Raw genomic sequence first — 243,793 nt, 5'->3', positions numbered from 1 at the left:
CCTGCTGCAGACGCCCAAGAGAACTCAGCTGCTCCTAAGAGCCACCCCAGCTGAGATGCCACACGGACGAGTGAAGGCCTTTGGGCAACCCCAGCTCCTGTGACACCGCAGCCCCCAGCTGTGTCTCCCCAGACGACGGATAGGGCTTGGGGTGGTGCGGGTTCAAAGGGGCAGCGCCAAACCCTAGGAAGGGCCCTTATGCTTTCAGCCAGCAGGTCCTCCACTGAACCCCTCGGAGCTTTGCCCAGGGCCCCGGAGCCCCTTCAGCTCGGCCCTGTCCTCTCTGACTTGTCGTCTCGGTCCCCCACGGCCCTTCCCTCTGCCCCCGCCCCCGGGCACCTCACTCTCCTGAGCAGGCCGGGCCGAGCAGGGGCGCGCCTTCACCTCCTTCAGGCCTTCACTCCAAGGAGACCTTCCTCCTTCCCTACGGGTCTGTGTAAGACCACCAGTTCTCACTCTGTCCCTGTCCCCCTTCTAGCTTTCTCTTTGTCATTTAGCAGGGCCTAACCCTAGTGCCCAACTCTAACCACGAATACTGATAGTCGGTACTGAATCTTACTAACTGATGTCACTTACTTTCTGTCTCTCCTGCCAGCTCGGAAGGCGCATGAGGTCTCTTCGTGTGTCCTGTTTATCCGTCGTATCTCCGCTGCCCAGAACACACCCTGGCCCATCACGGGCACTGACCTGAATTCTCTGTACGGAGAAAGGATGCAACGTTCTCCGTTAAATAGAAATCTCCTATTTCCCGTCCGCTGCCTTACCGTTCTTCATGCATCTGTTCACCGTCTCTGTCCCCACTAGAATACAGCCGGGCAGTAAATATTTGCCGCGTGAATTAACTTGTTGAAGGACTGACAGCATGACCTAGCGTCACTTCCGTCCGCAGGTTAAGCGGCGGGCGCGCACCCCCCGGGGACCGGGCTGCTGCAGAGCCGCTTTAAACCAGCCGCCAGAGCTCCGGCCAGGTCTTGCATAGCCGCTTTAACCCGAGCATCTCCCCGCCCCGCAACTTCCGGGGCGGTGTCGTTGCCCATTTAAGAGCGGCGTTCCCCGCCCCCGGGGCGGAGCTTAGGGGCTTTAAGGGGCGGGCTGGCGGCCGGGGTCCGCGGGGATTAGTGTGGTGGGCGCGCCTCTGGCCGCCATTTCTCGGCGTCTCCCCTGAGCCGCCCCCTGGCGCCTCGCGTGGGTCTCTCCCCTCTCGTGGCCGCGGGTGGTCGCCGCCAGGTAAGCGCGCCGCCCGCCCGGCTCCTCACGCCCTCCTCGCCGGCGCCGGGGCTGCGGCCTCGCCCGGGACCCTCGGGCCGCCCGGCGCGAGGGGTGGGCGGGCGGCGGCCGAGGGGCCGGGCGCGGACGGAGGGAGGCCGGGCCGGGCCGGGCCGGGCCGGGTGTCCACCTGCGGGCGGACGTGGCCGCTCGGGGACGCACCGCGGGCCGGTCGCGAGCGCGCTGGGCTGAGGCGCTCCGGGGGCGGACCGGCAGGTGTCCCGGGGTGGGGGTGGGGAAGGGGGGCTCCGGGGACCCCCCCCCCCACACCGCGGCCGGGCCGGACGCCGGGCTCCGGGGGGGTCGGCTTCGGTGGTACCTGCCCTTACGGTTCTGCCGTCAGAGCAACCACACCCGAGTCTTTTAGACCGTTTGGCAGCGTTTTAAGTGGATATTACGTGTTTTTTCCAGAATTGGGGGAAGGCTTCCCGTCGCTCCGTTGCTGTCCTACTGACACAGTGGATGGTTTCACAGGCGCTGGTTCGCAGGGTTTTCTCCTCGTTCTTTAGAAAACGACCTGTTTGCCCCGTCTGCTAAAGGCCTCCCTTGCAGACGCTCTCCGTGCTGGGATCACTGGGCGGGAGGGTGTCAGTCCCCTGGTGGTGGTGAGTAAGCCTGACCCTGGTCGACTGGGGTTTGTGCTGAGCCGGAAAGCCGTGCGGGAGCCGGCGCGTAGGGAGGCGTCCCGGGAGCGCTCCTCGCCGGCTGCCAGCGGGCGGTCTTTCCTTGGGGGGTGCGGTTGCCTACGGAGGACTGTGGCCACCGCTCACGTAGCAGAGTGTGCACGAATCACGGCAGACTTGAGATTTAGGTGTGTATTTAAAAAAACCAAAACTTCAGTGAACTTAGGTGGTAAAAGGACGACTTGAGTTTGCATGTTTCCGGTTGTAGGGGAAGCCCGCCTTAGTTCACAGCTGAGAAGTTAGACGTGGTAGATTCAAAACTCCTGTGTAAGAAATAGGCAAAACCCTACCACCCCGAACTCCCGTTGTATTCTTTCGGACAAGCTGTTCACGCAGCGCCTGATGCGCGTACTGCCGTGCTGGCTGGGCCGCCGTGGGGAGCGAGTCGGACTGGGTCCCTGTCCTTGTGTGTGGCTTAGTGGGGGAAACACCCAGTAAAATGGACAGACGGCGTGGCATTTAATTGCAGTCCCTCGAGTGTTACAAAGAGCGGTCTAGGGCTGCTGCAAGGAGACCCAACTCAGGCGGCACGGGATGCTTTTCTGAGGAAGAGGCGTTTCCAAGCAGCCGTCTGAAGGTGGCCGTGCGAAGTAGGAGAGGGTCGGGGAGCTGGCGTGGAGAGGGCACCCAGAAAGCCGGCACAGCTGGCGGAAAGGCGGCACCGCGGGCTCTCGGGCTGAGTGGAAGCCTGACCCGAGCGGGGCGAGCGCGGGGGTGGGCGCCCGAGGGTCCCGGCGGCGGGGAGCGAGGCCGGTAACGCTGGGTCCTTCACAGGGGTCGGCGGGGTGGCCGCTCAGAATCCGCTGCCGCGGCTCGAAGGAGGGGGCTGGGGAGGGTGGACGTGGGAGAACGGGTCGGCAGTACATTTATTAAACTTCGGACGTGTTCGTATGTTGGTATTAGGCAAGAACTGAGAACCTCCACAGGACCCTCTGCAGAGATAACCTTGCTTAAGTGTGCATGTCCTTCTCGTGCTTTTGTGTGTGTACAAGGTGTAAGAATATGTATATGGGTGCGCCCCACCCCAGTGTGGAGTGAACTATGCTCCTTTTTCTGATTTCATTTTTCACTTGTAGATTTTGTCAGTGTCTCTGTCAACTGTACTTTAAAAACAACTGTGTCGTGTGCCATTGTATGAACCATCATTTAACTACTTGCATGTTGATAGAGGTATTTAAAACTGTCTTAATCATGCCCTGAAAATTCTTGTTTCCGTAACTTGGAGCACATACGGGACATTTCTTTAGGCTGTCCTACTAGACGTAGGACTGCTGGGTGAAAGGGTGTGCACATTAACATTTCTCATAGTGTGCTGACTTCTTCCTGCAGGGGAACATGGTGTGAGAGTGATTGTTTTTCACATACCCTTTTCAGCACTGGGTATCTAGGGTCATTTAAATGACAGACAGTATCTTATTTTTTTAATTTGGATTTGCTTGGTTACTGGTGAGGTTGAACATCTTTGTAATGAATATTTTTATTGCATGTCAACTTTGAGACCTTGTTTCTTCATATCTTGTCTGTTCTTTCTCTTCTGGGTTGTTTATCTTAACAATTTGTGATAGTTCTTTATTAAACTGCCTATTAATCCTTCAAGAAATTTTTTGTGGAATTTCACCCTAATATATTATTTGTTTTTTTCTAGTACTCATTTCTTTTACTTCTTTAGTCCATCTGAAATTTGTTTTCATGTAAGTGCTTTCATATTCTTTTATAAAAGAACCTGTTGGGCTTCCCTGGTGGCACAGTGGTTAAGTATCCGCCTGCCAATGCAAAGGACACGGGTTCGAGCCCTGGCCTGGGAAGATCCCACATGCCGCGGAGCAATTAGGCCCGTGAGCCACAACTACTGAGCCTGCGCGTCTGGAGCCTGTGCTCCGCAACGGGAGAGGCCGCGACAGTGAGAGGCCCACGCACCGCAATGAAGAGTGGCCCCCGCTTGCCGCAACTAGAGAAAGCCCTCGCACAGAAACGAAGACCCAACACAGCCATAAATAAATAAATAAATAGCGTTCCCTTTAAAAAAATAAAATAAAATAAAAGAACCTGTTATTTGTGGCATGGAGTTTCATAGTTCAAAGTACATAGTTATTTAAATTATAAATAAGAAAGAAGTTGTGTTTTTCCTTAGCAGGTTAACTCTGCTTGTATGGTGAGTCTATTTTTTTTAAATTAATTAATTAATTTTTGGCTGCATTGGGTTTTTGTTGCTGCGCGCGGGCTTTCTCTAGTTGTGGCGAGCGGGGCTACTCCTTGCGGTGCGCGGGTTTCTCATTGCGGTGGCTTCTCTTGTTGCGGAGCACGGGCTCTAGGCTCACGGGCTTCAGTAGTTGTGGCTTGTGGGCTCTAGAGCGCAGGCTCAATAGTTGTGGCGCACGGGCTTAGTTGCTCTGCGGCATGTGGGATCTTTCTGAACCAGGGCTCGAACCCGTGTCCCTTGCGTTGACAGGCGGATTCTTAATCACTGCGCCACCAGGGAAGTCCACTGAGTCTGTTTTTAAGGTGTAGGGTGAGGTGAAAGAAAACTTGTTTTATAATTCATGTACTTCCTAGGAACCATAAAGTTGTATTTCACTTTGAACTTTTTTTCCCTTAGAAAAAACTTTTTTATTATGGAAAAATTCAACGTATACAGAAGTAGTCAGAATATAATTAGCCTCCATGCACCCGTCAGCCTCAACAGTTGTTGGCCAGTTATCTGGCCAATTTGTGTCCTCTCTCTTCCCGCTTAACTGCCTTCCTGGTATTATTTTGAGGCGAATACTAGACATCACATCATTCTTCTATAAATTTTTCAGTATGTACTTTTAAAAGATAAAGACTTTCTTTTTAAAACGTATCTTTAAAACCACTGTTTTATCCAAAAGAAAGTTGGCAGTACTTCCTTGATTATCATAAACAATCCACTTAGTGTTCAGATGTTTGTGTGTATAGTTGTGTCCTTAGGAAGTTCCAGTGACAGCTGTCATGGTTTTGCCAGTTTATCTGATTACATAGGAGTATGCGTACTTGTAAAATGAGGCTGTAATTCTCAATTGATAGCTACTGAATTTTTAAAAAATATGTCATTTATTTTAACACTTCAGCTTTTATTTTTATCATGTTTATAAATGCATCTATCTAGTTTACAGCATCAGCTGGTTATGCTAGACTTCTTATAAATTACATGTATAATAACAAATGCGTGACTTGAGAAAATATTTTAGTTTGAAATAATTTTAGACTTATGCTGAAGTTACAGTAGTACAGAGTTCCCATATACTTTTCACCTAGCTTCCCTCAATGATAACATCTGACAACCTAAAAGAATTTTTAGTTGAATTAGGATCTAAAAGTAGGCCCACACATGGTGATTTTTTGATATGTGTTTTAAGTCTCTTTGAATCTGCAATTTCCTTTGCAACTTTTTTTTTTTACCCCTTTGCAATTTATTTCTTGAATATGCTGAATTAAGTTTTAAGAAACAGATTCATCGTGTGTGTTTTATGTTTGTATCTTCATTCAGCATCTTTTTAGCTGTGGTCTTTGATAATTTCTTATCTGTATAATGTGAGTTTTGCATGAATAGTCCTATGATGTAGTAGAAAGACCAAGGTTTAGAGTCAGAAAATCAGAGTTTGAGCCCCTGTCTTCAGTATTTACTAAATAATGGACTTGGTCAGTGGTTTAATTTCTGTGACCCTTAGTTTGCTTATCAAAATAAGACAATATTATTTGGGGAGTTTTTCTGAGTACTCAGTAAGATTATTTACTGAACGTTTGTTGTACCTGATGATGAAATGTGCTGGGTGGCTACCTGTTCAAAGTAGGAATTGTGTCCTCAAGGAGCTTACAGTAGGGACCTCCCTGGTGGTCCGGTGGATAAGGCTCCACGCTCCCAACGCAGTGGGCTTGGGTCTGATCCCTGGTGGGGGAACTGGATCCCCGCGTGCATGCTGCAACTAAGACCCGGCACAGCTAAGTAAATAAATAAATAATAAAAATAAATAAATGAATAAGTAAGTAAATTTTTAAAAAGTTTTCAAAAAGGAGCTTACAATAAAGGAGATGGACATGTAAATGAATAATTAAAATCTGATTAGTGAGGCAGAAAAACATTTTCAAGGTTCAGTGAAAGTGTGATGATGGGAGTGACTGACTCTTTAGATGTCAGAATTTCCTCAGGGGAGGGTTAGGGGGAGTTAAGTTAACAGGGGTTAGGAGGGGTTCTCTGACATAGGGCGTTAGAAGTCTGCGGTGACAAGTGCGACCTTTGACAGGCCGCTGAAATGAGACTGGCCAGCAAGGTGCAAAGGGAGCAATGCCCGAAAAGAACCCTGGGGAGAAGGAGACTGGGGCCACACGTTACATATGAGGGTTTGTAATCTGAAAAGCTATCTGAAATTTCATAGTAATTTATAAATTACTATTAAATTCATAGAAATTTCATAGTAAAAATACAAAAATAATCATCTATTTCAAATGTAATTCAAATATAAGTTTTTATCAAATATTCTATTACAGATTTTAAATTGCTACTTAATAGTAGCTAATCTGGCCAGAGAAGAAATGGAACTTCTTAGGATGGTTGTTATTATCAAGGGGCACCTTAGTGTATGGCATCGTCTCCTAATGTTTGTAGGGGTATTTGGCTGTTGTACATATAAATTACTGGCCCAAAAGACCTGTTGAACTTCATAAATGTTTGCCCTTCTCTTACCAGATAGCTCCTTACAAAAAAGTCCAGAAAGTTTAGAAGTGCTGTGAGCTGTAGCCATATTTTAGGTTAAGGTCTTTAAAAACTCAACTGAAGTAGCCAGTATTCATAATACTTTTTTCAAATTTACTTGGCCAGATGCTCTTTTAATAACGTATCTCCTAGTGCCCACAGAACTTTACTAAATTACACCATTTGTCTGACAGCCAATTGCGGGAGACCTCTGACAGCTTTTCCTGTCTTTCGCAGTGACAAAATGCTGAGCTTCTTCCGCAGAACGCTCGGCCGCCGGTCGATGCGCAGACAGGCCGAGAGGGACCGGCTCCGCGAGGCCCAGCGTGCAGCCACGCACATCCCTGCGGCCGGGGACGCGAGGGCCGTCATCACCTGCCGAGTGTCCCTCCTGGACGGGACCGATGTCAGCGTGGACTTGCCGGTACGGTTTGCTGACTTGCACGTTCGTGCTGAGGTCACGTGCTTCTCTGGAGCTGCGGGGAGGGGCGGAGGATCAGGTCACGTGGCAGGCGGGACCCGCGCCCGCCGCACGGGTGCGTGGATCAGGTGGCCTTCGATAGCGGGAGCGCTGGGACTTCTCTGGAGTTAGTGGCACTTCACTGGAACTTTCGGATGTTAGGGCGGTTTGCTGGTGTGAGTCTTCTGCGTGCGTGTTTGTGTGTTCTCCACGGTGGCAGCACGCCCTGTGCTTCCCGGGCCTTCCTCCCAGTCCTTGTTGCGCAGTTATTAAAGCGGTGAGAATCTCTGGGGACGATGACGACACTTACATGGATACCGTAAGACGTTTAATTCTCTGTATTTTTTGTAGTTTTCAAAACACTCCTCACTTTCCTCAAAACAAATACTTCCTGCCCACTTCGGTGTGCTTGTAGACGTTTTAATGGAACGAAGTGAGGAAAAGGACTTCGTTCATACCCCTCAGCTGTGGCTGCCCATCTCTTTGTTCCCAAAGTAGTTTGCAGGGTAGGTTTTCCATACACTGTGATCTTTATTTCAAGGTTGGATGTTGTAATTATATTCACATTTTGGGGAGATTTCTTTTGCAGTTATGAATAATCATAACTCACAGTGTGAAACAATCCAGTATATCTGAAAGGAGTTAACTTATTCCTTGCAGGTCTCTTTTTTTGAGGGGAGGGGAGGTAGCTCTGTGGGGGGTGTGGAGCTTCTTTCTGAGCTGTTTGCTAATACCAAATCTCTTTCTCATGTCTTTGCCCTGTATTAAAAGGTTTACGTGACTAAGCTGTAAAATGTGCAATTTGAGGTGTCACTGAATGTTCCACAGTGTCTTCCCGCCCTACAGACTCCTTTAGTGCACATTCATTCACGCAAAATGCAATTAAAGAACACTTAGTGCGAAGCGGTAGCCTGGGTGCTGCAGTGGTGCTTGGTCGGACGAGCCGTGGACGGCCTTAGACTCACAGAGTGAGAGATGAAGGGACTGGGTAGTTTGTTTAAACGAATATTCTGATTAACTGAGTAATTTAGAATGTACTACTAGGTATGTACATTTTACGTTTTCAAAATAATGGAATATGATAAAATTAAGACAGGATATCTTGAAGTGTTTTGAACTCATGTTTTTGAGTATTTATTATATTTGTACATTAGACTGGGCATTTTAAGGGTTTTTGATTCTGAAAGACTTTAATGCATTTAAATTTTCTTCCTGTAAGGGCTTCTTGAGGGTTTGTCTGATGTTCCAACATGTGCTCCTTTGTGAGGGTAGTTTTCATATTTATTTGATAAGTATCTCAAGAGTTCTGTGTACTAGTCCACTGAAATATGCTTAGGTATGTGGTGAAAATGTTGAGATTGCTGTGTAGGAGAGTGAAAGGAAGTTTCTCATTACCTAATGTTGGAAGTATGAAGTCTCGAGGGTGTTGATGGAGAAGCTGACACCAGGAAGGTAGAATAAATGGCTAGTGACTAGTTTAGAATGCTTTCCCTTGCTTGGTGCGCTCAGTGAGGGCGTGTGTGATACTCCATCAGGCCAGAAATGTTAGCCCGCCTTGCGCGCACACAGCTGCAGCGAAAAAGCCAGGAGTTTTACGTTTGTCTCTCTGCAGCCAGAGCGGTCGCCTTTTCAGCTCTGCAGGGGAAATCCTCGCGTTAATAAGCTAACTCTGGATGCTTACGTGGATATAAAATGGGCATTGCCCTCCCAGCTAAACTGCCTTACTAAAGAAAATGGCCAGAAGAATAGTAATTTCTGGGAAGAAAAGGTTTTCTCTCTTTCTTTAATTTTTTAATACAAACTTATTTATTTATTTTTGGCTGCGTTGGGTCTTTGTTGCTGCACATGGGCTTTCTCTAGTTGCAGCAAGCGAGGGCTACTCTTTGTTGCGGTGCACGGGCTTCTCATTGTGGTGGCTTCTCTTGTTGCGGAGCACAGGCTCTAGGCACATGGTCTCAGTAGTTGTGGCACACGGGCTCTAGAGCACAGGCTCAGTAGTTGTGGCGCACGGCCTTAGTTGCTCCGGGGCATGTGGGATCTTCCCGGACCAGGGCTCGAACCCGTGTCCCCTGCATTGGCAGGCAGATTCTTAACCACTGCGCCACCAGGGATGTCCAGGTTTTCCCTTTTTTTGATTTAGCTTCTCAGCCAGTCTAGTATGACTCTGAAAGAAGATTTAGAGTTGACCTTAGAAATTGAATGAAGCACATACTTATTTCCCATTGGGTTTCGCGTCAGTATTGATCATAGCAAGCAGCATGGAACTCAGATGATTGTCCAGGCAATATGCAAGGGATTATCTGCAGAGAAATCTAGATCTATATACTTCAAATTAATGTATACTTAGTAGTAATAGTCATGTTCTTTCTTCGGTTCTCCTTTCCTCTCAAGATTGGGGGAGGAATTTAAATACCTTCTACTTCCTTTTTTTTAAGGAATTAACGTAGTGAGAGTGCCTTTCAGTAAATGATAAAGGCAAGGCATCAGATAGAAATTTCTGATTATCTGGTTTTTAAACTTTCTCTTTGGGAATGCCATAGTAACTCCTTTGATTTATGAGCTTAGTATTGTTTAGTAAATAGCCTGTCTTGTAAAACTCTGCGTCTCCTAAGTTTTCAATTAATGGGAAATATTTGATTAACCATTAGATAATAATTTTTATATATCCTCTTTGCTGATACAGATGCTGAAATCTTTAAATTATATAGACCATTGTATCTTAAAATAACTGAAAAAACATCCTGTGTTCACGAATTGTAAGACTTAACATTGTTGAGATGGCAATATACCCAAAACTGATTTACAGATTCAGCATAATCCCCACCAGAATATCAGCTGATTTATTTGTGGAAATTGACAAGCTGATTTTCAAATTCATATGGAATTTGAAGGACCCAGAAATAGCAAAGGACCCAGAATAGCCAAAACAATATTTGAAAAAGAACAAAGTCGTAGGACTCACATTTCCCAGTTTTAAGACTTAACTGTAAAGCAATAGTAATCTAGATGGTGTGCTTTGCTGGCGCAAGGACCAATGGAACAGAATAGAGAACCCAGAAATAAACCCACACATCTATGGTCAGTTGATTTTTGACAGGGTGCCAGAGCCATTCGATGAGGGAAAGAATGGTCTTTTCAACAAGTGGTGCTAGAACTGAGTAGCCACATGCAAAAGAATGAAGTTGGACCCTTAACTCCTACATACACAAAAATTAACTCAAAATGGATCAAAGTCCTGAACATAAGACTATAATACTCTTAGAAGAAAATTCAGGGATATATCTTCATGACCTTGGATTTGATACCAGTTTCTTGGATATGACACCAAAAACATGAACAACAAAAGAATAAATAAATTGAACTTAATCAAAATTATAACCTTTGTGCCTCAGAGGACACCATCAAGAGAGTGAAAAGACTCTCACAGAATGAGAGGAAGTATTTGAAAATTATATATCTGATAAGTAACTAGAACATGTGAAAAATTGTTAGAACCCAATAGTAAAAAGACAAATAACCCAATTTAAAAATGGGCAAAGGATCTGAATAGACATTCCTCCAAATAGGATATGCAAATGACCAACAAGCACATGAAATGCTTGACATCATTAGTTGTCAGAGAAATGCAAATAAAAAACATGAGATACTACTTCACACCAACTAGGAAGGCTAAAAAAAAATGCCAGGTAATATCAAGAGTTGGTGAGGATGTGGAGAAATCTGAACCCTCTTACATGTTTTAGCAGGAATGTTAAGGTGGTCCAGCTGCTGCTCTGGAAAACAGTCTGGCAGTTCCTCAAATGATTAAACATAGTTACCATGTCATCTGGCAGTTCCACTTCTAGGTATATGCCCAGGAGAATTGGAAACACGCTTACACAAAAGCTTGTACACAGGTTTCCATAGCAGCATCACTCTGAATAGCCAGAAGGTGGGAGCAGCCCAGACAGGCAAGTGTCAGCCGATGAACAGATAAATAAAATGTGTTATATCTGTATAATGGGGTACTGTCAGTACTTGACCGTAAAGGAAATGGTACTGATACATGCTACATGGATGAACTTTGAAAACGTTATACTAGGTGAAAGAAACCAGTCACAAAAGACCATGTATTATGTGATTCCGTTCGCATGAAAGTCCAGAATAGAGAAATCCAAAGGGGAAAAAAAAAGCACATTAGAGGTTGCTTAGGACAGATGGGTGGGGACAGAGAGGATGGTGTGAAGGGTGGTTGGGGCCAGTAGCTAAAGGATATGAGGTTTCTTTTTGAGGCGATGAAGATTTTCAAAAAGTAGTTGTGGGGATGGTTGTATATATCTGTGAATATACCTTTGAATTATATACTTTTAATGGGTGAGTGGTGTGTGGTGTGTGATTTATATCTCAGAGCTGTTTAAGAATGCATGGATTTTTGTATACTTGTGTTTTATTCCACTTAAAGTTTTTTTAGTCGCTAAGAAACATGATAAAAGTGACATACAGCTTTGATTTAAAGGTGATATGCTTGATTCATTACAGGGAAAAAAAGTAAGAGACTACAGTAATAAAGGCACAAGATGATGGGGCTGCAGAATAACTGTGGCTGTAAGTTTGCAGTGGAAGAAATGCTTTGTACATGGATATGGAGGTGGAGAATGTAGATTAGAAATGAGTAAAATATAATTCTCACTCTGGTGTAGAGGGTAATGTTGATTGTGTGGAAGATCAGGAGAGGGTAGTCGGCTGTCATGCAGAGAAGGGGTAAAGGGATGAAGTGGGAAAAAGAGCTTCAGTGGGATGTGTTTGGAAGCCATATTTCAGAAGGTTTAAAGGAATTATTAGGGACAATCATATATTTTTGGGGTCTCTTATAGTCCCTTGTACCCAGTGGGTGCTTAATAAATATTGTTTAGTTGTCTGAGGGAGTGCATGAAGGGAAAACGGGGGATTGACACACGAGAATTGGCAAGGAAGAAAGAAAATAGCACAGCAGCTAGAGCATGGCTGGATAGGGGAGATCTGAGTTTGTCGAAATGGTTTTACATACACAGGTAGAAATGATAGGAACGTTCTAGGAGGAATACCATCTTATGCTGAGAAAGATAGAAGACTGATGGGAAGATGCTCTCTTGATGGTCTTAATCTTCCACAAAAGAGGTTATGAAGTGAGGACTGTGTCTGAATGAGGTGGTGACCTAGAGGAATTTGTTAGGAAAGAAAAGAATATAAATAGCAAGCACTAGTCTAGATTTAACTGAAACAAGAAACTGTAGTTTGCCAGAGCTGTGTGGATCTTTGTTTCACTTCTTGTTTTCTGCTTGGTTCGTATTCAGTAGCTGCAAGATGAGAGGGTGTATGAAAATGAGTAGGAGGTCGACCCTGGGATCAGGGATTTCACATCCCTATTCTACACACTGTGGCCACACTGGACCATCTTACTCTTTGCCCAGACATGGTAGACTATTTTACAACTCTGTGCCTTTGCATAGGGTTTATACTCACTGGAATTATAGGTACAGAGTAGCACAGGAAGGAGGGTTCAGGGTCTGGCTTTTTTGGAAGGTAACATAGATGTACTCATTCTTGAAGTCAGAGTTCATTGGAGACCTAAAGGACGTTCTGAGCAGAAAGAACTGCATTTTGCTAAGGCTCAGAGGTATGACTTACTAGGGAAATTGTAAGCAGGTGAAAATGCTGGAGTGACAGGAGATGAGGCTGTAAGAGTGAGCAAGGAACAGTAGGAGAGACTGTTCATGCCCTGGAATTCGCACTTTAATCTGTAGAGGAAGAGGAATAATTTTTTAAGGATGAGAGTGACATTCTGTTTTGCAGTTTTAGGAAGAATCACATTGGCAGCTTCTGCCACTTTGTCTTCTAACTCTTGCCTGCCTCGAGTCTGTCTCTGTCCTCAACCCCACCATAGACTGTCAAGACTTCATATCTTCCTTCATTTTGTTTTTACCTAAAGTGGCAGAGTTGTATCAACCCTTCCAGGCCCAATTTCAGATATAAATTCCTCTGAAGGCTTTACTAGTTTTAAGCAGACTTAACTCACCCTCATTTCCTTAGCATTTTGTCGATACTGCAAGGATAACACTCATATTGATTGTGTTTAAACTAGTTGTGTATGATTTTATTCTTAGTAAGGACCTTGTGATTGCTTGAGGACAAGAAGTAAACACATATTCATCTATATACCTCTAGCAGCTAATGCATAATAGGTGTCATCCAGTAATTGTTGAATAGAATTGAATGATACATTATGTCAAAAATGTTATTTCCTGTGAATTTTTAAGTGCGTAATGAAATGAAAAACCCTTAAGAGAGTATGGAATGGGAAAGAAACAAAAACACTAATTCAAAAAGACACGTGCACCCCAGTGTTCATAGCAGCACAATTTACAATAGCCAAGACATGGAAGCAACCCAAGTGTCCATCAACAGATGAATAGGTAAAGAAGATGTGGTACATATATACAGTGGAATACCACTCAGCCCTAAAGAGGATGAAATTTTGCCTTTTGCAACAACACAGATGGACTTGAAGGGTGTTATGCTAAGTGAAATAAGTCAGAGACAGACAAATACTGTATGATAATCACTTATATGTGGAATCTAAAAAATAAAACGAACTACTGAATACAACAAAAAAGAAGCAGACTCACAGATATAAAGAACAAACTAGTGGTTACCAGTGGGGAGAGGGAAAAAGAGAGGGGCAAGTTAGGGGGAGGGGATTAAGAGGTACAAGTGACTGTATAAAATGAATAAGCTACAAGGATATATTGTACAGCACAGGGAATACAGCCAATATTTTATAGTAAGTGTAGAGTATAACCTTTAAAAATTGTGAATCACTATATTGTACACCTGTAATATATAATGTACATCAACTATACTTCAATAAAAAAATTTTTTAGAGACAATTTTTTTAAATTTATTTATTTTTGGCTGCATTGGGTCTTCGTTGCTGCGTGCAGGCTTCTCATTGCAGTGGCTTCTCTTGTAGTGGAGCACGGGTTCTAGGCACGCGGGCTTCAGTAGTTGTGGCGTGTGGGCTCAGTAGTTGTGGCTCACAGGCTCTAGAGTGCAGGCTCAGTAGTTGTGGCGCACGGGCTTAGTTGCTCCACGGCATGTGGGATCTTCCGGGATCAGGGCTTGAACCCGTGTCCCCTGCATTGGCAGGCGGATTCTTTTTTTTTTTTTATTTTTTATTTTTTATTTTTTTTATTTTTATTTTTTTTTCCACTGTGCAACCCGCTTCAGTGCCTGCAGCCTACGGGCAGAGGCCAGGCAATGGTTCAGGGCCAGTTTGCTCTGGCATGGGACACTGGCAGGCGGATTCTTAACCACTGCACCACCAGGGATGTCCATAGAGACAATATTAAAAACAACAAAAAAGTATTTACTTATTGTCTGAGACTTATTTTCATGAAAACAGTATAGTTCTTTTTCATGCTGACTGGACTCCAGATGAAAGTTTTTAAAATATTCATGCTATCCCTGAATTTCAAATTAAGATGTTTTGGGAGATTCTCATTTTGAGATGTCAGATTTCTGTTAGTTTGAGCATTATTAACATCAGGAACCTGCAAATACCTTGTGTTCACTATTGGTTGGCCTATAATTAGTCTCTATTAAGGAGTCAATACATACCCTTGAAAAGATTTTTATTCTGAGGAGGCAGCTACCCAGCTGGCAGAAGCCCATTCTCTCTTTTCTCAAAACACAACTCCCATGTTTCAAGAAGCTGGCAGATGATGCTTTGGCAGAATAAAGATGAGGATGAGAGCCGAATAAGGGAGCCAGGCTTCCCTTTGGTCTTTGAAGCAAATACAGAATGTTGATGGAATCTGAAATTGGTTCTAGAAATGCACCTTAGAATGAAGGTAATGGAAGCATGTAACTTTAGTACCAGATAAGTAAATATTTCTGTGACTTCCTGCTATAACTTAGAAATATTTTGTGTTCCTTTTAGGATCATTGCCATTTGCAAATTTTTTGCGTAATTGCTATTTTCTATTTAAGTTTGTTAGCACTGCTCTGGGGCTTAGTTATTGTAAGTATGATTTAAAATTAAAAGCTTTCTTTGTCATTTCCAGTAACAACTGTCTCTTCCCTTCCTTTGTCCATATTTCTCTTTTCCATCATGTTAGTGGAAAAAATATGTTCAAATGTTTGAATTCAGGTCTTAATCTTTACCTCCATTGTTGTCTTGATATTTGGTATCTGCCCCCTGACTGTGTCCTCAAGAATAAATCATGACAGCACTCTCCAAAGTTCTCTACCTCTAGAAATCCTCACTCCTAACATTTCTTTTTTTAATTTTATTTTTTTATTTTTGGCTGCATTGGGTCTTCGTTTCTGTGCACGGGCTTTTCTTTGGTTGCGGTGAGCGGGGGCTACTCTTCGTTGCGATGCACAGGCTTCTCATCGCGGTGGCTTCTCTTGTTGTGGAGCACGGGCTCTAGGCGCGTGGGCTTCAGTAGTTGTGGCATGCGGGCTCAGTAGTTGTGGCTCATGGGCTCTAGAGCGCAGGCTCAGTAGTTGTGGCACACGGGCTTAGTTGCTCCTCAGCCAGGGATCAAACCCATGTCCCCTGCATTGGTGGGCAGATTCTCAACCACTGCACCACCAGGGAAGCGCTTTTTTTTTGATGTGAACCTTTTTTTTTTTTTAAGTCTTTATTGAATTTATTACAATATTGCTTCTGTTTTATGTTTTGGTTTTTCGGCCCTGAGGCATGTAGGATCTTAGCTCCCTGACCAGGGATCAAACTCGCACCCGCTGCATTGGAAGGCAAAGTCTTATCCACTGGAACGCCAGGGAAGTCCCTTAAAATTTCTTTACCTGAATTCCCTACCCCTCTTCCATCAAACTTTCACGGAGTGATACATTATAATGAAAGGAATGTATCTAGTGTTCCTTTCCCCTTCCCTTTGGAATGGGAGTGAATCACAGACCTGAAAAGTTGTTTGTTGAATGGGAAGTGATTGACTATGGTTTTCTGATTCTTGGGCCTCTCCTCTAGGACTCACCTGCACCCCCACTAATTTCTCAGAGCTAAATGGAGCTGATACAGACTAGGGTTGAGCTCTTTCTGTTGTTACACATAATCCAGAGAAGCGTATTCATCCTAATGAATATAGCAAAATAAGGAGACAAATTTAAAATAAAGGACAAATTAGTGAGTGGGAAGATCATAGTTAGGAACTCTTCTCATAGGAGGAAAGAAATTACAAAATAGGAAGCATAAGAGAAAAGTTAAGAAATGGAAGATAAGTCTCTATTCCCCTAAGATTAGGAACAAGACAAGGATGCCTGCTTTCAGCACTATTATTCAACATAGTATTGGAAGTTCTAGCCAGAGCAGTTAGGCAGAAAAAAGAAATGATAGGCATCCAAATTCTAAGGGAAAAAGTAAAATTATTTCTGTTCAAGATGACTTGATCTTATAAGTAGGAAACCCTAAAGATTCCACAGTAAAACTATTAGAGCTAATAAAAGAATTCAGAAACGTTGCAGGATACAAGATCAGCCAACAAGAATCAAGTGCACGTCTATACACTAGTAGTGAGCAATCCAAAAATGAAATTAAGACAATAATTCCTTTACTATAGCATCAAGGAGAATAAAATACTTAGGAATAAGTTTAACCAAGGAGGCAAAAAACGGGTACACTGAAAACTACAAAACGTTACTGAAATGAAAGAATATCTAAAGAAAAGATAACCCATGTTCATGGATTGAAAGATTAATATTGTTAAGAGGACAGTACTACCCAAAGTGATCTGTAGATTCAGTGCACTCCATATCAAAATTCTAAGAACATTTTTTGCACACATAGGAGAGACCATCCTAAAATTCATATGGAATCTCATGGGACTCCAAATAGCCAGAACAGTCTTGAAAAAGAAGGAAAAGGTTGAGCTTGCATGTCCTGATTTGAAAACTTATTACCAAGCTATAGTAATGAAAACAGTGTGGTTCTAGCATACAGACAGACATGCAGACCAATGGAACAGAATGGCGAGTCTAGAAATAAACCTTCGAATACATGGTCAAATGATCTTCTGCAGAGGTGCTAACGCCATTCAATGAGGGAAGAGTCTTTTCAGCAATTGGTGCTGGGAAAATTGAATATCCACATGCAAAAGAATGAAGTTGGATTGTTATGTTACACCATATACAAACATTAACTCAAAATGGATCAAAGACGACTGTGGTATTGTGATTTATAATAAATATATATTTGATCCTTGTCGTGTTTCTGGCACAGAGCTCCAAAAGCCCTTGGAATTTCCTAAGTCAGGAGAGCCCTGAAAGTGTTTTTGTTATGTTAACAAAGCCCCTAGGTAGCCCACTGATAGGGACTGGTTGACTGGGGGACTCACCATGTGATTAGGAGGTTGGAAGCTGGTACCCCTGCCCCCACCCCAGCTGGGAGGGAGGAGGGGCCAGAGATTGAGTTCAGTCCCCAGTGGCCAGTGATTTAATCGGTCATGCCTATTTAATGAGACTTCCATAAAGACCCTGAAGGACAGGTTTGGAGAGCTTCTGGGTTGGTGAACCAGAACGCTTCCACGTGCTGGGTCCCAAAGTCCACTGGGACAGAAGCTCTTGTGTTTGGGACCTCGCCCTGTGTATCTCCTCATCTGGCTGTTAATTTGTATCTGCTGATATCCTTTGTAATAAACTGTTAATCTAGTGAGTAAACTGATTTCCTGAGTTCTGTGAACTGTTGTAGCAAGTTCATTGAAGCCAAGGAGGGGGTCATGAGAAGCCGTTTAATAGCCAGTTGGTCAGACACACCCATAGCAACCTGGACCTGCGATTGGCATCGGAAGTGGGAGCAGTCTTGTGGGACTGAGCTCGTAACCGGTGGAGTCTGATGCTCTCTCCAGGGAGACAGGGTGAGAATTGAGTTTGTCTGACACGCAGTCAGTCTCCTTGGAGAACTGAGTTAATTGCTTGGTTGTGAGGAAGACACGGACACATCCGAGTGGGTGTAGAATCAGAATGACAAAATTTTAAGTGTGAGAGCTAAAACTATGAAACTTGTAGAAGAAAACATAGGGGAAAATCTTCATGACATTAGATCTGGCAGTGTTTTTTTGGATATGACAATAAAATGTAGGCAGCACAAGAAAAAATAAATAAGTTGGACTTCATCAAAATTAAAAACTTTCGTGCATTAAAGGATACTCACTATCAAGAGAGTAAAAAGACAACCCACAGAATGGGAGAAAATATTTGCAAATTGTGTATCTGATAATGGATTAATATAGAGAATATATAAAGAACTCCTACAACTCAACAACAAAAAAGCAAGTCAAATCAAAAATAGGAAAAGGACTTGAATAAATATTTCTCCAAAGAAGATATGCAAATGGCCAGTAAGTACATGAAAGTATGCTTAACATCACTAGGCATTAGGGAAATGCAAATCAAAACCACATGAGATACCCTTTTACACCCATTAGGTTGGCTGTTACCAACACAAAAAAAGAAAATCCAGAAAATAACAAGTGTTGGTGAGGATGTGGAAAAAGTGGAACCCTGTGCATTGCGGGTAGGAATGTAAAATGGTGCAGGTACTACGGAAAACTGTTCGGCGGTTTCTCAAAAAGTTAAACATGGAATTACAGTATTCTGCACCTAAGTATGTACCCAAAAGAATGGAGAGCAGGGACTCAGTTACTTGTATACCACTGTTCACAGCAGTGTTATTCACAGTAGCCAGAAGGTGGAAACAACCCAGTGCTCATCCACAGATGAGTCAGTAAACAAAATGGCCTGCAGTCATCCCTCGGTGTCTGTGGGGGATTGGTTCCAGGACCTGCTGCAGATACCAGAATCCAAGGATACGGAACCTGCCGTACGGAGGGCCGACTGTATACATACCGTGGAATATTATTCAGCTTTAAAAAGGAATGAGGGACTTCCCTGGAGGTCCAGTGGTTGAGACTCTGAGCTTCCACTGCAGGGGGCACAGGTTTGATCCCTAAGATCTCACACATGCTGCACAGTGTGGCAAAAAAAAGAAGAAGCTGAAATTGACATTACACTTTTCAGTGGCAACATAGACTGTAGGAAGACGATAGAGTAATATATTTTGAGTGATAGAGTAATGTATTTTGAGTAATAGAGTATTGACAGAAAGTAACTTTGAACCTTGAATTTTATATCCAGCCAACTGTCATTCAAGTATAAGAGCATGATTAAAATATTCTCAAACATAGAAGATTACATATAAAGTCCCACACGGGAAACATTTCTTGAGGAAAAACTCAAATGAGTAGAGAAATCTCGCAGATGCTGCTAGGTATGTGTAATGCACACGTGTAAGACATGTAAAGAATGATTGAATACCAAAGTAAAGTTGTTGTCTTAAAAAAGATTAACCATGACCAAAGAAAAGAAAAGAAAGAGGAAGAATATCCATAAAACCTGATGAGGATTGGGTGGAGGGGTGATTGGGGGCATGAGGCCCTGGTAAAGTTCTGTCTTGATAAAAGGATGACAGTTTATCAAATAGAAAGGATGTAGAAAGTGCAGAAAAAGCAGTGGACAAGTTGAAATAATCAAGTTTTCAGTTAAAAGGCAGAAATTGATGATTCAATGAAAAAATCTACATTTTTTTTTAATGGGAAATATTCTAAATAATTTAAAACTAGGGGGAGGGGCATGGATACAACATATATGAAAATTGAGGACCTCAACAGTGCTTTTACTTAAAAGGTTGTATTTATGGATGGTTACCATATTAGAAATTAAAACAGAAAAATTAGGGACTTCCCTGGTGGTCCAGTGGTTAAGACTTCGCGCTTCCATTGCAGGGGGCGCAGGTTTGATCCCTGGTCAGGGAACTAAGATCCCACATGCCACGTGGTATGCCCCCCCCAAAAAAAAAAAAAAACTGAAAAATTAAAGAAAAACTTTACTGGTTAATTTAAAAATAGCAATAATATACCCCTTATAGGTTAACAAAAGTAACATTTTTATGAAAAATAACTATCTTACTAAACAACAAAAGAATTTAGTGAGAAGAGTAGCATTATTTCATGCACTTTTACCAGTCTCTTTAATGCTTGATTTAACAGACCAGTATTTAGATTCTCTTATCTCCTGTATTCACTCTGTTGCGGTATGTTGTTTTGATTGAGGGCACATGGGGAGAATCCTGGGGCCATGTGGATCTTTCTTCTTGGGATCCCTCAGGGGTCCTGAGAGCACACTCTGCCACCTGCTTTTTCTGCGCAAGCTTCTTTGTTACCGCCCTGACTCCCTCCAGTTTGGTGTCTTCTGAGTTTATCAGTAGTTTTCTCGCTGTCCATTTTCCCTCCCACCTTCCATTTCTGCTTTTGCTATTTCCTACCCTACATTCTTTCCAGTTTAAGACCGATCTTCAAGTCTTCACTGATGATTCTAGTCTCAGTGACTCTCTCTTCTCTTCTCTGGCAAATATAGTTGGTTCCACATGGTTTGTGCTTAAGTGTTCTAAGATTTCGTGTTTTCTCTTTCCAGTTATTATAAAGCTCCTTTAAAGTAGGGACCCTAAAAATTGACAAGACAAGAGTTTCTTCTTACACGTAGTGTTAGGTACACGGTAATATTTGTTGGTTGATAGGAAGTAACACTATCCAGGAAAGCACATAATAGATCACAAATTCTCTTTTGGCCTTAAATGGTTTATTGGAAAACCATGGTATCTTCCCCATTACCAGCTACATGGTAATACTTGGTGTTGCAACTATTTTTTTTTTTAAGAGATCTTGTGTAATTAAAACCATCTTCAGTTCAGACTTGTTGATCTTATAAGTCACTTACTGATTTATTTTCTTGCCATTTCAGAAAAAAGCCAAAGGACAAGAGCTGTTTGATCAGATTATGTACCACTTGGACCTTATTGAAAGCGACTATTTTGGACTGAGATTTATGGATTCGGCACAAGTAGCAGTGAGTATCTGTTTTTTGGAGGCTCTAAAATGGGGACAGAAATGAAAATTGTCAGATGATGTGCTAAGTGCTACAAGGCTATACATATACTCAATGTCTTCTTTTTTCCTGTGCTTTTCTTATTATGGTCTGAAGCTTTGACACCTTGCTTAAGAATAACCTGAAGTGCCTGTTTAAAAAAAAAAAGAGTTCTGGCCCTAAGCCAAATTGCTAGAGCATGATCTTTGCAGATGAGACTTGGAAATCTCAACCGGTGGATTGGTCTCGGGCATACTAGAGTTACCACTGTGTCTTGAGGATGCTGGGATGGGAGGTTTCTGGGCTCTTGGGTAAATGAGTGACAGAAGTTCCTAGTTTGCAAATTAAGGTGAGAGGACTAGGATATCCCTAAGATCCCTTCCAGATCTGTGATTATCTGTAAATAGATGTTCTTTGACGTGTGCATTTCAGATGAGAGAACGGCATATGTAATAGGGTAGGAAGTTGGAGGCTTTTCAGAGAATTGAGTACTTTAGTAGGATTTGACTGGAGGGTATTTGCAAGAGAGTTGTAGTTAAGATTGGAAGGTGGATTAGTGGCCAAACTGAATAACAAAAGTGTTAATAATAAATTGGCACTATTCTCTAATAATTGGGATTAGGAATTTTTCAGGCAGGGAGGTTACATTTTTCTTTAGGAAGTTTTATATAGGAATATTGTGTAGGATTGTTTGGAGTGGGCAGAGAACGAAGTCAGAGAGTCAGTGCAAACACTTCGGGGATAAAAGTAATATTAGGGCCTAGAGTAGGGCATTCACAGTAGCCGGGAGAGTGAGGGAGCAGGGAGAAGGATATCAAGACCTTAAGGCTTGTTTTCTGGAAGTTTGTGATGGGTGTGTGTGTGTGTGTGTGTGTGTGTGTGTGTGTGTGTGTGTGTGTGTGTGTGTGTAGTGACAGTAATTGCAGTGTTTAGGACCCGACCCATAGGGACAAACATATTACGTAATAAGAATTCTCAAGTTCCTTTTGGAGTGGGTTTTTTTTTGGGGGGGGGGCGTTTGGTGTGATTGATAAATTAACTGGAATACCTCTGTAAGATACTTTATAAACCCACATGTCTTGGAGATGAACTCCTAGGATGGTTTTATAGAGCATCTTAGCTAAATGTACAGCTGTTAATAATGTTAGCTGCAGCTGTTTTCTTGATTTCCCCTGATCCCTAATTTAAAAAAATAAGTGTGAGCATTTAGCTGCAGGGTATTGGTGAGGTAAATTTTGATACATCCTTACAGTGGAATACCTGCAGCCCATTAAAAACGGTGATTTTTAAGTATACTAATTGACACGAATGATGTAAAAATAAAAAGGGTTACAAAACAGTGTAATTGAATTCTTCTGTTTTTAAAAAATCTGGATATGTGTGCACACATAAACATGAAAAAATTTGAAAAGCTGTTTTCCATAGTTTCAGAGTTCTGATCGCTGGATAGATTTAGTCTAGGAGGCATTTCTTTCATTCTTCTTTTGAACCTTATTTCTTTTCTATTAGAGGAAACCCCCTAAGGGCAGGGAGTGAGTCTTAGTTACCTCTGTTACCCAGCATGTGGTAACAGCCCACAAGACCACTTACTGAATTGAATTCTCTGCTACTTAGTTTGATAAAGGCTTGGTTAACTGGTGAGTTGAATATCATTAAACTCTCATCTCTAGAATAATGGAGTTAAAGTCTTACAACCAGATGAAAAGAATAAATGATTTTGGGGGAAATCACACAGGCTCCTGTTTTTTTGAGGGGTTGTGAGGGAAAAGAGGTAGAAGTGTGCCAATGTTATGTTTCAGGTACTTTCTTTCCATTTCTTAAAGTATTTAAGTAATTGTGGAAAGAAACAGACATGCAGCCGTTCCTAAGTTGCATTATTTATTCTTTGCTAATATCAGCAATTACTGAATTACTAGATCCCATATTTTTTCCTCTCATTTGATACACGTATAGTGCTCTTCTTCTGGTCATAACAAGTGTCTGGTAAAGCCAGCATTAGAATTTGTGATCCCTACTTTTTTTAGTTTTAGTTTCTCTCTCTCAATGCTCAGAAATCTAGGCAGTAAGATTAAATTTATATAGTCTTAAGTTTTTTTCAGTTTCTACTTGTGCTGTCACTAAAATACTCTTTGTGAATTGAGCTGGAAGAACAATAATTGGTGGATGAAAGCTATGGAAGATGAACTCTAGATAGCACTTTAGGTATTCTTAAAGTGCTGACTCACTTGCTTCCGTAACAGTCTTGTGATAAGTGAACATAGAGATGAGTGTCAGTTGTTCAGAGCATGGCCAGATTTAACCCCAGAATTAAACAAAATTGATGCTTTACGACAGTTCAGTTTGTTGGTGAAGATAATGAACGTGATAGATCATGTGGATTTTTGGCCAGGATCATCTGTGTAAACTAAGTTAACCCAGTGGTTTCCATAGCTCTTTTTCTGGAACCATTTGAGATACAGTTGCAGGTAGGCTGTCCCATTACCCCTGAATTTCCTACAAACAAGCGTGTTCTCCTGCATAACTCAATACAGGCATCAGAACCAGGAAGTTATCATTGTGACATTGCCACCATCTAATCCTCAGACCCCACTCAAGTTGTGCCACTTGTCCCCAGAGTGTCATTTGTAGCCAGAGGCTCCCTATTTACCAGTCACTCCCCATTCCTCCTCCCCACAGCCCCTGGCAAAGGCTAATCTTTTGTTTGTATGGATTTGCCTGTTTTGAGAATTTCATACAAATGGAGTCATGTAATATGTGGCCTTTGAGTCTGGAAATGCACTTGGCATAATGTTTTCAAGGTTCTTCCATGTTGTAGTACGTGTCAGTGCTTGATCCTTATAGGTGAGTAATATTCCGCGGTAGGGATATACCACATTTTTATTCATTCACTGATAGACATTTAGGTTTATTCATTTTTGGCTATTATGAATAATGCTGCTGTGAACATTTGTGTACAAGTTTTTGCATTGAACATAATTCTTCCAGGTATGTATCTAGGAGTGGAATTACTGGGTCATAGGGTAACTTTCTTGTATAACTTTTTGAGGAACTGCCAAACTGTTTTCCATAGTGACTGCACCATTCCGCATTCCTATCTGCAGTGTGTAAGGGTTCCAATTTCTGCATATCCTCACTAACACAACATTTCCCCTTCTTTTTGATTCTAACTAGTTGGTATGAAGTGGTCTCATTGTGGTATTGATTTGCACTTCCCTAATGGAAAAGATGTGAACATCTTTTCATGTGTATATTGACCATTTGTATATCTTCTTTGGAGAAATGTATTCAGATTCTTTACCCACTTTAAAATTGGGTTATTTCCTTTTTATTGTTGAGTTGTAAGAGTTAAATTATTGCCTATTCCATAGTCACAAAGATTTAGGTATGTTTTCTTCTTTATCTGTTTGGAGTTAATTTTGGTATATGCTGTAAGGTAGGGGTCAAACTTCATTCTTTTACATGTGGATATCCAGTGGTCCTAGCAGCACCACTTGTTGAAAAGATTATTCTTTCCCCATTGAATGGTCTTGGCACACTTACTGTAAGTCAGTTGAGCGTAGATACATGGGTTTACTTCTGGGTTCTTTGTTCTTTTCCATTCATCTATATGTTGGTCCTTATGCCAGCACCACATAGTCTCGATTACTGTAACTTTGTAGTAAGTTTGAAATTGGAAAGTGTGAATCCTTCAATTGCATTCTTCTGTTTTAAGATTGTTTTGGCTGTTCTGAGTCACTCATATTTCCATATACATTTTAGGATCAGCTTGCCTGTTTCTGCAAAGAAGGCAATTTGAGTTGTTTGTTTGTTTGTTTATACAGCAGGTTCTTATTAGTCATCAATTTTATATACATCACTGTATATGTGTCAATCCCAATCTCCCAATTCATCACACCCCACCCCCACCCCCTGCTGCTTTCCCACTTGGTGTCCATACGTTTATTCTCTACATCTGTGTCTCAATTTCTGCCCTGCAAACCTGTTCATCTGTACCATTTTTCTAGGTTCCACATATATGCATTAATATATGATGTTTGTTTTTCTCTTTCTGACTTACTTCACTCTGTATGACAGTCTCTAGATGCATCCACGTCTCTACAAATGACCCAATTTCGTTCCTTTTTATGGCTGAGTAATATTCCATCATATATATGTACCACATCTTCTTCATTCATCTGTCGATGGGCATTTAGGTTGCTTCCATGACCTGGCTATTGTAAATAGTGCTGCAATGAACATTGGGGTGCACGTCTCTTTTTGAATTATAGTTTTCTCTGGGTACATGCCCAGTAGTGGGATTGCTGGACCATATGGTAATTCTATTTTTAGTTTTTTAAGGAACCTCCATACTGTTCTCCATAGTGGCTGTATCAATTTACATTCCCACCAACAGTGCAAGAGGGTTCCCTTTTCTCCACACCCTCTCCAGCATTTGTTGTTTGTAGATTTTCTGATGATGCCCATTCTAACTGGTGTGAGGTGATACCTCATTGTAGTTTTGTTTTGCATTTCTCTAATAATTAGTGATATTGAGCAGCTTTTCATGTGCCTCTTGGCCATCTGTATGTCTTCTTTGGAGAAATGTCTATTTAGGTCTTCTGCCCATTTTTTGATTGGGTTATTTGCTTTTCTAATATTGAGCTGCATGAGCTGTTTATATATTTTGGAGATTAATCCTTTGTCCGTTGATTCATTTGCAAATATTTTATCCCATTCTGAGGGTTGTCTTTTCGTCTTGTTTATGGTTTCCTTTGCTGTGCAAAAGCTTTGAAGTTTCATTAGGTCCCATTTGTTTATTTTTGTTTTTATTTCCATTACTCTAGGAGGTGGATCAAAAAAGATCTTGCTGTGATTTATGTCAAAGAGTGTTCTTCCTATGTTTTCCTCTAAGAGTTTTATAGTGTCCGGTCTTACATTTAGGTCTCTAATACATTTTGAGATTATTTTTGTGTATGGTGTTAGCGAGTGTTCTAATTTCATTCTTTTACATGTAGCTGTCCAGTTTTCCCAGCACCGCTTACTGAAGAGACTGTCTTTTCTCCATTGTATATCCTTGCCTCCTTTGTCATAGATTAGTTGACCATAGGTGCGTGGGTTTATCTCTGGGCTTTCTATCTTGTTCCATTGATCTATATTTCTGTTTTTGTGCCAGTACCATACTGTCTTGATTACTGTAGCTTTGTAATATAGTCTGAAGTCAGGGAGTCTGATTCCTCCAGCTCCACTTTTTTCCCTCAAGACTGCTTTGGCTATTCAGGGTCTTTTGTGTCTCCACACAAATTTTAAGATTTTTTTTGTTCTAGTTCTGTAAAAAGTGCCATTGGTAATTTGATAGGGATTGCATTGAATCTGTAGATTGCTTTGGGTAGTATACTCATTTTCACAATGTTGATTCTTCCAATCCAAGAACATGGTATATCTCTCCATCTGTTGGTATCATCTTTAATTTCTTTCAGCAGTGTCTTATAGTTTTCTGCATACAGGTCTTTTGTCTCCCTAGGTAGGTTTATTCCTAGGTATTTTATTCTTTTTGTTGCAGTGGTAAATGGGAGTGTTTCCTTAATTTCTCTTTCAGATTTTTCATCATTAGTGTATACAAGAGATTTCTGTGCGTTAATTTTGTATCCTGCAACTTTACCAAATTCATTGATTAGCTCTAGTAGTTTTCTGCTGGCATCTTTAGGATTCTCTATGTATAGTATCATGTCATCTGCGAACACTGACAGTTTTACTTCTTCTTTTCCAATTTGTATTCCTTTTATTTCTTTTTCTTCTCTGATTGCTGTGGCTAGGACTTCCAAAACTGTGTTGAATAATAGTGGTGAGAGTGGACATCCTTGGCTTGTTCCTGATCTTAGAAGAAATGCTTTCAGTTTTTCACCATTGAGAATGATGTTTGCTGTGGGTTTGTCGTATATGGCCTTTATTATGTTGATGTAGGTTCCCTCTATGCCCACTTTCTGGAGAGTTTTTATCATATATTGGTGTTGAATTTTGTCAGAAGCTTTTTCTGCATCTATTGAGATGATCATGTGGTTTTTTTCTTCAGTTTGTTAATATGGTGTATCCCATTGATTGATTTGTGTATACTGAAGAATCCTTGCATCCCTGGGATAAATCCCACTTAATCATGGTGTATGACCCTTTTAACGTGTTGTTGGATTCTGTTTGCTAGTACTTTGTTGAGGACTTCTGCATCTATATTCATCAGTGATATTGGTCTATAATTTTCTTTTTTTGTAGTATCTTTGTCTGGTTTTGGTATCAGGGTGATGGTGGCCTCATAGAATGAGTTTGGGAGTGTTCCTTCCTCTGCAGTTTTTTTGGAAGAGTTTGAGAAGGATGGGTGTTAGCTCTTCTCTAAATGTTTGATAGAATTCACCTGTGAAGAAGCCATCTGGTCCTGGACTTTTGTTTGTTGGAAGATTTTTAATCACAGTTTCAATTTCATTACTTGTGATTGGTCTGTTCATATTTTCTATTTCTTCCTGGTTCAGTCTCGGAAAGTTATACCTTTCTAAGAATTTGTCCATTTCTTCCAGGTTGTCCATTATTTTGGCCTAGAGTTGCTTGTAGTAGTCTCTTAGGATGCTTTGTATTTCTGCTGTGTCTGTTGTAACTTCTCCTTTTTCATTTCTAATTTTATTGATTTGAGTCCTCTCTTTTTCTTGATGAGTCTGGCTAATGGTTTATCAATTTTGTTTATCTTCTCAAAGAACCAGCTTTTAGTTTTATTGATCTTTGCTATTGTTTTCTTTGTTTCTATTTCATTTATTTCTGCTCTGATCTTTATGATTTCTTTCCTTCTGCTAACTTTGGGTTTTGTTTGTTCTTCTTTCTCTAGTTCCTTTAGGTGTAAGGTTAGATTGTTTATTTGAGATTTTTCTCGTTTCTTGAGGTAGGCTTGTAATAGCTATAAACTCCCTCTTAGAACTGCTTTTGCTGCATCCCATAGGTTTTGGATCATCGTGTTTTCATTGTCATTTGTTTCTAGGTATTTTTTGATTTCTTCAGTGATCTCTTGATTATTTAGTAACGTATTGTATAGCCTCCATGTATTTGTGTTTTTTACTTTTTTTCCCTGTAATTGATTTCTAATCTCATAGCGTTGTGGTCAGAAAAGATGCTTGATATGATTTCAGTTTTCTTAAATTTACTGAGGCTTGATTTGTGACCCAAGATGTGATCTATCCTGGAGAATGTTCCGTGCGCACTTGAGAAGAAAGTATAATCTGCTGTTTTTGGATGGAATGTCCTATAAATATCAATTAAATCTATCTGGTCTGTTGTGTCATTTATAGCTTGTGGTTCCTTATTAATTTTCTGTTTGGATGATCTGTCCATTGGTGTAAGTGAGATATTAAAGTCCCCCACTATTATTGTGTTACTGTCGATTTCCTTTTTTATAGCTGTTAGCAGTTGCCTTATGTATTGAGGTGCTCCTCTGTTGGGTGCATATATATTTATAATTGTTATATCTTCTTTTTGGATTGATCCCTTGATCATTATGTAGTGTCCTTCCTTGTCTCTTGTAACATTCTTTATTTTAAAGTCTATTTTATCTGATATGAGTATTGCTACTCCAGCTTTCTTTTGATTTCCATTTGCATGGAATATCTTTTTCCATCCCCTCACTTTCAGTCTGTATGTGTCCCTAGGTCTGAAGTGGGTCTCTTGTAGGCAGCATTTATATGGGTCTTGTTTTTGTATCCATTCAGCAAGCCTGTGTCTTTTGGTTGGAGCATTTAGTCCATTCACGTTTAAGGTAATTATCGATATGTATGTTCCTATGACCATTTTCTTAATTGTTTTGGGTTTGTTTTTGTAGGTCCTTTTCTTCTCTTGTGTTTCCCACTTAGAGAAGTTCCTTTAGCATTTGTTGTAGAGCTGGTTTGGTGGTGCTGAATTCTCTTAGCTTTTGCTTATCTGTAAAGCTTTTGATTTCTCCATCGAATCTGAATGAGATCCTTGCTGGGTAGAGTAATCTTGGTTGTAGGTTCTTCCCTTTCATCACTTTTAAGTGTATCATGCCACTCCCTTCTGGCTTGTAGCGTTTCTGCTGAGAAATCAGCTGTTAACCTGATGGGAGTTCCCTTGTATGTTATTTGTTGTTTTTCCTTTGCTGCTTTCAGTAATTTTTCTTTGTCTTTAATTTTTGCCAATTTGATTACTATGTGTCTCGGTGTGTTTCTCCTTGGGTTTATCCCATATGGGACTCTCTGTGCTTCCTGGACTTGGGTGGCTGTTTCCTTTCCCATGTTAGGGAAGTTTTTGACTATAATCTCTTCACATATTTTCTCGAGTCCTTTCTCTCTCTCTTCCCCTTCTGGGACCCCTATAATGCGAATGTTGTTGCATTTAATGTTGTCCCAGAGGTCTCTGAGGCTGTCTTCATTTCTTTTCATTCTTTATTCTTTATTCTGTTCCACAGCAGTGAATTCCACCATTCTGTCTTCCAGGTCACTTATCCATTCTTTTGCCTCAGTTATTCTGGTATTGATTCCTACTAGTGTATTTTTCTTTTCAGTTAGTGTATTGTTCATCTCTGTTTGTTTGTTCCTTAATTCTTCTAGATCTTTGTTAAATATTTCTTGCATTTTCTTCATCTTTGCCTCCATTCTTTTTCCGAGGTCCTGGATCATCTTCACTAGCATTATTCTGAATTCTTTTTCTGGAAGGTTGCCTATCTCCACTTCATTTAGTTGTTTTTCTTGGGTTTTATCTTTTCCTTCATCTGGTACATAGCCCTCTGCCTTTTCTTCTTGTCTATCTTTCTGTGAATCAGGCAATTGGAGTTTTGACCAGAATTGCATTGAATCTGTATATCTATTTGGGAAGCGTCGTCATCTTAACAATGTTAAGTATTATACGTGATCACGGAATGTCTTTCCATGTATTAGGTCTTTATATTTCTTAAAACAATGTTTTATAGTTTCAATTTACATGTCTTTTACCTTCTTGGTTAAACTTATTCTTAGCATTTTATTCCTTTGATGCTATTGTAATATGTGATTTTCTTGTTATCATTTTTGGATTTTATTTGGATTGTAGTGTATAGAATTCATTTTCACATATGTATCTTGTATCTTGCAACCTTGCTGAACTTATTTATTAGTTTTTAATGTGTTTTATGTATAAGATCGTGTAATCAGCAAAAAGAGATAGTTTTACTTCTTCCTTTTGAATCTGAATGCCTTTTATTTCATCTCTTTTTCTTGCCTAAGTGCCCTGTCTAGAACCTTTAGCAAAATGTTGAATAGAAGTGGTAAGGGTGGACATTCTTGTCTTATTCTTGATCTTAGGGGAAAAGCGTTAAGTCTTTCACCATCAAGTATGATGTTACCTGTGGGATTTTTATAGGTGCCCTTTATCATTTTGAAGAAGGTCTCTTCTATTCCTTTTTTTTTTTTTTTTTTTTTTAATTTATTTATTTTATTTTATTTTTGGCTGGGTTGGGTCTTTGTTGCTGCGCGCAGGCTTTCTTTAGTTGTGGAGAGCAGGGGCTACTCTTCGTTGCGGTGCGCAGGCTTCTCATTGCTGTGACTTCTCTTGTTGCGGAGCACAGGCCCTAGGCACACAGGCTTCAGTAGTTGCAGCACGCGGGCTCAGTAGTTGTGGCTCGTGGGCTCTAGAGTGCAGGCTCAGTAGTTGTGGCACACGGGCTTAGTTGCTCCGCGGCACGTGGGGTCTTCCCGCACCAGGGCTCGAACCCGGGTGCCCTGCATTGGCAGGCAGATTCTTAACCACTGTGCCAGCAGGGAAGCCCTCTTCTATTCCTATTTTATTGCACGTTTTTTATCAAGAAAGGGTGTTGGGTTTTGTTAAATGCTTTTTCTGCATCTGTTGAGAAGATCATATGGTATATTTCCTGTATTCTATTAATATGTATTACATTGACATTTTTGTTCGTGTATTGAACCTTCCTTGCATTTCTGGGATAAATTTCACTTGGTCATGGCGTATAATCCTTTATATATGTTCCTTGATTTGATTTTGTTGAAGATTTTGATGTCCATATTCATAAGGAATATTGGTCTATAGTTTTTTGTGTTTTTTCCCCCTTGTGATATCTTTGTCTGGTTTCAGTAAGAGCAGTACTGGCCTCAGAATGAATTGGAAAGTCTTCTCTCTTCTATTTTTTGGAAGCTCTCACGAAGGATTGGTGTTAATTCTTATTTCAACACTTGGTAGAATTCACCAGTGAAGCCATCTGGGGCCTGGGCTTTTCTGGGAAGTTTTTTGATTAGTGACTTAATCTCTTTACTTGTTATAGTTATATTCAGATTTTCTGTTTGTTTCTTCACTTTTTAAACCAGGCCACTGTAGAGTGCCTTACTGGATGGAGGGGTTGGGATAGTAGGCCTAAACCAGGATTATTCTGGCATACTAGGATATATGGTTACCCTTGTTTTAGTTGACTGCACAACACTGCCCCATTTCTATTTTCAAATCTAAACTTAATTTAGTATCATTTTATATAGTCCAGTGATGATCTTAAACCTTGAGTTACGATGACAAAATCTGTGGATGCTTTCCCTAGAAAAAGGCACATACATATAACATTCTTTGCACATATACAGGTAATTCAAGTATTCCAGAAGCCCACCTATGGACTCTTATTTAGTAATAACTCTTCTTTAGCAAATAAACAACCTGTAGCTTAAGGAAAAACAGATGATGGTATTCATTTGCATGCTTTTTCTTCAAGTCTTTATGATAATACTGTTTTTGAAAATTTATTATCTTTTATACTGTTGGTGAAACCTTGTTATTAAATCTCATTGTATGACTGCAAAAAACTTTATGGTAATTTAATGAATCCTTCCTTCTTGATGAAGGATTTTTGGGAAACTCTCTGTCATAAAAGTAACAGGATGTGTAAAGAGTTGCCTTATGGCAGCAGAACTGTATACATCAATGGTTTTTAAAAAAAGGATGATTTGGGGTAATTTTCTTGTACAATAGAACTTTCCAGCGTGGAAGTAATATATCTTAAGCCAGGCAAGAAGGAATTCTTCTTTTGATACTGTGTGGTTTTAGGTTAGTACAATAAGAATTTACAAAATTGTTAATTGGAATTAACTATAACGATTTGTTAGAGAACATGTATGATTTCTTTTGAAGGAATAATATTCAGTCTTAAAATCAAAAATCTACAGGAATCAGACAGGAGAACAAAAGGGAAGCGAGATGGCAGGCATATTAAAGACATGGGAGTGTTATTTATTTCCAAGAAGTATGGTTTTTCTCTTTTTTTGAATCATACTACATGCTTGATATGTTTTCTTTTCTCATTTTTGATAGATACAGAGACAGAAAAAGACAGCACCGTGATAAATTGTAGCTGACATGTTGATTGGTAGAGGAATTGTGGTGAAGTAGGGAGCATATCACTTTTCCCCACAAAAAGGAGGCAGAGGGGCAGGTACCACCTAGCTCTAGCCATTTGTTGCCAGATAGCATTGCTGGCTCTTCAGGTATTTCAAGAGAAGCTGGAAATCCAGATCTTTAGAATAAATCTTTCATTTTTTAAAAACAGCGGTTAAATTTTTAAAAATAGTGTGGCTGATGGAAGAAATCAAAAAAGAGCTAAATAAATGGAGAGACATGCTGTGTGCATGGATTAGAAGACTCAGCAAAGTAATCTGTTCTTCCCTAATTAATATGCAAGTTTAATGCAGTTCGTATCACAATTCCAGAAAATCCTTTGTAGATATAGACAAAATTATTTTAAAACTTAATATGGAAAGGCAGAGGATCTAGAAGAGCTAAAAAACAATTTCGAAAAAGAAAAATAGTGAGAGTACTTGCTCTGCTCAACTTGAAGACTTACAACTGCCATGAACAGGACCGTGTGGTGTTGGCAGAACCTCAGACACGCAGATCAGTGGCACAAAATGGGGAGCTCAGAAGAAGCTGTGCATGGCTATGGCCAGCTGATTTTTGACAAAGATGCCAGAGAAGTTCAGTGAAAGAAGGGTAGTGTTAATAATGGTGCTGGATCAATTGGATGTCAGGTGAAAAAATGAACCCTGACCTAGACCTTATACCTATACAAAAATTAACTCAAAAGTAGGTAGTGTATGTAAACATAAGATGTAAAACTATAAACTTAGAAATACATAGCGGAAAATCTTTGAGACCTAGGATTGGAGAAGATTTATGCGACGTGACACCAAAAACATGATCCATTTTTTAAAAACCGATAAAATGAATTTTATAAAAATTACAACGTTTTGCTCTGGGAAAGGCCCTCTTAAAAGGATGAAAAGCCAAGCTATAGACTGGGAGAAAATATTCGCAAACCACATGTCTGGCAAAGAACTCATATCTAGTGTAATAAAGAACTCCTAAACTCAACATTTAGAAAACAAATAATCCAGTTAGAAAAGTGAACCAAAGACCTGAAGAGACATTTCACCAAAGAGGATATACAGATGGCAAGTAAACACACACAAAAAAGTTCAACATCACTAGACATCAGCGAAATGAAAAATAAGACCTTGGTGAGCTGTCATCACTATACACCTGTGAGAAGAGCTAAAATAAAAAATCGTGACAACTCCAAATGCTGATGAGGATGTGGGGAAACTGGATCTCTCGTACACTGGTTTTGGGAGTGTAAAAACGGTACAGCCGCTATGGAAAATAGTCTGGCAGCTTCTTAAAAAAACTAAACTTACATTTACATGTGACTCAGCAATTGTATGTATGGTCGTTTATCCTAGAGAAATGAAGACTTATGTCTTCACAAAAACCTGTGCGTGATTGTTAGTGACAACTTTATTAGTAATAGCAAAAAACTTGAAAAAAAACCAGTGTCCTACAGTAGGTTAATGATTAAACAAACTGTGACACATTCATACCTTGGAATACTACTCAGAAATAGAAAACAAAAATCTGTTGACACACACAACTTGGATGGATTTCAAGGGCATTATGTTGAATAAAAACAGCTGATCTCAAAAGGTCATATACTGTATACGTCCATTTATGTAACACTCTCGACAAAATTAGAGAGAGAGAGATCAAACTAACGGTTGCTGAGGTTTAGGGATGTTGAAGGTGGGAGAGGTGTGCCTATAGAGGAGTATTACCGGAGAGCGTTTGGTGCTAGTGGAATGTTTCTTTATCTTGGTTGTGGCATCAGTTCAGGACTGTAGCTGTGTGATAATGTGACATAGAACTGTGTATGCACATTGTACCAATGTGAGTCTCCTGATTTTAAGATTGTACTGTAATTATGTAAGAGGTAAGCACTGGGGGACAAAGGGGGAAGATAGGACCTCTTGCAGCTTCCTGTGAACATTTCATAATAAAAAATTTTTTAAAGAATATGAAAAATATAGTATGGACCAAACAAAACATGTTTCGGCCAAGATTTAATCCTCTGATCTATCTATACGTTTGTGACCTCTGGTTGATGAAGTTTCTCAAACTTCGTATTTAGAGCTTAGAATTTTAACTGGCCCAATCAAGTTTTTAAAAAAGAATGAGTCACCTAGATTGTAGACACTTATGTTCAGAAAAGGGAAACATAGGTAGCATTTCTCCTAATACTCGGAAAAGAAGGAAAAAGAACACAATAGTAATTATTTTTTGCCTTTTTCTTAAATCAATTTGATAGCTTGTATTGGTTCGTTATATATGTACATATATATGTATGTATATATTGATATATTAAACTTCCCTTGTTCTTTATATAAAAAATCCTAAATAAAATATCAGCACGCTATGTTCAGCAGCCTATTAAAAGTACAAATAATACATATGATCAGGTGGAGTTTATTCTCAGAAATGCATGGATGATTCAATATCACTCATTATAATTCATCAGATGTTGTACTGTATATCATAGGATTGTTTCCTGCCTTTTTTTTTTTTTTTTTTTTTTAATTTATTTTTGGCTGTGTTGGGTCTTCGTTTCTGTGCGAGGACTTTCTCTAATTGTGGCAAGCGGGGGCCACTCTTCATCGCGGTGCGCGGGCCTCTCACTATCGCGGCCTCTCTTGTTGCGGAGCACAGGCTCCAGACACGCAGGCTCAGCAATCGTGGCCCACGGGCCCAGTTGCTCCGCGGCATGTGGGATCTTCCCAGACCAGGGCTCGAACCCGTGTCCCCTGCATTGGCAGGCAGACTCTCAACCACTGCGCCACCAGGGAAGCCCCTGTTTCCTGCCTTTGATATAAGAGGATGATACTTTCTTGCTCAGTTGGTGCTAGGTTTTGACCATGTGACTTGCTCTTGGCAGTAGAATATGAGTCTGTGTGATGTGTGCCACTTCTGAGCAAGCTACCTAACCCTTCATTTATGCTGTTAACTGCTTCATCATACACGTAAGTGAAACTACATTCAGAAAAGACTGACACTCAAATCTCTACCACAGAAGAAAGTAAGTGAAGTAACTTGATTAGTTGAAGTTTATGGCATTTAGTTCAGACAACACTGAGTGCAGATGGAGATGGAGATGTTGAATCCAAAGCTGAGAGGTGGACAACATGTTAGTCGTCTGGTGGAACACTGGGGAAATACTATGCAAGTGCACAGCTGGAGACGACAACAGTGGCCCCTCCGTGGCGGGTCCTAGATCCCTGAGCCAGGGGAAAGGGCAGGTCTTGTTCCTGGCACTGCAGGCGTGATGTGGTGAGCTGTGTTTGCCTCCTCTGAGGTCAGGCAGGTAATACTTCGCTCTCGACTTCCTTTCGTGTGGGTTCGGTGACCTTTGGAGCCCCTTCTTCCTGGCCCCAGAACCCCTTGAATAAACCTCACGGACTTTGGCCTGTACGGAATTGACCTCCCTTCTCCCTGTGTAGATCTAGCCTAGTTTTGGAAGCTGTGCCCGTCTCCAGGGTGATGGTAGGTGTTCGGCAGACAGGTGGCCCAGCAGGCGGCCCCTGTGAGAACAGACCTGGTAGTTGCTCAAGGGCTTTGCTCTCCTTCTGTACAGATTTTTGATGATTAAAGTACAACAAACAACTTTACATTAATAGAGAAACAAACAAACAGAAGCATTCCTACTAAAGACAGGCAGGAGACAGAGATGCCCCTTATTACCACTGCTATTAAATTTCATAACAGAAATAACAACAAATGCAGTTATAGGAGTTATAAACGTTGGAAAGGAGGAGGTGAAATGATCACTATTGGCAGCTGATTTGGATAGGATTGTTACTGAGAACTTAACACAAACAATAGGATCGATAAAGTAGTGGGGAGTGAAAAATATATAGAAATAACCTATATGTTAAATATACATATGTATGTATTCTATATTGTGACAAACACACAGGCCCATATATTTGCACATATATTTTTTTTTCAAAAAAGTGTATTTCCGAAATAGATTATGTGCTGTATTTCCAGAGAGTGAATGTATAACCTACCTAACTCATCTACATTTCCATTATAAATTTGACTTTTAAGAGTCCTAAGAAGGCATACTAATAATACACAGAAAGATACAGTGGAAAATATGTTTTAATGGCTCATCTAAGGCTTCATTTGGAATGCCTTATAACACAGACTTTTAATGCCAAAAAAGTAATCACCCAAATAGAATTTATAATGGAATCCAGAGTAAATTGAAGTGTTTTCAGTTAGATTGATCTTCTGTTTTCATGGCATTCATTGATTTTTAACATTTGTTAATTGTTTAAAGTGTTAAAATTTGCTTTAAAATAATCCCTTAATGCAGAGCATGAGCCTCTACTACTCACAGGAGAAATATTTTTTGCAGAGGCAGTTGTTTGGAAAGATGGTTAACGTTTGTGTGCCGTAAGCTCTTTGCTCCTTGAGCAGAAGCAGTGGAGTCATGTGGGCGTTAGAAGTCAGGAATCATTCATTTGAAGAGCTGTTTGCAGACTGGCTATCGGGCCTGGGTAAGGGTGTGGATTTATTCGTGTTCTGGAAGCTCCCTGGGTGATTCTTTGTTTGGTTTAGTAATGCCTGTTGTTATGTTTGTGATTATTATGTATATTTTAAGACACACGAGTAAGTGTTCTTTCATGCCTAGCTCAATAGGATGGAAAGAAATGTAGCTTCCCATATCCTTTGAATTCTAAGTTTATCAACCAAACTTTAGGAAATTAGAAGGGAGTTTGTTTCCTTTTTAATGTCCATGAGGAAAGAGAGCCATATTAGTTCCACACTGTGCATCCAGGAGTCTATGTCTGCATGCTCTCACTTTTATCTTCTGCTGTAATTTAAACTCAACTCCTAAAGATTCAAGGAAAATACTATCAGTGCCTGTCTCTGAGCTGTGAATTTTCCAGTCCCTGGGCTTGGAATGTGGAGGAGATGAAAGAAAACAGACTAGAGGATATGCAAACATGAACTCAGACCTTTCCCAGAACGTCACCAGGAATTCCCCCAGCTCCTAAATTTTACTTTAAAATGTGTTTGATGCTTTATCCGAGTTTTGGGTTGTCTTAAGGGAGTGCAGAGTGTAGAAGCTATTACATGCAGGTAGAAAAGAGACTAAAATGCCTACTTGGAAGAAAACTCTGATCCTTTGTCTCACCAGGATGATGGTATGTTTAATGTGCTTCTTAGAATATTAGGGCACAAATTAGAGATTAAAGGTCCATTTATGAGACTGGCCCTAAATGTTCTTAAACTGGAAGAAATTTGTTACAACTGTCTAAGAAAGACTGAGTTGTTCTTGAAATAGTATTGGTCTATCTTATATTAATGTTTCCGTCTCAATATCCCTTAAATTTATTCTGTCAAAGTTTATATTTAGCCTGTTGATTTTCAGCCCATTGTTAATTTCTTTACTCTTTACCAACACACACAATTTTTTTTTTTTTCTTTTTTCTGTGTTTGAAGAAACTCTGGAAGGAATCAGAAACCAGTAAATATCTTGGTGGGTGGGGAGTGGTGCATATGATGATAGAAGTTGGTATTGCAGGGGTTGGAGGGACTGTTGACCATATACCTTTTAATATTACCAAAAAATTAAGCCACATGAATATATTACTCATATGAAATATTAAAATAAGGGGGTCCATGATTATTGTTTTAAGTAAGAGTGTGCTTGTTGTAGACTAAGTTGAAAATATAGGAAAACACAAAGAAAAATGATCACCATCAGTCTCAGCCACCTAGCTGTACCATCTCTTACTGCTTTGTTATAGATTGCCTCAGTCCGAAAGAAAAGGCATTTTTAAAAATTAATTAATTAATTAATTTTTGGCTGTGTTGGGTCTTCATTGCTGTGCTTTCTCTAGTTGCGGCGAGAGGGGGCTACTCTTTGGTGCGGTGCGCAGGCTTCTCATTGTGATGGCTTCTCTTGTTATGGAGCACGGGCTCTAGGCGCCTGGGCTCAGTAGTTGTAGCACGCGGGCTCAGTAGTTATGGCGCACCGGCTTAGTTGCTCCGTGGCATGTGGGATCTTCCCGGGCCAGGGCTCGAACCCGTGTTCCCTGCATTGGCAGGCAGATTCTTAACCACTGCGCCACCAGGGAAGCCCAAAAGGCATGTTTATATATACAGTGGACCCATGACCAGTGTGGGGTTAGGGGTGCAGTTGAAAATCAGCGTGTAACTTCTATAGTTGGCCTTCTATATCCGAGGTTCTGCATCTGTGAATTCAACTAACTGAGGATTGTGTGGTGCTGTAGTGCATGTTTTAGTGAAAAAAATCCACATATCGGGGCTTCCCTGGTGGCGCAGTGGTTGAGGGTCTGCCTGCCAGTGCAGAGGACACGGGTTCGAGCCCTGGTCTGGGAGGATCCCACGTGCCGCGGAGCAACTAGGCCCGTGAGCCACAATTACTGAGCCTGCGCGTCTGGAGCCTGTGCTCCGCAACAAGAGAGGCCGCGATAGTGAGAGGCCCGTGCACCGCAATGAAGAGTGGCCCCCGCTCGCCGCAACTAGAGACAGCCCTCGCACAGAAACGAAGACCCAGCACAGCCATAAATAATAAAATAAATAAATAAATTTAAAAAAAAATCCACATATCAGTGGACCTGCAAAGTTCAGCCCCTTGTTCAAGGATCAAAATGTACAAATTTGTACATTTTGACAAAACAATTTACAGTATGTTGTAATTTGCCTTTAACAATTTTAATGGGACTTCCCTGGTGGCGCAGTGGTTAAGAGTCCGCCTGCCAGTGAAGGGGACACAGTTTCGAGCCCTGGCCTGGGAAGATCCCACATGCCGTGGAGCAACTAAGCCGACGAGCCACAACTACTGAAGCCTGTGCACCTAGAGCCCGTGCTCCACCACAAGAGAAGCCACTGCAATGAGAAGCCCACGCACCACAATGAAGAGGAGCCTCCGCTCGCCGCAACTAGAGAAAGACTGTGCGCAGCAACAAAGACCCAATGCAGCCAAAAAATTTTAAAAATAAGAAAGAAAAACCCCAAAAAACAAAAATCAATTTTAACAGTATACTATAAATAATTTTCCAGATTCTTAACTACTTTTGCTTTCATTCTTTTTCATCGTTGCACAGTTCTATAATGTTGAAATACTTTAACCAGTTCACTATTGCTGGATATACAGATTTCTTTCTTTTCTCTGATATAATTCCTTGTGGGTTAAATCATCCATAATGGTTTCTAGATGCAGAACTGCTGAGTCAAAGGCACATAGTTATTTTGAAGGCATAGTCAGATTGCCTCTCAGAAGGTGTGTGCTCCTTTGTGTTCATTATGGTGAATGAGAGTCTCCCTAACTGTGGCTGCATGAGATGCCTGGGTGACCAGCATTCTCTTCCGAATTCACTGCAGTGTAATAGATGAAGCCTGAACATAGGGCAACTCCCAGATCCATGGTTGTGGGGAGAAAACAATCTAGGGCATATAAGCAAAATTTATCTCATACCTGGTGTGTGATTGGCATTAGGCTGTAGTAGGTATTCTGCACAACTAAGTCTGGGGTTTTTGTATAGTAGATTCCTGGGCTTGGCCATGATGGGTGAACTTTTCACTGTCCTAGTCGAACTCTTTTCAGCTGATAGATTGAATTATGTTCTGCCTAGTGGCTGACCAAGCATTGTATTAATGGAAAGATGTGTAAAACTGAACAGTTGCCAGATTAAAATATGCTTAAAAGTGGATGTCCGACTGCATTTATTGAAAGATGAGAGATGGCTGACTAAGTAGCCTGCACACTTGGAATCCAGAGGAGATACTGCACTGTATTTAATTGCCTTTGGAAATGTTTACTGACCATCTTGTGTCGACATGCAGAGGTACTTTGCTGGCACACTGGTAGTTCTGTGAATTTCGCTTTTGGATCTTGGCAGAGAGTGGAGAGAAGAGGCTAGGCAAATAACTGGCAAGAAAAGCAAATGGTTACAAGTCTGTTAACAATGCAGCCTTGTTTACCCACACTTTGCCTGTCTGGGTTTCTGAGACTGGATTCCTTAGCTCTGTGAGCTGTAGCACAAGAGCCCTCCTTTGGCTTAGGGTGCTTGGAATTGTAAGCATGCTGGAGAGAACACAGTCATGTGTATCTTAGTGGGATGAGTGCATCCTGTCCCTGTTAGGACTTGGTGTAAAGGATTAATAGTGAGGAGTGAGCTGGGAGTGGTTTATCCGTGCGGGTCTCTGGAATCGGTTCTTAGGTCTGTTTGTGTTTTGGGCATTTCAGAGTGAAGAGGTTACAGAAGTCAGAAAAGGCTGTTACTGTTGAAACCAGAAGTCTGCTAATCACAGTGTTACCTTTTTTTATTTGTAAAGCAAAGGAGCAAGGAGCAAGGACTGCTTATTTAATAGATAAGGCCTTAGTTATGAGAAAGATCTAATTTTATTGTGTAAGCTCTTTCAGAGACTACTACTCTGAGTAGTACCTATTTTGTAAAACATAAGTGACATTGTTATTTCACCTAATTTGTGGTTATGATCTGTTAATAAATCTCACATTTTTATTACAAGAATGAACCAAGTACTAGAATATGAGGATACTTTTCTTCTAATTTTATCAGTTTTGAAAGAGTCATCTTTTGGGGGACAGTGAGAAAAACTGAGGGCAAAATTTAGAATATCATCCTTGTTACTAAGAGAGCAGAGGAAATGGTTTAAGAAGTCATATATCTGGTTTTAGGGTTTTTTGTTGTTGTTGTTCATATGTGTCATAAGCTTGCTGTGGATTCTGGCTAGATTAACACTCCCCTGCTCTCCAATTTTCAGGCTCACATTTCTTTTTCTCTTGTGAAATATTTCCGTATCGTTAATCAGCAAAAGCATGATGAAAATTAACTTTTCGTAATTAAAATGTTAAGTTCTCTCATCCGCTTAAGAGCTAACTTTTTGTTTTTGTTTTCAGCATTGGTTGGATGGTACAAAAAGCATCAAAAAGCAAGTAAAAAGTAAGTGTTGAAAAAATTGTGAAAAAAATTGGAAATCGAATTATATATAATTGTATATTAGAAACTGATTTCTCATAGTAGGGGGCATAAGAAATCATGTTTCCGATGAGTTTCTTAGGATCTCCACTTTCTAAAAATAATTTCAATCCGATATACTGACCCACCCTGTAAATTATATAGGGTTGATGGTAATCTAGATTCAAGTGCCTTACAGCTTGTTTCCAGGAGAAAGGCTTGCAGTTTGGAAATGAGATGTGAGTTCCCATGAGATGCCTAACTTTTCTTTAGTAATTACTTACATTGGCATTTTTCTGTTTGGTGTCTGCCCTGCTCTAGAAAATATTTTGAGAATTTAAGGCTGTAACTTTTTTTTTTTTTAATTAAGAATAATGAAAATAAGTCATTCACATAGAATGTTAGTATTGTTCCTAGCGATAGTCAGGGGAAAATACCAGTGTCCGATCCATAATCCATCATGTTTTCTGTAGTAACAGAGATTTTTAGGGCACCTCAACTCTTTTTACAGAGTAATGGGACTTCTGAGAATGTAGAGGTTGGTGAAGTGGATTGGAAAGGATGTGGGCTGATTTGCCACGTGCAGTTAATAACGGGCGTCCCTCCTTGCTCTCGAGAAACAGAGCTCGGCAGGTTTTTAGGGCTGTCATAGTGCATAGTCAAGACTTTTTCATTCAGCGTATTTGGCCCTGAACTATTAAACTTAATCTGGAGCTGTCTGTTCCTGGGAGGCCAGATATGATGTGACGCTGCTATATGATGGTTGGTACATTTACAACGTCTGTTGATTGTGTTAGGCTTCATCGAGCCCACAGTGGAACCTGAATTATTGCCACAATAATCTGTTACCTTCTGTCCACTTCAGTAGATTTTTGACAAATTTACTGACTGAAAATTCTTACTTATTTATAGAGCTATATTGAAAAAGTTACCCTCCGTTTTTTTTCTTTTAATGGCAGTTGGTTCACCCTATTGTCTGCATCTTCGAGTTAAGTTTTATTCCTCAGAACCAAATAATCTTCGTGAAGAACGAACCCGGTAAGCCCAATGTGTGGAGCTGTGTGCAAGCATAAAGTTTTGGTCAGGCTGGCTAAAGATGTGGGGAGGTTGCCTTTACAGTTCCTTACAGTGTACAGACAGCTAGTGAAATGGATACTTTACCCCTGGTAACAAGATACCAGACAAGATAATTTCATTTTGGAGCAGTAATTTTTTAAGTGTAGAATGTTTTCCTTTATTTACCAGTTTTCAAAACAGTTGGTTCTCTAGCATCGTGCAAAGGTAACCAGTGAGTTCTGTTTTTAAGTATTGTTATCAACTCATGAATTTTAAATAGGACTGATGTGCTTCAATACATTATCATATTGTGTCTATTGATGTTCAAAATGATCTATTTTCGGCCACTGAGAGTTGTTTCAAGTTGGCTCCTGACTTTCTTTATTGAAATGCCATTGATTAATGAAAAATGTTGAATCCTGATGTTGCTTGAATAGTTTTCAGTAACTTTAAGTAAGTTACAAACATTTATTTTTATTTTGTCTTGCCTCAGTATTTATTCATGGACTCTATATTGCATATCTATGACTCATGCACACATACTATTTTTATTAAGTAAAAAATTGAATTGCTGAGTCCCTTTAGAAGGGATTCCTCTTGAACACTCTGCTAGTGGATAAGATTAGAGCTGTTACCCATGCGTACATTGCCATATTGCTTTACGTATGAGGTGGCTGTGTCGTCACAGTGAAGGTGAAGCAGACCACAGAGCTCATTCCCAGTAATTTGCTTTAAACCTTTTCTTTTGAGGGGCTACCCTGTACTCTGGCCCATCCTCCTGACACTGAGTGCCCCTTGTTTCATGTTCTTTTTTCCTTTACAGACTTTATTGTGGGTAAAGTTTTGTAATTAAGAATGTTTCTTCTCAGATTAGAAGGGCAGGATTATTTTTCATGGTAGATTGTTCTGTTTAGTTAAATTTGTGCCTTTTATTTTTCTTAGGTACTTATTTGTTCTTCAGTTAAAACAAGATATTCTCAGTGGAAAGTGAGTATTAGTTTAAGGTAAACCACATTTTCTTGAGTAGTAGAAAAATAAGTTCTTAGTTAATTATGAAAAAGAAATGGTCAAAGTATGTCTCATTTCCATTTATCCTAAAACGAAGGTTGTGACATTGGCGTGTTTAACACATTTGTGTTCTGCTCTCAGATTGGAGTGTCCCTTTGATACAGCGGTTCAGTTGGCAGCTTATAACTTGCAGGGTAAGCAGTTTTTTATGTTGGCTGTTAAGAGTGAAGCATAATTCTTCTTTGTGTGCATTTGAGGAATTTCAAAAGATTCAAAGTGATGTGTGAGAAAAGAACCCACCGCGGTTTGTGTAAACATGTATCAGGACCCAGCTCTGCCTTTCCCTCCTTTTAGAATATTGCCTTCTTTTTCTTCCCTTTGTCTTTACTTGCTCCCTTTCCATCTAATAGTGTTTTCAAACAGAAATTGCAGTCTACTTGATAATTCAATAACTGTTTTAGTTGGATCCTCAGCTAATTTTTTTCCTTTAAAAAGAATGCAGGGATATATGAGCAAATTGTTGCTGTACCACCTGGTTTGCTTTCTTTAGTCTTATTCTTAAAAATAAATCCATGAAAGAAATACTTAGCATGTATTTAAAAGTTCCTGATGGTTATTTGAAGAATTTTTTAAAAAGTGTTTTCCAGTCAGTGAGATTAATGAAAAACTTACCCTTTTGTACCTTGTTACACTGATCAAATATTTGTTGAACTTGTATTCTCTTCTGAAAAATTGACGTTTTGGGAAAATAATAATCTTCAGTCCTTGTTCAGAAAATGGAAAGAAATATTCTGACTGGAGTATCCGTATTTATTAGAATAAAAGCAATATTTAATGATTATTAAGACATTAATAATTTTATACTTTTTTTGGGTGATTCCATATTATCCCCAATCTCTCTAAGATCAGCAGTATTTATTTTCCATTGTGTGGATAATAATGAGACTAAATTTTCATGTTTTATGGTAAACCTGTTATTTTGCTTATTTTGTGCTTCTCCTATTTTAGAAAGAATATTTTTCTGTCGATAGAGGGATTGGTGACTGAAGGAAATTTCTGTACCTCAAAAATTTGCCGATAGTGTAAATTGTAGTCTGTCTACAAACTAAAACTTGTTTTCTCATCTGCTAGAAAGTCAAATAGATACTAGTTTGGAAGTGCTGTGCCTCTAGCACTGTAATGATCACGCTGTATAATTGCATGCATCTTTTCTTGAAAGCACATTTTTTGTTTTATTAATTGCTGTGTGAGGTTGTTAATTCTGAAACTCTCAGATCTACAGAAAAGCTGTCATTTTCAGCATCTGTGTTCCACCACTTACTGCTTCTTATACTCTGTGTCTCGTTTTGTAAGTTTCGTTGACTGCCAAAGTATATACACTTCTTGAAAATATGATTTTTATACATTTTTGTGTATTTAACAAAACACTCATTCAAAGTAATGCTCACTAAATACTCATTGTCTGATTCATGCATGTGGCAGTGTAATATTATCTCTTAACCCTACCTATCATATTTTTTCCCTGAATAAAATCTTTCCTACTTTTCTCTTGCATCCATGGCACCTTTTTTTGTTTGACAAGAAAGTAGGATGTATTGGTGGGCACACGTAAGGAAGGACGGCGCCAAGGCTGTCACGAGTGCAGGGCCCGCTGCGTGTCCAGGGGCCATGGTTAGGGGTGTACTTGACCCCACAGCCATCCGGTGTGAGCTGCGTCTCTGCCACTGTGCTTTCAAATTCATCCGCGTTAAACTTCGTCAGTCCCCACTTCTTGGAGATGAGGATCTTCTGGCGGCCAGGGAACTTGAACTTGGCCCTGCGGAGGGCCTCGATCACATGCTGCTTGTTCTGCAGCTTGGTGCGGATGACATTGTGACTTGGCCAGTGTGGACCCTGGCCACTGTGCCCTGGGCTTTCCAGAGGCCCCTTGCATACCTGTCTGGAGCCCATCAGCTCCAGCACAGGACAGCATCTTGTTGGTGCGGATGACGTGGGAAGGGTGGGGCTGCGCTCAGATGTGAACAGCATCTTTGCCCCGGCTTTTCATCTTGTCCTCGTTGGCACAAACATGGGCAGCCTCCAGGGCTTCAGAGCAGAGCTGCTCATACCCATCTGACACCATGTGGCCACAGAGTGGGTGTGGCACCGTTATTTTTATGATTCCTCCAAACTTCAGACTATGTCTTATGCATCTCATTGTCCCGTGTCGAATAGTTTACCAAGTCCTACTAATTGTTTAGGTCCTTGAGAGTAACTCAGCTGAGTGTTCCTCCCATCTTCATAAAGTGAGCTCCTCGCTTCTCATTTATGATTTTCTATTTTATCAGAATAATCTTTATCACTTTTCTCACACTCTCAAGTTCAGTTTTTCTTTACCATTTTAGTATATATCCTGAACAACATTATGTAGCAGATTTGGTTTGGGGCTTCTTAAAGAACTTGTGATCCAGACAGAAGAGCATTTTCTTCAGCAATGAAGTAGGAGTGAGAATATTTTCCAAGGTTGTGAAGTTAAATGACAGTACATCTGTAATATGTCTAGTGTGTAAATTAGATGCTCAGTGAACAACAAGTTATTACCATTTTTATGATCAAAGTAGTTCTCATGTACTTTTTCTTTCCACGGCCAAATTTTTTATCAAAATGGAAATATTTTAATTTGAGTAAAATATTTTTTTAAAGGAAATATTTCTAAAGAATAGAATATTCGAATCATTGTTTCCCCTCCTTCCCCAAACCCAGTTCAGAGATAACCACAGATGGGTACATAAATGTCTGTTCATTGTCCAGTTCTTTTCCTACTGCCTTCACAAAATATTTTTTAGTAACTTTTTTTTGTTATTTCTTTGGGATTAATAATTTAAAGTTCCAGGAAGGATAGTGATTATTTCTTACAGTGATATTTGATGCACATGTTCTGTGCATATTAGCTTCTTAACAGATGCCAGCTAATTGTCTTTTAAGGATTGCTAATAAATATTTTTGTTTATTCAATATACGATCAAAAGATATTTCTCTATGGAAGTCTAAAAGAGGTTTTCAAAAGCTAAGCATTATAACATATGAATAAATTAAGAGAAAGACATTTAATTGAAAATACACTACCAACCACAAATGCTTGATTTGTGCGTACAGACAGGTAAGTCTTAAGTCAAAGCTAGATTTATTTTTGGGAATGGTCTGGGTGTTATGAATGCCTTGTAGTTTAAGAAAGAATCTAATCTTCTTAGCAGTTTTTATTAATAAAATGGGTCTTGAAGAAGGATTCAGCAGGAAGTAAACTTATTAACAAAACATAACTGTGAAACTTACGTTTGTAGCTGAACTTGGTGACTATGACCTTGCCGAGCACAGTCCTGATGTTGTGTCTGAGTTCAGGTTTGTGCCCGTTCAGACGGAAGAGATGGAGCTGGCTGTTTTTGAGAAATGGAAGGAATACAGGTACTGTCACATCACCACAACAGCAACTTCGTATTTGTTTTCTTCTGTTTCTCTATTTGGTATAGAATTCATTGTGTATTTGTAATCATCTTAAAATTTTTTGTTTTTTAAATTTCAGAGGTCAGACACCAGCACAAGCTGAAACCAATTATCTGAATAAAGCCAAGTGGCTAGAAATGTATGGCGTTGATATGCATGTGGTCAAGGTAAGCACTGTGTTGTGATACTTTTTAAAAGCGTTATTCCTTCAAGACTCAAGGTGATTATGGACTCTTTCAGTGTGAGGGGGATGTGGAGTTTGCAGGGGCTAACACCGGGTGCTTTGGATGAGTGGTTATGAAGATTGAGGGTAAATACTGAATGATGGGAGTCTCACACAGAAATTCCTTATAAGAGAGAGGAGAAACAGCCAAAATCTCCAAAAAGGTACGTCTGTGGTTTTAAGCTGTTGCTGTTGGGTTTTTGTGGTTTTTTTAAAGTTTTTAACCCACTTTTTATTCTTTCACTTCATATTCATATCATCTTTTATCATGTAAGCTGAGTAGGCTCTGTAAAAATGAAAATAATTTAAGAAGTAAAGTTAAAAATTTGTAGCTTGAGAGGACTTTGATAAGCTGTAGTCTAGTACAGCTTATGTAGTGATTTGTTATTTTTAGTTTAAGAAGCTAAATTTTCCCAGAAAGGCAGTCTTTTTCAAAATCTGTGATTTAAATAGTGACTAGAATTTGGGAAGACCCTGGAAAGCTTTCTTTGTCGTGGCAGTTGTCACTACGTATTTCCAATGAAGACATACCTTAAAACTATAGTGTCTATTAATATGCATGAAGTTCCCTGAGAATGTGATTTTGGGTGCTTTAATTGTTGAAAACACCTTTCGTATTAATATTAGTCTGTATGTAATTAATATAATTCCATATGAAAAGAAAATTAAACAGTTGTGTGAAAATGTGAAACGTGTTTTATTCAGATAAAGCTAACACGTGTTGCTCCCCTAAAATTAGGCCAGAGACGGGAATGACTACAGTTTGGGACTGACCCCAACAGGAGTCCTTGTTTTTGAAGGAGAGACCAAAATTGGCTTATTTTTTTGGTAAGCAGAGTTAATGTCGAAGATAATTATTGTTGTTTCATTTTTTTAATGACTAGAAACACTTACATGAAGTTAGTGCAGAAAGCAGAACTTGGAAGTAGTTCTGGCAAAGCTTGGGCGTGAACTGCAGCTGTCTCCTGTCACCCTCCTGTTCGTCTGTAGTCTTGCTTCCCCGAGGCAATTTGTAAAAGTCTTCTAGTTGCGTTTTCCGTTAGTTTCAAGGTATGTCAAAATACATGCCTTAACATAAAGAGCATCTAGTTCTGTGTATTAAGTGTTCACATGGCCACTCCCTCCATCCTGCAGTTATGTTGCTGTTTGGAGTGTGCTTTGTTTCACGGTCTTTTACTCCCCCCCACCCCCGCCTTTTGTGTGAAAGAGATAGTAATACTTTTACCCTCCTGGGTCCCAGCTTCTGTCATCCATACTTCTAACTTATATTTCATGTTACTTTTACATCAAGGGTAGATATTACTTGGATTTCATAACCATAATTAAGTTCTTCAGGTTTTGTCTGGCTGTGTCTAAAAGCTGAAAATCAGGAAATAGTGTTTATATTATTATGTGTTTGTCAGAACCGGGGTGGAGCTAAGTAGTACCCTGGGTTATATACATGGGCTGAAGTTGGCTCTTGGATACCAGTTGTTTACTTCTTCGTAGCCCGCCAGGACCCTTAGCTCAAAGCCCGCCAGCGCCAAACTCAAATTCTTACACATTCAGTTGCTTTAAATACAGCCCAGCAAGTGTAGTTTTAGCCATTCGGAGCACGCCTGGTTTTGCATATCTCGCTGCAAACTGCACGTCACATCTGCTAGCTGTGGACAAGCAAACCCTGTAGCTGTAAGAGACCCCAGACCTCCCCTGCTCCTCGGAGCACTGTGGCTCAGAGACCTCCCCCTGCCGCTGAACGCCCGCCCCTCCCTCCCTCCTGGGAGCTCCCCTCGCCTCTCCCCCGCCCGAGTGGGAGCCCTGGGCCGCCGCCTCCGGAAGGTCTGCGGCCGTGAAGGGACCCCTCAGCAGAGCCCGCTGCCCAGTGCTGCCGTCTCCTGCTCCTGTCTTTTTCTTCGTCAGCCCTGAAATCCTTGAACTCACGACTGGGATTACGGTTTCCTTTGTTTTCCTGCAGCTCTTGGCTCCCATCTGCCCCACACATCTCTTTAAATGACCTGCCTTTGTCTTCTTGAGTTTTTTCGAATCCTCCAGGGTTGCCTGAGCTGACTCTTTTCCAGTTGGAACTGTTGACTCTTCCAGGCTGCTCTCCAGGTTTTATCTTGGGACTTTGTTTTCCCATTTTCTCAGTTATGAATCTGTGTCGTCTTCCATATTTTCTTGTCTTTCCTTTTGTTTTTCTGATACATCCTCAGGTAATGCCTAAGAAAAGGGTGTACGAGGTAAATTATTTGAATGCTTTGATGCCTTAAAATGGTTTATTCTTCTCTCATGCTTTCTTGATAACTGGGCTGAGAATGGAATTTTAGGGCGAAAATTAGTTTCCCTCAAAAAGGTGAAGACAGTATTTCATTTTTTTTTGTACCTCCTAGAGATTCCCTGGGACACTTGAGTGTAACATCTTTATAATTGTCCCTTGGGTGGGAAAGCTGTGTTATATATTTCTCTAGTCCTTAAGTGCGAGCTCTCTGAGCCTTCCAGCTTGCCCGCTGGGCGGGTGGAGCATCCTTCATGGCCAGAGAACGCTCCAGGTGGAGAGAGAAGGAAAGCATCGTTTGTACTGCCTCATAAGGATCAATTGAATTAATACATGTGAAACACTTAGTAGAGTACCTGACACTTACTAGGCGCTGTGTAAGTATTTGCTACACTTAAATGCTAGATTCTCCCCTCCTATTATACTTATTTATTTACTTACTGTTTTAGTACAGCTCTTGTAAACAAGTTCTGTTTTACAATTTTATTTTATATAAGTTATATTTAAAAATTAGTGAGAGTGAGAGTCATGTTTTCACGTTCACGGTTCGTAGAAGTACAGAGGTAAGTTTGGTAGGTTGCTTAGGATTTTTGTACAGGTGGGAGATGGAGTTGGAAAGTGGGCCATAAAGTGTAGTTTAAAACATTTTTTATGTCTTAAATTAAAGATGTCTTTAATCAAAATTGCTATAGAAAATAGAGTTGAAGATCAGTAATTTTTTTTTTTATGCCTTTTAAAAAGCTTTATAGTGTTTCCTGTATCCAGTTCCCCTGCTGCTACTGTGACATTAGGCTTGGAGAATCTCTTCCACCTTAGGGGCCTATGAATATATATGATATATAGATATATCTTTCATTTTCTTTTTTCCTTAACATTTTTAATGTCTTACATATGTGCAGCAGAAATTTTGCCAAAGGTACTGCTTTTGAAAATTTTTTTTCTGTTACCTTAACTGTTTTTTAGATTGGAGACTTTTTTGCTGGGCAGGGCAGGTTATGTTTACCCTCTTATCCAGCTTTCAATTCAGAAGTTAGATGATTAATATGCTTGAAGTAACAACAAATTTTTTAAATTCAGAGAACATTTATTGAAATCTGGCTGTTACTCTCATATTGTTTGTTATAGGCCCAAGATAACCAGATTGGATTTTAAGAAGAATAAACTAACCTTGGTGGTTGTAGAAGATGATGACCAGGTAGGAATTACATTGTGTCACATATTTAACGGTGACTGTGTTATGTGGTCACTTAAGGCTCTAAAAGGGGGAACACATCTTGTTTATAGAGCCATAGAACAGAAACTTAGTGTAATTAATAACTTAATTAAGTAATTTCCTGCTTTGTGTCATACCATCCTAAAACTATAGTTTTCTGTCTTTAAGATTAAAGATTAAATAAAAGACTTCTCTTGTTCCTTGGTTGACACTATATCTCAAATATATAAAAATTTATATTTAAATGGCTTTATTCCTTTAGTCCCTGATCAAAAAGATTAATCAAAAAAATCCACCTAATAATATTCTTTAATAAAGCCTTCTGTACTAAGGATTATCTTTTTTTCAGTTAAATCTAGTTTCTAATTGATAAACTCATAACAATACGAATGCATCTCAGATGAATTATGCTAAGTGTAAGAAACCCGACTCAGGACTTCCCTTGGGACCCAGTGGTGAAGAATCCTCCCGCTGGGGCTTCCCTGGTGGCACAGTGGTTAGGAATCCACCTGCCAATGCAGGGGACGCTGGTTCGGGAAGGCCCCACATGCTGCGGAGCAACTAAGCCCATGCGCCACAACTACTGAGCCTGCGCTCTAGAGCCTGCGAGCCACAACTACTGAGCCTGTGTGCCACGACTGTTGAAGCCTGCGTGCCTAGAGCCGGTGCTCCGCAACAAGAGAAGCCACCGCGATGAGAAGCCCGTCCACCACAAGGAAGAGTAGCACCCGCTCGCTGCAACTAGAGAAAGTCCACACGCAGCAACGAAGACCCAACGCAGCCAGAAATAAATAAATTTATAAAAATTTATTAAAAAAAAAGAAGCCCGACTCAAGAGATTATGACTGTATGATTACATTTATATGACAATCTAGGAAAGGCAAACCTATAGGAATAGAGAATAGCTGATCCTTTGAGACTGGGGGTGTGAGGGTGCTTCACTACAAAGGAGCAGCACAGGGAACTTGGCGGGGGGGGTGAGAGGACTATTCTGTATCCTGATGTTGGTGGTGCTTGCCTGATTCTGTGCATTTTCAAAACCCACGGAATTGTGAGTAAATTTTAAAAAAGTAATTTTACTGCATGCAAAGTAATAAATTTGAAATATACGTATAGATGGATACAAATAAAAGGAAATAGGGGAAATGTTAAAAAGATTTGTTTGCACAGTGAAGTGTGAGTAGTGCTACTTAGCAGAACCTAAAAAAAGAAGATCCTGAAAATTAGATGAAACAGTTACAAGTTTTTTGAAAGTTTTAAGTTATGTTACTGGGATGCACGCAAAGGATTGCCCTATCACACAGCTTGGAAGAAAATCAGAGACAATAAGAGAACATTTTAAAAAGAAATCTCTTGATGGCACAGATGATCATTATGTTATCAACAAATGAGTTGAAAATGATTCAGAAGAGGCAGATTTCGCATCTAAAAACAATCTATTTTACAAATATTTTCCTTTTTATGTAAGCACAGATGCGATTAAATGATATTTGTATCTAAATCTAAAGGAATCGTTCAAGAAGAATAAAACACAGTTCTGTGTGATAAGAAAATATGGTCATAATTTAATGGGAGATACCTGTTCTTACTGGGTCATAAAATAATTGTGCATCTCACAATTGATAGCATTTTAGATTTGATCTAATATAGTATTAGCTTCTTAGATATCTTTTTGAAGATACATATAAGCAAATGTGTATATCAATTCTTTTTTTTTAATTTATTTAATTTATTTTTGTCTGCATTTGGTCTTTGTTGCTGCACGCGGACTTTCTCTAGTTGCGGCGAGCGGGGGCTACTCTTCATTGCGGTACGCGGGCTTCTTGTTGCGGTGGCTTCTCTTGTTGCAGAGCACAGGCTCCAGGCACGCAGGCTCAGTAGTTGTGACGCACGGGTTTAGTTGCTCCACAGCATGTGGGATCTTCCCGGACCAGGGCTCAAACCCATGTCCCCTGCATTGGCAGGTGGATTCTTAACCACTGCATCACCAGGGAAGTCCCCCTCAGTTCTTTTTTATGCAGAGGTTGCCATACTTATATACAGGGTTCTCTACTTATCCTTTTTAAACTTTACGTTCTAACTTGGAATGTTTTCTACGTCAGTACATAAAGTTGTTCTTCATTCTTATAAAAGCAAACTAAAATGCATAGTATTCTAGTGTATGGTGTACTCTGATTTATTTAATCAATTCTCAATTAATTGGCATTCACTCTTTTATTCACTATCTATAATTAATTTGTACACTGGCAAGTATCTGTAGGATAATTTCCTAGAGGGGGATTTGTGGGGTTGAATGGTTTATGTGCATTTGTCTTGGATATAGAGAGGTCCTACCAGCTTGCATAGTTTTTAGTGTACAGGCCTATTTCCTGAGAAGGAATTAATCACATTTGTATCTGAAAGGTAAAAAATGGAATTTCATTGTAGGTTTACATTTTATTTCTATTATTATGAGTGATACTGAACATCTTTTCATACATTTGAGTTACTTGAATTCCTTTTTTCTAAACTGTCTATTCCTTTGCCCATTTTTCTTTTGGGTTATTGGCTGTTTTCTTATAGGTCTTGCCCTTTGTCACAGACATTATAAATATTTTATTTAATAGTTGTTTTTCTTTCAGCAGTGCTTATTGTGGGTTTTGTCATGCACTTCAAGAAATTTTAAATAGGTGAATTTATTAATCTTTTATGGCTTCTGGGTTTTGTGTCATAGAAAGCTTTTCCCTGTTTTGAGGTTATCTATTTTCTCATGTTTTTTTCTATGTGTAGTTTTTGTTGGTAAATTTCATTGAAGTATAACATCCATTCAGATAAGTGTAAAAATAAATGTACAGCTTATGTTGGATTTTTATGTATACTTGTATGACCAGCACCAGGATGAGGAAACAGAATTCCAGCAGAATTAAATTTCTCTTGTGCTCCCCACCAGGTACAGTTTCCCAAGGGTAACCACTCTCCTGACCTGACTTTAAGACCAGAGATTAGTTTTTGCTTGTATTTTGGACTTGATGTAAATGAAACCTGGCTGACTGTTCTCTTTGTGTCTTGCTTCTGTATTTCAGGGCTGTAGTTGTGAGCTTTCAGCCCTGCTGCAACGGGTGGTTATAGTTGGCACATTCCTGCTGTTATACAGTATTCAGTTTTGTGAATACACTAGTATTTATCCATCCTGCTGTTGATGGACATGTGAGTTGTTAATTTTTGGCGAGTAAGAAGAGTGCTGCCCTGAGCCCTGGGATGTGCGTGTGCTTGGCTTTTGTGGAGGCCGCCACGCTGTTTGCCAGCCTGTGTGTACACACGCAGCTGCACTCCCACCCGGAGCATCTGAGAGCGCCGTTTATTCTTCTTTGGCTTCTGTTTGGAGTTCTCTTTCTCATTTTACCCATTCTGGTAGTAGAATCATCTTGTGGTTTTAGTTTGCATTCCTCTGATGACTGCTTCAGTTTACACTTATTTATATATCTATTGGATGTTTGGATAGTCTTTCTTGTGAAGTGCGTGTTTAAGCCTGTTGTTGATTTTTCTGTTGGGTCGTGTGCTGTTTGTCTCATTGAAGAAGTTCTATTCGATACAGCTAAGGTCTGAGCCACAGCTTGTCTCTTTCTTCCTCATTCTTGCAGGGTATCATTCTCATATTTTCTAACCTTTTGTAAATATAACCACATCATGAAACGTGGTAGAATGTTTTATAAATCTACATATGTATTATATATAATATACATATATATTAGGGTGGGGTTTTTTTTGCAGCTTGCTTATTTTGCCTAAACAGGTAGACCTAGTTCATTCACTTTAACCTATATATAGTATTCTGCAGTATGAATAAACAGTAGTGCATTAGTTCATGCATCTTTTATTCATTTATCTCTCTGTATAGTTTGTAAATAATATCATTGTTTACTTATTACATTTCTCATGTTTTGGACATTTAGGGTTTTGTGCCAGTTTTTACTATTATAAATGAGACTGTGAAGAAAATCTGTGGGTGTAAATTTTGGTGTTGAGAAAGTCTTTTCCCTTAGAAATACAGGATAGCTTAGTGGTTACAAAGGTAGGCTCTGGAGCCTGAATGGTTAGGTTCAAATTCTGGTTTCCTCTCTTAGTAGCTTTGTGACATTGGGCTTAATTTCTTGAGCCTCAGTTTTCTTATCTGTGAAATGGAGATAGTGATAGTATCTACTCATTGAAGCAATTCATGTGAAATTCTTAGAAGAGTGTCTATGAATGTTAACTAGTGTAATTAGATTCCTGTGAGTATGGTTACTATAATAAAGAATGTGGCCATTTTTAAGGCTGTTATGTATGTTGCCAGATCTTACATGAACCTTTAAATTATAATTATACATTTATCCTGAAGTATGGCAGATAAAGGCTCATTTTACGTCTCTTTGAGAAATGAGATCATGTAAGTAGAGAGAAAATAGGAATAATTTTATATTGGCTGAGAAAATGGACAGCTTGATTTTAACTCTGCCGTTTTATGTACTAAAGAGTGTCAGAGTCTCAGGGAGCAAACTAGATGCTTTATTATTTGATTCTTGCTCTTGCTGCGGTTGTATTCATAGCTGAATGCAAGGGGACAGGACCATCTGAGCTAATAATTACCTCTGTTAACATGCGTTTCTTTTTCAGGGCAAAGAGCAGGAACATACGTTTGTCTTCAGACTGGATCATCCCAAAGCATGCAAACATTTGTGGAAATGTGCCGTGGAGCACCACGCCTTCTTCCGCCTCCGAGGCCCTGTCCAAAAGGGTTCTCACCGATCAGGATTTATTCGATTAGGGTCACGGTTTAGATACAGGTGAATGTTTATAGCTGCTTGCTGTATCTTTCATTATTTCATAGAGGCCAGAAAACTTAGCCCAACTTCTCATTTTACAGATGTGGAAACTAGGGCACAGAGAGATGAAGTGGTTTGCCAGTGTTTTCCATTGGCCAAAATAAAAGAAAAAGCGGTACATATTGTTATTGTTTGTAATTTCCTGAGTAGACAGGAGAATATTGTAATGGTGTAATGGATTTCATATCCCTCCTGATGTTTTTGTTTCTTCCTTCTTTTTTTTTTTTTAGGAGTAATTAACAATTTTTCCAGTTAAAAAAGTTTTTTTTTATTGAGGTATAGTTGATTTACAATATTATGTAAGTTTTAGGTGTACAGCATAGTGATTTATAATTTTTGAATGTTATATTCCATTTATAGTTATATACAATGTTGGTTAAGCTTATTTATTTTATACATAATAGTTGGTACCTCTTAATCCTCTACCGCATTGTGCCCCTCCCCACTAGTAACCACTATTTTGTTCTCTGTATATGTGACTCTGTTTCTTTTTTGTTATATTCACTAGTTTATTTTATTGTTTAGATTCCACATGTAAGTGATATCATACAGTACTTGTCATTCTCTGTCTGACTTACTTCACTTACATAATACCCACCAGGTCCATGCATGTTGCTGCAAATGGCATTATTTCATTCTTTTTTATGGCTGAGTAATATGCCATTGTGTATATATATACCACATTTTCTTTATCCATTTACCTGTTGATGGACATTGATGTTTGCTTTATGTATTAATCCCCAGTTTAAATCCACATAACAAGAGTTTTAAGGGGGCTCCATCCAACAGCTGGATACCATGTAGAAAAAGAGTATTGTGCACTACTGGGAAATTAATCTGGATGACATTTCTGGTCCTTATAAACCTGACGTTCCATTGTTCTTACAGACTTCTTGTTTGTTGGTCATAAGTTAGAAATGTTTTGGTTTACCTCAGAGTAGCTTATTGATGGTGAGTTTTCGGCATGTCACGAGAATCCGTCAGTGTAATTTAAAGAAGGAATGGATAATATCAGTAATGTGGCCTGTTGACTGTGTGTGGGGTTCATGCAAGAGAGCTTCTATTCTACTTACATTAAAAGTGGGGAGGCATTTTCTTAGTAGAACTTAAATGGAAATGAAGGTGAGTGGGACAATAGTTTTAATATTTCTGGAAAAGTGACCTGAAAAGTATATCACAGTTAGAAAAAGTAACTGAAAATCTTGAGTTAATTGTACATCTTGCATTGAGGAGTATGGATGGGAAAGGGAAGGGAGTTCCATAAAAGGACAGATACTTTAAACTTATTTAATATGTTCTTAGGTGATGTGCATGATTAAGAAAAAAACAATATAATTGGTGTTGCATCTTTCACACAAGCCTAAAGAGTGAAAGAATGGTGTGGTAAAGAGAGACGTCAACACTATTTTTCGTAGTTCATTCAGGAAGGAAGTTCAGGTTGGTTCTCTTGAGAAGAACCTCAGTGTAGACTTTCTCTCATTTTTGTGTGTCTGACTACTGTAGGCCTCAAATTCTCTTATTCCTGTTAATATGCCTCATTTATTTTAGTGGGAAAACTGAGTATCAGACCACAAAAACCAATAAAGCAAGAAGATCAACATCCTTTGAAAGGAGGCCCAGCAAACGGTATTCCCGACGAGCTCTGCAAGTGCAAGGTGATGTGCAGCCCTGCCTCAGGGGGCTCCTCTTCCTCACACTGCGTCCTGTGCTGGTGCTGGGGGCTGGGCAGGAGGCTGCCTCGGTCCTCTTAGTCTCTTCCAGGCAACTGAAGAGCTCTTCTTTACTGGATCTGGTTCTAGCATAATCAGTGTTTAAGAATACACGGGGAAAAACGGCCTGTACTGTTGCTGAGACGAAACGTTATGCTCATCCCAGCTCTGACGCTGCGCTGAGTTTGTGTTCAGTTTTCGTTCTTACTATTTTAGGTCTTCTCTAGAGCAACGTTTTCCCTCCCTTTTTGACTTCCACATCTCATTCATAATAATCTGTTAAATCCCCGCAGATATTTTTTAAAACATTAGTATATGATGAATAAATTTTTTATTTTGTATGTATTATAATAATATTAAAGGCTCTGCTAAGTACAGTTTTTATATTAATCATCAGTGTACATGGTACATAGAGATTCACAAATTCATAAATGTTACTTGCTTGTTTGTTACTTTAATTATGTAATACAAAGAATGGTTTACTTTGACCAGTAAGCTAAAACTTGTGTTTGGTTTCAAATCTGAGTTTGTATTAAAATACAGATTGAATTTTAAGTATGTCCAATGTCAGAGTCGTCACCAGTTATCCAAAAACAACTGCCATGACCTGATGTTGGCAGTATCAGTTTTTTTAAAAACTGATTTTTAAAGCTATAATTTTTGATGTATCTATAAATTAAATAATATATAGCTATAAATGAAACCATTTCAATTTGTTTAAAACCCTTAGTTACCTCTTAGACTCCACTGATGATTTTTCACTGTCAGCTCACTCTGAAGGCTTGCAGATGGTTCTGATTTTTAAAATGTATGCTTATTTTGTTGCCTTACTTAAAAATTGGAGATCGTTGTCATTATTCACTTGAATGGCATGAGCCATAGAACACTTCGGTGAAGTGAAGATTTTTAAATCTGTAGTTGGGAAACAGCTTACAAAGCAATGAGTCAAGATGTACTTTTGTGAATAGTAAAGCAGTTTACCATGTTGGAGGAATCTAATGGGATGTTTTCTGTTTTTTTCTGTCAGCAAGTACAGGAAAACCTGAAGAACTCAGGTGGGTAATGTCTTGCGACTTAGGAATTGATAACCGAATGTTTTAGCATTTCTGTAGTTGCATCGTTAATTGAACCAATGTCTGTTGAAGGTCTGTCACAGTGTTCACTTGCCCCTGAGCACGGTGGATCTAGCAGGGAGCAGATAAACACATCATAATGCTGGGTAAAACGGACAGAAAGAAAAATAAAGCAGCTTAAAGAAAAAGAGTGGGCTTGGGTGGCTATACTGTTCGTAATGAGAATGACATATTGTACGTTTGTTATTGGCCTGTGACTGAGGATATAAAGACGAATAAACTGTGGCCCTTGCACACAGGAAGCTCAGAGAACAAAGGTTGATTTGTACACCAGCAGTTCATTTTATTCCTGGGAGAAATCCCACTTGGTCATGGTGTACAGTCTTTCTTTATATTGCATGTTGCTGGATTTGGTTCACTAGGTTTGTTGTGGATTTGTGTGTCTATATTCATCAAAAGACACTGGTCTATAGTTTTCTTGTACTGTCTTCATCTGGTTTTGGTATCAGGGTAATTCTGGCTTCACAGAATGAGTTGGGAAATGTTTCTCTCTATTTTTGGGGAAGGTTTTGTAAAGAATTATTTAAGTATATGGTAGAATTCACCATTAAAGCCATCTTGCCTGGACTTGATTTGTGTCAAGTTTTAAAATTTCCAGTTCAGTGTCTTTTTGTAGATCTATTCATATTTCAATTTTTATCTTGAGTCAGTTTGGGAGTTTGTGTCTTTCCAGAGTTTGTCCATTTTATCTGAGTTATCTAATTTGTGGCATACAGTTGTTCATATTATTCTCTTTTCCTCCTTATTTCTATAAGCTTTGTGATGATGTCCCCTCATTCATTTCTGATTTTAGTAATTTGAGTTTCTTTTTCACTTGGTCAGTCTAGGTAAAGGTTTTTCAGTTTTGTTGGCCTTTTCAAAGAACCAGCTTTTGGTTTCATCAATTTTATCTGTTCCTCTATTTTCTATTTCATTAATTTTCTCTCTGGTATATTATTTCACTCCTTCTGCTTGCTTTAGGTTTAGTTTTCTTTTTCTAGTGTTGTTAGGTGGAAGATCGGTTTATTAGGACATGAGATCTGTATTCTTTTTTCATATAACATTTATAGCTATTAATTTCTCTCCGAGCACCACTTTAATCATATTTCATAAGTTTTGGTATATTGTATTTTCATTTTTATTCATCCCAAATTATTTTCTAATTTCTCTTGTGATTTCTTCTTTGACCCGTTGGCTACTTGGGAGTGTGTTGCTTAATTTTGACGTTTGTAGCTTAAATTTTCCCCTCTCCCCTTTTTTTCTTTTGTTGTAATTTTATTCCATTGTGGTTAGAGAATGTACTTCACATGACTTTGATCCCTTTACAGTTATTGAGACCTCTTTTATGTCCCAGCATGTAGTTCATCTTGGAAAATGTTCCATGTGCAATTGAAAAGAATGTCTATTCTGCTGTTGAGTGTCATGTCCTATGGATGTCTGTTAGGTCTGCTTGGTTTTTACTGTTGTTCACTTCTGTTTCATCACTGGTCTTGGCTTAGATCTCTCCATTATTTAGTGTGGACTATTGAAGTCTCCAATTATTGTTGTTCGGTTGTCTGTTTCTCCCTTCAATTCTTTGTGCTTCATGTATTTGGGGCTTTTTGTTAGGTGCATGGATTGTTTATAATTGTTTTATTTTATCACAAAAAAATGTTCCTCTCTTTCTCTAGTAACTTTTTTGTTCTGTTTTTTTTAGATCAGATTAAAAAAAGTTACTAGATTTTCTTAAATAAATGTTTCTCCACTTGATGTATGCCTTTTAATGATTTTTTTTTTTTAAGAAATTCACGTTATTTATTTATTGATTGATTGCTGTGTTGGGTCTTCCTTTCTGTGCAAGGGCTTTCTCTAGTTGTGGCAAGCGGGGACCACTCTTCATGGCGTTGTGCGGGCCTCTCACTATCACGGCCTCTCTTGTTGCGGAGAACAGGCTTCAGACGCGCAGGCTCAGTAATTGTGGCTCACGGGCCCAGTTGCTCCGCGGTATGTGGGATCTTCCCAGACCAGGGCTCGAGCCCGTGTCCCCTGCATTGGCAGGCAGATTCTCAACCACTGCGCCACCAGGGAAGCCCTTAATGATTTTTTTAAAGAATAATTTTCAGCAGCTACATGTCTGTTTTGCTGGGGAGAGGGTCTGCTGTTGTCCTGCAGTCACTGTTCTCCAAGTCCTCCTTCTAATGAATCAGTATTAATAGTGTATATTACAGTGTGGAGTTTCACGTAATGCTTCTCAACCACTGTTGTACCAAAGCCTCCTGGAATGCCTGGTAAACTGTGAGATTCAGGACATACTCACAAATCTAGTTTTTGTTAAAACAGTGTCTACACTCCTGTATGGAGATGTGTCAGTATAACCAGAGCTTCTTCAAAAGGAGAAGTTGTTTGTTTTGGGTACTGAGTAGGGTCAGCCTCAGCTGGAGATGTCCTATTCAGTTTTGGGTTTTTTTCCACTTAGAGAGCCATTAAAGCCAGGCTGTGATTAGTGACAGTCACAAAAGCACTCTGCTTTTTGAGTAAGGATTCCCCTGAAGTCCCTTTAGTGGTCAGGAAGCTGTTAAAAATAAATAAGTGGGTAGAGGAGAGAGGAAGTGTGAGGGATTCTGTCCATTGTGAACTTTTATTTTTTATTTTCTTTTTTAATTAATTAATTAATTAATTTATTTATTTTTGGCTGCATTGGGTCTTCGTTGCTGCACATGGGCTTTCTCTAGTTGCGGCGAGTTGGGGCTACTGTTCATTGCGGTGCACGGGCTTCTCACTGCGGTGGCTTCTCTTGTTGTGGAGCACGGGCTCTAGGCGCGCGGACTTCAGCAGTTGTGACACGCAGGCTCAGTAGTCATGGCTCGCGGGCTCTAGAGCGCAGGTTCAGTAGTTGTGGCGCACGGGCTTCTTTGCACCACGGCATGTGGGATCTTCCTAGACCAGGGCTCGAACCCACGTCCCCTGCATTGGCAGGCGGATTCTTAACTTCTGCGTCACCAGGGAAGTCCTGTGAATTTTTAATTAGGTAAAAAACAAAATTTTCTGCCTTTTCTGGGCTATACACTAATTTTTCTTGGAGTTATTTTTAAACTGTGCTTTTAAGAGGAATGGTGGAGAAATGTTAGAGGGGTTCTGTATATTTTAAAGTATTTTATTTGTTTGTTTAATGAATCATGTCTTGTTTTCCTGAAAAGGAGGCTGGGACAGAGTATTAGAGCTTAAAGTGAAGAAGATTCCCTGATGAAGTTAGCAGAAATGTAAACAAAGCATTCAAGCAATGATACGTAGTTGAAAAATTCAGGCTTTTATTTGCAAAAGTTTGTCCTCCTTTAAAATTTTTTGAAATACAGATTTCTGACCAAAAAGTGAGTATGACTGACTATATAATCTCCTAGCATTGAGATTAATTTAACTTTAATAAGTAAATTTTATTGTGTCTTCTTGAATGATGCTTTTGGCTCTGGAAAACACAGCTAAAATGGAGTATTTAAGCACTGATACTTTATTATTTTTTTAGGTAGAATAATTTTTAGGAATGAAATTCAGAGGGGGACCCACTCTCCTGAAGGTTATTGAGCCCTGATCCTAACATTGCTTGAGAGAACCTGAGCTGGCAGTGGCAGGAATGCCCTTTCATTCCTGCCCTCAGAGTTCTGTTCACGTGAACAGTTCTGCTCCAGTGAACCATGGCAAACGGTACTGTTAGAAAAAGCGCAACTGTTTGACCTAAAAAGCTTCTTGACTTTGTACTGTGCTTACTTGAATAACAGGTTTTTAAATTGGCTGATGTTAGTTTTCCTTGTACTCTTTCATTTCTTCCTAACTACTCCCTGTGAGTCTTGACTAACATAAAGTATCTTAGGAAGAGGTGACACTTTAAAGGACAGTTCACTTTACACTTACTAGTACTTCTTGTACAGGCTTAGTGGACAGTCTTGAAGACAGAAGAGAGAGGAAAAGAAATGGTGGAGGAAATGATGCATAGAGGGGGCAAGAGCAAAATGGGTCAGGTATTGCAGACAGTCCTTTAAAAGGGAAGCTTGGATTGGTCAGTAACGGGAAGTATTTGTTCCCTTCGTATTAGTGGAAGTGAAAGAATAAGTGTAATTATGAGAAAATAGTGCTTCCTGCGTTTCAAATTGTTTTAAAACAGGGAGCTAGAAACCGGTGAACATCACTTATCATCAGCGCTTTTTTCTCATGTTATTCTTCATCTTTTACTTATCACCTACTGGACTTATTCCCAGTTCAAGGAGAAGCTTCAGAGCGTAACCCCGGGGGCCATAACATAATGAGTCTAATTTCTGTACAAAGCAGGTTGGAGGAGGTTTCATTAATGTGGGGTTATGAGTTACTTAATACAGCACAGTGTATCCTGAGAAGAACAACAAGGTTCGTAAAAGAAATTGTGCCGGATTGGTATATTCTTTACACCGGCCTTGGCAACAGATCTACACTAAACAAGATGTTCTTTTTAAAGATTTCGTTGTGGGTTAGTTTTATTTGTCATTGTTCTTTGTGCTTTGCTGACATTTATTCGATCCCCTAATAGTCCCATGCGAGTGAGGAAACTGCGGTTCAGAGAGCAGAGCTAGTGGCGCGGTTTGAATTAGAACCCAGACAGTGGAGGTGCAAATTCTGGTGACTTAACTTGTAACAGAGATGTGGTTAATAAAAAATGGGGTGTAGAATGGGTTACTCCTTCTCACCCAGCCTTTTAGCAAGGCCTCTTCATTCTTGAGTTCTTTCTTAATTGGTTGTCTTTCATCATCAGATACTTTTGTTTTGTTCTCACTCCCCTAAGAAAGGCTCCTGGATCTTGTATTCACAGTTTGTTTTGTGTTTGTGAAGCTTTGCCCATTTCCTTTTACTGGAATGACGTCTTGTCTGGTTATAGTGTTCTCTGAGTGTTGCCATGGGGAAGTCTGTGCCAACCTGATGCTGGCAGTGATGTGCTTTTAACTCTCCTTAGGGTACCTGAAGTATTCTTTCCTTATCGTTGAAGGTCAGTAATATAACAATAAGGAATTGAATGTATTTAATTCTGTATCTCATCTCCCTGGAACACAGTGTTCTTGCTAAATCTGTAGATTATTTTCTCACTGTCAAGGAATTTTTTTTATAACGTTGAATGTATTTTCAGTTACCTTAGCTGAATTTTTTACCTCAGGATACTAGTTATGCTTATGTTAGAAGGTCTGAAGTCAGTAAACTCTTTTATTTGCCTTATTCTGTTGTGTTAGTATCTCATCTTTGAGTTCTTATTTCATTGAATATTTGTTCTTTTTTATTTAGCTGTTCTGAGGTTTGTTTCTATTTATTTTGTTGCATTATATGCTGAGTTTTTTAAGTGCTTTTTTGTGGGAGTGGGAGAGGAATGAGTGCAGTCTAAACTAAAAATTTAAAAACATATTTTGAATCATTTGGAGGAGAAGGGTATACAGAGAAGTTTCTAACTTTAAGTTTATACTAAGGCCTTTTGAGTTATAAAATGCTAAGCTACTGCTGACACCATAAAATCTTGAGAGGGTAGGAATATATAAAAGAAGTGATGGGTAAGGTTATGTGGGTGTTTGTGCTGAATGCCTTGAATTTAAGGGATCATTTGTGCTGCTGGTTTTATTTTGTCATCTTTGACAGATGTTGTCCAATGAATAAACAAGATTAGTAATGAAGTATATATCTAAAGCACAAGTAGAATGTAGGTATATGGAAATAGCAAATGAGCAGAAAAGCAAGTATTTGCCTGTAAAAGCAGATGTTTTCTGGACATCTTACATTCTTAGTTTTAGGTACCCACGGTAATTTTTTCTTTATTTTTTTTCCCCATTACAGTGTTCACAATAATGTTTCAGCTCAGAGTAATGGCTCCCGACAGGTAAGACAATATTAAGCTTCTAAAGCACTGGAACACTGTAGTTAATTATGACAAACAATAGTATTATTAATTGAATTTTCTTAGTGGTATAATCTCGGGAAAGTTTTGTGCATTTTTGTTTTCTTATCTGTAAAATGGCTCAGTAACGTGTGACCTGTCATTTTATTCTCTAAGATGTTACAATAGAACAGGTATAATGTTATAATGAAACATTTTCTGTCCATGTAAATCCTGTAAAATAAATAAAATACTAATATTCAGTTAGATTATTATCTATCCCGAGGATGGTATATAACATTCAAGCATTTGTTTTTTGCTCTGTTTACTATTATATCTGTTCACTATGTAGATAGTATTCCATTTTAATGTTCTGTTTAGTGGTGAAGAGATCTTTTATCTAGGCAAAATAGATGATTTTTATAATTTGTGTCCAAAGGCTTGGGGTGTGAGATCCACTGTGCCTGTGATTCCTTCCGTTCCCTCTGGTCCTGTGCTGGTGCAAGTTGAGAATCTTCCAAGGAGTGCCGGAGCAGACCAGCATGACAAGAAATGGTTTGTTCACTCATTGAGCCAAAATAAAACACTGCTTGCCTAAGGGCGTTTTGAATCCCCGGCCATACTCTTAGAGTACTTTAAATATGATTGAAAGCAAATTATTCATATTTGTAAGCTGAAAAGAAGCACGTTATTGAGCTGTCACGTTGGGATAAGTAAGGCTGTGGATGAAGCAAGGAGACAGTCGTCTAAATGAGGCACATCAGACAGCCCCCCGACTCCGGTTAGCATGAGCTGGGAGTGGCGGTGCTTCTCTGTTGGAAAGGACTTCAGTGCTAGTCGGTAGGACCTTTTCCCAGATCCCTAAGGATAATGTATTCGTTACACGTTACTCCACACAACGCGATGCTACTGCTTCGGGTGTGTTTTCTTCATTAAAGACTGAAGATAAAGCCAAAACAGAAACGTGATTATAGTCCAATGAAACAAAGCACAAAATACTCCATTTGGGGGGGTGGGGTGGAGAAATCATCTAATGACAGAGAAGATACTTCATTTGTTTAGATTCCCAGGGTCTTTTTTTAGACTAATAGTAAGTGCACAAATATGGATACTTTGTGGCTTATTGGGGTGAATCAGTGGGGTTAATCCTTTCCCAAATGAATGTATGTGGCTTGGGGGCTGCTGGGGAATTATTTGATTGAATGGTCATGTCGGTTGCATCATCTGTTCAAGTTTTGTGTCTGTTTATGAAATGAACTTTGGTAATTCATAGGATTTCTTTCTTTTTCTCTTGCGCTTAGTTTGTGTAGTACCTGAAAGCTAGTGAGTTTCTGTGGTGATCTCAAGGTGTGGGTCGGTCAGCTGTCTGTGCAACCAGCTCTTCCTTCATGGTGGTGGGTCAGCAGTGGTTGGTGATTATTTTCAGTCTTTGCTATGTAATTGTTTTTCACTGTTATTTTGGCTTAACTAACTGCAAGGTGCTTTGCTTTTGATGATTGGGCATATTTTTACCTCAGTTCCAAATAACTTGATTAGTTTCTAAGATGGAGGGGATTCCCCCTCCCCCCCCCCCCCGTGTTTTCCGTTATCCTCTTTTTTCCTTCCCCACCATGTTTTCCGTTATCCTCTTTTTTCCCTCCCCCCCACCGTGTTTTCCATTATCCTCTTTTTTCCCTCCCCCCACCCCATGTTTTCCGTTATCCTCTTTTTTCCCTCCCCCCCATGTTTTCCATTATCCTCTTTTTTCCCTCCTCCCCGTTCTCCATTATCCTCTTTTTTCCCTACCCCCCACCGTGTTTTCCATTATCCTCTTTTTTCCCTCCCCCCACCCCGTGTTTTCCATTATCCTCTTTTTTCCCTCCCCCCCATGTTTTCCATTATCCTCTTTTTTCCCTCCCCCCCATGTTTTCCATTATCCTCTTTTTTCCCTCCTCCCCGTTCTCCGTTATCCTCTTTTTTCCCTCCCCCCCCCCCCGTTTTCTGTTATCTGCTTTTTTCCCCTCCCACCCCCCCACCCCCGGGTTTTCCGTTATCCTCTTCCCCGCCCCCCCCCCCCATTTTCCGTTACCCTCTTTTTTCCCTCCACCTCCCACCCCCGGGTTTTCCATTATCCTCTTTCTTCCCTTTCTCCTTGAGAGTGTGCTGGGGGTAGTGTGTGTGTGTGTGCATGTGGGCACACGCTTAAAGTATAAACAGTGAGGCTTCTGAATGTCACATTTTAGTCTTTATTTTTTTAAGCCATTAAGGACAGTGTTTTCAGTTTCTACTGAAGACACAGCTCCAGTAATGTTACCGCCAAGTCTTATTGGCAAGGAGACATAGTGCTGAGACTTCAACTAAAAAAGAACTCATTTAATACGTGCTTACCTCTTAGATTAATATGGAGTGAGAGTCTGGTTTGTTTGCATCTGTATTATGACACTACATCTGTATAGTTTTCCAGTTTTAATTGGTACATGTTTAGGCATTACTCAGTTCCTTTGATGCAGCCTATAAAAAGAGAGAATGCTGAATCTAAGAGTATTGAATTTCAAGAAAAATGAAAAATTTGGAGCTGTATGTCCTTCTTTATGTCATTGTACTGAGGCCTCCTTTGTGGAAATGGAGCAAAATGGGGACCCTCAGGCCCAGGGAGCCTCAGTGTGTGGCAGCAGACATGGGACTGAGTACGGAGCTGGCCTGTCTCGGAGCTGACGGGTTCCCCAGCCTTAACCTAAGATGTGTTCTGCGTTTCAGTCTTTGTTTCTGCATGCTTTGATTCTTATTAATACTTTCACATGAATATATAACAGTCCTCCTTTAGAAAGTGGTACGTTAAAATTTGGAAATGCTCCCTAGGTTTGGACAGTTGGGCAGAATAGTGGACAATTCTATTTCTGGCAGATAACTTTTAACCAGTTTAGTCTAAACCTACTCCCTGTTCGGTTCTTTAGCTTTTTCTTGCCATCTTCTAAATGACACCATTATTTCAGTGAATGAATTGGTATGTCAGTAACCTAGAATTATCCAATATTTAAACTATCTTTTGAGAATTAATGTATTTTAAATCTATAAACTATTTATAAACAAAAACTGAATACTGTTTGGAAAATCTTGCATATGTAGGGGGAAGCATAAACCTAATTTAACTTTCTAAATTTTCAGAGACCCTATATTGAAGGTTGTGAGTTTTATGGGTTAGATCTGCTGAATAGCTTGTATTTCAGTTGAAGGAAAGATGGTAATTTTATTGTAAAAAAAAAAAAAAAGCTTCCAAGTTTGTTCCGAAAACCCTTTTAGCTAATTTATTTCCAGTTTCCTTAAGGAAAAAAAGGTGAAGATTCATGTTTTGGTGGAAGAGACTGTCTGTTCATAGACATTTTTATAATTGGGGTGATTTTTTTTCCTTTGTAGTTATCTTAAATATGTGCTGCCCTTTTTGTCACGTCACAAAACCTTGGCAAATGTTTTCTTTCTACTGGAGGACTCTGATGATTTCTAACCAGAAACTGCTTGTGTGCATGTTTCACTCTCTTACTTCAATAGGCCTGTTTATAGCTGTGAGAAAAGGTGTCTAAGATGCTCACTAGACTCTCCTGGAGGGGCTTAATCTCATCACATTAACTGTACCTGTTGAATTTCATTCCTTATGGAAGGAACAGTGTTTCTCCATTGTTAATTGGAAACATTGATATCAAATTACATGGCCTCTGTGAGGGGAGATTTTTTTTAATGCTCTTTCTGAATTTTGTTTCCTGGATTTCAGTTTTGTGAAGTCAGTTGATCAGGGAAATAACTTTTCACAATTGCCATTTTCTCTATGTGGCTTTGTCCTAATGTAGAATTGTTCTTTCAAACACTTGAATTAAGTAGATAATAAGTATTTTTTCTTGTCATTAGAGCCTCAGACAGCATCTCTGCCTTTGGTTTTGATAGCAACATCAGGGACGGATGCAGAGCGTCTTGCTCTCCGTGAGAGTCCCTCTGTTTCACTCACCTAACTGACTCTGATGGCTGCTTCGTGTCTCCGTGTTGACGCGTGCCTTTGTGGATTTTCCCCTTTGTCCTTCTTGAGCGTCTCACTGCACCGGTGCGTCCTTGTAGCAGCAGTGCACGCTGGTCACACAGCCTGCTCCTTTCTTACCTCTCACACCTCTTCCTGCTTCTGACTAACTGTGCTCCCTCCCACCCAACCATCCAGGCTCCCGGCTGCCGGTGACGCTGTCAACGTGGTGAAAGCCAGTGGGACGCAAGGGCCTTGTCCGCACCCCAGCCTGCACACAGAAACTACCCTGACTTTGTCCATGAGCACAGTGTGAAGAATGTAGGAGTCCAGCAGGATGCTCATTTTCCTGGCCCTGCAGCCATGACTGACATATGAGTGTTGAGCCTCTCAGGCCTTGGGACTCTGTCGTGCAAGTTGATGGTGTACATTTTCTAGAGTTTATAGAGGATCGATCACATTAGGCAAATTTGGGAGAAGTTATTTTATACCGAATCACTCGTTGGGTAGTGTTGTTTGTAATTGAATTCTTCTCTGAAAGGGAAAAGGATCTGAAGACGCTATATGCCATCAGTGATAATGACAAATATTTCTGTGCTGCAAAGGGTATGTGTATCATAATTTTGGAAAGGTTTTTCGTGATTTTAACATGTTAACACATCACTCGGAAGAAGTCTCAGGAGAAGGTTTGTGTTTATAAACAAGCTGCCCGTTATCACCCCCACCCCATGCCATGCCAATAGATCGAGGTTAGCAGAATCAGACACTGAAATCACACACAGAAGGAAGCATGTCGAGGCCTGATGCATCAGCCTGTGGTGATATTTTTATAAAACTGCTCTGATACACTATTTTTAATATTTCTGAAGTGACTCAGCCTTAATTTCAGTTAAGTGCCTAAGATTCTATAATTTTAATTAATGTAATTTTAAATTAAGAACTTACTTTTTAATAAACACTAGTATTTTAAAATAGCAGAAGATCTAGAAATCACAGGAATGTGACTCATGTGGAGAGAGGAGTATGAATGGTTACTTCTGCATGATGAACTGAATAACCAATGGTGAGCTGAATGGTTATATTGCTACTGAATGGTTGTACAAGATGGAACATGTATTTAGTTTTGTCTTTTCACTTTTCTCTTTTATCTCATGCATCTGATAGATTTCCCAGGTTTGCGAACAGCCTCGTAATCTGGCCTTGTACAACCTCTAAAATAAAATTCTGAAGCCAAAACCATATCACTTTTAATACGTAATACATATCACTTTTAATCACTCTCACCTTTTGCATAAGTTACTATTTTTGGTCCTTTATGAACTTCAGAATGTAATTGTCCAAGCTCTTTGGTTTAATTCATAGGGCAGATTAACTGGAGGAAGTATATTTCTGATGTAATGGGAAATGATGTAAGGGAACCATTTCTTTTGTCTTTTTGGAGTTTGAAAAATTTTAACATAATTTTCAGGCTTTTAAACTATATATATAGTCCTTTGAAGGTGTTTTATAGTCTGAGAATTCATAATACTTCAAGATAATGAAGCTTCATTATAGACAACGTAACCTGTTTACCATCCTGCCCACCTCAGAGGTCAGTCTTACACATCTCTGCCAGACAAAGGTCAAGTTTCAGAGGGCCTTATTACTGGGCTCTTGGTGGCAGATACATTACAACTTGTCAGTAGAAGACGTAAGTAAGCAGAAGTAAGTAATATTTAGAGGATGAAATTTATAGGCAGGTTTCAATCTGAATTTATCACAGTCATAAGTATTCTTTAATCCATCTAAATATGAGCAGATACACATCTTAAATAGCCCAGCTCCCTACCTCTGCAAGTCCATCATCACAGCGTGCTTACAAATGGCCACTAATGGTACCCCTCATAATTATTTTAGACTTTACATAGCTCAGATTCTAATTGTCAAGTGTTGTCGCTGGTGATTTCTTTCTTAAAGGAATTTGAACCATAACATTTTAAGCACAGGAACTCCGATTTATGCCATTCAAGAAAAGATTTCGTGGGTATGAATATGATTAAGATCTTACTATTTCCATAAAAGAGGCATAATAACAGCACAGCTTTCTGGTCTCTTAGAAAGTGCTAAAGTTTGACTTGTCTCACTTTAACATTAATCTTGAAGCCTGAAGGTCAAACTGCTGATACAGTGCCACATATGTGTCTTACCAGAATCTCAACTTTGGGAAATATGGAAGGATTGTCAGAGTAAAGCTCTTCTGTTTACATGGAAAGTGGTCATTTCTATACTTAGAATTTAAGTTAATCAGTACTGTTACATTTAAGTGATGGGAGAATCACATCACGGTTTTTGTTTGTTTGAAAACCTTGTTATAAAATAGTTTATTTGTAAATTCCTGATGATAGAAACTGGGTTGGAAGGGTGATGGGGCAAGAAGGCAGCAAAGGGTGGGGGGAGCAAAGGGCTAAGCCTGGATGGTGTAGAATCAAACTTGTCTACTTTATACAAGTTCCTATGCTTCAGGATTTCATAGCAAATATTAGGAATACTTGTTGTTGCTACTGGTATTTTCAAGATGGATATACACGTTGTTTCCAGAGGTATGAAGAATTTACAGGTGGCTCAACCTAAATTAAATAAACTATCACCAACCTGTTTATACTCTGCATTTTATTCTACCTAAAGGGTCAGTGATCACACATCCTTGATTAGGGACCTGATATACCCCAGAAGCACCTTACTTGGTTATTTACTATCCTTTTGGTCCGAGGGAGCCATCAGCCTAGAATGCCAGGATCATGTGATTCAACTCCAGTGCTTTGGCTAACTTAACATAATTAATTTTAACATCTTGAATTAAGTTGGTTATGTTTCAACTGCATTTTTATAGAGAAACTTACAGAAACAGCAAAGTTAGTGACCTTCACACTTTCACACACGAAAATTACATGTGCTGTTAAGATCATTATTTCTTTTGATGGTAAAAACACTTCCAAGGCATTTACCTATCTCTAAGTATAATCTAACCTTTCTGATCTTGATAGGGTAATCATAGATATACTTTTAAATGAATTTACAGAGAAAAACAAACTTTATTTGTCCTGTTATGTATATCTCTATATTTTAAAAAGCAACCAATATACAAATATTGTAATAGTATAATTCAAATAATTTTTTAAGGGGGGAGCTTTTTAATTAAAGTGTTGACCCAGAAAATATTATTAGTTATAACACTTGGGTCATTCTTTATTGTTAAAATTGTCCAGGATGTAAAGGTGCCATGTAAACATGTCAGGGTTATAAAACTGAAGTATCTCCTGAATGGAGGACAGGGACACAGCTTATTTCGTAGGATAAAACAATTAGCTGAGTCTTAATTATGGAAGTTTCTCTTATTTACTAGATTTTTACATATTTACTTGGTTGATACGCTAAAAAATATTTTGATTAGTGACCTTGCTTAATAACTTTCATGTGTTCTGATGTCATGTGTTTCATCTTTCCGTCTTGCCAGACAGGAAGATAGATGACAGGGGTGAGGAGTTGGGGGCTGTGGTGCTTTGGGGTTTCAGGATGAAGAAGGGTTTTGTGGGAATGACTGGCTTTACAGACACGAGAAGACTCATCCTCAGCTTTGACCCCGTTTACTTCCATGTGTACTCACAGCTGCGAACTGAGCAAAGTGGGAAGATGGTTGTCCCACGTGAATGCAGCATGCTCTGATGGTGGGGTAGCCATTGTTTGAACCATGATGCTGTAACTGCCTTGGTCAGAGCAGACCCTTCACTTGTAAATCATCGTTAATTGCTTTGAAACACCATGATTTTTTGTGTGTTAGGCTTTGAGTATTGGGTTTGAAAATAATATCACATTGCGTTAATTTATTTTATATCTTTGGTATATAGGACTTGTATGATTTGCAAGAATAAAATCATCTTGTGCTAATGACATTTAATCTCTTTACCCCCACATGCCTCTTATATTTTAATACACATTATACCACACTGTCAGTCATACCTTGCTTCCAGGATTGTTGCAAATGCTTGCCTGTGAGATGCTTCTACGTAAGGGATAGAATTTGAAGATACTTCTGTGGTGGGGAAACCCCTCTCTCCATGTGTGTCTGTCTCATGCATAAAATGCGACTTGTCAGATCTTTTCTAGATGTTATGAACCGTGTGAATTTAGGTATGGTATTCTTCCTCAGCTCCCCCTTTTCAAGAACATAAAAATTTCTCCTCCTGTCTTCATATAAATTACCTTTTACTTGAGTCACATGAAATCACTGTGAGAATTTTGTCTTGCTCAGTTGACATTTACTGTGGTGATAAAGATACTAGGGCACAGGCATGTGGAAGATGTGTTACGTAACTTCATTTCTTTCTTTTTTTTTTTTTTTTTTTTTTTAACCTTTTCTCTTGTTCATCTAGTCTTTATGTTCTCTTTGCGGGGGCGGGGGGGCGGCCTCATCGCACGGCTTACAGGATCTTAGTTCCCCGGCCAGGGTTTGAACTTGCTCCCTCGGCAGTGAAAGTGCAGAGTCCTAACCACTGGACCGCCAAGGAATTCCCCCTTGACCCTTGCTAATTTGTAGTCTACTAGCTGCTTTGAGCTCTTTGCATTCATGGGAAGATCATAATATTAGCCTCAGAGAATTAGTGAATTAGTACAGAGACAATTTCAAAAGAAATTTGGGAAAGGAAAGAATATTTCTGTGGCTTTTTAAATGACACGTTTTAATATTTATGCTGAAATGGAAAAACAAGTGTTCCTGCTTTTCCTGAAGGAATTGTTTTCACAGACGTTTTGTTTTTAGATGATTACCTAAGCCTCTGTGCTCCTGACAACAAGCTGTGGCCTTAATTCTAGGTGAAGGTGCTTGAGTGAACTTTTTCCATTTTGTCCCTGACAGCTGGCCAGCATTCTGTTTATGCTGGCGTGGAGGAGGGATACCTGACCTGGAGCACAGCGTTCTCCAGGGCGTGTGCCTGCGCCTCCCTCGGTGGGGTAATAACCCTGTACCTCCTCCTCTTGAAAACAGGTTCCGCAGCTGCAGACCTCATTTCTCGTTGTTAAAGGAATTCTTGTTTGTTTGTTTTTAACTAATTTTAATAAAGCAAAAAGAAAGGAGATACATACCAGGGTATGGTTAGGATTTGTAAGAAGTTGCAGATTTCTTAATAAAGGTTTGGTCTACAGACACAACTGATTATTGTTAATATTAAATGAAAAATATTTTAAATTACTAGGGGTGGAGTAAAAGAAAAGAACGAAAGATAAGAGTTGATACTAGGAAGAGAATTGCTGGCTTGATTTTTCTTGTGGAACTAGTTAGCGGGGTGTCCAGAGAAACCATGGAAACATCCCAGCATGTAAAATACCACTAGAATATATATTATTACACAGAAGAGTTTCTTATAACAAAGTTACGTTTGTAGCCCAGCTACTAGCTTCAGTGATTATTTAATTGCAGACTTGCTAAGAGTTTGAAGACAAGACCCACTTTTAACAACTTGTACTAATTCTTTCTGGCTGGAGAGCAACTTCTTTCTTCCAGCAGAACCCTTGGAAGCCTTTAGAAAGACCTGGGAAGATTTGGTACCGTGGGGTGTGCAGGTTATCTCTGTGGCTGGAATAGCAGTGACCAGTATTCGCGTAGGTTGGAAAGGCATCGACTGGCCGTCTGAGGAGTTTGGATTTGGTGAAGAGGCCTGGGGCAGTCATTGCAAGGTTTTAAGTGAAAGAGCTTGAGAATCTTGTATCCATATCTCCTTTTTTGATCCACCTCATTGTTTGCTGAATATCTACCATAGTACCTCCTTCTTTCTCGCTTCCTTACACAGTCACTTACAATTACTCCTTTGCATGCGTCCTCAAATTTCTTGGCCCTTCTGCTATGGTACACATCTAGTTAAATTCTGGATTTAATCCTGGATAAATCCAACTCTGTCTACTGTGCATATAGATGGTAAATGTGAAATGCAATATCGTTAAACAGTCTATTTTTTTTAAAGATTTATTTTATTATTTGTTTTATTTATTTTTTGCTGTGTCGGGTCTTAGTTGCGGCACGTGGGATCTTTCGTTGTGGCGTGTGGGCTCTTCTCTAGTTGTGGCGTGCAGGTTTTCTCTCTCTAGTTGTGGCTCGCAGGCTCCAGCGTGCGTAGGCTCAGTAGTTGTGGCGCATGGGCTTAGTCGCTCCATGGCATGTGGGTTCTTAGTTCCCTGACCAGGGGTCGAACCCTTGTGCCCTGCATTGTAAGGCAGATTCTTTACCACTGAACCACCAGGGAAGTCCCTAAACGGTCTTACTTTAAATGTTGGCCATTGAGCTCAAGTTGGGCCTTCAGGGGTGCCTGAAATCCTGTCACATTTCCTTAATCTGTTGATTTTCCCACTCTGCCGGCAGTAGTTTCTCCTCTTTCAAACCCCAGCCATGTCCTCACCTCTCACTCCTCACTCCTCAGTCTCCGGTCATGACCTGGCTTCCTGCTTCACCGAGAAGATAAGTGATGAGAAGCGATCTGCTGTACCCTCCCGCCGCATGATCGGTTAACTGCTCTCTATCGGGCATCTGTACTTGGCCCTGCCACCTGTGCCCGAGGTGAGCCGGCCCCGGCGAGGCCCCGCAGTCTGTCTCATGTGCCCTCCTGGAGGCTCTGCTCACGTGGCAGCGCGAGGCCCTCTGGCCTCGGTCCCAGAGCCTTGTCCTTGTCTTGACCCCTGTGTCTCTCCTCATCAGCCAGCGCGTCCTGTCAGTTCTGGCTTCACAGCCCATCCCGGAGCCGCTTGTCACCGTCTCTGCTGCGCCCGCCCCGTTCCCCTTTGCTCCTACCTGGCCCCCCGCCGCCCTTGCCTCCTGCCTGTCTCACGTCCCCCCCGCACACGCCCCGGCAGCCGCGGCGCCGGTGGCTGAGACCAGGCACGTCCCGCCTCCGCACACGCCAAACCCCAGATCTACACACTGACAGAAACGTGGTTTTCCCACTCCTTGACTGCGCTCACTTTCCTCCAAAGACTCGCTCAACCGTACCCAGCGCGTTCCATGTCTGGGCCTTTGCACTTCTCCTCTGCCTGGATAGTCCTCCTCGATCGCCTGTGGTTCATTCTGACACCTTCAGGCTTCCTGTCAGAGCGCTTTCCTGACCTCTCTGCCCCAGTCTCCTCGTCCCCCTTACCTTGCTTCACGTTTCTCTCGCCTCACTTCATGTTACATGCATAGTTGTTTGTCGTCTTTATATCATCCGGTAGAGTGTCAGCTCCATCAGGGGAGAGCACTTTATTTACCTCGCCCTGCCCGGAGCAGTCCCGGGCTCAGTGCTCCATAAACGGTAGTTGATGGATTGAGTGAATGAATGCCGAGCTCATCTTGGCAAACTTGATGGTACAGAGATCGTCAGAATGCTGTCCCTGGCTTCGGGAAATTTGCTCCAGGTGTGGAGAAGGGCAGTTTTACAAATGACGGGTACAAGGGCTAAGTCGTTAGGCAGTAAGCAGGGTCATAGAAGGTAGACGAGGTGGAAGCTAGAGAAGGCGTCCTGACATTTGCACCAGACTTCGAGGGGCACGTAGAATCAGGAACTCTGGGTGGCTAGATCACTGTGGACCAGAGGGCTGCAGCAGAAGAACACTTGAAAGTAGCCGAGGGCAAGGTGTCGTCGGGGAACGATGAGTGGGGTTGAGTAATGAGTATAGAATTCATGAGGGTGCTTAGGAATAACGGCAAGCAGACAGTTGAGCGCTTCTGTGCCTGGCCTTGTTCTGGAGGTGCCGCAGTTACCATTTACTGGAGCAGGTCATCTGATCCTCATAGGAACCTGTAAGGTGTTTAGGTCGGTGAAGAAAGATAAGAGTATGTAACTTCTCCAAAGCCACGTTGCTAGTACATGGTAAGGCTGGGCCTCAAACTCAGACAGCTTGGTCCTAGAGCCCAGACTGACGTCTGCTATGCTGACTACGTAACAGTGAAAAGCTGGCTGAGGCCCACACTGCTTTCGAAGGAGGACTCTGGCGGCAAGGAAGAACGAATGTCAGTTGGTGGAAGACTGGGATAATTAAAATATGCTGCATCCATACTGTAATTTTTAAGGAATGAGGAAAATCTACACGAGCTGCTTATTGGAGTCTTGTCAGTGCTACATTGTTGAGTTACAAACTCAAGTGAAGTGTCTGTGTGAGGAATGTCCCCATTTTTGTAAAAGCCACCAAGCCATGTATCTATTTATAGGTGAACAGAAAATGGACCTGGATAAACAGTGAATTTTCAGAGAGTGGGGATAAGGGAGACATTGCTTTTCTTAGCTAGCATGTACTACTTTAAATAAGTAAATACAGATTAAAATGCCCTAAAATGTAGTGGAGAACAAGACAGATGGCTTCAGTTCATGCAGGTAAGTGTCCCTGGAAAGGAAGGAGATGGACAGACGTGATAACGTCCTTACACGGCCCTTTGTGCATTTGTGAGGAATGCATCTGTCCTGGGATATTGCCGGGAGCCACAGAGTGAAACTGTAACGTGTAACTGTGTGTTTGAAGGCTTCAGTATATTCACAGAGGTGTTACAGCCGTCACCACTCTTCAAATTTCAGGACATTTCATCATCCCCCAAGGAAACGCCTCAGCTGTTAGCAGTCTGCCCACTCTCCTCACCCCGCAGGCCTGCAAACACCAATCTACTTTCTATCTCTGCGGACTTGCTCATTCTGGACATTTCCTGTAGGTAGAATTGTACAGTATGTGACCTCTTGTGTCTGGCTTCTTTCACTTAGCACAGTGTTTTCAGGATTCGTCCATGTTGTAGCCTGTATCAGTATTTGATTCCTTTTAATGGCTCAATAAATTCCCTTGTATGATATACAGCATTTTGTTTGTCCATCAGTTGGTGGACATTTGGGTTTCTGCTTTTTGGCTGCTGTGAATATTCATATACAGGTTTTTCTTTTTTTATGAACATGTGTGTTCATTCATTTTGGGCATATATATACATAGGAGTGGAATTGCTGGGTCATATGGTAACTACGTTTAACTATGTTTAACTGCCGAATTGTTTTCCGAAGCAGCTGTACCAGTTTACATGTCCACCAACAGTTGTATCTTGTCATTTTCATCATAGCCATCCTAGTTGTTGTGAGGCTGGTGTATCCATTGTGGCTTTGATTTGCATTTTCAGGAGGCTAATGATGTTGGATTTTTTATAAACATATTGGCCATTTGTGTATCTTCTTTGAAGACATGTCTATACATATCCTTGCCCATTTTTACATTGGGTATAATAATCTCATTTCTTTATCTGTAGCATCTGAAATTCTGTCTCCTTTTAAAAAATTAATTAATTATTTTTGGCTGCGTTGGGTCTCTTGCTGCACGTGGGCTTTCTCTAGTTGCAGCAAGCGGGGGCTTCTCTTCGTTGTGGTGTGTGGGCATCTCATTGCGGTGGCTTCTCTTGTTGCGGAGCACGGGCTCTAGGCACGCGGGCTTCAGTAGTTGTGGCACGTGGGCTCAGTAGTTGTGGCATGTGGGCTCAGTAGTTGTGGCTTGCAGGCTCTAGAGCGCAGGCTCAGTAGTTGTGGCTCACGGGCTTAGTTGCTGTGCGGCATGTGGGATCTTCCCGGACCAGGGCTGGAACCTGTGTCCCCTATACTGGCAGGCGGATTCTTAACCACTGCACCACCAGGGAAGTCTTCTGTCTCCTCTGTTGTTTGTGGGTTCTTTTCTGGAGGCGAATCTGTTTATCAAGTCTTTTCAAAGAACTGATGTTTTACTTAAATTTTCTGGTGCATTGTCTTTGTGAGGTGGAATGTGTGGAGTGAAAGTAAGGCACCGTGACTCTTACATTAAACAAGTCTTCAAGTTGTGAACAGCTCTTGTACCAGGACAACTAGTATTTGTCTGTTTTAGAGAGAAAAAGTAAAAAGTAAGTTTTGTAGTTTACATCTACAGAAGATGGGATGCTTGGGGGTGAATTACTCATTTTATCAAATTGTATTTTTTAAAATTCTGTCTGTTGAATATTGCTTTTTTGTAGAGTGTAATCCCATGTCTACCTGCGAGTTGCAGTGGGACAGTTAAATAAATCTTTCTGGATGAAGGGCAGTAAGAATGTTCCCTTTGAATGATGTATGAATTTCCCTCGGGAAGACAAGATAACGTACAGTGAGTCTGCTCAGGCGGTTCCTGAGCGCTGGGTGCCAGACTCACGGGTGTCTCCTTCCGGTCACTGTGTAACGAGTTACCTGGAAATACAGAGATAAAAATCCTCAGGTGGTTTTTGCAGACAGGCGTCAGTCAGGAGAGGTATTTTATCTGAAGTTACCTATGAAAATTTCAGTAACAGCAGCACACAAGCAACCTTGAGATAAACCACAGCCTGTCCTAAAAGGCGGGGTGTGATGGGTGAATGAGGAAAGATGGTTCACTCTTAGAATCTTTGTGACTCAAATGTGTCAACCATGGTTTTCATAGAAGATGAGAAACAAAGGAATCCTCTTGTTTTCTTGGCTTTGTTTTGAGACAGAGTGATTGAAAGAGAAACCCTTGCTGACACCACTCACAACAGATGTCCTTTTAATACCCCTCCCCTTGCTTGCACATTCTGCCCCCGCCCCATTTAGCTTGAAGCAGATTGTGGCTCAAGGGCATGCGTGGAATGCGTGGTCTCTGTGTCTCCTGGCCTGGCGGGGGCGTGCTTACACAGCGAAAAGGTCGCAGGCCCCCTGTTTTCTGCCCTTTTTCCTCCCCAGCTTTAGCCGCTTAAAGCTGGGGGGTTTTGGATTGTTCTGTGCTGCTTCGACTAGCTCCTGAATGACCATTTGAGATTTCATTAGGGTTTCCACTCTTGTTAAATGGTAGTCTCCATACCGGGTACGTAGAAAAGTAGCTCCGTTATTCAGTGACTAGTTGTTGAGTACCTGCTGTATACAGGCGCTGTCCTGTGTTCTGGAAAACAGTGGTGACCAAGACGTAAGTGCCTCCTCTCATGGCACCTACATTCTAGTGAAGGAGACCGACAGTAAATATACGAACAGGGAAAGATGCTGTGGTTTCCATAGTAGTAGATGCTGCGAAGAAAATAAGGAAGTGTCAGTGCAAGCGACTGCAGGGTGAGGGGCAGGCGGGCCTCCGAGGAGACGCTTCCATTGAGGTCCGCGTGGCATGAGGGTCAGCCGTACAGAGGAGGAGGAATGTGTCGGGAGAACCAACAGCTGGTACAGGGGCCTTTGAGTTGACTTCTGAGGGTAGAAAGAAAGCCATGTGGATGGAGCGTAAGTAAAAGGAAGATGTGGGTCCGATAAGGGTTCTGAGGGCACTAGGCAGGGGCCCAGTCAGGTGGGCCTTGCGTTCCAGGGGCAGTGATCAGGGTTTTATTCCAAGTGCATCGGGGAGCCTGTGGTGGATCTCAAGTAAGGGAGCAGCGTGTCCTGTACGCTGTTTCCGAAGATGACTTTGTTGTATGGAAGATACAGGGCGAGTGTGGACTTTTGTTCCTGACCAGCTGAGAGTAAGTTTCAGAGATTGTGAGCCCACACATCCAAATTCTTCAGCAGGTATTTTTTTTAAGAACAATAACATTCTTGTACTGTGTACGAGGCACTTAACCACGTGCATCCAGGGAATCAGATATAATATAGTACTATTACCAAATATATGCTGTCCACATTCAGTTTTCCTGGTTGTCCAAATCCTGTCTTTTAGTGCAGCTTCTTTGGTCCAACTCAGGATTCTCCGTTACCCTTTTGCTGTTTCTTGAGTGTCTCGGTCTGCAGCAGTTCCTCGCCTTCTCTTTACCTTTTTTTTTTTTTTTTTTTCTTTTTTTTAATTTATTTTTGGCTGTGTTGGGTCTTCGTTTCTGTACGAGGGCTTTCTCCAGTTTTCAGCGAGCGGGGGCCACTCTTCATCGCGGTGCGCGGGCCTCTCACTGTCGTGGCCTCTCCCGTTGCGGAGCACAGGCTCCAGACGCGCAGGCTCAGTAGTTGTGGCTTATGGGCTTAGTTGCTCTGCGGCATGTGGGATCTTCCCAGACCAGGGCTCGAACCCGTGTCCCTGCATTGGCAGGCAGATTCCTAACCACTGCGCCACCAGGGAAGCCCTAAAATGGTATTTGGGAACCAAGATCTGGGCACTACTTATGTTCATTGCTGCTGTAAACGTCATTATCCAGTGGATAGAGTTTAAAAATTGATATTTATGTTTAAATCACAAGTTCATACAGATACTCTAATTCCAGTCCAATACCTAGGGTTCTTCCCCCCAACCCCATTCCTTATTTCCATTTCCTTTCTCTCCTGGTGGGAAACCTAACCCCCAGCAGCATTCATATCTCCATGTCTGCCCACTTGTGTGACGTATGCTCAGTAGTTTCAGAATTGCTCTATCCATACCATCGTCAACAACAAACCTACTAAGTAATGCTCAGTATTGCTTCAGTTCTTCCTCCTTATGCTGAGGGTAAATAGGTGAAGTGCAGTGCTTAAAGTTCACTTGGATGAGTTCCTTTTTTCTCCCTGTGATTATGGCATTCCTTCTTGGTAAACACATCTTAATTTTTCTAGGTATTGCGATACTCCCCTTCACTGGAGATGAAGTGTATTTTTCTTGCAGCTTTATTGACATACACTGATGTACAATAAAATACATTTGTTTAACGTGTTTGATAAGTTGTGGCTCACACAGGCCTGTGACAGCCGCACCATAAGCAAGATTGATGATGGATATGTTTAGCGTGGTGTCGCTTAGATTTCTCTTTTTATGAGCATACTTTTGTATGTTTGAGTCATTTGCATATTCTTTTCTGTGAATTGACTGACTGTTCTTATCTCTAGTGTCCCCTCCCCACCTTTTAAGACAAGGCTGTTGGCCTTTTTCATCTCTATTTTTAAGAGGTTTTCAGTGTCTATTAGGGATATTAACTCTATAATATCAGTAACTCAGAAAATATTGATTGCAAATATATTTTCAGTTTGTCATTTGTCTTTTTACTTTGCTTTTAGTAAGTTTTAAATTTTTATATAAGCGAATCTATCCATCTTTTTCTTTAATAGTTTCTGGATTTTAATAGTTAGGAAGGTTTTTCCCACTGTCACATTTTAGAGGAATTCAGCCATTTTTGCTGAATTAGGATTAGGGTTGCGCTTGTATGGTTTCATTTTTCTTATATTTGAATCTCAGATCCACTTAGAATTACCTCATTTTAAGGTGTGAATAATGAATCTGTTTTATTCATTTCTAGATGGCTTTCCAGTTGTGTCAACACTGGTTTTTAAAAATTTTTATCATGGTGCTGGGACAACTGGATCTCCACATACGAAAGAATGAAATTGGACCCCTACCTCACATCATATAAACAATGAACTCCAGATGGATCATAAACCGAAAATTAATAGCTAGAACTATAAAAGTCTTAGAGGAAAACATAGGAGCAAATGTTTGTGACCATGGATCTAGCAGAGGTTTTTTTAGATATGATATCAAAAGCACATGTGACAAAAGAAAAAAATACATTGAAATTCATCAAACATTAAAACATCCTTGATGTTTCAAAGGATGTCATCAAGAAAATGAAGAACAACCCATGGAATGGGAGAAAATATTTGCAACTTCTCCTGAGTTCTGTGGCATGACTTGGGTTTTTTCTAGGCTTTTCCTCCTCCTAGAGAGGGTTTAGCTTTCTGCAGTCTTTCTAATCAATGACCACTTGTACATCTGTTCCACTACCTTCATATATTTTTCTCTTGCCTTTTTGTGTTCCTTATGCGTGATTTGTGTCCTTACACTGTCACTTTAGACTGGTTTTATGAGAAAGCAGGAGTAAATCTTGCATGTTCTGTTTGCAGTGTTTAATCCCGCGTGGATGTCTTTTGGAGAATTTCTAGTCACATGTCCTCTAATACTGCCCCTCTTCCGTTATCTCTTTCCCACCTGCAGTGTCTATTAAATGTATGTTGCAGCTTTCAGTCTATGTTGGTCTCTGTATTTCCTGTCTTTCATATTTGCCATGTCTTTATATCTAGATCTTTCTTGGTGGTTTTCTTAATTTTTATCTTTTAATTCAATAATTCTTTAACTCTGTCGAGTCTGCTGTGTCCCCTCTGCTGAATGTTTAATTAACGACTCACTTAATTTCTCATTTCTTAGAATCTACTGTTACAGTTTCATAAGCTCCTTCCCTGTTTTATTGATTCTGTCCTTCCTTTACGTCTTTCAGCACATTTAATATACTTACTTTAAACTCCTTTTTAGATTGTACTATTCTTTCTACTTCCTCAGCTGTAAATGCTCCTGTTTCTTGGGTTCCTTTGGTTGTCTGTCTTAGCATCAAATTTCATTACATGCTTTGTAATTTTTGGTTTGTGAGTTCAACTTGCCTTGTTTTCTTTCAGGGGGTTTTTCTTCTTTTCTTCTTCCCACGCTCACCCTTTCCTGTAAGGCAGTTCTGAAGTTGCCCCAGCCTGACTTTTTGAAATCCTCAGCTCCGAAGAAGGTCTTGCAATAGGGTCTTTCAGAGAAACTGCCTCCAGTACTGACCAGCATGTGGTGCTTTGATTGTCTGTTGCACAGATACTTCTAACTCTTCCCTTCATTGCAGGCAGGCACTTTCTTTTCATTTGAAGTTGGAGTAGTGACTTGAGCTTTGTCACCTCTGTGCCTGTCTAGAAGATACAGTCCCGGGTCTCACAGGGTGAGTCTGTTCACTGCCTCACAGGAGCAGTCTCAGGTTTCATTTCCTCCAGGGAGGTGCATCTTTGACCCTGGTGCCTGTTCCCCCTCTCGGCTCCCTGAGTTCCTCCTGGCTCGAGCCCCAGTTCACTACTGGGAGTTTATCACTGTTGTTTTTGTAAACGGCTGAATCCTCTGCTTTATTTTTCTAATATTAATTACTGTATTCATCTATTCAAGGTCAGTTCCTCCCTTTCTAGCCCATCATTTGTACGTATAAAGACCATCTTATTTTTAGTAACTGAAGCGTACTTTAAGTTACAGAAAGTCTCCAGTTCTAATCTTACACCCAATTTAAAGATTTCCCCTTCCCCCCATACATGCGGTGAGGGTGGTTTCTTCTTTTAACCTTCACTTTCTCCCACTTATCCTTGTGCTTACTTTCAGGGTTGAGGAAGAAGAAAGAGGAAAGGGGCAAAGTCTGATGTGAATGATGCTGTTGTAATCCAGCTAGGTGTCATGGCATAAATATAAGTGCCAGTTCTTTTGTGCTACACATAGTATGTTTTCTCAGAGGCCCTCATAAAACCCGTCACTTCCCCAGAATAGGTAATGTACTTCATATTTCACCTTTTGCAGCTCTTTCCCTCTCCCGTATTCGGGGCTCAGCTCTTGCCCAGGAATACGCTTTTATTGCTTGAGTCATCTTACCCTCGGACACTTGTCTCATGGGTGGAGTTCCATTGAATGGGCTTCAAGCTGGACTTAAACTTGGCTCAAAGGAAGTGCATAAGTTTTGTCTTTTCTCCTAACTTTTAATTTTGGAAAACTTCAAGCCCACAGAAAAGTTGAAAGTATAGTGGATGAATAGCCATATGCCCTCCCCCCTAGATTCTCTGCCTGTTAATATTGTGCCTATTTGCTGACATTGAGTTTTTTCTTCACTGAACTAATTGAGGATCACAATGCAGACATTATATTACTGTATCCCTTAATACTTCTCTTTGCATGTATCTCCAAACATCAAGGACAGTCTTGTAGGTAATGTATTTATAACACAGAAATTTGAACATTGTTACAACACTATTATCTTCTAGTCCATACTCAGATTTTTCCAAATGTTTCAATAAATGCCCTCTATAGCTGTTTTTCCTGTCTGATTCAGGATCCAGTCAACATTGCAATTAGTTTCTCATGTTTCTTTACTCATGAAGACATCCCCAGCCTTTTTTGCCTTTCGTGACATTGACATTTTTTAGAGTCTATGCCGGCTTCTTTGCGGAATACCTCTCCACTTAGATTTGTGTGATTGTCGTCTTATGATGAGATTCAAATTAAACACTTTTACTAATGCTTTGGTGAAGACGATGTCCACCAGATTTCCCTGTAAAAAAGCACCTTTTTCCCTTTTAATCTGTGGAGTGTCATTTTAAGACTGAGTGGACATCCTATTCCCTGAAATCTTTTATCTAGTGGTTTTAGCATCCATTGATAATTTTTACCTGACTCGATTATTATTACTTTGGTATTTGCAATATGGTGACTTTGCACTTCTGCCCTGTCTGCAAATACGAGGTGGCATTCTTCTGTAAAAGAGAGCCTTCCTCTTCCCTCTCACCTTTAAAGGAAATGATTTGTTACTAGTAGGCTCGTGGATTTTTAAAGATGTATTCTCATCCACTCCTGTTACTGATTTTGGTGTGTGACTTATTCCAAATTTGGCCTCTGGGAATCTATGCATTCTTGGTCCTGCCAAACACTGTAAATGTAGCTTGTCCATCTGCTGGCTTTGCCCCCAGGTTATTAAGGCAAGCCCCAGTCAGCTCGTGGAGTTTGGACCTCTCCGTGCCAAGAGGCGTCCTTCCCTACACGGGAGATGTGTTTACATATACTCCCAAACTTAGGGTTCACGCGTCACATTTTCCTAAGTGCTCTCCCAGCGCTGCACCTGACGTGGGCCCTGTAGTTTCTAATGCTCAGCAATCTCCACCCCACCCCACCGCAAAGTAAGATGCCATCCTCCTCTTTCACAGGTTCTGTGAGAGCCTCCATTACTCGATGTGATTTTGCACTCCACTGCTGTCCTGGGGAAAGAAAGAGAAAAGTCGGTGCTCTCTTGTCCTCTGAATACTCTTGCAGAACATCCCTTTGAACGTCTTGTCTTTTCCTTTATGGCCTGGATAATGTGGTGCGCTAAGGTTCTTTTTAGTAAGTCCTGCTCAGATCTTTAGAATGTGAGATATGTTAGTTTCCTAGGACTGCTGTTACAGCTGGGAGACAACAGAAATTTTGTCTCACGGTTCTAGAGGCCAGAAGTCCAAGAGATCAAGGTGCAGGCAGGATGCTTCCTTCTGAGGGCTCTGAGAAGGTTCTGTTCCATGCCTCTCCCCTGGCTTCTGGTGGTTTGCTGGCAGGCTGGATTGCAGAAGCATCACCTGGTCTCTGCCTTCATCTTCCCATGGCCTTCATGGGTGTGTATCTGTGTCCATATTTCCCCCTTTATAAGGACATCAGTCATATTGGATTAAGTGCCTACCCTACTCCAGTATGGTCTCATTCTGACTTAACTGATTACATCTGCAGCTATCCTGTTTCCAAGGGAGATCCCAGTCTGAGGTAGGGGGCGTGAGGACTTCAGCATATGAATTTGGTCACTTTTTAACCATTGTTCTTCAGAAATTCTGAGACAATTCAGCATCTTTTATGTATGGACTTCTATTTCATTTCTGATTCGTGAAGTTTTTAATCTTATTTTTGAACGCTGTGGACTGAGTGTGTCCCCCCAAAATTCATACGTGTGAGAGCTAATCCCCAGTGTGACAGTGTTTGGAGGTGAGACCTTTGGGAGGTGATTTTATGAAGGTGGATTAAGCCCTCATGAATAGGATTAGTGCCCTTATAAAAGGGACCCCAGAGAGCTCCATCATCCCTTCTGCCATGTGAGGACACAGCAGAAAGACAGCCGTCTGTGAACTTAAAAGAAGGCCCTCGCCAGACACCATAACTACCAGCAAGACTTGGCAGCCTCTGGAACTGGGAGGAATAAAGTTGCATTGTTAATAAGCCACCCAGTCTATGGTATTTCTGTTAAAGTAAGCTGAATGGACTAAGACACATGCGGTATAGTTTAAAAGAAATGTTTTCTGTCATGTGTCCATATTAGGACCGCAGGAGATGAACTTCCACCAGTTCTCACGTTTTGTCCAAAAATATTGGTATCCGTATTTTTTAAAATTTTTGATGAAAATTTCAGAATTATATAAAGGTACAACATATGGTGAACCACAGCATTCACATCAACCAGCTTCAACAAGCTCCAATATTCTGCCGCTTTTGTTTCATCTCTTCTCGTCCCCACCACCATCTCTTCTTTTGATGTTTTTATCCTTTTTCTTTTTTCTTTGATGTTCTTATCCTTTTTTCTTTCTTTGATGTTCTTACCCTTTTTTTTCTTACCCTTTTTTTTTTTTTCTTTTTTTTCTTTCCTTTTTTTTCTCACAAGTTGTACTGATTCACACTTAGGAAGGATGACAACTGGACCAGTACAAAAAGGATTGAAAATGAGCTGATGAGATGGTCTTGCATCAGTAGATTTTTATAGTGTTAAAGATGAAAAAAGTGCCTGAAGTGCCTTTACTCCAGTGGTTTCCAAATGACTTTTGGCTAAGAAACCCATCTAATTAAATTTATCTGGGAATTCCAAATAAAATCCCATAAAAAATGTTACCATGGGGAAACCAAAACTCTACCACCTTTTCCACTTTTTATGTAAGTCGTAGAAGTCTGTGGAATCCTTTGGGCTCTGTAGAACATATTTTGAAAACCAAGGTAAAGTAACTTGTTTAAAGTTGTATAGAGATAGGATTAGGACATAGATCTCTCTCTCTCTCTCTTTTTTTTTTTTGGTACATTTTTATTTTTTATCTTTTTCATTTTATCTACAACCATACCAGTTCTTCTGTCAACGATACTGACTTTTGTCGCAAGAAAAAAAATGAGCAGATACTGCTCCCAAGATGCTAACGTTTTACACCAAGTAGAAGCTGAGTGGTTGGTTCACCATATCACGTGTCACGCCAGGCAGGGTGTTTCAGTCTCAGTCACTGTGGATGAAACCCTCCATAGAGGAGAATCTGCCAACTGCATCACAAATGTGTGTGAACGACAGATTTTCCCTGCCTGACATTAATGAACTGCAGATGGTAAATAGTTTTTCCCTTTAAAAAGTGGATTTATTTCTCAGTCTGTTAAAATGCAAATGCCCAAAACAAGCACACAGCTCCCTGCCACTGCAGGCTTGCCAAAGTCTTTGTTCTTAAATAATCTTAAATATAACTGCCCTTTGCGGAGTTAATACTCTTAGAGTAGTAGCTAGCATTTAATGCTTAGAGAAACAAACTGATTTTGTCCATGATGCTGTCATAATTTCTAAGTGAAAAATATTATCAGTCCTGATAGGAACTCTCAAATAGGAGGTTTGGAGCTGCAATCCTTTTGTTCCCCCTGAAAGATAGATAGATAGATAGATAGATAGATAGATAGACAGACAGACAGACAGACAGACAGGCAGACAGGCAGACAGGCAGACAGACGGGCAATTATATAATGGATATGGATATAGGGGATAAATGAAAAAGGGGCAGGAACTGATGTCACATAGAGCCATAGTGGGTAGGCAACTGGGGGCCATTCTACCTGTGTGACAAGAAAGAATGAACAAGGGAAGAAACAACAGTTGCACTGCTCAATTAGAAGTGCTGGGAGAACAGCTTGGGGGAGGAGGCCTGCCTGTGTCCTTTTTTTTTTGAATTTTTGAATTTTATTTTTGTATATAGCAGGTTCTTATTAGTTAACCATTTTATACATATTAGTATATATATGTCAATCCCAATCTCCCAAATCATCACACCACCACCCCTCCCCCACCACCTTCCCCCCTTGGTGTCCATACGTTTGTTGTCTACATCTGTGTCTCTCTTTCTGCCCTGCAGACCGGTTCATCTGTGCCATTTCTCTAGGTTCCACATATATGTGTTAATATACGATATTTGTTTTTCTCTTTCTGACTTAACTTCACTCTGTATGACAGTCTCTAGATCCATCCACGTCTCTACAAATGACCCAATTTCGTTCCTTTTTATGTCTGAGTAATATTCCATTGTATATATGTGCCACATCTTCTTTATCCATTCGTCTGTCCATGGACATTTAGGTTGCTTCCATGACCTGGCTATTGTAAATAGTGCTGCAGTGAACATTGGGGTGCATGTGTCTTTTTGAATTATGGTTTTCTCTGGGTATATGCCCAGTAGTGGGATTGCTGGGTCATATAGTAATTCTAATTTTAGTTTTCTAAGGAACCTCCATACTGTTCTCCATAGAGGCTGTATCACTTTACATTCCCACCAACAGTGCAAGAGGGTTCCCTTTTCTCCACACCCTCTCCAGCATTTGTTGTTTGTAGATTTTCTGATGATGCCCATTCTAACTGGTGTGAGGTGATACCTCATTGTAGTTTTGATTTGCATTTCTCTAATAACTAGTGATGTTGAGCAGCTTTTCATGTGCTTCTTGGCCATCTGTATGTCTTCTTTGGAGAAATGTCTATTTAGGTCTTCTGCCCGTTTTTGGATTGGGTTGTTTGTTTTTTTAATAGTGAGCTGCACGAGCTGTTTATATATTTTGGAGATTAATCCGTTGTCCATTGATTCGTTTGCAAATATTTTCTCCCATTCTGAGAGTTGTCTTTTCATCTTGTTTGTAGTTTCCTTTGCTTTGCAAAAGCGTTTAAGTTTCATTAGGTCCCATTTGTTTATTTTTGTTTTTATTTCCATTACTCTAGGTGGTGGATCAAAAAAGATCTTGCTGTGATTTATGTCAGAGAGGGTTCTTTCTATGTTTTCCACTAACAGTTTTATAGTGTCCGGTCTTACATTTAGATCTCTAATCCATTTTGAGTTTATTTTTGTGTATGGTGTTAGGGAGTGTTCTAATTTCATTCTTTTACATGTAGCTGCCCAGTTTTCCCAGCACCACTTATTGAAGAGACTGTCTTTTCTCCATTGTATATCCTCGCCTCCTTTCTCATAGAGTAGTTGACCATATGTGTGTGGGTTTATCTCTGGGCTTTCTATCCTATTCCATTGATCTATATTTCTGTTTTTGTGCCAGTACCATATTGTCTTGATTACTGTAGCTTTGTAGTATAGTCTGAAGTCAGGGAGTCTGATTCCTCCCGCTCCGTTTTTTTCCCTCAAAACTGCTTTGGCTATTCGGGGCTTTTGTGTTTCCACACAAATTTTAAGATTTTTTGTTCTAATTCTGTAAAAAATGCCATTGGTAATTTGATAGGGATTGCATTGAATCTGTAGATTGCTTTGAGTAGTATAGTCATTTTCACAATGTTGATTCTTCCAATCCAAGAACATGGTATATCTCTCCATCTGTTGGTATCAACTTTAATTTCTTTCATCAGTGTCTTATAGTTTTCTTCATACAGGTCTTTTGTCTCCCTAGGTAGGTTTATTCTAGGTGTTTTACTCTTTTTGTTGCAATGGTAAATGGGAGTGTTTCCTTAATTTCTCTTCCAGATTTTTCATCATTAGTGTATAGGAATGCAAGAGATTTCTGGGCATTAATTTTGTATCCTGCAACTTTACCAGATTCATTGATTGGCTCTAGTAGTTTTCTGGTGGCATCTTTAGGATTCTCTATGTATAGTATCATGTAATCTGCAAACAGTGACAGTTTTAATTCTTCTTTTCCAATTTATATTCCTTTTATTTCTTTTCCTTCTGATTGCCGTGGTTAGGACTTCCAAATCTATGTTAAATAATAGTGGTGAGAGTGGACATCCTTCTCTTGTTCCTGATCTTAGAGGAAATGCTTTCAGTTTTTCACCATTGAGAATGATGTTTGCTGTGGGTTTGTCATATATGGCCTTTATTATGTTGAGGTAGGTTCCCTCTGTGCCCACTTTCTGGAGAGTTTTTATCATAAATGGGTGTTGAATTTTGTGAGAAGCTTTTTCTGCATCTATTGAGATGATCATATGGTTTTTCTTCTTCAGTTTGTTAATATAGTGTGTCACATTGATTGATTTGCGTATATTGAGGAATCCTTGCGTCCCTGGGATAAACCCCACTTGGTCATGGTGTATGATCCTTTTAATGTATTGTAAGATTGTGTTTGCTAGTATTTTGTTGAGGATTTTTGCATCTATATTCGTCAGTGATATTGGTCTGTAATTTTCTTTTTTTGTAGTGTCTTTGTCTGGTTTTGGGATCAGGGTGATGATGGCTTCATAAAATGAGTTTGGGAGTGTTCCTTCCTCTGAAATTTTTTGGAAGAGTTTGTGAAAGATGAGTGTTAGGTCTTCTCTAAGTGTTTGATAGAAGTCACCTGTGAAGCCGTCTGGTCCTGGACTTTTATTTGTTGGAAGATTTTTAATCACAGTTTCAATTTCATTACTTGTGATTGGTTTGTTTATATTTTGTTTCTTCCTGGTTCAGTCTTGGAAGTTTATACCTTTCTAAGAATTTGTCAATTTCTTCCAGATTGTCCATTTTATTGGCATAGAGTTGCTTGTAGTAGTCTCTTAGGATGCTTTGTATTTCTGTGGTGTCCATTGTAACTTCTCCTTTTTCATTTCTAATTTTATTGATTTGAGTCCTCTCCCTCTTTTTCTTGATGAGTCTGGCTAATGGTTTATCAATTTTGTTTTATCTTCTCAAAGAACCGGCTTTTAGTTTTATTGATCTATCTTTGCTATTGTTTTCTTTGTTTCTATTTCATTTATTTCTGCTCTGATCTTTATGATTTCTTTCCTTCTGCTAACTTTGGGTTTTGTTTGTTCTTCTTTCTCTAGTTCCTTTAGATGTAAGGTTAGATTGTTTATTTGAGCTTTTTCTTGTTTCTTGAGGTAGGCTTGTATTGCTATCAACTTCCCTCTTAGAACTGCTTTTGCTGCATCCCATACGTTTTGGATTGTCTTGTTTTCCTTGCAATTTGTCTCTAGGTATTTTTTGATTTCCTCTTTGATTTCTTCAGTGATCTCTTGTTTATTTAGTAACGTATTGTTCAGCCTCCATGTGTTTGTGTTTTTTACTTTTTTTCCCTGTAATTGATTTCTAATCTCATAACATTGTGGTCAGAAAAGATGCTTGATATGATTTCAGTTTTCTTAAATTTACTGAGGCTTGATTTGTGCCCCAAGATGTGATCTATCCTGGAGAATGTTCCGTGCACACTTGAGAAGAAAGTGTAATCTGCTGTTTTTGGATGGAATGTCCTATAAATATCAATTAAATCTATCTGGTCTATTGTGTCATTTTTTTTTTCCATTTTTTTTTTAATTAATTAATTTATTTATATTTATTTTTGACTGTGTTGGGTCTTCACTTCTGTGTGAGGGCTTTCTCTAGTTGTGGCAAGTGGGGGCCACTCTTCATCGCGGTGCGCGGGCCTCTCACTATCGCGGCCTCTCTTGTTGCGGAGCACAGGCTCCAGACGCGCAGGCTCAGTAGTTGTGGCTCACGGGCCCAGTTGCTTCACGGCATGTGGGATCTTCCCAGACCAGGGCTCGAACCCGTGTCCCCTGCATTGGCAGGCGGACTCTCAACCACTGCGCCACCAGGGACGCCCTATTGTGTCATTTAAAGCTTGTGTTTCCTTATTAATTTTTCTGTTTGGATGATCTGTCCATTGGTGTAAGTGAGGTGTTAAAGTCCCCCACTATTATTCTGTTACTGTTGATTTCGTCTTTTATAACTGTTAGCAGTTGCCTTATGTATTGAGGTGCTCCTATGTTGGGTGCATATATATTTATAATTGTTATATCTTCTTCTTGGATTGATCCCTTGATCATTATGTAGTGTGTCCTTCCTTGTCTCTGGTAACATTCTTTATTTTAAAATCTATTTTATCTGATAGAAGTATTGCTACTCCAGCTTTCTTTTGATTTCCATTTGCATGGAATATCTTTTTCCATCTGCTCACTGTCAGTCTTTATGTGTCCCTAGGTCTGAAGTGGGCCTCTTGTAGGCAGCATATATATGGGTCTTGTTTTTGTATCCATTCAGTGAGCCTCTGTCTTCTAGTTGGGGCATTTAATCCATTCACGTTTAAGGTAATTGTCGATATGTATGTCCCTATTACCATTCTCTTAATTGTTATGGGTTTGTTTTTGTAGGTCCTTTTCTTCTCTTGTGTTTCCCACTTAGAGAAGTTCCTTTAGCATTTGTTGTAGAGCTGGTTTGGTGGTGCTGAATTCTCTTAGCTTTTGCTTGTCTGTAAAGCTTTTGATTTCTCCATCAAATCTGAATGAGATCCTTGCCGGGTAGAGTAATCTTGGTTGTAGGTTCTTCCCTTTCAGCACTTTAAGTATATCATGCCACTCCCTTCTGGCTTGTAGAGTTTCTGCTGAGAAATCAGCTGTTAACCTTATGGGAGTTCCCTTGTATGTTATTTGTCGTTTTTCCCTTGCTGCTTTCAATAATTTTTCTTTGTCTTTAATTTTTGCCACTTTGATTACTATGTGTCTCGGTGTGTTTCTCCTTGGGTTTATCCTGTATGGGACTCTCTGCACTTCCTGGACTTGGGTGGCTGTTTCCTTTCCCATGTTAGGGAAGTTTTCGACTGTAATCTCTTCAAATATTTTCTCTGGTCCTTTCTCTCTCTCTTCTCCTTCTGGGACCCCTATAATGCGAATGTTGTTGCGTTTAATGTTGTCCCAAGAGGTCTCTTAGGCTGTCTTCATTTCTTTTCATTCTTTTTTCTTTAGTCTGTTCCGCAGCAGTGAATTCCACCATTCTGTCTTCTAGGTCACCTATCTGTTCTGCTGCCTCAGTTATTCTGCTATTGGTTCCTTCTAATGTAGTTTTCATTTCAGTTATTGTATTGCTCATCTCTGTTTGTTTGTTCTTTAATTCTTCTAGGTCTTTGTCACACATTTCTTGCGTCTTCTCGATCTTTGCCTCCATTCTTTTTCCGAGGTCCTGGATCATCTTCACTCTCATTATTCTGAATTCTTTTTCTGGAAGGTTGCCTATCTCCACTTCATTTAGTTGTTTTTCTGGGGTTTTATCTTGTTCCTTCATCTGGTACATAGCCCTCTGCCTTTTCATCTTGTCTGTCTTTCTGTGAATGTGGTTTTTGTTCCACAGGCTGCAGGATTGTAGTTCTTCTTGCTTCTGCTGTCTGCCCTCTCTTTATTTTTTTTTAAATTTATTTTTTATTGAAGTATAGTTGAATTACAATGTTGTGTTAATCTCTGCTGTACAGCAGTGTGACTCATATATATATATATAATGTATGTATGTACACACACACATTCTTTCATATTCTTTTCCATTTTGGTTTATCATAGGATATTGAATATAGTTCCCTGTGCTCTACTGTAGAACCTTGTTGTTTATTCTCTGTGTAATAGTAGTTTGCATCTGCCAACCCCAAACTCCCAGTCCAACCCTCTCCTACCCCCTCCCCCTTGGCAACCACCAGTCTATTCTCTATGGGACACAGATCTCTTGACTAACAAAGAAGTTCTGCTTTTTGTTCTTACTATCCCTTTTAACAGTTTTCAAAAGAATTTTTTTCTTATTTGGGTCCCAGACACAGGGTATATAATTAAAATATGGCCTTCATTCCTGTAGGAAAGCATGGAACAGAGGCATTTTCTTTCCTTCTCCCTAACTCAGTGTGTCTACGACCTTTCAGCATTGCCACAGCAGATGAATTGTGTTGAAAGTCTTGTTCCTTAAAAAAACTGTTAAAATAGAATACATGGGGTTTCTAGATGGAATTTTTTTCTTAATTTCGTTTTCCTGTTGTTCATTGAATGGATATGGGTGAACAGTTGATTCTTATATATTGATCTTGTATCTTGCAACTTTGTTGAACAAGATTGTTACTTTCTAGTTTTGATATCCTAAATTTGAATAAAAATTTTTAAAGCAACTTTATGTTTTATTTTTACATATTTTAAAGTATTTTTATATATTATGAAATTCACTTACTGTAATTCCATGATTTTTAGAAATGTATAAAATCATACAGTAACCACCACAATCTAGTTTTAGAACATTTTCATCATCCCCAAAAGTTCAGTCTTTATAAATTTGACTTTTCTATACATTTTATGTGAATGGAGTCACACAGTATACAAGGTTTCATGTCTGGCTTCTTTCACCTAGCAGAATGTTTTTGAGGTTCGTCCACGTATCCTAGTGTGCTCCTTTCAGTTGCTGAATAGCAAGACAGTTTATGGATAGAGCACATTTTGTTTATCCATTCACCAGTTTTTGGGAATTTGCAGTGTTTCCATATTCTGGCTGTGAATAATGTTATGGATATTCCTGTTCATGTCTCAGTGTGGATGTAAGGTACGGGTTCTCTTGGATAGACTCCTAGGGGGAAAATTGCTGGGTTGCACGGTGAACTTACATTTTAACTTTCCGCGAAATTGGCAGACTGGTTTCCAGAGCAGAAATAACGATTGTTCCAGGTCCCCACACCCTCTGCAACACTTGTTATTTTCTGCCTTTTTGATTATAGCTGTTGTAGAGGGTGAATAATGGGATTTCATTGTGGGTTTGATTTGCATTTTCCTGAGGGCTAGTGATATTGAGCATCTTTCCATGTGCTTGTCAGCTGTTTATAGATCGTTTCTGGAGATGTGTCTGTTTGGACCTTTTGCCCATTTTATGTGGGTTATTTGTCTTTTTAACGTTGAGAGTTCTTTGTGTAGTTTGGAAACCAGTCCCTTATCAGACACATGATTTGTGAAAATGTTCTCTTAATCTGGGACTTCTCTTTTCGTTTTCATATTAGTGTTTTTTAGAAGCTCAAGCATTTCATTGTGATGTAGTCCAACTTACCAACTTTTTGTTTTATGGATGGTACCTTTGGTATATCTCAGAACATTTTGCCAACCCAAAATCACAAAGATTTTTTTCCCCCATGTTTTCTTCAAATATTTACAGTTTCAGCTGTTAACGTTTCAGTCTATTATTCATTTTTTTTAAGATTTATTTATTATTTATTTTTGGCTGCATCAGGTCCCAGTTGTGGCATGCGAGATCTTCATTGAGACATGTGGGATCTTTTGTTGTGGTGCACAGGCTCTTCATTGTGGTGTGTGGGCTTCCCCCTAGTTGTGGCATGCGGGTTTTCTCTCTCTAGTTGTGGCGCGTGGGTTCCAGGGTGCGTGGGCTCTGTAGTTTGCGGCACACGGGCTCTAGTTGAGGCATGCGAGCTCAAGTAGTGGCGCGCAGGCTCAGTTGCCCCGCGGCACGTGGGATCTTAGTTCCCTAACCAGGGATCGAACCCGTGTCCCTGCTTTGGAAGACACATTCTTTACCACTGGACCACCAGGGAAGTCCCTGTTATTTATTTTGATTTCACTGTTATGTATGGTGTGAGGTTAGTGTCTAAATTCATATTTTTTGCATGTATTTCTAGTTGTCTTGCCACCGTTTGTTGAAAGACTGTCCTTTTTTCCGTTGGTTTGTTTTGGCAAAAATCAACCATAAATGTAAGGAATTCTGGACTCTCAATTTTGTTCTGTTGATTTACATAACTATTTTTGTGCCAATACCACACTGTCCTAATTACTGTGGTTTTATAGCAAGTTTTGAAATCAGGTAGCATGTATCCTCCAACTTTGTTCTTTTTCAGAATGCATTTGGCTATTCTAGCTCCTTTGAATTTTATATAAATTTTAGGATTGGCTTGTCCATTTCTACAAAAAAGCCTGCTGGGATTTTGATAGTGAATGCATTGAATTTATAGATCAGTTTGTGGAGGATTGTCATCTTGACAATATTAAGTGTTCAGTCCATGAACATGAAACGTCTTGCCACTTATTTAGATCTCCTTATTTATTATAGTTTTAACTGTACAAGTCCTGCATATCCTTTATTAAATTTATTCCTGTTGTTATTCTTTTTTCTTAAATATTTATTTTGTTTATTTATTTTTTTTCTTTGGCTGCATCGGGTCTTAGTTGCGGCATGTGAAGTCTTTGTTGAGGCACATGGGATCTTTTGTCGCAGCACAGGCTCTTTGTTCTGGCGTACAGGTTTTCTCTCAGTAGTTGTGGCATGTGGGCTTAGTTGCCCACGGCATGTGGGATCTTAGTTCACCGACCAGGGATTGAACCTGTGTCCCCTGCATTGGAAGGAGGATTCTTTACCCCACTGAACCACCAGGAAATTCCCCTGTTGTTACTCTTTTTGATGCTATTGTGAATGGAATTGTTTTAATGTCAGTTTTCTGTTATTTGTTGCTAGTGTATAGATATAATTGATTTTTGCATGTTGATCTTGTATCCTGCAACCTTGTTGAACTCGTTTATTACTTTCTAGTAGCATTTTGTGGATTCCATTGGCTTTTCTATGTATAGGATTCTATCATCTGCACATAAAAACCTCTTCCTTTCTAATTTGGGCCCTTAATTTACTTTACTTTTCTATTGCCTTTTTTTTTCTTATTGCACTTTTTAGAACCTCTGGTATATTGTTGAATAGAAGTGGTCAGAGTGGGCATCCTTGTTTTGTTTCTGACTTACAGGAGAAAGAATTCAGTCATCCATCATTATAAATATGATGTTCGCTGTTGATTTTTTTGTAGATTCCCTTTATCAGATTGAAGATGTTCCATCTGTTCTTAGTTTGTTGAGAGTTTTTGCCATGAGTGTTGTTGGATTTTGTCAAATGCTTTTCCTGTATCTATTGAGATGATCATGTTTTCTTTTATTAAAATGTAATATTACATTAATTGATTTTGAAACATTAATCCAACTTTGCATTCCTATGATAAATCCCACCTGGTCATGGTGGACAGTCCCTTTTATTTCTTGCTTGATTTTTTGTTACGTGTTTGGAATGGCTCCAGTATCAGGGTAATAATGGGCTCATAGAATGAGTTGGAGAATGTTGCCTTTCCTCTATTTGTGAAATACTTTGTTGAAGATTGGAATTATTTCTTCTTTTAAATATTTGATAGAATTTACCAGGGAGGTCCTCTGGGCCTGAGCTTCTCTTTGTGAGAAGATTTTTAATTACTGATTCAATTTCTTTACTTTTCTATGTCTATTCAGATTTTCTGTTTTCCTAGAGTGAGCTTTGGTAGTTTGTGTCTTTCAAGGAATTTTTGCATATCATCTAAGTCATTGAATTTATTGGCATAAAGTTAATAATATTCTCTTATACCATATTAGTATCTGTAATATCTGTAGTGGTGTCACTCTTCTGACTCCTGATATTGTAAATATGTATTCTCTCTTTTTATCAGTCTAGCTAGAAGTTGTTAATAATATTGAACTTCTCAAAGAACTAGCTCTCAGTTTAATTCATTTTTTCTATCATTTTTCCCTTTTATCTTTATTATTTTCTGCCTTCCTCTTCCTTTGTATTTAATTTGCTCTTTTTCTAGTTTATTAAGGTATAAGCTGAGGTCATTGATTTGAAAACTTTCTTCTTTCCTAATATGGATGTTTAGTGTTATAAGTATTCCTCTAACTATTGCTTTAGTGACATCCTACAAATTTGGATATGTTGTGCTTTCGTTTTCATAGTTCAAAATTCTTTTCTAAATTTCCTTTTCATATCTTTTTAATAAATTTATTTTATTTATTTTTATTTTTCTGGGGCTGCGTTGGGTCTTCGTTGCTGCGCGCGGGCTTTCTCTAGTTGTGGCGAGTGGGGCTACTCCTTGCGGTGCGCAGGCTTCTCATTGCGGTGGCTTCTCTTGTTGCAGAGCGCGGGCTCCAGGCATATGGGCTTCAGTAGTTGTGGCACTTGGGCTCAGTAGTTGTGGTGCGCAGGCTCAGTAGTTGTGGCACATGGGCTTAGTTGCTCCATGGCATGTGGGATCTTCCCACACCAGGGATCGAACCTGTGTCCCCTGCATTGGCAGGTGAATTCTTAACCACTGCACCACCGGGGAAGTCCCTCATATCTTTTTTGATCCATGGGTTATTTAGAAGTGCATTATATAGTTTCCAAATATTTGGGGATTTTCCAAGGAACTTTCTGTTTTGGATTTCTAATTTAATTATGTTCTGGTCAAAGAACACACATACTTTGTATGATTTGAGTCCTTTTGAATTTATTGACTCTTGTTTTATGGCCCAGAATATTGTCTGAGTGATTATTCTGTATGCACTTGAGAATAACATGTGTTTTGATGTTTTGATGGAGTATTCTCTGAATGTCAATTAGGTAAAGTTGGTGGTTAGTGCTGTTCAAGACTACTGTACCCTTGCTGATTTTCTGTTCTAGCACTTATTGAAAGAAGGGTATTGAAATCTCCAACCATAATTGATGTGTTACTCTTTGCAGTTCTTTCAGTTTTGGCTTCATGTATTTTGAAGCGCTGTCATTAAGTTCATAAATATTTAGGAATGTTATATTCTCTTGATTAAATGACCCCCTTATCCTTATGAAATGATCATCTTCATTTTAAGTACTATTCTTTGCTCTGAACTCTACTTTGATATCAGTATATTCAATGTAGCTTTCTTTTGACTAGTGTTAGCATGGTATATCTTTTTCTATTTATATTTTTAATCTTTGTTAATTAATTTGTTTCTTCATATTTAAATTGTGTTTCATGTACGCAGCACATAATTGGGTTTTGCTTTTTAAATCTTAACTGACAGTCTCTGCATCTGAAAATTGGTATGTTTTAGCTTTACACAGTGGCAGTATTATAGCCAATGAGGTTTATCCGAGGCGTGATTATTGCTAATTGAAAACTCTTCCCAGTACCCTGCCGTGATGACTTGAAATACAGTCAGCATTGGCAATTTTTGACAGTCTCTACAGAGACTGAATTTTTTTTTAAAATGGTACGTTTATACTACTTCCTTTTAATATGATTATTGATATGATTGTGTCTATCATCCTGCTATTTGTTTCCTGTTTGTCCCATATGTTTCTTGTTCCCATCTTCCTCTCTTTTTTTTTTTTTTTCATTAATCAGGTGTTTTTTAAAAAATTCCATTTATATCCTCTTCTTACTCCTCAGCTATAACTCTTTGGGTTTTGGGGGGTTTTTTTTCACTTTATTTGTTACTTTAGCCTGTACAACTTTCACTTATCACAGTCTGCTTTCACGGGATATTATACCATTTCATGTGTTGTATAAGAACTTTACAGTAGTGTACTTCCATTTCTCCCCTCCCAGGCTTTGTACTATCATTTGTCAAGCATTTTACTTCTATCCGTGTTTTATACCCCACAATACGTTGTTTGTTTTACTTCTGCCTGTAGGTCTTCCTTTAGCAATTTTTTAGTGCTGGTCTTTTGGTCATGAATTCCTTTTATTTGTCTTTCTTTTTTTCTTTATTAAGATATAATTCACATACCATACCATTTACGTATCCAAAGTGGACAATTCAGTGTTTTTAGCACATTGATAGAATTGTGCCACCTTTATTACAGTTTTACTTTAGAATAGTTTTACCCCTCCCCCAAAGAAACCCCATCCCCATTATTAGTTGTTCTGCTCCTCACCTATTCATACTTTTGGCGAGGGAGGGATCCCCCACCCTAAATACTACAAGATGGCCAGGCACACAACGCCCAGCCCTGGACAGGTGAGACAGACAGCAGTTTATTAGACACATGCTCATGGCTCAGGGGAGGAGGAAACCCCACAACAGCAGGGCCTCGTACATGTTGCACTTGCGAGCAGAGTGGACAAACATGGACTTTGGGAGGCAGGCTTTATAGGGACATGAGAATGAGCCACCCTGGTTCCCATGAGGGGACGTGATTGGCTCGTCTGAACAGTTTCACGGGCTGGCAGAGGAGTGAAGCTTGTGGGGTTAGGAACATGGTGGGATGCAGCTGGTATAGTCGAGGGGAACCTTCTTCACTGGGAGGGCATATCTGGTGAGAGCTGGGAAACTCATGGTTGGGCCTTTGGGGCCTCATGAGGCTCAGGGATGTCCAGGCAGCCCGTGCTGTTGAAGCTTAACTTCAGACCTTACACCACAGCAGTCAGTCCCCTTTCTTCTCCAGCCCCTGGTGACCACAGATCTACTTTCTGCATCTGTGGAGTTGCCTGTTCTGGACATTTCATACAGGTGGACTCATACGATATGTGGTATTTTGTGTCTGGCTTTTTCCCCTTAGCATTATGTTTTCAAGGGTCCTAGCATGTATCAGTACTTCACTCCTTTTATTGCTGATTATTATGCCACTGTGTGGGTATACCACATTTTATTTATCCATTCCTCAGTTGATGGGCATTTGGGTTGTTTCCATGTTTTTGGCTATTATGAATAATGGTGCCATGAACATTTGTGTATACATTTTTGTGTGGTTGTTTGTTTTCACTTTTATTTGGTATATACATAGGTTTTCCTTTATTTTTCAAAGCTTTTTGGCTGGATATAAAATTTGGGTTGATACGCTTTCTTCTTTCAGCGCTTTTAAGATACTCCTCCACCAACCTCTAGTTTGCATTATTTCTGATAAGAAATCTGCTGTCATCCTTTTTTTTTTTTAAACATTTTATATTGGAATATAGCTGATTAACAATGCTGTGATAGTTTCAGGTGCACAGCAAGCAACTCAGCCATACACATACATGTATCCATTCTCCCCCCAAACTCCCCTTCCATCCAGGCTACCCCATAACATTGAGCAGAGTTCCCTGTGCTATACAGTGGGTCCTTGTTGGTTATCCATTTTAAATATAGCAGTGTGTACACGTCAATCCCAAACTCCCTGTGTCTTCCCCCTATCCTTCCCCCCTAGTAGCCCCCCTTTGTTCTCTAAATCTGTCAGTCTCTTTCTGTTTTTGTAAATAAGTCCATTTGTATCATTTCTTTTTAGATTCTGCATATAAGGGGTATCATACGATATTTCTCTTTCTCTATCTGACTTACTTCACTCAGTATGACAATCTCTAGGTCCATCCATGTTGCTGCAAATGGCATTATTTCATTCTTTTTAATGGCTGAGTAATATTCCATTGTATATATGTACATCTTCTTTATCCACTCCTCTGTTGATGGATATTTAGCTTTCTTCCATGTATTGGCTGTTGTAAACAGTGCTGCAGTGAACATTGGGGTGCATGTACCCTTTCAGACCACGTTTTTTTCTGGATATATTCCCAGGAGTGGGATTGCTGGGTCATATGGTAGTTCTATTTTTAGTTTTTTAAGGAACCTCCATACTTTTCTCCATAGTGGCTGTATCAATTTACATTCCCACCAGCAGTGTAGGAGGGTTCCCTTTTCTCCACACCCTCTCCAGCATTTATATTGTTTGTGGATTTTTTGATGATGGCCGTTTTGACTGGTGTGAGGTGACCTCATTGTAGTTTTGATTTGCATTTCTCTAATAATTAGTGATGTTGAACATCTTTTCATGTGCCTCTTGGCCATCTGTGTGTCTTCTTTGGAGAAGTGTCTATTTAGGTCTTCTGCCCACTTTTTGATTGGGTTATTTTTTTTTGATGATATTAAGCCTCTTGAGATGTTTGTAAATTTTGGAGATTAATCCCTTTTTGGTCACATCATTTGCAAATATTTTCTCCCAACCTGTGGGTTGTCTTTTCGTTTTGTTTATGGTTTCCTTTGATGTGCAAAAGCTTTTGAGTTTAATTAGGTCCCATTTGTTTATTTTTGTTTTTATTTCCATCACTCTGGGAGACAGATCAAAAAAGATATTGCTGCAATTTATGTCAGAGAGTGTTCTGCCTATGTTTTCCTCTAGGAGTTTTATAGTGTCCGGTCTCACATTTAGGTCTTTAATCCATTTTGAGCTTATTTTTGTGTATGGTGTTAAAGAATGATCTAATTTCAGTTTTGTACATGTAGCTGTCCAGTTTTCCCAGCACTATTTGTTGAAGAAACTGTCTTTCCACCATTGTGTACTCTTGCCTCCTTTGTTTTAGATTAATTGACCATAGGGTTTATCTCTGGGCTTTCTATCCTGTTCCACTGATCTATATTTCTATTTTTATGCCAGTACCATACTGTTTTGATGACTGTAGCTTCGTAGTATAATCTGAAGTCAGGGAGCCTGATTCTTCCAACTTCGTCTTTCTTTCTCAAGACTGCTTTGACCTTACGGATACCAAGGGGGGAAAGTGGGGTGGGGGAGTGGTGGTGGTGGTGGGATGAATTGGGAGATTGGGATTGACATGTATACACTAATATGTATAAAATAGGTTAATAATAAAAAAATAAAATAAAAGATTGCTTTGGCTTGCTGTCATCCTTATCTTACTCCTTTGAACATACAATGTTTTGGCTGCTTTTAAGTTTTTCTTTTCATCATTGGCTTTAAGCAGTGTGGTTATGATATGCTTTGGTGTAGTTTTCTTCATGTTTCTCGTGTTTAGGGTTTCCTGAAATTCTTGGATCTGTGGGTTTATAGTTTTCATCGGATTTGTAAACACATCAGCCATTTTTTTCTTCAGATATTTGTTGTGTCCCACCCCCACTGTGGGACTCCAGTTATTCATACAGTAGGTTGCTTGAAGTTGTCCCACAAAGAATAACTGACATTCTTTTAATTTGGCAGATTCCTTTTTCCCTGAGTCTTTTATTTTGGATAGTTTCTATTGCTATGCCATTAAGTTCAGTATCTTTTCTAAAATCTAATCTGCTGTCCATCTCATCCAGTATATTTTTCATCTCAGATATTGTGGTTTCCATCTCTAGAAGTTTGGTTTGGGGCTTTTTTGTATCTTCTAGTTTCTGCTTAAGTTTTGAGGATATGGAATACAGTTACAATAACTATGTGTCTTTCTCTGCTAATTCTGGTATCTGTGTCAGTTTCTCTTGACTGATTATTCTCTTTAGTATGAGATGTCTTTTTCTGCCTTTTTGCATTCCTGATAATCTTTGGGTGCCTGACATGTGAAATTTACTTTGTTGTATGCCAGATCATTCTGTGTTCCTCTCAGTCCTCTTGAGCTTTGTCTTGGGATGCAGTTAAGTTACTTGGAAGCAGTTTGATCCTTTCAGGTCTTTTATGATGTGTTAAGTGGGTTTGTTGCCATGGTCAGTCTGGGTTAATTACTCTCTACTACAGAGGCAGGACCTTCCTAATACTAAATGCCCTTGAATTACGTTTTTTTACATGCTGTCTGTGGAGGGGGCACTGTGGCCCAGTGTGAGTGCCACTAGTTCTTTCCCAGCCTCAGGGAGTTTCCTTACACACGTTCCCTGATCAGTGCTCTCCTGCATACTTGAGGGGGCCTCTGCAGACCTGTAGGATTCTCTCCTTGCCGGGCTGCTCTCCTGTCTGGTAGCCTGTGCTGTGAACTCCGGCTGCCTTGGTCTTCCTGCGCTGTCAGCCAAGGGGGCCTCTGTGCTCTGCCGCGCTGCACTCCCTCGGCACCCCGGCCCGGGGACTCCCTCAGGTCAAGCACAGGGCTCCTCATTTGTTTTCCAAAGCTCAGGATCACTGCCTTCTGTTGTTTGAGGTCTTACGTCTTGTACATTGTTTTCCCCTTAGGTTATTTCAGTTGGGAAGCTAAATTCAGTTCCTTTTACTCCATCTTGGATGGAAGAGAATCTGCCCAGAGGGTTTTGACAGATGAATAAACTACTTGGGATCCAAACTATTAAATGAATTATTTTTCCAGCGGAGATTTTTGTTAGTATTTTAAATTCTTTTCCGGATAAACTTCTTGGTTTAATTAAGTTTTCTGTTACCTTTATAGCTTGCCTCTGAAGATTGATTTGCTAGATAGTCCAGACTTACTGGAAACAACCATTGATGATGTAGTTGGGGCACCTGACACCATGGCCATGTCCCAAGCCCCAGGCGAAGTGAGCACAGCCGCCAGGCAGGCTGGATTAGAGGGGCTGGAAGGTGAGTGAGGCGTAACTAGACATTCTGTGTAACATCACTGGCATCGCCCTAGTCTGCCCGCCTTTGAAATGGCAGTTCCTCTAAGAATATTTTATGCAGTAGTTGGATTTGAAATGCTACTGTAGAATAGTTATGCCTTCTTGCCTTTTTGGCTTAAGGGTCCATTGAAATATTTACAATCACATAATTGAGATCATTAAACATTTGTATCATTTACAAGTTCTTAAACATTTTTGAATTTTCAAATTTGCTTTTTACTTTGTTTTTTGAGTGAAAATTAAGAGTAAAAAGTTTCCTTAGAGATCTAGGGCACAGGATTGAATGAATGTTTGGACATTCCATTAGTTCACAGAGAGTATTTTGTTTTGTTTTGTTTTGTTTTAATTTTTATTTATTTATTTATTTTATTTATTTATGGCTGTGTTGGGTCTTCGTTTCTGTACGAGGGCTTTCTCCAGTTGCGGCAAGTGGGGGCCACTCTTCATCGTGGTGCGCGGGCCTTTCACTATCACGGCCTCTCTTGTTGCGGAGCACAGGCTCCAGACGCGCAAGATCAGTAATTGTGGCTCACGGGTCTAGTTGCTCCGCGGCATGTGGGATCTTCCCAGACCAGGGCTCGAACCCGTGTCCCCTGCATTGGCAGGCAGATTCTCAACCACTGCGCCACCAGGGAAGCCCTAGTATTTTGTTATTAATGAGGGCTATTGTTGCCCAGACCCACAAAAATTAATAATCCAGAAAGAATGCTGCTTTCCTTAACTTTTTAAAAGGTTAAAAGGAAACAGTAAATTACACATTGAAAATTTCTATATACTTATGAGTTTGATTTGATATTAAAGCATAAACTGTCTTTAAACAGGAGCTTTCTGTTGAATCTCAGTGTGTGTTCATTTAAAAGCAGCTTATGTTTATGTGGCTCTTGCCAATTTTGATTTCTGTTGCTAAAATTAAGACACTCTCTTTAAACAACTTATTGGAAATTGCCAGTGAGTATGCTGTTGTCTCTGAGGAGTGTAGAATACAGCAATAGTATTTAGTAATTTAGAAAGGAACATTAATGAAAAGTTGCACAGTGCTTCTGCTTCATAGAACATGCTGAAGTACTGCTGGTAACTGGCATTAAAAATTTGTTCTGGGGCTTCCCTGGTGATGCAGTGGTTAAGAATCCACCTGCCAATGCAGGAGACACGGGTTCTGGGAAGATCCCACATGCCGTGGAGCAACTAAGCCCGTGTGCCACAACTACTGAGCCTGTGCTCTAGAGCCTGCGAGCCACACTACTGAGCCCACGCGTCACGACTACTGAAGCCCACACGCCTGGAGCCCGTGCTCCGGAACAGGAGAAGCCACCGCAATGAGAAGCCCGCGCACTGCAATGAAGAGCAGCCCCCGCTCGCAGAAACGAAGACCCAATGCAGCCAAAAATAAATAAATAAGTAAATTTAATTTTTTTAAAAATCACCTGGAGAATTTTAAAAACTACCAATGGCAGAAAACTACATTCAGAAATCTGATATCATTGTTCTAGGGTCAGCTCTGGGAATCAGTATTTCTTAAAAATTCCACATCTTATTGTAATGTGTAGCCAAGGGAAAGATGTATAGAATTAATTGATGGACACTTTTGGAAGATCCCTTTGACCAAGAGCAAATGATTTCATAGTTTTTCCCTCCCTTCTGCCTGATTATATAGAAATTATTAGGCATTCTCAACAGCTTCTTTGTCAAGTGGACAATGTAAAAATTCAAACTCCTACCAAATTGGTCCCTGCAAAATAAGATTAATACAACTAACAATTGTTAATTTAAATAGAACTCATTTAAAGCTAAATTGTCTTTAATGTATCATCTTTCAGTGGTTGCAGGATTTCATCTGTAGTGTGTTTTGCAGCCTGGTGGCATGTAGTGAAGATAAAACGCTTGTCCTTCATCACACCTGATGTCACCAATATGTAATATGTTGAGTCAGTGAGTGAATAAATGTGTGTCCTTCATCAGTTTGCTCCACGTACGTTTAGTTGTAGGCTGTGTGTAGTCAGGACCAAGGAAAGGAAACAGCCAAGTGCTGAGGTTTGCAGGGGGAGCTTGGGTGGTGCCTAGGAAGGAAGGCCGTGTCACAGGTGCCCTGTGCCTTTTCCTCTACTCTCGTGGCTGTGAGCTTTCTTAGCCACACATGCCATGGGGATTCCGCATCCAGCAGAGCAGATACAGGGTGATGTTCCTATTTAGGTTAGCTCTTAATCAAATTAATGGAGAGTTTCTTGGTGATAGAAAGAATATCTATTCCATAGTGATCTGGGTTATTACCTGTAATTGATGGTAACTGATGTTGAGGGGTGTGGAGAAAGCCTAAGTCTTCACCCTCACACGGCTGTGACAGCCTGGCAGACTAAGCGGCTGTTTCCCCCTTTTTTTTTCAGCATTAAAAGATGCCTCAGAGAAGCTCAAACACCTTGAAATGGAAAGCGGTCCTTTGCCAGCCGGTCATCCCAACAGGGACGTTAACATCAGCACCCAGGTATTCAGAGTCCTCCTTTGTTGCCTATCCCACAGCTCCAGACCTCTGAGAAGTCATTTCCATCGAAAGCCAGTACTTTTTCTTTTCTTTCCCTGGGAAATCTGTCTGTGCTGAACGCTTATCAACCTGTTTCACCATTTAAAAAGGTGAGATTTGTGGATGTGCAGGAGGAAACGTGGGCATCAGCGTTACGAACTATAAGGTCATCTCAAGTTTTTTTTAAACACAGTCAAAAGTGATATGGTTATTAAATCTTTATTTTTATTCAGCCCAGCCCAGGCCTGTTGAATGAATTTTGTTTTGGTTTGGTTTTAAAGAGGAAAGGGGAACATGTGACTTGCAGTGCTCTTTCATCTGTGGATAACTAGCTGGAGGTCTTCAGAGACCAGTACGGAGCACAGAGTGATGTTCTTCTTTCTTACATAGTCGCTGTTAAGATTGTCCTTTTGAATCCAAGTCTTCTTTTTTTTCCTTCTATTATGTTTTTTCTTAGAAATGTCTTTTAGAAGCTGATTCAGTTTCAGAAAGTCTTTCCTTTTTTTGACCCCTCAGTATTTTTCAATGATACTGGTCTGTTTCCTTCACATTGTCATTTTTTTCTACTGTCTCTGTAAGGTAGGGGAATGCGGAGTCAGAGACAGAAGGGTTAATTGAAAGCTTTAGATGCAAGCTTTAGATGGTTGGCAATTAATTTGACAAAAACTTAGCGGAGGCATGGAGTGATCCTGAAGAAGAACGAAGCCAGGTGAACCCTGGCGGGGTGGTGAAGGTGGGGAGCAGAGGGTGATTGTCACGCTGGGAATGCATCGAGTAGCTGCTTGATTCTTTTGCAGAATTCCCTGCACACTTTGCTGTAATGTAACTGAGCCTCTCAACCAGAGGATCTATTAAATTTGTTTTGAAGCCTTGGGAAAATGAGTACAAGTGTGGGTTTAAGATAGGACAGGGAGTAAGAGAGTGGGTTAGGTGAAGGATGGTATGCCATCAAGGAGTATTTTAGGGCTCACGTAGCTAGGAAAATAATAGCTAATACTTAGTGAGGGCTTACTCAGTGCCAGGCAGGAATAACAGGAAAGAATTCAGTACTGTACTAATAAATAAGGGATATCAGACTAGTTAATAACTCTTCAGCTAGTGCTGTGTGCAAGTTTGTCAACTGAAAAAAAAGCACAACCTAAAAGTTGAGAGATGTGTGTTATTTGGTGGACTTTCTTAGTACTTTGAGCCTGGGACACAGCATCTGAGATAGCTCTGAGGGCCGGCTCCAAAGAGGCAGGGGAGGATGTATAGGAGTTTTTGCAACAAAGACCAGGTAGTGGGAACATCGAAAGATTACTGTTAATAAAAGAAAACCAGGCATGTCACGTTAAGGGATTTAGTGCTTTTCTATATATGGGAAGGTGCAAGAGTCTGGGCTCACTGAAATCATTCCTTTGATATGTACCTCAGCTCTCTGGGGCCAGCATCCTGTGCTTTTCCATCCTGAGTCCCCTCAGGGTACGCCGTGTTGGGGGAGGGGGCTGCAGTGGCTGACTCTAGATGAACCTGACTGTGGGCAGCCCGTTTGTTTCAGTCCTGAGTTCCCTCAGGGCTCACTGTCAGGCGGCTGTAATGTGGTGGCTTGATGGCTGCAACATCCTTTGCTGATATGGCAGCAACATTTTAGTTCTCAAGTTGATTCATGTTTTATTTATATGACACACTTTTAATCCACTCTAATTTCTCTACCTCTGCCATCAACAGTTAATGTTTGCTTAAGGAATGCAAATTAATCTTAACATCAGCTTTACTGAGTAAAGTAATTTTATGATGAAAAGCCTATTGTAAATAAAATATATTGTTCTAAAACAAAGTGTCCGCTGTCGGACGATTAGCTCTAAGAATTGGGTAACTGAGAAGCTCTAAACCAGCCCCAGAATCGTGAGGCTCGGACTAGCGCTACTGACAGCAGAGCGGACTGCTAGCTCGTGTCTTGAGACCCCACTTCAGAGGGCCCTCCTCCCCTTCAGACCTGCACCACCCAGGGTTGATACGGTCACTTGAGAACCCGTACACTGTTGATTCAGTCCTACAAACCTGTGTGTTGTTTACTTTTAATAAGATATAAAATAGTAAGTATTGTGGGGAATCCACAGAAGAATGACAAAATCTTGGCCCTCCGGAAACTTGGACCTGTCTCACCCATAGAAATATCGCAGGTCTCCTCTGCTGATGGAATTTTCAGTTGGTAACAGCTGGGGAGTACAGTTTGAAAGACAAGAATCCGGATCCACGAAGACTTTGACAGGCTGGAATGATGGTTTGGATTTAAGAATATATATTATGACAAGTCTGGGACAAATGTAGGATTAAGGTCGGGAGGTAGAATGTAACAAGCATGTGTAAAAAATGTTTGAGAATCTGTAAACAGAGTATGAAGTGTGGCTGCTGAGACGCCTCTGTCGTGTTAACTGAAAGGGCTTGAAAGGGGGGATCCAACCACAGTACGCAACGGGAGCGAGGGAAAAGTAACTTAGGAAAACGAAAGGGGTTTGAGAAAGGAGTGTGGTGAGGGGTCTTGAGACGCAGTTACAGCGGAGGCTCCGTAATCTCAGGGCTATCTGAGGAGCTATGTATGATGTGACACAGGGAGTAAAGTAACTTGTTTTTTAGGAGCCTCAGAGAAGAGTTAGGGTCAGTGAGGATGATAGAGTTACGCAGATTTCACCTCGGTGTAGGAAAACACGTCCTAACACATCTGCGAATTGAACAGGATGCCTTAGGAAGCAGCAGATTCCCCAGCGTGGGAAGTTCCTCAGGCTAAGACTAACTTGATCAGCTCTTTGGATACTTTGGTGGTGGCATGAAGCGAGCGTTCTTTCCACCTGGGGGTGCTGACACTGACGGCTCTCAGTGTCGTCGTGGGGACTCGCCCCTTCCTCGGGGCCTCCTCGTGTTGGAAATATGTTCACGGTGTCTGCCTGACCTTGTGTTGGAAGTCCTTAGGGCTTATGCTGTGTCAAGATGTATAGATTTTTGAGTTACCTTCTTCTTCTTAATTACTTGAGACAATTCCAGAATTTTCTTTATCTTCAAATTTCATTTCAAGAATCATTTTTTCTTGTTCCTTGATCAGAAAATTTTACAAAATGCTTGAAACAAAACCTAACCTGCATTTGTTAGTGGGGTCGGGGCACAGTGAAGGCGTGGTCTTTAGCCACTCATCTTTTTAGGGAAAGGATTAAAAGTCAGGCACGATGACTGTTCTCTTGACCACAGGTTGGCAGCCTGTTTCATTAAAAGGTCAGTAAATAGTTTAGTCTAGGCCGCCATACAGTCTCTGTCATTGTACTCGACTCTGCCACCGTGGCGGGAGAGCAGCCACTGGGCCCAGGTATGGCCGTGTTCCCATCAGGTTTACTTACTACAGCAGGTGTGGGCCAGGTTTGGCCTGTAGGTTGTCCTTCTCTTGTTGTTGGGAATGTAATCTAGCAGCAGGTTGCTACCACACAAGATTTGGAATAATCTTTGTCGTTTTTACGCTTTTGATTTTCTTTGTATCCAAACCTTAATAGGGTATAACCAAAAAGTATAGCAAAACCCAAAATCTGCACTCTGAATAAGACAAAGCAAAAAGATGAACTTATTGCAAGGATTTTGACCTGCAAGCCTGGAAACGCAAGACTATGGGAGCAGTTAAGTTCCAAGTTACTGACAGATTAAGGGGTTTTATGGGAGAAATGCAGAAGTTTTCTGTTTTTTTCAGCTGCCTGCTTGCCTAGTGGTCTTCTTTCTCATTTGGATCAGAGTAGCTGAGTTAGGGCAGCAGGACGCACAGAGCTGGCTTGGACGGACTTGGTGTGTGGGGCTTGGCTGGGGTCCTCTGCTGACCTCTGAGGAGAGCTGTACATGCTGCAAGGTTAGGTTAAGTGTCCTTCGTGTGCCTGTGTTGACTGTCTCCATTTTGTCCCTGACACAAGTGACTCCAAACGTTTTATTGATAGTTTGGTTCTGTAAGTGGTTACTTTCTTTCCCTCTACCCTCAATTTGGACACAGGAGGTGTGGTGATGGGTGTGACTTCCCTTTGGGGAAGTCTTCAGACATTAGCCGTGCAAAGGTCACCCTTGTCCAGGGATCTGTGGGCTGTTGTGTATTATGTAAGTAGTAAATAGAAATGATACTTTTACAAACGCAAAGGCAAATATCTCCTATTTGACAGTAACTGCTGTAGGGGAGAGAAATAATTTCCCCCTCTACCATTCTCAGTTCTTGGCTGAGACCTCTGTTTCAAAAGACAGATTAACAAGAGAAAAACAGAAGTTGATTGATATGTGTATCTCAGGTATAGGTGGGAGCTACCAGGGAAGAATGAGTAACTCTCAGAGGTGGCTTAGAATTGCAGCTAAATACCGTCTTTAGCTAAAGTCAGAAAAAAGAAAGGTGTAGTTGGTGGAGAGTACAAGGAAAGGCGGGGTAAACAGCAGTAAGGCTTGTTATGCAGCTTTAAGTCCTTGCTTTTCATGATAAGGGTTTGAGTTGTTTGCAGGGATTAACATTTGTCCTTCCCAGTAGAGAGGGAAGGAGGGACTCCTTTGTAAATTTCTGTCCTTTTAGGCAAATAGGGTAAGGACGGAGTGTTTCTTGTATCTGCTTCTTCTCAATTGCCTTCAGCTCAAAATAATATGCCCCAAAGTGGCATATTTGGGGATGGCGTATTCTGCTACCCCTTGACATTTTCAGCTTAAAGAATAGCTACTAATATTATACTAATATTGTTGGTGCAGGTTTTTTATTTTTATTTTTTTAATTTTTTAATTTTTAATTTTTATTTTTTGGCCGCACTGTGTAGCATGTGGGATCTTAGTTCGTCAACCAAGGGATTGAACCCATGCCCCCTGCAGTGGAAGCGTAGTCTTAACCACTAGACCACCAGGGAAGTCCCAGGTGCCGGTTTTTTAAAGAATAATTTTTAAGTCTGGAAATCAGGCTGTTAAGCTGTTTGTATCTTAGCATTTTTTAGTTTATATGGTAAGCTAGCTCTAAAAGTTCACATCTCTTTTATCATGATCTCAGGGACTCTTCTGGCTTCATTTAGATACATTCAACAGTTTAAGGGGAAGAAACTTTATAAAGTGGTTAAAACTTTTGTGTATATTTAGGTAAAATACAAGGCAAATTGTATGTGTTCTTCTAAAGCAAGATTCTTGCAAATCATGGATCTACCCATGAATAATTATGAGGAGTGCCTTAAACCCTATAAAATTGAATACATGTTCTTGTCTTTGATTCACTTATACGTTTTTCTGGAAAGTGGGTCCAAGTTTTATTAAATTCTCAAAAAGAGTGAACCATACCAACCTTAAAATAACTCTTTGCGTCTCTCCAAGGTTAGAACTAAAAAGAACTTCACTTTAGTTAAAAGGCTTATATAATTTTTTTTCAATTAAACAGTTTCAGTTTTCTGAGCCATTTAAAGAAGGAGCTCTCAGAAGTAAGACTTCTCTTCTAGCCAGGATTGTTTCAAGAGTGGTTTTGAGTTTAGATGTGATGGCATTCCGGTTGAGAACTTCAAACACTGAGTGGCCCTGCTGAGTTAATGATTAATCTCTCTATCCAGAAACTTCATTCCCTTTCTTGTCCTGCCCCTGTTCCCCTCAGGATTGAGGAGGATCCAAGAAGAGGGGGGACTGAAACCAAGCAGGACCCCGTGGGACCCTCCCAGGAACAAAAAGCCTCTCCATGTCCCCCGTTTCTTGTTTGTAGGAAACAGACTGTAGTCTCCTGGGCCTTCCCTGAGTTCCAGAGAGCCGACTCAAGCAGTTAATGATTAGGACAGTAGAGTCACCGGGCTCCTAGGTCCTCCTGAAGGGATGTGGAGAACCGTCTGCTGCGTATCTCTGAGCTGTTCTGCAGAAGCTGAGACCCCCACCCGCTGCGGGATGGTGACGATGTGCTGACCGCAAGCATGTCGACCCGAGACTGGTTGGAACCAGAAAGCTGAGGTTCCCAAGTCATCACCCTTTTACAACCAGCCAATCAGAAGAAGGTCCACAGGTTGATCACGCATCCTGGACCCTCTTCCCTAACAATGTCTTTAAAGACCCTTGCTTGAAAGCCGTCAGGGAGTTCAGGTCTTTTGCGCACGAGCTGCCTGTTCTCCTTGCTTGGCACCCTACTTTGCTGCAAACACCCGCTGTCAGAGTTTGGCTTTCTGTGCTGCGAGTGCATGACCCCTTGCTTGGTAACAAACTGAAGCAGACTTTGGATGACTTTAACCCGACTTAAGCGCCTAACTAAGCTGACTCTGATGGCAGCAAGGACGGCTCTACAGGAGAGTTTGAGTGTCCAGTCACGTTTGGGGTGTTTAGGAATCGGGGTGTTTAGGAATCAGGGTGTCTTTTTAGTTCTTTCAGTCTTCTGTTTGCACATTTTGGCCATCCAAGGCAGACATATCAGCAGCGTAGTAACACAACATAAAGATTTTAAAAAGCAGGACATTATCCAACCTCCATTATCCCAGTACTAAGAGGTAACTATGGTTAACATTTTAAACCAAACCTTGAAATGTGATATATTTTTTTTTAATAAAAATGCAATAACACTGTTTTTTATAACTAATCCATTATAACTCTCTTTATTTCAATAACATATTACCGATGGTAGTTAAATGGCATGCATATATCATCACTGCATTTACTCAGTTTCCTGTTAGTCATTTAGATTGTTGCTAATTTTCACCGTCATAATCAGTGCTCTGACAGTCTTATAAGTAAGTATCTGCCATCATCTTTGATTATTTTACTGGGAAGTAGAAGTGTTAGTTTTGGGACTTCCCTGGTGGTCCAGTGGTTAGGACTCTGCACTTTCACTGCCTGGGTCGGGTTCAGTCCCTGGTCTGGGAACTAAGATCCCGCAAGCCGCATGGTGCGGCACAGCGTTAGGTCAAACTCCAGGAATAATTTAAAAGCCTTTGGTACTTTTGCAAAATTGCCTTCCAGAAAGATGGTAACAGTCACGGGTACTTTTACCTGTGATACATGTGTTGAATTCTTGTTTTTGTTTTTAATATAGGCAGGAAGATAAATACTTGCCTATATCAGAGGCAGGTTGCTCTGAGAATCCTGTGACGTGCAAATATAAATGATTAGCAAATAATCTCAAGTCTGCAATGTAATTGTCTCTGAAAAGAAAATGTCAAAGCATTTGAACTAGCCATGATATTTTTCCAGCTTTACTGAGGTATAATTGACAAATAAAATTTAAATATCTTTAAAGTGTACACCTTGATGATTTGGTTTAAGTATACATTGTGAAATGATTCCTACAGTCCAATTAGTTGACATATCTGTCACCTCACATAAGTTACCTTTTCATTTTGTTTTGTTTTTTTAGTGAAAGCGCTTGAGATCTACTGTCTCAGCAAATTTTGAGTGTAAAAAACAGTATATTTAACTGTAGTCACCATGCTGTACATTGGGTCCTCAGGATTTATTCATCTGATAACTTGTACCAACCTCCCTCTGCTATCCCACCCCCTAGTCCCTGGCAACCATTCTGCTCTCTGTTTCTGATTTAGAATTTCTTTTTAGGTCCCACATCTGAGTAGTGCCGTGCAGTATTTGTTGTTCTCCATCTGGCTTGGTTCACTCGGCACGAGGCCTCCAGCTTCATCTGGGTTGTTGAAAATGGCGGGATTTCCTTCTTTTTAAAGGCTGAACAGTATTTCCTTGTGTGTGTGTACTTTACATCCTTTTCATCATCTTTGATGGGCCCTGCGGTCGTTTCCACATCTTGGTTGCAGTGCACCTGGGGGTGCAGATCTGTTCGGGATAGTGATTTTGTTTGCTTTGGACGTATGCCCAGAGGCGGGATTGCTGGATCATGTGGTGTGAACTAGGCATGGTTGAAAAAGGATATCGGGTCTTCTTTCACTTGCTGGGAACCATTCTAAAGACTAGGAAGTTACAGTCTAGTGCAAAGTAGTGATTCTTAAACGTTTAGAGGTGTCAGAATCACGCAGGGAAGCTTGTTAAACATTCACATTTTGGGGTCCCACCCAGAGGCAGATGTGTGGAGACCACACTTAGAAAAACCAGATTAGAATAAGCACATTAGTTAAATATTTTCAAACCTGAAAGAGCGGTGCAGTATGTAATCCCATACGTGGCAGCTAGCCTGTTTTATAGAACAAAAGCTGTATCTGAGACGAAGAAAGTATTTAGAGTGAGTTTGTTATTTAGCCCAGTGTTAAATGGTAACCATAGTAATGATACTGGTAGTTGTTGTTATTATTGATTGTCATTCAAGTCAGGTAAAATATCAGTTGTAGTGCAGATAATTTAAACTTACTAATTTGCTTTCTCCCATTTCTTTTCATAATAGTTAATTTATATTGTTTCAATTATGATCTTCATTGAGTGGACTTGTGCTTTATTTTATCATTTTCATAAGTCTTTACCTGATAGTGACCTCCTTCTGGCCATGTAACATAATCTCAGACACAGTCATCTACCTGGTGACAGTTCCAGAACCACAGGGATTAGCCTGCGTAGGGCCTGACCTAAAATCCAATTGAAATTAATTGCAGCAAAAGGCACACAGTCTGTGGTTTATTTCAGGCATTTGTCCAGGGTGGTATCGTTAGTTATTCAGTTGCTTAAAGACAGGAAATTGGGCTAGATGATTTCCAGGGGTCCCTGCCAAGCCATAGTTCTTGTTTGTGATTACTGCGCCTTAGTTTGAAACCCCATGTAAGAGTCGACTCTTCCTGGAGTAGGATATGACTGCCTGAGACACGTGATTCCCTGATTGTCTGAATATGAACTTTCATCAGTCCTTTTCTGTTTCCATTTAGTTATATGCTCTCAGAGTTGCTTACAGTATATTTTTAATATCTAGGAGGAAGTGGTGAAGTTAACTGAGAAATGTCTGAATAATGCCATTGACAGCCCAGCACTGAATGCCAGGAGAGTTCCTCCTGACTTGAAGAGTAACATTTTGAAGGCTCAAGTAGAAGCAGTGCAGAAGGTAAGCTGCCTTTACTAGGGTTCTGGTGAAGTGGAAGGAGACCCTGTAGAACAAAGAAAGTACACGAACGGTAGACACGAGTGACTTGGCCAGTGATTAGAGAGAATAGTACCAGGAAGCACACGCAAGCTGGCAATGCCGGCACTTCCCCGGCGGCCCAGTGGTCAGGACTCCGCGCTTCCACAGCAGAGGGTGCGGGTTCCACGCCTGGTCGCGGAACTGAGATCCCGCATGCCCAAAAAAAGGAAAAAAAGACAAAACAAAGGTGGCAGATGCCTTCCCAACTCCAATTCTACTCAGGCAAGATTAAGAGGGGGGAGTCACACAGGAGAAAAAGAGTAAAGATGCTGCTCTACAGTGTAAGAAGCTAAAAGCCAAATTCCTGCAGAAGTGCGTCCCTAATCTTCGTCACTTTTACAGCTGGAAACGCTATAGTGATTTTTAGGTTCCTGTCAATATTAAGTCTATGACTTTAGGTCTTTCTTTATCAATTCATTGTTCCCCACCACCCATCTACCCCCAGTTCAGCAAAATTGTGATGTTATTTGCAACAGAGTGATGGTTGTAAGGCGAAGAGTTGGCTGTGTCGTCTCATGAGGGTGCAGTGGGTAGGGACCAGCCCCCATGAAGTTGATGGCGTCCATGCTCTCAAAATCAGCTTTTCCTTGGCCCTCCCCAACTTTCAGGTTATCCTCTGCGCTGAAACAGGACAGAAGCCTGTCTCACCAAGTCCTGTTGTCAACTAGGATTTCAAAATAATCCTGTTGCTGAGAAGGGGCTCTTTACCCATTGTGTTCCCAGGCACAAGCCTTGAGGAGAACTGAGAGGACTTGAGGAATATCGTTCGTGCATTTTATGTACCTTCTCACCCCAGTGTAAACATAAAACATAATATTTGTATATAAAAACAAATATAAAATACGGCAGTACAGGCTCTGGAATCAGACAACTGGAGTTTGAATCCTGTTTCTAATCTACTAGTAGCTAGTCGCCGATTAGCTTTGTGACTTGGCAAGTTAGTTAATTTCCCTGAGCCTCAGTTTAATTATGTTTAAAAAGAGGTGATGGTAATACCTTCCCTAAGGTGGGTTATAAGGATGAAATAAAATGATAAAGGTAAAGGCCACAGAATGGCTCCTGGCACAGAATTAGTGTTTAGTAAGTGTTGATCCCCATGTTGACACCGCCTATTGTAGCAGCAGTGGTGGTGACAGTTTTTCGTCACCTCACGTTTCAGTTGTACTTTGGATCTGTTTTGACTTGAACAAGAGAGAAATAACTTGAATAGCCCTAAATGAAAGATTTTGTTTTATAGTTAAAATCATCCCACAAAGAAAAATTCAGGACCAGATGCCTTCGTTGTTAAGGTCTACTGAACATTTAAGGAAGAAGTAATGACTGTTCTACACAAGCTCTTTCAGGAATTAGGAGAGCAGGGAGCACTTCCCAACTCGTTTTATGAGACTAGTCTCAGCCTGACACCAAAGCCAGAGGGAGGGAGTACAAGAAAAGCAGCTACAGACCAGGACTGTTCTTGAACATGGACTCAAAAGTCCTTAACAGAGTAGAAGCAGATCATACTGAACAGCTTATAAACAGGATAGTACACCATGGCCAAGTAGGGTTTATCTCAGGAAAAAAGTTGGTTTATTGTTCAAAAACCAGTATAGTACAACATATTAGAAAATAAGGAAAATTGTCTCAATTAATTTGGAGAAGGTATTTCACGTTATTTAACACTTGTTCATGATAAAAGCTCACAGCAAACTAGGAATAGAATGGAACTTCAGCCTGATAAAGGGTATCTATGAAAAAAGTCTACAGCTAACATTGTAATTCATAGCTAAAGTTAACAACTGACACGCCCGTGTGGGCAGTGATGGACGGCCTGCAATGCACGCAGCTGGTAAGAACATAAAATGTTCCGGGTACTTTATAAGAGTTGGTAAGGGTTTCCCTGGTGGCGCAGTCGTTGAGAGTCCGCCTGCCAATGCAGGGGACACGGGTTCGATCCCTGGTCCTGGAAGTTCCCACATGTGGTGGAGCTACTAAGCCCGTGCGCCTAGAGCCCGTGCTCCGCAACAAGAGAAGCCCCCGCAATGAGAAGCCTGTGCGCCACAACGAAGAGCAGTCCCCGCTCGACACAACTGCAAAGAAGACCCAATGCAGCCAAAAATTAATTAATTTTAAAAAAAGAGTTGGTAAAATATTGAACGTACACTTAGCATATGACCCAGCAGCCCCACTCTTAGGTATTTACTCAAGAGAAATAAAAGCGTAGGTTCACACAGGTATTAGTACATGAATGTTCCTGGCACCTTTGTTTGTAATAGGTAAAAACTAGAAACCGTCCGAATGTCCATCAGCAAGTAAACAGGTAAACAAATTGGGGTGTATCCATACGGTGGAAAGCTACTCAGCACGCAAAAAGGAATGCGTTAGTGACACATGCAACACCGTGGGTGAATCTCAGAAACATCCTGTTACTCTAAAGAGGGAGCCACAGAAGGATGTTACGATTCCATTTATATGAAACTATGGAAAGCACAGATCACTGCTGGCCACGTGTATGGGTTTTTGGTGGGATTGCATCAGAAGCCTCAAGGGAACATTTGGGGTAGTAGAAGTGTTGATTATGCACCAAACCGTACATTTAAAATGTGTGCATTTTACTGTATGTAAATGATACCTCAATAAAGTTGAGGGGAAAAACTAACTGACCTCTTCAGAAAGATTTTTTAGAATTCTCCTCTGAAATATTCCTTGTACTCAGGGAAAAACAAAAAGCCAGATACGCAGCTTAACGTCTGTTTCTTCTTTTTATCATGTAAATTTGAAAAATTCTGGCATTGAATCTTTTTGGATTCTGTGTACATCGACTAACATACCATTGTGTCTTAAATGATTTAGAGCTGTCTAGTAAAGCGTATGGATTCGTAGACCAACATATTGAAGTGGAAACTTGGAGTATGAATTTGGGCGTGGGATAGGATTGTGCTGGGTACAGTACCTATATTTCCATAGATAAGGTATGGTTACCTCTTTCTGGAACTGAAGCAAACAGATACTTCTATTTTTACTGGAAAGGAATGTAAATGTATTACTTTATTATCCATGAGAGAGATTTAATTTTTTTTAAATTAATTTTTATTGGAGTATAGTTGATTTACAATGTTGTGTTAGTTTCTGCTGTACAGCAGAGTGAGTCAGTTAATATAGCCACTCTTTTCTAGATTCTATTCCCGTATAGGTTATTGCAGTGTATTGAGGAGATTTAATTTTTATGATTTCTTTTTCTTAGGTTACAAGAGAAGATAGCTTATTAAGTCATAAAAATGCCAGTGTTCAGGATGCTGCCACCAACAGGTACAGTTGTGGGTAGACTGAATTAAGTTGATGTTCTTTTCCTCTTAACTTTCTTTGGGGGGGTGTTTTTTTTCCTCTTTCCCACTCTGTGATCACATGGTTTCAGGATATCTATTTGAAAGATAGCCTGAAATCACTCTTCTATCCACTACATAGCTTCTTAGGACCTAATTTTAGATTATTTGAAGATACTCCTAATTAATCTTTTCATTCTGATTCTTCCTCAGCTGATTCAAACTATAGAGCAAAAACAGCCTTTGAAGATATTTTTAATCTCGTAAGATACCTGGTGAAGAATGTGTACTACTTCTCTTAGGTGTGGTAGTTGCCTTAGTGCCATGCTGTCGGCAAGGTGGGATTGCTCTTATAAACTGTCTTACTATGGTCTCTCACATGACGCAAGCAGATTTCTTTGCTGTTCCCTCTGAGTTCCTTCTGCCTGTCTTTTCTTGTTGAGTGTTATGCCATGTCTCTTGTCTTACTAGACTTCCATCCCCTGCTTTGTTGCAGTTTGTTTCGTTCGTCCCTGCGTATCCAGTGTTCTGTGCTTAGTTGGTGCTAAACATTGTTGAGTGAATGTGTTTCTTTTCCCGTTATTCAGAACTTACGCAGTGAAGAGTTTTCTGATTAGTGATATTCAGTTCCAGGTGCTGTAATCAACATAGCACTTAAGCACATGCTTCGTGTAAAGGACTTTACAGTTAGTACTCAGCAAACCTACCACTTGGTGATCAGGGTACAACTGGAATTACAACTTAACCTTTTCTAAGAAATCAATTTGCCCACAACATTTTTAATGCTATTGTTGTTTTTATTGGAGCCTTTTAGAGTAACCTCATCACAAACTTTTTTGCCAAGAGGAGGATGATGGGGATGTGACTACCCAGTTGTTTATCAGAAATTTCATTGAACTCTGGAAGGTGGGAAGGTCCTGGAATGGACTCCAACTTCCGTATTTGTTTTTCCAAATGGCTGTTGGTATTTTGAATAATCTGTTTTCCTCCCAGGATTTGAAATGGATCCTTTAAAATATGCTTATGTTCTTATACAAACCTGGGTCTGTTTCTGGATCTTTTCCTTTTCTGGTACTGTTTTTTTCCTCATGCCATACCACACTTTAAAAAAGTTGCTGTACCCCCTTTTTAAAAGGAAATATTTCAGGAGTACAGAAAGGTGTGGAGACTATATATATAATACATGTCTGTGTACCACATGTCAAGCTTTGTCATATCCTCATATTTTGCTATAGTAGATTTAGATCATTTTGCTTTTATCTTTTTTTTTGAGCTGTAATTCCTATACATTAACCCTTTAAAAGTAGGCAATTCAATGCTTTTTAGTGAATTGACAAAGTTGTGCAACCCTAACCGCTATCTAGTTCCATAATATTGTCCTCACCCCTAACGGAGGCACCCTCCGCATATGCCGGCTCTCCACGTTGCTCCTCCGGCGCCTGGCAACCACCCATCTACTTTCTGCCTGCACTGGATTTGCCTGCTTTGGACAGTTCATATAACTGGACTCATACAAATATGTGTCTGGCTTTTTTCATTTGACATAACGTTTTCAAGGTTCATCCATATTGTAGCCTGTATTGGTACTTCATGGCTGAATAATACTCCATCGTATATCCATGTGTCAATTGATGGACATTTGTGTTGTTTCTGCTTTTTGGCTACTGTGAATATAGCTGTTGTTGAACATTCCCACACGAGGATTTCTGTAGACATGCTTTCAGTTCTCTTTAATGTGCGCCCGCCCAGGAGGCTGTTGGGAGTCATGTGGTAACTCTGTCTCTAACTTACTGAGCACCTGCCAAACTGTCTTCCAGAACAGCTAAGGCATTTTCCAGTCCCCCAGCAACATATGATCTTCCCAGCTTCTCCATATCCTTGCCAGTGTTTATTATTCTTCATCTTAAAAACTGTACCCACCCCAGTGAGTACGAAGCGGTGTCTCGTTGTAGTTTTGATTTTCATTTACCTTGAGAATAACGATGTTGAACATCCTTTTTTCTTTGGAGAAATGTCTGTTCGGATCGTTGACTTTTATAACAGCTTTATTGAGATACAATTCAAATCACCCATTTACAGTGTACGATTCAGTCACTTTTGTTTTGATATATCTGAATCTTAAAAAAGTTATCCATGGTTTCTTCATTTCAGTTGCCACAATATATTCATTTTTTAAGTTATGGACAAATGTTTGTTCCAAATTAACATTGTGCATGTTCTTCATTATACACACATGTTGTAAGGATTTTTCATCTGCTTTCTGTGTTTTGCAGCAGTGTAAACTATGTTAAGACTAATCTTTTTTTTCGTCCTTTTTTTTTTTTTTTTGGTTTGGCCTCAGGATTCTTTTTTTAAAATTGAAGTATAATTGATTTACAATATTATGTTTGTTTCAGGTGTATAATATAATGATTCAATAGTTTTATAGATTATACTCCATTCTTAAATTTATTATAAGTTGGGTATATTTATATCCTTGTAGCCTATTTATTTTATACATGGTATTTAGTTTATACTTATTGATTTCCTATCCCTATCTAGCCTCTCCCCACTTCCCTCATCCCACTGGTAACCCCTAGTTCTCTGTATCTGTGAATCTGTTTGTTTTGTTATATTCATTTGTTTATTTTTTAGATTCCACATATAAGTGATAACATACAGCATTTGTCTTTCTCTGTCTGACTTATTTCAGTAAACATAATACCCTCTAGGTCCATCCATGTTGTTGCAAATGGCAGAATTTCTTTTTTATGGCTGAGTAATATTCCACTGCATGTATACACCACATCTTTATCCATTTATCTTGATGGACACTTAGGTTGCTTTTGTATCTTGGCTATTGTAAATAATGCTGCTGTAAACATTGGGGAGCATGTATCTTTTTGAATTAGTATTTTTGTTTTCTCAGGATTTATATCAGAAATACAGTAGAATTGCTGGACTGTATAGTAATTCTATTTTTAGTTTTTTGAGGAACCTCCATACTATTTTCCATAGTGGCTGCACCAATTTATATTCCCACCAACAGAGCACAAGGGTTCCCTTTTCTCCACATCCTCACCAACATTTGTTATTTTTGCTCTTTTTGACCATAGCCGTTCTGACAGGTGTGAGGTGATATCTCATTGTTTTGATTTGCATCTCCCTGATGATGAGTGATGTTGAGCATCTTTTCATGTGCCTGTTGGCCATCTGTATGTTCTTTGGAAAAATGCCTATCCAGTTCTTCTGCCCACTTTTAATTGGTTTGTTTATGTTTTTTAATATTGAGTTGTATGAGTTATTTATGTGTTTTAGATATTAACCTCTTACTGGTCATATCATTTGCAGACATTTTCTCCCATTCTGTAGGTCATCTTTTCATTTTGTCAGTGGTTTCCTTTGCTCTGCAAAAGCCTTTAAGTTTAATTAGGCCCCATTTGTTTAGTTTTGCTTTTGTTTCCTTTGCCTTAGGAGACAGATCCAAAAACACTATTGCTATGATTTATATCAAAGAGTGTTCTACCTTTGCTCTCTATTGGTTTTATGGTTTCTGGTCTTACATTTAGGTCTTTTATCCATTTTGAGTTTATTTTTGTTTATGGTGTGAGAAAATGTTCTAATTTCATTCTTTTACATGTAGGTGCCCAGTTTTCCCAGAACCATTTACTGAAGAGGCTGTCTTTTCCCCAATGTATGTTCTTGCCTCCTTTGTTGTGGATTAATTGACCCTAAGTGCATGGGTTTATCTCTGGGCTCTCTATTCTGTTCCATTGATCTGTGTGTCTGTTTTTGTGCCAGTACCAGACTGTTTTGATTACTGTAGCTTTGTAGTATAGTTTGAAGTCAGGGAGTGTGATACCTCCAGCTTTATTCTTTTTTTTCAAGATTGCTTTGGCAATTCATAGTCCTTTGTGTTTCCATATAAATTTTACGATTATTTGTTCCAGTTCTGTGAAAAATGTCTGATAGGGAGTTTGATAGGGATTACATTAAATCTGTAGATTTTTTTTGGGTAGTATGGACATTTTAACAATATTAATTCTTCTAATACATGAATATGGGATATCTTTCCATTTCTTTGTATCATCTTGAGATTTCTTTGTCAATGTTTTCAGAGTTTAGTTTTCACAGTATAGGCCTTTTGCCTCCTTGGTTAAGTTTATTCCTAGGTATTTTATTCTTTTTGATACAGTTTTAGACAGGGTTGTTTTTTTTGATTTCTCTTTCTGATAGTTTGTTATTAGTGTGTAGAAAAGCAGGAATAATCTCTTGTTGAGGGGTTGGGAGACTTCATTGTGAAATGTATTTCACTCCTTTCAGGGCTCACTCCTTTAGTCTCAGCTGTTTCTTTTCTCTGGAGCACAAAGTTATCTTTTCTCTCTGGTAACTTTTAGGTTTTTCACTGCTTATTCTTGAGATTCTGCATTTTCATTACTGTACATCTAAGTATAGTTTTATTTTTCATTCTTGTTAGTATTCAAGATGGTGTTTCAATCTGAAGACCTATGTCTTTTTTTTTAGTTCTGGAAAGTCATAAGTCCTTATCTTTGTGAATATCCAGCATCCATTAGACATTAGCTGAAACACCCTGGTCCCGTCTCTGTCTCTCATAGCTGTTCCTTCTTACTCTTCATCTCTCTGCCTCTGTGTGCCTCAGTGCTGTGGCTGCAGTGGCCCTAGCTTCCGTCTAGCTCCCAAGGCTGACTCTTCCATCTAGGATTTGCCTCTTGTGTTTTCTCAGTCTCCCTGTGGGATTGGACGGGCACTGCTCCTGTCACTTGCACGCTTTGCAGTGATGCTGGAGAGGGCCGGGGTCCCTGCCGGGTGTGTCGTCCTGGTGGCTGATGGTCTCTTGGCTTCCCCGTCTCCTCCCTGGCGTTGAAGCTGTCTGTAAGCTGCTCCTGTTCTTGTGATCCTCACCTGGGGCTGACGTCCTTGTCCTTCCTGCTGGCATCCTCTCCCGGGCCAATCCCGCCGCCGCGTCTGGAGCCCTGGACGTGGGCTGCTGCCCTGTGCGGTGGAGCGCTCCCGCTCGCCTCCTGAAGGGGCTTCCTGCCTCGTTCTCCGCGGCTCAGGTGTTCCGTGTCACTGCTGTTCCACCGAGCTGTCCCGTTCTTGATCTGTCTTCTTCGTGTATCTGTCTGTCTTGTTTTGTGTATCTGCCTTGTCTTTTACATGATTTCTCTAGACTGGATGCTCTTTGGAGCAGACTGTAGCATCTAATCTGCCCATAACCCTGAAATCACCTCTTGTACTGTGCATTTCACAGTTTTCAGCATTTCCTCAAAGCTCCTGAGCTACCACTGACATCCTTTATTGGTTCTGAAGTTTTATGATTTTATTCTTTTGTTAAAAAGAAATCTTTTCTGTCATTTCATTGAGCTTTCGGAGGGAAGCAAAGCAGTAGTGAACGGGTCTGACCTGGATGTGAATCTGTTATGCAATGGGTGGGGAGGGGTTCACGGCGGCGTGTGGGGCAGTGCGGACCACTGTCTGCCCTCCCCACCCCCGCCAGCTGTCTCTTCCTTCCCTGCGGGGCGGTTACCCTACTTCCCTGAGCCTCCTCCTTTAGCACGCTGCCTGTTGCTCCTGCGTCGGTCGTCTGTGACGCGAACCTGCCTTTCTCTTCCTAGTGCTGAGTTAAATGAGAACGCCGCGCCGGTCCCTGGAGGGTCTCTCATTCCGCTGCGAACCACGCCTGCAGAAAATGGGCCTGCTCTAAAGGTAACAATTCCTTCCACTTTCAAGGTTACTCCACAGAGACTCCCCTGCCTTGAATCCTGGTTGTAAGGACACCTGGTGATCTGTGACGGCCACCAGAACGCCAGCCGTGAGAAGAGCATCGAGCCTCACTGCTCTAGGGAGAATGCTGTTGTCACATCCCTCCCAAGAGCAGCTCAGTGTTTCTTCTCCGTTTTTTTTTTTTTTTTGAATCAGAAGTGACTTTAATCAAGGGGTGAAGTCCTCAGTCAGGGAGACCTCACTTGACCTTTGGTGGTGGGGTCTCAGCCTACCTACCCCCAACGGCCCCTGAGGCTCCTCAAGAAGGAGGGAGCAATTGAATCTTCTCCATTTTTGAGGTATTTGTTGGTAGTTTTGTTTTTAGGGGGTCTCGGTATTTTGGGGTTTTGGATTCGGGCTATGCTTCCCTAGTGTCTCAGACTGTACATGACACATAACAGGCACTGAATAAATATTGATGGATTGAAATTGACTTTCTGACACTGTGTTGTAACATAACCAGCAAGTCTCAAATCCTGCCTCTCCTCTATCCATCTGCCGTACACCCTTAGCAGTTCACAAGTCACAGAAACCCAGCTCATTGCCCAGTGAATGTTTTAATTTGCAAGTTAAACAAAAAATTATTTTTGTAAATGAACATTTACCATTTTGTTCTTTTATTGTGTAAGCACATTTATTGTAGAAATTTACCAAATATTTCATAAAAAGAAAACATTAGAAATCACCTGATTCCCACTACCCAAAGACAGTGTATAGTTAATATTCAGGTGTATGGTTTTTCAGACTTAGGGGTTTAAAAAAAAAAACTCAACCTAAAATACCTTTAATCTGGAGATTCCTTTCTGCTAATTAAAATTCTAAGAAGATACATTGACATCTCTGATCACTGAAAATCATTAGGTGGAACCCGAGATGTTTTTGGAACAGAGAAGGACAATTAGCCCAAAGATTTATTGCATATTGTACCAGACAGCGTGATAGGCTTTGAAAATTCACAAATGAGTGAAACACGGCCTCTTCTTTCAAACTGCTTCCAGTACAGGTGGAGAGAGAATTTTGATACGTTGTGGTAGAGATATGCACGGGCCGTTTGGGGGCTCACCCAGGTTACAGGGTACGAGGGGGCGGAGTAGGAGGAGGGGGTGTGGGAGGAGACAGGCGGTTTTTCACATGTGTGATTAAAATTCAGTTGACATCGAACAGGACACGCACCGTGGCCTGAAGACAGACAGGCAGAAATGTATAAATGAAGGGCCTTTTTTGTTATGGACTACACCCTGGATACTTACTTCTCTTATTTCCAGACTGGAATTTTATCTGTTATCCTTTTAAAATTCTTCCTGTGCCCAGAAACACACACACACTGCAGTACGGAACTCTGTTTCTATAAGGTGCTTCAAATACTAATTAGACAAAAGTATTAACATTTATGGGGGGGGTTATATTATACTCTTTGTGAACAGTGAATCACCCATCCATGTGGCTAAAGAAGCATTGCAAGTTCAGGCATGTCCGTAGTCATCGTCTCCTGGGCTGAACCTTTAGCCTCTGCCATCTGGTTTAAGAACTGAGAGCCAGGACGGTCCTAACCCTACGCAAGTTTTGTCTTACCAGAAGGAATAGTTGTATGAAAATTCACATAACACTTTAGCTTTTTAATGTTCTGACTGTAGGCTAGGTTCCCCTCCAAACAAAAGTGGAATCACTAATAATCATGATTCCTGAGGGTCCCCTTCGTTTAAAGGTTAACACCATCCAGGCCTGGGTCCAAATTATACACTGAGAGGATATGGAAAAAATCTAGTCTGGTGACTAATGGGTCATTTAACGTGCATGTATCTTGTCTTCTGTAGGATGCTACAGATGAATTGGATGCCTTGCTTTTATCTCTAACGGAGAATCTCATTGACCACACAACCACACCTCAGGTAAGTAGGCTTTAAAACAGCAGGATGGAAAGGCGTTTCTCTTTGAAAATGTTCCCAGTAGATTGCAGTTTTTGCTTTTTCTGCAGTTTAGTAAAACTTTTCATTTAATGAGAGTTTATATTTCGGTAACCACCTAGCATTGCCTTTCTATAGTGAGGTTCTGCCCACTTGGGTCTGTGTGTCACAGGACAGCGACCACATGTTGCTGAGCCTCTGTAACCCAGCACCCTAGTGAGTGGTGTGAGAGGGACATGCGGGGCGAACCAGCTTCTGAAGGGTTCAGGCAGTAAGACCTCCAGCCGTTGAAAACATGTACAGAAGGGTGGGAGCGTAAGAGTGGTTGGCGTTAAACGTATTGATCATCATTTGAGTTTGGGAGACACCGTGTTAAGTACTGTGACCATAATACAAAAAGGAAGCAGTCCCTTCCCTCCAGAGACATACTGGGATGAAAGGTACACAGATAGTTCACTTAGTACCTTGTGAGTGGCGTGGCAGGAGTTGCCGTAGGGGTCACTCGAAGCCTTGCAAGTGAGGGCGGTCCTTCCCCTGATGTTTGCGTAGGTCACCAGCCCTCACACTCAGGTGTGTGTCTGCATCACTGGAGAGCGTAGGAAAGCACAGGTTGCTGGCCTCCACTCTCGGGCTTTCGGATGTGGTGCATTCCTGGGGCCCAAGAAGCTGCATTTCTGACACATTCCCAGTGATGTGGGTGTGGGCCGGGAACCACCAGCTTAGGGCGATAATCGCAGAGACTTTACCAGGTGAGCAAGCAGAAAATAAAAGGGATGTTGGCAATATCGGGCTGCAGTAATCCTTTAACCAGATGAAAGAGGTAACTTCTAAGGCCAGTGCAAGATGGCCCGAAGCCCGGAGAAGGAGTCCTTGGGGCCCAACTCAGAACACTTACTGCTTGTTTATGCTGCCTAACAGGTGGGGGTAATACAGTGATGAAAATCAATTTGATTAAAGACATTTTTTTATCACTAATATATTTTTCCTTCCCTACAAATTTAGAATGTTTTAAATAAAAATGTAGACTATGATGCATTTTAGATTCTGCATATGAGCTATCTATTCTGTTACACTTACTGATTTTTCTGTTGTTAGAACTGTAATACTCTTCTAGTAACTTTTTTTTTTTTTTTTTTGGCTGCGTTGGGTCTTCGTTGCTGCGCGCGAGCTTTCTCTAGTTGCGGCAAGCGGGGGCTGCTCTCGGTTGTGGTGCGCAGGCTTCTCATCGCGGTGGCTTCTCTTGTGGAGCACGGGCTCTAGGCGCGTGGGCTTCAGTAGTTGTGGCATGCAGGCTCAGTAGTTGTGGCACCCGGGCCCTAGAGCACAGGCTCAGTAGTTGTGGCTTGCGGGCTCTACAGTGCAGGCTCAGTAGTTGTGGAGCACGGGCTTCGTTGCTTCGCGGCATGTAGGGTCTTCCCGGACCAGGGCTCGAACCCGTGTCCCCTGCATTGGCAGGCATATTCTTAAACCACTGCGCCACCAGGGAAGACCTCTAATAACTTTTTAAGTGATTTTGATACATGGTGAGGCCAGTCCAGCATCATTATGCAGGTGTTTTGCTGTTTTTGCATGTTAATTCTTTCAGATGATTTTTAGAATAAATTTGTCAAGTCTCACTCCCTCTGAAAGCCTTTGAATTTTTATTTGTAATTACGTTAAATTCATAAATTAACTTGTGGAAAGAACTGATATATTTGTCTAATTAGCCAAGAGTACAATATGTTTTTGTCATCCATGATTTCCTGTTTCTCCTAAAAGTTTTGTAGTTATAGTCTCCCCAATATAAGTTTATGTTTTCCTATTTTTGTTATTTCCAGGTCCTTCATGTTTTTTTGCTACTGAGATTTTTTTCCCCCATTATATTTAAAGAATTTAGGATTTAACGTAACAGAAAATAGTCTCTAAATGTTCTCTGTAAGTCTTCTCTATTCTTCATTAGGTTAACTCCTAAATACTTCATAGTTTTGTTGATATTGTGAATGGTATTTAATTTTTTTACTATTGAATTCATAAGTTAATTTTGTGTCTAGCAAACTTGATGAATTCTTTCAGTAGTCAATCTGCTGATTCTCTCAAATATTCTGTCAGTTTCTGGGGTGTCTTTAGTATCTCTGTCTACCGTTATTGATTAGCCCATTTCTTACTTATTGCTGGATCTTTCAATATTTTGTATATTTTAAAGATAGGCTGTGAGATGCATATATGTTGATGGTAATTATACTTTCTGAGCTCCTTTTAGCACTTTAAAGGTCCTTCTTCGCCCTTTTTTTCCTTTCTTTATTTCCCTTTTGACTGATAAAAAATTGACACCTGAGCTTTAAGTTTGAATCACCTTATGTATAATTTTCTATCATTTTATTTTCAACCTTTTTGTATCTGTTGGTTTTAAGTGGACCTTTCAGCATTTTGCTGGATCTTGTTTTTAAAATCTTATTCGAGAGTCTGTATCTTCTGATTGAGTTTAAATCCATTTATATTTACTGTAATTATGGTTATTATAGGACTTGTTTCTGCCAAACCATTTTTGTTTACTTTTACCATATTTCTTTTTTCTCTCTCTTTTATTTCCTATGGTTAGAAGTACATTTTCTTAATATTGGTGGGAAAGTCATATTTTGTGTTTTTATTCTTTTGGTGGTTACGTAGATTACTAAAACCTGGGCTTACATTAATTTTTTTTTATCAGAATCTGTCACCAGTGCAAGGACTAGGCTAAGTTTCCATAAAATAGGGGGAAGTTGGGAGTTCATTAGATTACAGTTCTACACGTGGAAGTAAGATACAGAAAATTAAACCTTAGAAAGAATATAGCAAAGGCCCCATGAGTCAGGAGCAGTTTGGGTGTTTTCATTGCTCTTTCCTCCATGCGGAGTTAGGACATGGACTGTAGCTGAACAGAGCTTTCTTCTGTGTACTTTCTTCTTGCTCTTCGTTTGAGTTAGTCACAGCCCACCGTTCAGCATGCTACCAAGAAGGCTATGATTATTTTGTACTGGACTGAAATGAAGTTTCAGAAAATAAATGTTAAATTGGATGCTAGGGGTGGGGGACAGTCCTAGTGAATGACCTGAAAGTAGTAGTAGCATTCTGGGAGTAGTAAGTTTTTAGATTAAAGAGATTCTCGAGATTATGACAGTTTCTTAAGTGGTGACGTATGGCATGTGTGCTGTAGAAAAGGACCTTGGGTTCAGAAGTCCACGTCAGCTCAAGGGCACCATTAAGACCTGCTCCCTGCCCCCCCCACCCCAGTGCATTTCATAGTAGAAGAAAGCATTATGAGTATAATTATGAAAATGTCAGTCTTCCCTAAAAATAAATATACATGTACAATTTTTTTCAGATATCTTCCATATCCACGATCACACCCCGTTGGATTGTGCCAGTAAGTTAATGATATTTGCAATTTTTCTTTCCATTACCCTTTCAGAATGAGGCCTGAAGGAATACCAGGTTCTTATTTTTCCTTGAAAACATGGGGTCATCATCAAATCTCTTCTGATTGAACCTACTGGCTTCAAACTAGAGGTTTAATTTTTCTGCTTGTAAATAGTTAAGGGTGCTGACAAAAACGAAAATAAAAGTCTGATGTGAAGGATGGTAGAAAAACAGAGCAGCTGTCACGGTGAACATCACCCTTATCACCGTCATCACTGGAGAAGATGACGCGGGGCTGAGTGCTGGCTGTGGGGCAGGTGTGGTCACCTCCGCTCAGACGGCCCGCGTGTTTCCCTCAGCAGAGTGCTGCCCTTCCTAATGGGCTTGCAGGAGACAACGGGCTCTCGCCGGCCGGGAAGGAGGGGCCTGGCAACAGAGGCGTGGTCTCCCTCATCTCTCCCCCAGCGCCGTTCTTTGTGGATGCTGTGACCAGGTGAGGAATCTTTTCTCAGTTGCAGTTCTCAGGCCTCTGTTAAGAGGAAAAAATAACGAAATTAATTGTACTTAAAGCAATAATGTCAATTCTTCTCTAGTTGAACTTAATTGAAACTGAATAAATCTTTTCTGTGATTATTATTTAGAGTAGTGTTTTCTTCTTTTTTCTTGTCAGTAGCAATCTTCTACAAAAGTATGAAGTAGACCTTACTTTTTTTTTTAATGAAGTCTTTATTAGATAAAGATACAAGCAGGTTTATCTTTAAAACTTTGTATTTGTTTTAAAATTGATTTAGGTCTTTTCCTATCATGCTTTACTGTTAGGTTGTCCATGAATACAGGGGAAGAGGCTCAGATAAGGGTGGGGTAGGGGATTCCCAAGGTGAGGGCTCATAGCTTTTACCGCAAGCTCATTTTAGCATATCACTTGCCACAGCCAGAGCTTTTGTTCAGCATGTAGTTCTTCAGCTTTTAATTGTTAGGACCAAGACTGTGCCTGTTTTGCAGAAGATCTATAATTGCCCCATTTCTCACCTCAGACGTCTTCCTGGTATGTCTATTGTTTCTCACATCCTCCTGGTGTTGAGAATGCGGGTCGGTCGAAGTAGATGCTTTAGAGAACAAAATCCCTGATTATAACAGAAAAGTTATTAGAGATAATTAACTTGAGAGAAATTCATAGTTTCATTTTAAAGTTGTTGTCTAATCTCCATAGTCTTTACTGTAATTGTTCACTCAGCAAACATTTACTGTCTGCTAGGCACCAGGCATTGCTTGTGTTCGGCACTGAAGGTAGGCGTGAACAGGACAGGTGTGGGGCCTGTTTTCCTAAACATCTGTATGACTGGTAGTTCCCACTGCAAACATAGGGATTGTGTGTAGAGGGCCAGGTGATAATTCTTTGTAATTGAGTTCACACAGTAAAATGCGAGTTCATAAGGACTTCGAAATGAGAAGTTACAGATGACATGAGAGCTTGTCTCCATTCCTTCCCAAAGCAAAGTAGTCATAAAGGAATTAGATCAAAGATGACAGGTAGTACACCTGAAACTAATATATGGCAGTATCTCAGTAAGGAAAACGTGGCCAGTAAATCAGTGAAACAGTTGAGTCCAGAAACAAATCACACAGGTATGTTACCTGATTTATGAAAAATGATAGTACAGTGCTGAAGGGAAAGAGCAGTCTTTCAGTAAATCAGCCTGACAAGTTAAATATCCTTGTGGGAAAAAATTAATCTTGACCCAACTTCATACTACACAGCAAAATCTACTGTAGGTGGATTGCAAATCTAAATATGAAATGTCCAACAATAAAGCTTTTAGAAGAAAATATAAGTGAACATCCTGTGGCCTTGAAATAGGCAAAGATTTTTTAAACAGGTCACAAAAAGCTTCAATCCTACAGGAAAAATTGATAACTTGGATTGTGTCCAAAACTCCTATTCAGGGACTTCCCTGGTGGCACAGTGGTTAAGAATCCGCCTGCCAATGCAGGGGGCGCGGGTTCGAGCCCTGGTCTGGGAAGATCCCACATGCCACAGGGCAACTAAGCCCGTGGGCCACAACTGCTGAGCCTGCGCTCTAGAGCCTACAAGCCACAACTACTGGGCCTGCATGCCACAACTATTGAAGCCTGCGCTCCTAGAGCCCATCCTCCACAACAAGAGAAGCCACTGCAATGAGAAGCCTGCACACCGCAAGGAGGAGTGGCCCCCGCTCGCTGCAGCTAGAGAAGGCCTGCATGCAGCAGCAAAGACCCAGCACAGCCAAAAATAAATAAATAAATAAATTTTTTAAAATAAAAAAAAAAACTCCTATTCATCAAAAGATATTATTTCAAACACTCAAAAAGGAAGCCACACAGTGGAGAAGACAACCGCACTTCCCCCTCCCTCTGACTCTGTCTGTGTCTCTCTCATAAAGAACTCATATCCAGAATATATAAAGAGTTCTTGTGAATCAATAAGAAAAAGAGAGCTCAATAGAAAAATTGGCATAAGAGTTGAATAGGCAGTTCACAAGAGGGCATCCAGATGGCCCATCTTGACAAGTTATTGAGAAATACAAATTCAGACCACTATGTGATACCACTGCATACACCTAGAACGGCTCAAGTGAAAAAACACATAGTACCAAATATTGGTGAAGTTATGGGGCAACTGAAACTGTAAATTGAAATAACCATGTTGGACATAGATTTGGCTGTACCTATGAAAGCTGAAAATACGTTTACATGCATACCCAATAGAAATACAAATATATGTCCATCAAAAGGCACGTACAGGAACGTTTACGGCAGCTGTGTTCATCATAGTCCAAGCTGAAGACTTTTGAAAAGCCCACTGGCAGTTAACTAGATACATACTGGACTAGGGCAGTGAAAACTAACGAACTGGGACCGCGGTAGAGAGATACAGACGAGTCGCACACACAGTTACATGAGGTATTTATCGCTGTGTAACAATCACCGCACGTTTAGCGGCTTGCACCCCATTCCCTGCAGGCCAGGGGTCTGGGACAGCCTAGCTGTGCCCTCTGCTGCGGGTCTCCCCCAGGCTCCACTCAGGGAGTCGGCCGGAGCTGGGCTCTCGTGTGAAGGGTCAGCTGGCGGAGGGTCTGCAGTCATGGCCGTTGGAGGAATTCAGCTCCTGAGGGGCTGCCTGCTGAGGGCTGGCTCCAGGCCGCGCTACCCTCGCTACTTGCCTGGGGCCTTTACTTCAGCAGAGCCAGCAAACCAGGAAGGCGGTGGGACGCCTGCCAGCCGGCCAGAGGTCGCCATCTGTATACTGTAATCGCGGGAGTGACAGCCTGTTGTTACCTTTGCTCATTTGCATTGGTTAGAACAAACCACAGGGCCTGCCATGCTCAAGGGGAGGAGGTCTCATACGAACGTGAGTACCAGGAGGAGGGGGTCATTGGGGTCGCCTGAGAGTCTCCTCTCCATGATAATGGGGAGCAAAACAAAGTTCAGAAAGAGGCACAGCTCTCAGAGACCAAAGTAATGGTTACCCTGGAGGTGGCTAGTTTCAGAGTGCTAGTGACTTTGTTTCTCGTTCTGCGTGCTGATTACACAGGTGTGGTCAGTGTGCACAGGGTTCTCAACTTACAGCTCCTGATTTGTGCACTTCAGCGTATGTATGTTATAATCAGTAGCGTGTGTTTAAAAGAATGGTGATGGGGTTGCATCTGTACAGATTCAGATTTACTTGGGGTGTGCGCTGTGTAAATTTTATTTTAAAGTTAAAGAACAGGAGAGGAAACAACAGCAGTTGAGATTACCGAGCAAGTTTTAGGAGCAGCTAAATGACAGATAAGTGGTGACCAGCTTGGCAGAGAGGAGAAGGCTGAAATCTAAGCCTGGAAAGGGGAGGGGGTGGAGACTGGGAAAATAAGAAGCCAGTCCGCGCTGTAGCACCCGGGCTGGCTCAGGAGCTGAGGTACCGAGTGTTGGGAAGATGGGTCCAAGGTGGGGCTGAGAATGTGCCCCTTTAGACGCTCCCCCTCCTCGCCCCGCCGATGCCGGCCTGATTCTGGAGGCTCCCCTCTGGAGGAGCTGGGCAGGCGGGGCCCTGGATTGGGGGACCCTGTTGGGAGGAAGGCCCTGAGCTGAAGGAGGTTAACTCAGTGTCCACATGCCGAGGGGTGAGACCCCCCCCCAACCTTCCTTCTGTTTCCAGCTTCCAGAATGCCGTGGGCCATGTACAGACGTCTCAGGTGAGAAATTCAGAGGATTGCGCTCTAGAGAACCTGACTGAGCGAAGAAAAAGGCCCAGAGAGACTGACATTTGTGGATCCCAGGAAATCTGATAACTCGACTTGGAAGCCCGTAGTTAGTGGGTTTTGCCCACACATGCACAGCTTTCACACGGCGTTCCAGTGCTTCACACTTAAGCGTGAGCATGCCGCTTTCCTCTTACGTGTGAACAGAGCCAAAGATTATCAGATGTTTGAGGGAACACCAGAGCAGGTCAACTTGAAAGAGAAATGAGGAAATAAAGGAATGTGAGCATCAAAAACTTTGCAAAGTGATAGTGTGAGAAAGAAGGTACTGTATCCACGCAACAGTAACAGGAAATTATGCAAAGTGATACCGTGAAAAAGAAGGTACTATATCCACGCAACAACAACAGGAAATTAAAAAAGAAAAGGAACAGAACATAAAGTATTCTTGGAAATTATTAACCATGTTAAAAATAAAATTCAAAGAATGCATGGAAGGTAAGATTGGGGAAGTCCCTTAAAATGTAGAACAAAAAGTTGAAAATTGGGAGAGAAAAGAAGATTGGAGGGCTTCCCTGGTGGCGCAGTGGTTGAGAGTCTGCCTGCTAAGGCAGGGGACACGGGTTCGAGCCCTGGTCTGGGAAGATCCCACATGCCACGGAGCAACTAGGCCCGTGAGCCACAACTACTGAGCCTGCGCGTCTGGAGCCCGTGCTCCGCAACAAGAGAGAGGCCACGATAGTGAGAGGCCCGCGCACCGCGATGAAGATTGGCCCCCGCTTGCCGCAACTAGAGGAAGCCCTCGCACAGAAACAAAGACTCAACACAGCCAAACAAATAAATAAATAATAATTAGAAAAAAAAAAAGAAGATTGGAGGATTGGTCTAGGAAGTCCAGTATGTGAATCATTGGAGGTCCAGAAGAAACAAAAGTGTCCAAGAAAGAAATCAAGACTTCCCAGGACAGAAGCACTTGAGTTTTTAGATTAAAGGAGCCCAATGAGTATCCAGTAACAGAATGAAAATAGACGACAGCAAGGAACATCATGAAGTTTCAGAATATAAGAGAGGATGTAAGTCTTCAGAGGGGGAAAAAGAGTTCATACAAAGGACTGGTAATCTGAATGACAGCAGACTTTACTGAAAGCTAGAAGATAATAGAGCAATGCCTTCAGAATTCTGGAGGAAAATCATTTTTCACCTCATGTTTTATACCCAAGCTATCAGTGAAGTGTGAGATTAAAATGAAGACATTTTAGGGAGTTCCCTGGCGGTCCAGTGGTTGGGACTCGGCGCTTTCACTGCCAGGGCCCGGGTTCAACCCCTGGTATCCTGCCAGCCACACAGCGCGGCCAAAAAAAAAGAAAAAAAGAAATGAAGACATTCTAAAACGTGGAGTTTCTCTAAAATACATGCTTCTAAGGCGGCCTTCCTCAGGAAGCTACTTAAGTGGAGGATGTGCTCCATCAAAACAAGGTGACTGTCCAAGAAAGAAAACAGGGGACCCAGGAAACACGTGCCGCAATTTACCGGGAGGAGAGTGAAGGGAAGTTCCAAGCAGGCCTAGGAAGGACCCTGTACGGATTAGAAGAGGAGGCTGTGGGGCTCCAGGAAGGATGTTGCCAAGGGAAACGACAAACACGTGGCCCGCCCCTAATGTTACAAAATTACCTGAGAACAGAAGCCTGGTTGTGTTCGCAAGGTTAAGGGTAAATTAGAAACGAAGTATTGGACGCCGAGCAAGCAGTTACACGAAAAAACAAATCGTACAAGAAAAGAAATACAATACACCCATAGTGAGCTGTGGAAATATTTATGTAATTATAGCAGACGCTGACTCTTAGGAAGGACTGTGTGTCATTGTGGAAACACACCCCTGAGAACAGTGAGGACGCCGCAGCTGGCGGGCCTGCCTGGAAGGCTTGTTAGAGCACAGGCGCTGGGCCGTCCTCAGGCTTCGGGCCAGTGGGCCAGGGGTGGGGCCTAAGAACTTGCATTCATGACGAGTTCCAGGACCACGCTTTGAGAACCAGGGATCCAGAACAAGAAGGGAAGTTCCAGGCAAATCCAGTCGGCAGTGTCTTCTCTGTGGAGTGGAAATGCGGAAGGGGGGTTCCAGCAACAGCTGTTTCGTTTACACGCCTTGATAGCGTCGAGGCCGTTATCCTCTGGCCTTGGGACTCTGGTATCGTTTTCAGTCTCCCTGAACCTGCACCTCTGCGCTCGCCCTTGCCCTGAGGCGGAGCGGCGCACTTACTCTTGCTTCACCTCTGACGCAGCAGAGGAGGTGGTGCGGGGCTCAGACCCGCCGCGTGGGCCGCGGGAGCACACACATAGGACCCCCGGCCTTGGCGCTTTCCGAACGTGTTGCCACGGTGCCCAGCACAGCCCTGGCTCAGCAAGAAATGAGGTTTCTGTTCGGTGTGTTGTATCCAAGGCAGCAGGGAACTTAGGTTCCATTTCAAGATGGAATAAGCATCGGTTATCTAGAAAATGACCCTCTGCGGAATCGCCTACATTAAGCGCTACTACACCCCCTCTTTCCTCTCCGCATGCTCCGGGAGGCGCTTGGGAGAAACGCAGGTCGCTTCCGCCTTGGATGGTGGTCTTTTCATTTTCCAAAAAGTGAGTAACGTATTCTTTCTTCCTGTCAGCTCGGCTCCAGCCTCTGCTGGAGAAGCCACCTTGAAGCAGAAGTGTTTGCTGACAACAGAGCTCTGAGGGGCGGCCGCTCCTCACCTGTGACCCGAGGCCGGGCCCTCCAGCCGTCCGTCCTGGAGTCCACTTCTGCTGGAGCTGGTTCTGCGCTTGTGGGTAAAAAAGCTCACCCGGGTGTGACTTCATCTCTGTGAAAAAAGCAGTTACATTTCCGTCCAACTGGAAGGGCGTAATTACACTACACGTTAGCCCAAGTGAGCGTCTATGACCTTTTACTTTCTCTAATTTCATTTGAAGTTGTGAATTCCTGCAACGGGGGGTTCCTTTCCCTGCGGTTTCCTCCGAGCTCTTTGCTCCACCCACTGGTTGTGACTGTTCATGACCCCCCGGGTGGGCCGTCCCTGGTGGTCAGCAGCCTTGGGAAGGTTGCTTCTCTCTCTGGTGTCAGGATGAGTGTCCTTGATCTGAATGCCTGCTATATAAATTGTACCCTTCTGTGCATTGCCTGGAAATCAGGAACTGAGGTAGATTAATTGTTACTAAAGAGAACTTTTTAGAATACAGAGAGTTTTCACATGTCTCCCATACTTTTGACTTTTTGCTGGACTGGCTATCTTAATACTCCAAGTTTACATCAAGGTAAGATAGACCTTGAGAAGAATTACAGAGGAATCGGTTGCCTAGCACAGTTTTTCAGCCCAGCCGTCCCTCGGGAAGCACACCTGCGTGGACCACACACGCGTCCTGTAACTTTCGGCCTGGAAGGGGCGGGGTGGTCGCAGAGACCTCCAGGTGTCCCCACGGCTTCCTGGGCTGCGTGGGGCTGAAGGCCGAGGTAGACTCAGGCAGCGAAGGAGAACACAGTGGTTTCCAGGTCCCCATTTGGACGTAGGCTCCATTTCCTTTTAATGTAAGCTGAATAAATTCAGATGGTGTAAACTGAAGGAAAAAAAATGCCAGGTTAGAAATAGGGAATCGGGTTGAGGGGATTCATGTCTGAAACTAAATGCAAGGTACTGAAAGAACGTTCGGGATTTTGTGTTAGTTGAAAAGGGTTCTCTAGAATTTCCTCATTGCTTTCCGTCTGTACAGAAAATTATGGATGTTAAAGTAGTATATGCTCATTGTAGAAAATAGAGAAAAGAATCTCAACACCCAGAGAAGCACTATTTTAGCTTCAAAACTTTGGACTGCGTAAAGGAAACCTCAGTTGCTGTGGGGAATGCGGGTGATCTGGAAACCGCATTGGTAAAGTTGTGAATCCCTGTTACCAAGGGCTGATGTTAAACTGTACCTCCTGGAATTTGGTTTTGGTTTGCTGCCCTGCGGTGTGCACGTAATTGAGTGTTAGTGTCTGCTGCCCAACATAAAAGAACATCCAGTTTTCAGATCTTTAAAACTCCATGTTTTGGATGGTCCTGGGTTCCCTGTAACATAATCACGCTCAGGCAAACGCACACTCTTGTCTGACTGGAAAGCCCTGGGATCTTAATCTTGTGCTGTTCCCAGGGGGCCATAGAGATTGGAAACCACTTTTTCACAAAACAGTTTTGCCGAAGGAAAGACTGTTGGCACTTCTTGTTGGCTGTCTCCCCTTAGCCGTTATCCTAAGCCCGTGGATTTCGTTGGGGGAGCTCGTGCCACTTCGTAATTGTCAAACAGGTTTTCTCACAGCTCTAATGACACCTAGGACCAGGGACTTGACCTGGGCCATGCTGGACTGAGCATCGAGTTTTCAGCACGCCGACGACCCTGAAGATAGAAGGTTAAGGTTGTGCTTCTGGTCAGAGCAGCTTTCTAGATTTGGGAATTAAGTTGTTGAAAATATTCCATAAGCTTTGTGTCTTCAGGAACCTGTATTTTTGCCAGTCAGAATATTGATAGGGACTTTCTTACAATGCATTTGAATCTCAAGGTAAAAGGAAATTCTGTCTCATGTCCTGGCAAGAATGGTACATATGGCAATTAATACTTTAATGAATTAGCCCTGACAGAATAGATACCTGTCAGGCAGACCTTTCCTTTCCTGTCTGCTGCGGGTGCCGTCCCCGGGCGCCTGTAATGCTCACCCTGTTGCGCTGACCTGAGAATGGGGCGGGAGCAGCAGGTGTGAGTCGGGGAAGGATGCCGGCAGGGAGCCGGTGTGCGGTGGCTCTGGACCAGGACGCAGGCGGTTCCCCGGGGGGAGGGCATCTCGCTGTGGCAGCCCTGCAGGCTGCTGGCCCTCGGCACAGTTCCCGGTGACGGAAGATCTTCGCATCCTCCCGCCCGTCGGAACTGTCCTATCAGCTGAGTGCAGCTCTGGTCCCCGGATGAGCTGAAACAGCCCAGTGGCTGTTGTAAACGATGGCTGGCTGGGCGGGAAGTTTTTCTGCGTCTAGAGAGGCTCCCATGCAGTAGGACAGTGTAGCTAAGGAGAGCATTGGCCGTGTTTGGTCCAGTCAGGAGGAACGAGCACGCATTTGGAAAGAGCAGGGCAACAGTGTGTTGGCGAGCCGTCAGCACCCCTGCGTCAGGAGACGCTCGGAGGGGCTTGTGGCTGAGCTGACAGAGCCGTTTGGCAGCAGTAACAGAAGCCTGCTTGAGCCACAGGCTCAGCTCTGTGTCACTTTCTTTGCTGACTTTCCAGAACCAGCTTTCGCTCTGCTAACTCACTAGGAGCCGGGATGATGGAGTTGCGGCTGTGAGCAGGTTTAGGGGCTCAGGTTGGGGGGGCTGCTTGTGTCCTCTTGCTGTTGCCTCGTTGGTCTGTGAGGGTCTGCGCTTTCTGATGGTTGCGGGGGGCACTCTGCTGCCGCCTCGGTCTTGGTGGGTGGGGAGTGGGAAGGGCGGAAGCTCAGATCAGCTGGCTTTAGGTCCTGGCCTGGGAAGGTCGGGGAAGGGAGAGCTGGCCCTGGGGGCTTAAAATGCGGTTGGTAGGTGTCAGTTTTCTCTCCTAGACTCCTCTTCAGAACTTGTGGAATATCCTGTCTCTCGGGGACCTTACATAGGTCGTCGTGTCCCCTTTGTGTACACAGGAGGGGTTCATCGCCCTTTTACTCCTGCCCTTGAGGAAACCCTGATGAACAACGGAGTGATTAGATTCCTTTGCTCTTGATAAATTTAGATGTACCCTTAGCTGCTTGTCTAAAACGTTGATGTTGTTTTAAGAAAAAATCTCGTTAAGGATGTGTCTTCTAGTCTCCTAGGCTTTTGTCTCTACGTGTATGTGCGTGCTCGGTCACACGGGTTCTGTGGGCAGGTGAGGGTGGAGCCCGGGGCGGCCCTGCATCTTGATTGCTTGTCCTCCTGTGTCTCGGCTCTGGCCGCCCTGCCTGTCTCCTCCCAGACCAGCGCCAGGGTCACTGCAGAAAGCTCCGAGAGCAGAGCTGTGTGGCGGCCACTGACACGGGAAAGGCTCTCTTGTTCTTCTGAGTCAGGCCCCGGAGAAGCCAGGTCCCCAGCTTCTCCTCGAGGGCGGGCCAGCAGGCAGTTGTGTCCGGAGCAGGGCTGGTGAGGGCCCCGCGGCGGCCCGCGGCTTGCAGGGCTGGCGAGGCGGGGGCGCGGGCTCGGCTGCGTGCGGCACGTGTTCAGATGGGCTCTGCGGGCGGGCTGGCCCTCACTCACGTGTGGGCCGGGGCAGGCCTGGGCCTCCGTCCCCGAAGGCCGTCAGGTCTCCGCACTTCTGACTCATCTCGCCCTCAGCCTTGTGGTTGCTTGAAACCTGGAGGCCTCTAGTGCATAATACACATTGCCCTGTCATTTGTTCTTTTTTGCTCTCACAAATGTGAACGCTGTGGCTCCCGAGTGGTCAGAAGAAAGCTGGAAGCTCCCGCTACCGGTTAGCCCCCAGGATGAGGGACGTTGTTTGGTTCACGGAAATTTGCCCTGAGCCGGCTCGGCCGAGGTCGCAGGTGCGGAGCTGTGCTCGTCTCCAGCTCTGGACGCGGTGCCCGTGGACCCCGGTGTCGCCGTGGTGCGGACAGCAGCTCAGGCACGCTCCAGGTTTCTCTTTGTCGGAGAGGCGTTCGGGCGCAGACCCCTGCCCTTCGGATCTTCATATCTTCATGCGATAGACGGTTACAAGGACCTCACTATTTTGTGTTTTTTATGTGTGTAAAGCTTTGCAGTGGCTTTTAAAGTGTAATTTATTTTTTCATCGAGTGCACTCTTCATGCCACGTGTCCACGGTTTTATACGACTTGCACTGGGAGCGCTGCACTCAGCTGTGAGCTGCTTGTGCACTGAGGTGGCAGCCGTAGGTGTGACCGCAAATAAAGCTTCTGTGAAACACTCACGTCTGACGGGCTGCGCCGGTCTCTTGGACGTGCAGTACCCGCCCGCCGGGCGCGTCTCTCAGCAGGACCGTCAGCAGGAGTCGCTGCCGCACGAATGCGAGGCGGGGCGGAAGCAGCACTGCCGCTTGCAGTGCGCGTTGCAGTGCGCGTTGCAGAGCGGCGCTGTAATGGGGCTAGAGGCACTCTGGAAGTTTGGAAACACCCCGGGCCATCGCCAGCGCATCCCGGGAGGAGCAGCGTGGTGCAGGAGAAACCCCGCTCTGCTGCTGCCTTCCCGCGAGACCTGGTGGCCGGCCGCCCCCGTGCCGCTGCCCCTGCCGTCATCTCAGGCCCAGGGAGGACACCTTTGAACTGAGAAGAGGGCTTGTCCTGGAGCAAGGAAGGCCACGTCCGACCTTGCCCTGTGTCCCCCGAGCTGCGGGGCTCCCCCTAAAACCAAAGGCAGAACGAAGTGGGGCAGCCGAGGGAGCCCGGGCCCTCCAGGTCTCTGCATCCGGGAGGGCGCATCCGCCCCCAGGGTTCCAGGGTGCCGGTGAAGCCGGGTCCCCAAGACCTGGTTGGCCTGCTGTCTCAGCAGCCCTGGTCTTCCTGCTGGGGTCCCGGGTTCCCTCACCCCGCAGAGCGAAGCCGAGAGGCACACGGGCGGGGCGTTGCTTTTCCGAGCCCAGCGTGCTTGGGTGGGCGGACAGCACCCGGTGACTGAGCACCTCCTGGGCGCCAGGCTGTTCTGCACAAGGGCGTCGTGCCCCCACCAGTAACCCCAACCCTCCCGCCACCCACCAACACGGGGGAGCTCTTTCAAACTTAGGAAGGTGACCAGCGGACACCACGCTGCAGGACGCACAGCAAACAGCGGGCCCCGGGCATCAGACCCCGGGTCCCAGGGGCCAGGAGGCCTCGGGGTGCTTCTCGAGCTGTGTGGAGGAGTCGGGTTTGGTGACCCCCGCGCGGAAACCGCAGGGCGGTCCTCCTTTGTGTGCTGCTGTGTTGTTGTGGCGGCCCGCCCCTCTCTCTCACCGCGTCCCAGGAGCGGGGGTCTCGGAGGGCCGTTTCCCTCTCCACCTCGGACCCCAGGGTGCAGAGCGGGATGCCGAGCCAGGCCTCTGTCCTGCCTCCCTGAGGGTGGGGACCAGGGCGGGCTCACGCGGCACACGTTTCTTTCCTCCCGTCTGGCCACAGACCCAGAGGGGACTTGCAGGCCGGCTGCTGCCCCAGGCTTGGCTGCATTTGAGGGCGCGGGGCGGAGGGGGCCTGGGAGCATCCGCAGGCAGGCGCCGTCTAACCCGAGGGGCCGGGGGGCCGGGGCAGGGAGCGGCCCGTTTGGTGGTGACGCAGAGCGAAGTAGCTCTGTGGTCGCCCTTCCGGTGGACGGCCAGCCCCGGCCCAGCCCGGCCTGTGGGTCGGCAGCGTCCACGGGCAGCCCCGCCGGAGCCCCAGCTGCACCAGGTCGAGAGAGAAGCTACAGGAGGCCGCCCGGCCCGGGGGACACCCACGGGGTGCGGTTGTGGACAGATCGCTCTCTCTGCAAGGACTGGACACGCCCACGGGTGTTCTTACCCGGAGAGAGTTTCTCGACAGCCCGGGCCGGGCCTGGCCGGCGAAGGCCCAGGAGGAGGCGGCGGCAGGAGGGGCAGGAGGCGGTGGCTGTGTGGACTCGTGCTGTCAACGCCCCGGGAGGCCCGTTAGTCCTGAAGGAGGCACCCTGACACCCCCTCAGAAGGCACCGCGAGCGTCTGTGCCCTCTCCTGCCACCAAGGAAACCCGGCCCGTGCGTCCTCCCGCATCTGTCTTCGTGCGTTCTGCTCAGAGAACCCACTGCCGGCCCGGAGACGGCGGGGCTGGCGGCGAGATGCTCCCCACGAGGGGACGCGTCCCGAGGAAGGCCGCGGCGGAGGGCGGCCGCTCAGCCTCCAGAACCCAGACCCTCACCTCCACTCCCGGGGCCGGCGGAGGCCGGGGAGGGGCGGTTGGGGGAGGAGGCCTCGGGAGGACACGCCCAGGAGCCCCGGGGTGGGCGGGGCACAGGGCTCAAGGCCTCAGGGCGGGACCCCGGCTCTATTTCAGTCTCAGCCGCTGGGTGGGGTGGGGGCCGGCGCCCTGCATTCTGCAGCCTCCGGGGTCTTTGCTAGTCTCGGGTGGACGTCCGCCCTCCCCGCACCCCTGCCCTCGGGCCCCGCTTCGCCCGGAGGGCTGACAGGGGGCCACCACTGCTGCCCTGAGCCGGGCAGGGACACAGGGTGTGTGAGCGGTTCCCCGGTCAGCACCGCTGCCCCGTGCGAGCCTCTGCAGGGCGGCTCTGTGGCTTTGGGGATCCTGGGGCCTGGGGGACCAGGCTGTTGCTGTGCCTGGGGGAACTTGCCATTCCTGCGTTTGCACTTTCTTCTCCCCTCCAAGGAGCTTTTGAAAAGTTTTTTATTAAAAAAAATTTTTTTTATTGTGGTGAAAGCTATGTGATGTAAAATTTATTACCGTTTTACAGTTTAAAATTTTAAAATTAAAAAATTTTAAAACTGGGATAAAATATGTGATTTACCAGTTTACCCATTTTAACAATTTAAATTGAAAATTTTTAAACTGATACAATATGCATAAGATTTTCCGTTGCACCATTTTTCAGCGTCCAGCTCAGGGGCACTAAGTACATTCACGTTGCTGTACAGCCATCACCGGCATAAGCTCCAGAACCTTCCCATGGTTCCCAAACTGAAACTCTGTCCCCATTAAACACCAACTCCCCTTCCCCAGCCCTGGCACCCACCCTTCTACTCTCTGTGTCTATGAATGCGCCTGTTCTAGGTGCCTCATGTACGTGGAATCTTGCAGTGCTTGTTTTTTCCGGACTGGCTTACTTCACTGAGCCTAATGTCCTCAAAGTCCATCCATGCTGTAGCAGCTGTCAGAATTCCCTTCCTTTTTAAGACAGAATTATATTGTCTGTACAGACCACGTTTTGCTCACCCCTTCATCCGTCAAGAGGCATTTGCCTGTCGGGGAGGAAGAAATTCCCTCTGCCCTTCTAGGCTCTTCTTTCTGCTCGAAGAATTAAACTGACATGAAACAGATTAACAGGAGAAAATCCAGCAAAGTCCAGTAACATGTGGACCTGGGAGAGACCCAGACAACCTGAGTACCTTGTTCAAACGGCCGAAGCCCTCACCTTAGATCCCATCCTTGCCTAACGGCAGAAGAGGATGTTGAAGATGGGGAGAGTCGGTTATGAGGGGTGACCAGGGAAGGCCAGGTAAACAAGGGGAAGGTCCTTGAAGTCCTTACCTTCTCCGCCCGTAGGAGCTGCTAGAGATTCGGTCGTCCTCATGTTCCTGGTACAGCGAGGGGGACGCCCTTGCATGTGGAGATTCCCCTGGTAAATGTCCCTGTCTCTTACAAAAAGGTGACTCCTACTGGGTTTTCAGAGTTTCCCCCGTGTCTGCTGTTTCTTATAAAATAAGCAAATAATTAATGCTCTAAACAGATGTATTCCGGGGTGGCAAATCCTCCTCCCCTACACCTTTTAGCTGTTGCCATGAACATGGGTGTATGAGTATCTGTTCACGTCCCTGCTTTCAAATCTCTGGGCTATAAACCCGGGAGTGGAATTGCAGAACGATAATGTCATTCTTTCTGGGGAACTGCCAAAACATTTTCCACAGCAGCTGCATCATTTCACATTCGCATCAGCAGTGCCCACGTGTTCCAGTTTCTCCACATCCTCACCGATAGTTACTGTTTTCTGTTTTTGTTTGTTAGTTTTTTTATAATAGCCATCCAGATGGGTGTAGTGGTATCTGATTGTAGTTTTAATTTTTGTTTCCCTGTTGATTAGTGGCGTTGAGTATCTTCATGTGGCTTGTTGGGCATTTGTGTATATTCTTTGGAGAAATGGCTATTCAAATCCTTTGTCCATTATTAAACTGAATTGTTTATTTTTTGTTGTTGAATTTTAAGAGTTCCTTATATATTTTGGATGTTAATCTCTTATCAGATAAATGATTCACAGATATTTTCTCTTATTCTGTGGAATGCCTTTTCACTCTGTTGATAATGTCCTATGATGTACAAATTTTTAAATTTTGATGAAGTCTGATTTATCTGATTTTTTTCTTGTGTTGCCTGTGCTTTTGGTGTCACATCCAAGAAATCACTGTCAAATCCAATGTCATGAAGATTTCCCTATAACCTATATTTTCTCCTAAGAGTTTCGTATTTTTTAGCTCTTACATTTATGTCTTTGATCCATTTCGAGTTAATTGTTATGCATAATATTCACATTGCATGTGAATATCCAGAGATAACTTTACTTCTTCCCTTTGATTTTGGGTGCCTTTTGTTTCTTTTTCTTGGCTAATTTCTTTGGCTAGAACTTCTGATATTCAGTACAAGTGGCAAAAAAAAGGCATCCTTGTTTTTTCCTGATCTTAGAGGAAAAGTACTATGGACTGAGTGTTTGTGTCCCCCCAGAATTCACATGTTGAAGCAGTAATCCTCAGTGTGATGGTGTTTGAAGGTGAGGCCCTTGGAGTGTGGTTAGGTTTATATGAAATCATGAGAGCGGAGCCCCCATGATGGGATAGATGCCCTACACAGAGAAGAAGAGACACAGATACCTCTCTCTGCACGCATGTGCCGAGGAAGGCCACGGGAGGGCAGAGCCAGGAAGAGGCCCCTGGCCTAGCACTGCTCCCGGCCTCCCAGCCTCCAGAGCTGTGGGAAGGAAACGTTTGCTGTCTAAGCTGCCCAGGTTATGATCATTTGTCAAAGCAGCCTGAACCAAGACAAAAAGCCTTCAGTCTTTCACCATTGAACATGGTGTCAGCTGTGGGTTTTACAGCTTTTATCATGTTGAGGTAGTTTCCTTCCATTCCAACTCGGTTGAGTGTTTTTACTATGAAAGGGGATTGAGTTTTGTCAAATGCTTTTTCTGCATCGATTGAGATGACCATGTGTTTTTACTTTCTTTCATTTTGTTAATGTGATGTTTTACATTCATTGATTTTTGTATGTTGAACCTTGCATCCAGGCCTAAATCCCACTTGGTCATGGTGTATAATTCTTTCAACATGCTGCCGAATTGAGTTTGCTGGTATTTTGTTGGGAATTTTTGTATCAATATTCATAAGAGATACTTGTCTGTAATTTTCTTTACTTGTAGTGTCTTTGTCTGGCCTCAGGGTCCTGAGCTCTTGACGTTAACTTCCAAGTCCCAGAGCCTTCATTCATGTGCCATCCCTAAAACTTGCATCACAAAGATGCCGAGCCTTTAGCCAGTGCTCACTTATTGCACTTTTTGGGGGACCCAGCCCATAGGGGCTTATGAGGCATGTTAGGAGGATATTGAGAGAGTGATTCAGTCCCTGACTTTGAGATGTTTCAGTCCAGAGGTTTTCAAAGTTTAGTTCGGGGAACCTGGGGGCATGGGAGGTCAAAGCTATTTGTATAATAATATTGAAATTTTCCTTTTGCTTTGTTGACATTTGCGCTGATGGTGGATAAACAAGGGTGGGAAAACCGGACTCCTTAGGAAGATCAAGGTCAGTGACACCAAATGGTACGAGGATTCTGTTGCCACTTGGTGGGGACTTGGGGGAGCCTAAAGTGAGGGTTTGGGAGTAGAAATGGCTCTGAAAAACAGAGTTTATGGAATTTGAGTCCAAAGGGGTCAAAATGGCTGCTTACAGAAATGTGTGTAATTTTCAGCCTGTTGTCATGTTGCTTAAAATGCAAACAAAAGTTAGATATTTCCTTGGCTTCACAAGCATCCTTGTTCATCAGTTATTTCGGGGGGTGTGGGCTTGGTGTGACACATGCCACCCACTCCCCTGGAGGACAGAGCCTTTCCCTGGCCTGCGCGCACGTGTGCTTGCTTGTGCGTGTGTGTATGCATATGAGATGGGGTGGTAGGGGGTCAGACCCCTTGGAAGCCTGGTGCCCTATCAAGGGAGGACAGGCGTGATCAGAGTGACAGAGGGCAGTCTTTGAAGCAGCTGCGGATCCTGGGGTCAGAACGTAAAACAGTCCGGGCGGGGAGGCAGCAGAGATACGCTTGGCTTCATGGCAGCGGAAAGTTGCTGCCAGAGGTGGAAACAGCCAGGTGTCCGTCGGTGGCTGAATGGATAAGCACAACGTGGTCTGTCCATACAGCAGGATAGTACTCACCCATGGAAAGGAATAAAGTACGTGCTACAACATGGGTGCACCTTGCAAACATTGTGCTGTGTAGCGGAAGCCAGACACCAGTCGCATGTCGTGTGATTCCATTACTGTGAGAGATGCAGGGCAGGTGAATCCACAGACACAGACAGCAGGTCCGTGGCTGCCAGGAGCTGCAGGTGGGGGACGTGCTTAATGGGCGTGGGGTCTCCCCTGATGCCGAAAGCTCGGCCTCGGCGCACCGGTGCCAAATTGGATCTCAGAGACAGAGTTTTGGGGTGAAGCAGAAAAGAACAACTTTATTGCTTTGCCAGGCAGAGGGGGACACGGCAGGCTCGTGCCCTCAAAACTGTGTGTCCCAACCCGGGGCGCGGTTGGGGGCGGATTTGGTGAGTTTTACAGCAGTGGTTCAAGGGTGGGGTTGCTGAGGAGGATCAGGGTGTGTGTTGGGCCTACACTCCTTTAATCTGGCCTCAGGTGGTCTCCTGATGAGCTTCTGTGGGTCTGGAGGTTGTCAAACTGTGACCTTCTCTCTGCAATGAACAATGCTTCATCAAGTAGTTAACCTCTTCCATTTGTTGGGGGTTTTACTTCTGCAGAAGAGCTCAAAGATACTGTTCCGTGTATCCCTTGAGGCGGGGCCAGGACCCTGCCCCAAGGCTGCACTGTTGTTCCTTGACTGCCCCTCCCTTATCTCTGCATCCCCTCCCTTCCCTGATTAGCAGCTGTTTGAACCTGCCCTTAGGAACGCAGGGAAGGTCATGGAGGCTGAATGAAGCCTATTTCCTACAAACAAGGAACAGAGACACGCAAGGGCTTCCATGCCCAGGAGCCCCATAGGGTCCTGCTCGGTTTCACTTTGGGGATTCTGAAAATGTTGGCACTAGACAACATTTGATGTTGTCAAATGATGTCTGCACAGCATTGCAAATATACTAAATTCCAGTTAATTGTACACTTTAAAAGGGTTTATCTTATACTTTGTGAATTTCACCTCAATAAAACAAAAAATAATGAAGTCAGAACAAGGAAAGCTACCAGGAATAAAGGCAGACAATAGGTAATAACAAAAGAGTAACTTCACCAAAAAGACATAATAATCTTAAATGACTGTGCACTAAACGACAGAGCTTCAGAATATGTGAAGCAAAAACTAATAGAAGCTCGAAGAGAAATATACAAATCCTCAGTTATATACAGATTTCAATACCCCTGTAGTATAAGTGCCTGACAATTCACTTTTTTAATTCTAAGTGCCTGACCTTAAGCTTTTCACTGCTAAGGCATCCATTTCAAAGACACATTACCAGCTACACAGATAAAGGCCACCCCACCCATGAAGTTCCCTTTTAGAACACCCTGGGTCATTCAGATAACTGGCCCTTGAGTGACATTGCTTTTCCCTTCTCATACTTTTAATTCCTGCTCTTACTTTTATGTTCACTAATAAAGAGTGAACCCATGAAACCCTAGGCCCCCATTCTCAACCTCAATAAAGGTGGAACCCAAGGCCCTGTTCTCTCTCTGCCTGCATCTCTGTGTGCCCTGGATGTGCCAGTGCCCTCCAGGACCTGTGAGTAGTAAACCTTGTTTCTTCTGAGTTCCCTGCTGCTTGTTGCTGAGGTGCACCTTGCAATCGTAGTAAGAACCACAAGGGCCTGTCCGGCCACAAATCGGCCCTGGTGGAGGGTGGGGGGCAGTGTCTGTAGGGCCCAGGTGAGTGCCCTCAGGCATTCCTGGCCGATAGCATCACTGTCAGTCGGCTGAGACCAGTAACTAACAGTGTACAGAAAATCTGCAAGGATATAGATAACTTGGAGGACACCAGCAATCAACTTGACCTAGCTGACATTCATAAACCACTTTCTCCCAGTAACACTAGAGTACGTTTACTTTACAGTACACACTGAAGACTTGCCAGGAAACACCATATCCTGGCCACTAAGCAAGTCTTAATGAGTTTTAAAACATTCAAATCATACAAATTATATTGTCTGACTATAATGGAATTAAACTAGAAACCGGTGACAGAAAGAGATCTGGAACCTTCTCAAGTATTTAGGGACTAAATAACCCACTTCTTTTGTGGTTGTTGCCATCATATTCTTTATTTAAATAAAAAATTTTTTTGATTGCTGCTCATTTTTTTTTTAATTTTAATTTTATTTAGAGTATAGTTGATTTACAATGTTAGTTTCAGGAGTACAGCAAAGCGATTCAGTTATACATACATATCTATTCTTTTTTAGATTCTTTTCCATTATAGGTTATTATAAGATATTGAGTATAGTTCCCTGTGCTATACAGTAGGTCCTTGTTAGTTATCTATCTTATATATAGTAGTGTGTTTGTGTTCATCCCAAGCTGCTGATTTATCACTACCCCCCCATGTTTCCCCTTTGGTAACGATAAGTTTGTTTTCAATATCTGTAAGTCTGTTTCTGTTTTGCAAACAAGTTCATTTGTTTCATCTTTTTAAAAAATTAGATTCCACATATGAGTGATATCATATGGTATTTGTCTTTCTCTGTCTGACTGACTTCACTTGGTATGATCATATCTAGGTCCATCCATGTAGCTGCAAATTGCATTATTTCATTCTTTTTTATGGCTGAGTAGTATTCCATTGTATATATGTACCACATCTTCTTTATCCGTTCATCTGTCGATGGACATTTAGGTTGCTTCCATGTCTTGGCTATTGTAAATAGTGCTGCAATGAACATTGTAAATAACCCACTTCTAAATGACTTACTGGTGAAAGAAGAAATCAAAAGGGAAATTTAAAAGTATTTTGAATTGTATGAAAATAAAAACACATAATCTCAAAATTTGCTGGCTGCAGCTAAATTAGTAAACTAAGGAAAATTGATAGCACTTAACGCTTATATTACAAAAGAAGGACTCAAGTCAGTGATCCCAGATTACACCTTACAAAAATAGTAAAAGGAGAAAGTAATTGAATCCAAAATAAGCAGAAGAAAGAATATAATAAAGAGAAGTAATCAATGAAAAAGAAAACCAAAAAAATAATAGAGGAAATAAAAATAACCACAAGGCGGTTCTTTGTAAAATCAGGAAAAAAAGAGAGAAGTCACAAATTACTAATAGAGAGGTTGAAACCGAGCAGGACCCTGTGGGGTTCCTGGGTACAAGTCCTTTCTGTGTCCCCCTGATTCTTGTTTGTAGGAAATAGGCTTCGTTCAGCCTCCACGACCTTCCCTGCGTTCCAAAGGGCAGGTTCAAACAGCTGCTAATCAGGGAAGGGAGGGGATGCAGAGACAAGGGAGGGGCAGTCAAGAAACAACAGTGCAGCCTTGGGGCAGGGTCCTGGTTCTCCTCAAGGGATACACAGAACAATATGTCTCTGAAGTTCTTCTTCAGGAACTCAGGCCCCCTCCCAGGCAGAGGATGGAATGATGATGATGACCCTCCTGATTGCAGTCAACTAAAGCTTGGACTCTGTTGACCTTTGCCCCAATTCTATGCTGAATTCTCCTCTGCTCAAGCCACCTCATGAATATGCATGTACTCTTAGCTTAAGACATCCCCAGTTTTGCTGTTTGGGTAGACACTGCTTTGGGAAGGATCCCCGGTGCTCTCCTTACTTGCTGCAAGTAATAGTAAATCCTTCCTTCTCCTGATCTTGGCTTGGTTGTGTTCGTTGGCTCGACACCCACCAAGAGGCAAACCCAGTTTTCAGGTAGCAAGGTGACATCACAACAGAATCAACAGATCCTGAAGAATAATAAGGGGGATTATATGAAATCATGCATGTGAAACTTTTGAAAACTGTAAAGCCCTGTAGAATTTAAAGAATCTTTCATTCAAGAGAAACAAAAGAATTTTAAAAATTTTATAAAAAACAATAAGGGAATGTTCTGAGCAACTTTATGCCAATAAAGCTGACAATTTAGAAGAAATGGAGAAATTCCTTGAAAGACACAAACTACCAAAGCTCATTCAAGAAGAAATATGGGCTTCCCTGGTGGCGCAGTGGTTGAGAATCTGCCTGCCAATGCAGGGGACACGGGTTCGAGCCCTGGTCTGGGAAGATCCCACATGCCGCGGAGCAACTGAGCCCGTGAGCCACAACTACTGAGCCTGTGCGCCTGGAGCCTGTGCTCCGCAACAAGAGAGGCCACGATAGTGAGATGCCCACGCACCGCGATGAAGAGTGGCCACTGCTTGCTGCAACTAGAGAAAGCCCTCGCACAGAAATGAAGACCCAACACAGCCAAAAATAAAAATAAATAAATTAAAAAAAAAGAAGAAGAAATAGATAACCTGAGTAGTCATATCAGTATAGAAGAAATTATGGGAAAAAAACAAACTGAGAAAATAAGAGTCTACGGTAATAGTCTTAGGCTGGAGATGAAATAAGCCTTATAGAAGGAGTTGACTGCTGGTATTTCTAATTTACAGATAAGGAAACTAAGGCTCATGAGTGCTAAGTAACTTTCTCAGAAATTTCACTTAGGAGGAAAATATCTGAGATTCATATGTAACTCCATCAGTCAACTCTTAAACTCAGGCTTCATCCACTAAACCAGGAGGCTGCAGACTTTTTCTCGAAAGGACCAGATATAAATATTTTAAGCTTTGCTGCCCATATTGTCTCTGTTGCAGCTACTGTCGGTATCGGACAAAGGAGCTTCAGACGACATGTAAATGAGCAAACAAAAGAAAGTGTATTTGTAGTTAAATGTCTTCCCACAAGGAAACTTCAGGCCCAGATGGTCTCACTGGAGAATTTTAACTACCATTTAAGGAGGACATAACACTCATTCTGCACAGTTTTGCAACAAATGGAAGAGGGAATACCCACCCCCCAACTTATTCTACAAGGCCAGCATTTCCCTGTTACTCAAACTAGACAGAGACTTAACAACAGAAAGAAAACTACAGACCAACATCTTTTACAATCACAGGTATAAAAAATCTTAACAAAATTTGAGCAAGTTGAATCCAGTAATACATTGAAAAGGATACAACATAATGACTAAGTAGGATTTATCCTGGAATGAAAACCCATCAATGTAGTTCACCGTTCACCCAGGTCAGGCCAGTGAGATGGGAGGAGAAACCTTCTGGGAAGGGTTTCCTCGTTCCCAGCCGAGAGCTGACGATGAGATGCTCCCTTGTTTCTCCGACCCGGCGTCTGGAGCGGCTGCGGCCTCTTGGGTCTAGGCTGAGGATGAAGCCACCGCGAAGGCAGCAGCAGACAGAAGGATCCTTGCTAATGTCATCAAGCTACTGAATCAGTGGGCTGAGAAGTCAGTCCTGTCCTGGGGTTTACAGTCATGGCAGATAATATGTTTCGTATTGTTCTTTTTTGAAGGCAACACAAACACTGGAGACAAGTAATAAAGAGCTCGAAAATCCCAATCTTTACTTGAAGTTAACATAGAGAATTTTCAAAAAGACCTGAAAGGTGAGAAATCTAGGTATTCAGGCACATTGGGCTGTGGCCAGCCTCACCAGAAAGATTGAGAACATGGGTGGAAACACATCCCATTTCGAGTAACTGTGACCAAAACAGCCGTCAAAAATCCATCAAGAGAAAGAAGTGCAGACACCACTAGAAGGTGCTCTGGAGGACAATCCTGTCTTCAGGGAAGCAGAAGAAGCCAGAGGACGGAGAGGAAGAGAGCACACTCGGGGCCCAGAGAGAAAGGCGAGGAGGGGCAACTCGGGGCGCGACGTTACGACCGAGACCTCCTGCAAGGTGAACCCTTGTTCCAGTTCAACCCTTATTTGAAAACTGTTGCAAAAAGGAACAGGAGAGGGAAGGCACACCAAATTACCTGAAGAAGATAGAATAACGGACCACTTGAAGATCATAGTAAAAACCTCCAAGCTGAGAAGTCCACGCCGTAGCCAGAAAAATCGCAGTTGGGAAGGGGGAGGTAGAAACTTCAAGTCCTTCCTGAGCTCGCGGGGAAAAGGGTGAATTTTCACCGAGTAGCCATCTTTCCGAAGCAGCTGGGTCTCTGCCCTCCCAGGGCGCCTTCTGGGCGCTGGGAGTCGCAGCCGTCGTGACGGCGCGCGTGGGGCTCTTTCGGAAAGGGAGCTGCCCCGTGGGGCTGGGGGCGAGGAGGCCCGCAGGCTCGGGGCTGAGGTGGGGCTTCGCGCGGTCCTGCGCCTCCCGTCTGGCCCGTCACGGGGCGTTGCAGGAGCCCCGACGCGGCTGGAGGCCGGTGAGAGGGCGCGTTGCTCAAGTCTCTCGGAGGCCCCGTGGGGCGCGCGCGGGGGCACGGGCTGCGGGAGAGGCTGCAGGGGAGGCTGGAGGGAGGGCGGGCCCGGCCGGTGCCGGTGCCGGGTGATGGGAGGCCGTCCAGCCCCTGAGCCGCGGGGGCAGCAGGGGCGGGCTCGCTGACCTGGGGGACTTGCTGCCTGGGCTGCTCTGTCTGGCAGGTGTGGCCCTTCTGTCCCCCCTCCAGGTCCCCGGCCGTCGCTTTCCCACGCTCTGTGCGCCTTTGAGCTGAGCCCCTCCGGCGCATCCGAACTCAGCAGGATGGTCCCCGAGCCGGAAGAGGTGCCGGGGCCCCTGTGCGGGGCGGGACTCGGGGCCGCTCCGGGTCCCCACGCCCCTGCACCGAGGCCCGCGGGGCGCTGCTGGGGCAGCTGCGGGTAGGGGTGGCAGGGCTTGGCCATGGCCGGCAGGTGCGCGGCCCCGGGGAGGGGCTGCCGTGCCCGGCTCGGCTCGCCGGCCTCCCGGAGGCTGACGGTGCCGTCAGACCCCAGCCCAGGCCGTAGCGCCCTCTGGCTGAGCAGCCTGTGTCCCTCCGGCAGAAGCTGCTCTGTCCACGGAGATGGAAGGTCCAGGCCGCACCAAGAGAGCCCTGGGCTTGGCCCCGCCGCTGGGGCGCGGAACAGACTTTCGGACCCTGGTTGGCCTCGTGGGGCTCGAGGCGGCGGCCTGCGGGTCTAGAGGCACGTCTGCACCAGGTCAGCGCTGCCCTGGGAGCCCGGGCTTCAGCGCAGCGCGAGGCCCCTGGCCGTGCCTGGCACGGCCGCGTCAGGGCTCTGGCCGGCCTTTGCCCGTCTCTTCCTGTGGCCTCGGGAGCTTTGCCCTCCCCGCCGCCCCCGGGCAGCCGAGCCTCACGTGTCTGTGCTTCTCACCACCCTTGCTTCCCGCGCCCCGACCTCCCGTCTCTCTGATTCCGCTCCTCCCTCTCGTCCCCCCGGCCCGTCCAGGGGACGCCGGCTCGGGAGCTAGTGCCACGCCCTGGTTCACTAATGTCTGTCCTTCAGCCGCAGCGTGCCAGGCCCGCCGGAGACGGACAGCCTCGGGAGGCCCGCCCCGGAGGGGTCAGCTTCTGGCCGCGGCGGGCTGAGCGCTGTGAGATGGCTGGGGAAGCCGGGGACCCTCAGCGCCCCCAGTGGGAAGGAGAGCTTTCCGGGGGAGGCGGTGCTGGCTTTCACCATCAGCTGCAGGCCTTCAGCAGGACCCCAAGCAGAGAGCCCTGGGGTGAGGCCTGCAGGTGTGGCCGGGGGTCTGGCAGCTGCCGGCCTTAGCAAAGGCTGCGGCCCTCCGCTCCGTGCGCCCGGCTCTGAGAGGAGCGATGGGGTGGGGGCCGCAGCAGCCCCTCTGGTGCCTCTCTGAGCTTCTGCAGACAAACCAGCATCTGTCACCTGCCCACAGCCCCTGCTCACGCTGTGAGCCCTGCCTCTCAGTGCTCCGAGCCCTGCACCAGCCTGGTTATCGGGATGAACTTGCCCAGGTGCGGTTTGAAGCAAGACCCCCCGACCCAGGACAGTCCCGCTGTTCCCGTCCCGGCAGTGACCCTCGAGTCTCGCCTGCGGGGCCCTCGGGTGAAGGGCGGCCTCTCCGTGAGGGGCCGTGTTGCCTGGGGCCGGCCGGGAGCCCCTCCCCCCCGGGGGGCTGCGAGCAGCTGCTGCCATGGGTCCCCGGGAGGACAGGGCCCCGTCGCTGTGCGGCGAGCGGGCGGCCGTGCCTCTCACCTCGCCCCGACGGCCAGGCCAGCGAGAGGCGTCCCGAACGGGGGCGGGGAGGGTCCCCAGCAGGCCTCAGGGGAGGTGGCTCTTCCAGTTGAGAAAGTCTCCCCAAACTGGCAGAAATCCTGCCACTTACAACTTAGACTCACTAGCTCCTGGAGGTTGGGGCCGCTCACCACGACCTTCGCGTTGGGGTGGGATCGCGCCCTCCAGAAAGATCTGGTCAAGTCCTTACCCCCGATACCTGCCATCGTGACCTCGTTTGGAAGCGGGGTCCGAGTCTGGGAGGGTCCCAAGCACAGGAGCTTCTGTCCCCGTGGAGCCTGGGGGCATCGCCCTCCTGGTTCCTCCACTTGGGCGCTCTCTGACCACAGACCAGTGGGAGTTGATGCAGGGAGTTGATGACGCTCACGTGGGCGTCACCCAACACTGACTCCATTTCCAGCCCCTCTCCTCTCTCTGGGGGATGGGGCGAAAATTCCAAGCGTCTAATCACAATTTGGTCTTTCTGGTGACCAGCCCCACCCAGGAGCCACCCAGCGTCACCTCATGAGAACAAAAGATGCTCCCAGTACTTTAATCACTTAGGAATTTACAAGGAGTTCAGGAGCTCTGTGTCAGGGACCAGGGACAGAGACCAGTGTATATGTTTTCTGTGATCTCACATCACTGCACTTGGTACTCGGAAGGTGCTTGGGAAATGAGCTGAGTGTTAGGCTTGGTCCCCTGCCTTTGGGCCTTTCGTGCTTAGTGGGTGGGACTGAATTGTGTCCCCCTCCCCCCCAAAAAATTCATAAATTGAAGCCCCACCTCCCAATGTGATGGTAATGGGGACTTTGGGAGGTAATTAGGGTTAGATGAGGTCGTGAGGGTGGGGCCCCGTGATGGGATTAGTGCCCTTATAAGAAGGGGCACCGGAGAGCTTGCTTCCTCTCTCTTGGCCTTGTGAGGTCACAGCTAGAACGGGGCCATCTGCCAGCCAGGAAGAGAGCCCTCACCGGAATCTGAAGGAGCAGGACCTGGTCTCAGATGTCCAGCCCCCGGAACTGTGAGAAATAAATGTGTTGTTTATGTCACCCAGTTGTTGTTAAGTCACCCAGTTGATAGTAGTCTTTCGTGGCAGCCTGAGCTGAGACTGTATTTTGGGCACATGGCTGTCACTTGACCTTGCGTGTGGGGGCTGCTGCCCCTGAGGGAGGGGCCTGCACCTTCTTCCTTTCTGGGTCTTTCCCTCCCACGGACCCCTGGGGCTGGCCCCGGGCCATCAGTGGAGCACTGGGTGGCCTGCTCTCACCTTCCAGGAGTCCTCAAGCAGCGTCTATAGGGCGGCAGGGTCTCGGGGACGTCCCAGGCAAGGCCCCGCCACCCCACCCATGACTTCTGCCCAAAGCCTCCGGGGAGGATGGTGGCCATTCAGAGGCTCCTCCGCCTGCATGTCTGGCCCCGTTGGCCTCTCGAGCCTGGGACTTGGGTCGAGGTGGCCGTGGCCCTGGTCTCCCAGCTCTTAGGGGTGTGCCTGATGCTTCAGAGCCCTGTGGTTACAGCATGCACCCCTGGTCTGGGGCAGAGTCTGGCCTGGTCCTCAGGGTCAGCCGGCAGACCAGGCTCAAGTGTCCTGTCCCAGTGGGCAAGAGCTGGTCAGGGACCAAGGAGGGGCAAGTCAGGCCTCGTGTGGAGAAGGGGCCTTAAGTGATGCTCAGAACACTTAACCACCAGGATGGCAGGCCCCGCACCCCCCAAGCGAGAGTCCTGTCATCCAACAAGCTCGCTGGGGGGGGGCGTGGCAGGGCAGCCCGGGGTCGGGGGTGGGAGTTGGGGCGGGCCACAAGGGGCGGGACTTCAGCCACGTCCCATTGTCCTTCCAGAGAGTTGCTCAGGTCAAGAAGCGGATGGGTGGGGAGGGTCGCGGTGCAGAGCGGAGGATGGGGGGCCGGCAGCACTCGTCCGGGAGGGGCAGCCCCTGCGACCCGGCCGTGAGGGGACCAGCAGGGGTTGGGGGGGACGAGAGGTGCGATGGAGCACGTGGCCCCAGATTCTGCACAAGGTGTCTGGACACAGGGTGGAGGCTGGGGGCGGCAGGGGAGCCCTGAGCCGCTGGGTGGAGGGAGGTGTCGCAACCCGCTTCCCCTCCCCGGCCCTTCAGGCAGCGATTTAACCACAGGACATCCTGAGAAGACAGAGAAGGTGGCCCGTGAGCACCAGGGGGGCCCGCTGTCCACCCCTGCTTCCCCTCGGCGGTCGGGGTCACTGCCCCCCCAGCCAACGCAGCCGCCCTGGGGGGGCTCTTGGGACAATAGTGTTGCTGCCACAGAAGGAGCGGGGCTTCTGGCCAGAACCCCGGCGCTCCGCCAGGCCCCTCATAGTTTTAGGTGAAATTAAATGAAAAAGCAACAGGACCAGCAAAGGGCTCGGGCCCCCCTCCCAGAATGAAGGTGAGAGTTACCCCACCGGTTACGTAACCAGACCACCCGAGGTGCCCGCGGAGGACAGCAGGGTGATGGAGGGTCGCAGGGGAGGGCGCACCCCATAAGCCGTGCCCCGTCTGCCACAGCACGCGGAGTTGAACGCGTTTCACCCGCTGTTCACTTTCCTTCCTCTCTTCCCCCCACTGCAGTACAGGGTAGCGGTTCTCCAAGTTTCTGGTCACGGGGCCGCTTCAACACTCTTAAACGTTGGTGAGGACCCCAAGGCGCTTTTTTGTGAGTCGTAGCAGCGTTTTCCATGGCAGACAGGAAAGCCAACGACTTTAAAAAATATTAATTCTTTTAAAAACAATAAGTCCATTACATGTTAACTTTTTTTTTAATGAAAAATAACAAGAAACGTGGTGAGTAGAGGAGTGGCATTGTTCTTGCACATTTGCAAACCTTTAGCGCCCGGCCTGGTGGAAGGCGGCTGTGTCTCCGACCTGTGCCCGCGTCTCACCTGCTGCAGAGCGTCGTCTTGGCTGAAGAATGAGGAGGGTCTGCTTCCCCCTGAGGTGTCGTGGGGAGGGAAGTGCTTGTGGACCCTGGGGTCCTCGGACCAAACTTGGAGGCCTGCTGTGGTGGTAACTTTAATCCACACGTTCTAGAATATACGGAGAACATGCAGAAGGAGAGGAGTAGGCGGCCTGCATTAAGAGGAGGATGAAGGAATTGATGGAGCAGCTCTGAGTCGTCCCTCCTCCCTGGGGGAAGGCGGAGCCCCTGCTTGGCCGCGAGGCCAGCTGCGTCCGGCCAGACGGGAGCCGTGATTTTGAAGCGTGAGCTCGTGAGGAGGATGAGCGTCCGTTTTTGTCATTGGCCTTGGTCACCCAGCAGCTGGACGCCCTTCCCTTCTGGGCAGATCCTCTCCGAGCGTGTTTTGGCCGAGTCCGGCCTCCTCGTCCTCCGAGCGCTGAGGGAACCAGCTCACCTCCCGCCTCAGTTCTGGGGTCTGCGGGGCAAATGCACACCTGAGGTTTGCCCATCACACCTCCCTCCTGGTACCTGAATCTTGACCTCATGGCAGAGATGCCTGAGGAATTCCTCATGGCGGCAGGGGCCACACTGGTGGCGTCTGTCCCTTTGGTGGCAGTGTCTCGCGGCCGGTGGTGGGGACCGGCTGCAGCATTGCACCAGGTGGCCCCTGAGGTGCGAACCTGCTGGGCTTTCCGGCAACACAACTTCCCTCGGTCCCCGCGTGCCCGCTGAGCTCGGTGCCGGCCTTCCTGCCAGCGTGCGAGCTCCCCGGATGCTCCTGACAGCGTCCTGTCCGGCAGGCCTGGCGGGAGGCTCTGCTTCGTCCCTCACCAGCTGTGCCGCCAGGCCCGTCTAGACTCCGCTTCTTCCTTGTCTCCCAGCACCTCCTACCCGGCTGGTCCCCGTGAGCCCAGGCTGGACCTTTCCAGAGCATCCTGCAGGGCCCCCAGAGAAACCCTCGGAGTCCAGCACTGTCATAAACCCATCCCGGGCGGAGCCCCGGTGACCCTCCACGCTTTACAGAGGGGTGTGAATGCAGGCTCTTCCTCATCTCACCTCAAATCCCCTCCCCGCCCACCCCCAGAGTCCCTTCTAATTGTTATTACAATATTAAACAGTTAACTTTTTAAAACGGGGAAAATCATTCATGTTTTACCACAAATTTTGTGATTCCTTTCCAGCCTTCAAAACTATCTCGTAACATCTTTGCAGACTGTGTCTTTGTTCCTTGGGCTTGAATTGGCCACCCCCTGAGGTCGGGCTTGGCCTTGTGCTTGGGCCAGCGGAACAGTGCACTTGGCATACAAGAGCAGGGGCTATAGGGGTGCTTGTGGGATTGGCTTGGCCTCTTGTGCTTCTGCCTTGAGAAAGGACATGCCCCTGGGACCCGGAACAGAATCAGGGATGCGGGACGCTTCGTGGGACAGACCTGGACCACAGCCACGGCCCGGAGTGTAAGTGCCAAACGCCCCAGAGCGAGAATTTGTAATTGGTAGGCCGCTGAGATTTTTGAGGTTGTTTGGCAGTAAAAGCTGACTAAGCATCTTAACAGGAGAAACTAGAGTTTCTCTGTAACAGAGTTACAGAATTTGACCCATGCTAAATACTGTGGATAGTCAAGAGATGCAGCAGCAATTAAGTAAATCCCCAGGCACAGCTGAGACTGTATTAACTTTTACAGATGAAACAACTTTCTACAAGCTGTGACTCCCGCTGTTTCTACTTAGTGGACTTGAGGCAGGAAAGAGGCCTGATGGGATAAGCAAGCTTGTCATTGCATCCAAGCAGTGGCTCTCCAACACCGGGCCACCTGGGGGTAGGAAGAGAGGAGGTGGGCTGGGTGAGTGTGGGGAGGGACCCCCCGGGAGGGACCCCCCCAGGTTAGGAGGGATCGTTTTAGGTGTCAGCAAGCCCCCGGCCTCAAACTAACTAGGAGGGGCTGGTGATCCTCCTGCTGCCCCCAAACCTGCCCTTCAGTCCCTTCACCAACCTCCTCCTTTGCTCCCATATCCTACCCAAGCGTAAGCCAAGGTCTTTGAGGTATCGTTCGGGGGCGGAAACAAAGGCGGGCCTGAAGTTCCGGGCAGAGGTCACCCCGAGGCCAGTAGCACCCTCCCAAGCGCGCTGCATACCCTGCTCTGGGCCCGGCCCCTCCCCCAGGCAGGCTGCTAGGACGAGCACCACCTTCCCGTCAATTGTAACTGTGTGCTTTGTGCGTGCGGGCCGGGGCCACATTCGAGTTGCTTTCCGAAGGATCTGCACATCCATGTCTGGCTCAGAGTAGGTCCTCGACAAATGTTTGCTGAGAAAGCAAATGAATGAATCCTTGCTCATGAAATGTCACACCCACTGCTGCTCAGGGCTGCCGCCCGCATCCTGACAGCTGGCAGAAGCTGACTGTGTGCACGTGGTGACCTCGGTGCAGTTCTCCGTGACTAAACTGAGCTGCGGCATCCTCAGGCTTCCAGGGACCCAGGTTCCCGTGGGCCGGCTTTGCTGCTAGCGTGTCCTCTCACCAGGTAAATTGTTTGCTTAATTCATATGGAGCGCAGCTGAGATCATTTTTACTAGGTTGCTAGTTAAGAGAAACAGGTTCCCTCCAGCCTTCTCCCCAGTAATAATATCAATACTCCTTTTAATTTTAACCTTCTTTTGGAAGTATTTATTTGTTCTCAGTCACAAGAACATTGCTCTCCCAGGATCTGGTTTTTGCCCTTCTGATTCCCTGGTACCACCAGTACCTAAAGCAAAATTTAAAAAATAACCTGAACTGTTACTTCCCTGTCGCTGCCAGATCAAAAAGTTTGGACCTTAAAGTAATACTTGATCCTGCTGACCATGTCCGGTTAAGGCCGCTCTCTCCAGCTTTCCAATGACAAGCACAAACACCACTTTATATCATGGCCAACTAATATTCTAAGATTCTTAGAAATGGACAAACCACCTGCTTCTTTTGGTTGTTCCTGAAGAGAAGAATTCAAGGTGCTAAATAAGTGTCACTTTAGGGTCTGGTACCACACTGGAGCATGTCACGTGTTCCCAAAGGATGGTGGCTCCTTCCAAGAGAGACCTCCAAGCTGCGCAGACGGAATCATCTAACACCTGAATATGAAGATCCTTGGGACTTTCAATCCCCATATTCACGCCCAGAATTTTTTTTTTTTTTTTTTTATAGGGAGAAAGTCTTTATTTATTTATTTATTTATTTATTTATGGCTGTGTTGGGTCTTCGTTTCTGTGTGAGGGCTTTCTCTAGTTGTGGCAAGCGGGGGCCACTCTTCATCGCGGTGCGCGGGCCTCTCACTATCGCGGCCTCTCTTGTTGCGGAGCACAGGCTCCAGACGCGCAGGCTCAGTAATTGTGGCTCACGGGCCCAGTTGCTCCGCGGCCTGTGGGATCTTCCCAGACCAGGGCACGAACCCGCGTCCCCTGCATTGGCAGGCAGATTCTCAACCACTGCGCCACCAGGGAAGCCCCCACGCCCAGAATTTTAATAAGACCCCATGCCAGGTACATATTCATGTTTTAAGCAATCTTTAACAACCTCTGCAGTAGACATCTCTCTTCACATATAAACTTAAAAAAATACTTTAACATAATACACCGTACTGCACAGAACTAGAATTCAACACATTACAGTGCTAAAACAGTCATATAAATATCATGTATGGATGGATTCACTGCATTAGAAAAATTCACCTATTAGGCTGTTAAAGACCAGTATCGGCAAAGCCCAAAGAAAAACCATTCTAACAGTAGCAACACTAAAAATAACAACTATGAGGCTTATATGCAAGTGGTGGGAAAGAGAATGCTTTACATTTGCTACTATGTCACAACAGGCACAATCTGAAATACAATTTTACATTAGCAGTGTATAAAAATACTTTTCAAAACAATACTTTTGATAGGTATAGTACCACTTTAAAATCCCCAGCTGTGTAGTCACTCCATCTGAGGACCTGCCTGAACAACCCTATTCACTGCTCGTGGCTGGCTCACGACACCAGCCTGGAGAACAAGTGCGTCACAGAGGCGCACCACGCACACACAGCTGCACAGTAAAATAGCCTCCTACGTCTCTGGTGAGTGCTGATGAGTCACTGATAGGCAGCAACCTCAAACAAGGCATGAAATGATGTTTGGAGCCTGTTTTCAGTTCCAGGTTTGGCATGGATGAGCAAAGAGGTCAAAGGAAGGTGGATTTTGTGTGTATATGGTTTCTCTTCCACTTGTGGACACGCCCCAGAAGACGAGTTTAATCTGGCATATCAATACTTAACTTGGGGGGTGGGGGAACATATTTCCCAGGGCTCTGGGTTATCACCACCCTGGCCTTCTTTCCAAACATCGGAGCAATTTTAGGCGCTTCTGACGCCGATGTTTCTTCAGCATCTTCATTATCTTCATGATGTAAATCATAGGAAATGTTCCCATATTCTCTTAAAAATGGGAAAATTTCGAGCAGAAACTGACAGAAATCTCTGCGAATACCAAACCACCAGTGGTTGCCCCCTTTCCGCCTAAACGTTGTGGCCATCAACGTGATTAGCGAAAGCCAAAGGGGGACGAATATGGAGATGAAGGAGAACGCGTTGTGGCCGTCCAGCCTGTGCACCAGCAGAACCTCGAAGGTGAGCAGGGGCACCACGATCGTTATCCAGCTGATGGCCATGGTCACGTGTGTTCTTCGCTGCTCGGCAACCACATCCAGGGAGCGCAGAAACAGGAGGGACCAGACGATGTAATACAGGACCACCAGGCAGAGGAACGACATGAGGATCCAGAGCGGCACAAACACCACCAGCCACGGCCAGTGGATGATCCGGTCCAGCCTCAGGGCGATGAAGATGAACTGCAGGATGTTGACGGAGCACAGGATCTCCAGCTCCAGGGACCGGTCGTGTCGGAAGCCCCACACGCAGGCGGCCACGGACACGGGGGACACGAAGAAGAGCGGCATGAAGACCAGCAGCCAGAAGTGGGTCCCCCGCTCCACCCTGTCGCAGACCAGGACCTCGAACATGAGCAGCAGCAGATGGATGCCCACGGCGATCAGCATGGCCTTGAACTCTACGCAGGCCTCCCCCTCCGTGCGGTAGCGCGGGTTCCGCGCCCAGACGCCCGCGCCCACCGAGGCGCCCGCGAGGACCAGGAGCTTCCACAGCCAGATGGGGGCGAACACGGCCCAGCAGCTCCACTGGATGACGCCGTCCAGGCGGAGGGGCAGCAGCACGGAGAAGAGCAGCAGGCAGGCGTAGATGAGGAACTTACTCGGGTTGAAGTCCTGGAACAGGCCCCTGGGGTTCATGGCGAGGCCGCTGCCCGCTCCCCGGCGGGCGCCGCGTCTGCGCCGTTCCCGGCTCGCCGCCTCCCCCGCCGGCCCGCGACGGTTCTCGGCGGGCAGCCGCCGGGAACCCGCCGGGAGCAGCTTCCGGCCCGCGGCGCCGAGGAGCCGGAACACGTGCGCGCGCGGTCACGTGGCTCGGCCGGAAGCGCGTTGGGCGGGGCGTGCGCGCCCGCCCGCCGTCCCCCGGCGCCCCGCGGGGTTGGCCGGCGCGGAGTCGGCGAGCGGGGTCCTCTGTCCGCCCCGCTGCCCGCCTTCACTCCGTACCCATTTGCAAAGCAGCTACTGCGTGTGGCGCCGGGAGGGTCGGGGCGGGCGACTCGGGCCGGGTGCCTGGCGCGCTGCTGACGCCGCGGCCGGCCCGTTGGCAGCGAGCGGGCCGCGACCTCGGGCGGACGCTTCCTGGCGGCGCCGGGAGCAGGGAGGTGGGAGTGACCTCACATCCTCCGGGCCGGGCCAGGGGCGGGGCCGGGCCAGGGGCGGGGCCGAGGAGCGGTGGGCGCGGCCTGCCGCGGGTGCCGCACCCTCGCCCGCTGCCGACCCAGGGGCTCCTGCCCCCGCGGGGGAGGCTCGGCGCCGGGCGAGCGGAGGCGGGGCACTGTGCGGGCGCGAGGCCGGGCGCGCGTGGGGGTTTGCGAGCGGGGGAGTGGGTGCCGTGACTGAAAGCGCTGGGCGGGCGCGCGCACGTGAGGGGGCGGGTCTGTGCCTGTGCCGGGGCGGGGGGCCCCGTGTGTGCGATCTGCGCCCGGGGCGGGTTGCGGGGCTGTGCTTGGAACGGACGGCTTCCGGGGCCGGGCCCCACCTGGCGGGGCGCCGGCGGTCGTCGGGCTGCCTGTGCGGTGGCCGAGGCAGAGTGCCGGGGCCGTCTCACCCCAAAGGTGGAGGGTGGGTGCCGGGAGGGCGCTAGACGCCGCAGGGCCCCGCGGCTGAGTTCGGGGCAGCGGCTGCTTCCCGGAAGCCCCGGCCACCCGGCAGCCTCGGAGCAGAAGGGAGATTCCGGTTCAGGCTCTCACCTTTACGTCCCCGATACTCATTTTGACGTACGTGGCCCAGCTGCAGTCTGACTCTCGCAGAACGCTGTCGGGACAAGGGCTTTGCGGCCGGAGATCAAGAAATCTGGCTTCCAGACCCTGCCAGCCAGCCGCTGAGAAACCTGGGCGCGTTCGCCCCGTGCTGTCTTGGCCTCAGGGTCCTGGCTGGTGAGTCGGGGGCCGGCCGGGTGGTCTCCGGGGGCCAGCAGCGCCGCAGCTCCCCCGCTCCCGAGCCGGGCAGGCGCTGGAGGCCCCCTGCCTTCTCCAGGCTCCCGTGCAGAGCCCTGCCCTCCAGCCCCCCTGCCATCTGCCAGCACAGTGCTGGGCTCCGACGGGGAGGCCGCCAGGGGGACGCAACAAGGAAGGGGTTCCCGAGAGACAGGTGGGGGCCACGGTCCAGTCTCGGGAGCTGGCTTCCCCCAGTCGGCATCCACATGGTGTTGGTGAGGCCCGGTGCGGGGGTGGACAGTCCCAGCCCTCGGAGCTCTCCCAAAGCTTCGCCACCCTCACCTCAGCCGGGGCAGTCGGGGCGGCCTCGGGGGCGGGACTCCCGGCCGAGTGAGCCCTGCCAGGCCTCAGGGTTCAGCCCCAATCTCAGACACATGTCTTCAGGGCCCGTAATTTGTGAGGAACCCCTTGGGAGTCATTGCGGGGAGACCGTTAGCTGAGTGGGGTGCCAGCCTCTCACCCTCAACCCCTTCCTTCTATCCTGAGTCGCTCTAACCTGTTTGTCTTGCATCTTGGATTTTCTTTTACTATTCCCTTTCAGAAAGGGATTTGTCAGCTAAAACAAAATTTTAAATTCCAAACCCCTCTACCAACCCAACTATGAAGTGGGCTAATAGAAGCACTTGGGACCGTTTTGAGGATGAGATGAATCAATACATGGAAAACACTTTGCATTTAAAGACACGTGAGATATCAGTGCTACCACAGTGGGGAAAGCAAAGCTTCCAGAGGGCAGGGGCCGGCTGGCAACTCCACAGGGAGATGGCGGCCGAGCCCGGTCCCCTGGACCCTGGGGGGACAGGCAGGAACCCTGTGCCAGATGACCTCAGGGCCTTTGCTGCCAGCGTTGCGGCAGAGATGGGAGTTTGGAGGGTGTTTTCTTCTCTGCAGCTGCTCAGGACAGGCGTCTCGTTCTCCTCATCCAGGAGGGGGATCTTGCGATGGCCCCTCACCATCTGATGTGTCCTTGCTGCCCCCCTCCTGAGAGAGGTCGGAGCCTGCTTCCAGGTTTGAGGTGGAGCCACAGGGAAAGGGCTGCTGTCTGCCGCCCCCTTAGCCGGCTTTCCTGGGCCCCCAGGCCTGGACCCTCTGTTCTGTACATGGACCCCTCTCCTTTGCTGTTTTCCCTAATGTGGTCAGTCTCTCGGGGACCTGCTCTTGTCCTTTTTTTTTTTTTTGGCCGTGCCACGAGGCGTGCTGGATCCTAGTTCCCTGACCAGGGATCGAACCCAGGCCCCCTGCAGTGGAAGCGTGGAGTCCTAACCACTGGACCACCAGGGAGTTCTCTGCCCTTGTCTTCATGTTGACCGTTAAAGCTAACAGACTGTTTGCTCTGTGCCAGGTGCTGACGACCCAGCCACCCGTGAGGCTGGCACACACCCCAGAGCGTAAAGGCTTTCATTTACAGAGCGCGTGCGCGCGTGTGTGTCCGTGCCCGGGTCCCCCAGTGCAGGCCTGCCATGCTGAGTCGGCGTGGGGGCCCGAGACGTGTCCGCATCCCACCACCTCCCCCCCGCTCAGCATCCTCAGCTGGCCTGGGAGGCCGCCCCGAGCCTGCTCTGGCCCCCCTGTGGTCCCCTGCCAGCCTCCCGCCCTTCCCCGGAGTGTGCCGTGCTGCTCTCTCAGTCCTCAGGGCTGGCCCGCTGCCCCAGCCCCCTCCCTCCTGGCCCCCCAAGACCCAGGGCTTCAGGCCCGGGACAAGCTTCTCAACCCCTGCTGGACTGAGACCCTCTGCTGACCTCCCTTCACATCAGGGCTTTGGTTCCTGGGGGACTCCGTTCACTGGATTGAGTCTGTGTGCCCATCTTTCTGCTCCTGAGATTGGAGTTTGGACCCCTGGCCAGCACTTAGGTCATAGCGAGTGCTTACGGAGTGCTGGTGAGTGACTGAGTGAGCTCATTTGTGCCTGCTCAGGACGGGGTTTCTCCGGCCCGGGATCAGCTCTGAGCTCGCGGGGCCGGGAGCCAGGCCCAGTCCCCAGGCCAGCATCGCGGGCCTTGTGCCATCCCCTCCCGGGCCAGGGCCAGCTGACTTCAGAGAACTCACGTATTCGCTCTCAGTTTCTAGTTGTGGCCGGCACAGCTTGCTGCAAACGTCGCAGCACAACAGTGCCTGTGAGTCGGGAGTCTGGGCGTTGGGCGCTCAGCGGGTTCCCTGCTTGAGTCTCACAGGCCGGAATCGAGGGCTGCGGTCCCTTCTGGAGGCTCTGGTGGGAATCGGCCTCCAGCTTCATTTAGCTTCTCTGAGTTCAGTTCCCTGGAATTGTGGGACTGAGGTTCCCATTCCCTTGCCAGCCGTCAGCTGAGGATGGCTCTCAGCCTCCCGCGTTCCTGGTCGGTGACCCCTTCACAGCCACCGACGTTGGGTTGAGTCTTCCCACTGTTGAATCGCTCCGGCTAAGCCTCCTGCGGCCTCTCTGCTGCCTGCCTTTTCTGTTTTTAAGGACTCGTGTGATTGCGTTGGGCCCAGCTAGATGGTCAGTCCCCCTGCCCCGACCCTGAGCAGCTGGGACTAGGGCAGGAGTCTGGGTGGGACCACGGTCCCCTGGCCCCAGGAAGCAGGATCCCCCCGCTGAATGTCCTCCAAGTAGGTGGCTGGGGCAGCGGGGTGACCTGGACAGAGAGCCCAGGGACATCTTCCCTTTCAGGCCTGTTTGGATTTGCTTACATCGGCTTCTTCACAAGGAGGCCGCAGCCCACCTGGCCCTTCGTGTCACCCTCGGCGCCCCAGTGCCCCTTGTCCCCCATCCCCCAGGCTAGCGTGCAAATCCTGGCGCTGATGTCCCCAAGCTCCGTGACCTTGGCAAGCAGCCCAGCCTCCGGCCCCCGTCTGTGACATGGAGATAACCTCACAAAATTGTGAGCGTAAACCAAACAATGTGCTCACTGATCCTGCCCCGTGGGCGGCTGTCGTTTCTGTCTTGGCCGTAAAGGAGGCGTCCCTGCTTCGGGAAGCCTGTCCTCCCTGCCGTGCCGTCAGTCCCGGGGCTCACAGCGCTCTCCTTGCTCGCCCGGCTGTCCCTGGCACCCGCTGCATCTCCCAAGGGCAGGGCCCCGTCTTTCATGTCCGTATCCGCAGTTTCTAGCACAGGCCTGTACACAGTAAACGCGTCCAGGAAAGCACAGGCGGGCAGGAAGGACGCAGCTGACGCGGCATCTTTTCCACGTGCTGAGCAGCGGGCCAGAACAGCTTGTGAGCCCAGAGGTGCTGGCTTTGCAGGGAGGAGTCTGGGCTCCCACGAGGACAGCCCTGGAGCAGCCCAGCCCCTCGTACCTGCGCCGGGCTCAGTATTTCAAAGCTCTGTGTCATCTGAAGCTCGTGTGGTGGCAGAGGTGCGACTCTCATTTCACAGGTGGGGAAACTAGACGCGACCACAGTCTTCTGCTGAACTTGCGGCTGCAGACTTTCTTCTGAGCCCTGCTGTTGGCCCGGCTGGTAGCTCGGCCTGTGCGGTAGCTCAGTCCGGTGAGAATGGCCCCGCTGAAGACCCAGACTCTGGTTGGGACCCCTGGAGACTTAGGCTCACGTTTTAGCAGCTTTTCCTCAACTAGTGTATTCATTTAAGAAATACGTATCGAGCATCTGCCCCGTGCCCTGGGCCCCGTCCTGACATGGGATACAGCATTGCTCAGCTCCGACCGCTTCTCCCATGCAGATCCCTTCCCAGTTCAGGAGTCACCTCCTCCAAGAAGCCCTCCCTGACCAGCCCCTCCTTAACGTACATCACCCTGTTCTGTTTCTCCTGTTTCCTATATGGTCACTAAATACATGCTCACTTTAGGAACATCCAGAAAATGAAGAGTTGTTTAGAGAGAGAGAAAACTCTGGTCTTACTTCACTACCTACAGAAAATCCATATTAACATTTTAGTGTAGTTCTTTCCAGGTGGTCACCTCTGCAAAGACATGTCATTATCCACATGCCATTTTATTCTGCTTTTTGGTTTAACACGAATTCTGTGACTCACTTATTTGCATGTCTCTGGATCATGCACCGAACAATTGATGGTGTCTTACAGGCGCTGTCAGCCTGTGTTGAAACCCAGCTCTTCCAAAGGGGTCCTGTTTGCTTCTGACGGTCACCTGGGGGCCCTGCCAACTCCAGAAGACTTTGCATTAAATTTCAAATAAATTCGGTTACAGCATTTGCTCGAGGTGTTTTCAGACCACGTCTGTAGCGCAAACTCAGACTCCAGCCTGCGTTGAGTCCTGGCTTGTTCTTGGTGTGTTCCCTCCCCACACCCGGGGCCGAGGTCGACACGCCATTTCCGTCTGACAGGGCTGTTTATCATTCCCCTTCCGTGCAGGGAATAGCCCCTTGGAGTCCCAGCTTTACTTACATGCCTCGTACTAGCTACCCCATCCTGGGAATTCTTTTTCCTTCGTGGTGCATGAGACAGCGATGTGTCTTATAATCAACCGTGTCTTCAGTGTGATGAAATACCGTAAAGAGAAACGTGTCTCAGATTCCCATAAACACGTCTTTATGAGCATCTATTTAACGGCTGCACATTACCTCCCAGGGTTGCCTGCCGTCCTCGCTGTGTCTTGGCGTAATTTCTGTTCTTTTCTGTGGTCTTTCTTACTCCACACAGCTTCCTCTGCACTCAGATGATTTCTTTTGGGTAATTCCTGGAAATCGAATTGCCAGACTGAAGAAATGAATATTCCAAAGACCCTTAACACATAAAGTCTAGTGTTTTTGGAGGCTGATGTTTTTTTCTTTCTTCTGTGTCATCTTTGCAGAAACAGAGTTGGTGCGAATCTGCCTATACTGGCAGCAGCTGGCCGAGTGCTTTCGGACTGGGAAACTCCACAAAGGTGAAGAATTAACGTTAACGAGGTAAAAAGGCCGAAATCAAAGGTAGACTCAGGTGTCGGGCTGCATAAGATTGAACGTCAACTGAAAACTAGGACTGGCTTGGACATGCGTGTGTGCGGTCAGTGGTTAACTGGGGTCAATCACAGTGACCTCCAAATGTTAGGAACCCATAAACTGAGCCCCGGGATAATTTAATTTGAGGCATCCGAATAGAGTTAAACCTTATTTATTTATTTTTGGCTGCGTTGGGTCTTCGTCGCTGCTTGTGGGCTTTCTCTAGTTGTGGCAAGTGGGGGCTACTCTTCGTTGCGGTGCACAGGCTTCTCATTGCGGTGGCTTCTCTTGTTGCGGAGCACGGGCTCTAGGCGCACGGGCTTCAGTAGTTGCGGCATGCAGGCTCAGTAGTTGTGGCGCACGGGCTTAGTTGCTCCGCGGCATGTGGGATCTTCCCAGACCAGGGCTCGAACCTGTGTCCCCTGCATTGGCAGGCGGATTCTTAACCACTGTGCCACCAGGGAAGTCCCAGGACTTAAACTTTATTAATTCAAACTTTTTTGTGTGGTTGTGGGTAGAAGCTTCCTGAATGATGGAATGTTCAACAAATGGTAGGCCGCTCAAGCATCCACCGTTTGTACTTAAATTGGCACCACCAGGACTTCCCTGGTGTCCAGTGGTTAAGACTGCGCTCCCAGTGCAGGGGACCTGGGGTTGATCCCTGGTCCAGGAACTAGATCCCACATGCTGCAACTAAGGAGCCCGCGTGCTGCAACTAAGACCCGGTGCAACCAGAATAAAAATAAATATTTAAATAAATAAATCGGCACACCTCGGTGTCTTCAACAGTTTGCACGTGTCGTCTGAGCGTTCTTCTTCAGTCTCATGTACGCTATTAATTTACTCGGCCAAAGAGTCCTCTGTGGTGCTGAGATAACCCTCACTCCTGCTCTCACCTGGATTTGTCGTAAATTGCGGGCTGGTGTGTCGTGGATGGATGCTGTCTTTACTGGGGCAGAAACAAGACTGTCAAATTTGGGTCACAATTTCACCCTGGGTGCCTCTCATTCTTTCACTGACTGGTGTGAAGTAGCAAACGATAATAAACAAACAAACAAGTAAATACAAGAAATGCCTCTGCCTGTCCTTCAGAGCCAGGCCCTGCAGTCACCCCAGGAACCGTAGGGGGCTCCTGCCTTTAGAAAGCTGTCAGTCTGGCGTGTGGGGCACAGGGGGACACAGGGTCACCAGGTGTGGTGTCCCTGCTGCACAGCTTCAGTGGCTTCTCGTTTCTCAGGACCAAAGCCAAGCGCCCGCCCTGCCCTTCAAGGCCTGGTGGACCAGCCTCCGCCAGTCTCTCTGGCCTCATCTGACCGCTTGGCCCGCGGCTGCCTCCGGGGCGTCGTGGGCTTGAGTGCCTGCGCAGATGCCTGCCCGGGGGACGTGGCACTGAGCCTGGCCCCGCACACGAGCTTCAGGCCGTCCGCGCGTCCCCCCGCTGTGGTCGCCTCTGGGACTGGTACATGCCAGGCCTGTGGCCTTGGCCCCAAGGACTGCTGACTCCGTCATACAGGCAGAGGGCACAGACACGGCACACTGAGCCACCCAGAGAGCCGTCCAGAGGCCCCCGGGCTGAAAGGGACTAAAAGTCAGCTGAAAACGAGAGGAAAAGAAGCACTGGGAGTACGCCGTAGGGTGAAGATTGGGAGATGGGGGCAGGAGGCTGGAACAGAGCCTGGAACTAGACCGATGCTGAGACGCCCCTGCGGCAGTGATCCCCAAACTTCCCGGCACCAGGGACCGGTTTCGCGGAAGACAGTTTTTCCATGGTGAGGGGGGCACGGGTGGTTCAGGCAGTGATGCGAGCCATGGGGAGCGATGGGGAGCGGCAAGTGAAGCTTCGCCCGCCCGCCCGCCCGCCACTCACCGCCTGCTGTGCCGCCCGGCTGCTAACAGGCCATGGACCAGTACCGGTCCGTGGCCCGGAGGTCGGGGACCACCCCCACCTTCCCGGGGTATTTCAGGTGAGTCACAGAAGGGACCGCCTGGATTCAAATCCCAGCTCTGTCATTTAACCAGATGACCCAGCGCCTGTGAGGCTCGGTTTTCTCCTCTGTGAGATGGGGATGGTAATGTTGGCCTCATGGGATGGAGGTGGGATGACAGAGGTGTAGGGCTGGCACATCCGGTCGATGACCAGTATCTGTACACACTCCCCTACTTCCTCTCTCACTTAAAGGAGAACTTCAGTTCTGTTAGTTAAGTAACTAACCCAGATGACTGGCAACTAAGTCACTTCTCCACCCTGGGCCCAGGTCTTTACCAGTTAAGGGGCCAGGGCAGGACAGAAGTCTTCAAATTCAGGTCCCAACGCAGCACTGCTGGCTAAAGAGGCAGTTACCTGGACCTCAACCCAGACTCCCCAGGTCAGAGTCCTTGGGGGTAGCACCTGGAACCCAAACTTTGTTAAAGCTCCCCGGATGATTCCAGCCAGCAGCAGGCTCTCAGAACCCTCAGCCCAACGGCCCCTGAAACGCCGTCTTAGCCCTGAGGGTCTGTGTTTCTCTTCCCACCAAATGCCCCGTGCCGCCTCTGTGGGGGTCTGGCGTCCGTGCATCTGGTCCAGAGTTCACCTCCTGCTTTCATCAGAGATGGGACGGTTCCCCTGCTGCTGACTCAGGTGATGAGACCCCGAGGCGGGACCACTAAGTCTAGGACTAAATCTGTAGCCCCGCCCAGTGCCCGGCCCTGGAGGTGGTTCGAGGAGAGGAAACAGCCAACCTCTGAGCCCGGGGCTGCTTTCTCACCACGAAATATCTGAATCTAAACGGAAAATATACATCTTTAAGGCTGGAGATGCATTACAGAATCAGAACCGAGACCAAGCAATCCCTTCCTTCTCGTGTAGCAAAGAAAATGAAATTCTGCAGAGTTCCTGCTGGTCTTAGATTTTTCTCTTTTAAGAACCTAAAAATTACTTACCGTCGCTGAGGTTCGTTCCAAGTTGCCCCTAACAGCTGTAAACTTCCCGGCTTTATCTAGGGAGCCCTCAGGGCGGTGAATTACTGTTCACGTAATGAATTCCTACTGCAAATCCAGCATTAGCAGATTTCCCCCATGAAGACAGATAATTTCTTGAACTCCAAGTGCTTTTATGGAGCAGGGGGTTGAGGGAAAGAGGTTTTACTTTACAGTCTCTAAGTGGATGATTTAAAAAAGCTCAGTAAAATGGTTTTACTGGCCATAAGGGCCACCACAACAGATGTATCCGCAAAGGAAACGCCATCAATTACACGGTTGGGGTGCTGGGGTGTGTGGGGAGCGGAGGTACGAAGAACACCTGGGATGTTTTTTTTTAATTAACAAAAAATATGAACGCATTTGGAAGTAAATAGAAGGCCCAGTTTTCCCCTTTTGGGCTGAGAGCGTCTTCGGGAGCGAGAGGCAGGAAAACAGTTTTCACCGTTAAATATGATAACGATGACCATGGCAGTGACAGAGTAAGAAGAACTGAGGTTTATTCGCATGGGGAGTGGGGGTGCCCATATTCCGGGCGGACACTGACCGAGTGTCTGACCGAGGCCCCGGCCGGGCTGTGCACCCGGGGTCCCTGCCCTTCACTGCCCTGTCTGCACAGTAACGCAGGGGGAAGACGGAGCGCCGTCCACGCTAGTGCTAAGTCGGACACACAGCCAGGAAAAGCCCAGAGGGTTTCTGCCAAACAGCTGATGAGAAGTTGGTTGTTTGTTTGTTTTTCTTCCCTGCCATTTTATTACAGTGAAGTTTAACAGCAGAGAAAAGTCACACGACCTTGGTGGATCCAGAAGTTGGCTTTAAAGAATCATTTCCTAAATAATCAGTTTCTCACCATTAAAAAAAAGTATGTTTTGACCTCGGGCGAATACAGAGGGCTGTGGATGAGAACCTCTCTTCTGACATAATAATACAGGCAGTGCCGGGGGGTGGGATTTTGGAAAGATGCTGGGAGGGGTCCTTGCCCCTCCCCCAGGGCCCCGGGTACTGGGAGGTCACGGCTGCCAGGAGCAGAGAGTTGGGTGAGGTTAGTGGCCGGGCAGGCACGGAGAGCTGGCTTTTCTCCTTTTCTTGGGAGCTTGGTCAGAACGTGAAATTCCCGTGTCTGTCCTGGGTAGCGCAGATCCAAGCAGCAGACTCTGCCGGCTTCCTGTGAGCGAGGTTCTGCAGCGGCTGCCGCATTGTCCCCATCTTCCAGTGGAGAAGTCTGGATGGAATCACCCCTTCGTTTCCACCTGAACACGGGGACCAGAGGAGGTGGGGCGGGGAGAACAGGGCCTCAGACCCGGGCTGGGCCGGCCTCTCAGCACACGGAGCAGGCCTTGGCATCAAGCTGCGTCTCCTCCTCCCGGAAAGCAAACACCCTCAGCAGGGCTGGCGAAGGGCACGGTCTGGGGCCCTGCTTCTTCCAGCTCCTCGGCCCGCCGTTGTGTGGTCCCTGCGCTTGTCCCGCCCCGCCCCGTCTGCTGGCCCGGCTGCTTCCAGGCCTAGTGCCCTTGGGGCAGCTTCTCTCTGGCGGGTAGCGCTGTGAGCCTAAGGCTGGGTTTTCTGTGGGGCGGCCCTGGTCTGCATCCCACCTTTGCTGCTCACTGGCTGCAAGACCTCAGGCACGCAGCTCGGTCATCGCACCTCTGTTCTCTTTACTGTTAGATGGGGCGATGCTAGGACCCAGGAGGGCAGCTGTGGGACTGGCGGAGGGCAGGCTCGCGAAGCGCTGGGCCAGTCCTGGCGTGTGGGAAGCCATGCCAAGGACTGTCGGCCGCCCTTCTGGTTAGAAAGCAGTCGTGCCGTCTTCAGCCTCCATCCGCGGATTCCCTTGGACAGAGTCCGGGGCGCGCTGGCTGCCGGCTGCAATGCTTCCACTCCAGTCTGATCCCTTTCTCTCTTGGATTAGAAAGAGGTCTTGTAGAAGCCGTGTGCTGACCTCTGTCAAGGTCAGCATTTTGTATGCAGCTTTGGAGAAGGGAGTGGGATTTTATTGCCTCTTTGGTGGGAAAAATTACGTATTGTTTGGGTCCGTGCTAAACCCTGACGCCGTTGTGCGATGGGGACACTTCTGCAGCGGTGGATCCACCAGGGGGGCGGTGTGGGTGTGTGCGTGTGCTCACACGCGGGGTTATCTTTTGTCCTCAGAGCCAGGACCCCGTCTCTAGGTGGCATTGGAGAGGGTGGGGGGCCGGGTGGCCCATGTCCCCACCCCTAAGGCTGGATTCAAGCTTTTGTTTTTTTAAATTTATTTTATTGAAGTGTAGTTGATTTACAGTGTCATGTTAATTTCTGCTACACAGCAAAGTGATTCAGTTATACATATATATACATTCTTTTTCATGTTCTTTTCCATGATGGTTTATCACAGAATATTGAATAAAGTTCCCTGTGCTCTACAGGAGCCCCTTGTTGTTCATCCATTCTATAGATGACAATTTGCATCTGCTGACCCCAAACTCCCACTCCATCCCTCCCCCGCCCCCTGACCCTTGGCAACCACAGGTCTGTTCTCTGTGTCTGTGAGTCTGTTTCTGTTTCGTAGATAAGTTCATTTGTGTCGTATTTTAGATTCCGCATATAAGTGATATCATATGGTATTTGTCTTTCTCTGTCTGGCTTACTTCACTTAGTATGATCATCTCTAGGTCCATACATGTTGCTGCTAATGGCGTTATTTCATTCTTTTTTATGGCTGAGTAGTATTCTCAAGCTTTTATTTTGTCTGAACCCCTCATTTGGACGCAGCTGGATCCCTCTCTTACATAAATCATAGTGAACACGTACATGGCCTGTATGGTGAACGCCTCATTTGGACGCAGCTGGATCCCTCTCTTACATAAATCATAGTGAACACATACATGGCCTGTATGGTGAGCCGGGACACTTGCAGGCTGGGGAGCAGGTAGGATCGTCGTCCGCATCCGGACCCCCGAGGGTCCCGAGGCTCAGAGCGGACAGGACTTGCTCAGCTCAGACGCTGGGGCAGCAGGGCCAGTGGGCACAGGTGGGCCAGCTCCAGAGTCTCGGTGCACAGCCTCCTTCCACCCAGTGAGGAGAAAGTAGCGTTTGCTGAGCGCCTACTACGTTCCAAGCGTGATGTAGGAAAACGTGGCTAAAATCCCTGAGGTATTCCTTCCTCCCAGGAAGAGGGGCGGATGGGCAGCAGGCGGCTCTGCCCCCCTGGGCCTGACTCTGCCAGCCTGGAGCCGACGGGACGAGGCACTGTCGGGGCGGCGGGGCCATCGCAGGAGGAGGGCAGAGCCGCGGGCAGCCTCGGCTCTCCCTGCAGGCAGACAACCCGGAACACAGCTGCGGGGCTGGCTGGGTGCCCGCCCGTCCCATAGGGCCTCCCTGAGCGTGGAAGCTGTCAGCCCGGCCCCCAGGGCTGCTCGCCCAGGCTCATCACACAGGTGGGCACAGCCCAGGTGCCTGACGGTTCCAGCTTCAGGGTCACGGCCTCGCCACCGGAGCCCCCGTGGGACACCCAGGAGCTCTGACTCGGCACTTTGGGTTGCAGAATCCCACAAGCAGTTAATGTGGGCTGGTGGGGAAATCCGTCTGCAGGTGGTTTGGCCAAACCTCCGATCTCTTGTGAGACGGAAGGTGCAGGGCGTGCGCTGGGGCTGCGGCTTGGGGCTGCTGCCACCAAGGGGGACAGGGACCCCTTCCCCCCGCCGCCGTGCCCACCTGCCAAGTGCGGTGGGTGAAGCCAGGCCGGGGCTCTCCCGGCAGCTGTGCCTCCCCCGTAAGTGCCCCCAGTCCCGCTTTTCTCGCGCCCCGAGCGACAGCGCCCTGCACCCCCAGGCAGTTCCTTGGCTGCCGCATCACATGGTCAAGGTGAGGGCCGAGGTGCCGCCCGCCGGACGCAGAGCCGGGAGCCTGGGCGGGCCCTGCGGGGCGGAGGCGGGTGCCCTTGCTGCCCGGCCTCCTTGCGGCCTCAGGGCCTGGGGCTGTCCTCTGAAGGCTCTGGGACAAGCACAGGGAGGCTGACTTGCGGGATCCCAGCTCGTAACGGGGGCCTCTGTGTCGGGAGCTCGTCTCCTGCGGGGGGGTTGGCGCCCTTCCTCGCTCGCTGGGCAGACGGTCCCTGTTTCCCCGTCACCCTCCGCGTGCTCCCCGGCTGCGGGGCTTCCGGGCATCGGCGGGAGTGGGGTGTGTGGCGAGCTTGCGAGGCCGGAGCTGGGGGCAGCTCGTGGGTGTGATCTCGCGGGGGTGGGGGGTGGGGGGGGGGACAGCGGTGAGCGGTCCTGAAGCGACATCTGCGCTCCCGGCGCAGGAGTGGAGCTGGGCGGCTGGGATGAAAACCAGGAATCCTAGCCGAGTCCGCCCGGGGCCGGAGGCTCGGAGCACCATGGCCCTGGCTCTTTCCCCCGTTTGAAAGCAAGAGTGTTTCAAGGAGGCAAAATCTGCAGAAACAGGTACAAAGTTTCTTATTAGAGACACAGCACAGCTATGGGAGAGCTCCACGCAGAGAAGCAGTTTATTAATTTGAGGCGGAAGCAGGGCGGAAATACACACGCAGAGAGAAAGGTGTGGGCGTCCTCTCTGCTGGGGAGGAGCTCAGGAAGGGGGCGATGTAAGTCCCTTCTGTAGGGCAGGCCTTCCGGCCTTTGTTTACCTTTGGCCAGTTATCTCATTTCTTTTCTCACACCGGACTGGTCCCAGGACCCTCCCCACGTGCGTGCGCAACTTTTTGCTGCGAGGGGTCCCGGCGCAGAGGCCTGTGGGTGCATGTGCACACTTATTACGGGGTGGGGCCCGGGTGGGGCTCCTCCCTCCTGACCCCCAAGGGGCCTTCGTGCGCGCGTGCAGGCAGGACGTTTTCCTTGACCTCAGGAGCGGGCGCCTCATCTCTCTACTTCAGCGGAGCTCAGCTTCTGCCACCAGCTTTGTCCTTGGAGCGCGTGGGTGAGACCCGAGCTTCAGCGTTGCTCCTCGTGACAAACCCCCGGTGTCCGGCCCAGGGGCCCATCCATCTCCTACCTCAGGCGGGTCTCAGTGAAAGAGGCCGCCGGGCCCCGCCGTTGCCCTGGCACGTGCCCGGGTGCAGGTGGGCGCCCCCCACACACACCTCGAAGGAACCCTGACCCCAGTCACAGCCCAGGGCAGAGGCTGAGGGAAGCTGAATCAAGGGGTCCCGAGCCTGGGCCCCCTGGAGGGGCAGAGGTGGGTCGGGGAAGGGCGGTGACGGTGGCTTTGCTCCACAGTCATCTCTGCGGGCTGAGATTCCGGGGTCTCTCCCGCTGGCCCCGCAGCCTCCCGGGCAGGGCTTTCCACGTCGGGGTGTCCGCGAGGGCGGCCCGTCCCTGAAACGCCACCTCCTGCTGGTCCGATGCTGTCCGCGTCCGCGGCCCGCAGGCTTCTTCCCGCCACCCCCGGCCTCCTGCGCTGCTGGACTCCGCGGCGTGCAGCCCGCTTCCTCCGCGAAACGGCCCCTCTCAGCCTTGCCGCCCCTCCGGGGCTCCCCCCGCCCCGGGCCTTTGTTTCTCTCAGCCCCGGCCCTTGTCCTTCTCTCTCACCCTCCTTCGTGTTGCCAGAACCCTCTTCGTTTCTGCTAGCCCGGTTCTCCACAGCCCCGAGTCCGGGGACGCATCTGGCCGCCTGCCTCACTCTGCCGTGCCGACTCTTTGCCCTGCAGTCGTCTGGAATCCTCTCTTCCTCCAGGGCCTCGGTTCCTTCCCTGCAAGATGGATGGGACAGTACCACGCCGGGGATTTGTCGTGAAGATTGTCTGCCATGACCTGCTTCTGTCCTTTCCTGGAAGGCAGCTGGGGGGTGGAGTTTGACGGAGGCGTAGACAGCGGGGAGCTCCGGGGGAGGGGCGCGAAGACTGGGGGAGCCGCAGGGCGTTCCTCGGGGGAGGCTGCCGGCCTGGGCCTGGCTGGGAGGCAGGGAGGTCACGGAAAGGGTCACGGGGTCAAGGCCAGGCCTTGAATTGTGTGTGGAGGGGCCGGGGGGGGGGGGGGGCGCCCCAGGGGAGGCTTCGGCGGAGACCCTGGCCCAGGCCTCCCTGCCGCCCATCCTGGAATAAGAGGTGGAGAACTTGGACGCGCTCCGCGGAGATGTCTTGCGCGCGGCCTGGGTAAGGAAGATGGAGGGTCCTTCCTCAGGACCCCAGCCTTCCTTCTCCGGTGCCCTCCCACTTCCTCGGGTTGGACTCCAGTTCTACGCCGACACCCTGTCTGTCTGTCTGTCTGTCCGTCCGTCTGTCTGCCGGGCGCCGGCTCCTTTCTGGACTTCGCTCTTCCGCTCCGTTTCCCTCCTCTGCTCCCTCAGCTTCAAGTGAGCAGAGCTTTGAGCACCAGCCACGTGGGGCCGAGGGGAGGGGGCACAGCCGGCCTCGCCTTCCCCGGCCCCCCTCCCTGTGCCCCACGAGGGCGCCACTAGCGTGTGGTCGCCACGTCGTTGTGCGATGAATGCTTATCGAGTGCCGGCATCTCCGGGTGTTCAGTGGGCGCCCAATGATGTCAGCCCCCCCTATAGTTTAGATGCCAGGATTTGAGGGCGGGGGCAGGAGCGACAAGCCGTGGAGGAGGTGACCGACTCTACCCCGTCAGGTTATCTGTCCGCGTCTCAGCGCATTCCAGGAGGTCACATGCTGATGGGCGTGTGGCCCAGGTGACCTGTGACTGTAAAGGTTCGGGGCGGGAGGGACCACAGGAGACGCCGTGCCTCTGTTCCACGTTCTGAAATGTGCTGGCCCCCTTCTGAAATGGTTCACTTGTCTTATCACTGAGCTTGGCAGCCACTGGGGAATTTCTGGAGGGAGGAGGGGACCCTGGAAGGAAACCGCCCTTGGACCCATTGTTTCCTTAGAAGCCCAAACACAAAGAAAGGATGCAGTGGAGGTGGAGCTGCAGAGGGGCTTGTTTTTTCCCTTCAGATCCAGCCAGCCCCAGTCGGAAAAGGAAGGCTGTTATCCTTTTAGTCCAGTGCTTTGTTTCCTCTCCAGAGGGTCTGCATGTAGGTGGGATTTTGGCAGCTGGGGACGGGGGTGGGAGGAGGGGAGTTTCTGCATGAAATCATGGCCTGCAGGTGGGTGCAGCGAGTGGGACCCAGGTTGTCCTGCCGGGCTGCACGGCGCCCCTGGGATTCAGGTGTTAGCCTTCCCACGTGGGAGGAGAAGCTCAGAGAGGTGAGGGGGCTTGCCCGGGGTCACACAGCAGGTGGCGATGGGGCGACCCCCTTGGTGGGAGAAGCAGCGGGATACACACAGGCCTGCCCTCCCCAGTCTCGTTGTGGATCATCCCAGGCCTTCCCTCCGTCAGCGCTTCCCATGCCCACATGCCAGCCTCTGGTGGTGCCTTCTACTGCGTGTGCCACGGGGTCGGTGAGGGGCGGCTTCCAGGCATCAAGTGCGAGTGCTGGGGACTTTGGGAAACGGTGTCCTCACGGTGGGGTTCCCGGCCGCCACCGAGGCTGCCTCTGGGTGGGGCAGTGGGAGCCCAGCTCCAGGGGGAGAGGGACGGCCTCTCCTGGGGACCAGGAACAGGAGCGGAGTCAGTGCTGGAAGCTGGCTGGGCAGCGCGGCCGTGGGACCCTGACCCCGACAGTCACTGGCGGTTCGTCCTCGGCCCTGTGGGGCTGGCGGGGAGAACCCGCGCCCCCTGCCTGCCCTCTGACCCCACCCCCAGAGGGCCTATCCTGAGCCTGCCCGAGAGGGTGGACTGAGGTGGCCCCAGCTGTAAATAATCCCTGGGGGCCACAGGCTCACGGTCCCCCGCAGGGAGAGAAACAGCCCATTTGCCTCCCCGGGACCCAGAGGACCAGGGGAGGAAGCTCGGGACAGAATCGCGGGTCTGATACCCACCATTTGCCTGCGGGGAGCGGGGTCCAGAAGCAAGGGGACGGCCACCTCACAGCCCTAAGGATGGCTGCTATGGAAAAGCAGAAAATAAGTGTGGATGTGGATGTGAAGAGATTGGAACCCTTGCCCACTGTTGGTGGGAATGTAAAATGGTGCAGCCACTGCGGAAAACAGTGTGGAGGGGCCTCGAGAAGTTAAGAATAGAACTACTATATGATTGCAATTCCACTTCTGGGTATATACCCTCAAGATTTGAAAGCAGGATCTCAAAGAGATATTTGCATGCCCATGTCCATAGCAGCATTATCCACAAGAGCCAAAAGGTGAAAGCACCCCCAAGTGTCCACTGATGGGTGAATGGATGACCAAAATGTTATATGTATACATACATATGACACATGCTATATGGATGAACCTTCAGGACGTTAAGTGACGTGAAACGAGCCAGTCACAAAAAGACAGATACTGTATGATTCCATTTATACAAGGCCCCTAGAGTAGTCAGATCCTTAGGGGCAGAAAGCGGAAGGGTGGTTGCCAGGGGCGGGCGGGGAGGGGGCCTGGGGAGTTACTGTTTAATGGGGACAGAGTTTCAGTTTTGCAAGATGAAAAGAGTTCAGAGATGGCGGATGGTGATGACTGCACAAGGATGTGAATGTGCTCAATGCCACCGAACCGGGCACTTGAAAATGGTTGAGATGGTGAATTTTATGTTGTGTATTTTACCACAGTTTAAAAAATAATAATAAATGAATTCAAAGCAAAACAAAGTCAGGGAAACGGATGTGAACCAAAGGGCCCGTGCAGGTCAGGTTGGCGTCGCATTATTTAATCCCCAGCATCCTGCATGAGCTGACTTTCTCCTGCAGGCGAGAACGCTGAGGCTCACGGCCTCCCCGGCGGTCCAGCGGTCGAGACTCCGCGCTTCCACTGCAGGGGGCGCGGGTTCCATCCCTGGTTGGGGAGCTAAGACCCCACGTGCCGCACGGCGCGGCCAAATACTTAGAAAACTGAGGCTCAGAGCCATGACACAGCTTGCCCGAGGGCCCTCGGCCAGGCTATGGCAGGCCGGGATTTAAGTCATCTTTGTGTTCCGGGTGAGAGCTGCTCCACTGTGTCATGCTGGGTTGTAGCGTCTGGCACTTGGTCTGCTGGGGCTCCTCATACCCCCAGGACAGCAGAAGAGAACGTGTACTTGGTGGTGAAAATGTGTGCACAGATTAGAGAGGCCTGAGTCATGGGGAGGCTTCTTAGAGGAGGGGGTGGGATTGGATAAGGCCTGGAGGGCCACCTCCTCCCCCATCTCCCCACCAGGGGTAGGGCTGCCACACACCATCTCATTTGAGCCCCGCTGTCGTTGCTGGGGGGACGCTCTCATGCCTTGGGGGGGGGGGTCCCTCTGTCTGGGCCGGCCACTCTGGCCTCCCTTCTGGGCAAGCCCTGCAGCTGGGGCTTTGACAAGGTTGGTGGGTGTGGGCCACTGATATTTGCCCACCCAGAGATCCCTGGGCTTGGGCAGGGTTGTCAGATTTTGCAAATAAAAATACAAGAGGCCCAACTGAATCTGAATTTCAGGTCATCAGTGAATAATCTGTAGTATAAATAAGCCCGCAGTGTTGCAGCTGTAGTCGATGTGGCCACCTTAGTAGTCTTGGCCTTTGTCCACTGAGGGAGGTGCTCTGGGTGTTCCAGGTCAGGGACCTGCCGGCATTGGTCATTAAGCCCAGGGCCCAGCCTGTCACAGCTCTTCTGAGACATACGCGGTGGCCTTGGGTCAAGCCGCTACCCAGTGTGAGTTGACCAGGCTGACAGCAGGGGCCCTAATCACCAGGCGTGAGTAAGATGGGCCGTGTGCTTGACCTGCTCTGTGTGCCACACAGAGCCTGCAGTGGGAGACTGGTGCTGTCAGCACGTTGGGGACCTGTGCTCCCGACCTGGCACGCTGGTCCCTGCATGTGCCTTCCCCGCCTCCTGCTGTACCAGTACCTCCAGTCACAGCCCTCTGGCCGCCACATACCTTCTCCTGTGTGTCTACCACCTCACATCGGCCTCACCACGCGTCTCCAGTTCAGTGAATGCCACTGCCTTGTCCTGGAGCCTCCTAATCCTATTCTTCCAACCATTCCCTCATCCATCCACCCACCCACCCATGCATGCATGCATCCATCCATTCACCCATCCACCCACCCACCCATGCATGCATCCATCCACTCGCCCGTGCATGCATGCATCCACCCACCCACCCACCCATGCATGCATGTGTCCATCCACCCACCCACCCATGCACGCATGCGTCCACCCACCCACCCATGCATGCATCCACCCATCCATTCATCCATCCATTCATCCATCCACCCACCCACCCATGCATGCATCCACCCACCCACCCACCCATGCATGCATGCATCCATCCATCATTCACCCACCCACCCATGCATGCATCCACCCACCCGCCCATGCATGCGTCCATCCACCCACCCACCCATGCCTGCATCCACCCATCCATCCATCCATCCACCCACCCATGCCTGCATCCACCCATCCATCCATCCACCCACCCATGCATGCATGCATCCACCCACCCATGCATGCATGTGTCATCCACCCACCCACCCATGCACGCATGCGCCCACCCACCCACCCATGCATGCATCCACCCATCCATTCATCCATCCATCCATCCATCCACCCACCCATGCACGTATGCATCCACCCACCCACCCACCCATGCTTGCATGCATCCACCCACCCCATGCATGCATGCACACACCCACCCATGCATGCGTCCATCCACCCACCCACCCATGCATTCATCCACCCATCCATTCATCCATCCATCCATCCACCCACCCACCCACGCATGCATGCACCCACCCATGCATGCATGCGTCCATCCACCCATGCATGCATGCGTCCATCCACCCACCCACCCATGCACGCATCCACCCATCCATCAGTCCATCCGTCCATTAATTAACAAGTATTGAGGCTTACTATGGGTCAAACACTGTAGCAGGCACTTTGCATAACATCTCAGCTGTAGGAGGGATCAAAGGAATTAATATTTAAATGTGAGTGGCTGATGACAGTCATCAGATATGAACAAGAGGACCCAGTCTCCTGTGTTTCAGCAATAGGTCATCTGGGGAGAGATTCTCTAGCCTCGCCCTTTATTTTATTTTATTTTAAAATATTTATTTATTTAGCTGCGCCGGGTCTTAGTTGCGGCATGCGGGATCTAGTTCCCTGACCAGCGATCGAACCCAGGCCCTCTGTGTTGGGAGCGTGGAGCCTTAACCGCTGGACCACCAGGGAAGTCCCTAGCCTCGCCCTTTAGATGGCAGCCACTCCTCCAGGGAAACTCCTGGAGAAGGCTTAGGCTGTGATGAGATGGGAGCAGGAACACGGGGTGGGGCAGGAGTCTGAGGGGCCTCCAGAGCAGGGAGCTGAGCTGGCGCTGCCAAAGGCGTGGCCTCCGCCCTGTCCGGGTGCCCATCGGGAGGGGGAGAGTACAGGACCTGAGGAGCACTCTTCCCTGACAGCTGGTGCCTGGCAGAGACTCGAGACTCTCACAAGACAGAGAAGACCGAGGTCCAGAGAGGGGAGGTGACTTGTCCAAGGTCACACAGCCTTGCAGCCATGGGACTGGGATAAAGAGTGTGGACTCGTCAGGCACACCTGGTTTGAGGCCTGGTCTGCCTCTCAACCTCACTGACCTACCTGTGAATAGGAAATCACACCTCCCTCTTGGACTGTGCGACATGAGACATGCTGAGACGCCACTGTAAACTGCTCGGCCTGGGATGTGGCGAGGTGAGGCTGGGGGACGGGGTGGACCCCAGTCTCAGCTGAGAGGCTCCCTGTGGCCTCAAACCCACCCCTGCGGCCTCCTGAGTCTGAGCCTCGTCTCCTACCTGTGTGAGGTGTGGGCAGGCAGGTGCGGCCGAGGTGCAGAGGGCAGGAAGCTGGCCTCCGGCCGGCTGGCCCTTGCCATCATGCTGTGGGCCTGTGCAGCCCCCTGGGGCCCGCCTCGCTTCCTGCGGTTTCCGGCCCTGAGTGTCCCGCTGGATGTGCCACCTGCGAGGGCTGTGGAAGGAGGTCGCCACCCCATCCTTCTGGGGCTTTCCCAGCGGGGACCCGGCCTCCGTGGGAACCTGCAGCTTTCCCAGCCCTGGGGGCCACGCTCACCTCATTGCCGCTTTAACCTTGTTCCTGTCTACCCAGCTTCTTCTTGGCTGTTGTAAAGAATTAAAACTCGACAGAAAAATGGATTCCGGGGAGGGAATCGTTCCCCAGCCCCCGTCCCAGAGATGTGCATTTTCATGTTTTAGTGGTCTTGCTGCTGGAGGAGGGACTAGGGGCTGGGGGGCGGGGCTGACTTTACTGATGGTAGTTTTCCTTTCCTTCCAAAGCGGGGTCCCCTTGCTCAGGGGTCCCTTATCCCCTACCGGCCACCCCCATTCTTCAGCCCTCTGACCCCTTAGCCTGCCCTGCTCTCTGGAGCGGACGCAGGGAAGAGATGGGCTGTCCATAAAAAAAGAAAAGCACAGTATAGAAAAAGGGCTGCTCACGAGAAGAATCACGGAGCAGGGGAGGGGCAGAGTGACAGTGGCTGCGGGGCGGGGCAACCCAGCCGCTGGAAGGGGGCGGGGCAACCCAGCCGCTGGAGGGGGCGGGGCAGGGGCGGAGGTGCAGCCCCCCATCTCCCAGCAGCAGGCAGGTGGGGAATGAGGCCTGGGGCTCCTGGTCCGTGCTGGGCGGCCCCCAGGAATGCTCTGGCTGCCCTAGGCCAAGAGCAGAGCCAGTTCAAGGCCAAGCTCCGGCCGAGCTTGACCTCGGGCTCTCCGCCTTGGGCCTCTGTGCCCAGGGGCCTCATCTAGAGAGTGAGGAAGAGGCGCGGCCTGGGCTGCGCGGGGGCGGGAGAGAGCAGAGGCCAGTGCCCGCAGCACACCCAGCTCCTGGGGAGGAACTTTCCCGGCCCCTTCTGGGTTCTCCCGGCTGGCCTAAGAATTAACTAGACGCAGGGCAGATTTGCAGGGGAAGTCGACTGTAATTAGGTACGTACAGGGGCTCCCTAAGAACATGGGCCCAGCACAAGTCATGCAGGTGAGGCTTACACGCCATCCAGGAGGAGAATGGGTGGGGTTGGCCTTCGAAGGGGACGAAGGCAATTTACAGGAGGATGAAAGAAGCAAGTGACCAAATGTTTGATAAACAGATGTTTGCTGGGCTGTGCAGGGACGTTGGGACACGGAGGTGCTCTGTGATCACACGGGCCTTGCTAATTTCCCCCGTCGACCACCCCTCACTCATGTTATTATATTATGGTCTTCTGCAGTGATAGTTCTTCTTCCTGGAACAGGCCCTCCATTTAAATTCTTTAGGCGGTTAGTTAGGGGGAGGGTCGAAGTCTTTGGGGCCTTGTTTTTAGCTCAAAATAATGTGCAAGCCAAAGAGACACATTTGGGGGTGGCAAAGTTCTCTCCCCTACACAGCCAGCACCACTTCTTTCCTCATCCCTCCTCCTAGCTCAAGTTTTTGTGTCCCCGTGTCCTTTGTGTCTGTCCGTCTGTCCACCTAGCTGCCCAGAGCTAGGCCCCGTGGGTCTCATGCATCTGCAGCTCAGGAGCACGGCTCGGCTGGGAGAGAGGAGGAGTGTCTTCCTGCTGTTAGAGGGGGCTGGCTTCCTGGGAGACCATGGCTAGTATTTCATGTTGGAGGGAGCTCAGCACAGAATCCAGACCCTCGGATCTCATTTTATCTCACCCTCGAGGGCTTTGCCGCTGTCACCCTGCAGGACTTTTGCTCTGGTTACCTGGAGGTCAGCACTGGATCTTGGTGGTGGTTACTGTGGAACCACGGAGCGTGTGTGTCCCCAGAGTGGGAAGGGGAGAGGGTGAGCTGGCACGTGGTGGGTTTAGCCATAATGATGAAGACTTATTACTTAATGACAAGACAGACTTGCCCTCATTTCTGGGGGACAACTCTTGGTAAGCTATGATGGCAGAAAGACAAGTGCAGCTGATTCAAGAATTCAAAATAGCAAGGAATCATTGTTTTCTAATGTGTGTCCCAAGTGGATTCGCCTCTTTTGGAAGAGGAAAGCTCCTCCACCTAATTACGGGGCTTCTGCAGAGCAATTGCTGGAATGTCGTCTGGTTAGTTCCTGCTGCCTGGCTAGGTCTGTAGAGACCACATAGGAAGGTGGTAAGGGCGAGAGAGAAGCTCTTGATAAAACAGTCTTTTTCAGTGACAGTAACTAAACTGAACACCAAAGGCAAGGTTTTGAACACGTTTAGGAATAAGTAAGCACCAGGGGCTTTTGCTGGTAGCTGCCAGCGAAAGGCTGCAAGGAAGGGGAGGCTTGGGGCTGTTTCCCAGGCTTTGGAGGAGGCTTCCAAGTGAGAACTCAGGAGTCGGAACCTTTTCCCGGGGAGGGATAAGTCACTCCATGCTACTTGTGTGAACGAAAGATCTCTGGTCCTCCCCTAAATACTTCCCCTGGCCTAAGACTTCAGGTTTTAGTTTTGGACGATGAAAATCTTTTTTTTTTTCTTTTTGGCCTCGCCATGCAGCATGCGGGATCTTAGCACCCCGACCGGGGATCGAACCCGTGTCCCCTGCATTGGAAGCGCAGAGTCTTAACCACTGGACCGCCAGGGAAGTCCTGCACTGAGCCGTCTTTAGTCATTTATTCCTGTGTGTGCATGAGCCCGTGAGACCCGTTCCTGAGAACAGGAAGCGCAGGGCACTGAGGGCTGGGGAAACAGAGCAGAAAGGTGACTGGAGCACTGGAGGTGCGCCCCGTCTAGTCTCGCTGTTTACAGTAGATGCTCCCCGCCGTCGGTAGGAAAGAATGGCTTTTTTCCGTCTATAGATCGGTGGCCCCCCTCTTTTCTAATCGAGGCGGTCACCAAGTATCAAATGCCCACAGGGACGTCGGAGCTTGTCAGACTCTTTCTAATAATACCACCTAAGGCTGTTCTGGCTGATGTTCTAGGAAATTGGCCAGCTCTCTGCTCCACACCCTCCCCCATTCCGCCTGGCTTTTGAGCACCCGTCTCCCTGGAGTCAGGGCACCTCTGGGGGTCCCGACGTCCAGCCTTGCCTCTGCTTCCTCTGGGATTTGGCAGGAGGACCTTCTGTTTAGTCTTCAGTGCTTTCGCTCCCCTCCTTTTGCAAATCTCCCCGAACCTCCTGAGGGCAGATTTCCCTTCCAGCCTCTGGCCCTGCGGACCCCACTTTGCTTGGACCCCCGGAACAGCCTTCTAAGCTCCACGCCCACACCCGCCCCTTACAGCTCGACCTCCATACGATAGCGAGAGTGGTCTTTCTAAAACCTAAATCAAAGCCTGTCAGCCTGCAGACTTGAACCTCCTCAGTGGCTTCCTGTCACACTTGGAATACATTCCAATCTCCTCACCCTAACCTAGGAGCCCCCACTGATCCAGATCCCACCTCCCTCTGCACCCTCTGGGGTCTCACCCGCCCTCCCCGCCCACGGCGCTCCGTCCACGCCTCCTGTCTGCTGTCGAGAGGACCAAGCTTTTCTCTGCGGCTTCTTCCTCCGCTCGGAAGGTTCTCTCCTTCCCCTCACTCCCAACCTTTCCTGACACTGATTCCTTTGCGTCCTTCAGGTCCTAGCTTAAATGTCGCCTCCTGAGAAAGACTTTTTTTAAAAAAAAATTTTTAATTGGGGCATAGTTGCTTTACAATGTTGTGTTGGTTTCTGCTGTACACGAAGTGAATCAGCTATGTGTACACACATCCCCTCCCTCTTGGACCTCCTTCCCATCCCCCGCCCCCATCCCACCCATCTAAGTCGTGACAGAGCAGGGAGCTGAATGCCCTATGCTGTACCGCAGGTTCCCACTAGCTCTCTGTTTTGCACATGGTAGTGTGTATATGAAGAGAGACCTTTTTTTGACCACCCAGTCTGAGGTCATCGGGAGTTCTCCGGTTGCTTGTCCGTCTACTGGTTCTCTCGTCTGAGTCGTCCGCCACTGCATCCCCAGCTTGGTACACGTTAGGGCCTGGCGTCAGTCAGAGGAGGCGAAGCTCTGCAGCCAGAACAAACAACTCCCGAATCTTAGCGCCTTCAAACCACGAACGTTTATGTCTCAGCCACGGTCAGTGTCCATCTCAGGCTGGCGGGGGTGGGGGTGAGAGGCGCTGGGCTCACTGCAGGCGCCGGGGCCGACGGCGCGGCCACCCTCCCAAACATTCCCAGCGGCCGCGCCACCGAGAAGGGTCTCGCGCTGACACTCTCCTGCCCCCAAATGACTACGTGTCCCTTCCGCTTCCAGCTCACTGGGTAGAACTAGTCACATCGCCTCACTCAAGCACAGCGAGCTGAGAAGCTCAGGCCCCGCCAGTGCCCTGGAGAGAGAAGTGGAAATACTTGTCAGACAGCGCTCTGGACCCAGTTGATAGTTTTGAAAGAGGGAGCGTCTAGAATGCTTTTTCTACAGCTGCAGTGGGTGACAGTGACCATACAGGGGCCTGCTGGGGATCTCGTATCCCTGCTGTTCAGGCCCTTGGCTCTGTGGGCAGTCAGGGTTCCCTTAGGAGAAGCTCAGCAGACAGGGTGTCCCCTGAGACCAGACAGGAGCAGTCCCAGAGGCTCTGTGGCCGGTCACCTCTCAGGGCTCACCCCCCACGGGACACGTTCCTGGGCTGTGGCCCCTGTGAGACAGCCCTTCCAAAAGGGTCCTGCTGGTCCTCTCCGAATCCACCACGCTCAGCTGGGGCCTGGCGTGTCCAGGAGCCGAGCAGATGTTCCTACTGGCCGAGTCCCAGGGGAATCCCTCCGAGTCCTGGGAGCTAAAGGAGGGGAGGCGGGGGCGGGGGGGTGGAATGGGGTAAGAGAGTTAGGGCAGCATTTCTCAGAAAGCCCACTGCCTCCATCCTGCATGACATTCTGTTGCTAGTCACAGGAATGGCACTTACGCACCCAGGAAAGGTAAGGAAACTGCCTGTGGCCACTGTGGACCCTAGGGGTGTGGGCACAGGAAGCGCTGGTCGTCTCCACAGCCCTGATCCTGTTCCCTAAACTGCCCATTTCAGCCGGCCGGGCTGCGGGGAGCCACTCCGCTGTCTAAACGTGCATCTGGTCAAACGACAACATCACAGCAGGTCGTTGCCACCGGGCTGCACACAGCGCTGGCTGCACGACAGCGGTGCGCACACCCCAGACACCACGGGCCTCGGGACGAAATGCTGTCCCCGAGGTGGTTACGAGGGGCTTGAGTGCGCATCTTGGCCTCTGGCGGCAATCACGGTTGAAGCTAACATTTGTTAAGCGCTCATCAAGTTCCTAGCACGGTACCTACCAAGAGCTCTACAGGTAATTGCATTTAAATCTTTACACCTGCAGGGCACCGGTGCTGCTCCTATGGGATGGCTGGGGAAACTGAGGCCCGCGGAGGCTAAGCAACTTCCTAACCACTGCTAGTTCTGTGAATCTGTGCTTCCTGATTCTAAACCTGTGCACATCATTGTTACTCCATAGGAAAAAGTTTGCACCTGATTCCCCTTCTAGGTTATAAATACTAGAGAGCTGACTTTTTTTTTTTTTTTTTTTTTTTTTTTTTTTTTTTTTTTTGAGAGCTGACTTTTTAAAAAATTTTTTTTAAAAAAATTATTTATTTATTTATTTATTTTTGGAGTGTTGGGTCCTCGTTTCTGTGCGAGGGCTTTCTCCAGTTGCGGCAAGTGGGGGGCCCCTCTTCATCGCGGTGCGCAGGCCTCTCACTATCGCGGCCTCTCTTGTTGCGGAGCACAGGCTCCAGACGCGCAGGCTCAGTAATTGTGGCTCACGGGCCCAGTTGCTCCGCGGCATGTGGGATCCTCCCAGACCAGGGCTCGAACCCGTGTCTGCTGCGTTGGCAGGCAGATTCTCAACCACTGCGCCACCAGGGAAGCCCTAAAAAAAATTTTTTTACCTTAAAGTTTATTTTATTGAAGTCTAGTTGATTTACAATGTGTTAATTTCTGCTGTACAGCCAAACAGTGATTCAAGTTATACATATACATATATATACATTCTTTTTCATATTCTTTTCCATTGTGGTTTAACAGGATATTGAATATAGTTCCCCGTGCTCTGCAGTAGGACCTTGTTGTGTATCTATTCTCTGTATAATAGTTTGCATCTGCTAACCCCAACTCCCAGCCCACCCCTCCCCCACACCCTCCCCCTTGGCAACCACAAGTCTGTTCTCCACCTGGCTGTGAGTCTGTTTCGTAGATAAGTTCATTTGTATCGTATTTTAGATTCCACACATAAGTGATATCATATGATATTTGTCTTTCTCTCTGAGTTACTTCACTTAATGTGATCATCTCTAGGTCCATAGAGAGCCTCCTTTTTTGAGAAGCCTCCTACCTTCTCTCTTACAGCACCTGGCAGAGTTTCTGTCATATAATTAGCAGGCAATATAAGCCTTTAATGCGTACGAGAAGCGTAAAACAGAGCACTTAGGATAGTAGGGTAACACTAGGATATTCTGGTGACATGTTTTTTGTTAAGCCCGTTGCTTAAGACTAAGTTAAAGCTTCTGTGCTTTTTGATACAGCTCTTGGTAGAGGGCCTGATTCTGTTAGTTGCTTATACATAGCAATGTAATCAAGGCACAAAGCCTCTCATATACCACACACAGCACCCTGATGTATAATTATCAACAAGGAAAGGATTAATTACACGGTGCTAGTTGCTGTGGATATCAAATTGAACAAGAGATAGTTTTCATCCCTAGAGATATAGAGGCGGGCATTTAAACAACTTATTGCCATACAGTGTCTGAGGGACGTGCCATGAGGTTTGTGTAGGGATCAGTGGGGCCATAAATCCTGCGGAGGCGAACTGGAATGAGGGTAGGACTCAGCTCTAAGAAGAGGCAGTTAGGAAAATCAACCCAAACCCTATTTGGATCGAAATTACAAGTTCCCGAGCCTTATGGGTGAAAACCCCGTCGGCCACGAGCTTACCCACTGAACTTCCGACATCGAGGCTACCGCTGGGGTGAGGATTCCGGCCCTCATACGTGACCTGGGCCAAGTCATTGCGAGGCCTTGGCAACCCCATTACTGCTAATGGGGTGTCATCAGCCTGGCGAGTGGTGGCGGCAGGCGGAGGTCCCGCCTCGGGAGCCCCGGGCCGGCGTCCAGACAGCCGCCTGGAGGCATCGTGATTTGCCTCGGTTTCTCCACATCAGGCCTGCCTTTCCCTTTTGCTTTCCAGGGCTCTGGCCTCGCCCTGACCTAAGCCCACAGCGGGAGCACCCCTGCCCGCCACGCCCAGAGTCCCCAGACCTGCTCGGATTCCTTCACTGGAGCAGTGGTCACGTGCAGGGCGTCAGCCGCCGACAGGAGGAAGTGGAGGTGGGCGTGGCCTGCGTGCCGAGCCCGCCCCTCCCGCCAGAGGCGGCTTCTCATTGGCGAAGCTTCCTCCTCACCCCGCCCAAGGCTGGGAAGCTCCGCTTCGGATTGGCTAGTAGGCTCCCGATGGGCGAGGCCGCCGGGGGACGGGCGGGAGCGGACGGCAGGGCGCGCTCTCGAGGGGCGGGGTTGCCTAGGCGACGCCGGGCGCGCGCTCGGGGGGTGGGGAAGCGAGCTGGCGGCTCAATGACAAATCGGCGGGGCAGGGCTGGGGTCCGGCCGCCACAGGAGGCGTAGGAGCGGGCGGGGCGGGTTTAAGGGCGGGGGCCGGTGCGGACTGCTAGGCGGCGCAGGACGGGTCGCAGGTAAGGGTGTCCGTACCCCGGCGGGGCCCTGCGGGCGAGGTGGGTGGGGCGCGCGCGGGGGAGCGGGGGCGCGCCCCGGGCCGGGTGGCCCCTGGCTCCGGCTCCGCGCAGGGCTGTGGCCGGAGGGCGACCTGGGGGCGGCGGCCCCGCTCGAGCCGGGGTTGGGGGGGGTCCTCCCAGACCCGCTTGGGGCGGAGGAGATGGGGGCGGCGCCCCAGCCGCCCCCCGAGTCCGCCGCTCCTTCCCTTGTCCCGCAAGTGGCCTCTGCCGCCACTTCCTGCCTTTCGGGCCTCCAGCCGAGGAGGGTCCACTTCCTCAGGCCCTTAGTCGCCGCTGTGGTCAGGGTGAGGCTGTGAATGTCGCGCAAACTTCTTAGCGCCTCAGGAGCTTGGCCGGGGACGCCCGGGGGCCGCGCTTCGGAAGTTGCGCGGTCTGCTGCGTGTTGGGGTTGCTGCCGTCCTGGGGCTGAGCGCAAAGTTGTCCCCACCGCCCAGCTCCCTTCCGCGAGGGGCTGGCGCTGGGGCGGCTTCTTCCGGGGCGCACCCGGACCGGCCCGTGCGCCTCGTCTCGCCCCCGGTAGGTCTAGGAGGTCGTGTCCGTGGTGGGTCCAGACGCTGGTGCCGAGACAGCTGCGCCCAGGCTGCTCGTGGGAGCAGCGTCCGTTCTGTGCTCGTTTTCGGGTGAATTCTGGAAACGTTGGAACTTTGATGTTGCCTTCAGGTGAGTCTTCCGGAGAGAGGCTCTTGTGTCCCGCGCACTCGTTTAGAATTGCCATTGGGAGAGACTTGGCTGATGGATTGTTGGAGTTATCTGTGACTTGGTTTCGTTCCTTGTAGAACAGTGAACGTTCTGCTTTGTCCCGGTTTCCTAACCTCATTTTTAATTTTTTTGGTTAGGTTTTGAGGATGGATAGTGGGCACTGATTGTCAGAGGGGATGGTGTATCCTTCAGGCGGGTAAATGACCCATATTTTAAGAAGAGCAGCAAGATTCTCGGATGTCAAAGTTGGAAACAATCTCAGGCAGTGTTCCGTCAGCCTGGAACAGTGTGATTGGAATGTCGACGTTCTCAGATGCGGGGTGAGCGGGAAAGGTAGCCTTGGATATTGGGAAGGACAGGAGGGCAAGGTGCGAAGACCAGGTTCTGAAACTTCACTCGTGGCGTGATCTTGAGCACAGCTTTGCACTTCTCTGTGCCGCGGAGTCCACAGCTGTAAAAAGGTGATAGTCGTTATCTTCCTTGTTAGGGTTCAACGGAGTAAGGAACGCTGGAGGAGTCCTTTGTGGCGGTGGGGGTTAGGGTTAGGGGTGGGAATAAGGCCAGGGACACACATCCCTCGCGTGTGGCTTCAGTTGCTACAGCTCGTCTTTCTCCTGCCCCATCTGGGTCTTCCCTTCCTTTTCTATTCATGTTATTTCCCATTGGAAACAGTGACTATTGTGACCCGAGGTGTCAGCAAGATTTCCTTATGCCCAAGGAGTAGAACCTTTCCCAGGGTTTCGTGTGGAAAAAAGTGGGGGAATAACTTACTAGATGTCTTTTGGGAATACTGGACTGGACACATAAAGATAGGAAAACAAGAATAGGGCCGCAAATGGGATCTCAGTGGGTCTTGGTAGAAGGTGGAAGAGGTGGAAAAGTTCTGATTTCTTGCCTTAATTCTTCAAGGTTCTTGCCTTGGTGGAAGATGGCTTGAGATTCTGGAAATGTTTAGACCACAGGGTTGAGATAATTCTTTGGGCTGCATCACCCAATCCCACAATAAGTCTTTGCATTCAGTTACTAAATTCTTACCCACCTAGAAACATAATTGGAGCCTCTTTCTGAAAGCTAAATGTGGAGACAGTGTAACGACCTAGAGCAACAGCCCCGGGAGGTCCTGGCAGCTCTTCTGAGGCTTCCGGTGCGACCTGTCTCAGGGTGGTAGCAAGAGTCCCACTTGTCACTGGCTCCAAATCCAGCTTGTCCTTGACTTACTGAGGTTACGTCCCGATAGACCCACCATAGGTTGAAAATATCGTAGGTCAAAGATGCATTTAATACGCTTAACCTGCTGAACCCCGTCGCTTAGCCTGGCCCACCTTAGACCTGCTCAGAGCACCCCCATTGCCTCCAGTTGGGCAGAATCACCCAAAACAAAGCCTGTCCTATAATAAAGTGTTGAATATCTCAGGTAGCTTGTTGCATTCTGTACTCAGAGTGGAAAACAGACCGACTCTGTGGGTATGGAGGGTACGGACTGGTCCTGCCTGAGCTCTTCCCCCTTGTGATCCTGAGGCTGATGGGGGCTGTGGTCCAGCATCACAGAGAAGAATTTTTTTTTTTTTTTTTTTTTTTAGTTATTGAAGTATAGTTGGTTTACAATGTTGTGTTAGTTTCAGGTGTACAGCAAAGTGAAACATATATATGTGTGTGTATATGTTTTTCAGAATCTTTTCCATTGTAGGTTATTACAAGATATTGAGTAGACTTCCCCGTGCTGTACAGTAGGTCCTTGTTGTTCACCTGTTTTGTATAGAGTAGTGCGTATACGTTAATCCCAAACTCCCTAATTTACCTCCCCCTGCCTCTCATCCCCCACCTGCTATCCCCTTTGGTAACCATAAATTTGTTTTCTATGTCTCTGGGTCTGTTTCTATCTTGTAAATAAGTTCATTTGTATCATTTTTAAAAAAGACTCCACATATAAGTGGTATCATATGATATTTGTCTTTCTCTCTCTGACTAACTTCACTTAGTATGAGAATCTCTAGGGCCATCCATGTTGCTGCAAATGGCATTATTTCATTCTTTTTTAAGGCTGAGTAATATGCATTGTATATATGGACCACATCTTCTTTATCCATTCATCTATTGATGGACACTTAGGTTGCTTCTTGGCTACTGGAGTAAATAGTGCTGCTATGAACATAAGGTGCAAGTATCTTTTTGAATTATCGTTTTCTCCGGATATATGCCCAGGAGTGGGATTGCAGGATCATATGGCAACTCTATTTTCAGCTTTTTAAGGAACCTCCATACGGTTCTCCATAATGGCTGCACCAACTTACATTCCCACCAACAGTGTAGGAGGGTTCCCTTTTCTCTGCACCCTCTCCAGCATTTATTATTTGTAGACTTTTTGATGATGGCCATTCTGACCGGTGTGAGGTGGTACCTCATTGTAGCTTTGATTTGCGTTTCTCTAATAATTAGCAATGTCGAGCATCTTGTCACGTGCCTATTGGCCATCTGTACGTCTTCTTTGGAGACGTGTCTATTTAGGTCTCTGTCCACGCAAGAGGGTATCTTACCGCATATTGCTAGCCCAGGAAAAGATCAAAATCCAAAATTTGAAGTAGGTTTCTACTGAATGCGTATCTCTTTTACACCATCATAAAGTTGAAAAATCGTGGGTCACATCCTAAGTTGGGGGCTGCCTGTACAGAACATACAGCCCATTGGATGTTTTTCTAAAGTGAATGCATGTTGCTGAGGAGTCTGAATGAAAGGGACCTGAGTACCAGAGAAATGGAGCCCTTCCCGCATCATGCAGAGGGGGCCTGGGTGGGCGAGGAGGAGGAGGGAACCTGATACTTACTGAGCATCAGCTGTCTGCTCGCACGGACTCCCTGATCTAACCAATACCAGATAAGTATCTGGCCTTGGAGATTTGACCATGAGCTGTGTCCTTTAGCTCCTCAGTTCTTTTGGTTCCTAGGAATACAAATATGGGTGTGCACGTGTACATATTGGATGTTCCAAAAAGTAGAGGGGCCAAGCAGACACGAGGGCAGGGCATGTGAGCTTTTGGGTGGGTGAGAGTGGAAAGAAAGACGAAGAGAATGTGGATGCTGAGTGTCAAAGAGGGAAGGTACGTGTGGTTCCTATAGCAACTGCAAAATACCAGCCGGGTCTCAATTTCAAGTTTATGTTACTCTAAAAAAAAAAGTAAGTGCTTATCATTTTCCTGAGTGTTCTCTGTCATGGTTGTAGACCAATCTTTGGGGAGTTTTTGCCTTTTAAAAAATCGAAGTCTAAATGCAGAAACAGGTGCCATTAATAGATAATGGCTAATACATTGTCGTCTTTGTTGCTTTTGTCAGTGCTTCGTGGGCAATATGTATACAGTATGATTTAGGCCCACTAGATTGGGAATCGACATACAAAATATTGAGTTAGGTCTCATCCAAATTAAAACATTCCAAGCTATGTAATTTTGCTTAGTATATGGCATGAGTTGAAGGAAATAGAGTAGTTTGGTGCTGTGTGGCTGCCTGCCTCAAAAGTTTGTCTGTCTTTTGAGTGAATTTTCTACTGCTGTGTAATAAATTGGCCCAGACTTAGCAGCTTGAAACAACAGACGTTTATGATCACATAGTTTCTGAAGTTCAGGATCTGGGAGCAGCTCGGCTGGGTGCTGTGGTTCAGAGTTTCTCCCGAGGTTGTGATCACTGCCCCGAGATGGGGGACTCACATGCCTGTGGCCTGGGGGCCTCAGTCCTCACCACGTGGCCGCTCCACAGAGCTCTGCACAACCTGGGCGCTCACCTTCTCCCCGGGGCAAGTGACATGAGAGGGAGAGAGAGGGAGAGAGAGAGAGAGAGAGAGAGAGAGAGGGAGAGAGAGGAGGATGATCACGATGGAAACTGCCGTGTCCTGGGATCTCCTCTTGGAAGCCATGTGCCATCCCTTCTGCCAGCACATGGGCCAGCCTGGTGCAGTGTGGGAGTGGGCTGCCCTGGGGAAGCCTGAGGGCCACTGGCATTCTTGGAGGCTAACTACCACAGTTTCCTTTTGAAGGTTTTGTTTCATATGCTTCCTGAAGTTTGTACCATAGGAGATTAAAATGCAGCTGGAGTTTTTACTATTCTAGAAACTTTTCATATTATACTTGAAACGTCATGTTCTTTCTCTGCTCCTTCATTGTCAGATGCTAGGATTAATTAGCCAAATATGCAGTAGCTTTGGAAATTAGAAATTAAAATCTCGCTAGTCCCTAAACAAAATGGAACAGCTGAGTTTTTTTTAAACCCTGGAACAAATTGGTAAAAAATTATTGCCAAAATGATCTCCCTGATGAACAGCTTAAAGTCAGTCATTAATCATCTGTGTATTTTTAAAAAATAAAACTCACTGGCAAAGTAGCTGAAAAAATCTTGGAGAATCTGGGTGATGGACACAAGGCTGTTTATTAAACGCTTCTTCCTGTCTTTATGTATGCGTGAAACTTTCCACAATAAAAAGTTTTATTGAAAAAGAGGGAGGGAGAAAAGAGGCATAATCACAGGAAAAAGTTTTCTAGAGCCCTGACGCTAAGACCAATAAATAAACTATGGCATTCCGGGGGAAAAAAAAAAAGCCTCTCCTCCAATTACCATAAAACTTTGGACAATATTTCTCTGCTTAGCAATTCTTCATTTCTCTTTTGAAACGCTAATACATTTAGCTTCTAGATGAAATCTTTCTGGAGTGTCCATACGTGGAGAGAAGAGTTTAGGGATCCTGAGACGGAAGCCTGAGTCAGTGACCTCCAGGTTTCTTTCCGTCTCTAAAAATTCTATGATTCTAGTACTTTCATGTAACAGATATCCTTTGACTCAAGCATATTTATAACAAGAGGCTTCATAAATCATGTTAAATTGTAACTTCAGCAAATGAAGTCTTCTGAGAATCGCTTCTGTTCATTCCAGCCCAGTTCAAGGCTGTTGGACTCATCAGGAGGCCAAGTGGAAAAGTCAGCACAATTTGCCGTTCCTCTCTTCCTATTTTTGGCTCTTTTCCCATCCGCTGCCCCAGTTTATGAGCTAGTGTCTTACTTTCCTTTATCCTGCCGTTTATCCTCTCCCGTTGTCCCCTCCTTCCTCCTGCCAGTCAAAACAGGAAAAGATGGGTGGCCAGTCAGCCATTGTGGAGTAGCTGACCCCATCGTCAGGACTGGATTTCAGCCAGCGTGGTACCTCTCCTCACCCTTGCATATTAGGCCTTTTTTAAATCTCAAATTGCATATGTTCGTTCTGTAAAGTCTGCCGTTTTTTTAACTTCTAAAGGGGTTCTACACCCGACTCCAAGGTGGGGTGGGATGAGGGCACACCACTGAGAAACCCTCTACCACCAGCGGGGCGTCCTTCATTTCAACCCGACCGTGACACTCTCTACCCGGGGGTAGCGCCAGACTCCACAGCTCAAGGGCTCAGTCCTGCAGGACTGGCGCCGCTTCAGACACCAGTCGCGGGTCCAGGTCGTCACCTGTGCTTCCGACCAAGCGGCTACAGATCGGAGGTCCCCGTGACACCCTGATTGGGTTTCAGGTGCCAGGTCGTCGCCTGCACTCCTGACCAACTGGCTATAAACCAGAGGTTCTCACCACCCCCTGCTTGGGTTCAGCTAATTTGCGGGAGTGGCTCACGGAACTCAGGAAGCCCATTTACTCACTGGATGACCAGCTTGTTACAAAGGATGTGAATCAACAGCCAGGTGAAGGGGTGCACAGGGTGAGGTCCCAAACACAGGAGCACGTGTCCTTGTGGAGTTTGGGGCCCCCCACAGTGGCACGTGCCACCGCGCGCTCTGGTTCTCCCACCTGGAAACTCTCCTCAGCGCCTTCTTTTCGGTTCTTATGGAGGCGCCGTCACACAAGCGTGGCAGATTCAATCACTGGCCACTGGTGACTGATTCAACCTCTAGCCCCTCCCTCCTTCCCAGAAATCAAGGGGTGGGGCTGAAAGTTCCAGCCCTCTTTTCAAGGCTGGTTCCCCCGGCGTCCTCAGGTGCTTCCCCCGAGTCCCCTCATCAGCCTAACCCAGTTGTGGTGGGAAGGGGCTTGTTGTGAACAAGACGCTCACGTCACCTTTATGGCTCTGAATCGTTTTCTGGAACTGAGGACAAGTGACCAAACATAACAAAAGGTGCTCCCCTTGCTCTTATCATTCAGGAGGTTCCAAGGGTTCTGGGAGCCGTGGGCCAGAAGCTGTGGACAAAGACCAAAGACGTATGAGAACTATAATTAGGTCATCTGAATGACCACATATATATTTCTCATAACTCACAGTATCATAACCTCCTAACTGGTGTAAAGCCTGTCCACCATCCCCGTGTCCACCGTCATTCCCTTAGGCCAGGCCTGCTGCATCTGCCCCGTCTGCTCTGGGCCGCTCTGCTTTTCCACACTGTAGCTACCATGATCTTTTCAACTTGCAAGTCTAATTTTGTCACCCATTTGCTTGTAACACTTGGAAGGCTTTTCCGTGCACTCAGCAGAAAGTCTAAAATCCCTAAACTACTGGGCCTACTGGCCCTTACTTTCCTCTCTACCTCCGTCTCATGCCAGGCTCCACCTCTTTCTTTCTGCTCCAGGCAGCCACGTGGATCCTTCTTCAGTTGCCTGAGCGTACCGTGCTTCCTCTTGCTTCGGGTCTTCCTAAAAGCCAGATGAGGAAAGGGTAGAGCGCGTGGAAGGGGTCCTGGGCAGGACAGTACTTGGCCTGTGCTGGGAGCTGAAGGAAGGCACACTGGCTGGGGGAAGGCCGGTGCAGGGTCTTGGGGGCGACGGTGGGTGGAGGGTTTGGGTTTCATTCATGGTGAACACGCGTCCACTTGTAGGGGCTTTTGTTTGCAGCAGGGGCTGTGTGGAGAAGAGGCTGTGGACAGGCTGAAGTGGCGATGAGAGGCCAGTGAGCAGGTCGTGGCTGGTCAGTGGTTGGTGGCTGGCTCTGGGCTCTGGAAGCAGATGGCTTTGGAGTGGGACTTGGAGGTGGAATCAGTAGAACTGGTCGTGAATTGAGGCGGCGGAGGGGCAAGAGGGGTCACAGGTGACTCCTGGGTTTCTGGTGGTAGTGATGAGTATGGCTGGCTATGGGAATCATGGAGAAGGAACAGCTTTTAAGGGGGGAAGAATCTAGAGTTCTCTTCTGGGAACATTAAGCTGGAGATTCTTGTGAGACACCCGAGCGGGGAGAGGTGGCCCAAGGCAGAGGAGGTGAAGGAGCCTGGAGGTCAGGAGAGCGCCCTGGGCTGCGTCCTGAGAGTTTGGGGGCTACAGATAAAGCTGCTGAGACGGATGAGATCCCCACAGGGGAGAGTGGGGAGGTGAGGGGGAAGGCTGAGCTCTGAGGAGGACTGACACGGGAAGCCAGGTAGAGGAGAAGGACCTGACGGGACCCCCTGCCAGGGGAGCAGCAGGGCCCGGGGGGGCCGTGTCTGCAGGGAGATGCAGAGGGCTCTTTGCTTGGCCCGCTAGGCGCCTTCCCCTTGCTGGGCACACTTCTGTCTCAGCGGCTGCACCCTCGTGTTTGAGAGGACCGGAGAGGAGAAAGAGAACTTTAGCTGGAGTCTGCAGCATGGAGTTTATCGGCGACCTTGACGGGACGGTCTCGCTGAACTTGTGCTGGGGGAGGGTGCAGGGTCAGAGCGGATTCGGACGGAGGGAAGAAGCACAAGGCCCTGCTGCTCAGAGGGGCTCTGTGGCGGGAGCAGTGTCTGGGCGGCGCTGGCAGAACCGAGTCCTGGGCTCCACCCCAGACCTGCCGAGTCAGAATGCGCGTCTGAACAAGATGCCCAGGGAATCTGCCCGAGAGGCACGGGCACAGGTAGCCAGGCCCGCAGAGAAATTGTGTCACTGGCCAGAGGGGCGTACGTGTTTAGGACGAAGGTTAAACAGAACCGTCTGTATGCTGTGGGGGAGGATCCCGTAGGGAGGCGAAGGCTGACTCGCGATGCAGGGAAAGGAGGGTGACGGCAGAGGGCCGCTCTGGGGCGAGGGGGCAGCACGGAGTCCGGAGCCTGCGTGGAGGGCTGGCCTGCAGGAGCCCGGGAGGAGGTGGGCGTGGATGCGGGCGGCTGGGGATTGGGAGGCGGAGCAATGGGGCGGCGTGCCCGGTGGCCTCCGTTTGGGGAAGATGAGGTAAGGCACTGGGGCAGAGCGAGCGTGGGGAGGGCCTGGGGAGCCTCCCAGGGAGATTTCTAGGAAGCGGGGAGTGCATGCCCGTTCCGCTTTGTGACCCTAAACGCCCGGCCTGTGACGTTTCCTGAGGCTGGTTGCGTGGCTTGCTTTCCCGCTCCGGCAGCGGGAAGGGTGGTGAGCGGGAGGGAGAGGCTGCGGGGTCTCTGCCGGGGAAGGAGGGGCGTGGGCCCGGGGGAAGGTGCTGGAGGCCAGGGCTCTCGTGTCCAGAGGCGGAGAGTGACGGCGGGCCGGCACGGGAGCCGGTGAGCTAGCGGGGTGGAGGCCGGGGCTGGCCCGTTGGAGGACACGACTCTGATGGCGGTGCGCTGCCGTGGCTTAGCTTCGGCTCCTCGGCCAGTTTCCTTCTCAAGACTTGCTGGAATATCAGAGTGATACCCCAAAGGCGAAGCGCTTACTCAGAGCCAGGTATCGCGATAGGGGTTTTCTCGTTTCTTGATAATGACTCGGAGGATACAGATCTCCTGTGTATTTTATGCATCACACGGAGGCTGAGAAAGGCAACTTAACCAAGGTCGTTAGCTCCCTAATGGCAGGCTCCAGACTTCAAGTTGAGCGGCTTTTTCTCCTGATCCACACTGCAGTTGGTATATAACTACTTTTTAAAAAGTTGTGGTGAAATATACATGACATAAAATTTACCATTTTGACATTTTTTGCGTGTACAGTTCAGTGGCGTTAAGTACATGCACGTTGTTGTGCGGTCATCACCACTGTCCCGACTCCTAAGCACTTGCATCATCCCATCTGAAACTCGGGGCCCATTGGACACTAAGCCCATCCTCCTGGCCCTGGCCCCCGGCCCCCGGCCCCCGCTGGTCTGCTTCTCATCTCTATGACTCTGACTGTTCCAGGGCCCTCGGATAAGGGGAATCACAAGGGGTTTTTCTTTTGTGGGAGCTTATTTCACTCAGCCTAATGCCTTCAAGCTTCATCCATGTTGGCATATGTCAGAATTTCATTCCTTTTTAAGGCTCCATAATATTCCACTGTATGATGGGCCACATTTTGTTTTCCATTCATCCATCGATGGACACTTGGGTTGCTTCCACGTTTTAGCTATTGTGAATAATGCTGCTGCGAACGCGGGTGTACAGATATCTATTCAGGTCCCTGCTTTCCGTTCTTTGGGGTGTATGATAACTGCTTTTTGTTGTGCGTTTCCTCTCAGGTCTGTGTTTTATTGATAGAGCTTGTGCTCGAGTTGCCTCTGCATTTCTGTCTCTTGATGAGCTTTCTGATCCACGAATTCCAGGACTTCGCACCACGTTTGAAGGCCTCTCCCAGCCCAGCCCAGCCCACTCACGGAGCAGCACAGTGTCCAGCTCAGGGTGGGGATGCTGAGGCAGGACGGCTGGGTGGCCACTCCCAGCCCTGCCACCGACCAGTTAAGTGACCTTCCAGGTCACATAGCTCTGTCTGCGTGCATGTGATGTGCTAGCAGATAATGCAGAAGTGGTGGTAGCACATCTCTAAACAGGATCTTATTTGGGTTAGTCATTCGGGACGGGGCCGTGTGCGCTAGTTCCAGACTTGACCTTCAGCCGTCGGGAAGTGAAGCAGCTCCCTGTCTCCACGGTGGCCTGTGCAGGTGGAAGGAGCTCAGGTCTAAATTGGTGGCCCGCTCCAAGGCCAGTGAGATCCCCAGATTCCCTGGGGGGTGAGGGCCTGGTGGGAGAGGTCTTTATTTCAGAAATAATCACACGTTCTTAAACAACCAGAGCTTGCCAGTTACCCTCCACCATTTCTTATTGCTTAGCTTGTAGTTCAGCAGAGTCATCCTTCAAGGGAATACACTTCTCAGAGTTTACCAGTTACCACTTGTCCTTTTGAGGCCTCCCAACCCAGACGGAGAACTTGCTTTTCTTATCCACCACGGATTGAACATCTCCTAAGTGCCAGGCACACGGCACACAGGATGAATGGGCAGCTCTCGGTGTCTCTGCGGGACAGACCTCATGCAGTGCAGCCGTGGGTGGTGTTGACAGGCCTGGGAGCCTGCGTAGACTGGGAGGGTCAGCTAAGCTGGGCGGCGGGCTGTCCAGGAAGGTGGGGGAGGAGATATTCAGGCGGCCACTCCATCAGGAGGAAGGAACATGTGCCCAGAGGTACAGACCAGAGGCAGGTGCTTATGAGGAGTAACTCAGAGCTTGCTGGCTTTGTGTTAGTTAATTGAGTTTGTTTGCGTTTAAGGTTGGTTTTTTTTCCCCCCCTTTGGTGGGAGAACGGGTAAAGAGATATGCTTTAGGGAACAGAAACACCTAAAACAAATTTCCTTAGGCACACGGGAGCACTAAGTTGTTCTGCAGATCTAATTTCAGAAGGAAAAAAAAAACAGCAAAAACTTGGAAAGGAACTTAGATCATTTAATTCAACTTCCTTATTTTCATAGACATGGAAACTGAGTCATACCTGCATGGGAAGATAAAAATGTTCTATTCCCGGTGCTGGGGTCAGTAGCAGCTGCACACAGGGAGGGCGCCCTGGAGTTTCCTTCTCTGAGTCAGTACACGTGGGAAAGGCTGAGACTACAGAGAGAAACTGAGCGCTCTGATGACTGCAGTTGTTTCCTGCCAGGACCGGCACTCCTGGAGTCCCCGTTTCGTGAAAAGCAGTAAGAACGTGCAAATTTACCAGCTAGAGAAGTCCATACCGAGTATCTTTGTTTGCTAGAAAGATTTGCGGGAGGGCTCAGCCGCGGCCCCCGTGAGTCTGTGGCTGTGGAGACCCCTGGCTGGGTGACCAGCAGCCCCTGGAGCTCAGGTGCTCAGAGCAGCTGTCCTGCCCTTCCCGTCAGCTGGCCGTCCAGGTTCAGCTGTCCCCTGCAGGGGCCTGGGCTCCCTTCCGAGAGGCAGATCGGGTACGAGACGGCCAGTCAGAAAGGTCGCAGCCAACCAGATAGCAATCAGATGACCATAAGTGCTCATTTAAAGCAGTGGGTGCAATGATGAGACTCTTAAAGAGTATTGAAATAACAACCTTAAGAGATTAAAATTCTTTAGTGACAAATTCTCAAACCTTAAAAAATATAAACTAATGTTATCCGCTTGTCAAACTTTGCTTTTGAAATAAGGAAGTAGTGGCTTAACAGTTTTTAGGCTTTTGACCATAAGTATCTGAAATAAGATATGAATGAATCCCCAAGTGTCAAGTTTACGCCATGCGCTAGATTTCACACCACAGTGTGGGTAAAATCCATGTTATTTAGGTTGCAGCATGATTTATGTGATGATAAAAGGGAAATATCCCTACAGTGGCAGGATACAAGAAGGAAAGGCAGCTCTGGGGCCTGCCCTCAGGGAGCTTCAGTTATTGTGGAATGAATAGCAAAAAGCAAGTAAGTAGGAAATAAGAAAAGAACTGCAGGCTGGGGTCAGGGCAGTGAGAGGCGCAAAGGGCAGAGGTGGGGGATGTGAGGGCTGCCTGAGGCCGGGTGGTCCAGGAGGCCTCCCTGAGGACGTGATGTGAATGTGGAAGCCCACAGGACAAGGAATCGAGTCTGAGCGTAGACTGCGAGAGGCCTGAGGTTGGGAGGGGGGCGATGGTTGGGGCAGAGTAGCGGGCCACGAGGTTGGAGAGGGGAGACCTACGACGGGAGAGCAAGTTCTGGTCCTGGCGGCATCGTCCTGGTCCCTGGACATCGGCTGTGTGAGCCGATCGGTGACTTTTCTGCTTAAGCTACTTTCACCTGGGGCTTCTGTCACTGTGGACAAGAGTCCTAGACATACAAGGGGCAGAGCAGTGGGCTTCCCTGGAAGCTCCTTCGGCTGTATGTAGAGTTCACGCTTTATTCATTCAGGAGGAAGTGCTTCTGTGTCGTGTATTTCCCCCCCGGCCCTGCCTGGGTCTCAGTCCCTGGACTTGAGTTGTTTGTGTACTTTCGAAGCCAGGTGTGCTGTCACCTGGTGCCCTCGGTGGGAAGGGACAGAAGTGTCAGGTAAGCAGCCTCACACCCAGAGGGTTTTTTTTCTAATTGAAGTAGAGTTGATTTACAATGTCATGTTAGTTTCATGTGTAGAGCAAAGTGATTGAGATCTATATCTATATATTCTTTTTCAGATTCTTTTCCATTATAGGTTATTATGAGATAACCTATAGCGCCCTGTGCTGTACACACACATGGTAAAAGTCTATGCTTTCCCAAGAGAAACAACCTTTAAAAAATTTTCTTTCTCGTTTACTCGGGGCTCCCCTATTTCTGAAGACTTTAAAACTTCAGTGTGAATATATGGAGATGGCTGTAGTACTTGAATTTGCAGAACAGAAGTTAAATAGAAGAGTCTATGATGACTAAGACTCTCTAGTTAGGAGGTGAATATGAAGAGGAAAAGCATTCACTTGATGGGCTGAATGAAAAATAAAGAGATCGTCTCTAGGGATGACATCAGAGAGTTAAGCAGTGATATTTCTCATCTCCATCGAGATACTAGAAACTCAGGAAAATAATTTTGAATCAGTTTGTGAAAAGTGAATCAATTTTCTTAAGATAGCAATGAACTATGGCCCTTGCAAAAACAAAGGTGGTAGAACAGTGTTATCTGTGAGACTGTCAGCTAATAGTCATTAGAAAATAAGAATTCCAGCTGAAGTTAGATTCATGGTTCCAGCCAGATGAGTATTCTAATTGCTATGGAATTAAGGTGATAACTGATTCACTTTGTTATAAAGCAGAAACGAACACACCATTATAAAGCAATTATACTCCAATAAAGATGTTAAAAAAAAAAAATTAACGTGAGAAAATGGCTCCCATCTTAGTTAATTCATTCAATTAATATTTAAATATGTTTTCTGTGATAGGTAATGGGTGAAATTGTGGTAAACAAAATACAGACTCTGTTCTCAAAGAACTCAAAATTTAATGGGATGGTTTTCAATCTAGGTGTGAATTGGAATCACCTGGACAGCCTGAGCACCTAGGTTTCCATGTGCCTAAATTGGAATCTCTAGGGGAGTGGGACCCAGGCACCTATATCTTTGTCCTCATTATTTTAAAAAACTTTTTAATGTGGAAATTTTCAAATATATATAAAAGTACAGAGACTAATATAATCAACTACCTTGTATCTATCAGTCAGCTTCAACAGTTTATGATCAGTTTATGGCTAATCTGATTTCATCTACATCCCTACTTCCTCTCTTCCCCCTTGATAACTTTGAAACAAATCCCATATATCATTTAGCTTCTTTTGTAATGAGGTTAAATGTAGTCACTTGAAATTTTTTTAAAGAATAATTCCTTAATATTATCAAATTCAGCCAGTGTTCAGAATTCCCCAGTTTTCTTGTGTGTGTGTTTGTTCAAACTGGGATCCACATAAGGCATGTATTTCAGTCAGTTGATACGGCTCTTAGGTGTCATAATTTACAGGTTCCCTCTCCATCTTTCTTTTCTCTTGCACTTTATTTGTTGAAGAAACTGGGTGGCTTATTCCATAGAGCTTCCTACAGTCTCTGTGTTGCTGATGGTGTGTCCGTGTGGTATGTTCAGCATATTCCTCTGTCTCCTGCACCTCTGGTAAATCAGTAGTTAGATTTAGAAGCTTTTTTGTCAAGACTACATCATTGATAATTATGTGTCTTTTTCAAGGTGTCAGGTTGTCTCTTTTTGTAATGTTAGCAGCCATTGATACTAGATTTCTTAACTCATGAGGAGTTGCAAAATGGTGATAGCCCCAATTCCATCATTCCTTGATTAGTTAGAATATTTTGTAAAGGGAAACTTTGCTTCATCTATTATTTGGTCACCTGTTAGTACAGTTTATGTAGGAGAAACAAGATACCTTTTTAATTCTTTCCCTTAATTTACCAATTTTTTTTTTTTTTTGGAGAATACTGGGGGCATTGTACATGAGGTTGGAAAATGGCCTCTCAAAGATTTAATTTACCAATTTTTAAAATAATGAGTTGTTTCACTAGTCCTCCAAAGGTGACGAATAGGTGCTTTTTTAGTTTCATTGTGAACAAATTAGATGTGTTTCAATCCATTGCAGTTATTATCTTTATTGATCTTTAATTGTCCATCTTTGACCCATCTCTTCAACTTGGCTTCTGAGCATGCGTGTGTGCCTGTGCTTGCACAGGTGTGCATTTAAAAATTATTATTTTTGTAGCTAACAGCATTTATTGCTGAACTACAAAAAGAACCTCTGGGGAGGGCTGCCACTTTAACTGCTTACCTTCTAGAATCAATGTTCACACTAGAACAATCAGGAGACATTTCCTTAATGGAACGTGGATGAGAAATGTGCCATAGTACGAGTTATGGAAAATTATTTAAAATGTGTCCTCATTTTTATTTCTTAAAACTCTTCCCTCATCGTTCATTCATTCTTTACACGTTCTCTGGGCATTTCTAGGTCTCTGATTCACTGCAGGCCCTGGAGGCACACATAGGAATAAGACACTACCTACCTATCTGTCCAGGGAGTGCGTGTGAGACTGTTTACTAATAACCACAAGTTTGTGTTTTGTCATTAAAAGGATAGGGATGTAGGGGTTCAGTGCTGTCAGTTCCTATTCTCATACACATGCACACTCATATATATAGTCATTTTGTCACAACGATGTATAATTTGGTGTTAGGTGCTAGGAAATAGGAAGGCTGCATGTCGACTTTCAGTGTTAAGGGAAATGATGTCCCCTGAGTAGACAGTGTCACTGCGCTTTTCTTTGTCATTATTCAGCATTTACAGCCGCTGCAGTCTGTTTGCTGTGTTCCTTCATATTTGAGAGTGCTGTTTTTTGGGGGGGAGGGTCCTTCATGACCTAATTTAGATCGAATTGTTCCTGATTTGGATCGTAACAAGAAGTGGTATGAACAGTTGGGATTTGTCTTGACACTTAGAATAGTGCTGCTTGTTAAAATGCAGAGTCTGATTCATAAATAATCTATGGAGACACTTTAAGACCATGAAAAGTATCCTGTTCCTCATCTAAATCTCCCCTTTAGCTTTAGCATCTTACTAATGATTCTTGCCTGAACCAGTCTTTACTCTGATAGTTGCAAAATGTTGGGGTTTTTTCCGCTTTCCCTCCTTGTACGTTTATCAGTCAGCCTTTGGTGTTCTGCTCTAAGCAGGAGCCCTCCTGTCTCCCTTTGTTTGTTTACTATTTACGATAGGTATGGATTCATGAATACCTTGTTTTTCAGTGGTTTGTTTTCATTACTGTCCTTAATTATTTTGGTGCTTAGATTGTCCCAGATTTAGGATTGTCTTCCATTTTGATTATTTAAAGGACTAAAAACTTGAATAATATTCTGAGAGACTTAAATATTATGATTATGGCCTATTAGTAATATCCAGGTTACCACCTTCAAGTCATATTATCTGGAGAAAAAGTGCTAAATGCAATTCTTTGCACGTGTACAGTGTTTGATTGTTCCCCGTGTGCTTTTGTGTACCACGTTACCCAGGACAGATGAATTTTATGAGGACTGAAGAGTACTTTTCTTCTACATTTTCAAATTCTCGTTTGATTTTCATGACAACCCTCTGATACAGACAAGGTTGACTCTACCTACTGATTTGTTCTCTCCCAGCTTAAGTTTAACAAGAGACTAATGACTGTATTAGCCCATGGGATTGGGGGGCAGTAGAAGCCACACACACTTGCGTGGTTTATGTATCTATACCATGATTTGCGTTCAGAATGTTACTTCTCAGGGGAATGTGTGTGGTTGTATTTGAATCAGTGCTAAGTGGTAGAGAGCCCCCTCTAATATTAGTGTGTCCTATAGAAATTACGTAGGAAAACCATTTCCCAGCTCTTTTGTCTCCTTGCCAAGCTACCTAAATGAAGCTGTCTTGGTTTTCTGTACGGGAGGGAACGTGTTCATTCTTCCCCATGCCTTACAGTTAGGTCGGGCTGGGGGACCCACCTGCAGTGGCTCCCTGCTTTCTGTAGGATAGATTTCTTCAGACAGCACTTTAGGCTCATTTTTAGGTGAACAATCTGTCTTTTGAGACGTAATGCACTGTCACTTCCCCACCCTGTCCCTGCACTTCCATGTCACGTGATACCAGACCCGCCAGCACGCTTCATGCCTCTGTTGCTTTGCACGCCTTCCGTTATGCGTGGGAAGCTTCGCTCTCTCAGCCCCTCTGCTGAGTGAACTTGGACTCCATGTCGAAGCCTTTCTGGATCTTCTTTTCCCAGAGTTCATCATGCTTTCCATCAGACCTTGTAGCATCTTTATCACTGCATGTGGGCAGTTCTATTTCCATGCTTTGTTTATACCTCTTTCCTTAGGAGATTGCATTTTCTAAGGGCAGAGATGCACAGCTTAGCACAGAGTAGTGTTTAAATGTTTTTTTTGGACAAAAACGAAGCCCACTATAGAGCTTTCCGGTCGGTAGGTAGAGATGTATTAAAGGGTGTCTGTTGTTGTGTTTCCCAAGTCCCCGGTAAAAAAACTTCCGACTGTAAGGTGTGAGCCTGCCAGAACTTGACGTTATGGGCCCCGATTCCCCTTGTTGGAAGGTCTGTGTTGTGGCTTTTGTGTACTGGCGATGAACCCAAAGAGTTCGTGGAAGAGATTAAGAGGTTTGCAAGCCCCTCGGAGGTGGTTCTGGGAGAAGTATAATTGTTTTGTAAACAGTGGACGTCTGCTGAAGTTAGGGATGGCATGTACTGATGTCTACAGTTTCCGTGGAAACACATCAAAAAGTAAGATGGATTGATGGGTGGGTCAGGGGAGGCCCGATGACTGGGTTTGCGATAAAGCAAATGGAGTAACATGTTGATTGTAGAATCCAGGGCTGCGAATATGGGTTCACTGTGCAGCTCTTCCTACTTTTCTGAAAACTTGGAACTTTTGCTAATAAAATGTTCGGGGAAGGGATAGCTGTGTTATTTTTTAAGAACATGTTTATGGGCGAGGCACATCTGTTATAAACATTAAATCGTCGACGTGACTTCCTGAGCCTCACTGACTTGTTTTCTTCCTGGTATTTCTCCTCCTCTGTAGCCACCTCCTTCACATCTCAGTTCTCCCTGTAAGAACATCCCCTGACCTGCTCTGATCTAGATGTCCCTCCTCTGTGACCCCAGAGCCCTTGGATACTTCTGCCGTAGAATTTGTCAGCCATACTATAATTGTCGACTAATCTTCTGTAACTAATCACTGGACTTTGAGTCTCTGGAGTGCAAAGACTGTTTCTGGAATGCTTTCAGTACAAGTAACAATAGACTCAGAATGGTTTAAACAAATAGGGGTTTATCATCTCCGGTTACAGGAGTCTGGAGGTCGGCGTTTGCAGTTTCCGGGATTGGTCCAGGCTGACTCTCCTGCCTTGCCCCTCATCGTGTCAAGTGTTCTCGGGTTATACATACTGGAAAGAGCCACCATGGTTATTTCAGTTTTTGAGCTTTGAGCACAGATACTTTGGCAAATATCTGTGGATTTGTTGAACAGTCTTCAATCCATTTATTGTGGTTTCTTCTAGAGAAACTGACTTTGTGTTTTGAAAATAACAGCTCAGAGTTAGATGTCTACATGTGTTTGAAAGCACCCCTGCCCCTAATCTGGAAAAGGATTTCTCCATTTTCATACAACTATAATAATTCATGGAAGCAAGGCTGCTTCGGAGAAATCGTGTGATGGGTTGATGGTCTGGAGTTTCCAGCCTCAGGCACTGACCTCGGCCCTATGGTGAGCAGCTGTGGACCAGAAATTAGGCCCAAAGCAGCTTCACCTTCCTGAGCCTTTGGGGGAGGCGGGCTCCTCATCCCACTTACCCTATTTTAGTCACAATTCAAATGTGCTTAATTATCTAGTTAATTGCTTAGAACGCTTATTAAAAAGCACGTCATTAGAAAAGGGAGAGTGGATGGCGGGTCCAGCTTGAGGGGAGCCAGCAGACATGTGATCCCACCCAGAGCAGCCGGTCACACGACTGGTTTCCATAGTGATGATGGTCCTTGAATCATCCAGAAAAGCTATGAGTATGATCAGTCTTCACTGCTTAAGAAGACAGGTAGCTATACTACGTGAAAAATAACATGCAAAACTACATAAATATGACTTCAGAAAGGTCTTAAATATAGGAATATATGGATTAAAATATAAGAATATACAGATTAAATTATGGGCAGGAAGTAACGCTGTAATAGCGAATATCTCTGGGTGATGGGATTTTTCTCTTTTTTTTAAAGATAGTTTTGTGTATTTTCTAAATTTTCTACTGAGCACCGAAGGGGGGTCAGAACATGTCACCCCAAAAGATGCCACTTTGACGTAAGGATTATTTTGAGCTGAAGGCAACTGAAAAGTAACAGACACAAAGAAAAGTTCTACCTTCCCGTCTCCACCAGGAAGGGCGGGGCGATCCTGAATCACCCAGAGGAGGCCCCCGGGGAATCGCGGTAACGCCCCTTCCTCACAGCCCACACCCTGCGTCAGTTTCCCCCTCGCAGAAGCGCAAGGCCCCCTCGCTTGTCTTGTCACTTCCCTGCAACATCCGCTGTTCCTTGGTTAAGAGGCTCTGTGAGCCCGAGTCCCACCACCCGTGGAGACACCCCCACCGCGCTCTCCTGCGTGGATGCGAGATGCACCTGTTCAGAAGTCTCTGTTTTTCTCTCCATCTGTCTCTCGTCAGTCTGATTTTCAGGGCCCCGCCGATGAACTAAGATGGGTTTGTTTTCCCTCCCCTACATTGTTATTACTTTTCATTTTAAATACTTAAAAAAGGATTGTAGACCTTCAGAGTGATTCTTGTTCAACTCTCGGCCTCCTGATAATGCAGTTTCCCCACATTTTGCCTCTGCCTTTGTTAAAAATGATCAAATAATACTTTTTATAGTGGCTGTCTGAAAAGTCCTACTCGTTACGGCCGCCGACTCTCCTGGTGGTTATTTCCTTAGGTGTTTCACAGGTGGGGGCTGTGGGCCCCTATTTGTGGGCTTTGGTTGTAGGAATCCTGAGCCGTCTTCACTGCGTCCCCCCGCAGAGGTTGTAGTCTAGCACCCTGAGCAGCCTGGGGTTACTTTCCGTGTTGCTTCCTGGCTTTGGGGGAGTGCTGCGGTCGCAGCTTCAGGGCACACTTTCCTGCGGCCAGGGCTCAGGCGGACACGCTTCCGTGCTGTCCTCCCCTGTGGGTGCTGTAGCGGAGCAGGTACCATCCCAGAATAGGTCTCTTTGGCATGTTAATAGTTTTAAGCTGGTTATTTTCCGGGAAACAGCAGGCGTAGAAGAAACTCTGAAAACCCAGTAGGAGTCACCTTTTTGTAAGAGACAGGGACATTTACCAGGGGAATCTCCACATGCAAGGGCGTCCGCCTCGCTGTACCAGGCACACGAGGACGACCGAATCTCTAGCAGCTCCTACGGGCGGAGAAGGTAAGGACTTCAAGGACCTTCCCCTTGTTTACCCGGCCTTCCCTGGTCACCTCTCATAACCGACTCTCCCCATCTTCAACATCCTCTTCTGCCGTTAGGCAAGGATGGGATCTAAGGTGAGGGCTTCGGCCGTTTGAACAAGGTACTCAGGTTGTCTGGGTCTCTCCCAGGTCCACATGTCACTGGACTTTGCTGGATTTTCTCCTGTTAATCTGTTTCATGTCAGTTTAATTCTTCGAGCAGAAAGAAGAGCCTGGAAGGGCAGAGGGAATGTCTTCCTCCTCAACAGTGGGCCGATGTTTTGCTCGTCCATTCTTTTTTTTTTTTTTTAATAAATTTATTTATTTATTTTATTTTTGGCTGTGTTGGGTCTTCTTCGTTGCTGGGCGCGGACTTCTCATTGCGGTGGCTTCTCTTGTTGCGGAGCACGGGCTCAGTAGTTGTGGCTCGTGGGCTCAGTAGTTGTGGCTCGCGGGCTCAGTAGTTGTTGCTCACGGGCTTCAGTAGTTGTGGCTCGCGGCCTCTAGAGCTCAGGCTCAGTAGTTGTGGCGCACGGGCTTCATTGCTCCGCAGCATGTGGGATATCCTCCCGGACCAGGGCTCGAACCTGTGTCCCCTGCGTTGGCAGGCGGGTTCTTAACCACTGCGCCGCCAGGGAAGTCCTGCTCGTCCATTCTTTACCTGAAGGTGCATTCCTTCGAGGCTCTTGGTGTCTCTGAGGGACAGACCTGTGTGTGTGTTAAATCCTAAGTTACCCAGAGCAGCAACCACCTAGGACCACAGAAATATCAGCTCTGATTTTTTTTCTCCCCAGCATTGGGATTTTTTTTTGAGCCCAGCTGTGCATTTCATAGAAGTTCTCAACCTTGGAGGTCTACTGTCATCACCTGGGAAGCTTTTAGATGTTCTCATGCCCAGGCTCCGATCCCAGGCATCCCAGACCAAACTCCATCAGAATCTCTGGGGAGGTTTTTAAAGCTCCCCAGGGATCCCCTTGTGCCACCGAGGATGGGAACCACTGATTTAAAATGATGTTGTTTTCTGTTATGCAATGGTGTGTGTGTGTGTATTTATTTTTTTTCTACTGGCGGTATTTTCAAGTTACTTTGTCAGAAATAGGTGCCCACCGTGTCTAATTAGAAAAAAAATTCTCTTAAAATGAGATAGGAAGGAAACCAGCCCTTTTAAGTTCCTGTTATATGCTAGGCACAGGGCTTCGATCTTTCACATGTGTTATCTCATTTAATACTCAGAAAAATCCTGCAGGGTGGGTAGTGGTTTACTTGTGTCTGCAAATAAGAAAACTGGCTTAGAGAAACTGAATAACTAGTGTCCAGGTCCCGCATTTCACGAATGGCAGAGCCAGACTTGGGCCCGTGACATGCCTGAGCCCATGCCCTTTTTCCTTACGCTGTGGCATCTGTGAGAGAGATTTTCCATAAAAATCGTTTAAAATAAAAATTGGCACTTGGGTTATGCAGGAGCATATGGTAGTTCTATTTTCAGTTTTTTAAGGAACCTCCATACTGTTCTCCATAGTGGCTGCAACCACTTAACATTCCCACCAACAGTGTAGGAGGGTTCCCTTTTCTCCACATCCTCTGCAGCATTTATTGTTTGTAGAATTTTTGATGGCCGTTTCTGACTGGTGTGAGGTGATACCTCATTGTAGTTTTAATTTGCATTTCTCTAATAATTAGTGATGTTGAGCATTTTTTCATGTGTTTGTTGGCCATCTGTATGTCTTCTTTGGAGAAAGGTCTAGTTAGGTCTTCTGCCCATTTTTTGATTGGGTTGGTTGTTTTTTTTTGATATTGAGTTGTATGAGCTGTTTGTAAATTTTGGAAATTAATCCCTTGTCGGTTGCTTCATTTTCATATATTTTCTCCCATTCTGTAAGGGAGAAAATTCTGTCTTTCTGTTTTGTTTATGGTTTCCTTTGCTGTGCAAAAGCTTGTCAGTTTAATTAGATGCCAAGTTTCAGGTACCTGTTAAATGTGTTTTTTCAGAATACTTTCTCTTCCCACACCGCCGAGGTTGCTCTGTTCTACTCACTTTATCTCACTCTGATGAGGCTAAACTGATTTTTTTTTTTTCACACACACACACACACTGTATTTTATTTTTACAAGAGATAAATAGACTGACACCAAGCATTGTACATGGATGACCACAACAAAAGCAACAATGATTGCAATTACCAAACATGAAACACACTCATACTATGTCATAATATTGACATTCAGTCCAGTAATCCTCCACTGTAACAGCTCCTTTACTTTGCAGTGAAAATTGATTTGTATATTCTTTGCCTCTGAGTCCTTGTGGGATTTTTTTTTTTTTAATTCAGACAGAAAGTCACAAAAATTATACTCATCCTCATCAGTTCACTCAGTCCCATGTAATTAATTTTTTTTTTCATCTGGATCTTTTGTTAGCACTTTTATGAGTTCATCAGTTTTTCATTAGAGTTCTGAAAATGCTTATTCATTCAGTTCAGCAGTACAGTCAGTTACCAGAAACCTGTACTTGTCAGAGTCTTTTCCATGAATTTCTTGAAGATGAAACCCTTTTATAGGAACATATTTGCAAAATCATCAGAGTACACCCAGAACTGTCTGTAAATGACAAAAGACTTAAAAATGACCACGGTTAAAGATTTGATGAAAGTTCATAATAATGCAGTTGACAAGAAAATTAGTTATTTCTGAGATATACATTTTAAAGTAATAACTAGGATTATTACTTATAACATTATACCAGAACATATAAGATTTTTAGAAATTTCATGTAATGTCTGAAACATTTATATTAACATATTTCCATACATATTTCCATACACATACAAATATAAGATTTTTAGAAATTTCATGTAATGTCTGAAACATTTATATTAACATATTTCCATACAAATAACCCAATGAAAGTTTAGTATTAGTTGTTTTGTTTGTTTTTTTATACTGCAGGTTCTTATTAGGCATCAATTTTATACACATCAGTGTATACATGTCAATCCCAATCGCCCAATTCAGCACACCACCATCCCCACCCCACCGCAGTTTTCCCCCCTTGGTGTCCATATGTCCATTCTCTACATCTGTGTCTCAACTTCTGCCCTGCAAACTGGCTCATCTGTACCATTTTTCTAGGTTCCACATACATGCATTAATATACGATATTTGTTTTTCTCTTTCTGACTTACTTCACTCTGTATGACAGTCTCTAGATCCATCCACGTCTCAACAAATGACTCAATTTCGTTCCTTTTTATGGCTGAGTAATATTCCATTGTATATATGTACCATAACTTCTTTATCCATTCGTCTGTTGATGGGCATTTAGGTTGCTTCCATGACCTGGCTATTGTAAATAGTGCTGCAATGAACATTCGGGTGCATGTGTCTTTTTGAATTACGGTTTTCTCTGGGTATATGCCCAGTAGTGGGATTGCTGGGTCGTATGGTAATTCTATTTTTAGTTTTTTAAGGAACCTCCATATTGTTCTCCATAGTGGCTGTATCAATTTACATTCCCACCAACAGTGCAAGAGGGTTCCCTTTTCTCCACACCCTCTCCAGCATTTGTTGTTTGTAGATTTTCTGATGATGCCCATTCTAACAGGAGTGAGGTGATACCTCATTGTAGTTTTGATTTGCATTTCTCTAATAATTAGTGATGTTGAGCATCTTTTCATGTGCTTCGTGGCCGTCTGTATGTCTTCTTTGGAGAAATGTCTATTTAGGTCTTCTGCCCATTTTTGGATTGGGGTGTTTGTTTCTTTAATATTGAGCTGAATGAGCTGTTTATATATTTTGGAGATTAATCCTTTGTCCGTTGATTCATTTGCAAATATTTTCTCCCATTCTGAGGGTTGTCTTTTCGTCTTGTTTATGGTTTCCTTTGCTGTGCAAAAGCTTTGAAGTTTCATTAGGTCCCACTTGTTTATTTTTGTTTTTATTTCCGTTACTCTAGGAGGTGGATCAAAAAAGATCTTGCTGTGATTTATGTCAAAGAGTGTTCTTCCTATGTTTTCCTCTAAGAGTTTTATAGTGTCCAGTCTTATATTTAGGTCTCTAATCCATTTTGAGTTTATTTTTGTGTATGGTGTTAGGGAGTATTCTAATTTCATTCTTTTACATGTAGCTGTCCAGTTTTCCCAGCACCACTTATTGAAGAGACTGTCTTTTCTCCATTGTATATCTTTGCCTCCTTTGTCATAGATTAGTTGACCATAGGTGCGTGGGTTAATCTCTGGGCTTTCTATCTTGTTCCATTGATCTATGTTTCTGTTTTTGTGCCAGTACCATATTGTCTTGATTACTGTAGCTTTGTAGTATAGTCTGAAGTCAGGGAGTCTGATTCCTCCAGCTCCATTTTTTTCCCTCAAGACTGCTTTGGCTATTCGGGGTCTTTTGTGTCTCCATACAAATTTTAAGATGATTTGTTCTAGCTCCGTAAAAAATGCCATTGGTAATTTGATAGGGATTGCATTGAATCTGTAGATTGCTTTGGGTAGTATACTCATTTTCACAATGTTGATTCTTCCAATCCAAGAACATGGTATATCTCTCCATCTGTTGGTATCATCTTTAATTTCTTTCATCAGTGTCTTATAGTTTTCTGCATACAGGTCTTTTGTCTCCCTAGGTAGGTTTATTCCTAGGTATTTTATTCTTTTTGTTGCAATGGTAAATGGGAGTGTTTCCTTAATTTCTCTTTCAGATTTTTCATCATTAGTGTATAGGAATGCAAGAGATTTCTGGGCATTAATTTTGTATCCTGCAACTTTACCATATTCATTGATTAGCTCTAGCAGTTTTCTGGTGGCAGTTTTAGGATTCTCTATGTATAGTATCATGTCATCCGCAAACAGTGACAGTTTTACTTCTTCTTTTCCAATTTGTATTCCTTTTATTTCTTTTTCTTCTCTGATTGCCATGGCTAGGACTTCCAGAACTATGTTGAATAATAGTGGTGAGAGTGGACATCCTTGTCTCGTTCCTGATCTTAGAGGAAATGCTTTCAGTTTTTCACCATTGAGAATGATGTTTGCTGTGGGTTTGTCATATATGGCCTTTATTATGTTGAGGTAGCTTCCCTCTATGCCCACTTTCTGGAGAGTTTTTATCAGAAATGGGTGTTGAATTTTGTCAAAAGCTTTTTCTGCATCTATTGAGATGATCATATGGTTTTTATTCTTCAATTTGTTAATATGGTGTATCACATTGATTGATTTGCGTATATTGAAGAATCCTTGCATCCCTGGGATAAATCCCACTTGATCGTGGTGTATGATCCTTTTAATGTGTTGTTGGATTCTGTTTGCTAGTATTTTGTTGAGGATTTTTGCATCTATATTCATCAGTGATATTGGTCTGTAATTTTCTTTTTTTGTAGTGTCTTTGTCTGGTTTTGGTATCAGGGTGATGGTGGCCTCATAGAATGAGTTTGGGAGTGTTCCTTCCTCTGCAATTTTTTGGAAGAGTTTGAGAAGGATGGGTGTTAGCTCTTCTCTAAATGTTTGATAGAATTCACCTGTGAAGCCATCTGGTCCTGGACTTTTGTTTGTTGGAAGATTTTTAATCACAGTTTCAATTTCATTACTTGTGATTGGTCTGTTCATATTTTCTGTTTCTTCCTGGTTCAGTCTTGGAAGGTTATACCTTTCTAAGAATTTGTCCATTTCTTCCAGGTTGTCCATTTTATTGGCATAAAGTTGCTTGTAGTAGTCTCTTAGGATGCTTTGTATTTCTGCGGTGTCTGTTGTAACTTCTCCTTTTTCATTTCTGATTTTATTGATTTGAGTCCTCTCCCTCTTTTTCTTGATGAGTCTGGCTAATGGCTTATCAATTTTGTTTATCTTCTCAAAGAACCAACTTTTAGTTTTATTGATCTTTGCTATTGTTTTCTTTGTTTGTATTTCATTTATTTCTGCTCTGATCTTTATGATTTCTTTCCTTCTGCTAACTTTGGGTTTTGTTTGTTCTTCTTTCTCTAGTTTCTTTAGGTGTAAGGTTAGATTGTTTACTTGAGATTTTTCTTGTTTCTTTAGGTAGGCTTGTATAGCTATAAACTTCCCTCTTAGAACTGCTTTTGCTGCATCCCATAGGTTTTGGGTCATCGTGTTTTCATTGTCATTTGTCTCTAGGTATTTTTTGATTTCCTCTTTGATTTCTTCAGTGATCTCTTGGTTATTTAGTAACGTATTGTTTAGCCTCCATGTGTTTGTCCTTTTTACGTTTTTTTCCCTGTAATTCATTTCTAATCTCATAGCGTTGTGGTCAGAAAAGATGCTTGATATGATTTCAATTTTCTTAAATTTACTGAGGCTTGATTTGTGACCCAAGATGTGATCTATCCTGGAGAATGTTCCGTGCGCACTTGAGAAGAACGTGTAATCTGCTGTTTTTGGATGGAATGTCCTATATATATCAATTAAATATATCTGGTCTATTGTGTCATTTAAAGCTTCTGTTTCCTTATTTATTTTCGTTTTGGATGATCTGTCCATTGGTGTAAGTGAGGTGTTAAAGTCCCCCACTATTACTGTGTTACTGTCGATTTCCTCTTTTATAGCTGTTAGCAGTTGCCTTATGTATTGAGGTGCTCCTATGTTGGGTGCATATATATTTATAATTGTTATATCTTCTTCTTGGATTGATCCCTGGATCATTATGTAGTGTCCTTCCTTGTCTCTTGTAACATTCTTTATTTTAAAGTCTATTTTATCTGATATGAGTATAGCTACTCCAGCTTTCTTTTGATTTCCATTTACATGGAATATCTTTTTCCATCCCCTCACTTTCAGTCTGTATGTGTCCCTAGGTCTAAAGTGGGTCTCTTGTAGACAGCATATATATGGGTCTTGTTTTTGTATCCATTCAGCCAGTCTATGTCTTTTGGTTGGGGCATTTAATCCATTCACGTTTAAGGTAATTATCGATATGTATGTTCCTATGACCATTTTCTTAATTGTTTTGGGTTTGTTTTTGTAGGTCCTTTTCTTCTCTTGTGTTTCCCACTTAGAGAAGTTCCTTTAGCATTTGTTGTAGAGCTGGTTTGGTGGTGCTGAATTCTCTTAGCTTTTGCTTGTCTGTAAAGCTTTTGATTTCTCCATCAAATCTAAATGAGATCCTTGCTGGGTAGAGTAATCTTGGTTGTAGGTTCTTCCCTTTCATCACTTTAAGTATATCATGCCACTCCCTTCTGGCTTGTAGAGTTTCTGCTGAGAAATCAGCTGTTAACCTTATGGGAGTTCCCTTGTATGTTATTTGTTGTTTTTCCCTTGCTGCTTTCAATAATTTTTCTTTGTCTTTAATTTTTGCCACTTTGATTACTATGTGTCTCGGTGTGTTTCTCCTTGAGTTTATTCTGTATGGGACTCTCTGCACTTCCTGGACTTGGGTGGCTATTTCCTTTCCCATGTTAGGGAAGTTTTCGACTATAATCTCTTCAAATATTTTCTCTGGTCCTTTCTCTCTCTCTTCTCCTTCTGGGACCCCTATAATGCGAATGTTGTTGCGTTTAATGTTGTCCCAGAGGTCTCTTAGGCTGTCTTCATTTCTTTTCATTCTTTTTTCTTTAGTCTGTTCCGCAGCAGTTAATTCCACCATTCTGTCTTCCAGGTCACTTATCCGTTCTTCTGCCTCAGTTATTCTGCTATTGATTCCTTCTAGTGTAGTTTTCATTTCAGTTATTGCATTGGTCATCTCTGTTTGTTTGTTCTTTAATTCTTCTAGGTCTTTGTTAATCATTTCTTGCATCTTCTCAATCTTTGCCTCCATTCTTATTCCGAGGTCCTGGATCATCTTCACTATCATTATTCTGAATTCTTTTTCTGGAAGGTTGCCTATCTCCACTTCATTTAGTTGTTTTTCTGGGGTTTTTTCTTGTTCCTTCATCTGGTACATAGCCCTCTGCCTTTTCATCTTCTCTGTCTTTCTGTAACTGTGGTTTTTGGTCCACAGGCTGCAGGATTGTAGTTTTTCTTGCTTCTGCTGTCTGCCCTCTGGTGGTTGAGGCTATCTAACCTAAACTGATTTTGACTAATAGATTGTTGTTTTGGAAAAGTCTGACTCATTTTAGTTCTTAATGTAAATCAACGTGGAATAAATAATTTAGTTGTCTTTCTTTTAACTGTCCTGTGTCGTGAAGGGATGCTGATTATTAAAAGCAGGTTTACTCACCCCTTTTCAGAGCCCCCCTTGGTACCCTGGGAGGGCCGTGTGGGTGTGTTGCGGGGGCTGGGGGGGAGTGAGGGCACAGAGATGCTGGGGCCCTGAGCGGCTCCCGTGGCACAGGTGGCGCGGGGTCGCTGCGTGCCTCGCCCGCCCCATGCGGCTCTGCTGAGGACGTGTGGGTTTGCTGGTGGACCATCCTCCCCTCCACCTCCAGTGATGGGGCGTCCGGTGCGCACGCCCGTTTCTTCTCTCCGTCTCACCTTCCCTCGGGTCGGCTCAGCTCTGGTTTGTGGCTCGGCAGCGCTTGGGGGGCTTCATCTCTGCCTCGAGCCTGGAAGAATGACCTCTCTGGTGGAACGTCTGGGTTAGGCTTTTCTGGAGGGTTTTCATTTGATATCCTTTGGGTGGAAACCAAACCGCCTCTGAGTCTGTCTTCTTCCTTGGCAGCTCTTCGTCCGGGTCCTCTGGCCGCGTTTCGCAGAAAACCAGCGGGATGGCTGCAAACAAGAGCAAGAGCCAGAGCTCCCTGGCCCTCCACAAGGTCATCATGGTCGGCAGCGGAGGGGTGGGCAAGTCGGCCCTGACCTTGCAGTTCATGTACGATGAGGTAAGACACGCCTCCCCGTCGGCCTGCTGTCGCCACGTCCCTCCTCCAGCTGCGTCCCTGTGCCCGTTCCCTGGGGCTCATCGGGGTCATGGGGCAAGCTGTGCTACGGTGGCTTCTGAGTAGCTTTCCAGGGGGTTCCAGCCAGGGTAAGAGCTGCACTGCTGATGTTAGGCGAGTCGTTTCAGCTCAGGCAGGGACATGCGGGGTCCCTGCTTGCATCGTTTCTGTCATTATATTACGACAGGAGCTGGGGGCAGGTGTCGAAAGGGCGGGCCAGATGCTTAGCTGCGACAGCCAGCTCGTGCAGGCACTGAAGGGGACAGCTGAGCTGCCCTAAGAGCGCCATCTCTTCTCCTTGCTCCGGTTCCCCCGGTTCAAGCTAAAGCCCCAAGCTTGCATCACTTCCTGGGGGTAATGGCGCTGCTGCCAAGTCCAGTGCGACGGCACAGGCTTGACTCCTGTGGAAACAGGTGTCCCTGCTTGACGGCCGATGGCTGGTGGTGCAGCAGCGTGTCCAGACCAGAGCCGGAGCCTCGGGGCCTCTCGCTGGCACCCTGTTTGCGCGGCTCGTGCCTTCCAGAATTTGCGGCAGAGGACGCTGTCACCACGATCAGCTAAGATGACCCTCTCTTTCCACCAGGCTCTGCCCCGTCCAGCTTCCTGCTACACAGGGTGTGCTGCAGTGGCCGCGACATTTTGGGATGTGGCCAAGGGAAGCCAACTTAAGGATGCAGTTAGCAGGGGCCCTGGCCTTGTGATGGGGGCGCGGGGAGGGCTGTGTCCAAGGCGCCCGGCATGGCAAGTGAGTGGGCAGCGGCTCCAAAGGCAGTGTCAGAGGCCGGTCTGGAAGGTTCTTCCAGGCCTTATGGCTCCTTACGGGGAAGACGGATGCAGGGCCTAAATTTGCCAGTAGTCCCTGAACCGTCCTTACTAGGAACGTCACCTAGTCGTGAAGCCGAAGAAACCTTGCTAAACCGTCATGAAAGAGAAACTCGGACCAGCTGTGCTAGAGGAAGGACTGAATTCTTTTTCAATTCTCTATAGGCAACGTTGGCTCGGCCAAAAAGTGCGTCCGGGTTTTTTCCAGACCATCTTGCAGTGGCCCGGAACGAACTTTTTGGCCAACCCAGTGCTTCAGGATCCCTGGCATCTGACAAGATAGTTCAAACGCATACAGCCAACAGAGTAGGACGGTATTGCAGAGGTGTGTCAGCAGTTAACGAGCAAGACTGTTATTCTGCCGGATTTGGGGTGCGAGTGGTATTTGTAGTATTGCCGTGGAAGAAATCCCCACACGGACATCCGTCACCTCCCGTTGCCAGGAGTCTGGCCCGGCTGAGCGTGGTGCCGCCCAGGGTCTCAGGCTGTGGGGAGGGTGCCCGGTCTCCTGCGAGCCCGCGGGCTGCTGGCAGGTGCAGGACGGGGCCTCAGCTGCTGGAGGCCGCCCCCAGTTCTCTGCCGCGTGGCCCTTTCTGTAGACAGCTCTTCCCATGGCCGCTTGCTTCTCCCCGGCCAGCAGGGAAGTGTCTGGTAGCCAAGACGGATCCTTCCACACAGGAACATGGTCACGGCGTCGTGTCATCACTCTGCTGTGTGCTGTTGGTTGCAAGCCAGCCTCAGGGCCTTGTGTGCTCAAGCGGAGAAAGCCGTACAAGGGCGTGACCCATCGAGGGGCCCCCGAGGGTTGCGTTCACCTGAGTATCTGTGTATTTTAAAAACTGTGTAATGAACTATAATTTCTCTTCTCCTTCTAGATAATCATTTTTGTATTTACCATTATATGTGTACTCTTGTATTCTTTTCTTAAAAGAAGGCCCTGCAGTGAATAAGCTTCAGACCAAAACCAAAACCTCCAGACCATCTCCCCCTGGGTCACACCCCACTGCATCTTATCATGAGAAACTTTTTGTTTGTATGTTTCTGCATGACCAATTTCTTTTTTTTTTCTTTTTTAATTGAAGTATAGTTGATTTACAATGTTGTGCTAATTTCTGCTGTACAGCAAAGTGATTCAGTCATACATATATATACATTCTTTTTTTATATTCTTTTCCATTACGGTTCATCACAGGATATTGAGTAGAGTTCCCTGTGCTCTACAGTAGGACCTTGCTGTTTATCCGTCCTATATACAATAGTTTACGTCTACTAATCCCAAACTTGAAGTCCATCCCTCCCCCACCCTCCCTCCCCCTTGGCAAGTCTGTTCTCTGTGTCCGCGAGGGTGTTTCTGTTTCATAGACACGCTCATTTGTGCCATATTTTAGATTCCACATAAGAGCGATATCATGTGGTATTTGTCTTTCTCTTTCTGACTGACTTCCACTTAGTATGAGAATCTAGGTCCACCCATGTTGCTGCAAATGGCATTATTTCATTCTTTTTTATGGTTATTGTAAATAGTGCTGCTATGAACACAGGGGTGCATGTATCTTTTTGAATTAGAGTTTTCTCTGGATATATGCCCGGGAGTGGGATTGCTGGGTCATATGGCGGCTCTATTTTTAGTTTTTTAAGGAACCTCCGTACTGTTCTCCACAGTGGCTGCACCAGTCTACGTTCCGACCAACAGTGTAGGAGGGTTCCTGTTTCTCCACACCCTCTCCATTATTTGTATACTTTTGTTTTGGAGGGTTGTTTTTCTTTATTTTATACTAGGGGCCAAAGTGGGGAAATCTAGCAGAATCTGTTTAATTTACGCCAAACATTTTTGCATAAAAGAAGAGAGGCAAGTTACAAAATCTGCCTTGGAAGTCTTTATTTGTTTTTCCTTAAAAATGTGATTTGCTTCCTAAAGATTCCTTATTTTCCTTCTATAACAGAGGCTGGGGAGGAAGCAACAGCGAGGAGAGGAATTAAAACGCGGGAAACGGGGTTAGAAGAGCAGGTGTTAACGGAGACGAGGGGGGGTTCTGTGTGTCCTCCCCCCACCGCTGAGTAACGGGCAGCGTCTGGGGACATTTGGGGCCGTCACAACGGGGGCATGCGACTGGCCCCCAGTGGGTGGAGGCCGGGGTTGCTACCGAAGGTGCTGCAGGGTGCCGGAGGGCCCCGCACGGGAGAGTCGTCCAGCCCGGAAGGTCTGTCGCGCTGCTGTCTGGGGGGCGGCCTGGCCGGAGTCACGTCAGGGGAGGGGCGCTGCTCTACCACGCGGTGACAGAGGGGCCCCGGGTGCCAAATCTGAGAGCACGTTCGGACCCCGAGCCCGACTCCGCCGTGAGGTTGGAGCCGTCCTGCCCAGCCTGGTGGCTGACGCCGCAGGAGACCAGGGGCAGTCTAGACGGCATGTTTCACTTTCCCTGCGTATGTTTCTGTGTGTACAGCAAGAGGGAGGGGAAGAGATGCGGAAGAATCAAGAGCTTTTTCTCTTCTTCCTAGTTTCTGCAGAGAACCAAGGGGAAGCTGTGCCTGGCCTTAGTCTGTTTCCCCCTGGCTAACGTATGTGGGGACCAGAAAGCAGCAGTTGTTGAAGGAACGGTAAAATAAAAGCACAGCGGCAGAAGAAGAGACGGAGTGCTTGCGTCCATCCCCCTAACAGTGCTGCCTGCTAGAACCTTCTGTGATGCAGGGCGTGTTCTGTATCTGTGCTGTCCAACACCTGTGGCCGCTGAGCCCCTGCTGCCCGGCTAGTGGCTGCGAGGTTGAAGGGTCTGGCTCTAGAATCACAGTTTTGGAGCTTGAAGAGACCTTAGGGGTGACGGCCAAGCCCGGCTGATCGCAGACTCCCCCGGGGCTCCTTTGCCAAATCCCTCTGGAGCTGGAGCCGGGTCGTGCTTTTCCTGAAGCTCTGCCAGCAGTTCCGAGGAGCGGCCAGGAGTGGCTCCCCCTGTCCGGGAGGCCAGAGAAAAGGAAACTGAGTCCCGTGCTCGGAGATGCGGGTCGGCTGACGCCTCCCGAGCCATGCGGACCCTTTGTTCTTGGTCCAGTGCTTTGCCCTTCGTTTAAAAGAAAACTTTTAGCTTCTGTGGTGGAATTTCCAGGAAAGCTGGATCACAGAAGCAGCCACAGCCTCGGAAGTCTTTATTTTTGTCTAAGTTCTGACTTGGAAAGATGGGCAGGGACTGCAGTGAGGCAGAGGGAGAGCTTGCCCTTGCGACCCCTGGCCGGACACACTCGAAGACTTCTTAGCTGCCTGCCTGTGCCGGTGAGGGGCGGCTGGCCACGGGCCGGTTCGGGCGGCAGCCACGCTCGCGAGCAAGGCGTGAGAGGCTGGGCCTTAGACCGCGTGTCTGGGCGTCTGCGGCGGGGTCACGGCAGCCCTGCAAGCCAGCGCGGTGGCTCCTGCTGACAAGGAACGGAGGCGTCAAGGCTGTGATCTAAGCTCCCACAGTGAGCGCCCTTCCCCGGCGCGGACGCCCCTCCCCGCTGCCGTATGCGGGACGTTCTGACTTCCAGCGTCAAAGGAGCGGGTGGGACTCTTGCTGCTTCATCCTTGGAAGTGCAGGAACAGGCAACCGAGGTGCTTTAGGGTGTATGCAGACGTTCGCACTGGGTGTTGGGGTGGTTTTCTTGGGGGGGGGGGTCATGTATTTGTCTCTCTGGAAGGACATTAACAGGAGGACACTGCTGTGAAGCATAGGCAAATTTTCATCTTTTCTCTATTTTAAGATTGTTATATGAATGTAAGAGACTCTTGAGTTTTATTTATTTTTCAAATTAATTAATTCATGTATTTTTGGCTGCGTTGGGTCTCCGTTGCTGCGCGTGGGCTTTCTCTAGTTGCGGCGAGCAGGGGCTACTCTTCGTTGCCCTGCGGGAGCTTCTCATTGCAGTGGCTCCTCTTGTTGCGGAGCACGGGCTCTAGGCACGTGGGCTCAGTAGTTGTGGCACGCAGGCTCAGTAGTTGTGGCTCGTGGGCTCTAGAGCGCAGGCTCAGTAGTTGTGGCACACAGGCTCAGTAGTTGTGGCTCATGGGCTCTAGAGCGCAGGCTCAGTAGTTGTGGCGCACGGGCTTAGCTGCTCCGTGGCATGTGGGAACTTCCCAGACCAGGGCTCGAACCCGTGTCCCCTGCATTGGCAGGCGGATTCTTAACCACTGCGCCACCAGGGAAGTACCCTCTTTAGTTTTGGTATTAGGTTATCTTTAGATTTAAAATCATTTGAATTAGTAGCTATTGATTGACAACACAAGGTCCTTCAAAGGGTCCATAAGTTCATATCGATATTTTCAACTCGATTTTTAAATTTTTTAAAAATTTAAATGCTAGCTTTATGAAGAATTCACGCACCATGAAATTCACCCTTTTAAAGTGAACCATTCAGTGATTTTTAGTGTATTCACGCAGATGTGCGGCCATCACCACAATGCAATCGTAGAACATTTGTATCACCCCAAAAAGAAGAGCCCTGCACGGCAGCAGCCGTTCCTCATTAGCACCTCCCCCCACCGGCCCCGGGCCTGGCAACTGCTTTCTGTTTCTATGGATGTGCTGTTTGGACACTTTACATACGTGGAATCAGACAGTGTGTGACCTTTATGTCTGGCTTCTCTCACTGAGCATCACGGTTTTTTTTGTTTTTTGTTTTTTAAAAATTTTTATTTATTTATTTATTTATTTATTTATTTATGGCTGTGTTGGGTCTTCGTTTCTGTGCGAGGGCTTTCTCCAGTTGTGGGAAGCGGGGGCCACTCTTCATCGCGGAGCGCGGGCCTCTCACTATCGCGGCCTCTTGTTGCGGAGCACAGGCTCCAGACGCGCAGGCTCAGTAGCTGTGCGAGGCGGAGCACAGGCTCCAGACGCGCAGGCTCAGTAGCTGTGAGAGGCGGAGCACAGGCTCCAGACGCGCAGGCTCAGTAATTGGAGCATCACGTTTTGAAAGTTCATCCATGTTATAGCTGTGTCAGTGCTTCATGCTTTTAAAAAAATTGAGATGTAACTCACATACCATAAAATTGAGCATTGTACGTGTACAATTCAGTGGTTTTTAGTATATTCACAGAATTGTGCAGCCATCACCACTACTTCCAGAACATTCTCATCCCCCAGAAAGACACCCCTCACCCACTGGCGGTCCCTCTCCACCCGCTTCCCCCAGCCACCACGAATCTGCTTTCTGTTTCCATAGATTCGTCTCTTCTGAATGTTTCATATAAATAGACTCATATATTATGTGATATTTTGTGTCTGGCTTCTTTTACCAACCATAATTTGTCAAGGTTCATCCACGTTGTAGCATGAATCCGTACTTCCTTACTTTTTACCACTGAATAATACTCCAGTGTCTGGATATGTCACGTTTTCTGTATCCATTTGTCAACTGATAGATATTTGGATTGTTTCTACCTTTGGCCATTATGAGCAAAGTTGCTGTGAACATTCATCTACAAGTTTTTGTGTAGACATGCCAGATTCTCTTGGGTGTGTACCTAAGTGGGAAATTTCCTGGATTATATGGTAACTCTGTGTTTAACTTTTTGGGAACTACAAAAAGGCCGTGTTTCCATGGCAGCTGCACCGTTTTACAACGTATGACGGGTCTAGTTTCTCCGCAATCTCGCCAATGCTTGTTATTGTCTATCTTTTTGATTACAGCATCCTAATGGGTGTAAAACGGCATCTCATGGTTTTGATTGGCATTTGCCTAATGACTAGTGATGTTGAGCATCTTTTCATGTGCTTATTGGCCATTTGTATATCTTCTTTGGAGAAATGTCTGTTCAGATCCTTTGTCTATTTTTTCTTCATTTGTTTTTTTTCTTTGCCTATTTTTAAATTGGCATTTAATTTCATTTAATTTTAAAATTGTCTTTTTATTGTTGAGGTTTAAGAGTTATTTATATATTCTGGGTACCAGTTCCTTATTAGATACATGCTTTTCAGATATTTTCTGCTGTTCTGTGGGTTGTCTTTTGACTTTCTTGGTGGTGTCCTTTGAGGCATGAAATTTTTAAATTTTGATAAAGTCCAGTTTATTTTTTCCTTTTGTTGCTTGTGCTTTTGGTGTCATATCTAAGAATGCATTGCTAAATCCAAGGTGATGAAGATTTCCACCTTACGTTTCCTTCTAAGAGTTTATAGTTTCAGCTCTTGCATTTAAGTCTTTGATCCATTTTGAGTTAATTTTTGTATGTGATGTGAAGTAGGGATCCAACTTCATTCTTTCACATGTGGAGATATCCAGTTATACCAGCATGAATTCAAGTTTAATAGTACATTGCTATCATTAACTTTTTTTCCTGAATATCTCGACTTATACTATCATTAAAATAATTACTTATTTTATGTATAATGCAATATAAAGAAAATAGCTTTGAAATATTCATATCATTGCTACTAAATAATATAACCACTGAGGGAAGTTTAACATTTCTTTGAATTTTTTTTGTCCTTAGTCTCTTTTAATGGGATGTATTCTATCCAAATATTCTTTTTTAAAGTCTCTTGAATTAATTCTTTCTCTGTCGGGTTACATTACCAATCTAATATTCATTTACGTTCACTTGCTTCAGTTTTCCTGTTTAACAGCTTTTAAATTTGTTTTGTTTTGTCTTCCCAGGGTGTGTTTTCCCTCATTTTTTGTAGCTGCATAGCATTGCATTCTGTGGATCCCTGTCCTGGGCATTTGGGTGCTTTTTCATCTTTTGCTGCTACACGTGGTGCCACAGTGGATAACCTTGTATGTTGCTGTGCAGGTGTGTCTGTAGATTAGATTCCTAGGGGGAGGACTGCTTCTCTCACTCGATTAGGTGTCGCCATGTTGGTCTCCGTACAGACTGTACTGCTGTCTCCTGCCATTAGCAATGTGCAAGAGGTGTGTTGTCACACTTTGGGACTTTTGCCAGTCTGGTAGGTGAAAAATGGTATCTCCACGTAGTTACCATTTTCTTTATTAGTGAGGATGAACATCTTTTCATATGTTTAACATCATATGTGTTTATTTTTCTGTGAATTGTTTATGTCTGTTGCCACTTTTTCCCATCGGCTTGTTGATCTTTTTTCCCCTCCCTGTTTCTAGTTAATATATAGTTCTCTATGATATGGGTTTAAATACTTTTTCCCTGCTCGTCATTTGTCTTTGTTTATAGTGTGTTGTGTCATACAGAAGTTTTAAAACTTTTTATGTAGTCTAATTTATCAATTTTTTCTTACATGGCTTCTGGATTTTGAGTCATAGTTAAAAAGGCCTTCCCTACTTCAAGGTAATAAAGGGATTTCACCCATGTTTTCTTCTAGTACTTGAGGGTTTTATTTTTAACATTTAATCTTGGACCCATTTGGAGATTTTCATGTTGTATTGTTATTTAAGCCTCTGAGTGCCTCTTGACCAGTTACTTTTCAGAGGAGTTTTATAATTCTGTTGATTATGAATACGAGCTCCCGTTTCTTACCCTTGCCAGTGTTTAACTGTAATTTTATGCTGACAAGAGTATTGCCAAGCGTTCTGCTCTCTGCTTGGTCTCTTCTCATCTGTAAAATGGGAATATCTGTTCTTACTGTTTAAAAACAAAATAACAAATGGTGGAATTGGAAGCAACAAAGAAGTACTACCTAAGGAGTTATCTCTATCCTTAGTGCCTTACATGTGGTGTGATAATCATCAGCACTCAGTAAAGCCTCAGTTGATGATAAGCAAAGCACCCATATATTGAAATTTATTTTTTGGCAGCTCTTCTTTCTCTTAGAACTTGGTTAACTACTAATCGTGTCGTCTATTTGCTCAGTTCGTGGAGGACTATGAACCTACCAAGGCTGACAGTTACAGGAAGAAAGTGGTCCTGGACGGGGAGGAAGTCCAGATAGACATCCTGGACACGGCCGGACAGGAGGACTACGCGGCCATTCGCGACAACTACTTCCGGAGCGGGGAGGGCTTCCTCCTTGTGTTCTCCATCACGGAGCACGAGTCATTCACAGCGACTGCCGAGTTCAGGTGCGTCCCAGGGGGCCCTCTGCCTTCTGTTCTTGGCAGCCTTGGAAGGAGGTTGGGGCTGAGCGGAGTACGTCTCGGGACGAAATCTCTCTGAAGAGCTTGCTGGGGCTTTCTGGATCTTGGCACTTTACAGCTCGTTATTTGTTATGCTCTCTTTGGGCTTCTTAGGTTTGTAACTTCCACATATAAATGATCTTAAGGATCTGTTGTTCCTAGAGAGGACGAAGCCATTCCATACAGTCAAGAGCCGGTGGTTTTGTTTTCATGTAAATCCCGGGAGACAGGGGTTGTTAAGCGTTAACTATCTTTATCTTTTTCCCAATTTTGCTAGAAAAGCAACAGTTCTGCTCTACTTTGAGGCTTCTGAAACCTCAGATGTCGGGAGAGTGGACGCCTTGGGTCAGAGTGACCGTGTGCTGCTCCCTTGGGGACATTAGCTCAGTGGGGCAGAAAGCACCGGCTTCAGGGTCACATAGACCCGGGGGGTCTGAGTCCCCCCCCTGTCACAGTACTGTGACCCAGGGCAAGTGTCCTTAGCGTTCTGTCTCTTTACCTGAAAATGCTCTTGTTGATGAGATGAAATAAAATGACGCGTTAGACTTAGATTTCCTAAGGAGAGCCCTTCATGGTGTGGCGGCCCCAGGCCCTTCTCACTGTGTGGGCACAAGGTGATGCTCTCAGGGGTTCTAGCGGGAAGGGTCTCTCTTCCCCATCCCTGTCCCAGCTCCCTTACACACTTGTGCGTTTTCATCCCCCTCCTTATAAACAGATCCATCCAGGTGACTTTTTGTTTATTTTTTGGCCACACTGCGTGGCGTGCGGGATCTTAGTTCCCCAACCAGGGATCCAACCCATGCAGTGAGAGTGCCGAGTCCCAAGCGCTGGACCGCCAGGGAAGTCCCCAGGAGACTTTTTATTCTAAGAACCAGAACTAGAGTCTAATAGGGAACTAAAAAGGAAGGAAACAACCAGTAATCTTTTCTCATTCTTTAGCAAGTTCTGGTCAGAAGTGAAGGTCATCAGCCGAAGGTGAGAACGAGGAAGCTGAACATCCCCCCGAGATGTGGAAGGAGCATCAGTGGGCATGGGGGGGGGGGCAGCGCTCAGGAGCGGCCTCTGGGGAGATGGGCAGAGCAAGGCGAGAGGAGTCAGGCAGAGCCTCAGTTGTTGTCTTCGTGGCCCCAAGCCTCCGGGGGGCGGATGATGCAGTTCTCGGCAACTGTGGCATGTGTGTTGTGAGCTGTTAACCGGCTAGGACTCCCTGTGAGAAACCCTGTTACTTGTAGCTCTTCCTGCTGTACCGAGAAGCTTCGAGAAGCTTCTGTAAGTGGCTATAGTCCACGTGTTCACAGTTGGCTTTGCATCAACACGATCCTGCTGTGATGCCTTCTTGAGGACCGAACAGGACGGATGCACTCACCGCCCTATTTTCTTCCCTGTCCTGAGCCTTGGGTTTCCCATCGGCCCGTGAGTCACCATAAAGGAAGCGCTGGCTGTGCCCCCAGTCACTGCACACACACACACACACACACACACACACACACACACACAGATACACTCGTGCCTCCTTACTTCCTCCTGGGAGGAGGGTTTTGGTTGTTATGAAAGAAGAGAAAGGACAGGTGATGACCTAAAAGAAAAAGGAAGGGGAAGTTAGTGCTTGTGGCTTGAACTCTGGGCAGTTCGATAAAAGCCCCAGGCCGCCCCGGTTTCCCACGGCGCTGGAAGCAGACGGCTGTGTGGGTAGATCCTCGGAGCCCTTACGGTTAAACTCAGTCGCTTCTCGCCTGTTAGCAGTTTTAAAACAGCGTTTCTGCATTTATCTTCCAAACGGAAAGGCTCCAACATAAAACAAAATGTCAGTACACCCTCTCTTCCTTGAAACTTTTAGGCTTGTTACAAGAGACCAGAGCTTGGTACTCCTGTTTCTCGTTCAATATGTTTATCGATGAGGTGATTAGTCACGCCTCTGCAAGACTAATGAGCCAGAATGTGATCAGTTTTTACTGTTCACCATGTTTACTGATCACTAACTTCTAAGCATAGCCCGTGCTCTTTGACCCCTGTGAAATGCAGGGTGTGGCAAAGCTCCTCAGAGACAGGTTTCAAGCATCTGCTTATTTTTCATTTTGCTTAAAGCAGGGGGATAAATCAGGAGCTTGGGATTAACAGACACACAGTCTGCATACAAAGTAGAGAACCAACAAGGACCTGCTGTACAGCACAGCCAACTCTATTCGCTATCTTGTAATAACCGATAAGGGAGAAGAATCTGAAAAAGAAGGGATACATGTATATGTGTAACTGAGTCGCTGTGCTGCACACCTGAAACTAACATGACACTGTAAGTCCACTAGACCCCAACTGTAAAAAACTGATATCTGGTAGTGAAACCGACTGTATGGGAAAAAATTTAAACGTTTTTATTATTATGAAATGTCACCCCGTATTATGTAAAAGTGCAAATCCCCACCAAATACGTTTTTGAAGGGGTCTCTTTTGGGAATGTGTGGGAATACAGAAGTAGGCAGGTTCCCCCTGGTTCAAAATAATGGAAGCGGAATATTTAATTTCTTGAATACTCTGTTTTTCCAAAATGATTTTAGGTAGCTGATTATTTTTAGTAGAGGTAAACTTTAATGTGCTACAGGTAGCAGTTATTTTAGAGAAGATGTTTTGGAAGTACTTTTCCATAGACCTTGTAGTATTTCATTTTTCCCCCCCCCCACTTTGTAGTAGAAAAATAATGCACGTTGAAGTAGGGCTCCTGCCTCACAGACCTCGGCGGGGGCGGGGTGCACAGATGCAGACAGAGTTGAAGCAGGAGTGGCAGAAAACCATACTTACCTTTACTGTGAGCCTCCCTCTAATGTTGCTTTGCTTTTCTGTAATATGCTACTTGACTGAGGAAAAAGAATCACCGGTTTTGCATTGATTTCACGGTCTGCTAACAGACCATATGAAAACCCCTGGGTTTCATGGCTTTTATTCTCACAAAGAAATCAGACTTTTTTTTCCCCAGGGGCATTATTAAGCGTTTTGTATATGAAGATACTTCTTTCATCTGGTTTCTACCATAGAGGGTCCCAGGTTTCTCCTTTGTTTTGTTTTCTGGCCGAAGCGTAAATTGGGGATGCTGTTGAAATGCAGAACCCTGGGCTCCTGCCCAAGTATCTGCTCCTGGGCCCAGAAACCTGCGTTGTTTTTTTTTTTTTTTTAAGAACTTTTCTCCCGTTTTACTGTTCGTTATATTTATTGATTTTTTGGCCACACCGCGCGGCCTGCGGGATCGTAGTTCCCCCACCGGGGATGGAACCCGGACCCCCTGCATTGGGAGCGCGGAGGCCTAACCACTGGACCGGCGCCAGGGAAGCCCCAGACCCGCGTCGGTAGTGGGCGCCCGGGTCCCCGGGGCGCAGCAAGCTGGGAGCGGAGCCGGCAGGCGCTGGCTGGCCACGGGCGGGAGGGGCGCTCCCTGGGGACGGGCCTGGGCCAGCGGCCCGCCTGTGGCGGGGACCGGCGCCCGGCCTGGCCTGCTCAGCCGCCTTCTTCTTGACCTGTCGCCCAGGGAACAGATCCTCCGCGTTAAGGCGGAAGAAGATAAAGTCCCGCTGCTGGTTGCGGGGAACAAGTCCGACCTGCAGGAGCGGAGGCAGGTGCCGCTGGAGGAGGCCAGGGCCAAGGCCGAGGAGTGGGGCGTGCAGTACGTGGAGACCTCGGCCAAGACGCGGGCCAACGTGGACAAGGTGGGCCCCGCTCCCCACCTGCCGGTCCTGGGGAGCCGGGGGGGCGCCTCCCGGGGGTCCGGGCGTCCGCACGAGCGGCTCGGGGAGGGTGCGGCCCCCCGGAGCCGGGTCAGGTGCGCGCCGTCGGGCGGGCGAGGCGCGGCCTCCGCAGACGCTGCCCTCGCGGCCTCCGCGGCCTCCGCGGCCCGTGTCCTCCAGGGGCGGGGCCGGCGCCTCCGGGGGCCCTTGACTTTGCCCTCGCTGGCGGGTTGGGTAGATTTGTTCTCTTCACCTCCCTGCCCACCGGCAGGGCCAAGGGGTCCAGCCTTTATAACTTCGTCTGTGCGTCCAGGGATCCCTCCCCTCTTCCCCAGCCCCAGCGTAGTTCTTCGTTCAAATCTCTGAGGCGAAGGAAAGGATGACCTTGACAGTGATGCACACCGACGGTTTGAAAACCCACCTTCCAGTGATTGCGATTGTGAGGCCTTCTTTTAAAAAGCTGGAGTTCACAGCGGTGGCCCCAGAGCTAAAATCGACCACCTAAAAGCTGAGGTCCTCTCTCTGCCGTCACGGCCTGGGTTCCCGTAAGGCCGACGCGCGTCACTTTGCAGCCACGCCGTGGACTCGTCTGCTCCGTCTGTGCAGCACCTGAATCCCTCACATCCCTCCTCCTTTCTCCTTTGCTTCCCACCTGAGGAGGAAGGGATTTGAAACCAGGTGTCACTTCAGCTTGCAGGGTTGCTGGAAGGACGCTGGTGTCGGAAGGCGTCCGCTTTGGAAGCCTCTCCAACGACGTCAGTCTGTTAAGCTGCATCTGCCGTGCGAAGCAGGTTCCCACAGCAGCTCCTTTTTCTCTGATTGTTATCTCAGCTCTTAACGTTGATTCTTGTGCATTTCCAAATCTTTCCGTTCCTATCAAATTGTTTTCTAGCTGTAGAGTTAGAAAACACACAGGAAGTCCAGTCACGCACTTCATTTTTTAAAAATCAGGAAGACTTTCCGGGCTTGGAACTGCCGACCTGGGGGGCGGGAGCTGTCACACCGGCTTGTCACCTCCCCTTCCTGGCCGGGACCTGCCGGACCTGCCAAACGGGAACCAGCAGAAGCTGATGCCGGGCAGCGTTGTGTTCACTGTGAACAGTTCCCAGGAAAGGAGGTTGTCGATGAGACTGGCGATGAACAGCTTGGGCATCATTTGAAGCTGGACACACGCCCTTCCCCTCCCTCCGCCTGCCTTCTGCTGCTAGGACAAGGAAAAACCGGCGACATTCGAAGCTGTTCACGGCCCCTGTTATGGGGGAGGGGGCGCTTTCCTGAGAGGCTGGAGGAGAGGGGTGCTTAGGTCAGCCTGATGCAGTTGGGGGGGTCCTTTCCTTCACCCTGAGCTAGTGGTGAGGGCTCGTGGAGTCCCCCACTCGGAAAGCTCAGTCTCGCTTTCCTCTAGAAAGTAACAGGAGCCTGTTCTGCGCAAACGTCCGAAGGTCAGAGGCTACGCTCAATCTCACACTTTCCGTCTTCTCTGTGAGAAACCGCAAATCTTTCTTTGTAGGAGGCGTATTTCGGCTGCTGGCATGTAGTCGGTACCCGGGCATGGTTGCTGGTAGCAGAGGGCAAAACCCAGACCACTGTGACAACTGATAGCACGCTGGCATTCAAAGGACACGTCTCATCAGCTCTTGATGAGGCCCCTTGCAGCTGGCATCACGGGAGCGGGGCAGGGAGGGGCAGACGTGGGGAGGGTGGCACCCCCTCTGCCCCCCGCGTCGGGGGCCCCGTCGTTTGTTCAAGCTGCATCCCCTCCTCCGCCCCGCCCACCGCGTTCCCCAGTCTGCCGTCGGGGTCAGGCTGCGAAGCCGTCCTGCGTGATGGCACTCGTGCCTGTAGAGTCAGGGGAGGACTCACCAGCTCGGTGGAATGTGGCAGGGCCCCGAGGCACTCTCCTCCCTTCCCTGTCCCGGTGGCTGGAAGCCAGCACGCCTGCTGACTGTCGTCACTCTCGGTGTCTGTAAGTTTCACAAACTGTTGTCGGTCTGTCCTGTGATGTTTCATCCTTCATCACACTTATCCCCAGAACAGGTTTCATCAGCGTGAAATAAGCTGCTGAATCGTAGTAACGGTATGACGCTGCTGCCCTTAGCTTGACCCATTATATGATGTGAGCAGAGAGGTTTCCTTTGTGGAATTAGAATACGTTTCTAATGTTCTCATCTGCTCTAGACCTTTTGTTTTTTGGGTTTTAAAAAAAATTAATTAATTTTTATTTTTGGCTGCGTTGGGTCTTCGTTGCGGTGCGTGGGCTTCTCATTGGGGTGGCTTCTCTTGTTGTGGAGCGTGGGCTCTAGGCATGTGGGCTTTGGTAGTTGTGGCACGCGGGCTTAGTTGCTCTGTGGCATGTGGGATCTTCCCGGACCAGGGCTTGAATCTGGGTCCCCTGCATTGGCAGGCGGACTCTTAACCACTGCCACCAGGGAAGCCCTAGACCTTTTGTCTGTTTGTTTTTTTAAATATATTTTTCTTAATCATATTTGCTTATTTATTTATTTATTTATGGCTGTGTTGGGTCTTCGTTTCTGTGCGAGGGCTTTCTCTAGTTGCGGCAAGTGGGGGCCACTCTTCATTGCGGTGCGCGGGGTCTCTCACTATCGTGGCCTCTCTTGTTGCGGAGCACAGGCTCCAGATGCGCAGGCTCAGGAGTTGTGGCTCACGGGCCCAGTTGCTCCGCGGCATGTGGGATCTTCCCAGACCAGGGCTCGAACCCGTGTCCCCTGCATTGGCAGGCAGACTCTCAACCACTGCGCCACCGGGGAAGCCCGACCTTTTGTTTTTGATGGCCCGTGGTTTTTAAGAATACATTTGGCTTTTATATATACTTTAAACTGTAACTACATATCCTGCTTGGTCGAATTGCTTCATTAAATCATTAAATGGCTTTTTCTTCCTTGTTCTTTTCACCCCTTTCTCCCCACCCCAGGTGTTCTTTGACCTCATGAGAGAGATCAGAGCAAAGAAGATGTCAGAAAACAAAGACAAGAATGGCAAGAAAAGCAGCAAGAACAAGAAAAGTTTTAAAGAAAGATGTTGCTTACTGTGAAGGTCGAGGTGCTGGACCAAGTCGGTCGCCACTAAGGAGAGAGGGCAGGTTCCTCAAGCCAAGACTCCAGTCGACCTCTCGGCCTGTTCCCTGCTCTCCCCAACCTCATTCACACACGCTTCTATAAATGGGGAAAATATTTGTGAACCGGTGGCTGGCAGAAGAAATAAGCCCTTGACTGTGCAATGGGACGGCTCCTCTGTCGGGAGGTTTCAGAGTTTCCTCCTTCTTCTCCTTCCTAAAATAAGCCACGTGTGTAGTGCTGCAGGCAGGCATTAGCCAAGTGTTAATTAAGAAGGACTGTCCTAGCTTCTTATTTTTTCCCCAGTTTTGTAACATTAGCGTCTTTCGTTTTGAAATAAAAGTGTCTTGTTTTATTAGATCTTGGGAAGCGAGGGTGGGGTGAGGCTCCCCCCACCCTTGTCAGCTCAACAGTAGTTCTCAGAAACATCCACTAGGTTCTAATGACGCTGGAAAATTGGGAGATTGTTTTGGGTCTCTTGGCCATACCCTGTGGCTCTGAAGCAGAGCTAAAAAAACAAAGTTGAATGGGGCCAAACAGATCAACACCAAGCTCAGAAATCCTTCTCAATATGAAATATGAAGGTTGTGCTCTTCATAGTTAAATAGCAGCCAGTTACAGTCTGTGTTGGCTGCTTTTCTCCTGTGGCATCCTGATTTCTGTGTAGGAGCTTCGTTTTTAATAAGCGACATGAAGACTCAAGAGCAATATACTGTATAAATGATATACTTTTCTAATCAGAATTTTTAAAAGAAGTCCTTTGGCTAAATCCTCTCCTAATTGCCACTCATAGGGTCAGGCCCCTCCTTCTCCACCTGTAACCCACGCTCTGTCCTGACCCGCTCCTCCCTGCAGAGGTTGAGAGGACCTTTTCTTTTGTTTCTTTCAGTGTAGCCCAAGTTCTTCTGAAGAACGTGATGACTTAAGATTGTGTTCTAAAATCATGAAGCCAGAGCCTGTGCCAGACACCTGCTACCTCTCATAGAATTGCTCAGTAAATTCAGAAGAAGTGGAGAAGCCACTGCCCCTTTACCGCTGAGAATTGGCTGCTGTTTCTAATATAAATTTGTTTCTGAGACAGCCATCTAGTTAGTTAGAAAAAGATTTTTATGGATGAGATATTGTCTTTCTTGTATCAATATTCTGAATTCAGCAGTCAGAAATTTTTTCATGATGAAAGGACAGTGATAAAAACCTAGTACTCAGCATATTTTTTCCCCATTTTTCAGAAGTGATATTTCATGTATAGGTGCCAAAAGTGAATTGGGGTGGGGAGAACGGGAACCCTTGGAATTTATGGTTATTACAGCAATTGTAGAAATTATGATCTGACTGGAAAACAAACAATCTTGTATCACCTCCCAAAGAATCATGGGCTTTTTTTCAATTAAAAAACAGAAATTTACAGTTTTTCAGAATTTCAGCCTTCTTATTTTATCCTTTTGTCATACATGTGAAACGTATTAAAGAAATGGACAGGTATTCATTATCGTTCTTGTTAGATGTTCTGCAAACTTTTATTTCAATTAATTTTTTGAATTGGGCTGGGGAAATAAATTTATAAGTATAAACAGTAATTTTAACTTCATCTTTCCTTTGGAAGAGAGAGACGACTACTCTTCTTAAAATTTAAAAAGTTGAAGGTAATCACACTCTTGCATTTTCTGAAACAACCTTTTTCTTCTCCTCCTAGTTCGCCACCTGTTTGATATATCAGTTCTGGTCGAGAGTAGGTAGGTTTGGAATACATACAAATAAATTAAGGATGGTATGAATTGTTCCATGCTATGGAAATTATTCTTAGTATATGCCATTAGTGTATTTCTGAAATTATATTTAACTGGATAGCAATCAGAAATGGATCTTCCCGACAAAATGATTTATAGAGGTGAGATTCTTTTCCGTAGAAAAATAAGGAAGCAATGTTCTTTATAAATTTGAAACATACTACCTTGCTAAATGACTAGATACTGTGTCCATAGCCTAGCATTATTTTTCCAAAGTCTTCCTTCTAGAAAGATATGAGCACCTTCTTGGTGTCAGGCTCTATTCCAAGTGCTGGGATATTGTGTTGAACAAGATAGGCCAGAGCTCTATTCTCCTGGAGCTTATGCTTTAGTGAGGAAAGAGACCAATAATTGAAAATATCACAGCAAGTGCCTTGATGATCATAATAAAACTGGGTAATAGGATAGGAAATGTTTCTGGGCCATAGAGCTGATTTCAATTGGGTGGTCAACAGGCTTCTGAAAGGGAGTGACATTTAAGCTGAGACCTGAAGGAGCCACATGGCTGCAGTGTGATGAGTGGCAGAGCAGTAGAGAAAGACCTAACAGGCTATAGGTTCAAAAAGTGATGCAGAGGAAAAATACCTGGACGTATAATTCCCTACAAGTGCCCTAGTTCATCAAATATCAGACACCACTGATGATAAGACATCCCCATAATTTACGTACCACTAAGGAAAAACCTGCCAAATTATGCGAATCCATCCTGACACCAATGACATGAATATGTGGGAAAAAAAATAGATGCTGTAGATTAGGTTGAATTATGATATATAAATTTAAACGAAATGAAATTGGGGTATAAGATTCACCTATGTTGGTCTAAACACTATATTATAATAAAATAGTATAGAAGCTTAACAGTGGATAAGTATTAACAGTGGGAAAGTACCCCACGGTGTAGGCGGGGCTGAGGGCAGTGCCAACAACAGTGTACCTTGTGAGCCTGCACAACGGGTGACAGGTGGCACCACAGAGCACACTCACAGGTGGACAGCTCCAGTGGAGGAGTCCTCATCCTCTCCCAGTGGGAGTGCCCCAATTCCTCCTACCTTGCACCACATCTCAGAAACGCAGCTCAGAAATGGGCTGGGGCTTCTACTCCAGCAGCTAGGAAGCAGACCCCACCCCTGACAGGGCTGCGACAGTCACAGAGCAAATAGGAGGTCCTGGTTAACATCCGGTGCAGGCTCTGGTCACAACACCAGTCACACCCCTATCAAGGTGGTAACAGCACACGCTGAGGAAAGAGGCAACAGGCACCCACACTAAAAGCAGCCCTGGCGCCAAGATGCTCCCACATAAAAATAGCCCTCCAAGACCACAGTAGATAATTGTTTCTCCTAAAGTCATAGAGCAAGAGAAATATAAGTAAAATGAAGCAGCACAGGAACCACTCCCAGTTAAAAGATCAAGAGAACACCCCTGAAAAACAATGAAATGGAGTCTAATGGACACCAAGTTCAAAAAGGAGATAATGAAAATACTTAAGGAATTAAGAAAGGCTATTGACAGAAATGCAGATTACTGTAAAAAACTAGAAGGAGTAGCCAAGAAAAATTAGAAACCTCATTTGCTGAGATGAAAGCTGAGTTCAAGGCAGTGAACAGAAGAATGAATAATGCAGAAGAACAAATAAGTGATCTGGAAGATAGAATAGTGGAAATAACCCAACCAGGACAGCAGACAGAAAGCCAAATGAAAAAAAAAAAAAAAAAAAGAAAGCAATCTAAGAGACTTACTTATGGGATAATATAAAGTGTGCCAATCTACACATAATAAGGATTCCAGAAGGAGAAGAAAGAGAAAAGGGGATTGAAAATGTATTTGAAGAAATTATAGCTGAAAACTTCCCAAACCTAAAGAAGGAAACATATCCAGATACAGGAAGCACAGAGGGTCCCAAAAAAGATGAACACTACAGACCTACACCAAGACATCATATAAGTAAAATGGCAAAAGTTAAAGAGGATTCTGAAGGCAGCAAGAGAAAAAGAGTTAATTACCAGGGAACACCCATAAGGCTATCAGCTGATTTCTCTACAGAAATGCTGCAGGCCAGGAGGGAGATGCAAAATATGTTCAAAGTCCTAAGGGAAAAATCCGCAACGTAGGAAACTCTACCCAGCAAGATCATTATTTAGAATAGAAGGAGAGAGAAAGAATTTCTCAGACAAGCAAAAACTAAAAGAATACAGCAATACTAAGGAAGGTCTTCTCTAAATATAAAAGAAGCAAGAAGCCATAGGAAAGAGGAAATCACAATTGGAAAGTAAATCACTTATATAAGCCAGTATACAGATTAAAAGGAAAAAAAAATAAAATTCTTATGAAAGCAATGATAAGCACAATGAACAGCAAAAGGATAAACATGAAGATGTAAAGGAGGACATCAAAATCACAAAATGTGGAGGAGGAGAGTAAGAAAACGTAGATTTTTTTTTTTTTTTTTAGAATTAGAATGTGATTGAACCTATATGACTATAGATTGAACCTAGATGACTATCATCTAAAGCAAGCAGATACAGGAAGTGGTTAACTTCCTTGAAAGTTGTAAACAACTTTTCAACAAAGTTGTAAACAACTTTTCAATTTTACTTGAAAAACAGGGTAACCACAAATCAAAAACATATAATAGATTTGCAAACACCAAAAAGAAGAGAACACAAGCATAATATAAAAGGAACACAGCAAACCACAAAAGGAGAAAAAGAAAAAGGAACAAAAAAGAAACACAGAATCAACTGGAAAACAAGGCTGAAAGGCCAATAAATAAGTACATATTTATCAATAATTAGCTTAAATGTCAATGGGCTAAATGCTTCAATCAAGAGACAGAGAGTGGCACATTGGATAATAAAACAAGAGCCTACAATATGCTGTCTACAAGAGACCCACTTTAGGGTAAGGGACACACACAGACTGAAAGTGAGGGAGTGGAAAAAAGATACCTCCTGCAAACAGAAATGACAAGAAAGCGGGGATCACAATACTCATATCAGACAAAACAGACTTTAAAACAAAGGCCATAAAGAAAGATAAAGGACACTATATAATGACAAAAGGAGCAATACAAGAAGAGGATTTTACACTCATCAACATATATGCACCTAACATAGGAGCACCCAAATACATAAATACTAGCAGACATAAAGGGAGCAATTGACAGGAATACAATAGTAGTAGGAGACTAACACCACACTTACATCAATGGACAGATCTTCCAGACAGAGAATCGATAAGGCAACAGAGATCCTAAATGATACAATAGAACAGTCAGACTTAATTGATATTTTCAGGACATTACATCCCCCCCCAAACCAGAATATACATTATTTTCAAGTGCACATGGAACATTCTCTAGGACTGACCATATACTAGGGCACAAAACAAATCTTGATGAATTTAAGAATACAGAAATTATTTCAAGCATCTTTTCTGACCGCAATGGGATGAAACTACAGATCAACCTCAGAAAAAGAAAAGAGACAAAAACGATTACATGGAAACTAAACAACATGCTATTAAAAAAAAAAAAAAAAAAAAAGGGTCAATGAGGAAATCAAAGGAAAATTTAAAATACCTCGAGACAAGTGACAATGAAAACACAACCATACAAAATCTATAGGATGCAGCAAAAGCATTTCTTAGAGGGAAGTTCATAGCGATACAACCCTTCCTCAAGAAACAAGAAAAATCTCAAACGACCTAACCTACCACCTAAAAGAATTAGAAAAAGAAGAACAAACAAAACCTAAAGTCAGCAGAAGGAAGGAAATAATCAAATCAGAGAGAAAATAAATAAAATAAAGATTTAAAAAACAATAGAAAAAAATCAATAAAACCAAGAGCTGGTTCTTTGAAAGGGTAAACAAAATTGACAAACCTATGGCCAGGCTCACCAAGAAGAAAAGACAGAGAACCCAAATAAAATAAGAAATGAAAAAGGAGTAACATCAATCGATACTGCAGAAATACAAAATACCATAAGAGAATAATATAAACAATTATATGCCAACACATTTGACAACTTAGAAGAAATGGAAAAGTTTCTAGAAACATACAGCCCACCTAAATTGAATCAAGAAGAAATAGATAATTTGAACAGACCAATCACTAGAAGTGAAATAGAATCTGTTAAAAAACAAACAAACAAACAAAAAAACCCAAAGAAACTCCCTACAAACAAAAGTCCAGGACCAGATGGCTTCACAGGTGAATTCTACCAAACATACAAAGAAGAATTTATACCGATCCTTCTCAAACTCTTCCAAAAGGTTGAAGAGGAAGGAACATTCCCAAAGACATTCTGTGAGGCCACCAGCACCCTAATACCAAAACCAGACAAAGATACAACCAAAAAAGAAAATTACAGGCCAATATCTTTGATGAATATAGATGCAAAAATTCTCAACAGAATAGTAGCGAATCGAAACCAACAACACATAAAAAAGATCATACACCACAACCAAATTGGATTCATCCCAAGTTCACAAGGATGGTTCAACATATGCAAGTCAATTAGTGTGATATACTACAGCAACAAAGGACAAAAAGCACATGATCATCTCAATAGATGCAGAAAAAGCATTTGACAAAATTCAACATCGATTCATGATAGAAACTCTTACCAAAGTGGGTATAGGGGGAACATATCTCAACATCATAAAAGCTATTTATAACGAACCAACAGCCAATATAATACTGAAAAGCTGAAAGCCTTTCCACTAAAATTTGAAACAGGACAAGGATGCTCACTCTCACCACTTCAATTGAACATAGTATTGGAAGTCCTTGCCACAGCAATCAGACAAGAAAAAGAAAGAAAAGGTATCCAAGTTGGAAGGGAAGAGGTAAAATTGTCATTATATGCAGATGACATGAAACTATTTATAGAAAACCCTAAAGACTCCACACGAAAGCTACTAGAACTGATAAATGAATTCAGCAAGGTAGCAAGATACAAGATTAACATACAGAAATTGGTTGCATTTCTTTAAACTGACAGTGAAATATCAGAAAGGGAATTCAAAAAAAACAACAACAAAAAAAACCTTTTAAAATCACACCCCCCAAAAAAGATACTTAAGAATAAACCTGACCAAGGAGGTGAAAGACTTTTATGCTGAGAACTATAAAACATTAATAAAGAAAACTGAAGATGATTCAAAGAAATGGAAAGATATCCCTTGGTCTTGGATTGGAAGAATTAATCTCGTTAAAATGGTCAAAGCAATCGACAGACTTAATGCAATTCCTATCAAATTACCCATGACATTTTTCACAGAACTAGAACAAATCCTTCTAAAATTTATATGGAAGTATAAAGGACCCAAAATTGCCACAGTAATCCTGAGGAAAAAGAACAAAGCAGGAGGCATAACCCTCCCAGACTTCAGACAATACTGCAAAGCTACAGTAATCAAAACTGCATGGTATTGGTACAAAAACAGACATATGGATCACTGGAA

The 243,793-nt window shown here is 45.2% G+C and overlaps 4 protein-coding genes, 2 non-coding genes and 1 pseudogene across 16 annotated transcripts; 3 read left to right on the top strand and 4 right to left on the bottom strand.

Moving 5' to 3' along the window:
• Positions 1-1,049: 1,049 nt before the first annotated feature.
• On the top strand, positions 1,050-140,711 carry EPB41L5 (erythrocyte membrane protein band 4.1 like 5). Of its 7 annotated transcripts, none has more exons than XM_059912043.1 (25): positions 1,050-1,227; positions 6,895-7,081; positions 20,951-21,055; positions 41,349-41,391; positions 42,366-42,444; positions 43,405-43,449; positions 43,612-43,664; positions 46,791-46,911; positions 47,030-47,117; positions 47,913-48,001; positions 50,553-50,622; positions 55,273-55,442; positions 57,030-57,136; positions 58,218-58,245; positions 64,120-64,162; positions 64,599-64,714; positions 103,467-103,618; positions 106,038-106,135; positions 115,014-115,142; positions 118,444-118,508; positions 124,138-124,228; positions 126,100-126,174; positions 129,530-129,571; positions 129,927-130,057; positions 133,739-134,384. In XM_059912043.1, exons 2-25 carry the CDS (start codon positions 6,902-6,904, stop codon positions 133,866-133,868), a joined length of 2,250 nt encoding a protein of 749 aa, XP_059768026.1. In that variant the 5' UTR covers positions 1,050-1,227; positions 6,895-6,901; the 3' UTR covers positions 133,869-134,384. The 7 variants fall into 7 exon arrangements, with proteins under 7 accessions (XP_059768026.1, XP_059768023.1, XP_059768028.1 ...); XM_059912040.1 differs by having other exon boundaries at positions 129,924-130,057; positions 133,739-134,383; XM_059912045.1 differs by lacking the exon at positions 133,739-134,384 and adding an exon at positions 136,436-140,711 and having other exon boundaries at positions 1,051-1,227.
• LOC132358204 (small nucleolar RNA SNORA42/SNORA80 family) lies at positions 14,343-14,452 on the bottom strand. The gene has a single exon (XR_009500482.1). It is a non-coding gene; the product is annotated as a small nucleolar RNA SNORA42/SNORA80 family (small nucleolar RNA).
• LOC132358195 (large ribosomal subunit protein uL16-like) lies at positions 45,104-45,667 on the bottom strand (annotated as a pseudogene).
• Positions 98,462-98,602, top strand: LOC132358203 (U4 spliceosomal RNA). Its single transcript, XR_009500481.1, has one exon. It is a non-coding gene; the product is annotated as a U4 spliceosomal RNA (small nuclear RNA).
• Positions 140,712-147,145: 6,434 nt separating the features above from the next.
• LOC132358201 (nascent polypeptide-associated complex subunit alpha, muscle-specific form-like) lies at positions 147,146-155,076 on the bottom strand. The gene is made up of 4 exons (XM_059912065.1): positions 154,975-155,076; positions 152,671-153,793; positions 150,472-150,601; positions 147,146-147,396 (listed from the first exon to the last, which is right to left on the bottom strand). The coding sequence occupies exons 1-4, from the start codon at positions 155,074-155,076 to the stop codon at positions 147,378-147,380; spliced, it is 1,374 nt and encodes a 457-aa protein (XP_059768048.1). The 3' UTR covers positions 147,146-147,377.
• Positions 155,077-160,400: 5,324 nt separating this feature from the next.
• Positions 160,401-163,515, bottom strand: TMEM185B (transmembrane protein 185B). Its single transcript, XM_059912049.1, has one exon. It carries the CDS (start codon positions 163,076-163,078, stop codon positions 162,026-162,028), a length of 1,053 nt encoding a protein of 350 aa, XP_059768032.1. The 5' UTR covers positions 163,079-163,515; the 3' UTR covers positions 160,401-162,025.
• Positions 163,516-164,158: 643 nt separating this feature from the next.
• Positions 164,159-237,945, top strand: RALB (RAS like proto-oncogene B). 5 transcript variants are annotated; one of them, XM_059912063.1, is made up of 6 exons: positions 164,159-164,313; positions 169,119-169,215; positions 220,667-220,826; positions 229,489-229,697; positions 233,266-233,443; positions 236,394-237,945. In XM_059912063.1, the coding sequence occupies exons 3-6, from the start codon at positions 220,713-220,715 to the stop codon at positions 236,511-236,513; spliced, it is 621 nt and encodes a 206-aa protein (XP_059768046.1). In that variant the 5' UTR covers positions 164,159-164,313; positions 169,119-169,215; positions 220,667-220,712; the 3' UTR covers positions 236,514-237,945. The 5 variants fall into 5 exon arrangements, with proteins under 5 accessions (XP_059768046.1, XP_059768045.1, XP_059768042.1 ...); XM_059912059.1 differs by lacking the exons at positions 164,159-164,313; positions 169,119-169,215 and adding an exon at positions 191,657-191,760; XM_059912064.1 differs by lacking the exons at positions 164,159-164,313; positions 169,119-169,215 and adding an exon at positions 192,395-192,480.
• Positions 237,946-243,793: the final 5,848 nt, after the last annotated feature.

Source organism: Balaenoptera ricei (assembly GCF_028023285.1).
Source record: "Balaenoptera ricei isolate mBalRic1 chromosome 7 unlocalized genomic scaffold, mBalRic1.hap2 SUPER_6_unloc_1, whole genome shotgun sequence".
In the NCBI taxonomy this organism is placed as follows: Eukaryota; Metazoa; Chordata; class Mammalia; order Artiodactyla; family Balaenopteridae; genus Balaenoptera; species Balaenoptera ricei.
The sequence above is the reverse complement of the archived record's forward strand: the minus strand, read 5'-3'. Positions and strand labels throughout refer to the sequence as shown.

What these genes read in the sequence shown, in the direction of transcription:
- TMEM185B (XM_059912049.1), bottom strand. Translation starts at nt 163,078, where the DNA reads ATGAACCCCAGGGGCCTGTTCCAGGACTTCAACCCGAGTAAGTTCCTC.
- EPB41L5 (XM_059912041.1), top strand. Translation starts at nt 6,902, where the DNA reads ATGCTGAGCTTCTTCCGCAGAACGCTCGGCCGCCGGTCGATGCGCAGA. An exon ending in TTGTAGAAGATGATGACCAG is followed by an intron (nt 50,623 to 55,272) that starts GTAGGAATTACA and finishes TTTCTTTTTCAG; the next exon opens with GGCAAAGAGCAGGAACATAC. An exon ending in AAAATGGGCCTGCTCTAAAG is followed by an intron (nt 124,229 to 126,099) that starts GTAACAATTCCT and finishes TGTCTTCTGTAG; the next exon opens with GATGCTACAGATGAATTGGA.
- RALB (XM_059912063.1), top strand. Translation starts at nt 220,713, where the DNA reads ATGGCTGCAAACAAGAGCAAGAGCCAGAGCTCCCTGGCCCTCCACAAG. An exon ending in TGCAGTTCATGTACGATGAG is followed by an intron (nt 220,827 to 229,488) that starts GTAAGACACGCC and finishes CTATTTGCTCAG; the next exon opens with TTCGTGGAGGACTATGAACC. An exon ending in ACAGCGACTGCCGAGTTCAG is followed by an intron (nt 229,698 to 233,265) that starts GTGCGTCCCAGG and finishes CCTGTCGCCCAG; the next exon opens with GGAACAGATCCTCCGCGTTA.
- LOC132358201 (XM_059912065.1), bottom strand. Translation starts at nt 155,076, where the DNA reads ATGGCAGGTATCGGGGGTAAGGACTTGACCAGATCTTTCTGGAGGGCG. An exon ending in GCCCCAACCTCCAGGAGCTA is followed by an intron (nt 153,794 to 154,974) that starts GTGAGTCTAAGT and finishes ACGTGCCTCTAG; the next exon opens with ACCCGCAGGCCGCCGCCTCG. An exon ending in CGTTATTCTATCTTCTTCAG is followed by an intron (nt 150,602 to 152,670) that starts GTAATTTGGTGT and finishes ATTATTCTTCAG; the next exon opens with GATCTGTTGATTCTGTTGTG.